The following is a 288,358-nucleotide window of genomic DNA, read 5'->3' as shown; positions in this document are numbered from 1 at the left end:
TTCTTCCTCAGAAATGGGCTGGTTGGGAAAGAACTGCCCTGTCAACTTTTTTTTTTGAGTGAAACTGGGTAGTGAGTACCCCATGCTTGGTCCCCAGCACAGACCCAGAAAATGTCCAGATGAGTGGCCACCAGCAGAAGTTGGTGAGTGGCCAATTGCAGTGATCAAATTAAACTCCAGGAGGGTTTGCGCCTTCTATGTTTCTCCCTGTATAAACTTCCAGCATCCCTGTAGTCCCTCCAAGTTGTCTTCCCCTCCTTCCAGAGGCGATACATTCTCTTGTTTTTCCCTGACTTTCAGTAAGTTCTCTTTTTAACCAGGCTGGTCTTTTTCCCTAGTAGTTTGTCATGTATTCAGCTGCAGGCAGAAAACCAGCCAAAACATCACATGCCATAGCAGAAAGTAAGATGATACTCTGACGTTTTCCTTGCCATGTCTGGTGGTTTCACATTTGCCGAATTCTATTTACAAACTAGGAAATAGAATTTTGGGAAAAAAAGGCAAAACAGGCTTAACCTAAAAGTAAACAGATAGTTTATTAACACACAGTAAGGAAAAGAAAGGAAAAAAAAAAAGAAACTTTCAAAACTCTCACTCCTCAGTCTCTTTTAGAGTGGGCCCAGCTTAGAGCAGCCGCAGGCTGCAAGCTCCCCTCCCCTGCTAAAAAAGGGCTCAGACCCACAAGCAGGCCTCGAGTCAGCTTCCTCCCCATAAAAAAAGCAGCAGAGTGTTTCCAGCTGCTAAAAAACCCCATCGGAGCCAAGCCAGGGGCACATTATCTCCTCCCCCAGCCTAAGTCACCAGGCCAGGCAAGCCTCCTGTAAAGGCCTGGGCCCGAGCAGGCCGGGCTGCCCCGGCCGCCTCCAAAACTACCAACCGCACCTCACTGTCTCTACTAAACTAACACACCATGCTATTATTTTTTTTTTTCTTTTGGGTGCTAATCTCAGGTTTTGTTATATTTTTTTAATGCATTGAAAAAAGCAAAATGATTACTTGAATTTACCTCCAAACCTTTTCAATCCTTAGTATTTGAGTAATGGTGAAATTCATATTTCTCTCAGCAGTCAGAAGGTAGAAGACCAAGAGTAGTTAGTTATGTTTTTAGTTTTCTGGATAGCCCATTTTTGTCAAATGACATATTCATGGGTGAAGATGTTCCTCTTTTCATATCTCCATTAACTAATTGTCTAAATAACTAATGAACTAATTGACTAATACAGATCTCTGTTCTTTACACTGCTCCCTGAGTATGGTAGCAAATTAATCAAAATACAAATAACTGCTTTTCCCTGCCTAAATCCACATACTTAGATGCTAATCTTGGGAGAAAAAAGAGTCCTATCTAGTACGACCTGTAACAAATCTCACATGTCTTGGAAAGAAGAGCCGCCTGCTCTTAGTCATTAAAGCAAGCCTTGACCTGGCAGAGTTTACACATTCCCCAACCCTGACATAGTCTGTTTCTTTCCTAGGCAGACTTACACAAGGCAGAGATCAGGGAAGCCTGCACAAACACTGTTTTCTGTTGCCACAAATGACATTAGTATGAAATGGATTTTCTGAGCAAGAAAGCTGTGACCTTTCTTGAGCAGTGCAATTAGTGCAGTGCTCTCCTGGGCAGCATGGAGAGGCAGCTCAGGGAACCATATGGCACTCTAACTCTCAGTGCTCACCTCACTCCAAATTTAGTTTTGGATCCTTACTTGGTTCTTTCCCCAACTGCACTTTCACCATGAACTATCTCTTCCCTTGATGTTAGCAGCAGTCTCATGCTGTCCAAACAAGATGTATAGGCTCTTTGGTGGAGACTCTGCTGTCCCATGGGTTACCCACTTTTGCTGAGAGTGTAGGTTAAGCAGCTGGGTGCCAACACTACTCCCACATGCCTCATCACATTTTCTTCAGTGCCTCTTAGGAAGGAAAAAAAGGTATATTTTCCACCAGGAACGAGGGAAGGACAGTTAGTTAAGAGATCTTTACCTTGCTGCAGCCTACTAGACTGCTGCATAGTCAGGGCACTGATAAAGGTGCAAGAATTTGATAGCAGCTGTCTGGTTCTGTGCTCCCATCACCTATTTCAACTCTGAGCTTAAAACATACCCCTGTATGCATCACTCATGCATATGCATGCACATCCACAGTGAAGTTCAGCTTTGGGGACTACTAGGATGAGAGAACATCTGGCTCAGGCAGTTTTAGGGAAGCACATGGGTACAAATCAACATCGAACAAAACAAATTGAAAGGGCCTCGTGGCAGCAGGTTGTTCTGTAGGCATTATAGCAAATACAAGATGTAAATGAATCCTTGAGTGAAAGATTTCTGGCTAGTATTGCATTTGTTGTGGTTTAGTAGCATTTAAGAAAAACACTTAGAGATACACGATATAGATAGTGGAAAAACTAACTCAGAGGAATCTTCTGGAAAAACTCATTGAGGGGCAAAGTCTCAGTCTCTGAGAAGAGCAAGGTAGGTCAAGGCCAAGTCACACCATGAAAGAAAGATGAGTCCTGTGTGATAGATGTGCTGTGGTGAGGTGAGGCTGGGACTGGTCACAAAGCTCATGCAAAGGGATATCTCTCAGGCCATTGACACCTTCAATAATTGGAGGAGGGCAGGAGAACATGTCACATGTCACTGCTGTCATCAAAACAGAAGGTAATGAAATGTGTTAGTCTGGCTAGGGAGTAAAGGTTGACAGGACTGGTGCCATAGCAAGGAGAGAGGCAAGGTCTAAGAAAAGACTGGTGTTTTTGTGAAACAAAGAGCAGTTCTTCATCCTGTGCAAACAGATTGGATTTACCAAACCAAAAGCAATGTACTATGGTTTTGTGATAAAAATGTAAATTTTTAACTTTACATATTTAGGGGCACTTTTCTCACTTTGTTTTTGGTGGTTTCTTTTTTTAATTTTTTTTTTTTTTTAATTTTTTTTTTTTTTTTTTTTAATTTTTTTTTCCCAATACACTGAATTGAAGAACTATGTAAGTATTTCAGGTACTGAGTACAAAATCGCACAGTCATGGTTATTAGAAAATGGAAGTGAATGTGCTATTTTCTCTAGCCAAATTTGCCCTGTTTTGCTTACTCGATTAAAAAACTCATTCTGCCTTGCAGAAATTTATATCATTCTACAGAACTTGCTGTATTCTATGAGAGATGAGTGTCAGAAAAGGAATTTGATTTTAAGGAAGGAATGAAAACTGAAAACACTGTATTTATGCTTTGTGATATGTTAGCACATACTTCCTTTTCATGAATGTGAAAACATAGGACTTGTAGTTTTGTGCTTTATATTTTTTTATTTTAAAGCAAGAGCGTAGCTACAGAGACTATCACATCTTCATTCATGCAAGGACGGATGATCCATCCAGGAAATGATCCATGGCTGAGCAGCATCACATGCATTTTATCTGTGTGGGTGTATTTATAAATGTACATGACTTTATTTTTATATGCATACACATATGTGTGTACATATATCAACAAAATATCAACATATACTACTCTTCTCCAAGAAGCACCCTGCCTCTTCACTTGCAGAAAATGTCCCCAGCCTTTGACTCATCTCTGCATTTACCTTTGATTTGTGTGGGTTACCTAAAGCTAGGAGTGCTATGAAAGGAAAGAGAATAAAGGCAAGCAGGCAGGCAACCTCCTGATTTATGCAGAAAAAGAGGGAGGATGCCACTGTCTGTCCTCACAGGAACATCACAATTGTCCTGAGCAGCCAGCTCTGTGTTCTGCCCCACAGATGTGCTCCAGAACAAGGCCACATCCTTCCAGTTTCAGTGTTTGGTGGCTGCTTACTGCAACCTATTGTTTGCCAGATGAGACTGCAGCTGACAGGAACAAAATACCTCAAGGTGATTAGTTAGTGCCATGTCCAATTTCCTGATCTTGCAGGTGCTTAACATACTTTACAGTCTGATTACTGAGTTCCATCATGTGTAAAGTGCATGCTTCCATTGCTCCCCTTTCCCAGTATGAATCTCTGATGGAGGAAATCTGCTGAGCCCCAGGTAGGTAGGTGATTCTCACTGCTTCATGTTTCTGCTCGTATCCTGGGGAGAGAAGAAAATCCAAATCCACAACTTCTTCCATTTCCAGATTATAAGGCTAAATTGTGGCTCTCCATAGTAATTCTGTTTCACTGGCCAGAACACATCCATTTGAAAGTGGAGTTTCAAACTGGAGTGGAGTTTGAAATGATAACTACCTTCCCACTTCTTGTCCTTTCTCTCACTGAAATGGAGTCAGATCCCCATCATTTATCCCATGCTGTTTTCTAGCACATTTCCACGCAGCCACTTTTTCAAAAGTGAGTGACCGTTTGGAAAATTTTCCAGCTCTGACATCTAAGAACATGTCCATCTTTATCATGATAAAGCCCTTTGTCTCTAGGACAACCACCTGTTACAATTCCCTGAAACTGCTCTTGTATTAATATATTGCAGAATTTTCTCTCCACATCTCAAGTCTGATTTAAGGGTCAGTAACAAAATATCCACACCACCAATGCTGCATTCTTTACCACTCTTCATCTAACAATTTTAATTCAGATTCTATTTTATTTGTTCTCTCCAGCACACAATCCCACCCAGTGCTCACACAGCTTTTACCTTTGTTTTGATTTCCTTCTTGTGACGGTTGCCCTGCCATATTTCTTGCATCTGTTCTATGTGGTTTCAGATCTGCATCAATACTTCCAGTTCCCCCATGTTTTTGCCATGTTCCTCAGTATCAGTGTACAGACACAGGACATATTAGCTCTCACTTTCTGTTTCCTGACCCATCTGTACAGAAGTCTGCCAACATCTGACCTTTTTAAAAATCAGTTCCTCAGTTAGGGACCTATGGGATCAGCAGCGCAAGATGATGGTCACAGGAGGGTGAGAAGCAGGGCAACTCTTTTCAGCTGTTGTGGCCCCTCAGTGCTTTCCAAGATGAGGAACCAGATCCCTGGGGGATAGACATGCTCTCTTTCTGTATGAAAAATTGCTCTGACGTAATTTTGCTGAATAGTGAAGTGAAGTCTGCTTTATCTGACAGATGTGGCTTGTGAAAAAAGAGTTTGTGGCCAGAATGGTCCATGCAGGAACCTGTAAATATTATGTGGCAAAACTATCACACAAACTTGATAAGAGGCAAAATTCTTACTTTGTTTAAAGTAGGAGTCTGGGGAAACCAATGAAGAATAACAGCATTTACAAAAATAACTTTAATTTTGTAACTTTCAAGTGACTTGATGTCTCAACTTGTGAAATCATTACAACTAATGTACCTTATGGAAGACACGACATTGGGTAAAAAATCCCAACCCAATGAAGCTGTATCAATTCATACCAACTGCTTAGGTGCATGTTTTCTACTTCAACACTTTCAAATAGTGTAAATCACAGTGAATTGTTACTGTTCTGGGACAGCTTGAAAACTCTTGTCAGTACTGATACATTTACAGGGCAGGGCATGGATACTGTTAGAAAAGTTGTCAGGAAAGCTGCAAAAAGACACACTTGTTTTTAATTTCTTGAGTTTTAATATTACCAAAGTATTTATTTTAAGCTGGAGACACTGCCTGTTTAATCCACTTCATCTTTTCATTTGTGGGTTGGATAAAGTTCAACCACTAGAAAAATGTTAGGACATAAATACTATGGCAATCATTCACATAAGTGACAAGCTTAAACCCACTTCCCATAACCAAGAATAAGATGGAAAGAAAGATAAGGAATTCTACTTTTCCTCCTTCTTTCTGCAAATCTTACATGAAAGAGATTCCTTGGGACATTCCTTGAGATTTCCAAGATATGAAAAACAGATCTGGGAGTGCAAGATTATTACTTCCTGGCATATGACCCCCCAAGAAGGGCTCTCTGTATCCTACTGCCTCCCAGACAGCCTACAAGCAAGGAAGCTTATCCCTGCAAGCCCTCCAGGTAGTCAGGTGCACCAGGGCAGCCCTTGCTTCTGTGACTTCTGTGGGCTCATCCACAGGTTTCCTTGGCTACAAATCCGTCATCCCAGCTGGCAAGCCAACTTCCACATGTACTGTAACAGATCTTTGATGCTACAGACAGCAGTGTCCACTTCTCTTTGCTGAAGGACCTTGGACAAAAACAGGCTGTGAAACAAAATATTCACTGCTGATTTTGTGTAAAGAAGCTGGATCCATTTGTGGCCTCCTATTTTGCCAAAATGCCACAAAAAACAACACTCACAGAAGGTGCTACCTGAATTCAAACTTTTCTTTTCTTTTCAGATCACTGAGAGAATAATTGTTTTATTTGTCGTGATCAACAGTCAGGAAGAAGTTCAAGGGAAGTATGTCGTGTGTGTTTTATTTTTCCTTTGGAATTTATTAGATGTGGTCAGGTAAGGAGTCAACATCAAAACCATGAAGGGAAAATGGGCTATTCTTGCCAGCAGAATTCCACCCCCATTGTGCAGCAGGCTTATTTAATAGTTTCAAAATTGGCAAAGCATTTATTTATTTTTAAATAAAAGCTTCAACTTTTAAACTTACCTAATGATTTTTTATAAAAAAAAATCCACATGGTTAAGAGGAAGAGTAATTTAGAGATGTAAGATAGAGTAATGCATTAACATTTGTAGTTCAAAGGCTTTGATGTTTTTAACAAACATTTAGAAGGCAATCACAACTGCCTTTTGGAGAACAGCAATTACTGAAACCATCCCAGTTGCCATTATCATCCTGTTGCTTTATTATTTTATTTTTTTATCCACTTTGATCCAAAGTAAGGCAGCACCAGCAGAACTTCTTGCAAAGGCAGAAAGACTATTCTGGGTTAATTGCACTGTGCTTTCCAAAAAGCTAAGAGCTCCTGTTGCAGGAGACTGAGAGTTTTGGTGTAGTAGGGCATGTATCACATCACAAGACCAACAAATATTTCTAGTATGTAATGTAAGCCTATGCACCTCAGTTTGTAGACTTAGAGCAGGTACATACAGAATTAAGAAGCATTTTAACAAGCTGTGTCTTCACACAGCTCACAGCAACCTATGTATTGCAGCAAAACTTCTGCTAAAATGGCTTTCTGCTAATTTAAATATATTGCTTAGGGGATTGACTGAAGTATATGATTTTAGGCAGCAAAGGAAACATACATTATAAAAGAGATCTGAAACAGGAAAGTCTCAGAGAGAATGGATAAAGACTAAGTCAACTTCAGGGTATTTTTAAATACATTTCAATAGGCTGCTACTTGTATTAAATGTTTTGATTATAGTTACATCCCATTTCTTTTTGAAGTTTGTAAAACTGAAACAGTAGAACCTAATCTGAAATGAAAGGGTTCAGTGCAGCTGGAGAAATGCCAAAAGTATAAGCAATATTGGCTGTGAAGTTCTGACACTGCATAATAGTACCATTGATGCATCATTATTTTCTACCCTTGCTAAAGAAACATTAAGCACCACAGCAGTAACAGCAGTTTAACAGGAAAGCTACTGTGGTCTATAGCAGCAAATGACTGAATCAAATAAACCATAGTATAGCTCATACAAATTTAGAATTCTTACCTGATTTATTTTACAGCAACTGTGACACTTCCTAGTATCTCAAAGAAGTATTCATTTCTAAAAGTGCATAGGGATCTCTCCCAACCCGTAGCCAACTACTCTTGAAGTATTACAAGTTTTTCCACATAACCTTTCAAAGACATAAATTTATCTGAAGGACTATTTATGACACATCATGGCTAGCGATATACTGAGAGCAAGTTCTGATCTTTCTTGCTTATACCATAACAGCCCATGGAATTGTATAGAGAGGGAGTAGCTGTTTCCTTTTTATGGCCCATTTTCAGCCTACCACATTCTTCTAGAGTCCAGGTATGATGCAAAATTAATCAAATTAATCAGTAAGAAGAGAATACAGGAAGTGTGTTTAACACTAGTTTCATCTGTCAGAAAGTCTTGGGGAATAGATTTACACATCTCTAGCAAGCCCACAGTGCAGAAAGTCTTTCAGCCGATGAAAAATGCAATCAGACCTGTTTCTCCAGTGTTTGGCGAGCTGCTGTACCACTTTAAGATCAAACCAAGATCAGGTCACCTTTGGAGACTGAAGTACTAAGCATTCTGGTCTCCCAATAAGCAACTGTAACACCCACAGTAAAAATAAAATGCTGCAATACACTGATGAGCAACCAGTTTTTTTGGACCTACTACTACCCCTAGTAAGGTCGAGGAGAGGGGCAGAGGTACTACAGGTTATGTACTTGCAATTGCCTTCTTGTTTGACGATGTCCAGCAGTAATTCAGCTAGCTCAGCAGTCATAAATTAGGATTGTCTCAGTCCCAAGCAACAGTGATATTCTGCCTGCCCCTCTCAGTTGCGACACTCCCACCTGAAATCCATTTTCTGATGGACCAGTATAAAATCATGCTGGTTTCTGATAGAGCTTTCTCTGGCTGGAGGGCTTTATTGCTGTCTACCTGCTCAAAGGTAGCAGCACAGATAGCTCTTCTGAAAACATAAATCATCTACTTTCAGACACTGGTGTCTGAACAAAAACTGTTGCTGGCTCTGAAATTTAATCAAACAGCTCCAAGCTCTTCTGCAATTCCTTTAAATTTTCCAGTAGTATATACTTATTCTGAAGACATCATAATTTCCTCTGAGCTCATCTCTCTCTTTCCTCTTATTGCAGGTACACTTACAACATGTTGGCAAGGATGGGCATATACTATCTACCTCTAACATGGCTCAACTTCTCACTCTGCATCCCACTTTATCCCCTTTCAGTTCTGGCTAAAGGTAAGGAGATGGGAAGGGTACCAATCACTTGCCTCCTTAATATTCTTCAGTAAAATGTAGTCACTTCAACTGCTCTTTGTGTTTAACACAGTTCCTCACGTGTTGCCAAAGCTGTCATAAATGTTCATGTACCTTAATATTAACCTGTATGTCACCTCTGTCTCTCTTTTCTGTTATTTTTTCTTTAATAGGGACTGTCTGGGGTTTGGGGCCTGTGTGTCTGGTAGGTTTTGGGGGTTTTCTGTTTGCTTGGTTCTGTTTTTTAAAAATATGGGAAAATGTTCTTTTTGTCTCAGTAAAGCAGAAATATACTCTCACAAAAGACATATGGATTCCTCTCTTCCAGACTGAGTATACTAGACAGCAAGTTCCAAAGGTTTTCCCCCACTGAGGCTGACCTTACTGGCTCAGGTCGTACTTAGCAGGTTATCATAGTTACACCAAGAACTCTGCCCACTGAGAACAGACTGAAAGCAATTGTTTCTGACAGCAACGGTTAGTGAATAGGATATATTTATTAATTCTAGTATTTAGAGCAATTCGCACCCCAAACCTACAAAACTGAACTCAAGGAGAAAATATACATATATATGAATCCATATATATATATATATATATGTATAGATATATAAAATATAAAAGGTAACTGACTTGTTCATTAAGCTTTTTGATGATCTTCTGCTCTCTTTAGACTAAGGATTTACCATGTTTTTACAGGATTTGCAATTTGTGTATCACTGCCCTACTTTGAATCCTTTGGCACATACTCCATCAAGCTACCATTTCCATTCACCTTCGCAATCTACTTCCCCTATGTTCTGAAAATGTACCTGCTAGTGCTCTTCGCAGGTAAGTATCTCATCTTCCAGAAAGCTGGGTCTCACCACAGCTGGGATGCCTATGGCAACAAAAAGTCAAATCCGTACTGGGCCTTTCACAAATTCTAACTCTCTGTGCTACATCTCCTGCAGACCGCTGCAGGAAAGTGCATCAGTACCTCTTTTGATTTCCAGTGTCTTTCAAATACAAATAGTTAAATTTGCAACATACACCATGTGTATAGTGCATAAAAATACAAACTTAGAAAAGTTGTTTCAGTGATGCTAGACTTACAGCTATTTAGTGAAACTTGCTTTTTTGTTTGCTTTTTTTAAAAAATCAATTCCCATTTGAATGTACTCTGGTTCTGTGCAACTCTTCCTCACTCGTAACTCCTAACTGGGATGAGAAGTTATATTTAAATTAGGATTTTTATAGCATAATTATTTAAAGGGATGGAAAAACAAAGCCACTCCAAAACCTGCACAAAAACAGATCCCTTCTCCTTCTCATCAAAATACTTTGGAAAAATATCAACTGAATTTAGCATTATACAGACATCTTTATTCTGTTAACGGCTTTAATGTGAATTTGAAGGATCTCATCATTAAGACGTAGTGTTCTGATCCTAAGTACATGGAAGGAACTGTGCAAGGTTGGCCAGATGAAGGCTCTTACAGTTCCTTCTAAATTAATTTGAGACAGTTTGAATTCTACTTCTTTGTTCTTACACTGTTTTGTGTTTTGATTCAGGTATGTGCTTCATCATCCAGAACCTCTTCTCTGAGAGAATGGCACACCTTGGGACAGGCAACATCAAAAATAAAAGAAGCTAAGTTGGTATTTTGTTTGGAAGAACAAAATATATTCCTAGGGGAATACATTGCTGCACATCATATTTAAAACCAAACTGGACAAAGATTTCTCTGTGCAAAACTCCTCTTTGCATGAGCATGATTTGCCTGCATAGAATTTTCAGAAAAGGCAGATCTCGAGTGCACCTCAAAAACAGAGCAGCTTTTGAAAAATTTTGAATGTTTTGACTTCAAGTGGCCAGAGTTTTTAAAAGTAATGTTTTTTTTTCCTAACATATGTCATAGAATTCTGAAAAAAATGAAGAGTGCTGCAACTCATAGCCACACCCTTATATCAGTGTTAATTCTTATTTCATTAGCTACAGATATTCTGTAATGACAATATCGTTTAATCTGTAAGATTACTTTACACAAGGCCAACATGTATGCACCTCACATATAAATGCTAAATTGGCTGGAACTGGAATCTCTCAAGGAGCAGAAGAATCTCTCCCTTGCAACCTAACTAACATCCTAAGAGACTAACATGCTGATTAACCCAGGCATTAACTAAGGATCTTTCACATTCTGGCTCCATCCTTCAGCTATCAAAAGAAGGTTCCAGAAAATGCAGCTAAATCAGAAATGCAAATGTTAAAGGTACACATCTATATACTCACTATATATTCAAGGGGATATTTAAGGGTCAGAAATAAACACTTACAATCATGTGTTTGGCATGTCAGTCTTTTCCCTCACAATGATTTTCTTCCATGCTGATAGATACATGCAAAAGAAGTGTGATGTAATCAGGTCAAATAATATGTTGTTCCTGAAAGGGAACTGAATGTCTATCAAAAACCATGTTCAAAATTGTAGGCATTTTACTAATTGTACTGCTCCTCATACTTCTCTAGGATAATCTGTGAGAATGCAACTAGAACCTAGGGTTTTCAAAGGCTGGGAATGAGGAATATACACCGCAACCCAGTGGATTACACAGGAAAAAACAGCCAAATAATTTCTTTGAGGATGGCAGGAGTTTTTCTGATGTTTCATTTGTATTGATTACCACCTACCTTTCAATTCAAGCATGTGGGGGTGGAAAGTGCAGCTTTTTTTTTTAGCTGACTGAAAACTGTGGGAAGGGAGCCTAGGAGTAGGCGTAGAAGAGAAGGTAATATTTAAACGGAAACTAAACACTTACAATTTGAAGAGGCTTTTGCCTGTATGACTTTTCAAACCATGCACCCTAAGAGGTTATATAAGGAAACAGTGAAGATTAATTTGTTATGAAAGGTCACCTACTATAATTTTTATTTATTTAATACATGTAGCAGACAATACCTCCAGACTATTTTGACCACTGAGTATTTGCAGACCATAAGCAACATGATAGAATAGAATAAAATGGAACAGAATAGGATAGTGCCAACCCTGAATTAGTTGGTTTTTTTTCAAAACCACTGCAAACAAAAATTTGGAACTTAGTAGAGAAACAGGGGAGTGCTTTCACTTTGGGCTTCTGTCTGACTCAAACTGATTCAAGGGTGAACAGCATGAAGAAACACCTAGAGCAGCTGAAAAGGAAGACAGTTTTGAAGACAGCCAGAATAAGTCCACATTAAACCACTATATAACTTGCTAAAGTTGAAACAAGAACGTATTTTCCTTGGAAATTCAATCCAACATGCCAGAAACAGCTGGTTTCAGCCAGTTCCAAAATTAAGCCACTACAGGACACTGCTGAGCCAAACAGCAAAGATGATGGCATGGCATCTCTCTGAAAATTTAAAGGCTAAGAAATCTTATGCCATAGCTGCGAGAAAGAAGAGTAAGAAAAATGTAAGAGAAACAGCTCTGTAGACACCAAGGTCAATGGAGGAGAAGAAGAGCTACTCTAGGCATTGTAGCAGATTCCCCTGTGATCCATGAAAAAGACCATGATGGACCGGCTGTTCCTCTGCAACACATGGAGAAACACACCAGACAGGATATCCACATGGCAGCCTGTGGAGGACCCCAGGCTGGAGCAGGTGGCTGTGTGCTGAGGGAAGCTGCAGCCCATGGAGACCCCACAAGCAAAGGAACTGTGGCTCAATAGGGATCCACACTGAGGCAGCATTTTCCCAATGGACTGAACCCTCTGGAAAGGACCTATGCTAGAGCAGTGCTTAAAGGGCTGCAGCTTGAGAGAAGAAGCCATGAAGGACTTTATCCTATGAGAGGGACCCCATGCTGGAGCAGACCAACAGTGTGAAGACAAACAAGCAGCACAGATTAAGGTTTATTACCTAAGTGCAACCCCCACACCCACCTTGTTCTGCTTGGGGAGGGAGGAGGTAGAAAATGCAGGAGTAAAGTGAGCCTAGGAAGAAGGGAGGCACAGGGGGAAGGTAATTTTAGTTTTGCCTTTTTCTTTCCATCCTACTCTATTTTTAATTGGCAATAAATTTTTCTTCCACAAGTTGAATCTGTTTTTGTGACAGTGAATAGTAAATAATCACTCTATCTTTATCTTGACCCATGAACTTTCTCATCCTATTTTCTCCCTGTCCTGTTGAGGAGGAGGAGGAGGGAGAATGAATGTCCCGTTGAGGAGATAGGGCTAAACAGACATCTGGAAGCCAGCTGAGGTCAAATCTATTGCATATTAAGCCATGTTTATTGTTTTATGTTAAAAAAATGTTATATCTTGAGTCTTCCAGCTGGGTAAAAGGCTGGAATAGGAAAAGAGTTCCCTAAAATTCACTACGGAGAGGACCCCCACATGTAAACTGCATTAAAAAGACATGAAGCTCATGACAGAAGGCTTCCCCTGTTGCCCTGATTTTCAGCCTTCTGATTGTTTTACATTCTTGTATTGAACTTCTCACACACTGAAATATAAACAAAGTAGATTGTTTTAGCGCTCCTCTCTGTGATGGACTGCTGGTTTAACCACTGGGGTCAGAGGAGTATTCCTCTCGTCCCCCAATCCTTGACCAAAGCCCAAAAACTATATAAGCTGAGATTCCCAAAATAAGATCTTCTTTTTCTCACTCTCAATTTGATAGGTGTCTTTCTTTCATGCCCTCTTGCAACACTTCCCCACCTCCTTCTTGTACAGGGGTAACTTGGGGCATGCAGTTGGGAGATTGAGGCAGTCAGTCTTCCATGTGTGACCACAAAAGTCTACTGTAACTTCAGCTCCAATGCCTCACCTAAGTTCCTGGAAAAGCTCGGAACTGGGCAGGCAAAAAGATGTTGAAGACAATGGCTTTTATGACAATGAGTTGTACTTCAATGATGGTAGCCTGTTAGGAAGGGATGGGCTCCACCTGTCTAAAAAAGGCAAGAGAAGCTCTGGCAGCTGACTAGCCAATTTGGTGAGATGGGCTTTAAACTGAATGACTTGTCTGGGGTCCAAAGTGGAAATGCTCGTGCCGTTGCTTCCTCCTTGGGAGTGGGCCATGACAACCAGGCAAGTTTGGCTGCCTCAAGGACTAACCTCATTACCTCCCTGGTATTGAGGTTAGTCCTAGGGCTAACCACACACAGCAAGGGTGTGTCTGGCTGTGGGGAATCCTCTGACACCCCTCCTGGGGAACATGGAGGCTCAACTGCCTCCCTGAAGTGCCTGTACACAAATGCACAGAGCAGGGGGAATAAACAAGAACTGCAAATCTATGTGTGGTCAGAGAGCCACAATCTCACTGCAGTTTCAGAGACATGGTGGGATAGCTCACCACTGGAATGTTGTAATCTATTCCTGTGTGCTTTTTAGAAAGGGCAGATCAGCAAGGTGAGGTGGTGAGTTGGTCTTTATGTGAAAGAGCATCAAACTCTGCCCAGGGACAGACTAGCAGTTGAGAGCTTAGAGGTAAAAATTAAGGGACAGGATAAAATGGGTGACACTGCTGTGGGTGATTACTACAGGCCACCTGACTCAGACATGGAAGCTGATAAGGCTTTCTATGGGCACCTGGAAGTAGTCTTGAGATCACAGGCCCTGGTCCTCCTCTGAGAATTCAACAATCCTGACAGTCGTTAGAGGCACAACATGGCCTGGTATACACAGCCCAGGAAGTTCCTGCAGATACTGGAAGATAATTTGTTAATGCAAGTGGTGGAGGAGCCAATGAGTAGGAGTGTGTTGCCCTCCAGAGGTCCCTTCCCACTCCGATAATTCTGCGATTCTGTGAACTCAAATCTTTGTATCTTGAAATACCAGCACCCCCAGATCTCTTTATGCTCTCCAGCCACTTCTCTACCCATTCAGACTTGTAATCAGGCACTACTCTGTACCAGATGCAGAATTCACCATTTCAACTTGTTAAATTTCATGCCATTAATCAAAGCCAAATGCTCATCTATCCACATTTTTCTGCAAGGTCTCTTGTCCCTCAAGAGTCAACAGCAACTTTCTAGTTTAACATTATCAGCAAACATGCCAATGGTGCATTCAACTCCTGCGTCCTGATCATGGATAAATACATCGAACTGAACTGGTCCTAGATTTGAATCCTGACGAACACTACGGATGACTGTCAGCCCCACACGCTACAAGTCTTTGAGCTCTGCCCTTCTGTCAGTTCTTTAACCAGTGCACCATGAACCCACTCATCTCACTGTTGAACAGCTTGTTCAGACAAATGTTTTAAGGGATAGAATCAAAAGCCTCACTATGAGGGTGGCTGTTATCATAGAAGGGTTTCAGATGAGTTACTCAGGGCTTTCCCTTTGTGAACTCATGTCAACTGTGCTTGATGGTTGTATTGTTTTTTAAATGCCTTTCAACAATATCCAGTATGATCTCTGTAAATTTTCCCTGGTAATGAGGTTAGACTAACAGGCCTGTAGTCGCCTGTGTCTTTCCTCCTTCTGGTAAATTGGATTAATGCTGACGAATTTCTGGTCAGCAGGGATTTCCCCAGACTCCCAAGAGAGAGCTCCTCCAGTGCTCGGGAATGAATCCCATCAGGCCACATGGACTTAAAAAGATAAACAGATAAAACTGCTCATTTACAGTTTCAGTGTCCAGAAAAGGAAGGTCACTGCTGCTCTATGTCCTCTAACTGAGAAGACAGGCCAGATCAATGTCTATCAATGTTATTAATGACTGAAGCAAAAGCATTATAATGCCTCTGCCTTTTCTTCCTTTTTTCAGGTGACTACCTTAATCAAGAAATGGTTGAATATTTTCCTTAGTTCTCCTCTTGCTCTAAACATACTCAGAATTTCTTTTTTTTGTTATCTTACCCAACACTGGCCAGTTTCAACTCTGAGCTTTGGACTTCTGTATTTTCTCTCTACATATGGGAACCACAGCTCTGTAATCATCCTGTGAGGCCTCACCTCTCTTACAGAGATCATACAATTTCTTTTCTTCATGAGTTTCAAAGAGGAGTTCCCTGTTCAACCAAGCTGGTCTTCTGCCTTTCTTGCCTGACTTTTGGAATAGTGTGATTTGCTTGCTCCTGTGTGTCTAAAAGGTTGTTCTTAAAGATGGACCAATGCTCATGGATCTCTTAAATCCTGAAAATCAGATTCCCAGAGGACAGTCTAACTAGCTCCCTGAGCTGTTTAAGGTTTACTATCCTGAAATCTAGGATACTGACTCTGCTGACTTGCTTCTCATTTACACTAAAAAATTTAAACTCATGATTTAAACTCATGATTACTGCAGCCAAAACAGCACCTAAAATCCCATCTTCTCCTTCTCTACTCACAGACAGCAATTGTAGATAAGGGGAGAGAGGGAGAGAGACTAGAGGGACATCTTTCCTAGTAGTCTCAATGAATACTTGTGACAAATTATCTTCAACATACTTCTGGAATTTCTCAGACTTCCTTGTCATAGTTGTATAGCATTTCCAGTTGATGTCCAGGAAGCTGAAATTTTCCAGAAGAACAAGGGCTACTGGTCCAGAGATTTCTCCTCATTGCCCATAGATTACATCATCAGTGCTAGCATTGTGGCTCAGTGAACAGCAGCAGACACTTAAATGACATCTGCTTTGTTTTCCATCTCCATATTTCTCACTCAGAGGCTTTCAATGACATTATCCCTGACTGCAACGAATGTAAAGTGAAAACTGTGCCTTTCAATGTGACTCCTTTGCCTTGCCTGCCTTGCCTATCACTCCTGAACAGCCTATAGTCCTGCATGCCAGTGCTCCAGTCATGGGACTTATTCTACAAAGTCTCACTATTCCCAATGATATCATAGCTTTGGGAGCTGAAAAATGCTTCCAGTTCATCCTGTTTATTTCTTGCATCATGTGCGTTGGTGTTCAAACATTTTAGATATTCTCCTAAACACTCACTGCTCTCTGCAGTTCTGTTAGCATTCATTTCCACCCTCAGGCCATGCTGTGCCATCCCTTGGCTTACATATTTTATTACACATCAGTAGGAATTCCGTTAATTCAGATGTTTATATATTGCTCCTCTATGCAAACTGAAACACAGCAAGTAGGCATCACACAGCTGTTCCCTTTAAAAAAGACAAAATTTGATATGAATTAAAATGCTAACAAACATGCAAACTGAGATGGTTAAAGGTGTAAGTTAGTTTGAAACAGTACATTAGAGATGGAACCATTAAAATGTGACTTGTTAGAGACTACTTAGAAGATTACTTGCACACAAACAGAAATGTCATGAACTGAGATGCAGACTCACTGACAAAGAACTTCCAGTGAGTCTTTCTATACATTCACCTTTAGACTGTTTTCTCTGTATAAAGTTGCATATGCAGCAGAAAACCACCACTAATTATCCACTATTTTGGAAAGGCAAACAAATACTGCATTAATCCTCCACACATCCAATCAGTGAAGAAACGCTCAGCCTTTATACAGTATCCTTACTGGATGAGAAAATCCTAGAAAGAGTCACGGAATCATAGATTATTCTGAGTTGGAAGGGGGCCACAAGGATCATCAAAGTCCAGGTCCTAGACCTGCCCAGGACAACCCCAGGAGTCATACCATGTGCCTAAGAGCACTGTCCAAATGCTTCTTGAGCCCAGTCAGGCTGGTGCTGTGACTCTCCTGAGGAGCTGTTCCAGTGCCCAGTCACCCTCTCAGTGAAGAACTTTTCCTGATAACCATCTAAAATCTCCCATGACACAACTTCAGGCCATTCCCTCAGGTCCTATCACTGCTCACCACAGAGATGAGATCAGTGCCTGCCCCTCCTTTTGTAGATTGCAATGAGGTCTGTCCTCCGTCTCCTCGTCTTCAGGCTGAACAGACCAAGTGACCAAAAAGTCAGAGGAGAACTTCTTTCACAAAAGAAATGTTATCAGCCCTGAAAACAAGACAATTTCTCTAATTGGGTGTGTCTTTTAGATGTATGGAAATATATTTTCCCTCAACCTGATTAAAAATCAACAATGCTCTTACCAGTACTGTTTTGAAAGACACTAGGAGACAATGGCCCAAATTTATTCAGTTACTTTTTGTCAGCTTCAGCAAAGAGGACTGCTAAATATAAAAGCTCTTTTAATATTTATATTGGCAAGATTGCAAAGTGAAAAATTCTCTATCCCTTCAGAAAGAAAAACGTAATAAATAAAGGAAATAGCAGGGGCTAATCTATTTAAGATGATAAATGTGAAAAAGAATTGCTGTATTGTCCCTTTTCCCTAGAGGCAGAGAAAAACTTTGTTTTGTGCAAAGAAGTGTAAAAGAGACAAGAACAGTTACAAGTGGAAAGAAAATTGCAGCTGTCCTGGAGTTGCAGATACAACAGCCATCAGGATCATCGATTCATTTTAGATATCTTCATAAAGCCATTACAAAACTGACATGCATACCCACCCCTTTTCAGAAATGCCACTCATACTATATAGTCATAATATGTTGTCACTAATGTACAAGAATATTGTGTTATTGATAAAGGAAAGATTATCAGTTAAAAAATAATGCCCATTCTAAGTCTGTTACACGAAAACATACTTTAGTAAATACACTATGTCCAAACAAATTTTACTAGTTTGTTTTATTTTCAGCCATTCCTTCAAAGCTTCCATGAATTAAAGGAATATTCCACTCCAGCTTTTGAGGTTCCCAGATGTCATTGAAACAACTCAATGGAAACTGAATGTATATTTCTCGTTTATATTCAACGCATTTGCAAAATGTAATAACACATCAGTTAAAGACAAAATATGGTTTTTCATAGGAACTTTTGTGATGAAGCAAAAGGGTAAAAAACCCCCTCCAAACCCAATCAAAAATCTTGTTCTAGGAAACATCTTTGAAATATAGCTTCTTGATGCCTGAGTAACAATATTATGTTTCAAGTATGGACAGTTTTCTTCACTGGATAAAGTACGGCATGCAGCTACCACCCATAAGCTTTAGTCCATACTGCTTTCTTCTTGAACTCTGCAAGAGACCTCAAGGCCAGAAGTGTAACTGTGAAGACAGGGATAAATTACATTAAGTTGTGCAGTCCAAAGGAAAAGAGGTGAGAGTATTCTTCCTAGTAATTCTACTAACATAGGTATAATTTAGTCCTCCTTTTACTGACTCTTTTCATAATTCTTTATTTGTGGTGATGTACTGGGCCCTTCCTCTGCTTTGTGGCATGTCTCCTACTGAAATTATATCACATCATCTTCTAATTAGACTACCACTTAGGCACACAGATCAACCAATAGTGCAGAAAGTTCAAATTCAATAAGCAATGATGCAAGCCAGGACATAGGAGGCACTGGGAACTGGGAAGCACAAAGTCTTAAGTCCTCAGTGCATTTCACTGATTGGAAATGCAACTCACTGATTCCTTAATTCAATTTGAAAGGATCATTAGTTTAGACAAGATCCAGTAACCAAACTAGTCACAGTCTAGTTATTCAGATGGAAGTTTCATGTTCTAGTATGTAAAAGGAAAAGAACAATGGGAAGCTCAAGGGGAACAGTGACTTATCTCTATCACGGCATACGGAGAATATATGGTGAATATCAGAACTCTATGATATACAAAGGAGGGTGTCCAACAGGCCTTAGCATTGCTTCTGGTGGAGATTAGCAGACATTACAGGGTGTGGCTAAAGACATCAGTCATGAAAACAAGGGTAATTATCCTAATAACTTATAACTAGATTTTAAGAAGCCTTATTTAGGTCCAACAAATTGGATGGTCCAAAGGAAGTTTCCACTGGGTTTGTGGAAAGAAGCACAACTGCATTTCCTTCACTTGAGAATATTGTGGTGACCTCTTAAAATGACTCACACAGATCTTACATATGGAAGTAAGCAATGGGATGCATGCTACAGCTACAGCTCCTACCATAATTCAACATATTGTCCACCTTCCATCTTTCTTTTCATGTATCTTTTCAGCAACCCTCACTTCTCTTTCCTTTTTTCTCAGATCCCTTTATTATGCTGTCCTAGTTCATCTCCTATATCCCTTCCACACAGGGAAGTATTTACTTGCACCTATGTTACGTGATTTGTATTCTAGTACTGGAGGATTTCTCAATAGTATGTTGCATCTTATTTTTAAGAGTAACTTCAAAAAAAACCAGACAGATCTATCAATCAAATAAGCTTGTGCATTAGATGTACGTCTAGGTCCTTTGGCCCTGCAGTACTACATCATAAGCGTCAGCAGGTGAGACAGCAAATATAAGACGTTACAGACAAGAATGTCTACTTACCTGTGACAATTACCTCAAAATCTCACTCCTTAAAACAACTGCATTTTGATCTGTACTGACAGTTATAGAAAAATAAGGACACAATTAAAAATATATTACCTTTCAGCAGGTCCATGGAAGATTTTGATAATGCTTCCTTAGGACATTCCATCATATTGATCAGCCAGTCAATAAACTAAAGATTGAAATATGAAAAAAAATCTGAATCAAAAGAGCCCCTGTATTAAAACAACAAATTATTTCAGTTTGACAGATAACATTTTATTTCTGCTAATTCAGTCATCTAATCAGAGGCAGTGACCAATGAAGCTTCTGCCTAAAGTAAACAAAACACCCTGGAGAATATCTCCCTGTCAGTGCAATTCTTCCCATAGCTGGATCTGAAACTTGCTTTGTTCCTTCTCGTTATCTCAGCAATAATTCTTTGGAAGAAGAAGGCGTACTAAATAGTTTCCCTCCATCTTGCCTGTTCATACCTTTAACCTATTAATATAATTCTTTCTTATCAGTCTCTTGTCCAAATGTTTTACTGCAAATCCTTCAGAACTCTTATTGCCTTTGTTCCTCTTTTGACCTCTCTCATTTTTTGTTATTTTTTTCTGGCAGTGCAGGGTGCCTGGATGACAATGTGGTATTTAAACTCATAAGGATGATTTTCAGGGCAAGGTCTCACATTCTTCCTTAAAACCTAATTAGGCACTTGCATACTAACAGCTCACCCCTGCATTCCTCCCACATTCTGAATTCTGACTTCAGTGGTAACTCTGAGCACAGAAGCATGCTCAGAGAAACCAGTTCTCAACAGATTCCAGTTTGCACAAAACACCTAACAATCTATTAACAGCAGTACTTCCACATATAGCAACTACATGCATTGCACAAATTTTCCACATTTATTTTCAACTCATAGTTCAAAATAAATGACACGCACTGCAAACTGTACAGAAGATCTTCAATTGCTCTGAATTTACAGTGTGGTGTGTCCAACTGCAGAGGATACTTCTTTCAGTGTTTAAAATACTGACTTGCTATCAATAGCTCCCAACTCTCTTCTCCCAGCTGTATTTTCTTAACAGTTTGACTCCCAGCTTTGGAATTTTGTATTTTTTTTTTGCAACTCTCAAATTTTACTTGAGAAACTACTTTCATATCTGATTAAAAATAAAGTGAGATCACAATTGAGATGCAATAAAATATAGAGGAAATAACTCTATCTAAGATCCAAGCTGACTACTAAAAATGGGATGCTTTCTCATGTAAAGTGCTTACCACTACATGCAATTTTACCTTCTGTGTTTGTTCTTTCCATGGTTCTTTAGCCAGCAAAAGGGAAAGGCTACTTGGAAGGAGAGTGAGAGTCTCTTGCACAGCAAACTTGTCAGTGGGGTGCTTGCCAATGTGTTCCTCAGATGATTCTGGTGATAACATGTGGTGTTTCCACAGTGACCAGTCAGCACTGAGGCCAAGCAGCAATGGTCCACCATGGTCAGCCCAGGCCAACACAGAAGCTGCAAACAGCCACACAAGGAAATCTATGCACTAAATAGGAAAAGGGCAAAATGCACTTTATTAAACGAGTAATATAGAAGGAGAATAAAAAACAATTAAAAAACTCCAACCAAAACCCGCCCCCAAAAAACTCATCCAAAAAAGAAACCAAACAAAACCCCAAGACCTAAATCCAGACAGTGACTTGCTCTTAAAAATTAATCTAATAATTCATCTAAAATTCGAAATGCAAGAACTAAAAAGTTCTTAATATCCTTCTATGCTTTGAAGAGCGTAAGTCTCTTTCTAAATTCAAACTAAAATGTCTACAGAAATGAAAGTAAAATCACACTCTTCTAAAACAATCTTTTAGATTAAAGCTGATCTACAATTTATTTAAAATGGGGAAATAACCTTTTCATAGCAACATGACTGTTGAGGGAAATGAGAGATGGTCACCCCTGTGATGCTATAAATGGCTGGGAAATATTGCAGCAATATAATCAATACCTTTCTGATCTAAGCAGCAGCTTATTTTATGTCCTCAAAAGAAGACCTAAACAGCTGAACAACATTATGTCTTTAAAACTGTCCAAGCCCTCTCAGAACCGGAAGCTAGATAGTTCTGACCTGCCTAGACAGTTCTACTAGTGAATTCAAATTTTTTTTCAATTGTTCTAATGCAGTAAATTTGAAGTAATTATTTCCTTGCCTTGAGGTTTTACTATAACTTAAATGTAAAGGTTATTTTAAAGTCAAAGTTTTAAATACACACTTATTCACAAAAATGGTAAAATTTTTTCTGTGGCAGTAAGAACACAATCTTCTAAACTACAAAAGCACGGGGAATAATACTTATCACTGAGAAAAAATGTGAAATATATCAGAACCTCCTTATTTTCTTGCTGCAAATCATTTTCACAGCATTACCTCTTTCAGGTCAACATTTTTTAAGGGTTTTGACTTGTACGCTACATTTCTGATGCAGCCCATCAGGTCTAACAGCCAATCCATTCTTTTCAGAACTCCTAGAAAAAGAAAAAGAACACTGGCTTATGTCAAACACTAGAATGCACTGCTTTTCATTAAAAAGCAAGCACGGAAAATTATTATAGCAAGAAAGTACCAACCATAGAAGAACAAACATCACCAACACCACTATCACACTTCATTAATTCTGCCACTGACAGAAAACAGTACAGAAACTTTGCTTATAATGCAGGCAACACACTGAACACACAGAAAAAAAAAAACAACTGAGTGAGAATTATTTCACATAATGGCAACATGCAGGACCCACTAACCAAGTCTGCACATATGACTGCTACAGAATCCTAAAGCCTCCATCAATGTGCAAAGTACTGTGAAAATGGTCCTAGGGTGTTGAGAGAGGGCCAGCAAAATATTGTCAAGGCATGCAAATAAAATCAGGCCTCAATTCATCTCAAGGGTGGAAGACACTTCATTGATTCAGGTTCTGCTATCCATAATCCGTTCTACCTCCTAGAAACTAATAACCATGCTCACCACCAAGACCACATTACATCATACATTACTATGTCCATGTAAACTTTACAAGTGCTCCCTTTCATGCTGTCTCCTTCTTTTGCAAAGAATCCTCACTCCACTCAATTAAAGCTCACTAGTCTTTGAAGTTCTTCAAACACAGCTGGCAGCTAAGGCATCTGGCAATACAATGCTTTGAAGTTGTTCAGTGAACACCAGCAGACAAGGACCTTTCTGCCATGAAAATGAGACCTCATTCTTGTATCTTTCTGTTCTTGTTTCTTCCTTCTTTATTTTCTTGTGTCATTCTCCCAGTTCTCTTGCATCATCCCCTATGCTTTGTCAAACCCATAGATGAACCAGCCCAAATTATTAACCTACCATATGACTATCTGGTATAGTTATGAAGAGGAAAAAAGGAAGATTTATTTCCTGTGCTAAATCAGTGCAAGGAGTTCAGGAAAGAAAGTTATCTCCCTAGTTCAGCCAGTCTCATGGGAACATCCCCCCACCTTCTGTGTCACATACTGGTAAGTCAGATTTTAGGCCAGAAGGTTAGGAGAGCTGCACTATTAACACGTTTCTGATGTACCATGTACATCTGCAACACTACCCGAAAAAGACTGGGAGACACAGATATAGCTAAAACTCTGGTCTGTAAACCACATTGATGAGACAAGTGACTTGTAGCTGGATCACAGAAAAAGAAGTGACTGGAGAAAAACATAGAAGCAAAGTTTGATACAACTATTTGAATAATACAAGAATTCTGAAGACAGTAGTTTCTAATATGGAAAAATTTGAAAACACTTTGGTTAAACCATCTTAAAATTATTTTAAAGGAACCAGTGTAGATCAATAAATATATGTTGATTGCATTCCTGATTTTTTTAAAAGCCAAATCTTACCTGTATTTTCATGTCTCACAATACGAGCATGATAGAAACCATGCAAGAACATCCATAAAATATTGTCTTTCTGGTGATATCCTGCCACAATATCAATCACGGCACTCAAGTTCGTCAAAGACAATCTGCCTTGAGAAACTAAATACACTTTCATGAACGTGGCCTTCTCTATATTGTTCTGCAAATGCAATAAAAACATGTTAAATTGAAAGGTACTTTTCTTGTGGGAACAGTAAATTTAGCATTCCTCTTTATAAAAAAACATAAGAAACTCTTTGAATAACTAGTAGGCTCAATTTTCCTTAGGACACATTATTAAAAAGAAGACTCAACATGCCACTTGAACTTTACCCTGTTCGAAATAGTCCAGCAAATTGTAATTTGGTACAGCCTGTTTTCATACTGCTTTAAATTTTACATTCCCCTTTGAAGTGGAATGAACCAGCTTAACAGTTCTGGACACTCAAGTTTTCTTGCAGGACAGATATACTGCAGTGACAAAAAGAGCTTTTCTTAAATGATGTTTCCCAGTGTAAAATAAGAATAGAAAAATGTAAGGAAATGACAGTTCAGCTTCCACAACCTATATGAATGCTTGATGGTCTAGTGAATCTGACAGCAAACAGAACAGGGGGGTTTACGTCACAGACGTTTGCTTTTAAAAACTTGATCTGAAAACATCAAGTTCTTCCACACAGGTAATTTCCTTAGCATTTTAGCTGCTAAGAATTCCACTGGTCAGCTACAAGATGAAAGCTTTATTATTCCATTATCATCCTCGGTCATCTTGTCTGCCAGGAAACACTCTGAGTGTGAATGCAAATATAGAACATAAAGTCGAGAATGAAAAGTTTTTCAGTCAATAATTTTGCATTTTTAACAGAAATACAGATCCACCAGTTCAAGTCACCAGGATGCATTTACAGTCCAGTTTCAAGCAGGTGGGTATATTAACCAAAGAGGACAGTGGTCTGCTGCTTGCATTATTGATCTGAGATTCAAAAGATAGAACACCACTCTGTTTCATTCCATTCCTGTTCTGCTAAGTGAGTAGCTCCCAGAATCACAGAACAGGTAGGTTGGAAAAGACCTATAAGATTATCAAGTCCAACACATGACTGAAAAATACCATGTCAACTAGACCTCCACACTGAGTGCCACATCCAGTCTTTCCTTAAACACCTCCAGGGACAATGTTTCCACTATCTCCCTGGTGTGACATTCCCATTCTAAGGTCTAATCACCCTTTCTGTGAAGAAGTTCTTCCTAATGTCCAGCTTAAACCTTTCCTGGTGCAGCTTAAGACAGCATCTTCTTGTCCTGTCTGGGACTGGTTGCCTGAGAGAAGAGGCCATCCTCCACCTGACTAAGTTAGTTAAAACTCTCCCGTTCAAACCTCCCAGGTGAAATCATGAGTATTTCACTTGCTTTGAGAAGGTTTGGGATATGGACTCTTATCACTTTTGCTTCTCTCTACTGCCTGCAGATTAGATCCAGAACACTCTTACCTAGATGTCAGATAAAACAATTAAATGCTCCCAGTGAGCTAAAATAGTCTGGTGACAAGAAAAATGACAAGGTTGCTGGTTTCACAGGATCTGGTGATAAAAGAACAGAATTAAAATGTAATTACCTTGGAGATCTGGATAATGCGATCGATCTCTGAATCAGCCATTTCTGAAATACATCTTGCTACATCAATATACATCTCCAGTTCACCCCTCTACAAACAGAAAAGTAAATGCATGTCTAAATGTCTACGTCCGGCTTTCTTCATCATCAAAATTGGTGAGTTTAGGAACTTGTTAATGATAATGATGAATAATTAATCTATCCCCTAGTCTCACTTTACTTAATTTATTTTAGAAATTCTGTATTTGCTGGGGAATTCAATTTACTTCAATCTACAAGACTTACGGTATTTGAATATTTTCAAAGAGTTTATTTTATTTTTAATGGCAAAGTGCCATTCTTTGGAAATATTTTCTATAGCTAAATAGTTTCTTTAAATCACTGTGAGAAGCTGAATCCTCTATGGGAAAAGAAAGTCTTCTCATTGTTCACTTCTTCTCTTCCAATAACATTTATTTCAGTACTAATACTGTATTATTCCGTTTTTAAATTGCTTATAAGGAAGAAATGCACATTAGATTGGTTTCACAGCATCATATTCTAAAATAACCAAAAGTAACTTAAATTGAAATGATGCTGCTATTTGAACTATTGTAATTAAAAACTGTACATGCAATTAATGTTTGAATCTGATGCATCAGTGTTCATACACCTCATACATACTCCTTACCTGAACCTCATTTGGAAGAAGTTCATATATTTTCTCCACAGCCTGACACAAAAAGTTCCAGCAAAACTGGGGAGGGTTGGGAAGTTTCATTGCCTGGATGAGCCCCTGTAGAACACACTGGCAAATTTCTGGGCTTTTTGTACGGTTCTTCCCTTCAAACTGTTGTATCAGAAGCACTTCCGTAAAAGACTGCAGTTTGTCTTCTGCAACATGTTGCATCCACAGGGACAGGGACATGAAAAGATATTTCTGAGTTTTCATCTGAAAAAGAAAAATTTTTGCTCAGTTTCAAATTCTAGCTCTTCACTGACCTTGAACTATTGTTGAATAAAATTATAAAGAGTGGCTCAAAACCCACTTGTAAAAGCACTTAAAGTCATTAATATTTCTCAGTTTTTTTCTTCTTCCATTTTTTGATGAATTTTTTTGAATTAAAAGGAGTTCAAACATGTCGATATTCTGTTTTCATTAAAAATTGAAGCACTTACTTTCAACGAATCCTAGAATCACATCTCCACAAGGGTAGAGCAATTTTATTACACGGTGCCCATTGCATTCCTACATAAAGCATACAACTGCCCAGGGAGTCAAAGACAGAAATATGATAGCCACAGAACCACTAATGTTGCTAACTAGTGAAGAAGAACAAATAACCTGTATGAAATGCAGAGCTTACGTACTCTGTGGCTCACCTCATTTTGTCACCTCAAATTCCCACTGCAGCTGGAAAAGTGGTAGTCAGAAATAAAATCTTTTTTTTGGTACATTAAAACTGCCAGCAGATATTTGCATATCTAAGACTAATGAATTAAACCAAAAAACTTTCCTTGAAGAGATCACAGAAACAATTTTTCTGAGAAACTAATTTTCTGAGAATTGTCATGAATCTGCTCCTGAACTTGTATAAAATGACAGAAATGTGGAGTCAAGTGTTCTGTGGGATTCAGGGAGTTTTACATACTGTAGCATGGAATCCACATTTTAATTCCAGAAGAACAGAAAAGCAATTAAGGATAAGACTGAATATGAATATACTGTACGTTAGTCTGTTTGGTATCTACAAAATTAACGCCAGGTTTTCAAGATATAGTTTTTTTACTAGTTAGCTAGATCAAGAGATCTTGCTAGGAAAAGTAGGAAAGCTTTTGGACAGATTAGGGTGGACATTTTTTTAAAGACTATCAGCATGTATAATAAAATACTTTTTCTCCCTACATGCCATGCTTTATGTCTCCAGGTTATCAGCACTATAGCATGAAATGAGAGAGAGGAAAAAGGTCTTAGGCAAGTAAAGTAAAATCAGCATAGCAGGTCTTAAGTCTGCCTTGAATTTCAAGGCCCCAGAATAACCCTTCTCTCACTATAAATAATCCTAAATGGTATTTCTGAAGAATTCTTAACCCAGTAATCCTTTTCTGATGAGACAGCCTAAACATTGTCACTGAGGAATTTTATATGGAAGAGGTGCTGAGCTCCCACAAGTTTTCCGACATACGTACACTGAGACTGTAGATAAGGGGAGGTGCCACCCACATCCCTAAAAGCATTGCTGCATTCTGAGATGACTGAGCCTGTGTCACAGCCAGTTCAAGGCAGAGATGTTTTACCTCGTCACCTAAAAGAGAAGGAAAAAAAAGTTACAAAGTAATTATTTTAATTTTTTTCTCAACTCACAAAAAAAGGACGGTTATTGTTCTACTAGAGCACTACATTACAACTTGTTTTTCTAAATATCCTACTTAAAGCCTTTAACACATACATGTTAGAAGACTCCTCTTTCCATTCATGCACTTTTAGCAATAAATATCAGCATTTGTTCAAGTTATTTCATTTCACTCAGGAACAAAAATGTGAGTATGCTAAGAAAAGTAAAAATTTAAAAAAACACTCCTTGCCAAATAAAGTTAAGATTTAATCCAAAGAAGGAAAAATGAGTCAATATTCCTGGACTGTGATGCTGTCTGAAATCTAAAACCAGCCACGCATACTGTTTCCTCTGCAAATTCCCTGATTTACAAAAGACTTCTATGTGAAAAGCAGGAATAAAAAAACCCTCCAGACATTTAACAAGTTTCAGCTCTTCGTAAGAACTGCAGATCTCCAAATAGGAATTTTTTTCCATTATTTTGAAAACTATCACCCAGTGTAATTTAGTAGAACGTGTATTTCAAACTAGTGATAGCTAGAGGAACTACCAAACAGTTCAAATATGTGAAAAAGCTGCATGCAGGCTCTGACATGGGCATTGGACCAAGCATTTAGCAGGTACTGAAAACAGGATACAATTAGTTGAGCTTGATGACAGGGTCTTACGTAAACAGTCCAAATAAAATATTCAGACCACTTTCACCAATGTTTTAGGGAACTTCTCAGCTCTGATCTTCTTTAGTTTTTATTCAGTTAAAACAGTATCCACATGGTGATGACAAATATAAACTTGCAAATATTAAAAAGTCAGTCTTAAAAGCATAATAAAACTAACCACTGGACTAACTTCAAAGTCCTGAAGAGGGCTCCAAAGTTTGTGAAAGCTGCATTAAAAAAGAGCTCTTGTGACAAATAAAAAAGTTTTAACAGAAAACTACTACTCTTACCAAAGTCCAGCCTCATCAAAGGAGAAAGAATGGATGCCCAGTTTACAGGTGGATACTGATGGCTTTCTCCAACTAATGCAATCGGTGCCAGTGCTACTTTCACCAGCTCAGCTAGGACAGATTCAGGGCCTAGAACAGAAGATTCGGTCAGAGTCTGAATTTCATACACGCATATTTGGCTGAACAGCTCAGCAAAAAAACATGAGCACTGCATTGTAGTTCAAACTGTAATAAAGAACTGAAAAGTGTTACAAAATCACTGTTACTTCCTTTTGTATATGAGAATTAGCCATCTCATTTATAATGAACAGTTATATTTTTAATCTCCTGTCAAAATGGCTTTTTGTTACTAATGAATAGAAACTTCCTGGTCCCTTGTTCTTGAGTCAGTTTACAAGTTAATTACAGATATTCCTCATCTAGTAAGGCAGTATTTTTTCATTTCTTACTAGGAGAACAGCAAAGTTTTCTGACAGTGCCTTCCTTTCTCATCTTGTAGATGCAGGCCAAAAGAACAGTCAGATAAGCGCTAACCTTTGTTACACACCATTTTATGTCAACATAAGTCAACTCAGTCCTCCTGGAATCAAAAGATGGACATTTTAACCTCCATTTAAAGCAAAGCTTGCTTCATGGGACAGCAGTGAGCTCACTTAACTCCACAAAGGAGTAATCCTCTCTCTCTCTGTCTTCCTTAAGACAACCCCAAGACATCTTTTTTACCAGGCTTGCTCATGTAAGACCATACTTTCTCTAGGTTTCTTTGCATCTATCACAGCAGTAACCTTAATACCACTCTGTTACAGAGAATCTTAATACAGCATCACTGAAATAAGGGGCAGCATAAAGTCAGTCTAATGAGCATACAGGCTAACACTTAAAATGATTTGACTTTCATTCTCACAGTAAAGAAACATAATCCCACCAACACAGATGGAAGGGAAAAGGGTTTTAAATGTCAAAAATTAGGTGGAGAAATTAAAGTCCTAATACACAATATTACCATATCTCTTTGAGTATAATTAAATTTCTAATTTTAAATACGTCACATTGGTGAAGTTCAAATTTGTACTTAGAAAAGTTCTCTTAGCAAATAAAACAAAGTGTTTAAGGTAAGCTTTTATAGCCGTAACAAATTTCCCAGAGGAATACTGTAGTTTGATCCTTACCTTTCTTTCCACTTTCAATGGCAAAATCAATGGCTGCCCTGATAAAGCTGTTCACAGGTAAATAGCTAAAATCTGGAGGAACTGTGAAGATAAAAAGACTGCTTATATTCTAAAACATCATCAACAAAAATTATAACCTTCTGCTCCCATGTAAATTTAAAGGCCAAATTGAGCTGTGCTTGAGCTAATGGGTTTTGTGGGATACTCAGACTATTTAGACCACAAGATTGATAGATGTATTGGCCTTTTCACCTTTAAGACAACCTAAACACTTCTGGTGTGAGAGGTGCCAGGTCTGAAAAAACAAATTCACAGATCAACTGAAAAGCCAGGGATAAGATCTTCCTTAAAAACATATTGGGCACTGCAAGTTGGGCTTTGAAAGTGAGCACTTCACAATTTTAGGAAGTTTAAGGCAGCAGACTCATTTGGTATCTATCTAATCTTAGGCATGCATGCAGGCATACATAAAAGCAGAAACTTTGTGAGACTTTTCTCTGTGATATTCATCTACATTTTGTGTTTTTGAGTCCCAGTTTAGGTCACACCAAAGTGAACAGCTTCAATAGTTTGTGCTTATTACTGGTATTTCATTAATGATTAATTATCCAGCCTTTATTTTACCAGCGGATATTGAAACAACACTTGAAGTTAGTGATGGATCAGCTGTGTCCTGAAAGGGCACAGAACACTACTTTCACTTCAGCTAAAGAGAAGTACTACTTCAGATCTTCAGAGATGATCTGATCTAAAAAAATACTTCTAAAAAGTCAGCTTGGTCTTGTTATAGACTAGTTTTTAAGTACTGATTTTTTTATGCAGTGGGAAGTGCTAAAACAAATAGTAGATTAATCAGTTCTGAAAGCCATGGAGTAGATGTCAAATACATGTGCCATAGGAAGTGTAAAACCTGCTTACAGTTTATCCTATGAAAATAAAAAAAAGCAATATACAACCTTGACCAAAACAATTTAGAACCTCACTTTCATACTGCACGTAAAAGCAAATGTGGGGGATCCTATTCAACACACTGATTCCTGCTTCATGTTCCAACCCTTAGGCACATAGGACCATGAAATCTCCAATTCAAAGGCTGTCATGTCCTTCACAGGGCTGCAATGTCTAACTTGTATTATCTAATGTGTCTCTCACTGTTTTTTTAGTGATGTGCTATTTCTACATGCTCTTTAAGAAGCAGTAATAAAGCACCTTACCAGATGCCCTGTTCTGTGTTGAAGACGAACAGGACATGTGAAGACGCCCCAGAAGTCTTGTTGCATTTGTCTGAAGACCAATCTGCTCTGAGAAACTAATTATCTGTTGAGACAATAAACCACTAATAAGACAAATTTCCCTACACTGCCTCATTCAAGATGGATACAGACATTATGTAGTTTCTTTCAAGCAGACTGGCTTGCTTGTGCAAGGTTGTAAAGGTACACTAGGAGGAAACAGAGGCTATCTTCTTACCTGTGTAAGGGTTCTGATCACTTCATTCAGCTTACTTTGAAACTGTGAGGACTGAATGCTGTCAGATTTCAGCTGCAAGAGAAAAATAAAAAAAGGTGAATTTTTTAAGAGGTAAAAAAAGAAGCAACAAACAGAAAAAATTCTGAAAACAGATTACATTTGCACCCATGACTTTCTCTGGGGAGCAGGAGAGAAAAGGAGAAAGCTTACATGGCTGTGAACTTTTCCTCAGTGGCACTGCACACAGACCATGTGATAGCAAAATGGACCAAATCCCATTTTATGCATTGCAATTCAATATTGCTTGGTTTGTACCCAACTTTAATTATTGCAAAAGTGTGATGTGGTTTACAGCCACTGCTATAGAAATGGGGAGGATGCATCCCATCTTGCCTTCTGGCCAAATTTCTCCAGAGATAAAGGTGTATGTATATATATACAGAATAAGAATATGTAAGAATAAGCATATTCTCACCTGTATCATGCCTCCTTCAGAGCCCACCAGTGCAACCAGCCCACTGACAGCAGCCAGACGCTCCATTGTTGGAGAACCCTGGAAGCGTAATTCAGGACCAGTGAGCCAATGTAATGACACAAGGACAAAATGCTTGTTTCTTCCAACTTAAAAACAATGACTACTATCACTAGTAAACTTCTAATCTCAACAGCCTTTTCAGATCACACTCCAGCATGGCAGATAATACTAATTCCTCTCCTGATGAATGAAAGCTTTATACAGACCTTCCTCCTCACTCTTCCAAATCTGCAATCACCATGGACTGACAAATCACTTTTTTCCTTAGTACAATATGTAGTCCACAAAATATACCAGTGTAATTCAACCCCAAACCAGTTTCTTTATTGATAATTACCTTCAGCTGCAATCTTAATGTGTTAAGTTTAGGGTTTGATTTGAAACAGGTAACTTTTCCAGATAAATTGAAATTATTATAATGACTAAGGCACTATAATCATCCTTCTTTTTTCTAGTTCTGACAAGTAGCACCTGATTTCACAAGACACTTTCACTTAATAGCCTAGACTTTATCCTTGGGCACTGTTCCAAATTAGTGAAAATGTCCAAATTAAGATGTCACTGAGATAAGCATTTCTCACAGATTTTCTAAATAGAAGAGAAATAGGGATTTATTCCCTTTAGCAAACAGCCCAAAGTTATACTCTTGCTTCCAATTATCAATCAAACAGCATATTCAGATAGTCATAACTTTTCCTAGCATCACTCCTGCAGAAGCAAGAAAAATTATGTTCCTACTGTTTATTTTAAACTGCCTCTACCATCTCTTCCCCATCTCCTCTACCCCCACCCATGCAAAAAACCCCAAAGAGTAAAAGAGGTACAAAACTCAGGATAGGTATTCAAACTCCTTTACCTCTGCAAGCACAATTTTTATCCAGGCTGGCATTAGTCTGTTACTCAGGTTTTCAGCTTTCCCATGACCACAAGCTGACAATCCATGTACTATTGCACCTAAAGCTAAAGCAAAACTGTAGGTCTGCAAGGTGAAAAGAACTTATTAAAAACAGGTTTTACAAAGGAGTCTGTATTCTTTTATACATTTATTATTGAAACATTACTTACATATTATTATTTCCCAACAATGAGAAGTAATGTCTTTGTCTAGAATACCAGATGCTTTCTTATTTCAAGTGACAAGGGATTTTCTGAGATTAAATCTTAGGCACATAGAGCCTTTGTTTTACATCGGATTTTCTGATACAAAGATAAAAAGCTCTAGCACAAGTAGTTAGCTCTGACTTCCTATTTTTCAGACAAACATTCTGAACAGTTGATTAATGTAATAGTAGTCTTTGATTCAAAATGGCTGCCTCCTCCTGGCTCCTTCATTTCCTGGCAAAAATTAACCAGAAAAGAACTTGCACTAACATACTGAGATTATTTTTGGCAATTTGAGGGGTACCTTAGAACACTAGGGACGAAACATACACTTGGAGGAAGCTGTGGATATGGTTATGATGCATTGTCTGGTGGTTAAGGGAAAGCAAAAAAATTCAGAACAGCATAGTTGATGTATTTTCCCACCAAGAAAAAGAACATATAGAAATATGTTATAAAAGAGACAATAAATGGCAGAGTACAGGGACTAAAGACATCAAATGTAATGATTTCTCTTCTAAATGCAATCAAACACACACAACTTGCTTTTATTTCACTGTCTGGCAATCTCTATACACATTAATGAATCAAGTTGTAGTCTTAGTAATTGCATGGTATGCAAAATACATTCAGGATTAGTTAATGATGAAAGTAGATCAACAAAATTGTCTTGAATTACAGTTCATGTAAAGCAGTATCCAATATTAAACAGATAAAGAGAGAAAGAGAATGGAAGCAAATCCCAAATAAGGAATTATTACCTGCTGATTATTTTCTGCTAAGGTCTGTAGCTTACTCATAGCCTTCTCAGCTTCAGCTGCTTCTATGATTCCAACGCTGAAAGCAGAGACACAGGAACAGGCCACAGAATAGGCAAGCACCTGAAAAAATTTTATTCTGTTAACTAGTTTCTAATCAAGCTCACTGTAGCAATGGTCATATTGAATAATGTGCCAGTATGATAGAAAAAACATAACATTTTCAGTTTATATTTTCGGATATTTATTCCCTTTCTGAAATATTCTTCAATGATGCTAATTATGTTAAACAAACACAACTAAAGCTTGAAAGTACTTCTGATTTTACAGAGGTCAAATTCCTGACCTTCCACACAAATGTAGCTATTCTCTCAACACAAGTATCTGGTCATTATTTTTGTAAGCATACTCTGCATACTCTGTTCCCATCAGGACTACAAGCAGGTCCACCATGCCAGAAAACAAGCATGTAGAACACAGCCCACAACACCTCCTGTCCTTGCAGAAGGATTCACCAGCAACATTGCTTTTCTGTTCTCCTGCTTTATTGATGGAGAATAAGGAAGTGAACTCTGAACTACCAACAAAGCAAATATGCCAAGTGTTTAAACTCCTCCATTAAGCAGCAGAGCAACACATGACTCTGAGGGAAGCAGAGAGCACCCACCTACTATGCACGATTGACATCAATTTGACCTGTAGCAAGTAATGTGCAGGTTGTACCTCTTGCTACGGCAGGCCAAAATTACTTCTCAAGTACTGGGTTATATCTAAGTCAATTACAGCTCTGAAAGAGCCTCTTGTGCATCTCATATAGTAGCATTCATCCTAGAGTGCTGCCCAAATTTTACAAATCCCTATAGAGGTTTTAATTGCAAAGGGTAGGTTTTGCTTCTCATCCCAAACTATCTCATGGTGTCAAACAGCTGCTGCCTTTCATCTCAGTAATTGCTGTATTGAACTCAGTTTCATTTCAATACTGCACTCGAAAATCTCTGGGGACCAAAAAATTATTTCATAGGTCTAAGTAATTTTAATGCATGAACCATAAACTGCAAAAGGCTAATCCCCAACACATATGTACTGCCAAAAAAATAAAACTCCGTGAAAGAAGATGTTTAATAAAAAAGCTTTCAGAACACTACCAACAGAGGGAAAAGAATAATACTATCAATCTCTATTAACTCTCATTAAAAAAGAGGATTATGCAACTCAACTGCTCAGCTGCTCTGGGCTTACATACATCATGTACAGACAGTGTTGCTTTTCTTGCAAAACATATGCTGGTTCTGACTTTTATTTTCTGTTGCAAACTATTTTATTTTCTGTCGCAAACTATTTGAATCAGTTTTCATTCTGAAGTTTTACCTCAGCAGAGTTACAAGCTAAGTCCATGGACTTAAAACTTACATGACATATCCTGGAAAAAGACTCCCTGAAATGCAGGGCTCAGTTTAAGTGTTCAAAATATAAAGATAATAGTAAATGGGGCCATAGCAGCATGCACAAGTACAAAATTCACATTTGCAAGTGACACCAAATTTCAAAGAAGCATTACAGAAGTCATATTGAAGGAGGAAGTGTTAGCTTTTAAGTTCTCTCTGAGAGTAACTTGTCTGCTTTTAGTATATCAGAAGAACAATAAGCAACTGTATATAAGAGACCCATATCCATAGTTACTCATGATCCAACTTTCAACAACTTAATTTGGGGTTAAGGAATTAAAGAAGACCTTTAAAGGATCATGTCTGTTATCTTTTCAGGCAGTTTCTTAATGTCTGTAAGCATTACACATCATTCTATTCTTACAACTGTTGTAATTGTCACTTTTCTTTTCCCCCAGCAGACATAAACCCATATATTGTGAAAGAAAAAGCAGAAATCAAGCCTTCTAGTACCACAGATAAAAAGTTTCAGCAAAAATACTATAGTTATTAAAGGGAGGCAACAAAATAAAAGGAAGATTTAAAATTTGTGATAAAATAGGTTATACCTCCTGGACTCCTCTGCTTTGGTCCTCACTGCTGTCCAGGTACTTGCAGAGTTTTCGCAATGAAGCAGAAACGTGCACTCGCGATTCTGTTTGGCTACTGTGACTCATAAATGAAAGAACAAGTCCTACTCCTAAAATACATCCAGTGCTTTAAAAACAAAAGAGAAAGGATTAAGTATGCTTTGGCTGCTTTGAACTCCCTTTAAACCCCAACAAAGTTTGTGGGCAAGAAGACCTCTTGGCCTTGCCTGATAACTAGCCCTGTAGATATTTTATTACCACAGTTAACTTTGCAAATGGTTTTAATTTCACTCACCCTTTTCAGGAAACACCAGATAAAAGAAGAGCATAAGAAAAAAAAATGTATTTAAATAATAGATCCTACACATACAGCCTCCTTATTCCTTCTGCCTCTGAAGAACCAGAAGCCCAAACAACAAGCACCATAAACTAGTATGGAGGAATTAAGGATCCAAATTTCTATGTGCAATTTGTTCTGATAGTATAAACTAGGAAATCAGTTAAACATACTAACTGCAGGTTCACTGGGTGTACTAGCATCTGCTGCTGTCAGACTCCTCCAAGAGTTGTTTCATTTGCAAAAGTAATGAAATTAGTGATTAAGCCAGAGGGCTGCTAAGATGGCTGTAGAGATTAGATACTCACTAGCATTTCTTAACAGGAATAGTCAGGTGTGCATTTTCACCCATATGTACTAAAATTTGCATACGTTATAGTGGAGCAGCTTCATCAGGTCAAACATATCCAGCACAACTAACTGTTTGATGCTGAGAATACTTAAAATTGCAAAAAGAACATTGTTTCAAAGGACATAAATTAATAGGGCAGCTGGCACAAACATCTCCACAGTCTCCGCCTCTTTTTCAGATTTTATCAAAAATTCCATTCTGGACCAAAGATCTTTTACTAAATTCTGCATGTGTGCTCCCATAAAAAGTTCCAAATCATTGTTTTGCCAGAGAACTTCCAAACAGTTCTGGCTTCCATCATGAGATACTAAACCTAGCAGACACTTATTGCTCTGAAGGTGATCTCTTCTCTCACTGGCACACATCCACAATAGTCCTTATCTGTAGATGATTTTTCCCCCCTTACATATCTCCCTGACACTGCTCATAGCAAGCAGCAAGCAGTCAAATGAACATGGCTAGGATCTTAGGCAATCTCCTAAGCTTCTCATATCCAACTTAAAACCAGCGAGAGCTGTTGCTTTTACTTAGCCAGGTAAAAAAGAAACATCTCAGGGGTCTGTGCTAGGACCAGCTCTGTTCAATTCATTGATGACATGGATGAGGGTATTCAATCTTCTATTAGTAAATTTGCAGATGACACTAAGCTGGGAGCATGTGTCGACCGTTTGGAAGATAGGAGGGCTCTGCAGGGAGATCTGGAATGGTTGGGTCAATGGGCAGAGCACAACAAAATGAAGTTTAATGAGTCCAAGTATTGATTCCTGCACTTTGGCCACAATAACTTCCTGCAGCGTTATAGGCTGGGGACGGTGTGGCTGGACAGTGCCCAGGCAGAAAGGGACCTGGGGGTACTGGTGACAGCAGCTGAACATGAGCCAGCAGTGTGCCCAGGTGGCCAAGAGGGCCAATGGCATCCTGGCCTGGATCAGGAATGGTGTGTCCAGCAGGAGCAGGGAGGTCATTCTTCCCCTGTACTGGGCACTGGTGAGGCCACACCTTGAGTGCTGTGTCCAGTTCTGGGCCCCTCAGTTTAGGAAGGACGTTGAGATGCTTGAACGTGTCCAGAGAAGGGCAACAAAGCTGGTGAGGGGATTGGAAAACAAGCCATATGAAGAACAACTGAGAGAGCTTGGGTTGTTTAGCCTAGAGAAAAGGAGACTCAGAGGTGATCTTATCACTCTCTACAACTTCCTGAAGGGTAGTTGTAGACAGCTGGGGGTTGGTCTCTTTCTCCAGGCAGCAACTGACAGAATGAGAGGACACAGTTTTAAGCTGCTCAAGGGAAATATAGGTTGGATATTAGGAAGAAGTTCTTCACAGAAAGAGTGATTAAATATTGGAATAGTCTGTCCGGGGTGGTGGTGGAGTCACCATCCCTGGATGTGTTTAAAAGGAAACTGGATGTGGCACTTGATACCATGACCTAGTTGAGGTGTTGGGCTGGGTTTGACTCGATCTTGAAGGTCTCTTCCGACCTACATATTCTGTGATTCTGTGATCTGAGAACAACCTCAGTCATATTTCTAAGATAATGTTTTACAGTAACTGGGGATTAAGGATGGTTGAGCATGGCTAGAAGATATGGAGGAGTGTCTTGGGAGTGGTATATTTTTCCAGCAAAGATCAAACAAACATTTTTAAGTAACTGAATCAGGATCTGAATTCATGAATAGCCAACAAAACAGGGACATGGCTTATATACAAGAGCTCTAAATTCAAGTTTAAAGTACTGCTTGTTGACAAAACTACACAGAAAGAAAATGGAATTTCTCATTAGAGCTATAGTATTTTACATTATCCATGTAATAAAAGACTTAAAACACAATCAGAGACTAAAGCAAGAATAAAACTTCACCTTCTTTGTTCCTCTTTTTGTAACTAACAATTACTCTCACTTGGCTACCTTATTTGTGAGCCACATAAAATGAATATTTAGGTATATTTCATCTGCATCGTATCTCAGATTTCCCAGCATATTTTAACTGTTATACTGCCAGAGTATCAGGTGGCAAGGAGTCCTGCCTTCCACTGGGCACAGCCTGAGCCTGGACAGGACCAATTCCCACATGTGCACTGCTCAGCAGACCTATGCTCAAAGCACTGTCAGCCTGTTTTTAGTGAAAATCACTGGTTTAGCAGGGGTGAAACACTGGTGAAAATGCTCACATGATCATGATCATGCCTATGTCACACTGGATGTAAAGGCTGGAAAGGACCTTCCTTTGGAACAATCGTTTACAAGTGTAGAAATGCAAAATTTGGACAACTCTGCAACATTCATAGCTTTACATTACTTCTTTGCTCACAGAGCATACTAGACACCAACTTCCTCTTAAACTTTAAAAACCATAGCCAGTATAAAAACTACCACTCTCTTCAATCTTCCCTCCCTTGCTTGCCATTGTTTCATGTTCTTCTGGCAACCTCCTGCCACCAGAAAAGTTTGGCTTGGCTCTTCTCTGAGCATTTGATCTCCAGCTAAAAGGCTGCACAAACCAGCAGCAACGGGCATGACAAAAGGGTGCAGCTGGTAGTCCCTGTGTACTGTGTGTCTCACCCTGTGCCACTCAAAAGGCAACAGAAATCCTTAGTAAGCTATACAGATTCACAGCCCAATGGTGCACAGCTGTGACTCTTCAGAGCTTTTCAGAAAGTGCACTGGAGAAAGAAGGCCAAGCGCAAGTGGGAATTAATGCTGTTTCTTTTCAACAGGGAAGAGCTGGGCAGAGTAATGCTTAAAATCAAAGAAAACCTTATGCACTCTCACTGAGCCACTCAAGACACCGTGGTACCTTACCTGATTTGAAAGAGAAATGACTACTGTAGAAGAAACATGCTGCCACACTATGCTAGCTGTCTCATGGCAACTGACACGTTTTATTGTCCTAGGAGTTTCAAATCCTGACTGTAAAAACTTAAGCAATGTAGACCACGTCTGTGACTGACTGTTCTAGGGAGCATGTGGCCCTCCAAAGGGCCTTTCCAGTCTGCCTGAACTGGTGATTATTTGGAAGTACTCAGAATGGGTTGTCTCCTTATCCTATTCTCATACTTTTCTCTGTAGAATTAAAGAAGAAAGTGTGAATTAAAAAGGTAGAGCTCAAAATAAAGTATCATCAGTAATAAAGGAAACTCACTTGTACTCCAGACTAGTGTCAAAGCAGCAGTCCTCCAATACATCCAGGGACTTCATGAGAACCATGTTTATCTGTTGACCAGGTATATCACTACAAAACCAAACCGAAACAGAAACAAACAAACAAAAAAATAAATTCAATGCCTGACAGTGGGAGGAGGTACCTGATAAAACATGATCTCAGCTAGACCTGTAACTATTTATAAGCTGAAAATCCATGACATTTCACACTATTAACTTTGCAAATCTCTCTCTGCCTCATTGCCTAAAAATAAAGATTAAAAAAAAAAGATTTAAAAAGAGGCGTTTACATCTCACTCCAAAGGCGTCATATGAACTCCCCTCTTATAAAACATGTACTCTGTTTTCATAATGAACAGGACATCTTTAATGGAAAGTAGCTCTATGATCTGATATAAGCTATAGCTCCATCCCTATAAGTTTTGATTTGTTTCAAAACAATGCTTTGAAGAATGCGAAAGATTAAGCTTTCAAATCATGCAGGGCAGTGAAAGAGTAAAACTAGTCTGCAAGAAACGCTTACATAAATGTATCCACTTAACACTCCTTACAACAGAAATAAAACAAACACAAACCCCCAAAATACTGATTCACATACTCCAAAACACTCAATATATTTTAATTCTCTGATGTAACTTCGCTGATGTAACTAACTCTGATGTAATTTCAGGCCGATGTAACTTCACTCTCTTCAAGAGTCTTTTAATGCTTATATGTAGCTTGGTTGTCCCACTGACTAAACATCCAGTAGTAGTCTATTCTCAAATTATGTGACTGAGTCAGTGGCAGCAAGGCATCAATGACACCAAAGCATGAATATTAGAACTCAGCAATGCTTCAGTTTTAACAAAAGTTAGGTGCCTTGGAAACATTAGCTTCACTGAGCAAATTAACAACTGCCAATCAAATCTGTTTGGTACCTGTGTTCGTAAACTAATTAAACATTTTTATGCGTATACAAGAAGACAAAATCTCTAGCAATCAAGAAACTGGAGCAGTATAAAGACAAACTTATTTCTTAATTTCTCTGAAATCACCAGAAATTTGCAACTGAGACAACTTTTCCAAAAAGGAGGCATTTTCAACAACTTCAGAACAGCTCTGTGCTGCCAACACAGCTGTAACAACATGCTTCATTACACTACTTCCATTGCAGTTCCATTCTCAAATGTGTAACTTACATGACATAAGTGAACACTGTCCTGTGTCCAGAGCACCACTTACAAAGGAACCAATAAGAACTCAGAATTATTTTACAATTATGTCTTCCAGCGTAACTATAGTCCCATTTAAAAGCGTATGTGTTGCTCTTCTAGCTGACTGCTCTGCACTTTGTACCTTGGGATATTATGAGAATTAGTCACTTATCCTGAAAGAATGAGAAAATACCTAGGATAGCTCTGAAGGAGGCTAAAGTGGGGGGCGGAAGACAGATAATAAGAGGCATCTTTTAAGAAACATTACAAAGCCCTTCAAGAATCATTTGCCTATGACTTGTAAATTCTTTAATTCCCCAGAGCTTAAGGCCACATGCAGAAAAAAGAAGTTACTTTCACAACAACATTAAATACAGTAGTTCTCACCTGACTTTTTCTTCATACAAACGTGACATGAACATCCCCAAACCAAGACCCATGTGGATTTGAACAGCCTGAGACTCATCAGCATTTGGTTTCCCAGGTAACCTCTCAGTCAGCATACTCAGGACCTCCTCAATCTTCTCCTTGCATGATACAATGAAAACTGGCACCAGAAGGGACAAAGCTATGGCTGCACAGGAACGAGCTATAATACTAGCAGTATTTTCACCTGAATAGGATTTCTAGAGAAACACAAAAAATATTTTTTTTTTCTTTTAGTCCTTTCCAGGTAACAACACTCAGCATTTGAGGAATTTAGAATAAACACTAAAAGAGCAAACAGAAGCAGCACAGAATGCAATCTGACATTCCTTGCATGTGGTTTCTACCATTTTGATAATAAAGACAAAAAATTAAGGCAAACACAAATATAATCAGAAAGCACAATGAAATAAAATTAACAAGAGCAAGAAAAGTTTTGATTTTCCTCTATTCCAACTACTACAACTCAAACAGAACCAGGAAACTTAATGATTAGAACTCCAGGTATGAAACACACATATACTACCTTGCCTTTAGTACTACAGCACATACCTGATAGAACCATGGGAACACCTGACTTTTAGGTTGGTAGCGGCTATTCACAATACTCAAGAGAGTCTCTGTGACCATGGAAATCCAGTGTTTCATAGGAATAAAATCAGGTTCAGTCTATAAAAATCAAACCCAAATAGTCATCATTATTTTTTCTTAAAGCAAGTTCTACCTAAACAGAAACTCGGCTGCTGATGTTCCAGCTGTATTCCATCGTGAATGAGACTATTCTGTCATTCCTATGTAGTGTAAGTAGCATGATTTACTTGTCAATGCTGTCTCTCCAGATACTACTTTTGATTGAATACTATTCAGTGGAGCCAAAAATGATGAAATTATGAAAAAAGAGTTTGCCTGGCTTCCAGTGCCCATAGAGTGACTTCTCTTATCTGTCAAAATGGTCAAATAGACGAGTTAGACATTACGCTTCTTGTGACAAATGATACACACACTACCTGCTTCTATATAGATCACAGCATCTGACAGATGGCATTCACTGAGTATGGTGAAATTTGAACTTGAAAATGTAAAGTACTTCACATCCACTTACAGCTCCTCAAACACTTGGTCATATTGCTTCTCTGAATTCCACTAAGAGAAGGGACCCTCTCCCAGATTCACTCACCTCAGGCACCCCTTCAGTGTCTGAAGAAAGGCTGCTTTCATATTTGGCTACGGCAACGGCAAGGCCAGTTAAAGCAAAAATAGAGTTTCCTTTCACCACTGGGCTGTCCCTGAACAGAAAAAGGCCAATAGTTAAGAAACTTCATAGAGATGCTGGCAACAAAACATATATCTTAAAGCAGAAAAGTTATGCTAGAGTTGATCCAAGAGGGAAGACTTTTGCCCCTAGCAATTTCATCAAGTCTCTTCTAGCTCAGCAGAAATCTATTATATTTCATCTTCAGGAATTAGAGAAAAAATGAGGAAGTGTTTCAGTCTTTTTTTTTTTCTTGTCTGTCTTTTATATAAAGGCTAGCACACACAAAGTTGTATAAAAACAGAAGCTTTCTTCCACTATAATAAGGACTGCTACCCTGCAGAGCAAGTAGCACTCACAGAAATGCAGCAGCTGCTCTTAGCTAGTAACATTTCCATAGAGGACAAAACAAAATCTTCAAATGGAGAATGTTAGAGAGGCAGATGCCACTTCATTGCAACAGTATGAGAAGACTGAACAGAACAGCCATTATTAAAATATCAGCTTAAAAATGTTTTGAATTATTTCCCTACACTACAAAAACACCAACACCATGAAGAATGATAGGATTCAAAGAGTTTTAACTTCTATGATGGTGCAAAAATTTAAGGAAATCAAGAATGAAAATCTGCCACTGACAAAAAAAAGGGAAAACATAACTGTGTTCAGTTCTGTATAAGGAAGTACATTGATATTCTAGTCATTCCCAGAAAAACATACTGCCATATAATCCTGATGGAACTCTCATGTGTTGTTTTACAAAAGCAGCTGAATGATATAACTGTATTAGACCACTTACAGGCCAGTACAGTCTTTGCATCAGTCTTCCATTTCCAAAAACTTCCTTTGCTGCTGTACAAATATACCCACATTTCCAATCTAGCATTTATTCCAGATCCAAAGATGTCATATCACAGTAAAAGTATTTTCTGGATTTCTATTTTTCTTTTTAAAACAAGAAACATGAGTCTTAGTGGAACGTCATCATTTGGGACAGTGAAACTATCTCCTCTCAGATAAGGGGTACTTGCAAATAATTACAACAAGGTACTTAGTTAAGTTCTTTGAAGTCTTTCAGTCTTTTGCCTTAAGTATTTTCCTAATCTATGCATGGGACTTTTGCTGACTTGATCATCAGCTTCTAAAAGGCTACATTTCATTACGTACCTCAGAGAGAAACTTCTGAATCTACACATTCATGAAACCTGAATGCTTTAAATTTAATGAAGGTAAAAATGATCTTAACAAGATCTAGAAGGAAAAGGAGCAGTGTCCCACTCTTTATTGAAAATATGGAAAAAAACCATCATTTGTAATAATTTAACAGTTCTTACTTGGAAGCACCTTTGATGACATCGGTCAACATATCTCTGACCCTGCAAGAGAACAGGAAGTATTTATACCATGTTCATTACACTACAGCATGAAGTCACCTAAATTCCTCTTCTGTCTTACATGTGTCTATTCTAGATTAACAACTGTATCAGCCTATCAGAAGACTTAGTGCAAAATAATTATAAGTATTTAATCTGTAAGAAATCTGTGCACCACCCTAAGCTTCTTCATGCTCATGTACACTCCCAGTGTTTAATAAAGGACTCTTAACACTACTTTTGTAAAACGCTGGTTTGTGCAATAGCCATAAATATGCTTTTTGAGCACATCAAACACATAAGTTTCCAGATCACTGTACAATGTTCTAGCATAATGAAATCTGAATGTTTTATAATGGACAAGCACTACAATTTAGTCAACACTTACTGTATTTCTGGAAACCACTACAGGCAGTTATCCTATGACATGGCAAATAAACTTGAATCAATTTAAATTAAAGCTTTAAATTAAGGCATGGTTATAATTTCTTACACATTATTGTAGTTGATTTATAATAGGCTACTTGTTTTCTGTTGTTTAGCTTTACATTCATATCAAGACCAAAGCAGAGATGTAGTCAATCTCCTACACTGAAAGGTGTGGATGAGGAGAGAGAGCCTCTATTTTAAAACATGCAATTCTATCATGACCATGAATGTCATTCTACAGAAAAAGAGAACTACTGACTGAAAATGCATGTCTCCTAAAACAGGGCTGCATGTTATAAGACTGAGTTACACTCAAGCTTTCAAAGAAACTTACCCAGATTTTCCTTTATAATCAAACTGCTTTTGCTCACAGTTTCAAAGCCACCACACTAGAAGCATTTATGGTAAATACCAATGCAAAATGCAAAAAAAATTTGCAAAACTTACACAATCAAAGATTAACAGGAATATTCATACCATATTGCCCACAATTAGGTTAACCCCAGTGAGCAACAAAAATGCTTAACAGCTACTGAAGTTAGGGCCCAAGGAACTAGGCCTGGTTCCCTGCTGAGTAACCAAGCAAATAATTGCAAACTGGAAAAGAAACTAAAGCTACTACTGGGCTCCAGTTCATTTACTGCTTTGACTTCTTTCCTGATAAAGGACATTCTGTTATTTTTTTTTTTTTACATAGCTTATACTATCATCATTTAGGAAATACAGAGCAGAAATTCTTTCAGGAGAAATCTACAAAAGCAGCATTGCTACAGGCCATTTTATATCCTATCAAGACAGGGATCAGTTATTAATAAAAGATCTTTTCTACAACACTGTAGCATTCTGGATCTTACAATGCAACCCTCTATACCAGAATTAGCTGGAATAAAACAGACACAAATTCTGAATTCTGAATTGAGTGGGACTTAGTAACACACCTTTTTGATTGAAACAGACAAAAAGCATTCTGGCTTTGTACATACTTTGCTTCCAATACACTTATGAACAAGCACAAAACCAGATATTTATACTGTCCACAGATAGGCAGTTTTTTCCCTTGCGAAGCCTCCCACTTCCCATCTTCTTCTCCTGGCCATGCACATACATAGCTAAATCCTGACAGACTGAGTGACACTTCTCACCTGACTGAAACAGAATTAGTGGAGGATATGGATCAGGGTGTGCATCATGTGCTTGCTTTTAAACAACAGCCTCACACTCAATGCCAACTTACCATCAGTCCACCATGACAGACAGATTGTGACTTGCATTTCTTTCATCAAGGTGTTTTCCGTGAAACAGCTCATTAAACTCTCAAGAAGGAAACCGTTATCTTTGCATAACCCTTCTCCTTAAACATCCTATAAAACCCCTAAATTCCTTCACTCTTTCCAGCTGCTCACCCTACAAAGTTTCCAGGCTCTGTAGAACAGAAGTTACCTGTGAACCTGTGCATATGGAAATCCTTACAGTTACCCAATAGTCTTTCTTTCCACTCCCCTCTCCCACCATGGTCACTGTATCTGGTGGTGGCTTGTTGTTTTATTTTGGTGTTTTTTTTGTTTTGTTTTGTTTTTTTTTTTTCCTTTAGTGCTCATACAGTCTTTAAACTTGCAAAATTAAAGGCTTTAAAACCATGTCTTCCTCTGCCCCCTTACTTGCCATTACAAGTGATCAGGAGCAGACAGGCACTTCCTTACCATAGCCAGGCTGTAAATTTTTTGTACTGCACCTCTTCAGGATCCTCTTTTCCATGTTTTAACTGCATCTCTAGCTCTGCCTGCCTCCCCTGCAGAATTGCAAAAAAAGTCAGAAATAGATCTTAAATCATAAGAATTATTTACATCCTGAGATTTCTTCAGAGAATACTCAGGTAACACATGCAGCCTAATCTAAGGGCTGGTTCATAACTGACCTTGACTGCTTTGCATATGGGATCCCACCGTAATATACAATATATTAAGGAGAAGAATCTATAATTTTTTGTTCTCATTAAGAAAAACAAACTGCAGATGGCATAAATGATGACAAATACTGAAGCATCTATCTAGTACACGCAGAGCCAAGTTCCCTTGGGAAGGTCTACAACAAGCAGGGAGTGAGCTTTAGAAGCCTGCTAGCTAAAATGGATTCTAACAGCAAAACATCATTTTCTTGATGCTCTACCTAAGACAGAATTCCTCATTCTTTTACTTTACATAACTCTGATCTCCCTTTGATTTCCTACACCATTCTTTTGGTACATTTACAGAAGTGATATGGATTCTGCCCTCTAACATGTTCTAACGTACATATATTATCTAAAAATACCTAAAAGAGCTTTGTTTTAACATTCTGTCTCCCATCGAGAGAACTATAACTTAGGTTGTTTAGGTTGTCAATTACTGCTCCTTAGCAGATTATTAAGCCTTAAATGAAAAAACACAGGCACATATGCTGTTTTTTTCTTAAATTGAATTGAATGCTTGTAGTTTTGGTGTACCAACCTGAAAATACAATACAGTGAGTCTTGAAAATCCAAGTCTTGCTCAAAATGCGACCCTTCACAGATATTAAAGGAGTACATACAATACACTGACTAAAAATAAGGCAGTATAGCAGTTAGAAACACTGAATTATGTACTATCCAGACTACTCATCTTATACTGTAGTCTCTTTTGGCCACCTCTGATGAAACGTACTACAAAAGTGTAAAGATTAAGTAAGAAGCAAACAAACAGGACAGTAGGCTCTACTGTCCTGTAAAATGGCAAGAAATCCTACAAATTCTTTAGAAAAAAAATATAGTACATGCTAAGCCTCTTGTGAAATCTTGCCTTGGAAGGGAAGCAAAATAGGAAAGTAATTAAATGCAAGCAACAGTGTCCCCCAAGACCTAATCCTGCAATTTGAATAGCTGCTGCTTTGTTTGTAATGGGACTGGCTTGGTTTAGGATCTCACATTTTGTTAATGGTCAACACAAAAATTGTTTTGAAAATGTGAGAGAAGTGTATGTTTTGCTGCAGAGCAAAACAAGGAGCAGTCAAAGATTCTAGAATTTGTTCAGCAATCTGAGTTGCTTGCAATCTGAAAACAGCTGATGTGGCCTGGAAATACAAACAAATAAGCCCTTCTAATAAACACAAAGACAGCATTCTGGAAGGAAGCAATTTGCTAAACCTTTTTTAGATAATTTTCCTGTTGAAAATCAAATTATACTACATTGGTCTAGATATCAGGTCAGCTAACCTAATGAAAGAGAGAATTTAAGCTATTTCCTAATCATTAAATAGGGTTAAAAAAATTGAAAGAGGAGCCTCATAGAGTGCAGCAGGATTACATGCTGATTAAGGGGAAGTTCTTTTTCAAGAATCATCCCTCGATAGCTTCTGTCTCCTTTGTGGTGCTACTATTACAAACTTCTTACCCAAGAAATAGGTTAGAGCTCTAGCTAAAATTTCATCTTCTAAAAGTTCTAAAAAATGATACATTTTGCAAGTTGACATATGAACAAACCTGCATAAACCTGAATTGTAAATAGAAACTGCACTTCTATAAAGCATCCCAGATTGTGCTGTCAGTAGCTGAAGACTCAATTTTATTTCTTTTTTATAAGTGTTATAATTAAGCACCTCAAGCTTTAGTTTTTTGTAATTTGTATGAGTGTTCTTGCTGGTAAAATTAAAACCCATACCACCTGAATAAGCATTAATGTCCACGATATTATATACCTTGAAATTACCTGTAGGACTGCACTGTAGGTTCGACTCATAAATCCTAACCAGGTCTGTGGCAGCAGTATGGAGTGGTGCCATTCAGAAGGCTGAATATTAACCTGTGCAACACACCAGAAAGGTTAGAAGCAGTTACATTCAGTCTAACATATGCAGAATTTATGTTGTCCAGTCTATTATTTGTTGACATTCACTCATTTCCACAGGCCATTACACATGGCTGTAGGAGACTAAAATGATCATGTACTTCATTGTCCTTTCTGATTCTACCCACACCAAGTTACTTTCAACTCCATTACCTAGGCCAGTCAAAAGTGGTTGCTTCAGGTTGTGCAACAAATAATTGATCCCAAAGAGACAGTGGAACCATATGAGGCAATAAGCACAACACTTAGCAGCACTGGCAAATGTTTCTTCATAGTTTGTGAAGATCTTAGATGTCTCTAAAAACAGAATTGTTAACCAAGATAAATAACTGGCCTCCCCTTGTATTATTATTTTTGTGAGTCTTCTTGCTTATTCACCTCTATTTTATGCCCCTAAAAGCTACATAAAGCAGGTTGGTTTTTTTTAAACTTGGATTTTATAACAAAAAACAAAGGACCATCCTAAAGTTCCATGCCTACTGCTTTCAGTGACCCCGAAAGACTTGTGAATAACTATTAATACACCTATATAAATAAAAACATTCTAAGTCGATCCAAAAAGATAACATACTGCATCTCACAGACAATACAAATATGACCTGTACTAAAAAAAGGAAATCTCATCTTAATAATGAATCATGAACACCAGTCCTTCCTTTTAAAATTATATTCACATCTCCTTCTCATCTCTGCTCATCAATTGCTCCAAAAGTTTATGAGCAGTCAAGATTCCAATTAGAATTGCTTTCCTTGGGTTCCTGAGGAATCTGCAGCAAGTTCAGTCTTCCCTCTGCCTCTACTCTGAAACTATTTTAAACTTGTGCATTAGACTATTTAGATTTCTGGTCAACAGACAGCTAAACATGAGCCAGTGTGTGCCTAGGTGGCCAAGGCCAATGGCATCCTGGCCTGGATCAGCAATAGTGTGGCAGCAGGACCAGGGCAGTGATTGTCTCTGTGTCCTTGGCACTGGGGAGACCACACCTTGAATTCTGTCTTAATTTCTGGGCCCCCTGCTTCAGGAAGGACACTGAGGGGCTGGAGCATGTCCAGAGAAGGACAACAGAGCTGGTGAAGCATCTGAAGCACAAGTTCTATGAGGACTGGCTGAGGGAGATGGGGCTGTGTAGCCTGGAGAAAAGGAGGATCACTGGGACCTTCTTGCTCTCTACAACCAACTGAAAGGAGGGGCCGGGATTGGCTTTTTCTCCCAGACAATTAGGGACAGGACAAGAGTATACAGTTCAAACCGCGCCAGGGGAGGTTCAGGCTGGACATCAAGAGGAATTTCTTAGTGTATAGAGCTGTCCAGGGAGGTGGTGTATTCACCATCCCTGAAGGTGTTCAAGAAATGTCTGGATGTGGCACTAGGTGCCATGGTCTAGTTGAGAAGGTGGTGACTGGTCAAAGATTGGCCCTAATGAGGTCTTCTCCAATCTAAATAATTCTGTGATTCAGGTTTAACTGGTCTTGAAGTGATTTGTGAAGTTTGCCATATAATCCACACTTGTGAAAGACAACAAAATCAGACCTGTGAAATACTGCAGGTATTCATGCAGGAATTAATTACAAAGCTTCTTGTGACATTTCAAGCATCTAGACAATATGGTCTATCAGGAACACCTAAAATCGGTGTATGTGTTTGATGACAACAGAACTTGTTGAGGTGCTTTTCATCAATTAACTTTCTTCATAGCAGTAAACATTTTGCATGTATGTGGAGTATGAGGAAGGAAAGAGAGAACTGAACATTTTCACTTAACAAAAAAGACTCAAAATTCATCTACAACTGAAAATGACTGGACGTAGTGCTGAAGATTTTCATATAAGCAGTACTGCAACCTGCTATTTCAGTACAGGAAACCAGCAGCCTTTACTTGTCATCTATCACTGGATATCAAGGGTAACCACAACTACACTAAGTGTGGAGTAATTAATACTAGCAACACAGGCAAAGGTGAGGGGGGAGGTGCAGAGAATGAGACTCAATGGAACTGAGAACCAGGGATGGGTGCTTGTGGAACAGTGCCACAATGATGCAGGATTTTTCTTAGCAACATCACTTGGCCGGATCAAGCAGCCAAGCACTTTTTAAGTAAGAGCTACAACCTGATATCTGAGGCAGTAAGAAATGGCATGAGCTTGGAGCTAGCAACCTGATCCTGGCAATTGATGCTTAAGAAGGACATTCTGCCTGAAAAGACACAAAATCATAGATCATGTTGGTCAAAATGCAAGACAGGTAATGGTGGCAAACTACAGGAGATACTACTCCTCTTTGTGTTTGGAATAACACTTTTATGTCAGTGAAATGTTTAGGCAGGTATTTTAAATGCCCTGCTCGCATATGAGACAATTAAAATGTCAGCTCAGTAATTTAATAAATAAGGCTAGTGTTATGTATCTGTATCCAGAAAATAGTGAAACAGTCTCTCTTCTGTTTTTAAATTTTGCTTAGAGGGTCTTTTTAATATCCTTGCAGTCATATACTTCCAAATCCACCCCCTAACATTTCTTTGTGAGGAAAAAAAAATTGTCTTTCTCTAAGGCACAGTAGACTGAGGAAAAGAAAAACAAGAATCTGTCAAAAACTTATTTCTGAAAACTGTTTTATCACTGAACAAAATACACTAGTAAATTCAATAACAGAAACCAGCACTAACTGGTTCGTATTTTGAACTATATCCATCCAGGCACAGAAGAACACACTACAATGAATTCTGCTCCAGAAAATTCAATTATCATCTTAAGGTACTTCACATACTAGGTTTGAACAAACTCTTGAGTATCTTGATTACATCAATACCAAACAGGAAACAAAAGTGCAGAAGGAGCTTTTCACTTTGCTTTTCAAAGTTGCATGTCATTAGAGCACATCTAATCGAACACACTTTAAAAATACGCAGGGAATGGTTCTTCCATGAGTATAGAGAGTGCTTAACATGATTATCACTTGTAGGGAAGTATTTAATACTGCATAACTCACCTCTGCAACTCAACTTTGCAATTGTGCCTGCAAATATGACTCATAAATCAGAAAAAGTAACTTGTGCTATTTCCAACACATTGAAAGCACTTGGATACTGAGAAACATGCAAAGACAAGACCATTCTCCATTAAAAAAAACACCCAAACTATAAATTGCACCAGTTCATCTACCACACTGGTCTGCCTCTGTGCTTTTTGCACAAGATGAACTGTCCTCTTCACCTCCACTAAAGAACGAAAAATGGATAGCTAGCTGAAAGCCTAGTAACTCTAACCCAAAACACACATGAACAGAACCATCAAGATACATGGTACATGATGTGAACATATGCGACTATTCATCCTCAATCTTTTTCACAACAGATAAGGTGAATCTGATAAGAAATTATTCCTATGAATTTCTATGAAGAATTACTTGCAAAACCTGAAACAGTCACAGGTAATATTTGGAGACTTTTTGTACAGTGTGCTCCAGGCAGCCATAGGAAAAAAGAAAACCCAGGATCTATACTTCTGACCACTGTGACTACAGTAACTTACATGTCACCTCAGAGAGAGGCTGACAAGCTCTGTTTAATAATCAAAGAGCATCTCCTCATTTCTAGGGGAATGATGACCTTCCCTTTCAACTCACCAGTGACCACTGAAGAGCAATACAGCCAGCTTTTGAAACATACCACACTTGACTAAACCTATTTTCTTCTTCCTGCGAAATACCTGTTCAAGTAACATCAAAAAACCCCTTCTGCATCTTTATCTGATCCTGCAGACAGGTATCACAGATGCATTCAATCCCTCAGCTAGAATAGCACCTAGATGATAGAATAAGTATGGCCCATTAAGGTTGGATAATAAATTATCTTTTTGATGCTGTAACTGTTCAGTCTGAATGGCAGTTAAACCCAGGTATTTGTTACATGTATATTTTAAATACTTTTCAACATATAAGAAGAAAATCTTTCCTCTGCATACAAACGTCATGTAACTTTTTTTTTTTCCTGGTAGCAGCATACCAAGCATCACAGTTGTACACATGAAGAATCTCATGAAAATGAAACAGGTATTTTCAAGCCCCTCACTTTGCCCCAGCTGCCAAAATCTAAGCACAATAACGGCAACTATGCATGCAGAGATACAGACAGACATTACTGGTAGGTTCATATTTTATAGCTGTGAGCATAGATCAAACCACTGAAGACGTAAAAATGTGATTATCCCAGTATGATGGTGACTGCTTAGTCCTAACTAAGAGAATGCCAACTGCTGGAGATTTTTTGAGGTAAAATAAATAGATGCCTGCTGTCGCCCCTGCCATTTCTTGCTTTCGAGTGTTTGAGTCTTTGCAGCAGCTTTCTCATGCTGCTTCACATAAACAATATTGTGTTCTTAGAATTTATCTGTATGTTTTGCATTCTTGTTCTCTGAGAGAGAACTTGACTGATGGTCATATTGACCAATGGAGTCAGGAAGTTGTAATCTCCTTGGGCCAATCTCGGCCCTCTGTACAAAATGTATATAAGCTATTGGAGTCAGATAATTAAAGAGCCTTCCATGTTTGATCCTGCTGCTGCCTGCTGTCCTCTGTGAGGGCCCACATCCACGTTGCAACGTGTTGCCCCTCTAAGGGCAGGGGTAACAGCCTGCTATCTCCAATTAATTATATTTTCTTGATGTTTACATCGGCCTCAGGCTTTATTCAGAGCTTTACGCAGACATCAATGATTTGAAGTAAACTCTAAGACTTCTAACTAACAGAACACTCCTTACTTGAAATGTCAGTAAAGGATTAATCCCTACAACTTCTTCCCTCTCCCAAAATAATAAAGAGTCAAAACAGTAGCAAAAAGGTGTCATTCTGGTAATTTAAACCCCTACATATGCTTAGTGTGATGTGTTGAACTGTAAAGTGATGACTTTGCAAAAACACATTAATTCCCATAAGATTACAATAATAAGACAGGCCTAGGTCTTACTAACCCAATTTTCTTTGACCCATTTGGCAGTTTTATAGTTCAGGCTCCCCGTCTTAACTGTTCAACTCTGTTCCCCAGAAGAACATTGAGGACCAAACAAACATTAAAGCATGAAATTTAGTTTGATGAGCCCAGAGACTTGCTTCTCATCTAGCCAAGGGCCCAAACAACTTTTTTCTGACCACCCTGTCTTTATTACATAGAGAAAAATACAAGAAAAAACTCTGACTCTTAAAGCAGTGTAAACTGAAAACAGAAATACTGATTTTTTAATCAAAATTTTATAGTTACTGTAGATTTTCACTAAAAGGGTGCAGTTAACATTGTCTGAAGATATTTTGTGGTTAGGTTTAAAATATAAACATATTTGGACTTATTTTTAGTTTTACTACACCTTGAATCAATCAATGGTAAAGTACTGATAGACTTGGTAAAATATTTCTATTTCTAGTCATTCTAGGTATTCACTAACTTGATCCAGTTTACACATTCACCACAATAAAACTGCCGTGTTTTGCCCAGCACAGCAAACCATTTTAAGGTTGTGTTTCTATGAAGGTAGCTTGTTCACACAAAAAAGTCAATTTTGGATATGCTGCTGGATTTTATGATCCCTGCTAGTACACACAACTTTTTTTCCTTTTTTTTTTTTTTTTTTTTTTTTTTTTTTTTTTTTTTTTTTTTTTTTTAACTGAGATTTTATTTGATGCTTTAGGGCAACAGGCAAGTGTTTAAAACAAATTTCAGAACTGATCTTCATCCCACTATAATCTGGCTGATATAAAATTTTCATACATGCTTTCTATGATAATGTAATTAGAGATGTTTGTCTTCAATACCTCTGTCACAGAACTCAAGTCTCTCTGAATGAAGCAATTACACACATTGCAGAACTTTTTTTTCCTGTATACTATGGAAGCTCATGCTTCATTCCTTACTCATTAATCCGAATCTGCTCCTCTGACATTTGAAATATTCCTGTGGACTTTCCCTGGTGCTCTCCACTGGAGCTTCCAAATAGTTAGAAAACATTCATTAACTTACACTTCTGTGAAAATGAAGGGTATTACCTCCAGTTTCTGCTTTCATTGTTTAGTAGCAAAGACGTCAAGATAGAAAACATCTATTACATTTGCCAACATAGTTACATATCTTGAGATCAATGTTCAGTGGTGGGTTTTTAAAATTTTACTAGTTTGAGAGAAGAACTTGACATCCAAAGTACTTCATGATCCCACTGACACTGACTTCATGATACAGAGCCAGGGATGAATTTCTATACTCCAGTCCAACTGGTGCAGACTGGCTTTTGTGCTTGTATATCTGGTCTAACTTCCACTGGGATCCATGTGGTATGTCTGTGGCCATAAGACATGATAATTTTTTTCATGCTTTTTCAGTCCTGAAGGACCAAAATTATTAAGATGTTGCATGGAAAGCAGAAGCTGTATGTGTATGCTCGCACAGGGAAGCATTTGAGAGATGGTATAGAGTCAGAAGACTGTACTAGCCAAACAGCCAGCTTCACCATGGCACACATTTACATCATTTGACTGGAAACTTCAGGCAAACTATGCTGCAGACAGGTTTCTTAAAGAGGGAACTGGTTTGCTTGCCCCAGAAAGATTGAGGGAGTTAACCAGTATAAACACAGTGTGAACATGCTGAAGCAAACCTGAGAACAAAGCCCAGAGGGAGCCATGTAGGTGCACCACAGGATCAGAACGTAGTCTCCATACATTATCCATGGCACACACCTATGTTCTAGTGTCAGACTTTCAGTTCGTATACAAAAAAACTCTCCAAGCTCTGCACACACAACCTTCGACGCAAACCTTGTTCTACACTGATTTCATAACTGAGTGTCTGATATCAATGATTTTAGTAGCATCACAGAAGATATGCCTCAAATCTGGGTGACAGTCACAATACAGAATCAGGACCCAGATCACCCCCTTAGACGCATGTAAGTAGCTCCTACAGAAATAAAAAAATACTGTATTAATAGAATTATTTTATGAACTTTCAAAGAGCTTAACTCACCTTCACTTGTGTTAAAAGCTGTTCCCATTGGCATAAAGTTGGGAAAGGAACGCTTATTTCCCTGGATCCAGTTGAACTGTTTATTATTTTGTTTTACAGTTGTCCAAAATTTGCAAATATGAACTTTGATATTCAAAAGTACCATAATTCAAAATGCTCTGACAGACTTCATTGCTTTATTTTCCTTAATGATTAAGTGAGAGCTGATTTCATGCCATTTTTCTAAAACCACACCAAAGATAACTGCATGGTTTTGGTGCCACAAGCCTAATAGGTCAGGGAGATGAAATGTTTAAGAGACAGAAAAAAATTCCAAGTCTTAGCAAAGTGTAGATGTTGTTTCCCCACAGAGCCCCATCACAGGCCTGCTATTCACCTATATATGCCTGATACCTGTCACATGGTTACATGCGACAGGTATCAGGCATATATGTATAGCTGTCTTGAAGGAAGAAAAAGGCAAAGGTCACCTCTTTGTTCTTCTGATTTTTTAGAAGAGGCATTTCAGCAGTGAACACTAAAAAAAAACGTATTTACATGTTAAGTTCAAGTTAGCGAGGGTGGGTTACCACAGTGGTAGGCTGATGATCAGACTTGATGATCCTATGATCCTATCTGCCCTGCAGAATAACTTCAGTTAATTATGATACATTCATACATGCCACCACTAGTGATACCAACACCCAATGCATAAATAAAAGAGATAGTAAAGCAGGGAAGGAGGTGCAATAGTTCTGAAAAGCAAAGAAGAGCCAGCAACAACTTACCTCATGAATGAGGGCAACCAACATTTGCTGGAAACTGCGGCCCCTGCTGGCCAGAAATCTATTAATAGGCTTCCCATCCTTGCCCATGTGGACTGGGAGGTCGAAACACAGCAACATGCCGGCTGGAAGAGGGCAGGAAGGGAAACAGAAAGATCAATGCCAATGCTTACGCAGAGTCAAGGGAGAACCCAAAGCAAAGTAAGGTTAACTTAATAAAGCCAATAATTTAAAAGAATATGTAAGCACCTTTAAGGGGCATAAAACAAAGTTTCTTATCTTGATTCACCTTCAGATTCATAGAAATTTTTGGATCAAAATCTGCATACTTGTCTACTTCAAAAAAAGTGACAGCTTACCTGCAAGGCCTGGTGTCATGCCTGGTTGCCTGTTCCTCTCATACATTTTCAGCAAGAAATTTGGAACACCTGCCACTGTCTTCCCCTGGTCTGAGCGTGTGGTTCCTCCTCTTAAGGCAGAATGATACACGGCACGGGGCATGTTGGTCATCTCCTGCTTCACAAGTGATGTTGCAAACTCTTCAAATGCTTGATGAAGTGCAATGCAATGAAGTGAGAGGAAAGGGAATGTGAGAGGCTAATGACTGAGAGACAAAACTAACCCTAGAAAGCCCAGAATGACATCAATACTTCTTTTCCACTTCATAGTGGAGCAGCAGTCTAAATCTGATGTTATAGCATGGGAAGGAGAGACGCGTACATCTTGAGATTTTTTTCCTTGAGTCTGCCTATGAAGTTCAAAACAGCACTGCTGAAAATCAAGGGAACTTGCTAAAAACAAGAAATTTGAGGAAGTTCCAGTGTAAAGCTACTTTATTCAAAACTGACATAGGTATATTTAAGGTTGGAAAGAAATACAGCCTTAGCTATTCCATGAGCTGTTGATTGCCTTCTTTGATTGCTACAAAACCAACAGTAAGGACAGCACACGGTTGACAGAAGGACACATAACAGAATCTAAATCACATTTTTGTAGCCTGTCAGGAAGGGCACCTGCATCTTGGGATTTTTTTCCTCCACCTGTAATGCCGATATTCTTCAAACAAAACCCACAGAATGCAGTCAGTAGTTTTCTCTGCAGTGATGTAGACAGAAGCTCCAAGTCTTTGTCTTCAGCCCTCACTGCTTCAGTTTTGCTGGAGAACTAGGTATTCGTTGACATGAAAACACTATCCACCTACCTGCTCTACACTACTTTTATAAAGAGTTTTTTGTTTAGAATGGCTACAACGATAGGGAAAAAATCTGCTGAAAGAGGGAGCTATTTCTCTGCTGGAAACCATTCACATTGATAGAGACCCCGTACTACTGCTGTCACATTACTGCATTCTGCCAAAAGACATAAATATAGACCATTCAGAAGCAATTCTTCAGGCAGGGGACAAGCCAAGGCTCTATACTCACAAACATAACTCAAAACTACAAAATCTGGATAAATTTAGTGAAACAACTAGATATGCAGGAAATACTAGAAATGTAGTATTTCAATTACTGAAATCAATCTGAGGACAAACAAAGATAACTACCATCACATGAACGATATTTTTATTGTTGTTGTTACTATCATTATTATCATTATCTCCTTTGCAGTAAGGATACTAAAACTATTACTAGCAGCAACAACAATGATATCAAGTTTATAGTTCTTTATATCAATTATTTTTAATTCTGACTACTAAGTTTGAGAAGAGTCTCATCCCCAGTATGAAGAACTATCAAAATAAAAAAATAAGGCTGTCATATCCCTTCTGATATCCTGGGAGTTTAACACATAGAAATAATACGAAAACTGATGAAGCTTTACTTTTCAATGCTTCATTTAATTAATTACATGTTATTAATCTCAATAACATGTACCACTAGAATTCCAGCAAATGAGACGACACATATTCAGCTCCCATGGAACAGAGACTCTGTGGGCTTTGGCCTGTATTGGACATTGCATCATTAATTCAGTTTCATACTCTTCTGGTGAAGCAATTCACTCTCAACCACTCCAGCCAGTCACTAAAGTTTTTGCTCAAGTCTTCTGGACTCTTTGTTAACTAACAATGTTAGAAGACACCTCTGAGGGAGAAACTGCTCAGTGAATGTTAGGATTCAACTATTTTGATACCAGTCAGTGGTTGCTGCCTCTCTGAATCCAGTCTGCTCACTTTAAATTCCATTTTGGTTTCCCATCTTCCTCACAAGTTGGCTACCTCAACATTTATTACACAGATTGAGTTTTCTGTCAAGATACATCATGCTCTTTCATTGAACTAGGTTATGTCATTCTCCTGCACTAAGCTTCCAGGATTTAGTAGTTAGGACTCTCTAGGTTAGGCTGCACACACTCCAGGTGCCAATGCATGCAGAGTTTAATAAATAGAAACCCCTACTGGGGGAAAATACTACAAAATACCACGTACTACCTCATAGTAATTTTTACTGCCTGCAATCACACATGAAGATGCCATGTATTCTACAAAGAATGAAATAACAATGTCTACATCCTGGCACAATATTTCAAATCTTGTAACTGTAAAATAATGAGCATTTCTGAAAGTAATCAAGTGAATGGCAAAAATCTCAAATACTGAAGGTAACTCAACTGCACAGGTTTCAGAGCAAGTGTATCAACCAGTGACCATCTGTTGAAACATACTTCAGTATCAATATGCATCACTACAATTATGCATTAAGCATAGCACTGATATCTTAATCAATTAAGCAGACTTTGCGTAGAGCGTTGTTTTCATACCACTAATACGCTGTTTACAAAACTATAAATATTAAATTCATTTTACTTCAATCTGTCCTGGGCTAAAATATAAAGTTGTCTTAAGAAACACCTGTTCAGTCCTCCCTATTGAAGTCACACTATGATGGAACAATGAGTATTTGAAGTAAATAATAAGGAACTGGCTTTCCCTATAGGACTGATAATGGAATTTTAATTATAAACATTTTTTCCCACCATCAGGATCTCTGTCACACCATCTTCCTAGAAGATGGGTTTATTTTTTACTTCACATTTTTTCTTATCATTTGTTAATGAAAAAAAGAAAAGCTGCACATTAATATGACACTCCATTCTAGAAGAGCCACAGGTCTGTACAGTCACTGTGATTCCATATCTGCAAAGTGACCCCAAGCATTGGATGTATTATACCTCCTAAAACAGCAGCTGGTGTTAGAGATAACAGCTTGATATATGAAGAACCTGGAACAAATAGCTTTGCCTCCTGGTCCTCTTCATCTTCATTCATGTCTATCTCTTCCAGTGAGTCAACTTCTGGTCGTGCCTCGAAGATTAAAAAAAATTATATGTCAGCACATAAATCCCAAGTCCTCATTATCATTCATGATTCCAAGTGTGAAAAATACCAACTAAATAAGAGAAGTTCCCCATTTCATTATTTTCACTCCATTTCATAAATTTGAAGCTTAAGGAATAAAAGCTTTTCTTCTACCTGACTGAAAGGCAACACTGCTTGGTAAAAATCACAGGGTGTGAAAATACATATCTGTAATAATAACATTAACCTTGATGTTACAGCTGAACTAATAAAACTTTACTTTCACCTTGATTCTTCTTCAGTTTAACCATGTTTTATGGTTTTATGGTTTTTATTTTAATATAAATAAAACATTTTGCTAGACACTACTTTTACATATTAGTTTTTGGAATCTGAAAAACTGCAACATATTTATATTTCAATTAAAATATATTTACTGACTTTAACTATTGCATCAGTAATGCAACTGTAAAGTAACTGGACTAGTAATACAGAACTATGTACTACTATGAAAGATTTAGTCTTGCCGCAGAGTTTATATACTTCTCTTATTCTATTCTGTGGTCTTCTATGTAAAACAATTTTCCATTTGTAAGGTTTATGCTGAACTCTTCTCACTGATTTATATAAAGTGTATTTTTAAATTTTAAAGTTGCATATTCCAGCCTTCTCATAACAGCCAGTTACAGCACACAAATGGACCCTATCATATAATAAATCAGTAAATAAAACCTTTACTATAAAGCCACTATTCAAGTACCAGTGTACTGAGTACTGCCTAGTCTCTCACACAATGTAAAAAAAGAAGTCACATAGATGACTTTATGTTCATCTACATGTACTCTTTTGTTTTGTTAGGTTACTGAGTTGCCTCATCAGAAGTTTCAGTTTAATAGCCTAAAAAAAGCCTTTTAGTAAGTACCTCAACTCCTTTCTAACTGCCTTTACTGACAAAAAGTAAAGTGTTATGCTGTAAAAAGTCACAACAAGAACACGGAAAACTTCTCAGTTTAATTCCAAAAATTGCACCTACTTTTCAAACTTTGCCTCTCTTGGGAACAAAAGCCCTATTTGCGAGTGACTGCAATCACAAGAGCTGCTTAGTGTCAAGACTCAAGTGCAAGCACTAAGAGAAGTGCAACTCAGTCGACAAAAAAACTCTGCTAATTGAATAACAAAATAAGAAAAACTACCTTCTGACTGCTTAGCCCTAGGTTTCATTTGTGCCTTTCCCTGCTAACAAGACTTAGCTAGTCCAATCACACATGACATCATCTCATGTCACCAGCAGGAGCTTGTATTCCTTCAGGAGGCTCTCCTGAATTTCTGGCAGAGAAGGCACAAGGACTGGTTTCCCTTTCAACAGGATATAACCCATGTCAGATGGAAGTGTCAGATGTGCTTACTGCCAAACATAGAACATAGCTACCTGTCCAGGAAGATGAAGAATTGTATGTTCTTCAGAGTCAAATGATGAGAGTGATTTATAGGCTGAAATGGCTACAAGGGCATCCTAGAAAATTAACAGGAAGAGAAAGAAAATCACATACACAGCATATAGTATTGCTACCTAGTGGAAACTCCACATACGAAGGGCTTATCAAGTACCTAAGTAGCAAGACCGATTATCTAGGCTTGATAACAAGTATTCTGAGCATTCTACTTCAGATGTAGAAATATCCAAGCTATGAAAATAATGTTGATAACACACTGATGTTTTAGCTGTTGCTTTGAAGTGCTTACTCCAAATCAAAGACTTTTCAGCTTCCTGTGCCAGTGTGCAAGTGCACAAGATGCTCAGAGAGAGCACAGCCAAGACAGATGACCTGAACTGATCAAAGGGATATTCCAGATCATAGAACTTTATGTCTAGTATATAAACTCAAAGTTCGCTAGACGGTGGGTACCCATTACTTGCTCAGGGATGGACTGGGCATCCCTCAGCAGGTGGTGAGCAACTGAATTGTGAAACTCTTGTTTGTTATTGAGTTTTATTCATATTTGTCTTTTTGTCATATCCCCTTTCTTTACTATTATTATTGTTACTGCTATTTTGTTGTTATTATTATTACACAGTTACTTTATTTCGCTTATTAATCTGTTCTTGTCTCAATCCACAGGGTTTAACCTTTTTCCAGTTCTCCTCCCCATCCCACCACAAGGAAAGGGAGTGGACAAGTGGGTGCATAGTACTTCACTGTCATCTGGGATTAACCATGGGGCTAAAAAATTCACTGAAATAGGTTGACAGAAGTCTTAGTCTTAAACTAAAACACACTACCTCCACCAGCCCCATGGTGATGATAGTCCAACATTCCCACTGCATTACAATACTCCACAAATGAATTGAGTTAGCTGTCATAGCAGCATCTTTGTCAAAAATGTTTCACCATGTTAAGGCTGAAATTTTCCAGAGGAAGTCAAATTAGTTTCATAGAATCACAGAATATGCTGGGTTGGAAGGCACCCACAAGGATCACTGGGTCCAACTCCTGGCCCTGCACAGCACTATCCCCAAGAGTCACATCTGGTACCTGACCATTGTCCAAACACTTCTTGAACTGTGTCAGGCTTGGTGCTGTGACCACTGCCCTGAGGAGCTAGTTCCAGTGCCTGATCACCCTCTGGGGAAAGAACCTTTTCCTAATATCTGACCCAAACCTCCCCTGGCACAACTTCAGGCCGTTCCCTCAGGTCCTGTCACTTGTCATCACAGAGCAGAGATCAGTGCCTGCCCCTCTTCCTTCCCCTTGTGAGGAAGTTTTGACTGCAATGAGGTCTGTCCTCAGTCTCCTCCAGGCTGAACAGACCAAGTGACCTCAGCCACTCTCCATATGGCTTCCCCTCAGGCCTTTTGCCACCTTTGTGGCTGTTCTTTGGATGCTCTCTAACAGTTCAATGTCTTTCTTATACTGTGGTGCCCAAAACTACTCCCAGGACTCGAGGTGAGGACATACTATTGTATAACTGGTTTGTAATTCTCTTTGGAGACGGCAGAAGTTAAACCTTCAGTTACCACCTTTTATGCATACTACATTGCTTCAGAAACAGTGTTAAGCAACAGGAACAAAACCCTATTAGAAAATGAGATTACTGACACTGTCTTGACAGAAAAGTACAAAATTTAATATCCAGTTGCTGACATTAGAAATTAATGTTTGCAATTATATCCCTTACCTCATTCTGTGTATTGTTCCAAAGGAAGCTGATAACTTGAGCTTTGAATTTCTAGAGAAGCAAAGGAAATATGCATTTATGTTTTCTTTATCCAAATAAGCAGTTGAAATAGAGGCAGTCACCTGAAACAACTTACTGCCACATCAACATACTTTAAGCTAGGAAAGTAGAAGGGGTGCAGCTTTGAACTCCAGACATATTCACATGTCCCCACACATGAGAGGGAAACCATGGCTAACTGGAATTTCCCATCTATCTCCCAGGACTCACTAATTCAAGTGAAAACTGTAAAACTGTATGAAACATGCATTTGACAAATCTGAACTAGGCAGTTGTGGGTCTTCTTGAGTTATATGTAATTGTTTTACAGTTGTATGTACCCCAGTTATTGGTCCCAAAATGGCCTCCAAGTTTCATCTCCCTATCCTTTATTTTGTTGTTTGCTCCCCATTGTCTATTTTAAGCCCATCCTTGATACATTTCCCCAGGTCTGCCCTTGGAGACAAGCCTCCATTGGCCAGTCCTTCCCGCCACCTGTCCTGTCCATCACCTTTACCCCCCCATGTCAATCTCCCTGAGGCCTGGGCCTGGGGATTGGCTGGGTCCTGACCCTCTCTCCTCCCCTTCATTGTTGTTTAGTTGTTCTTACCTGTATGCCACTCCCCGCTTCTACCCGATTGGATGTATTGTACCTCCCTCCCACCGAGTTAGCCGTGTATAAAAGTTGCTGTCAGAAGCTGATCTGGGTCTCTCGACCGGAGAGCCTGGACCAGGAATAAACCTTTTCCTGTCCACCCTCCTTGAGAGTCCCCTTCCTCATTCAGCAACTCCTCTGCAGGCTTGCCTAGGCAGAGCGTGGGCAAAGACCCCACAGTTTAGGGTAGGCTGTTCTGCGCACAGTGGCTGGCCGGCAAGTGAGTGCGCAGCGACAGGCAGTGAGTGCAATTTTATCAGAATCAAACAGGCTTACATAAAAGTTATATACAAAGGTATACTAAAGAGACTCTTCTTAGTCCATAAGTACCTACCTCGAATTCATTTGTATGCACTGTTAATGAGGGAACCAGGGAAAACAATTCATTCAGTGCTTTTAAAATGAGTGGTCTTGTATCACAACCCAGCTTTGGTGACAGAGCATTCCATGTAGAACGGATGCAAACAACCTGCAAGCAAAGTGGGAGGCATCATTACTAACAGCTATTCCAACTTCACTTAAACAACATTTCTTTCCAGTGCTTGTCCTTGCTCTTCCTTTTTGAGAACAGAAATTAATATACAGTTCATAAGAAGTAAAAAAGCAAGCATGTCAAAAATTCACTTGTAAGTCAATTGACATAACACAGTAATACTGCACAGTACTCACCAGGGAAAGCAATTACTACTAGGAATAAATAACACACTGCTAGCAATACACAGAGCTGGACGTGTATCTCCATACCACATCAGTGCTCTAGTTAACTTGGTTAAATTAGCTAAAAAGCAAGCTGTCTCTGGGAATTTAATAGGATGAAATCAGAGGAAGCCACTGAGGAATCTATTTTTGCTGGGCACCATCCAAAACAAAATCTGCCTTTAATCTTTAAAAATGAGAAGAGCAAAAAAAAATTGCAGAACAAATGCAAACCACAGAAGTTCAGGAATCCAGAAACTGTTGGAAACCATCAAACTACAAAAAATACTAAACACTGATACCTAATCCTGAAGACATTTACACTAGAGCACAACAGGATACAAAATTGGTCTTCCTGGATACATAATTTCCTTCCTTCCTGGAAACAACACCAGGAAGGTGTCATTCTCATCCGGCTTCTTTTCACCTTCAAAGATCTGCATGACAGCTCAACAAGCAGTCAGTACAACATTTTGCATTTCCAGGCACCGAAAAAGTCTGTAAAATGCTCAGTCAGTGGTACAGTTCTAGCTGAAGAATTATACAGAAGTCATCAAAGTAGTAGTCAAGTTTCTCAACTGACAGCAATACTGGTAAGTAAAACTTTCTCCTTTTTTCTTGAGAGATGTTTTCAGTTGCCCAGGCTTTCTCTTGGTAACGAGCCATTTATTTTCCTGAAAACAAGTAATTTCCATGGAGTATTTTATCAAACCTTAAGGTTCCCACTTGTGGAGAACTTAACATTTCAGAATTTTGCCACCATACCTAAAATAATTCTGTCTATAATTTAGCTGTTGTTAGTATTTATCTGTTATTTTCAGATTTCAGGCTCCATTGCAACAAAGAGTACAAAACAGGAAAAAATACAAACCAAATAACTACGAAAAACCCCAATGAAAAACCTCAAAAAAGCCAAGAAACTACAACTCTGTTCACCCTACCCCACCCACCCACCCCATAGAATCACAACGTAAAGAAAAACCCCAAACCATGTTTGCTCAGAACCAAAGTCTAGACAAAAATTTTAAAATATCAATGGCAAAGCAAAGTATAATTTCCAGCCTTCTAAAACAAAAATCCGCAAATCAAGACTTAAAAATCTGAGCAAATGCCATTGAAATGTCTTTCAGGCATAAAAAATTACAACAAAGCAACAGAAAACAAAGACATTGAGAAATACAAATTGATCTTCGTAATGAAATCAAATAAAGGTACGTTTATGAAGATATTTCACAAAGGCATTGAGAAATGTAGTTTTAGTATTATTTTGCACTGGAAGAACAGAATGCTTTGTATCTCTGAATGTAGGTAATTGCCAAATTAGGCAGTCACTTCAGTGGGTGCAAAACACATTCAGGGTGCTGTTTAAAAAACCAAAGATGTATTTCGAGTTGAATCCATTTCAGGAATAGCAAACCCATGAATGTGTTTCTATGGTAACAACCACTGATGGCTAGAAAGACTGATCTGGTAACATTCCAAGGGAAAATGATACCTCTTCTTCCATTCTTTCAAAACAGACTCTTTGCAAGAACAAGAAAAAAAGTCTTCCAGTGTTCAGAAAGACAGACATATCTATTAGCACTGAAGCTCCTCCTGAACTATCTACAAATGTTAAATTTGTAATGACTTAGTTGTCTGGAAAACACAACAGGTATTAATATGTATAGAAAAAAAGTTGTGCATTTGTGGGATTTGATACCACAATTCAAGAAGACTAACAAATCATCAGCTAGCCAAGCATGTTTAATTTCATTCTTTCCTATAGTAACACATATTCTTCAACTTCAGCTAAGAGGTGGAAAAAGGCTTTAAAAAATAGCCACCATCCTAACATAAGCTTCTTATTTAGCTTAAGGCTATACAATTCCTTCTCAGACTCCTTCTCTTGATTTGCAACTTAACAAACACCCTAGAGAAAACTCCTACCAAATGATGCACTGTAAATTGACGGAACAGGGGGATGGGAACAGTTGGAAACTGGTACTTTACACACCATAAAATCCCACAGTAAATAAAGAAAGGTTATAAAAGCATAGTAACTTTGACATGGTGTCTTCCTGGGCAACAGCAATAAATATCTTGTGATGAAATTTATCTGCTAGTCATGAATTCCCAAGGAAAAGCCCAGTGATTCCACAGACACTGTTCAGCTTAACAAAGCTGTCCTCTGAAATGCAAAATACTCTAGAAAACTAGCAAGATAAGAGAACTTTACAACACTGGTATGCCAATTACTGTCTGAAAAAAAAAAGATCGCTGCTATTCAAAAAATGTGTGTTTACAGATCTAGACATGCTAGTGTCATTCTGTGATAAAAGTTCTTAAGTCTGTTTTCATTTTTTGTTGCGTGGGTTTTTTTCATTCTGGTTTGTTCAAATTAACATATTGTCATCTGGAGATATTAACAATCACGCAGTGCTTTTGGTACCATACATTTTGATTTACATTTACGTTTTCTTGTATTTTCAAAATTTATTTTAAAATAGCAAGCTTGTCACTGCAGAAAACACTGACTGGTAGATGGGGAAAAAACTAAAAGCTAAATTTTACAGATGCTGAGGAGAGCACTGTTGCTTCAGGCTAACTACTGCCCTAAAAGGGTGAGAAATATTAGTAGAAAAATAGAGAACAACAATATTTCAATGGAGAGGGGATTTAAAACACTATGCTTAGAAATTTTATTCTTGAATGTTTCTTGGCTTATATACTGTACTTGATACATGAAATCAGTTAGATGCCAGGATAGCCTCATATGAAATACACTAGCTTCTGTTGAAATCACTGGGGGAAAAAAACAAATTACATGCCAAGAAACAGGAAATGCGATCTGACAAAAACTGCGGGATTTTTTTTCCCATTTCTGATGTGCATTATTTATTAAAGACCTTTTGTTACACCTACCAAAAAAAAAAGAGGGAGGTGGAAGCAGCCAGCCCTTCTTGCAAATCCTGCAAAAGCTAAGTTTATACTCTTAACACTAATCATGTAGGCTGCACTTTGAATAAAGCCACTACTTCTATACAAAACCATTACTGCAGTCAGCAAAATGGAAAGCTATTCTTACACAAGAGTCAACCAAAAAAAGAAATCAATGTTACAGCACATTTTGTTATTGCCTTACCTTAACAAAGGAGCCTTTCTGAGACTCTCAGAACTCAACCCTGACAAAGTCACATCGTGTATAGGATTCTCTCATCAACTGACTCAACACTACTATACACATCAAAACATAATTTATTATTCTGGTTCAGAACCTGACTGGAAGTTTGGTGCTCTTTAAAATCCTACATCTAAACAGCTGCACATGGAAAAGCTCAGAGACTATATCTCTTTCCCTTAAGTCAGTGGCAGAGACAGAAAACACCGAAACAAAACAAATCTCTATGATTATGTCCCTTCTGCACTGCAAACTACAGTCTAGATAACAAATAAGAGACAGACTAAATTACTTAACCCAAATGGTTACCCAGTTTGCCAAACCACAAGAGAATTCCCTGTTAAAGTTTCAGAATAGCTAGGTGGTAGATTTGGTCTCCCAGAACATTAAACTGTAGTTGGGGAAGCAAGCGAGTTAAATTTGGACAGGAAAAATTGGTAACATCCACAAAGTCTGTCCGTCCATCCTTCCTTCCATCCTGAGTAGTCTTAGCCTTCCAGTCCTCAACACTGGTACAGTATACATGTGTTCTCAAATGAGGCTATTACACCGGGATGTGAAATCTATCATATATGTAACTCTTACTTTGCAAGACAAAGCCTAAATATAATCCAGCCTGGGAAAACTAATTCAATACCACGGCCAGATTCAAAAAAACTATTTTTGACCTTAAAAAGAGTCAAACTTCATACCAAAGGCAAACAAAAAACTACCCTAAATAAATTGTTTCTTAGCAGCCATTGTCTGAAGACTTTTAGTTATACTGAGTACAGATATCTATGGATGATTCACTACATTGCTCTTGAACTGCTAAGGGATGCCAAATAATGGCAATGGCTGCCCTTACTGCAGTAAACACTGCAGTAAAAGTGTATAAGTGGATAAACACAAAATTGCTGTTTGGCAGAGAATGGGTAATCAAATATTCCTGCAGGATAGAATTCATTCACTACTCTGATGGCCTGTATAGTACAGTTTGGCAGTAGCAGATTCACAGCATGTCTGTACCTGCATCACAACACCTGGATATCACTGTCTGGGATGTGGAAACAAAGAGCCTTGGCTCCTAACTCACAGGTATCGTAGCATTGCAGTACGATTTGGCTTCAAAGGGACCTCAGGATATTTCCGGCCCAGCCTCGTGCGCAAAGCAGGGTTACAATAAGATCAGATCCAGTTGCTCAGAGTTGTATCCCAAAAGAATGTGAAAATCTCCAGGGAAGGACACAGCACAATCTCTCTGGGAGGCTTGTCCCAAAGCTTACTTGCCCTCTTCATCAGTAAGCAATGAACACATTATGGTAAAAGAGAAGCCTCCCAACTGCTAGTGATTTCACTGCCAATCTGATACACTCTATGAATGAGACACTGCAAGGCAGGCCAGTGAGAAGATACAAAAATTACATTATTTAAGTGCTTTTCAGACAATCAGAATTATATACTAGTCTTCCTTTTCAAATCTCAAGGAAAGATGCACAGAAAGATGCCTTTGCAATACACTGCAAAACCAATTTAAAATTTCAGCCATGCACTGAAGGGCTGATCTGCTGTGGTAGAAGGTCACAGTACAATTTCCCAGGAACTATTAACTTATGTTGGAAGAGAGGAATTAAATTTGTCAGAAGAAAAAGATATTCTTCAGCAACTCAATGTACTCTTAAAAAATAGCCAGTTGGGAAAAAAGTTAATGAACCACAAGCAAAACTCAAAACACAAGGACAAGCCAATTGAATCTTACCTCAGCCTCACAAAGTGCCCTTAGACCCTGTAATACTATGGCAGCAGGTGAAGCTTGATCGGGTTTTGTACATTCATTTAATACCTGGGAAATTGCAGCCAACATGTCTGCTCCATGCTGGTATGGTCTAAAGGAAAAAAAAATGAAAATAGAAGGCAATATTCACATATACACACAAGTTACAATTTATACATAAATATCTATTTTGTGCTGGTTTTATTTAAGTGACAAAACTGCCTTAGAGTGGGAGTTAACACACCAAAAAAACCATACAAGGAGGATATTACAGAGTGCTCTAAAGGCTGAGTGACATGGGGAATTAAATCAGTGGAATCAAGTTCTAACTAAAAGATCACAGAGTGGTTAAGTTTTAGAAGCCTTTGTCTAAGCATGTTGTGTTCAATAAAAGATTACATCATTCAAGAAGGGACTTAGAATGAAAGTCCAAATGCACTGTTGAAGACATTATTTTATGATTCTTTGTTGCAGTCTCCTGCAAGTAGTCCCTATTGTGTATTGGTAGAGATTCTGGCACTAAATGCTTTCTGTCCCTCTTACATAAGATGATTATGCTTTCCCTTTTTTTCTTTTTTTCCCCTGCTGCAATGCCACTTGTCTTTCCCTCAGTGACTGCATGGGCTGCTTTAGCTTTCCAGTCTTTTAACTATCCACTCAGTTTTACTGGGTTGTGGTGGGCAAGGTGTTCAACAGTTCCCCATACTATTGCTGTTAGAGATTCTGGTAAACGGCATCTGGTAGATGATTTATATGTGTGGTAAATTGTGACTTATCTATTTTCCCACACTTTCTTCCAAATAATTTCTAAGTGCATGAAAAATGTACATAAACCTGAACTCTAGCTATACCACTTACCTGGCAAAAAGAATATTACAAGTGCATTGAGATTTCTCTCTTGCTTTTCACTTTTAAAAAATTTCTTGAAAAATACTATTGGGCAAAATGGAAGGAGGTTGAAGAGGTAGGTAAAGGAAAAGGTATTTTCTTTAGGAACTTGTTTTTAGTTGATACTTAAAAGAAATATGAATCCTCTCAGCTGTTAGTAGCTGACCTTCAAGAAGGAAAGTGAAAACTGGAACCCAAGATAGATGACAAGTAGAAAAGATGATATGTGTGCATAAAATAAAATCATAAAAGCTGAGGTGTGCATAAAACCAGGAAGTAAATACTAATGCATTTAAAATACTCTTTCCAGGAACTGTAAATTATTATCAAGTAGTGATAGTCATGGATTGTTAGAGCTGGAAAGGTTCAATATATTATCCAGTTAGACTTGTACAACAGTCTTCTGTGGTACTATATCTGAATAAAGACCAAAAATGTACATGTGACAAAATACAGTTTTCAGAAAGAGAATTCTATCTTTCTTTCAATAGATCAAAAGAGAGACCATTAGTTCTTTCTTCTACTGTTTCACCTCTCCCTTTTTCTAATCTGGAAGTGTTATGCCTGAAGTTTCTACCCTGGGACCAGTATAAGATGCATCTTTTGTTCCAGGATGAAGTTCATTTAATTTTAACAGCACTTTTATATGTGTTATATTAGTCATAATAGAATACCCCAAACTTAGTAGCTGCTCAGATTAGCAATGGCTGAGTCAGCATCTCAACTAGAAAAATATTACTCACAATTAATGTAACAGAATAAGTAAAAATAATGATGCAGTTTTTTTGAAAACAACTCTTTTCCCTTACAAAGACATAAGATGGGTAATGCACTTACCTCAGCCTACATATATCTCTTATACAAGCAGCTTTGGCAATCAGCTTTTCCCATTGAGCATCTTTGTCAACAGACAGAGAGGGCACATCAGACATCGCCAAGAACTTCTGCAGTTCTGGGTAAATTCGATCCTAGAAAAGATTGCACTACAAAATGATCATCACAGCTTTAACAGTGCAACTGGATTTTCAATTGGTAGCACTTCTACAGGACTTCTACATACCACTTTGATCTTTAATATGGTAACTTTTTTTTTTTTCATTATTCGACTCTAATGCTATATTGAGATCGAACTGGCTTTTGCAGACCAGGTATCTACGGCATCTTTAAAAAAATCAGAAGCAAATTACTGTACATAACTTGTGCTGATTTTGTCTGGGATAGAGTTGCTCTTCACAATGGCTGGTATGGGGTTGTGTTTTATATTTGTATATCAACCCTTAACACAGGGTTGATAATATTGAGATGTTTTTGTTATTGCTGAGCAGGGTTTACACACAGCCAAGGCTTTTTCTGCTTTTAATACTCATGCTGGTGAGGAAGTTGGGGATACGTGTGAGGCTGGGAGGAGACACAGCCAGGATGGGTGACACAAACTGACCAGAGAGATATTCCAGACCATATGACATCATGCTCAGGATATAAAGTGGAAGGAAGAAGGAAGGGGGAGACATTTGGATTGATGACATCTGTGTTCCCAAGCCACCATAACACATGATCTCTATCCTGGAGATGGCTGAACACCTGTCAGCCCATACAGAGTAGTGAATTAATTCCTTGTTTTGTTTTGCTTTGCTTATGTGCACAGTTTTTGCTTTCCTATAAAACTGTCTATTTCAACCCACCAGCTTTCTTCATTTCACCCTTCTGATTTTTCTCCCCAATCTTACTGGTGGGTGGGAGTGTGAGTGAGTGGCTGTGTGGTACTTGGTTGCTAGCTGGGGTTAAACCACAATACTAAGGTCTTGTTCTTACTGCACATAACGAAAAGCAGAAAGCCATCCTTTGAACAATATTTTTCCTAATCGCAGTTTGTGATGTCATGAAATGACAAGAAAGTTTCATGAAAGACATACTACTGAAATATTCCACCAGAAGATCAGTATAGGCATCATTAACATCATTTACTTCATAGTGCTGACATACTAGTAGAAGCAATGCCCCACAATTATTTTCTTCCTTGGTTAGCAGTAACAAAGTTTTTCAACTGGACTTATTACAGTGACACTATAAGAAGTTTCTAACCTGTCTTTCCCATAATGATGTCATCAGCCGTGAGGCAATTGCTCTGAGCTTAGGTGTGCTCCCCAGCATGTATATGGCACGTAGAATCTGAGCTACACAAACCTGAAAGAAATTTTTAACCAGGTGTTTTTGTTATTTTCTATGTCCAAGGACAAAGAGTAATCTACAAATCATCATTTTACAGCCAAGCACAACCAGGAAAAAAAATCCAAGTGCTATATCAGAAATAAACTGAAAGTCATTTTCCAAAAAACTTCAGCAAACAACAAGTCAAAGAGCATCCTCTCATGACATATATAATGATCATAAAGTATAGACAGTAAAGACTAATGCACATTTCACTTTAAAACAAATATCATATCCCATCCAAAAGATCAGAAAGCAATGCTGAAGCTTAAAATTCAGTTAAGCAATACATAGGTATACATTGCTCAGTCTGAATAGTTTTTATAAAAATATGACTTTTTATTGGTACGGTTTTCATTTTACTAAAAATCTTTCATTCTGACCTTATGTACACCAAGTGCAGGCAATGTATACAATATCTCCCTGTAAAGTGCAGGCTCCAAAGGTCTTCCCAATTTAAATATCAGAACCGGGATCAGATTTGGGACCTAAAATAGAACAAATGCAGGAAATGAATTGGAATTTGCCAAATTTGCCAAGATGATAACTTAGAAAAGACAATGAACTTAATGAACTTGTTCCAACATATTAGAAAATCATACTTTTTATGCATTTTTTCTGCCGGTATATATAACAAACCTGTCACATAATACAATATAACTTATTGAATTCCTTACTATATGGTACAAAACTTCCAGAGAGCTGCTGCTGAAGTTACAATAAAGTAAAGAAGACATATATGTCTCCATTGCCTTTTTGATCAGATTTTCAGTATTTGCACACCAGCAGGTGCTACAGTTTATTCTTGTGCACCTTCTTATCACTGTGTGATTACATCTAATCTTAAATTAAATCTACTCATGATGTCATTTTTTATGACTACTTAAAACACAAACACACAGAGACGCACAAATATATACGCTATTTATATATGAGATTTTTTATATATATGAGTGGTTTATACAGATATTGATTTTTAAAAAAAGGAAAATTCTGCTACAACATTTGTTTCAATGTGCATTTTTACATGAGCAAATGCTAACATTTTTCACTGTAAAAAGATCTGTCTCAGTCCACAGGAAGAATAATAATTAATAATTCAACTACTGTAGGATTTTGCATACTTGGCTCTGTTCTGGTTCCAAATCAGAGACCAAATATCATTTATTCTACAAGTCATCACTATCTTTACAGTTCAACAATGTAAACTGGTACTTCCACAAAATTAAACTAAATTATGGAATCTGCATTTACCACCTAATGAATTAACAATAATGCAGTACTTTTTTCTATTTTCCAAATAGTATTTGACATTCTTATATAGAACAATCCCTTAATAAACCAAAAATATTACAGATCTTTGTGCGATTGACTAGTCTTCCTCCTTCTCTATTTCTCAAGGTTGTTGTCCACGTTCCTTAGAATCAGTCATCACCCTACGACCTACCTAGAAAGAGGACTGGCTTTATGCAAATATTTCAAAGCACAATCAATAAATGAAACAGAGAATTTAGGGTAGTATTCATCTGAACAGATTTTCACACCCAAACTGAAAGCATCTTCCCACGGGCAACCTCTCTCCCCTTTCTTTCAAACTTTCAGATTTAAGAAAAGTTGGGAAGTTTTACAGTTTCTGTTGTGTCCTGATTTTGGCTAGGCTAGAACTAAGTTTCTTCATAGTACTTGTTGGCAATGATTTATAAGGGAAACAGTGTTGAAAACACTGAAGTTCCTTGCTGTCATGATATTCTTTAAAACAGAAAAGGGCATGGGGGAAGTAAGTTACACCATTTCTCTAGCACATGGCAGAACTGATTAAGGTAAATTCTAGTCCCAGTTAAAATACAGCAATGAGATTAAATGTTAATGTCTGCATTAACACTGAAACACAGAAAAGCGAAAACACGGCACTCAAAACTTGAGATTTAATTGGCTGTCCAACCTTTTCTTCCCACTCCCTAACCATAATTTATTTCTTTAATCTACTCGGTGGAGTTGTACATGCTGAAGAGACAACAGCACCGCTTGAGAGAAAAATATCTACATTAGTATACAGGAAGAAAACTAAAATTAACTTCCTGATTAAAGAGAACCCAAAAGCAGACTTGTCAAAGGCTCAACATCCTTCAAGCAAGAACCTGTTTTGGTTAAATTAAGCCTTAGGTAACAGTGAGGTTATGCAGAAACCAAATAATACAGGTAGACAAAAAGTCCTCTTGAACATAGGAGACCTGATAGAGGAAAGCAGTTTTATTTCTGGGCACCTGTACCTTGAGTGTCAAGAAAAAAAACATCACCTGATTAGCTAAATCTTTACCTAAATCTTTGAATAATACAAGGTAAACTGCAGGGTGATGAGTAAGCAGTGGGCATCGGGTATCGTTGGGGTATTTTATCGGGTATCATTAACCCCAACACAGCAACCTCCACCACCATAAGTTTTGGTTAAGTTTCAAAATTCTCAAGGAGGTCACCCATGCTCCTCCACATGTTTTTCATCCAACCGTGAACATGTGAATAGGGAAGAAATGTCTTCTAATAAAATTATCCAAAAGGTTTCATATGCAGCAGAATAACTGAAAGGCTCTCTGCTCAGAGGCTAAGAGGATTTTGTCAATTTTTTAAATCATTTCCAACCCTGATAAATGCTGTGCTGGGCAAATAGGCTAAATAAGACAGCAGTAGAGATGATAGATATGTCATTATAATGATCAACATCCTCACCTAAGCTGTTTTCTACCAGTCTCTTCCCATAGTACCTCTTCCTCTTTCCAGAGGCAGGTTCTTGGGCAACTCAGTTTCATCTTAAGCTAGTTCTCTAGCCAATGGACTACATCCTTCATTTTTATCAGCTGTAGCTACACTGGACTACACATCAGCAATGAGATGAAATGATGTTAAAAATAAATTATATTCACAATCCTTAGTTACAACGGCATGCAAACCTTCTAAAGTCAGTCTATTTAAGCCCAGCCTTCATCAGCTGTAATGGGAAATTCATTTCAAGTCCTGTCTCTATGTTAATTATCTTGTTACAAAGTTCATTCTACAGTAAACATATATTAAATCAAAGTTCTAAAATGACTTTTACACTAACGTGTAGTAAACAGATACTAAGTTTGGTTTACCAAATTCTCAGGAAATGTTTATGCATGTGCTACAGTAAAGACAGAAACTTTTTAAAGAGTATTATCCTTTAAATTCTGTTTGTTTTGAACTGTATATTTCAACTGTAAGATTAGCAAAACTCCAAAATGTTCTGGTACAGCAAAGCTGCCCCTCCCTTCATCTCCCTCATATAATGGACAAACAATGCTGGGATTAATTTCAATATTAAATTTATGCTACATCTTCATCAAGGGCGTAACAGCTCCACAAAGCTGATATGACAATTCACTGGCTCCCAGTAGGCAGGAACTAGTTTCAGAATGGTATACGTGCTGCCTGTCAACACTGCCTTCTGCATTCCCCATGGTACCAGAGGATGCAGAAGTTAGGTCAAGAGTGTCATTAGGAATCTGAAGAAGGGTTTTGACATAATGTTTTTTGGTTTCAAAACTAATTTTTATCACAGAAATGATGCTGAGTTTTTTCAACAATTCTCCCTTTAAAAATAAAACTAAACATGTGAGACAAAACTATATTATTTAATAAAAACACCTGAGAAGTATTCTCTGCCATTTGATGGCATGGTTTCTTCTGTGGGACAACTTTTTTTCAAGAACAGAAGCTAGGAGAGACTAGCAGGTTCCATTTCTGGGCTGAATTTTGGCAGATTAACCATCAACCTAGTTGTACAGTAGGCAAGACAGTGAAATGAGATTTCTGAAAGCATACAGCACTCAGGCATTTCTTGCTTCAATGAACAAGACAAAATTACTGGACAATTTAGACAAACGAAGAAACAAGTTTTTCAGGTAAGTGCATAAATGTAGCTAAATTTCTCTTTATAAAACTATTAAATAAATTTCTCTCAAAAATGAGAAACACTTTTTAGGAAACACAAGCTAGGTTTTCAAAAGTTTCATGTACTCTAGAAGGATCCTAATCAATAAGTTACAATCATGAAGAGTCTGTCCACAAGCTCGGAATACGACATGATTCTTTCCCTACATCTACTTGCTAAAGTTTACATAATGAATCAAACAAAAAAAGCATCAGGCACTACCTGAATGAGCTAAATTCTGTTCAACATATCCTTAAACATGTTTTCTACATTAATTAAAAAAAAATTACATTTTTGGGTATTAATGCAATCCCAAACCCCAACAAACAGAAAATAATGCACCTTCAGATGGATTTCCCAGAAGATGTCATTTACCACTAAAATAGTTTATTCCAGCAGTTCAAAGATCATAAAGAATGCATGTCCCCTATAGACTCATAATCTTCAAATAACAGTAATAGATCTTGTTCTATATCCACCAGTGACCTCAGTCAGATGATTTCATTTCTTCTCCTTGCAGCACAACAAGGGTTTCACAGAGTGTAATAACTGCACAAGTGTAATTTCTGCACAAGACAATTCATACAGTTAGAAAGACTGTATTAAGTCCTTCATGTGTCTCTGCAGCCTGAGAAGCAATTTGACTTCAGAAAGCCTAACAGCCCATGTACTACTACTCTTCATTCCTCAGCCTTTAGAAAATTCTTCTGGGCTTTCTTCCCTAGTGAAAGTTCAGACCCACTACTTCAAAATGCTTCAGCTAAAACCATCATCTTGCATCATAAAAAGGCTTTCACACAGCGGGGAAAGAGGAGATACATGTAGAGAAACATTCTGTAGCCTCTCTTCAGGGATAAGGTAAGGAAAAAAAAACCCCAAACCAAAAATAAAGCATAACCAGAACAATGTCTGCAAGATCAATTACAGTAATAATGTTTAAACCTAGTGATGTTTTTTAAGTGCTCCATCAGTTTAAACAACAGACTCCTCATAAAAACAAAATTCAGGGTGAAAACAGGAGCTACTGTTAGTGAACTCTGTGAAGAGTTGGATTAAACATGAAAGTAATCTCTCTTTCTGACTCTGTTTTGTTCTGAAACACAATTCTTCAACTAGGCTTTGCACAGGAATCACCTGTGGCTTTTCAATTCAATATCCATAGCTACAACCAGTGTGCCCCTTGGTGAACAACAAAGTAATGAAATTTCACTAGCAGGACAATTTGTGACTGTCTAGATCACTTAAAAAAAACCCCAAACAACCAACAACAAAAACCCCCACCACACAATTTTTTTTATGCCATGAGCTTCACCACAACATCTCAGCATTTCTATATACTCTGCTGGAGTACAGGGAACTCACAGTGGCTACAAAGTAGACACTTTTTAATTTTGCCCTTTAGACATTTAACTTCTGCAACATTAAGTGCTAAAGTAGTAGCTAGCAAACTTATAGCCCAAGTTTACTTTGATTTGGACACGATTCAAAGATTCAAAGAATTCAGAATATACTTGTTACAAATATCTGGCTTTAAACTGAGTGTTTAAGTGTCATTAACACCAAAGGAACAGATTCAAGTTAATATAAATGTGACTGTCTAAAAATAAGATGGGGCTTAACAGCCACTTTTTGTTTTCTTCTTTCTATACCTGTTCTCTGATGTCCTTCATCTTCAGAACAGCCTTCTAACTACTATGCTGCACACCACCTTTCACTGCATCCTTCAGAAAGTGCCCTAAAGAACTGAAGATTCAAAATGTCTAACAAGTTTGTTGTGATGAGTTTTTCACTTTCTTAACTTACATTCCAACCACTTACTTCCACCATCTTTTATAAAGCACCATTTATTTCTGTGGAACTGAATAAAACACAGAACCAAATACAGCAATTCCTGAAGTATAACTCTACCATCAATATGTTAGTGTTAGTTGCCACTCACACTGCTGACTGAGTTTATTAAAGTAATTGATTATATCTTCCATCCAGGAGCTTCAATGCTTTTTCTCTCTGTATGGTTATTGCAGGAAAAAGCCAAGTCTAAGGCAATTCCTCTGCCTCAGAGAGAGCACTGAACCTACAAGAAACAATGTGATAATCTTTCAGTGTAGTACTACATTGTAATAATCTCTACAGGGCCATTAAGCATACTCAGAACTAAAATAACTTGTCAGAGACAAGACAGATGCCAGCTGATGCCAAGTTCAAATGAGCCAGACAGTAAGGTGAAGTTACAAACCATTAAAATCTTTTGGAGTAAAATATGTCATTTAAAAGATAGAAATGCATTAAATATTGTTAACTGGAGAATATGATGTCCTTGGTTGCACTTAGCTAAGGACTAGGAACAGAAACATCATTCCAATGAAGCACACTTTTTTTCCCAAGCCAAATTTTCAAATACTACTCAGGAGAACATTTGCTTTATTACCAATTATACTGATTGCTTTATGTGATACTACTACGAAGATATCTGATCATACTACATATTTTGCAGAAAAGTATTTTAAAGCCCACAATAATTTTAAAAACTAAAAGCTCTCCATCTACATGCCTTATCAGCGACAAAATGTGAGCCAGTAAGAAAGTATCAACAAATCAGGTTGAGTTCTGCATTTTTGCAATGGTTTCTAACTCACACAGACTTCTGCTGATTGCAAGGGAAAAAAAATAGGATGAAGTCTGAACTTCATCTTCTCATTGCCTTTGGACACAAGTCATGCTTCCCAGCACCAGGGAGGATTTTTTCATGAGCCTGGAACATTTATTAATTCTAAGGTATTTTGACCACCCTGGTTAGCTCAACAGGATATGTACTTACTGTATTGGTGAACAAAACCTTTGGCTTAAAATAAGAATAAAAGAAGCAGAAAAACCACTCACATAATGCTGAACATGAATAGCTTCAGTTTAAACCACTCTCCCTGTATCTGTCTAAAGCTTCTGTAATTCTGCTGATTTGCTCCTTGATTTGTCTCTAAACCTGTTTATTTAAAGTCAGTGGAGCTGCCCTGGGGTGACTTCATGATGCTTGTATCCTCAGCTCTCTGTTCTGTTAATGCTGGATATTGAGTTTTACACCTTTAAGATGGGTTCTGACAGCAAAGAGGGAGAAAGAAGAAGCATGCAGTTTGTTTTCAGAAACTGCACTCACCCCTCTGCATTCTGCTCCTGGACTGTGTTGTCTGCAGCATGGACAGACAGCGGGGCAGAGCTTTCCTTTGCTTTTTACTTAGCTTTTAGTTAGCTGAGGCAGAGAAGTTCCCTGAATGTTTTTTTTTTCTTTTTCTTGGAACTGCTTAAACCTGTTCTGGACTGAAAACCCAGAAAAACACCAAGAGCGTGAGCCCCCCAGCGGGGCCCAGGATGTAATTTCCAGCACAAGAGGCACTGATAAGTGACAGGGTGAGCTGAACTACAACCCACAGCAAGGATATTCTTAATTTTGCCATCTCTCTTCAGGATGGTGAGAGCTTTTTTTGTTTAATATTTTTAATATTTTATGCTTGTGAACACTTGGCTTGTTGAATGAATAGTTTTTTCCACTTTTCTCTAAGGAAATTTTTTCCCAAACCAGCTGAGGGAGGGGCCTCTTGAATTTGCTTTCTAGAAGGACCCCATTCAGACATTTCCTCCCAAAAATTTTCCCTAAACCAGGACAGGAGCTATTTTAGATTAATCCAGTGAAATTCACAACAGTCATTACCTACAGTCATTCCCTACAGTCAGGCTTCAGAGCATTCTGCTTACGTACCATATTATTTCAGTGGTATTTTTTCAGCAAGTTACTCCTTTTCTTGTATGATGATTAAGTTGCATTTTGAATAACTATACCAAATAGTTAATAAACAAAGCATTATTCCTTTCCTGTAATATGCCACTGATTCATCATCCAACTCAAAGACCCAATGCAACGAAACAGGTTAGAGACAGTCCACAAAAATGGGAACACTGAGCACCTGGAGCTATCTTGGTCGTTTTTACACAGCTAGGTAGGCACAAAAAGAAACGTGCCTTACTTGCAGCAGCTTGGATCAGAAGTCAAAGAAAGATTCTCACAACAGGACAAATGTTGTAGGTAGGTAAGATGGGTCTTACCTACCCTTTCCTAGAGAATAATTAATTTACAAGGACTAGAACCTGCATGCCTGGTTACCCACAAACTACTGACAAACTACTCATAGTTGAGGTGTACTGCTCATAATAGTTTTAAAGCTGACTTTCAGAAACATTTTCAAGAAAAAACAAAGTTAAAGAAGAGATACCCAGGTGATTCTACATCAGCTCAGCTTTGCTTTTATACAGAAGTGCAACTCATTTTGGTTACTTCTGACCCTTGAATACAGTTAAGCGCTTTCTCCTTAAGTGAGAAACTGAAGTTTTAGTAACTACTTTGAAAAAAAAAAAAAGGCAGGTCAACAAAGCATCTATACATTTTCTTAAGCTTTGTGTCTTCCCTCAAAAATCTGTCTCAGTTACATGAGAAAATCTATCTGGAAGACTCATTTCTGACTCCTGCCTCAGGATCAGATCGTTATAGTGAGATCACAGTTTTCATTACCTCCAAAATTTTACATTCTTTCCCTTTTCATTGATTAGCTCCACACCCTTCCTCTTTAGACAAGAGGTCTAAATGGCTTGTAGGAGGTAAAAAGTGTTATTTTCCAGCAAAATCATTCTACTTCTAACCTGTCTGCTTTTTACAGGATTTTGTTTTTCCTAGAGATAAGATTTTTATGCTACCAGCTTTCCGACATATACTTAAATAATACAGTCAAAATTGTAACCTTTTAAAACTTCTATGCTGTAGAACATGCAAACTATTTGAGAAGAAAGCAATTTTAAAAAGCCCAAGAAAATAAAGCCTGTCTTTATGGCATAAATTGAAGCCAAATCAACACTTCTCTCCTGCCTATTTCACAAATAAATTATGGTTGTTTCTGTACAATGCCTTCTGCATTATGTAGCTGTTTCCAGATAACCTGCTTCATCTTTTCAGATTACATAGGTAACTTTAAGCATCCTGTCTAATTCTAGCTTGCATTCAGTACTGAAGCAGACAAAGTCTATGCCCATATTTCTAAGAAGCAAGAATAAAGATGTCACAAGGGACTTGGCAGTCTTCCAGTAACCACAAAAGAACATAGAGAATAAGTCATAAGGTCACCAGGAGTTAGAAATTATTTGGTAGCCCCTTTTCAGGTTCCTCATGTTGTATTTTCATGCTTCCTAGATAATATCAACAAATAAGCCAGTCTCCTTCTTAAGTCTAAACAATGACAAAATATTCCAAAACAGAGACATAATACATATTTTGCTCTTAGTGACACACTAAAGGGAACAAGCTGAGAGTATATTTGTGCACATGTTTGTGCAGGATGAGGGGAGGTCTGTATTATCAGTAACTGCAGTGCCCAGATGCAAACAGCTGGTGAGACTGGGATCCAGAGGGCATGTTCTCAGCACACTGACCACCTATGCACTGTTGTTGGAGGGATCCATACTGTACCTACTGGCAATGCAGCCTTGCCACTTGTTGGACCTAGGATCATGAAGCTTTGGCAGACTTGCCCCATTTAGGCTGCAAAATCCAACCCAGCTCCTGAAAAAAAACCCCAAACAACTAAAAATAAATCTTTACCTGAGAACAATCAGCCTTAGCTATTTCTATTGTAGCCTGGAGTACATCACGAAGGCTGTCTCCATTTTCTTGGATCAGTAGATAAGCCAACAAAAGAAAAACATGGGCAGGTACTTGAGTTGTAAAAGGTAGCAGTGACTTCACTGAAGATAACCAGTTAGAAATGGCAGACTTCTCTTTCATGAGCTCCATGATCTTCCAGGTTGTATACAATGAATTGTAAGAGCTGGTTACGGGGAAAAGGAGTTTGCAGGACACCTGAGAACAAGTGAAACAAATTAAAGTCTCAATCAAATAAACAAGATATCAAAAAAGAACAATCGTAACATCTAAAATATTTTTTGGTCCAATGCAATAAAATATAAATAAATAAACTGTGATACACTTTTTCAAAATCTTTTATATGAATTCTTGCACTACAGATGTTTCAATGGGTTAATAATTCCCTGCTCAGGGGTTTCCTTTTTATCTGATTTCCATCACTCCTGTTCTTGATGGTAACTGCAGTGCTATTTGCTCACAAAAATGCACATTGTAATTCTAGAGTACTTAAAAAAATTATGTTTCTGGCAATGACCGTATAATACCAGAATTTTAACTGTCATCTACATTTTTTTAAAAAACTGTCTTAACTCTTAGTAGTACTTAATACCACAGTTTAAGTTAATTCACATTTTTTTGTTTAAAAATTGACTTTACATTTTTTTAATTATGAAATGCTTTGCTTCTCAGAACAAAATGTTCTACAGTTGTGTCACTGAAAACAGGAAAGTAAACTCTATCCAATTTGTTAGGTTTGAAAGCTGACATTACTTTAATAGCATAGATGCATGGGGAATTCTCAAAGCATTCATGCCCAGTAATCTAATATACTGGTTTCGGAAACTAATACATATTTCTGAAACTAATACATATTCATCCCATTTTTGAATACATCTATACATGCTAATTATTTCCATGGACTTGACTGGATATGGTTCCACATCTTCTGATGTATCTGTTCTCCTTGAGAGTGCCTGAAATATGTCATCAAGTCATTATCTAATTCTCTTATCATTTTTTGGTCTGACACACAACCCTTGTTCTCAAAATTAAGATATCAGCTAATACATTTTAATCACTAACACAAATAAATAAGGAAGTATTAGCTGGAACATGAGTTATTAGTCACATTCACAGGGAGTTAAGACAAGGCCACACCAACTTCTGGCATTTGTACTAAGCACTGTAGGGTACAAAACTAAGAATTAGCCAGGAATATAGGGAACATATACTATTGTGCTTAAGTTAAAAGAATTTTCCAACATCTTCCCCCACTCCTCCATAGACTTCTTCTTACAGAAATACAGCCTTTTTGGTAACAGTTGCAGTCATGGAAGATACCATTTTATCAGCACAAAAGTTGTAAAATACAAACAAGGAATTCTTTTAAGTCAGATTTTTATATAAGGGTATATATATTTTAAAGCTGCTGTAAAATGAAGTTCAATGTTTTTCAACAAAGCAGGAAAGTTTAATACAAGACATGACATCTCTTCCCCATTAATTATTTGCTTCCTTAGAAAATACCGTTACATTACCAAGACAGTAGTTAGCAGGCAATAATCAGGTGAAGAACATTTATGTAAAGGTAAGGTGAAGAAAGTATTTGAGAAGATATCTCCAAATGAACATTAAAAGTGGAATGCAGTATCCAAAAGGCTAGAGCCCATTCAGCTTTAAATCACCAGGGGAAAAAAAGTCTCTGAGTGGCAAAAGCTGTTGTAATTAAAACTCAGAACTTCATTTTTAATCACACTGTTTGATTCAATGTAAATTTATTTTGGCTAATGGAAGGTAGAATACCTTTGTTATTTTAGATTACTTTTTAAAAATTACATTAAAGTTAGCTTATTCCACTACTTGCACATTACAACTACTCTATGTGAAAAATCAGTAATCTAAAGTGCTTTCTCCTCTGGCTGGCAAGATCACCTGGAGCGAAACATCTCTTCTGGATACAGCTGTGATACTTCCATTTGTTGAAAAAGGTATTTAAACTTTATCCAAGGACATACAGGAGGTTAATAAGAGTTTCAGGATCCATAAGATGTACTGTTTAGTTGCCTGTCTGTACAAGATAATAGGTCTTAAAATGAAGATCAGACTATAAAAGGTTTTTTGTTGTTTGAGGTTTTCTTTGGGAGCGTATTGTTTGTGAGGGTTTTTTGTGTTTGTGATGGTGTTGTTGTCATTTGTTTTGGTTTTTATATTTTTTTGAGTGCCTAAGAAAAACTGCTAAAATTGGTGGAGCCTGAAATATTATATTGTTATTTTCCATCCCACATTACATCCACAAAAGGTTTGCTGTGTAATTCTGCCTTTATTAGGAGGCTATAATCACAATTTTATTTTGTTGCTGCACTCTAATCAAGCAAGTTAAGTATAAAATTTCAGCCTACCAACAGAAATATATATATATATAAAGGTATGTGTGTGCACATACATACACATACCCACACACATATACACATATATATGCATATATAAAATCCCTCAGTGGCAAAGGGTACGTGAAGGCCCAGCCCCATGCTAACTTTCAAAATCATGGCATGGAAGGTGGAAGTATTCCCCACCACCATCCAAGCAAAACAAAAAATAAAAAAGCCATTAAAGAACATTTGACTTTTGAGTACTGTTAAAAGCAAAAAATAAAGAAGCACACCCTCAATGGAAAAGGTGACCAAATACCCACTGGGGACAACAAATCCTTGCTAGGTTTTGCATGGCTGCACACATGAAGGTCAGGAACTGGAACTGGCCAGATACCAAAAAGAAGAAATGGTTGATCAGATACATAAGCAGTTAAGCAGAAGCTCAGGGAAGACACAGGCCCATTACTAGACAGGACAGGGAAAAAGTTACAGATAATGCTGGCAAGACAGAGGTTCTCAATACCTCCTTTCCTCCTGATCAATGTGTTCTACTGAAGCTGGCAGCCTGCCACAAGTGGGCCCCCCCAGGGATCAGTACTGTTATGGAGACTGTAACATCTCCCTAAAATGATCTGGACGATCATTTGGTGAGGGACCAAAAGCACCCTCACCACGCTTGCTCTGTCACTAAACTGGGTTTTGAGTGGCATACATTGGCAGGGAGAGCCACCTTTCAGAGACAGGAACAGGCTCCAAAATTGAGCCACAAGAACTGTGTAGAGTTCAACCAAGAGAAGTGCAGAGTCCTGCACCTGGGAACACAAAACCAAAGAGCCCAGCCAGGTTAGGACCCAGGAGCCGTGGAACAGCCTTGCCAAGAGGAGCCCGGGGCTCCCAGCAGACAACAAACACACAGACACCAGTGCACTGCTGCAGCTACTGAGGCAATGTGGATCCTGAGGTGCATTCATGGGGGCACTGCTGAGAGAGATGTGATCATCCCACTTCACAGTGCTTGTCAGACTGCACATGGAGTGCTGTGTCCAGCTCTGGCCCCCACAGTTCCAAAACAGATGTGGACAGATTGAAGAAGGATCAAAGGAGTGTCATGAGTCAGGTCTTTTCACCTGCAGAAGTGAAGGCTCAAGAGGGATGTCATTATTTTTCAGTACTTGAAGAGCAGTAAATAAGACGACAGGCGCTCTCCCTTCACAAAGAGCCATATGAAGAACACAAAGGGCAATGGATACAAGATACCTGGAGAAGATCAGGGGTAACATTAAAAGAAAAACTTTTTTGATAGTGAAAACAATAATTTACTGGAACAACCCTCTCCAGGGACATGGTACAGTCTGCATCACTGGACATGTTTTCAACATGTGATTGGATAGGATACTAGATAATTTCATCTAGGCTCCCTTTCCTATAAAAGGCTAGACCAGATGATCTGGCAGCCTGGGCTCTTCTGTGATTCTATGAAAATACACCATAACTTAATCATGTTTGCTCTTATATATGTTTGCTCAAAACTTCTTCACTGTGGACATATTTGCTTTCCTTTTACTACCTCTTTTCTTGCCTACTTCCAATATGAAGGAAGTCTAAGGATAATCCAATCAAGATTTTATTTTCTTAGCATTGATCTGATCCTACAACACAAATTGGCTGTAATCATGGGACCATTAAAAAGAGTCTACATTTTTTAATCTTTTAGTTGAGAACCAAAGGTTATCAGCATAATTATTGCAAACAATGATCAGGCAAAATTATTGTCTCTCCATTTGCATTGAGAACCATGAATTACCAAGATTTACCAAGCTATTTGCTATTAACTCTGCAAGGATCAGTGAGACACAAGTGAAGAGACTGTTAGAGAATTCTCAGCAAAGACAACTGTTTTCTGTTGTAACATGGCTAACAGAAAAAGTTAGTCATCAAAAAATGTTTAAGACCTTAACATAAAAACTTTCACATGCTTTTCTGAAGCAAAGAGAATACCAGAATTAGTACAACCAAGATATAAGGAAGACAGTGTACACAATGCACTGTAATCTTGTCGTACAATAACACAGTAGTCTTATGACAAGATTTTAAAATAGTTTCTAAAACACAACAGAAAGCAAAACATGTGGGTGAGTGACACAGAGCATAGAGAACTGACATGCTTTGATGATGTTTCACTGAAATAAACCTCCACCGGCATCTGCCAGGCTGGCACCCAGAAAGTCCCATTAGAAGGAAATGAGCTGTAACCACTGTCATCCCACAGTCTACTCCTTCAGAGCAGACTATGAACTGTCAAGTTTCGTGAACTTAGAAGAATGTTATTTTTTATTAGGAGCACAAATGGGCTCACCTTTTCAGATTTGGAGAAATAGAAGATGAAGTAGGTGTGGGATTCCAGGCCAAGGAGACCTGTCAGGACTCAGAACTAGCGCTCTATCTGGCTCCAACTTGATACATCACACCCTCTCTACACAAAACAGGTGTGTAAAGCAATAAGGGAGTTTAGCTACCCCCACGCTAGACACATTTTGATCAGAGATTTGCTGTCATCTGTTCTTGGAACAGTGGGGATAAATGAAAGATGGCAGAGAAGTGGGACATAAGTAAATGATTAAAACCCAAAAAATCCCAATAGAATGTATAAAAAGATTCAGGTTAATGAGCCAAAATTTGCTAATTGGCACTTAGGTGCCCTGTAACTCTCCTCAGCCAAGGCAGAAAGAATTGTACATAACAGTCAGACATAGCAGTAAGGAAAAAGAGATGTGGAAAATAAACAAGTCTGAAAGAAACAGAGTAAATATATGTAACCTTGATTTCTGCTAAGCTCTGTTACTTGCTAAATAGTACAGGTGAATTCTTCAATCTATATGGTCTCTTAAAGGAAAAAAAAATCTTATTTGCTAAATAAAATCAATATCCAGCAAACAAACTTTCACTTCACCACTGCTCTAGTTTTATGGACTATACATAGTTTCAAGTGTTCCCATAAAACGTATCACACAAACAAGTTCACACATACAGAGCCTTTCTCAAGCAGATAGGCTTCATGCAAAAAAAAAATTTAAATGCCTCCCTACCTGCCCCCAAAAAAGGAAAGAAATGTTACCACTTTACCAATTCCTGTTTATCCTTCACACTTTTCTCCTTCAATATTTCCAAAAGATTTACAGCGAGCTGCTGCCTGGTAGTTCCAGAAACATTCCCTGACAGGCAGTCTCCAACTGTTGCAGAAGATAAGATCTGTAGCACAGGCATTACCAAAGTAAGGGCTGTGGTTGAGATGTCCTGGGTTTCTGAACATGAAAGGAGCTTGTAGGCTATTTAAGACAAGTCGAGGAAAAACAAAGTTCAAGGAAGAAAAAAAAAATGAATGAACATTGGTACTTTTAGGCATAACACAGATATTTCTAAGAAACATTTCAATTGAACAAAGTAAAGGTCCCCAGATTTACTGTATGTGTATATAAAGGGTAAAAGATTTTTTTGCTCATTTTTCATTTAGAGGCACACACATTTCTGTTGCTTATAGAAAAGTACCTGATGGCAGCAAAAAATACAGAAAAAGAATGTAGCGCAGACCTTTGTTTTTACTGGAATAACTACACTAATCAAAACTACTAAGTCAAAAGCACAGCTAAACGCTGCCATGACTGTCATGCCTGTTCTCAATACCTGCAATAAGAAACTATTCAGGAAGCATGAACATCAGCTAAGGATAACCTGTTGGCTCAAAAATGAAACTGATAAGCTCCAAGACAGCAGGGAGCTTAAAATACAGTAACATCAATGGAAAAAGTCAGTGTAGCAGAAAAATTTATTTTTACTGCCATTACTTTAAAATCCCAGAAAAATTCTGCTTATAAAGAAACCCCATTTCACCACCCAGTCCAACTCCAGGGGAATTCTGTGCTTATTTCATAAATACGTAGAAACAAAGACACAGTTTTAAGAGTGTGGATTCCTCTTTCACAAGAAGAGCTTTACCTAGACTCAAGACAGACTTTTGCTGACTTTCTGGAGTTTGCAGCAGTAGAAGTGCTAGCCCAATTATATACTGGTCCACTGGAAATATCTACAAGGAAAAAAGAAAAAAGTTCCACGTCTCCTTTGTTTCTCAGTGACATTAAACAGAATAGGAAACTACCAAAACTTTGCAAGATTATCTTCATGAAACACAGTGAGCGCACATGCAGTGACAGAGCAATGAAGAATATAAGTGTGTGGAAATAGCTTTTTAACTAAGTAATTGCAATATTTTGTTACTTTGTCCAAACTGTTATAACTCACTTCAAATGAATTTCCATACTAAGAGATTAATTGATATATACAGAGCCAGCTAAGTTTCTACCTTCTGAAGGTATTCAACCAGGGAAAAAAATTAGAAACTTTTGACACCTGCAGGTGAATGTCACGTGTAAGTGTCTGTACTGTCTTAAACATGACAATCTTTAAATTTAATAAAACAATTTTTCTTTTTTACCATATACTCTTACCTCTTTAAAGAGCTCAAAGTTGTCCTCTATTAGGGAAATCAAAGATGAGCATTCTCCAGTTACATTTAAACACACTTCACAGAAGCATAACAGTTGCAGACTAAGCTGGGATAACTGAACTTTCCAAAACAAAGGATAGCGTAGTAGGCTAAGGAACAGCTCTTGCAGGAAAAACAAGGCTTCTGTAACTTGCAGTAAGTCTTTAAGCTGCAGAGAAGTAGTTAAAACAAAACAAAGTCAAAACATATGATGATTTAGTTCTCCTTCTCTATCTATGCGTAACTTAGAATTAGTTCTATTAGTTCTGCTATGTTTCTATTCAATATAGTACTAAATCTTTCAAGAAACATCTTCATAAACTAATGACAGGAATCCTTTATTCAACTTCCCTGAAAACACCAACTTATGAACTGCTATTTGATATTTTGAGGTAAAATGAGAAACATGTGAAAGAAGAAGAAACATTAAAACATTTGGTAGCTGATGAGAAAAATCTCTTTTTACTCAAAAGCAACAACAATTAATTAATGTCTTGGGGCTCCCATAACAACAAAAAAAATTGTGTGGGGATTTCTTCAAGTAGGTAAATATTCTAATAACAGAAACATCTGGCTCTAGAATATTTCCTTTGTAACAGAAGCAACATTTTAACACTTGTCTCAAAAGAGAAAGGCAGTGGTGTTACTCAATTCTAGAACACCATGCAATCTAACCACCACATAAAACTAAAAGCTGAAGTCTGATACCCAAAAGCAGTATCTCCACATCTGAAAGTCAGCTGAAGAGGTTTCAAGAAGCAGGTTGTCTTGAAGTCTCCACATGCTGGATGACTGTTCCTGTTCTTGAAAATTCTACTTCCAGACAAATGCGCTGCTCCAATCTAAACCCTGGAGCCAGCATTAAGCACAGCACTTTGATTTTTATTCCCTTTTTATTCTATAAATAACCTGCTCATATCAGAAATCTCATGTCACTGAATTGATCAGCAGGAAAGTCTACAGATGAAGAGCTGTACTTCTGACAGTTTGGTTCACACTGTCTGACAAAATGACAGGGAAACATTCCAGCATTTATATTATGCAGAGGATTAAATTAAGCTATGCTAAAATTAAAGGATAAGAACAACGTGAGGTTCAGAAAAAGAAGAGGAAGGAATTGACAGGTTATAGAACAGTTCATCAAACAGGCTTTTTGAAGGAAGTATCTTCCACTGTGAAAGTTGTATCTCAGGCAATACAAAAATATTTAAGTATTAATACGAATTTGAAAATACGCAACCGATTTCTTGTTTAAAAAAACAGGAGTGCCAACATGTATGAAGGAAAGAAATGTTCATAACTAATTTTATAAGTTTTATTCAGTGCCATTTTTATGGCTAAATGTTATCAGTCTGAAGCTTGGTCATATATTCAAGACACAGCATTATACTGAAGCCTGGGTAAAATCAAGAAAAAATCAGAAATATCTCTGTGACTAGAAAAGGTCAGCATGTACCCATCATCATAAGGAATAGACCTGAACCAAGATAAATATATATAACACAAGCTATATGTTTTCCAAAATATTGTGAAAAGTAGCTACAAGTACAAAGAAGACTCTTCTAGTAAAATGCCATAGCAGAAAGATGATACTAAATATCCTTATAAGAAGCCTGCTTAGCTTTGCATTATTCATATAAATGAACACTCTCCATAGCAATAAGAACAAAGCACTTCATGTTTCGCGGAATATATCTGAAACTGTTGTCCTAATATCAAAAGAAGAAGAAAAAGATAGATAGGTACAAAAAAGTTTAACTGGTATCACAGTAAAGCATGAGATAAAGCAGGTAAAACATTTAAGTTAAACCAGCATTCTAGGCCTGTAACCAGCATGGACTGTAAAATTAAATCCCTAGCACCTATCACCATGCAACTTAAAAAAAAAATTCAAAATCTTCAGCAATTCCAGAAGGACTAAATTTTGTGTTCAGATCCCCTAATCACTCTGTTACAAAGAGTGAGAAAGGAATATCTAGAGGTACTTAGATCATGCTTCTCATATAGTTTGTTTAGTTTTACTATTATCCACTTAAAATTAAAGTTGTATGGTTTTGAAAAATATCTTGCCATTTAACAAAATTTTCTCGTGACTGTCTAAGTTTACTGTATGTTTACTGAGGCGACTAGATGGAAGTAATTATGATAAATGTGTTTCAATTTCCATCTTAACAGGCATATCAGATTTGAATAAATAAAGTTTTATCTTCTACCAGAAAGAGACAGTTTGTTAGATTTATATATTACCAACAAATAAGATCTACAAAAAATGGAAAAGAATGCTGTATTTGCACACTTGAAAGACAATAACAATAATAATACTACTGCTGTTTTGATAATATCTGTTTGTAAAAGGTAGGATCAGGCAACAACCGTACCTGCAAGCGTGGAATCAAATCACACAGAAGCTGAAGAATCTCACATTCCAGTGTGGAGGGTGCTTCTTTGTGCTTTGGCCCATGAGGCTGCAGTAAGATCTTAAGTAAACCCATTCGCAGTTCAGCATATTCCCGTAACTGGGACGGTTCACAATACAGGTATCTTATGAATGAAGCCATTATGCCAACACATGAACCCTCTGCCCTGCAGTTCAAGAAATATGTTTGCCATGAATGCTTTCTACCGTAACAAAAAGGAAACCCAAATAACGTGACATTACCTGCAAAAATTCACAAGACCCAATTAACAGAAAGGTGTTGAGAAGGACATTACTACATCTCACAAAAGAACTTGGACTTACCAAACTAAGTACTGCCTTGAGACCCAATACAGTAACCATACTTCAAAGTGCAATTTTTAAAAGACTCAATATGGAGCTGCAGATTATAACATTCCTAATTTTATTCTTTTTCTCCTCATCAATTCAAGAAAGTGACTTTCCTTGCTGAATATTATGATAGACAAATGTGCCATTCTGAAGAAGCATTTGGACAAGAGCACTCAAAAAAATCTATTTTAAATACATAAAATATAATTTCAGTAAAAAGGACCCATCCTTTACTTATCAGTTTTTGCAGAATGGTCTTAATACAATTATGTGAAACAGGAACTGTTTTAGCCAACATGGCTTCCCAGTAAAATATTATCATAGAACAAATCATTTGGCTTGACCATGTTAGGAACCCAACCTTCCTTGACATTATTAAAACAATCAAATAAAGCTGATGGTCAACACAGTGACAACCATAGAAACATAGAATTGTTTAGGCTCAAGTCCAACCAGCACTGCCATGCTGACTGCTAAACCATGTCCTCAACTGCCACATCTACAGGTCTTTTTGAATACTTCCACAAGTCTTTTTGAATACTTCCATGGTGACTCCACCCACTTTCCTGAGCAGACTGTTAAAACGCTTGACAAGCCCATGATAAAGATTTTCCTAATAGCCAATCTAAACCTTCCCTGATGCAACTTGAGCCTATTTACTCTCATCCTGTCACTTGTTACTTGGGAGAACAGGATGACTCCCACCTGGCCACAACCTCCTTTCGGGCAGAGAGCCATAAAGCCAACACACAGTCTCCTTTCCTCTGGGCTAAGCACTCCCAGCTCCCTCAGCTTCTCCTCATTAGACTTGTTCTCCAGACCCTTTACCAGCTCCTATTGCACTACTCTGGACTTTCTCCAGCACCACCACTTTCTTCTTGTATGAGGGGCCCGGAACTGGACAAAGGGTTTGAGGCACAGCCTCAACAGTGCCAAATTCATGAGCACTCTCTTAGTCCTCTACCTCCTGGGCACACTATTTCTGATCCAGTCCAGGATGCCAGTGGCCTTCTTGGCTACATGGGCACGAACTGGCTCATGTTCAGCTGCTGTCAACTGGTAACCTCAGGTCCTTTTCCTTTGTGTAGTTTTCCAGCCACTCTTCCCTCAGCCTGTAGCACTCCAAGGAATTGTTGTGATTACAGTGCAGATCCCAGCATTTGGGGCTCAACCTCATACGACTGACCTCAGCCCATATATCCAGCCTGTCCAAACCCCTCTGCACAGCCTTCCTGCTATCCAGCATATCAACAGGAAATCAAAACTCAGTTTTAAACAAGAATCAGTCTTGTTTAAAGTCAGATGAAAAAGTGTAGAAAGAATTCAGTAATAGGTCTCCATCAACATAAGCTTGTTTACATCACACTTAGGGACACCCCAGTTTAGTGGTGGACTTGATAGCAACAGTTAACAGCTGGACTCCACACTCTGAAGGGCATTTCCAAACCTTAATTATTCTATGATTCCATATTCTCAGTCTAGCACTTTACCCACAGAAGCCTTAAACAAAGAGCACGAAGAGGTGCATCACTTATTTTCCTTTTCATTAAGAAAAACTTCAGTTTAAATTCAAAAGAAGCCACTAGCAAAAATTCCACAGTTCACTCCATCATTTATACATCTGAAGATCTCTGAGTCCCAGATATAGCAGCTGATTGAAAGAATGAACAGTATTTGAAAAAAACTCTCATCAATTAAATTGAGCAAAACATACTTTTGCTTGAAAGTCTTACTGTTGATCATGTAGTCTAAGCCCACCAGAAATTTAAGAGAATAATTAACTTGTTTCTTTGCAAAGAGCAACAGAACAGAGAAGCTAATTTCTCTGCACTATTACTCTCTTATAAGTCCCTTAGAAAATAGGGGGAAAAGGATCTTTTTATCTGAAAAGCATATATATAGGTGTAAAATCACTGAAAACTGTTCTCTTTAAGAATGCCACAGATTCGTTATCTTACACTGAAGCTTTATTGGACAAGTTCCTTAGTGGTAAACATGAAGAAAAGGCTGAGATTGTTGGCTATTGAGTATTTGGTCATTTTAATAACACTTCCTAATAAGGCTGTGCCACTGTTTTTTTCCTATCTTTTTTGATCAAAAAGCATACATTATTTGTCAAGACCTCATCCTTTCTGTGAGATTTAAGTGTCTTCCCTTTTCCTTCATCATCCCATCATTTTGTACAGATGAGTTACAGCTGTATTGTATTCACTTTTTATGACTAACCAGTCAAAATTTCACAAATCTGATAAGCCAAATTGCTTAATTTTTTAAAAAATCAAATACACTATCAATTTTACACCAGTTATTCTATACCCATACAAAGTTTATCAAGTCAATAAAAAGCTATGAAATTGAATTTTGATGCATTATACCAGTATTTAATTAATTAATAATTATTATTTATATTATTATTTTAAATTGTGAAATGGTATAATTCAATTTTACAAGTATCCTTCACAAAAGAAAGAATTCTTACAGCTTGTTTGCCTTCAACAAAACAATTACAGTGATACAATTTCACTGTCTACATTTGCTAGGCTTTTTAAAATTTTTCATTCATTTACCTCTCTGGACACTCATGGAAGAATACTGTTATCTGCTGTAGTAGAACTGGCCAGCAATCAGGTCTGTTTTCTAGGACAGTGACTAATGGATGAGGAGTGGTCCTGAAAGACAAAAAAAATCCCCATTTTTACCTATAACACAGAAAGGAAGTATGCAAAACAACTATCTTCAAAATCAGTGTGGCTGTAGGAATAGCCAATTAAACCTTCTCCTTTTACCAACTCTCTTTACCAGCTTTGTTAAGACTGCTACAGTGTCAAAAGATGATATTTTCTCAAAACTGCTGAAATAAGATTAGAATTTCCTCCAGGTGGAAGAAAACCTGGGAAGGAGGGAAGCCTGAAGTACATAATTTCTTCTGTCAGAAATAAAACAAAGTCATTCAACTAGAGTAACCTACTGCCCAAAGTTCTGGATGCCCTATCCCTAGAAGTCAAGGACAGGCTGGATGAGCCTTTGAGGTCTACTGGAAGATACCTCTGTCTGGGGACTGCACTGCAACTAGGTGATCTTTAGGGACCCTTCCAACTCAGACCATTCTATGCTGTAAGTGGAAAGCCGAACAGAGAAAGGCAGCATAAATCTGCTGCAAACCACCACCTTCAGTTTGGTTAACTATCTTTCCAGATCATAGGTCCAACACATCGGTGCTACACATCAGAGTGACCTTCAGGGAGTATTACCTACACAGCAGTAGATGATTTAAAAACCACCCCTTGAAGTGGTGTATCTCAAGAGACACTGCCTCAGTTTCAGACACTACATGAGTGACACAGTCAGACATGCCTTTTAGGAAGGATTTACAATGCTATTTCACTTATTATCATTGTTTTAAAAACTTCTGAAGAGCAAAAAGCCAGAATTTCCAACAGTCTCTTTATTAGAGAAGACAACATTCACTAAGACACACCCATACATATCCCAATAGCACTGCAAAACAACATGGACTTCATCTTAAGCAGCACTGAATCAATGCAGCTCCAGGTAAAGTGAATGACATCTGAAAGAATGCCATAAAAGAATAAAAATCTATTTTTTCCCATTACACAGAAAATTTGAAATGCATAATATGATGGTACATTAAAGCTTCCCTTAGCTAAGCTAAAGAGGTAATACTTACCTGCTATAATCAGAAATGTTTATAGTTATGCTATGCCTAGCAAGACACAATTTATTAAAAAACATCATCTAGCAGACATATCCTTAAACTAAAAGAGGTGTTCCTCATTATGTTTTTTTTTTTACATTCTCAATGTTAACATTTTTTGAGTCCTAGGCAACTGACTGGTTGTGAAGATAATCAAAGAATTACATAGCCATCAGCTGAATGAAAGGTCCACCAAACTATCAAAGCTGGTTGCGGAGTATTTACATACCTAATAGCACTCATTTCTTTGCCATGTGGTTACAACACAGCTAAAAACACAGGGGTTTTTTTATACCAGTTCCCCCTCTGCCCATCAAATAATTTTTCTTCTGAAGATGTGTGTTTATTTTCAGATGAATAAATAATCTGAAGACACAACTTCTTTCAGAAAGATGGCTGACACTATGGACTACTTGAAACATGTTTAGAAAACAGATGCTATCAACGAAGAACACAACAGATGCATATTACAGGTCTGGCCCTCATATTTGGGGCTAGAAGCCTGTCACTTCTCACATTCATTTCTCAAAAATTTGTCAACTTACATAAACATTCTTCATATGTCCACCTTCCTAGATTCTGTAAGAGTTTTTACTACAGTCTTTTGCAATCTGTGCACAAATACTAGAAAAGCTAACGTTATTGCTTCATTGCAACTTTCCAAAGATGACGGCATGCAAGAGGCAAAAAAGCTGTTGCTTGTCCAGCACCTGAGTCCAGCAACATCACAGATCGGATCCTTATCAGGCAGTAAGCTAGAAATACTGTCCACATCCAATGCTAGGACCTTGAAAGTACATAGTTCTCGTAAAGATGTACCAGGTTATAGCAGCTTCTTATTTCAATAGCTTTGTCATATTTTAAAAATTAACTACCTTTCCTAATCAAGAGATTATGTCTCCAGTCATCATTTAAATTTTGCAATGACAACAAAGCCAGGGGAACCTTCCTAAAGTCAGCACCTTACACATCAAGTTTCAAGTTAAAATTACTTATTATCTAGAAAAAGACAGATCTCTTCTTACAGATCTTGTATGTTCTGAAACTAGTAAAACTGCACTGAACTGGATGATGGAAGAAGCCAGCTAAGCTCCACAATGAACAGTGATTAATAATGATACACCACAAATTGCAAACCAAAAACATTCCACTTGATAATGCTATTAGCAGTAAGAAAAATGAGCTGTGTAGATGCAATTTATTTGTCAACACCATCTTAAGAATTGCTAGAACAGCACTGTAAAACACGCATATTTAAATGACATTACAGCACCACTACCCTAAACTACTGCTAGTGGGTTCAGGATTAAGCAAAACACACAAGCAAACATAGTGGTTACCCACTCATAATATGGAAATGCCCAGGCAAACAAAGATAAGTCTTTGTGAGGGGTAATAGTCAAACATACATTATTTTCAACTTTTAGGTAATTTGAACTTTTTTGTTCCATCTGAGAACAAAGGGAGCGCCAATCTGATTTAAAGGACAAATTTAGTGACAGACTTCTTTTTCTCTATGAGGAAACAATGTCTGCAATCAACATACCTTTCCGTGTATGCAGATATCACCCTTATCCTTTCAGAAAGCTGGTCCTTTCAGGAACAGCGCTTTACTCCATCAAATATGCATTTTTAAAGCATTTTGCTACCTGCTCTGAATCTTGAATTCAGGAAAGTACCAGCTGTCTATAACTTTAAAACAGTAAAATCATAAACGATGAATTATTAAGAATATCATAAAATTCATTTAAAAAAAAGGCTAATAGCTTCCAGAAAAAAATTATATCCAATTTTTTGTACACGTGTATCATAAATAACCTGCATTGAGAATGCTAACAGGAGCCCTTCCTGGGTCAAGATAAAGGCAGTTTACTAAAGAAATGTAAAGGCAAGAAAAGAAAGCAAGGAAAATAAAAAATACATCCTCTATTTTCCATCAACAGGCAATGTATAGCCACTTTCTGTGCAGTAGAGCTTCAGTGTTCATAGCAGTTGCTCTGGAAGACAAATACCTTAATAATGAATCTCTTAGCTCCCTCCTCTTAGCTTTTACTCCTGAGCACAGTTTCACACAGTATGAAATATCCCTTTTGTTAGATTGGGTAAGCTATCCTGGCTATCCCCTCCCAAAGTCTTGACCACCCCTCCTCACTTACTGGAGTAAGTGGACTTAGTGTCCAAAACACTGCTGAGTGTTATCAACACTGTTCTGGCTGCAGATGGCTGCTCTGGAGAAAGCTAACTACATCTCAGAAAATCATTCTATAATAAAATGCACAAATCTGCAAGACATTAATTTTCTTCCATTTCTTTTCAGGAACTGATCAAGATATTATGTCATCCCAAGAAGTTGTATTATAAAACTCATTCTATTGTACAGAATTAACACTGGCCTAAACCACATTTATTTACTATCCTGTGATACTGGTGACAGTAGTGAACCACTTCAGAATGTATGTTGCATTTTAATTCTTCATTGATGATTTCCATATAGAATACTTTGCACAGTTGACAGCATAATATATGAACACTGTAATGGGAGCTTGCTGTTGGTGAGCTACTGTATACATTCTTCTGTTCCTTACAAGCATCAGGTTTTAATGGCATTTTATGGAGCACAACTACAAATTTGTTATATAAGAATGAATAGATCAGTTGTTCTGTACACTAAAAACCAGAAGTCAGGTTTCAAAATCTCAGGGCTCTGACCCTATGTCACGCAATCATTTCTCTTCATTCAAGTTAACTGTAACCGAAAAGGAAAACAAAAACTGCACTGGCTAAATAAAAGTCTGCTTCTTATGTTCAGTTCTCTATTACTTTACTTTATACTATTCTGAATTACCCAATTTCACCTTCATTGTATGTTACCAATAATTTCTCTTTTAGTGAGTGTGAAAAAAAGTGTAATAACTTTTCTTTGCCCTATTGGGCAGAGACTCTTTATTCCAGCCACATCCCACCATTCTCTTTTTCATAGGAAGCCAGAATTAATTTCGTTTAACTTAAGCTTCTTCTACCAAAAGGTTTTAAAAAAGGTTCCAAAAGAATTCCATCTTCATTACCTGCCTTTTCATTTAAAACTGCTCTATTAAAGTGGGGATTTTGTAAAGAGAACTGATATAGTCATGAAAACAAATGCATGCAGGATTTCAGGAATGTAAACACACCCAGCACTCCAAAGCCTGTTTCACTTTTCTTCACTATTTCATTTTGCTCAATTAAAGACATGATTCCTTTCTCTCAAATAATGCATTTTATATCCTTAAGCCATTATAGCTACAGCCTTCTACAATGATACCTCTTAACTGCATAAAAAGTAACTTGAAAAGCATTCATGACATCTACCTAGCTTTTCTGCTCTCCAGATAAGAAACAATAGAGGCTTTTAATGTCAGTAGTGACTCATGGTTTCTCAAGAGATGGATGAAATCACTAGGATGTCCTCTTCTAAAGTCAGCTATTGCACGACAAGAAGCTTTAGATAAGTAGCTCTACATGCGTCTTTAAGTATTTTATTTTTACTTGTCAATCACCTTAACAGCAAAGACATTTGGAAACTTGACTTTTATAATAAGAATAAAGCTGGAAAACAAGTAAGAAGGAAGTGATTCATAGCCTTAAAATAAGATACTTATTAAAAGAATTATTAGAAATCATTCGATACTTGAACAAGTACTAGTACTTGTTTTCTCTCCATCTTGCCTCCTATTGCCCCACTCCCATGGTTCACTGCCACTGCCCCTTCTCAACCTTATGGTGGCAATCTTATCCTTGTATTAAAAAACTCCTTAAAACTTTCAACCAAAAAAACCAAAACATGGAATCAGATCATAATTTAGATTGAAAGGGATCTACTCAGATCATCCAGCCCAACCCACATGCTCAAGCAGTCAGCTGGCAAAGGCTACCCAGTATCACATGCAGGTTCTGTTATCAGTAAGGACAGAGATTGCACAACCTCTGTGGGCAACCTGTGCCAGCACTTGATTACTTGCACAGCATGAACAAAGCAAAACATACAAAAAAGAATAAGTTTGAAATCCAGTATTAACTTAATTTCCTTTTTTGTTCTGGAAATCAGACAGAAAGTTATTATTGTTTCTAATAAAGGAATGCAAAACTAACCTGATTCCGTACAGACTCCAAACAGACTCATCTCCATCTTTTTCCAGTTGAACAGCTTGAATTTGTACTAACTTGCAAATAGTTTTTACTAAACCATGCACATTCCTGCTGACAAAAAGAACTGAGTTACTGTCAAGCATGCAGCTACATTAATTGATTTGTACATAAGAGAAGGAACAAAATTAACACTTGAGACCCAGAGTTCTACTTAAGGACCTCTTAGCATATGCCCACACAGTTCTGGGCAAGTTATGCATTTATGTACCTTTGTTTTCCTTTTCACATAATGAGTGAAACAGCAAAGAGACTATTAATGTGTCAATTAAAATTTTTGACAGGTTGCTTCTACCATATATTACAAGAATGGGAATACAAGGCAAACAGCACTTGTAACTGTCAAACCTTTATCACACCTGTTACCACCTGCTGACAGACTCTTTTCCATAAGGTGGTATGGCATACCAGGGAACATCTAGAGAGTCCCACAGTGGATCTCTTCACCATTAAATGCTTACCTTTATAGTTCACCATTAAATGCTCACTTTTATAGTTCAGATACAGGCAAAGTACCATGTTCTCTCTTCTGTGCTAAGATAGCATTGACCCAGATCAAAAGTGAGAGAATATGCTTATATTTCTCTCTCTCTTTAAAAACCCAGACCACTTATAAGATGTGCCTGCAATCTTTAAAATGACTTTAAAATGGTTTTGACACATGGCTCTCAAAATACTGAAATCTGACAATACAAGAAGACACTGAGGTTTGACAGAACTCTGCTGCAACTAACAGGAAGATGTGCAGTCTTCTAAATCCCGACACTGTCAACCTAAAACACAGAGGAGGAAGGAGATTTTTTGGATGAGTGTATGGCAGGGAGAGAGAGAGCAACCTTTTAGATTCTTCACTGCTAGAAAGAGCCAGTGAAATGGGAATTTGCAAGTGTATTTCCCAGCTTCAATAGGGTAACTGCAGCAAGGAGAAAAAAAACAAACCATAAAACACTCAGGAAGAGAACCGTCTTTCCCATTCTGAAACTTCTGTATTCCTGGTCTTAATTCCCAAGCAGGAAGTAGGAAGAGAAGAGCTGATTTCCATCCTATTTCCCATATCCTACAGGCATGGACACTCAGTAATAAAAACATCCTGAAAACATGTATATTCACAGAAATCCTTCTGACAGTTTCTTTAAGATTACAATAATTAATTGTTTCACAGGTTTTTCAGTAGTATCCTTGCTCATTACTGAATATAGGCAGTGTTTTCCCATCATCATCTAAACAGAATGCTGAAAACCAATCCTAAAAACATGTGAAAATACACATGTATGTATCTACATATGTAAAAGTATTTCCTATATATGCATAAACACACAAACATGCACATAAATATGATGTTCCACGAAGTTTAAACTCTTAGGGCGTCAAAGGAAACACTGAGTCTTTGGAGCCAGTTACAGTACAATAATATATACAATGAGAAGGTATTGTGAACTGCACAAGTTAACTCAGATAAACATGAGATCTTCATCTCTGCCAAAACATAACTCTATCTTTTCTAGTGTGCACAATTTGATAGACCTGACAAAATAGAACCTAGCAGGCACACTTAGCTCCTGCAAAATTCATCGTAACAAAAGAGAAGCAAGAATACCATGTGAGTAATCTTTGCCAATAAAATATACACCTAACTCCATTCAGCACTCTAAGTGCTCAGTGGTTGCAAATGCTTTTCTGCTCTCTTCCACTAGCTGCTAATTTTCGTTTTAGCAACACTGTGTACTGAGCACTGCAAAGCCACACAGAATGAAAATTTGGCAGGGAACAGAATGATGGACTGCAGACTACAATTTTAAGGCAAGGTAAAAAAAAAAAAAAAAAAAGTACTAGCACTGAAAAGAGGCAATGTGAAATTGTCAGTTTAATGAGCTCCTGAGGCTACAGACATTTTAAATCACAGACTTCTGTGGTTAGGCAACATACGCTCTGCTTTGCAATCCATAGTGTATGCCGTTTGAATTGTAGCAGCTTGGGGGAGGAGCAGGTGGCAGTGGGAAAGAAGCCAAAAACACATAAAAGGTTACGAGGTAATTTGCCAGAACTCAGTATAGCAATCAGTCATGTGTTAGTTTCATATATGAAAAAAATTTTGAAGTTTCAAATAGTGTAGAAATGAGGCAGATCGTAGTCCCTTCAATATGTAACTCTGAATTTGTTTTTAAGGTTAACTTAATCCTAAATTCCCATTTTACACTTTTTATTTTCTGAAAATACAAAGCTGTATTAATATTTCACAACCTTATAAACTGTTGATACTGTAACAAACCCTCAGCTGAACAGGAAATTCAAATTTCTTAGTCTGCAAGCCACAGCCAATGCCTTTTCCATGGTCCTAGAATTATGAGCCAGACACAACTGAGGGATAAAAGGGCTTTTATCTCAGTAATTAAAAAGGATCCTTAGGTGCAACAATTCGTAAAGGTGGAATATGCCAAAATGCACACACACAGTATACTGTGTATACAATTTTATAGACCTTGAAAATTAGCATATTTGACACAGATTCCCCAATGAGGATCTTAAATGAATGGCATGGCATCTCCCTATTCTGAAGTATTCCTCCCCCAGATTGGCTTGAGCCTAATTTACAAAATATGTTCTAGAAAGGGCCTTGGTTTTTCAAGATAATGTAAGGCTTTCTGGCCCCCAGCTGTCAGGCCTTTAGCGTGTTTGGTTTTCTGGCCTAGCAGAAAACCAGAACTTAAGCTAAGACACCACATTAAAGAATTTCAACTATGTATCCTAAGAATACTGAGACTACATAAAAGGCATATAAAAAGAAAAGCCAAAAAAATCATGGTGGTATCACAGTTAATAAAACTTACTCCACCTTATGCCACAGGACTCAGGTTCTCACAGTCTTAGCACAGGTACTTTACTTATTCGTTATACTTATGTAGACTCCTCCCTTAACCACAAAATGCCCCAAAACCTTGTCCTTTGGAGGATAGTGGTTTGCAGAGATTACCCATATTATAAAAAAGTATCTACAAAACCTCTCCAGGAAACTGTAGTCATTTATAGCAAATCCAGCACAGAATTAGCATCAGCATAGCAAGATCCTAGCTGTGAACAAGCAAGTCATGAGGTTAGAAAAAAGTTTTTAAGCATTTCACTAATTTACTCAAGTCTACCTAAGTTCACCCTTGGCTCAGAGTGAATATGAGAAACCTTAGTGTAAAACTGATTATGTGAAGGTGAGAAGGGATGAAGAACATATTTTGAACAGCACGGTTCTGGCAACCTCTGCGCTGAGTCCACCAGCATAACGTATCACGTACATACCTCTGAATAGCTCGTTTGGCTAAAATCAACTCTACCAGTCTCTAGCAAGAGAATTACAGAGCTTGCTGCAGAAATCCACTTAGCAGTCAAAAGGAACTTAATAAGGTTGGCAAATTTGAATGGAAACCTATCTCTCCCCGGTCATCATTCGACTTCCTACTTCTAAATGTTATGCACAGTGCCTCTTTCCCTCACAACTGCATTTTCTCAGTATGTTGGACAGGCAGTCTGGGTCAAAAGACCACTACAAGATATAAGCATTTTCTACTCAAGAATTGTGTAGGAGAAAGTAGCTTCAAAATAAACTGATTTCTTCCTCAGCAGACAAGAAAACAAACTGCAGCACTCCTAATCCCAACACACATGATTACAGTGACTTTATTTGAGCAACCAGTTTTTTGACTGATGAAGTTATTTCCCTCTGTGCTGGTTTTGGCTGGGATAGAGTTAATTCTCTTCACAATGGCTGGTATGGAGCTGTGGTTTATATTTGTGCTGAACACGGTGTTGATACTATAGAGATGTTTTTCTTATTGCTGAGCAGAGCTTACACACAGCCAAGGCCTTTTCTGCTTTTCATGCTGCCACACTGGGGAGGAAGTTGGGAGTGCTTAGGAGGCTGGGAGAAGACAGAGCCAAGAGGGGTGACCCCAACTGACCAAAAAGACATTTCAGTCCATACAACATCATGCTCAGAATATAAAATTGAGGGAAAGAAGAGGAGGTGTTTGGATTGATGGCATTTGTTTTCCCAAGTCACCTGTGATGGGGCCCTGCTCTCTTGGAGATGGCGCAACACCTGCCTGCCCATGGGAAGCAGTGAATTAATTCCTTGTTTTGATTCACTTGTGTGCACAGCTTTCACTCTCCCTCTTAAACTTTCCTTACTTCAACCCACAAGTTTTCCACCTTTTACCCTCTCCCTAATCCTACTGGTGGGAGTGTGAGTGAGCAGCTGCATGAGTCTTGATTGCTCTCTGGGGTTAAACCACAACACAGTTCCCCATAATCAAAGTCACTGCCATTTTCTTTCTCCTTTCTATGACAGACAACAAAACTAAGCAGTTCATTGACTTCTGAGGTTCCACAGTTCAAAGTTCAGAGCACTAACCTGAACTATTAACAGTTTCAACTTACATCCACAGAATACGCTAAGAGTTCTTATGTCAGACCCACATTGTCACATAGCAAAGGTGAAAGCAACATCCTTAAGCAGAGTGGCATGTTCTTAATGAGATGGTAGCAGTTCTTAATGCCATGGTGTATCTGAAGATACTGACACAGAACTTTGCCTCTTCCTCTGTATTTGTAAGGGAAAAGCAATGACTGAGAACCAGCTGACAAAAATTAGGCAACCAAACACTACCTTGCTGAGGGAATTAGGTTGAGAGCTCCATGAAGAACATAGTCAAGCTCAGCATGTTTCTCCACCACAAGTGCCACCAAGCCCTCACAGCAGGCTGTTCGTAAGGCAACATTCTCACTGCAGCACTTCTCCCAAAGCAGGTTCAGAGCAGGAGTCTGAAGGCAAAAGCATAGGACACAAGTAATGAGAAAGCTCATGCTGATTTATCTTTGCTAATCTTAAACACACTTTTAAATAAAAAACAGCTCAACAGCTTCTCCTGAAGCCTTAGAGAGCCCAAAAGGTAGCTGGGTTACAGATTCCACTCTTGGGAAAAGTCTTTGCAGGGACAGCTCCCACTTTCTTGCCCTCTGCTAAGCCCATGGTAGGGCATAACACTTACCGTCTGTGACAAAAACGTAACGCAGATGAATTTTTCACCTGTGCCTATGCAGACAGAATCATGGAATGGTTTATGTTGAAAGGGACCTTAAAGACCATCTAGTTCCAACTCTGGGACATGGGTGCAGATGCTGCTCACTGTCAGGTTGCCCAGATCCCATCCGATCCCTGACCTTGAACACATGCAGGGACAGGGCACCCACAGGCAGGTTATCATCAGTTTCCTGATTTAAAAAATAAGGATGCAGTTGGAGACAACACAGAAACTGCCATGACAAGCTGTGTCAACACCAAGGTATAGCACAGACAGCTATAGACAGGTGTATAAAGGGCTATCCAAAGGTAAGTCATCTTTACTAAACACATGAAGTTCTATTTTCTAGTAAGCATGAAGATTTGGCAGTAACCATCAAAACTGCTGCTGGTTCCCATGGTAAATTAGTACTCACAGATTAGTTTGCCAACTTTGTGACTTCCAACTGGAGAACAAGGAAGGTTATAAAACAACCAACACTGCAAAATGCTCTTGAATATAAAGGGAGTCTACAACATCTAACCAGTGCAATTTCCTGCTTCCTAGTATTTCAGTTGCTGTATTTCAGTCTAATACCTTCATATAAGCAGCTTTAAGGGGAAAATATCAGCTTGTAGCTCAAAACGGAACATAATTTGGGAACATGATTATGATCAGGACTATGAAAGAGCTTCTGTTAAATAAACTACACACCTCCAATGCTTCCTTACATCAAAACTTAGCACTTTCCAGGTCTGAGTTAGTCAGGGTGAAGTCTCCAGACTGTGGAATAAAAATCCACAGATCAATTTCTGCTAATTTCTGGGTGTCAGTTTTGGGGAGAAAATGCAGAAGGGCAAACCCTAACTAACACCTTTCCCATTTGCTGTGACACTTGCAATTGCCAACATTTCAAGTATACCTCTCTGTTAACAAGACATGCACTTAATTGAGCTTGACTCATTTAAAATGCAAAGTATGCCTTTACATCCTGCTCTCTCCTGCAGAAATGCAAGCTCTAGTTAGCAGGTATGAAATGTAACACCAATGCAGTTATGTGAAATGCCATACTTCTTGACATTTTTATAGCAATGTAAACAAATTCCCAACTCAAGAGACAATGACTCAGTCCATGTACCTCACGCTCAGTAACAACTAAATTAAACTCTCTTAAACTGAACATATTTAGATATAGGTATTCTGCAGCATTAAGGCTTCTGCCATTAAGTCTTGCAATGGAAGTAAAATGCTCTTCTGATGCCAGAGTTTAACTGTTTCTGTATGTCCAAATACATATTGATAACTATTGATAACTACCTTATTTAACTTCTAGAATTTATTAAAATTACACAGTAGAGAACGGGAAAACCCATTTTAAAAAGCCCATAAAATCATCGCACAAGGATGAGAGAGGAGATGAAAGTGAAAAAGACCTTGTCAGAAGCCTGTCTGATCTTCTTTGAAGAAACTTTTTCTTTCAGTATTGCAGCAATCAGATGGCCCACTGCCTAAAAAGAAACAAAAAAACACACATAGATGAATGGAATGAAATTAAAATAAATAAGAGGAAATAAAACCCACACACATTATTTTTAAATTCTCCAATAAGAAGTCTTTACAATGCCATTGCATATGATCATTTTGCTATGATTGAAATACCAACCTTATGGATATTGAAGCTGAAATATGCTTTATAGTCAAAAATTTCCATAATGTTGATATACTAACTTTTACTTTATCCTGAGGCACAAAAGAAACAAACTTCCACAGGGCTCCACATATGTCCAGAGGCCTTTTTGTACAGGTACATAGGTTTTTAGGAATTGCAAATATTTTAATGCAATAACTTCAATAAACTTTATCCCTCCACTGCTGCATAGATCTCCATGTCCTTAAAAGCTCTAGTAATTATTAAATCCTGTACTATTTAAGAAAGCAGAAGCAAGAGTGGAAGCAGAACAGAATACATCTAAGCAACTTGCCCAGATTTTTGCATCACAAGTTTTGCCTTACGCATTTTGCATACCCCCTTATCACAGCTCTTGCCAGAAATATTTCATTTACTTTAAACAGGGCATCTGACATTAACATTATTCCTCATTATGATATTCCATGGCAGAAATTATTAACAAGATTTAAATAGTCAAGATCTTCAAAACAAAAAGTTTCAGTTCCCCAAAACAGCCCAGGTTCATTCTTTTGAGGTGAAGACTAAGCTTCTCATTCTATTTTAGTAGAAGTCTGATTTCCTCAAACTCTTTCAAAATCTAAATGTGAGCCAAAATACACTCAAAGGTGTCAGGTTGTTTGAACCTAGGCTTTTGTTTCTGACTCATCTTAATGACTTATTCTGTCTCATTTCATAATTATTGATACTGTTACACAGAAAACTCATTTTGTGAAACACAGAAAGACATGTTCTCACGGTAACAGTACAAAAATGTTTCAGACTATCAAAGAGTGGAATCTACTCTTCTCTGCTAATGACAGATCATTATTTTTAGAAAAAAATAAACTATGCCAGCAAGGAATAAAAATAAAAGTTAGCATTTTGTTTTTCTTAGTGCATAAAAAGACAGGAACAAATTATTTTCAATATTTCGAGGTTCCTTCTCCTTTCAAGAGAAGGAAACTTTTATTTCCACTTCATTTATGTACTAGTTGCAAACCTGTCATAACAAACTGAAATAAGAGCTTACATTTCTTGGGAACAGAAAACAGTCCTAGACTACACAGATTACACTTTTCATAGGTAAGGATACGTACTCTAATACATTTGACTTAAAAAGACAAGTTTTTTGGCAATCTTACTCTTGAGGAAATGGAAGGAGAAAATGGGACCAAGTAAAACGCTTATCTCTGTCTGTAACTAACCCATTGCAAGAGCAACACTGCGCTCCCCAGGCAGATCAGATCTCTTTCTCTGCACTTACCAAGGAAAGCCTACATTATCTTTTCTTTTTTCTGTTTAAAAGGACCTTCAGAAGTTAATTCAGACCTCCATCCTTAAGACACTTCTGGCACACAGGAAAAGGGGCTTATCAATAGAAACTTGGCTTCTGCAGTGATCTAGCTATACAGAAAAGTCAAAATGCAGATTAGATCCCTGCACTTCTAGAACTTCATTAAGCAGTAAAACTTTATGACCTACAAATCTATGCTCAAGTTCCTCACTGATTATGTGTAGACTACACATTCTGCAGAGCATATATCTTGTCTGGTCCCAGAAAGAGGAGACCATATCTTATGCAGTTGAATCCTGACCTGATTATAGTTTGAAGATCACAGCATGCTTTCCAGGGGTCACAGAACACAAGTGGAAGCTATCAAAACAGCCAAAGCAGAGGACAAAATCAACCAAAGCACGTTAGTAGATCTTAATAATGTGCAGCCGTAGTAATGAGCCAAGACATTTAAGCAATACAGCAGTGTGCCATGGGGACTTTCTGCACTAAAGAAAATTAACTGTTTCAAAGACGCTGAGTCCTACTCATCAAGGCTAGTAATGATATAAACTCATCTGCTGTGCGAGACACTTTGCTAGATCTCAGATGAACTCCAGCTTTCAGGGACATGGCTTTCTCTCCCAAATGCCAAGCTGATGACAAGTGGACTCTTGCATCTCTCTTTCAAACCTAATTACTGTTAAACCAAGTTGAACTGACTGAAATGAAGAGGCAAGAGAGGCAGCAGGTTGCACAGACTGCATTCCAATCAACTTATTTCACCAAATAAATGGGTACACATTTTATCCTGAATTCAAAACAGGATGAGGAAGAAAGCGGAGAAATTAGCAATGAACTTACAGCCAAAGAGAAACATTTTTAATACTGAAATGAGAAACAGACAAAGAAAAGAAGGTGTATGTTTCAAACAGAGACTATTATTACTATCACTCTCTCCTGTCCATTAAACATACTATGATAAACACTTATTGCACATGATAATTTCAGGTGAAAATGACAAGGAGCCAACGCATGGATGAGAAAATAAAGGGAGCTGAGCTGAGCTGCATACAGTTAACCCTTGTTGACAGACAAAATTGCAATAGATTGTCAGTTCTCATCAGCAAGGAAGAAACAGAGCAGTTCTATGAAGTATTGCAAAGTACTGCAGCCCTACACATGGCATTTGGTCATTTCTGGCTTCTCTTGAGATCACAAGGTCACTAAAAACCACTTGGCCACACTCTAAGCTTCCAGGCCTAGAAAGTTTCTGATTTTCCTGAAGAGATGTTATAGTGATGAGCAATTGTTTTCTATGTTTCTTTTTACACAGAAAAGGCAATTAGATTTTGATTGTGATTTAAGAATACTCTGTTTCTCCGGTTTTCTGACTTTGGAAAAAAAACCCAGATAGGCAGATAAGCAGCAGCTGTTGGAACAAACATTTCCACAGACAACTTGATTTGTTTTAATGCTTTTAAAAAATTACCTGTGACTGAACAACTGCATTAGGAAATTCAAATCGCTTCTTGATGTCATCCAACATTTTGGCTCCGTCATATGACACTAAATTTCACTCTGCAAGAGAGATTCAAAAAACACTCTTAAGACTAGGAAGAGCAGCATGCTATTTTCCACACCCCCCACCCCCCAGAATTATGTTGCATTTAACAACGGATGCAAGCATTAAAGGATTTTCTTTCCCCTCTGAAGTCTACCATATCACCTTGTCTTTTGGGCTTGAACCCAAGAAATGCTGAATACTCATTGGTCCTGCACAAAGAATGGGTTATAGACATTTCTTGATGCTGCAACAAGTATACCATTCCATACGGCACAGCGTATGTGTACTCTGAGAGCATGTATTCTTCAGAGCATTTTAAGTGTATTTCATTGATTTGAAAAAGAGACAGCTCAAAAGGAGTGTTCACAGTCTCACAAACATGATTTAAAATGCAAAACTATCCACAAACTTTCCATCATTTCATGCAAAACCAGAAGTAAAACAAACAAAAGACCAACCTGTGAGACTGCAAATGGTAGATGTAGCTAGAGGCAGGAACACTTGAAGTGAAAAGCTTATCTGTAAGCTGGAATATGCAGGTACTCACAAGCACACATGAACCTACATTAAAAAGAAATTAGAAGTCAGTTTGCTGCACACCAATGAAACTGATGGCCACTGCAAATACTCAAATATTTCAGTTTACTATACACTTGCCTCCAGCCACCTGGAATGGCTTCCTTAAAAAACCAAAAAGGCTAGTACTGGTTGTAAACCTAAGTGTAATCCTTCGCAATAAGCATTGAGGACATATATACATGCAAACCACTCAATTTTCCAGACATGCTATCAGAGTGATGCATTCAGAATCTCGTCACCAATTTTAAAAAAGATGGAATTAAAGACTGGATATGCAGCATGTGCCACAAAAAATACCATTTGGGGCAAGAAAACTGAAAAGTGATAGTTACATTAATAGATCAGTGACTACAAATTCCTCACAGTTAAGCAGTGAGGTATTCCCATATACTTGTGGATTACATGTCTGAAAGTGCAGGAGGAAAAAAACAACACTGATGCTTGGGTTTGTATAGTTTTAGAATTTAGAATGTAGCTCGATGGTATGGATTTGTATAGTTTTAGAATAGATGTAATGGTATTTTGAGACAATAGGTGCTCATATAATAAATGAACACAAATTAAACTAAAGTTGATACCTTGCTTTAAAAAAAATTAAAAAATATTGCTACAGCATGTTGAGCATGGCTAACAACTCCACAGTGGATCTAGATTTATTTACATATATAAACCCAAGCCCCCTCAGTCGTACCGAACAAGCAGCAAAATGAGCTAAGGTTCCTTCCTGGGTAGTTTTGACATGAACATACTGGAATTACATAGTATCTTTCATCAGGTAATTTGTAATTTTTTTTACCCACATAAAAAGGAAAAACTATTACAGAGGATCATCACAAGCACAGAACACACTTTCACTTTGTAAGCACAAATCAGCTACTCCAGACAGACTAGAAGCCTGCTGCTCTTGCATCAGACACAAATCCTAAATTTTTATCAATCTAAACTAAACATCTACAGGCTAGCTGGAATGCAACAGCTGTACCAGTGCAATTAATTTAAATACTACCTAAGCAGTTCCTCAGTCTTCAGCACTGACCCTTAGCAAAGGCAACTATGTATGCATACAGAATGCCTGTAAAGTTTACAGCATACATGGATAATAAAGGCTGGCAGAGACCTAAATATGCTTTTTGTTCAACCTCCCCATTCAAAAGATGTTCAGATGTAGTCAGACCAGGTTGCCCCAATCTGGCTTTGAAAACCTCTCAAGATCAGGGAAGGCACCACTTTATCAAGCTGTCCTGATCAACAAAAGCTTTCTCTCCATCACTAGTCTTTAGCTGTTTTTGCCATGAACTCCTGTGAAGTGCCTGGCTGTGCCTTCTTTCATCCCCTCCCATCAGAGCCAGAGCTGCTATTGTTCAGCTGTCCCTCCTCCCAGCTGAACAGCCCTAGAAACCACAGCATCTCCTCAAAGGGCAAGGTCCCCAGCCCCATTATCTCAATGATCCCTATGGTCACTGTGTCTCCCTTATGGTCACTGTGTCACACAAGGATCCAAAACTGGACATGCCAATGTGACATCTAAGGAGTGCTGAGCACAGGTGAACAAATCCTCCTAATAGGGCTCCGTCACACATCCCAGGGCAATGCCTGCCAGGGCCTGTGGCCACCCCACAAAACTGCTCCCCAGCCCATCCGGTGAGCAGTGGGTCAAGACAGGGCATTTGTAATTGTTGAAATTCCAGAAGTTCCCATAATCTGTTCCTATAGTCCATGCAGAGGGCAGCCCTGCCAGCAGGCACACATCCTCTCTTCAACATTCTATGATGTATCATCAACCACATACATAAAAAACAATCCACCCCAAAAAATCCACCTGACATACACACACAGACAAGAAAGATAAACAGCAAAAAAAAAGGCATTGAAAAGGGACCTTGGCTTGTTTTCCCAACTTAGTCAATGTAAATGATAAACATCTATGTAGCCTTGAGCTTGACTTACAGCCAGATGGTCACAAAGTTGATCTATCACTGCCCCTCAACTGGAAAAGGGGCAAAAATATGATTAAGGGCTTATAACATAGTAAGAGGAAGATCATTCAGTAATTACTGTTATGGGGAGAACTGACTCAAGCCAAGGAAATCTATTTTTACCAATGAAATCTGAGTAGAATAGTAAGAAATAAAAAAAAAAAAAAATCTAGAAACATATTCCCCCCATCTTTCCTCTCCTCCTGGGGTCAGTTTCACTCACTACCAGCTTCTCTACCTCTTCCTCCTGAATGGAGCAGGGGCTCAGGAAATAAGGTTGCAGTCACGCTTTTCCCAGCTCCAGCATGGGATCCCAACCACAGTCTGCAGTTCTTCATGAACTGCTCCAGCATGGGTCCCTTCTATGGGGAACAGTTGTTTAGGAACAGACTGCTCAAGTACGGCTCCTAAGTCTTTCCAGAAAACCTATTTCAGTGTGAGTTCCTGTCTCCATGATCCCACTGGTCCTTTCAGGAGCCTGCTCCAGCATGGGCTCCTCTCCATGGAGTCACAGCCCCCTTTGCCCATCCAACTGGTCTAGCATGGACTTCCATGGGCTGCAACACACATGCACTACTTTATCCTGGTCTTCACCACGGACTGCAAAGCAGTTTCTGCTCCACCACCTGGAGCATCTCCTCTCTGTACTTCTGCATCTTGGTGTCTGCAGGGCTGTTTCTCTCACGTTCTCACTTCTCTCCCTGCACCGCTGTTGTAGCAGTTTTTCACCTTCTTAAACTTGTCATCCCCAAGGTGCTGTCACTGTCACTGATGGACCTGGCCCAGGCCAGCAGCCGGTCCATGTGGAGCCAGCTGGCATTGGCTCTGTCACACAGGAGGAAAGGTTCTAGCAGATTCTCAGAGGCCACCCCGGTAACCCTTCTGCTACCACATCCTTGCCAAGCAAATCTAATAACGCATCCTAATGCTAAGAGGGACAAGCATTGCTAATCCAAGTGAACTAGAGAGAGAATGTCACGGCACTAACACCTTCGGATCTGGTCCAGTTCTCCAAAACAAACTCCGTCAAACTAACAGAAAATGATCGCAGGGAGCACGGAGACCACATTTCCTGTCCGTGGTCTCAGAGCCTTTGGCTCCTTTTTAAGGACTCCCGATTCAAACCGGTGTTCCTTCCCAGCCAGGGTGAGAACACCTGCACACACCCTCATCTCTTGCGTGTGACACACGCAAACGTCTCAGAGCGACCGGCTTTAAACAAAAACGTAAACCAAACAACGCCTCCTCACAGAGGGCAGCTGTCCTTACTTGGCTGCCGTCCTGACGCCAGGCTCGCTCCCGCCGCCCGCCCCGGGGCCCCTCACCTGGGCCGGGCCGGGCCGGGCTGCACCGGGCCCGCTGCGCCTCCGCCACCCCCGCGCCGCCTCTCCGCCGCGCCCGGAACCGGCCGCGCACAGCGCGCATGCGCGGGGCTGGCGCAGGCGCGGGAGGGGCCGGCCGGCGGTGCCCGGGGAAGGGCGGGGGTCGCGGTGCTGGTACCCCGGGCGGGTGTCTGTGTCGGCTTCAGAAGTGCTAAAGAGTGTCGTCACCTCCTAGATGTCTTGGCAGACAGTCATCAGCAAGCTGCAGGGACATCAGGAAGACCCTGGACGTGAAGAATAAATGATGTTCTGGTTGCTGCGTGTTACTACGCAATCATAGGATCAATTAGGTTGGAAAACACTTCTAAGAATATCGAGGGTGCAGCTCTCTCAAAGGCAGAAGAGTTTAAGTCCAGTTCTGATGTATTTTGGTAACTGCTGTGCTACTAACTGGTAACTACACATCTGAGACAGGCTGTATTCTCAGTTAAGATTGTTAGTTTAATACAGAAAAGCACTTCTGTTCTCTAACATCAAAGCAATACACAACTTCTGCCAGGCATGTATAACATAAGACTGGCTCTCAGTGAAAATATTTTCAGAAAAAATCACAAATATTTTGAAAGGAATTTGTTTGAAAATGGTTAGGTTGTTCTCTAAGGTTAGATTATTCTCTCTCGAGGTTGTCTTCTCTGAGTTGGTTTGGGCTGAAAGTAGTGGAATGCTGACAAATAAGAAAAGTAAATGTATACAAGTCTGTCTAGTATTTTTTTTTTTTTTTTTTTTTTCATTTAATAAGATCAGGGATTTTCAGTTTCACCAGCTAATGCCATAGGTAGTTTATGGTATTCAAAGAGCCCTGCCACCGCCTGCATTGGATTGGTGCACTGCCACTTCCAAGAGGCACTAAAAGCCCAGAAGTGACTTACTGTATTCTCTTGAGCTGCCTACATACAATACAAAGAGAAGATCGGTCAGATCCCAGAGAACATGTGGACTGCTTGCATTATCCATGATACCTCTGCTGCAACTGTTTTCAAGCAGCACACACAAGTATTTGTGACATTGCTTTTTGGCTAAGATGGGCCCCCATGTCTGCCTGCTGCTGAAGTATCATGAGGAAAAAGGAAGTTTCACAAGGATGTATTTCAGTCCATCTCTAGGTGACCGTAGGCGATGACATGAATCCAAAGGCAGTGTTCAGTCTCCTCTGCCCGTTCCATGCTTTCTGCTTCATCTAAGGACATCTTGCTATTGACAGGTTGGTTTGTTGACATTTTTTAATTAGTAGTCAGCTATGAAGGGCCATCACTCTACCCATGCAGAGCTTCCATGAACTTCAATGCAAATCCAATGTGAGGGCAGAAATGAGAAAAAAGTCCATGATTCGTATCCTCACAGGCTATTGAGATGAATAAGAGTTGTAATTGCTTAGCTCTTGCCAGGGAGAACTCTGCAGCTCACAAGATTAGGCTTGAAATGCCATACTGAACTTCATCATGTCGGAGTTCATAGATAAAAACTCCCTTTGTAGTAGTGCAAGCAAGGCCCATGGCATTTTTTGATTGCCTCTACAGCACTTGCTCTACTGAAGGGTAATGTGGAAAGTTTGAGGCATATTTCTGGCAAAGACTAATTGCTAGCAGCGTTGGACTGTTTCAGTTTCCCATTGATTTTATTGAGTGGCAGAGAGTTTTTAAAGAGATAGAAGAATTTTAGGCATCAGTTCTCACTCTGAGGCTCATGGATCCTATAAAGCCCTTCAATTTATATGTGCATGAATGAAAATGAATAGCCAGTGGAGTGATAACACTGAAATTAGGACTTCACCTGAGATGGGTTTCATACTATATACAACTAGATATGATTTTATAAAATCAGTGTCAGCAGCAGCTACAATATAGAAAGAAGTCACCCCGTTTTTCTGGAATACACTCTAACAAATTTATGTCCCACACAAGGCAGAAATACTTTTGAAACAATATGCAATTCAAGCCTTATTGCCACAATGGGCACATGAGTACAAATGGATCCTTCTAGTGCTGGATAATATAACTTTGAAAATATGCAATGGGGCCTAACATCACTAGTGTGAGCAGGTGATGAACTCTTCAGGTAAACTGCAGGCAGATGTAACCAATATTCTTTTGCACAATCCAGATCTAACTTTGTAGATGGTTCATCTTCATACCCTCTGGGCAACAGCGAATGAGATACACTTTGAACAGCCAAGGACAAGTAATAGAAACTGCTCTCACTAGACTCCAAAATAACAAACTGCATTCTACTTTTACTTACATGGTGCAGCACAGCAAAACCTAAGGAAGATTCAAGGAATAAAGTTAAGGATGTGATTTAGATTGTTTTATGCCTCCACTTTTTTTCTTTAAATGATCATCAGCTAATGTCACAAAACTACAAGAAGACTTCTCAGGAGTGATTAAAGATAGATGAGTATTCCGGTTGTTGTCATTGAGATTAACAAGACTATTAGTTTGTTTAGATTCCCCGGTGTGTGTTTGCAAGTCGGGATGTGACTTTAGCAAGACTAGGGAAGGGATCATCCCCTTGCTGGTGAGGCTGCACCTTGAATCTTGTGTTCTGTTTTGGGCCCCTCCTTCACTGCAGAACAGACGTTGTGCTGCAGCATGTAGCTGGAGAAGGGGAAAAAGGCTGCTGGAGGGTGTGGAGGACAGAATATTCAAGGAGCATTTGAGGGAGCTGGGGTTGTTTAGCCTGGAGACAATGAGCCTGAGGGGAGGGTGTATTGCTTTCTAGAACTCCTCTGAAAGATTTGCAAGACTCCTGGCATCCATTTTTGTAAGAATCATTGCAGCTTTTTACCCTAGTCTTTCAAGGATTTACTTGAGATGGGGATGCAAGAGCAGTGTGTGTGTTTGTATATTTATATGTGTATATCTATATAATATTTATTTTCTATACACACGCACACACTTTTTTGTATGTATTTGCAGTTTGAAGCTGATAAAATTTATAGCTTTGGTCAGTTTAAAATATGCCGTGTGAGGAACAGGTAAATGGAGAATGGGTGAGGCAGCAGAGCATTAAAAGGTGGAAATTGCAGTAAATCAGGATAGCATGCTTTTTGTATTTGCATCTTGGAGACCTGGGAAGTTTTTATTGGAAAATATGGTAGAAGTGTCTGGAATTAATGTTGCATGGTGATGAAAAGTATTCTGACAGGAAATTCATTGTTCATTGAGGGATGACACTGTTGTACACCATGACACAAAGACTCCAACTTCAGAAGGCTGAAAATGACTCCTTTATTCTGGGGATGTGTCTCCCTTATATACTGTTCTACACAGACCAATTCAATTAGCGAAACAAAGACAAACCTCTTCAATCATTGGTCAGACCAGAGGGACATCAAGAAGTCCCTCGTAGGGAAAGAATGTAAACAAATTTACAGTTACAAAAACATGTCTCTTGTTTACAGAAAATTCTCTGGGAAAAGAATTTCAGAAAACCAAAACATCTCAGGCACAAACCAGGGCTACAGAGGGGTGCCTGCCATTAGGAGGAGTGTAAATGAGTGTAACCTGCTTACTACTAAAGTCTATTGAATTCAGAGGACCACACAGAGCTTATATGGAAGGACATCTGAATCCTGTATGGCAGGTCAGAATATAAAGGCTGCAGATTCACTGATCCCCTTCCAGCAGCTGGCAAAACATACCCCCTCATCTTGATTGGGTTTTGTTCCCCTCTATGACTTCATAAAAATTACTTCTAGCTTCCTCACTATGCTGTGATTACTGGCTGACTCCCATATCTTGAGCAGTCATGCTTTACAACTTTCTCATGTGTGAAAGTTGCTATTTCTGATCCATATGATTTCTGTTTAGATTTCTGAAATGTGCCTATCAAGCTCCTAAGGCCACACTTCTGAAAATATGTATGTAGTATATTCCTTAAACTTTGTAATGTTCTCTCAAATGCCACATCTGTCAAATAATTTCTTATTGATTGTTGAACTAGCTGTGTATTTCAGTTTCTCTGTTCTCCAATACCACTTTTGCTTACATGCTTGTTTCTATTTCTTATTTTTTTCTATTTTTTTTTCAGGGCCAAACTTTCTTCTCACTGTGTTTAACTGCTTTCAACCTTCATGCCTTATCTGTTTTTTCCTGGTTAAATAATTTAGTTAGTCTCTTTATTTCAATTTGCCATCCATAAAGTTGGGATAAAACTACTTTCTGAATCAGTGAGTGCATAATCATAAATTGATTAAAGATGAGGACAGCCAAGACCCAGTGGCTATATGAGTACTTATCACTGATTTAAAAATGTATTTTCCACCAGGAGTTTTTCACCAAGGTAATATTAAGCCATTTCCAATTCTCACACATTTTCTGGTGATACTGGGAATAAAGGAGATTTGTCTGGTTTATGGGTCTCACAATAAAAGTGTGAGGATAGTGTAGTCTTCTATCTTTCAGATACTCTTGTAATGAAGCTATAGAGTAATATAAATATTCTATGGCCAAGATGTGGTGGTCATCTTATGCATAAATTCCTGAATTGGATAATGGTCAACTTACATACCTAATAGTGGGATATTGGGTTTGCACAGCCAGGTTTTTGGTGGGGGGAACTACACAGATTGCTCTTGTGAGAAGCTCCTGGAAGCTTCCTCCATGTTTGGCAGAGCCAAAGCCAGCCAGCTCCAAGATGGACATGCCACTGGCCAAGATTAGGCCAATTAGAAATGGTGGTAATGCCTCTGTGAAAACAGAATTAAGAAGGTAAAAAGAAGTTGTTGTGCAGATATAACTGCAGCCAGAGTAGAGCCAAGTGAGGACATGTGAGAGGAACAGCTTTGCAGACACCAAGGTTAGTGCAGAAAGAGGGACAGGAGGTGCTCCAGCTGCTGGAGCTGAGATTCCCCTGCAGCCTGTGCTGCAGCCCATGGAGGATCACAGGGATGCAGAGATCCACCTGAAGCCTATGGAGGAGACCCAGCCCAGAGCAGGTGGATGCCTGAGATGAGGCTGTGACCCCATGGGAAGCCTGTGCTGGAGCAGGCTCCTGGCAGGGACCTGCAGACCTGGGGAGAGAGGAGCCCTCACCAGAGCAGATTTCCTGGTAGGATCTGTGATCCCATGGGGGACTCACACTGGAGCAGCCTGTCCTTGAAGCACTGCAGCCCATGGAAGAATGACCCACCTTGCAGCAGTTTGTTGAGGACTGCTGCCCATGGGATGGACTCACACTGGAGAAGTTCATGGAGAAACGTCTGCTGTGGGAGGGACCCCATGCTGGAACAGGGGAAGGAGTCCTCTACCCAGGCACTAGGAGAAACAACATGTGATGAACTGACCATAACCCCCATTCCTTGCGTCCACGCACTGCAGGGGGGAAGGAGGAAGGAGTGGGAATAAGGTGTTTTTAAGGTCTTACTTTACTTCTTATTATCCTGCTCTGATTTTGTTAGTAATAAATTCAGTTAGTATCTCTAATTCAAGCCTGTTTTGTCCATGATGGTATTTCATGAGTAGTCTCTCTCCTATCTCAACCCATGAACCCTTTGTCATATTTTCTCTCCCCTGTCCAGCTGCATAGGAGAGTGAGAGAGAGACTTTGGTGGATGCCTGGAATGTAGACAGAGTCAATCCACCACAGTGTTTTTGGTGCCATGACTTGGATTCAAATCGAGGTTGCTGCCACCACAAGAGCCTGATGCAGAGTGAAGATGGTCACATAATTGCTTTATAATTGATTGATTGCTAATGGAGTGATTTCCTGTCAGGCCAGAAAATGAGGACCCTGATTTCAGTACAGTTACTCCCTAATATCTCCCTTGCACATGGGATCAGACTGTCCTGGCTATGGCTGGGGAAATCCAAAACAAATTATCTGAACTTAGTCATTACACAGCTGTAAACTGAGTACAGAATTTGACCTTATTTCTTTGACTAACGGGAGCATTTATTCTAGCGGCACTGCCACTGTGAGGAAATAAACCCCTAAATACATCCTTGCAGGTCTTTCAACAAGACTTTTCTACTTTGATGAATTTCCTTATTTGTCCCTAGAGGCCACTGCTTTTTGGTTGGTTTTTTTTACACCTTTTATACTGTAATATTGTGCATAGCCAAGACCCCTTTTTGCATTTATCTTCTGCATCCCTCTGATGTGACCAGTGGTAAGCTATAAACTATTCATATTGTTTTCTAAATCATGCAGCCCTTGCAGATCTTTTCTATTGGTGAAGGGGTTTATATGTTTCCATCTAAAGTGCTTATTTTGTTTGATTTGCAATTTGAAATTGACAAGCCAATAAAACCTCAAAACAGACACACACTTGGCTCAGGCTGCTTGGCATTTGTTCATCCTATGTAGCTAACCAAAGAAAGCCAATCCAGACACAGTATTCTGCCATTAAGTCCAGGCAGCCAGAGTGGCATTACAAAGAAACTTAGACATATTCCTTGTTGTATGTGTAAGATCAGCTGCAGGCTTATTTTAACTTTTGGCTCTGGTTCAGGCCATTCTAATCAATACCTGGCTTGGATCAAGATTGGCTATGATTTTTTTTATATTGTCTGCATAAGAAAAGGTCTTAAATATAAAGAAATTCAGACTGATGATACATTTAAAAGGCACTGTGGTTTCATTTATAGCCAGTAATATTAGTTTTTTAAGTTCATTGGTTTTTTTTAAATATTTGAAAACAAGGCCTATTTAAGAGTCAGTCAGATGGGTCACAAAATTTGAACTTCAAATAGAAATTTAAAACAGCTGTGTTTGAAATAATAAAGACTATTCAATGTATCCAAATGAGCTCGGAAACAATTTTCTTTTTTGTGGCATAAGACATATCTGCCTAGTGTAAGAAAACAATACAGAAATGCAGCAATTCCTTTCAGTTGTGTTGGAATCACCAACAGTACAGCTATGAAATACAGCTCCTGTTAGGTCAGATGTAATGCTGCACTAACACATCTACACTCTACGCAGTTAGTTGTATACTGAGCAGAAATGTTGACTTGTGTTCAGTAGGTCAGGGATCTGGGATCTATGCATCGTGTGTCACAGCTTGATGCAGGTGTGATTGAAGACATCTGAACACAGGGACTAGTGCCTTCCAGGAAGCCTACAGTTGTATCAGTTATTTCAGCACACATAAAAAGTGCAGTCATTTTGTAAGAGTTGATTATGTGAATATTTAGGTTGTTAAACACCTCTAAGAACATAACTTAAATGTCTCTTATTTTCCAGCAGCTGAATAATTATTCCCTGATAAACCTTGTTTAAGCAGTACTGGATAGCACTTGTAAAAAATTGCCTTCACCTTTATAACTCTGTAGTTCTTTAAGCCAGTGTCTTTGCACATTCATATGCACATGATTACATCCATCTGCTATAATGAGATCAAAGAATGTTTATTTTAACTGTTAATCCAAAATGAACTCAATAGTTGCACCAGTTTGTCACTTAACAGCTCAAGATCCTTCTTTGATTCTGCTCCTGTCAGCCAAAGATTATATTTGGAATTCATGAAATTTTTAGATTTTTAAATCATAGCTGTAATTGCATCTCAACCCCTTGAAGCTTGAATACAAATGCTGCATTTGGGTCTTTTTTGTTGTTTAAAAATCAACATTGCTTCACAACTGACAAACAGTAAACAACTTCCTTTTCTTTTCCAAATTTGAGCCTGAATCAGCAGATGTTTCTGGGTAATGATTACTCAACTGAGTGGTCTCAGTTAAGTAGCTAAAAAGACTTAGAATGGATGAAGTTAGGTAATAGAAGCATTTTCAGTGTGACACTGTTATGTGTTGTAGGAAAACAGCTTGTAGTGATTCAGTCCCATTTTAAGTCAGGAGGACAAATAATTGTCAAAATACATAAGAAATAAGTCAGCATAGAAGGACTCCAGAGGATGATACAGCTCCAATCCATCCAGTAGAATCCCAAGCTGGGAAGAAGATGCTCTCTGTTCAGATGGGTCCTGACAGCTGGAAGGACACTGCATTAAGCTCGGTGGTGGTCTAGCTTCTCTGCCCATGCTCACATGCATAGTCCTTACTCAAGAACAAAGTTTTAAACTTAACCAGAATCAGCTTTGGTGCATTTATGGATTCAGCAGGAGATCTCATATTTGTGGGCTTGCCTAATGTAAGAAGATAAGTGATGTTTCAGATATGCATATCAGAATTTTAAAACATGGATATTCATGTACATGGATATTCATATACATTTCAAGTCACGTTGTAACTTGTGGAATCGTTACAAATTGTATTCATCCCTTTCAATTCTTAGTACTGATTTTATCAATTAGGGCTCAAAACATCTTTAAGAAAAGCAAGATGCAGATCATTAGTTTCGAAGGAATTGGTAAATCATGCTGAACTTCGGACAATGTGCGCTCATTCTCGAAATGAAAAAGGAGTAGATGGGAACCGTGTTCTCCTGGAGAGGTCAAATGAGGACAGGAGTCCGGGGCTCGGCGCGCCCTCTGTCGGTGACACCGGGCAGGCCCAGGGGCGCCCCGTCCGTGCGGGGCCGCTCTGCGAAATGTCCCGCGCTCGGGCCCGTCACTGCGTTATCACTGCCGCTGCAAGACTGTCAAAAATACAATTAAATGAGTTTTCAACGTGCCAAAGGTTACTACCGGCAATTTTTGACAATTTGATGGCTGTTGGAAAATGGTAATCTCAGGAACGTCAGCACCGTGATTTAGACACTGACAGTGAATCATCTCCTCAGTGGCGAATTCCCGCGGCAGGAATCCCCGCTTTATCTGCCACAGTACGGAAGAGATACGGAAATGCCGGAGGCAGTAGCGGTGTTTTAGGAGACTCTCAGGCAGGTAGTGATAGCAGCTGGCGCTACAAACATGTATCGAACAGTCCCGTTTGTTATTTCCTGCCTGCTGCCAGGTTTATTTGCTTTCCTGCTGCCCATCATCACCTGGCATCCCCGCGCAAGTCGGGCATTCCCTTGCTGTCCTCCTCGCTTTGTTTATTACTGGGGGGTTCGCCGAGGGGTTTTCGGGGCCGTTTGTTGGCGGCTGTGGCGGAGCGGTGCCCGGGGCCAGCCTGGGGAGCGGAGCGGTGCCCGGGGCCAGCCTGGGGAGCGGAGCCGTGCCCGGGGCCGGTCTGGGGATCGGCGCCGGCCGGGCCGCAGCCTGTTACTTTAAGGGCGGCACGGCGGGGGCGGGGCCTCGCGGAGGAGCTTGTGCGCCATTGGCTGTCGCGCCGCGCGGGTACCGCCCCCGGCACTTACTACTGTGTCCCTCTCCCGGTGCCAGTCAGGCGCGGGGTGCGCATGCGCGGCGGTGCTGCGCTGGCCGGCGGGGCTGGGGCGAGCGGCGGGGCTGCCGCGGGCGGGGAGCGGAGCGCGGGGAGCGGGAGCGCGGGGAGCCGCCAGACGCAGCCGGCAGCCAGAACCGGCAGCCGCCGCTGCGGCCGGCCCCGGCAGCGAAACAGAGGATGCCTGTCGCCCGCTCGCCGCTTCTCCGCCCGCCCGCCATCTCCTCCACGTCCTCATGAATTAGGGCTGCGCGGTGGGGGTGGGGGACGGCGGCGAGCGCCCCGGCGGAACCGGCGCCCCAGGCATGGCCGGCTCGGTGAGTGAGTAGCGCGGGTTCCCTCCGGCCCTCCGCCCCGCGCCGCCCGGCGCCGCCGCGAAGGGGCCGGCGTGGCCGGGAATTCCTCTTGGCGTGCGGCTTTCCCTCTCTCCCGGTGCTGCCGGCGGCGGCGCGGCGCGCGCCCGCCCTTGGAGCCGGGTCCCGCCGCCGCGCGCGGGGGGCAGCGGGAGCGCCCCTGACAGCGGGCCCGGTCCCCTCCCCGCCTCCCCCGGCGACACCCGGAGCCGGCCCGCGCCCGCGGGGCCGCTTTTCTGCTGTCGCAGCGGTGCCCGGCTGGTTTCGTCAGCTCTCCCCCACCGAATCCTCTCTGCCGGGTCCGTGGTCCGGCCGTGTGCTCCGTGCTGCCCGCCGTGGGCTCGGTTCCCCGGCCGCCAGCCCCGGCCCCGCTCGCCGGGGCTGACCCGCCGCTCCCGCCTTTCCCCGCAGTGTGCCGTCCAGGTGAAGCTGGAGCTGGGACACCGAGCCCAGGTCAGGAAGAAACCCACTGTGGAAGGCTTCACCCACGACTGGATGGTGTTTGTCAGAGGGCCTGAGCATAGCAACATTCAGCACTTTGTGGAGAAGGTCATCTTTCACCTGCACGAGAGCTTCCCCAGGCCGAAAAGAGGTAGCGGGGTCTCTCTTGGGATGGATGAGCGCTCGGAGGCGGCCCCAGCGGGCGCCGGCGGTGGGTCTGTGCCGGTCTCGGCGGAGAAAGAACAAAAGCGGCCGCCAGTGCGGCGGTGGCTGCCGGGGCTCTCCCGCCGCCTGTGGGGCTGTCCGGGCCGGGCGGGCCGGTCCCTACCCCTCTGGCCCTCGCTGCCGCGGGGATGGCCCTCGCTGTGCCCTGTGCCCGCAGAGCCCGGCCCGGCCCTGGGCTCCCGGTGGTGGGGGGCGCGGAGCTCGCTTCTGCCCCAGCCTAGTCCTCACTGGCGAGTCTTGCCCACGTGTTACTTTCTTCTGGCTGGTGGTGTTTTCTCCCGATGTCCTGTATGACTGGAACAGGGATGCCTGTACGTGTGTTGCTGTTCCGATTTTGGTACTTTTGTTTGGATTCCTTCAATTCTTTCCTGCTTGTTCATCTCCTGGGCTTCATCTTTTTGTGAGTACATAAAAAAGTCTCAAAAGGTGTGTACACGTGGTGCATTTGTACCCATACAAGTTTGGCTGGGAGATGTGTAAGAAGCCTTTTATTTTCAGATCTGTTTCCTGAGACTTTGCTTGTCTCGATTATTGTAGTGGGATTGGTTGAGGTAACAGTGCAAATAAAAGAAGTGAGCAGGTTTATTTGTCTATATAGACACAATGCTTAGGATTAATCTTTCATTTGATCTGCAATCTTTATTGGCATCTAGTGCTTCTCCAGTTCCTTAGAGCATCATCATCATAAATCCTGTCTGCTTGGAGCTGGGGGGGCATAAATTGAATGTACATGGAGCAAAAGAGAGGAAAAATTTGAGTGTTGAGATAATAAAGCTTTGTTTTGTGGTAGGGTAAAACCACAATTTGATTTAATATTTGTCTTTTGGGAGATACCTAGCTGTGACTTATTTACTGTCAGTGACTGTGTTTTCTCTAGAATACTTTCCTTCCCTTAAGTATCACTGTAAGAATTAACAGTATTTCATCTCCAGAATTTATCCTCTGAAGTACAGGCAATTAATTCCCTTTTATTTTCATACCATCAGTATTTTTTTTGGATCTGTTTAAATCTGTGTAGTATTACACAAACCATTTTCAGTGAATTGTATTAAATACTGCAATATTACTGTTGAATTAAATTGCCCAGCTTGTCCTGGCGAGTCTTCCTCTTGCTTTCTTCTTTTTCTTGTGCAAAAAACATTTAAGTCAATCTAAACAGTTTTTCAGAAAACCTCCTGAGAACAGATCTAAGTAGCCTAAATAGCTGAGATAGTGTGATTAATATTCATTGAATTAGATGATGTATTGTATGAAATCAGTGGTAGAAAGCGTGCTTAATTCTTGAAGCCTGGTCTGCAAAGGAGTTGTTAGTGGTCCTCTCTGCTTCTGTTATTTCTGCTATATTTATTTACTTGCTGTTTGGTCTCTGAGAACATGATTCCGCTGACCAAATTTGGTTGCTAGGTGTGATGTGGAGCTTGCTAACAAGAATATAGTTCAGGACTTTTGCAAGTGAGGGATACATCATTTGCTACTTGCTTTTGTCACCAGCTGCTGAGTTTAGTTGTACAGTCATTTAAGTAATTGCTTTAAAGTGTTTATTTTGGGGTTTTGTTTGTATGCATAATTTTCATGAAGTGGCAACTGCTGAGAAGGATGCCCTCTTATATATCCTGGGAGGGGACTTGTACAGTGGTTGTACCTGCCTTGGATTGTAGGAGATGCTGAAGAAATTTAATGTCCTTGAAATCACATGGAGGAATGATCCATGTATGAATTACCTAGAATGTTTTCTGCTGTTGTAAAGTGTTTAAAAGGGTGGTGGGAATGCATGCCTTGGAGCAGTTTGTCTTTCTAATTTAAAAGTACTGTTAAAATTTTTGACAGAAGTATTCTAAGGTGGGGTTTTTGTCTCTGTAAATCAATGCTAACAGTTTGGTTTGATACCTCAAGTGTTGCCTGTTTAGTAGAAATGACTTGCATGTTTGAAGTGTTAGCCGAACTGCCTGTTTTCCATCAGGTAGTCTGATGTTTTTGTCTGCAGTTATATATACTTTATTATTGTAGTACAGATTAATTTACCACTTGGAGGTACTTCGTAATTTCACAAACTTTTCCTGAGCCATGGGTTTAGCATGCTGAAATTAGGTGCACAGTATTAATCAAAAGCAAGTACTAGTACACCAGCTAGCCATAATAACACCTAGTTTTCTCATAAGTGTTCATTTTATCTCTGCATTCATGATAAGAGTGGCTGCTCTAAGATGTATGCCTGATAGGAAAATTTTTAGGTTTATCTGTAAAGCTTGTGGATCAGTTTGAAAATAATAAATCAAGAAGCTAAGATTGGTGTTATTAACTCATAAAGTATTTCTTTTGCTAGATCGCTTTTTATTAGGGACACAGTAATTCCAGCTACCAGGGGAGGCAAGGGAGATAAATTATTGCCAGGTCATTTGCTTTGCAAATTTGAGACTAGCTGGGTAAACTGTCAGTGTGCCAGCTACAACTATGGCTTTGCTTATCTGTTTATGCTAGAAATTTTGGAAATACTGGATGTTGGCAATGATTCTGCAAAGGTGTGTCCAAGTGTTTGTTCTGCTAATAGCTGCTACAGAGCAAGCATGGTCCTGTATCCCAAAGTTGCATTAGTTTTAAGGTGGCAACATTACTGGAGTGATGTTCAGTCACTGGAATGCAGAGTGTGTTGGTTTGTGTGTGTTGGCAGGATAGAAGGGTGATAGTGACTAACAGAGGATGGAGTGTAGATGAGCTTGAGTGACCTAATAAAATAGTATTCTTCATCTTTCAGTCTACCTCACCTTAAAATCTTGAGCCTGGCAGTGGTTTAATGGCTTTGTTTGCCTTATGATGACTGAGTGCCTAAGTTTATCCTTGCATGGAGAAGCATACAGGAGTGTGCAGTGATTTGTCCTTTTTACTTCATCCCATTCAAGGGCTTGCTCCTGCTGTCTGATTTCCGTGAGTACTTTCATGGAGGCGTGGCAACAGGACTGCTAGTCACATTAAACAGAGTAGAGTTATGCCTGACTCAATTTTGAGTAATATTTGCAAGACAAAATCTCACTGGGGTGGTCTTGCAATCAACAAATGCTGCTGTTTGCAAATCTTGTCTGCTGATGTAAATTGGTTGAGAGAAGATATGGAGAATTTTTAAGATTCTACCTTTGTTTCAAAGCATGTGCTGCTTATCTTTCATCATTCATGTGAAGAAAATAATCCTGTGTGTAGAAGTGAAGTGTTTTGAAGCAGGTCTGTGAAACAAGGTGTGTCACCTGATTGTGGTTAATTTTGATCCACTGCTGTAATGCCTCCAAAAGAGGAGCTGTTCTTACATCATAATATGTCTCATTAATTGTATGGATGCTAGGCAATGTAGAAATATTTTCTTCTTCTTGCCCAGCAAATGCTGATGCTCTTCAACAGCTGACTGACTTACTCTTTCTCTTACAGTATTTCAGTTGGAGAAGGAAACATATCTTTTGTGTTTTGATGACTCATAAGCACACCTCAAAAATGGCTTTGGAACTAGTGTGTTCTGAGTGGCTAAATTTCTGTTAATCAGTGGCACATTTTGACAAACTAAATTTTTCTTATTTAAGAAAAAAAAAGGATGGCCAGAATTTCTTTGCTATTAGCTTAATCAATGTGAAATGTCGGTTTGGTTAGCTGGAATGTTGTAACTTTAAAAGTGGGAGATGTTGCTTTTCTCTGTGGAGCCAAGAGCAAAGCTGCTTAGTGTATATCTTAGCTCAGTAAGTTTTACAGGGATATGGCAAAGTGGTGGAAGTAAAGCTGCTTGGTATTCTAGCACAGGAAAGACCAACTGCAGTTGTCTTCTAGAAAGTTCACATTTCCAGCATTGGTTGTTTTCATTAAGGTCTGTTAGTGCAGAATGAGATTTTAATGAATAATAACAGTTTGAAATATATTTAGTTACTGTAAAAGATGCCTTTTGCTATTCTTGCTTAATTTTTTTACCTTTTCATGATTTTTAACTGTAAAAAAATATCTTTTTGTGCTCCATTTAAAGTCAATGAGAGTCTTAACTCTATTAATTTTACTGAACTGAGTGGTGACGTATAGGGGCCCATAAGCAGATTCTTCCCACATGATTGAGGGTTTCCTTTCCTACCAGCTAGTGCAGGCAGACCATTACGGTTGCTGAACAGGCAACCCGTTTTATGCTGTGTATTTTATTAGAATATTTAGCTATGCTTGTAAGAACTTAGATCAGTTTTAGCTCTGTTTTCTTTGCTTTTTTTCCCTCTTAAATGTGCCTGAGCCTAACCATCTAAGTATGATAGGCACACAGGAATTTTTTTTCCATCCGTCGAACAGATAAAGGTTTGATACTGGATCTTTTAGGGCAGTTGTTGCTCTTAGTTGCAAAATGGTCATATGAAAAGACTGATATCTAGTGAAGAACTTCAGTTGTTTAACAGGAAACTCTTGAGCCTTAATTTTGCTACTACTGAATATAAAGGTGAAGGCTTTGAGAGTGCGCATGTAGTTTTCAGTGCACTTTCTAATTCAGCCAGATGCAAATCAAAAGGGCATTTCACGGACTTAAAAGAAAATGTAAAAAGTTTCAGTATAGGGGAGCTATCATGTTTTGTATTTACATGAATGACATCAGCAAATAATTGGTGGCTTTGATTTTAAGATCCTGTGTGTGCAGGAAACACGATTTCTAATAGATAATTTCCCCCCGTTGATATGACTCAAAAATAGACGCATTCAAAGCCAATATTTAGGCTTTATTTAGAAGCAAACAGTGTGAACAAACTGGGAAATAATAGGGCTGCTGCATCCACCAGTGCCAAAAACTTTTCTAGTCTATTTGAATAGTTTATGTGATTTAATTGTGTGATTTATGTGTTCAATGTATGCTTATTTAAATTTTCCTGCATGGGATACTACTTCTACCTACATTTCTTCTCTCTTTAAGCTTGTTTCTGCAAGGGTAAATGCTGATTTCTGTCAGAAACTGCCAATCGATTCTGACTCTCTTAAGTTGTAAAAGATGAACCTTGGTTATTTCACATTAGGTTAAATTTGTGTAGGGTTTATAGCTGAAGCAGTTTTTTAGTTTTAAGAAACTCTAGTTGCTTCTTAGTAAAGCTACAATATTAATATTTGCTGATTGTAGCTCTTCTAGATTTTAGATGGCAGGAAGTGTAGTTTAAGGCTTGTTGTACAGAAGATTTTTGGATAGCTGTGGAATAATACGTGCTTAAATTAGAGAAAAACAGATTATGCCATGTAAGATCAAACCTATCACTTTTTTACTAAAATGAGGGAGAAGGTACATCAGTATTAAAACTGAAGTTAGTTAAATTTATTTAAGAAAATGAGAACAACTGTGTTGTTCAGTAATTATTGTGATTCTATTTACATCTGTACAGATTTCATCCTTAGAAAAATAAATGTGTCAGAAATGTTTAAACCATATATTTACAATTACCAGTTAGGCAATGTGAACTGCAGGCATAATTATGTCTGTTAAGATTTAGTAAATTGTAAGATGTTGGACATAGATTTGTTACTGTTTTTTGTGGTACTGTTTAAGTATGAAGGCTATTCTTGTAACAATGTTTCTGCAGTTATGGTTAAGATTGAGGTGGGTTGTGGGTTTTTGGGGTTTGTTTTTTTTTTTTTTTTTTTTGTATGTGTGTGTGTTGGGTTGTGATTGGGGGCTTTTTGTAGTTTTTCATTCAGGTTTTGGGGAGAAATGTTGAAGAGGATTATTTGTCCTTTGTTCTGGTAGAATCTGTAAAAAAGACAATTTGATACATTCAGGTGGTAACCTGAATATAAAGCCTGTTGATGGTGTTTGTAATACCTGGGGAAAACACAGTTAATTTATAGGTGTTTAATCCAGAATGAAGTCTATAGGCTGCTGAAGTTTGACTACATGAATTTTTGTGAGATTCTTGTGATGAATACCTGCAATTTTAAACAAGCAGAATTTAGTTCATAGGTGACCATCCTCTTTCTTCCCTTCCTGGCAGTAATAGACAGACAAAGGAACAGTCAAATTCTAACACTTGTGTATTTTTGCATGAAAATGATGATTTCTCATCTTGTCATAAAACACTTAGCTTGTAATTCAAGATGTTGTTTGCTTTTTGTGTGATTTTTGCCTTTTTGATATGTCTTTTAGTATACAAAGGTCTGGAAGACCAGACTGCTGTATAAAGTATTTGTATGCTTACTTAAGTATCTGTTCAAGAATTGATTTTAAAATTAAATCTATTAATGTATGTCATCAGAGATCTTATCAGTATCTTTGGTTTAGTTCTCTCCCTTGCTTGCCAGGCTGTATCACACTGTTAATCCTGTGCCAAACCCCTGCTCTGACTCTGGCTTTCTAGAGGAGTACAGGTTTGTACTTTGAGTTCCCTGAATGCGCCCAGTGGGTCTGTATGAGTTTGATTTTAAAATTTGTGCATGCTATGGTAACAGAGATCTTGACAGCTATAATGTTATCTAAAAGATAGAGCAAATGTAATTTCTTTTAAATGCAATTCGGATGTATTCTGAGCAGCTGATGCATACAAATTTTTATTGTATGACTGCAGTTGCTTGTCCATAATTCTATGTAAAAAACCGTAAGACTGTACACGGTAGGATACATGTATTTTTCGTAGGGTATCTTGGTCATAAAGGTAAATACCAGCACAGGTGTTTCTATTTTCAAATGGTTATGATGACAAAGTGAATTACACATAACAAAGTAAAACAGGAGCAAAACTGAATGAGCAGTGTGATGTGGATTTATTTTGCTGATGACTCCTATGATACATTGTGGTTTGCAGTAAGTCTAAATTTACTATTTGCAACTGCTGTTCTAAAGCTTGTGCAGACGAATTCCTTCCAATTTAGTGGGACACTTATTGTTCTGCTCTTTCTATATAGAGGTAATGTGAACTTAGCATACATCTTGAAATAGGGATTGACAGACAAGGTGTAGGCTTGTTGGGGAAATTGAGGACTAAGTACATTTAGAGGGAGATGAAACATAATCTTTTGTGTGCAAGGGCACGTTGTCCAGGAAGAAAAATTGTGGAGATTCAGTGGAAACAGAACTACTTGACATTGTGGGCTTATGGCCAGCAATCATGTTTTCCAACATCTGCGTGGGGAAATGGCAGGTCCAGAAATGTTTGCTGTTACTTGAAGCAGCCTTTCTTGTAATGAATTTTTCATGAGGAATTTTGATTGATTGGTATTAAATGGGTAAGTGGAGTTTTAATTCCTCTTGTTAACCTATACCAGGCTCTATAATAACGAAAGATATGCACATTCATTTTATACAGTGTAAATTCCAAGTAAGTATTTTGTTGAAGAACTTGGTAGAAATAATTTACACAATGGGAGTTTGTGTCATCACGGCATTGGCACCATGTTTTACTGAAAAGAAGGAGAGGGTGGATTAAACTTGAAGTCTTGCGTTCTCTCTAAACATGGAGATGCACAAATCTGGTGTCGTATTCCAGGGCAGGTTTTTTTAGCTAGGACAATGCCAGATGATTTTTATTTTTGTGGCTTTGGGCTGTTGTGGGTTTTTTTGGTTGTTTGTTTTTGTTTGTTTTGTTTTGTGGGTTTTTTTTACTTGTTGGGTGTTTTTTATTTTGTTTTGGTTTTGTTAGTTTTCTTCTTTTTGTCCAGCCTTCTTAAAACACACTGTAGTTCTGGATACTCTTGGTGTCTTAAAATGGCTTAGTATGGCTACAAGGAAAAGCAAAACTATGCAAAAGACTAAAGTATATTGAAATTGTACAGTTTCCAACCTGTTTCTGTGAAAAGGTTTTAATAAATATTGCATTGAAATAGTTCAAAGTGTTTCCTTAAATATCTCTAAGCATAAAAAGCTGAAAAGCTTTTGCATTTAAAATAGTCGTGCACCGTTGCAATATTTTTTTGAGATTGTGTTGTTTTGTTTCTGTGGTGTAATCTTTTTCTAGGGGGAGGAAATGGACATTAATAAACAGAATAGTAAGATTAGTTCTTTTTAGCCAGATCCAATGCCAGGCCCTCTGCACCCAGTATCCAGTTGCCACCTTTCACTAGAGGGGAATGCTTGGTAAGTGGAGGTCCCGCAGAGAATCTGTGTCCTGTGCAGAGTGTGTGCTCACTTACCCCATCTGTGTCTGGCAGGGCTTGTGAGTTTTGTCTTGCTGAGCGCAAGCCCAGCAGGCGCTCCATTCCAGAGCCCGGCTCCTGTGCAGCGCAGGCAGCATGCGAGGGAGTCACCCAGTGGACAGGCTGACAGGGAGACAGAGGTGGATATCTACTGCCAATGGATAACTCTGCATAGGATCCACTCTGAAGGTTTTAAGAAATGGGGAGTACGGCTATGTTTTGTTTGAAGACTGAATGTGGAAAGTATTTATGTGGATTGTTCCCTAAAGTTAGTAGGCAAGAGGATGAAAGTACAGTTGAACTAGTTTTGGGCAGGGTCAGTTAAGTATACAAAAAAGTTCTCAACAGGTAAATTTCAGATATCAAAAACATAATGAGCTAGGCATTGGCATGAGAAACAGGAAGGAATAATAAGATAAGAAAACTACTTAGAAAGCATATGTATTTTTTTCAGAGTTAAAAAAACCCAAAAGGTGTTTTTTGTAAATATATTGCTTTGTTTAGTCTTTCCTTTAGAGGTTACCAAATAAATCTTTCTTTGCTGTACAGAAATCAGAAGATAGTGTTTTTGTAAATTCCTCTGTAATATGTGAAGGTTCCTAGTTGCTACTATTAAGGTTGTCTCTTAGAGCTGCAAAGGTCTGCTTCTGTCTGTGATAAAATTCCTGCAGTGAAGACTATATCTTTTTGGCACTCAAGTTATTTCCTTGCCTGGCTGTCAGTAATGTGTCTGAAGTGTTTTTAAGTGTGTGGCTTCTGTGAGTGGTGTAGATGATTCCATTTGTACCTAGTAATACCCTAAAACAAAAGGTCCCAACTTAAATTTGGTGGTGCTTTTTTGTCCCCTTTCAATTGTGCTGTGTTTTAGCCTATTTCTGCAGAATATTGCTGTGATGTCTTTTCAGCAAAAAGTGTTCTACCCATAACCTGTCGTCTACTTGTTATTCATTACAGTTAGGTTAAATAGAAGTGGCAATATAGTGATGCAGTTGCATTAGTCTTACTGTTTGAAGAACAGAGATATTTCAGAAAGATTTCTTAGGCTGCAAATTTTTTTTTTTTTTTTGATTAGTCTGAATGTAAGACTCTTGCTTAAGAAAAAGGCAACCAGAGCACGTAAATGTATTCCCTATCTTGTGGTCTTAAACTCCTCTCTGTGCAAGTAGTGGGAGGTAATAACCCTCCAACCAGTCTCTGTAATTACCTAGTATCCTTTCTTGTAAGGATACTGTCTTTTTTTTTTCTATGTAATTCTTCCCTAGGTGATTATTTTAATAAAAGATATTACAGGTGACTTAAAAATGCTGTAGGTATTTGTGTATAAATTACTGTGAAGCAACTCCATCCAAGCTCTTTAGCTCTTTAAGAGCCTTTGGCGGTTGTGTGCAAATACACCAAGACCAGCCTTTGAACCTAAATCAAATAAGGCAGCCAGCGTGAGTAAAATACTTTATGGGGCACTGCTGTCCTACCATAGCACTGCCCTTCTAGTGGGTATTGCCTGGAAACAAAATAGAAACAAATTTATTTCTATGAAGCAGATCTACTTTAGGTTGCTTCCTTGAATTTGTGACATAATAGAGGCAGCAGACCTTGCAGGTGTTGAAAGAAAAGTTTCGTTGTATTAGATTACTAATCTTGGACTGCAGGGATATTTCCTTACGTGTTTGTCTTAATGCCTGAACTGAAATTTACGTTAGTTAAAATACTAATAAACTAATTGAAGATTAACATTTTAAGCATACCGTCAAAAGTAGCTATTGTGTTTCAATATGGAATATTTAAATTGTGCCTTGGGATTTTTTTGTTTGTTTTTGTGGATTTTTCTTCAGCTTGTGTTTAGGAGTAGTTTAGATCTGGGAAATTGTCAATATGTGTATTCTAGACAATGAAAAATTTTACATTTTTGTTTAAATTCCTTCCTTTGAAGTCTGTCCTTAGATCTAGACAGCAACATCTTCTTGATTAAAACCTAAATTAACCTCTGCTTTTTTAGATCAGTTTAATAAGCATTTGATGTGTAATGTATTATTTTAAGATATAGAGCTTGCATATGATCTGTAAATGTGTTTTACATGTATTGTAATTTTATAGACTTTGTTTTAACTTTACCAATAAGTGATTTTGGAACCTAACGCAGTGATTAGATCCATTTGTTTGCTTTGAAACTTCAATCACTTAATCTAAACTCAGAAAATTTCTCGAACATCCTTCTACTGAACAGTTTTATTCTAAAATAAAAACTGGCATTTTTATTTTTGCATGAAAAACACCAAAGGAAATTTATGGTAAGACTGGCATGCAAGATAAGGCATGGAAGATAAAGGTTCTTTTTCCTGCTCTCTGGAGAGAGTTTTCTTTCATTTATTTTTATGCAGCCTATTGTACTGTATATTAATATTACATAGCTGTTGTCTAAACCACTTCTATAATTGTATTCACAAACCAGTGTGGGGGCCCAGTGATTTGACTGCAGATTAGGGATGCACTAAGTTCAAAATGCCTCCAGCAATGGCCAGGTACGGATTGAAGGGGTTTATGCTGTTTTTGTTCCCAAAGTTAGGAATGGACTTCATAAAACTTAGGGGAAAATCTAAATGATCGTGAGAAGCATGTTTTTTCAAAAATGCCATGAAAAAATGGCAGTCAGGGAAGGCCAAATATTAAAGGTTACTCTCCTTTTTTTGATCTTGACTTTATTGACCGAACAATTTGTTAGAGATCACCAGGTTGGTACTTATTCTTAAGAGAATGAAATTGTCATTGTCTGTTGAGTTTTGGTTTTTTCGGGTTTTGATGGTTTTGGATGTTGCTAATTTCCTGCAGCACCTCCAGAACACGTGAATTCATTCTGTGAGGAGAAAAAGTGACATGGGTGTATGTGCCTCACTTATGTAAATTATGTGTTACTCTTTTATACAGCTTTAGAATAGAGAGTCCATAATATTGACTCTGTATTTACATTGCTACTGTCTTTCTGTGCACAGTAGGAATTACTGGCAAAAATTTTTTAGCCTTCAACCAAAAAACAGCAGAGACTTAAATAGCAGGGAGTTTAAAGATGTTTTACATTTTTTTTGTGTCTACAGCAATATGAATTATGTTACTTAAATAGTATTTTCTTTGGCCAATATAAAAGTTTCTCTCTTTTAAAGAAATATAGTAATTAATCTTCAATTTGTTCAGTCAAATCTCTTTGAAATTCCATGTTAAGAGGCAAAAATGTTGCTGGAGTTATTTAAAGGGGTTATAGTGTTGTCCCTTAGCTTTTCGCAGAGATTTTTCATGGTTATCAGAAATCATGTTGGTACAGAAAGAACCAGCTTCCCCAGCTTAAATGGTGGGGAGAACCTTCCACATTAATAATAATAACAATGCAAATGTAAGATACACCTGTATAAATTCTTAGGTTCTTGTCATTGTTGAATCTCTGTGTATTTGTAAATTGTTACTGGCAGTATTAGTACCTTAAGAGAAGGACCATATCTGTGCTTCCTATGCAGACTTAGGTGGTTTCTGCATTTCCCTTTACACATTATGATTATTTGACACCTGTTTCTTTGCCTGCACACAAGAAGGGGTGAGAGCTGAGTGCTCAAGCAGGAAAATATGCTTCCTTCTGCAACTTGCAGAAAGTGCTGGGGAATCAGGTGTCATATGCCTTATGCCCTCTTTCTCAAGGTGTCTGTATCTTTGCCTTCTGTGAAGCAGTGTTGATTTAAACCATTGCTGTATCCTATCTGTGTTTGTACTAAGTCATGTTCAAACATAATCAACCCAGTGCTAAGGTTTTGGTGTGTTCATGTTTGAGCATGTGGGAATTGATATGCCTTATTTTCCTTCTGTGCCTTCTGGAAATTAGATTTTTAGCACTGCCCTAAGATGGCTTTGAAGCCCTACAGGCAAGCTGGAATATCAAAGGGCTACAGGAATTCAGCCATAATTGTTTTATGGCTTGCCAGAAATCAGCCCTATTTGTATAGGTAGCATAGAAAATAGCTGTGATTTGACAACTTGGTGCGATTTATATCCACCATAAAAATAATAAAAAAAGTTAAAGGGGTATTTTGGAAGCAGGAACTAAGCTGTAAATGCTAATTGCTTCTCCATTTTCTCAAAGGAACAAAAAGGAAACAGGGTTTAGAAAGCTTTCTATTGAAGAAAAGTTAAAAAGGACTTTGTCTACTTTGAGGTTCTTTAATACTTGCGCTGTGAAGTTGCACCTTTTTTTTTCATTTAGTACATTTAGATCATGCCATCCAAAATGTACATATTAATGTGAATTTAATTACTAGTAAGTTAGAAGGAGAATTCATGCAAACTTAGGCAGCAGTATGAGTGAGTAGTCCAAGTGACCTCACTTCTGGAAAATTTGGATGTTATTTTTCTTTTGTGAGTGTAAGCTTGATGCCTTTGCTGTCTTCTGGAAGTCTTGCTCCAAATTACTTTCCATTTGTAACTGAAAAGGTAAGTGTGCCAACCAGAAACTGTAGTTTGATACCTTCATGGTTGTTTGGGGAAGCCCTCTTGGAAGTGTTGGTACTCTTACTTGCTAAACCAGGGGTTAGGAAGCACTGGGTGCCCACTTGGTTGTACTGGGTACACTAAACATGTGAAGGTTAACCCAGAGCCTAGTACAGGGGAGTGATGTAAGGAAGAAGGGTTCTCTGCATTACTGTTTAGTGGCTTGTGGTAAGAAACAAGTGCTGGAAGATAATTTCTTAGAAAAACGTAGCATTTAAAGAGATGTGACTTGGCATTAGGAGAACCTAATAGCCAAGATTTGGAGACTGTTGCTGTGTCTCTATGCATGTCTGAAGAGATGTGGAACTGCAGGTCACTTGGTAAAGTAACAAAGGAGATGGTAGCAGATGAAAATTCCAGTACTTGACAATTAGGGGGGCATCAAGGCAATAGTGTTGCAACCACTGTTCAGCATTCAGTTGGCAGCAGTCTATACTCTGTAAATACAGGAGACTGTGAAAAGAAAACATGATCCAACTTTAGAACGAAAATTTGAGACCCAGAAAAAGCAATGACCCAGTATTGCATGCTGAGGATAGCAGAGGCTAACCGTTCAGTACCAGTACTCATCCTTTTGCTGGTCTGTGTAGGCCTGCAGATAGCCAAACTGTTTTTAATAGATTAGGCACATCTGGTTTCCTTGTCTCTGATCTCCTTCTGGTTCTAGAAAGCTGCTGATTTCTTTTGGAACATTAATATTGTTCAAGAAGCAATGAAACTTCTGTTTGCTTTTGGACTTAACTTGATACATGAGCAAGGTTTGGCTCTTCTAGTGCTGGCCTGCCCCATCAGATCTTAGTATTCCTGTTAGGTCTTACTCTGAAGATCTTGAAAAGAGATTTTTATCTCAAGAATTGATGCCATTCATCTTGCTCCTAGTGGCACTCTTGTCACTAAAAGGACTGATTTATTTATTTTGCCTATGTCTTGTGGTGTATGGGGGTGACTGGATATTTTAATAAGCTGAGGGATTTGTCTTAAATTTGCTCCTTCTAGATCTCTTGATTTAAAGCTGTTGGTTCTGAATGGCTTTTAGCCTCTCTGGTTATACTGTTAGCTGGTTTCCAGCTTTGACATTCATCTTTTAAAGCTGGAAGAAACACTTGAGGAATTGTAGGTGTGCTTGTCAATTGTAGGTGTGACTGTGGGTCTTTTTCAATAACTGAATCTTGCTTTTAAGACATAGCTATTTCTTAGTTTGTGGTATTTGACTGTTGTCTCTTGATTTGAGTTGTCTTGCTAGTACCTGTAGCTTCGCCTGACAAATATTGTTCCTCTTATAAAGCAGTGCTTAAGGTTCATTTCTTGGGTTTCTCAGTGAGGTAACAATGTCCTTGCTGAGATGGGATTGTTTAAAAGTAGCTGGTGAGGATTTGGATTCTGTGAGCTTTGTATTGCATTGGGTATGCATTCCATTTGCTTTTTTGAAAAGCTTTGCCAGAAATGGAAGCCATACAGTTGATCCAAGAGGAGGACAAATACCTGGTGCAAATACTTTCTATCCAATGAAGTGTGAGAAAATGCACAACTTAATATTTAGCCTGAATTGAATTGCCATTCAAACTATGTTGTTAGGGGATTTATCACTTCAGATAACTTGGGTGCAACTTGACAGTGCAGTTGATAATTTTAGCATTGTGTAACTTAATTTGTTTCTTACGTAATTTGCATTCTAGATTGTTAGAAAGTTGTTCAATTGTGGAGCAGTAACAGGGGGGAGACTTCAGATGTATCTCAAGTAGCTTTCAAACTTGTGGCACACTTAATTTAACTGGCGCATGAAGGGGGGCTCTCCACCCAGCTGCTGTAACATGGCTGTAATGATTTCACATTCAACAAGTTTGTAGTATTATATAAGTTTGAGATCTAACTTGGGTTGTTGTGAAACAAAATTAAATTAAATAATGTAGTTTATTGTGGTTTGTGAGCATCTCTGACCTATGAGCTAGTCCACAGGAGAAGAGGAGGTGCATTTGCCATGTATCTTCTACTTTATGTGCTTGTGTGGTCTCGTTTGGTTGCAGTTTTCCCCTTGATTATCTTTGTGCAAAGGAACTATATGCAGTCTGTGGTAGGTGAAGTGCCTTTGTGAGTTTTTCATTCCATACTGTCCCCATTCTCGGCTTCTAAACTAACAATCATATGGCATTTCTGATTATCTTGGTCTCTGTGCACTAGTTGAGGCACCATAGGAGTTCATTTTTCATTTGCTGATATGTGTATCCTGCACTTGTGCATGCATTGTAGTTCTTGGGTAAGAGTCTGAAGTGCATCCATTCTTTGTGACCGCTAAGAATGCCTGAGAGACTTTAAAAGGTAATGGGTCCTCACAAGAGGTCTTGTTTATGCCACTTCTTTGTACTAGCTGCTCCTATGTCACTATTTCCTGTGTAAAGTTTATAGCGGAAAAAAACCTGAACATGATCCCTTTTAAACATCTATAAAGTAAGATCTTTAGCTGCAGAAAGTGGTTTGCAGCTTGTGAGCTCATCTACCAAGCTGAAGTGCGTTATGACTAACCTTACTGTGTCTTAGTTTAGGATGAAAACAAGCTGTTCTGGAGTTCCTCAACATGCCACTTAAATACTTTTTTCTCATCTTCCTCTTTCTTAAGGATTGCTGTCCTCGTTTTTAGACAACTGATTTTATTCTCAAGAGCTCTTGTGAATACCATTGGATTCATGCATACAGCAAACAACTTAGTAGAGTGCATGTGTGACTTGATGGGTGTGGGTGCAGCCTGCTGTCAAAATAGATGATTCATCTTGTTCAGTGGAAGCTTGTCACATAAGATGATTTACTGTGTTGAAACAAATCACATCCTTCAATTCCTCGAATGCCTAAGTATTGCTTTGTTGCTGCTGATTTATTATGGTCTTGGCTCTGACGCTTCTGTACAAGAAGCTTTAACTTACTGTAGAAGTGTACTTTTAGTGAATTTCACTTACTTCTAAGACCTGCAGACTCTGCCACATGTTTGGGAGTTACAGGAGACTGCAGTATTAATTTTTAAAATCCAAAGGAAATTGCAAAGCTTAGGCAAAAGTTTCCACTGTAGCTGACAAATGGTTATCTGCCAACTAGGAGCCATTCAGATCTGTAATAAGAGAAGGGTAATAGAAAGCTTTTCTTTTCACTTAAAAAGAAAATAATGTAATATTTTAAAAAGCCTTTTTCTTCAGTTTTTCCAGTGATACATTTTGTTTTTCTCGAAGTAGCCTGTGGTGCTATATTTACTCAGTGGATGAAGAAGGCCAGAAAAGGGAGCTGTCTTAGTATTTTTAGAGTTTGTACATTTCTGAAGAGCAGCAAATTCCCTCTTCATTTGAATGCTTGCAAGGTTACCAGTATGGAAGTTCAGGAAACTTCACTGCCCAGTTAAGCAAAGGATTTAAAAACTTGTAGTGTGGTTATGCCAAAGCTGGTCTTGCCTTCAGGTGTCTGTGGTATCCATGCAACTTGTGTTTATGCTTTTTATGTTTAGCGTACATCCTTGAATTTCTTACTCTCGTTTGTTGATTTGTTTTCCTTTGAGAGCATTCAAACTGTCTAACTGGTTTCTTGACTGGTAATCTTAAATCCCCAAATAAATTAGACTGCTTCTTGGGTTTGATATTTGCAGGGGAAAACTGAAATGCCCTCATAATGTCTTTTCTTCTACAGTATTTGACCAAAATGAGCAAGTATTTTTTTCTTTTGTCTCCAGATCTGATGCTAGAGATAAAGGTTATTGCAGTGACACTTAAAGATATGGCACTTAGTTCAGTGTGCTTATTTAAGGGCCTCCACTTTGCACACTGGCACAGTGATAGCAGTGTTCATCAGCTGAATGGTATACTAGTGATGGAGAGTAAGCTGCATTCTATCAGTGATGTGGGAGCTGAGCTCTGCCTGCCCATTGCTCAGGCAGTGTCTCTACTGCAGGCTCGTAACTCAGTAGGCTTTCATAGCATTATGGTTGAAGGTGGACATGTAACTAAAATGTGACAGCATTATTGATCTGATATGTCTGTGATAGATTTAACTAGATGCGAAGTGTTACATTTCTCTAAGGATAAACAGAAGAGGCCAGCACTGACTCAGGCCACTTCTTATAGCTTTGACAGTTGTATACCAAAACCACAACTTTAACACTCTACAGAGGAGCTGATCCATACTGAAGCTGAACCACCTGTTCATTTTCCCGAAGAAATTCGTAACTTGGCAACAGTCCTGACTTCATAAAAACAGTGCAAACTTTTATTTCCCATAATGAGTGTTTTTATTTATAACTCATCACTTCCTGATTCATGCCATCAGCCTGAGTTTGGTAGACGTTTGAAGTTGAGAGATTCTCTGTAGATGTGAAGTCTTTCTTCTACAGCAGAAGAGTATCTTCCCAGTCCAAGAAAGTCAAATAAATTTTTGATTCCTAGTGGGCAAGGCTTAAAGGTGCAGCACTTCCAGTGGTACTTCTGGCACTTAGTGCACCGTATCAGACTTCTAAAGCACCATTCCACAGCATCTAGCCAAGGAACAGCATTGTTGGGATCTTGGAGTGTTTTTTACATTCCTGACAATGGTAGAACGTGGTTGGACTATAATACTCCAAACACTGTTTCTTAATGCAAGCCTAAAGACTTGTGCCAATTGCTTGGCAAAAATGAAATACTCTTGCCAAATTGTAGAGCTGCAACTGGTTAGTACATCTGTCTGGGGTCCTTTGCCATGTTTCTGCTGACTTCAGCATGTGTTATTTTATGCTCATGTAGAATCATTTAAAAAAAGAAGTTGTGGTCTTAGTTCTTTTGATCTTCTAGAATAAAGATTTTGTTGCCTCAATAACAACAAAAGAAAATCCTTGACTTGTGTTGCTGAGAGTAGGTATAAGCCCAGAGCTATTTTCTGTCCAATAAGGACAACTTTTGTCTTCATTGAGTATCTGGAAAGGTAGAATAGTCTGCTGCCTTCTCCTTTTGCTTGCTCCCAGGCCAGCAGTATTCAAAAGACAGGCTGGGACATCAGGACAGATTTTAACAATGAAGAATTCTGGTGTCATTAAGATAGGTTAATAAATATGTTTCATTTAAGCAAGGTGAGGGAAGAAGCTGAGGGAAGAAGCTTTTAAACCACATGTGCGAAAAGTTGTCTCTCATAATGGTCAATTTATCTTGCATCTCTAGTCATATGAGTGAGGCCAGATGCAAAAAAATTTTCTGACAATTTTTTCAAAAGGCCTATTTCAAGTGGCTTTATTAAGCAACCAGTTGAAGTCAATGGTGTTGTTCTGCCTCTCAGGTTACAGCAAAGTAATTTGGTATTTCAGGCTTTTGTGATACAAGCCCTTAAAATCTACCTATTCATAAGGCATTTTATTAGAAGTCTTAAAACTATTTCTGACCTTCTCTAATGGAGTTGTAATGATTCCTTTTCAGCACGGTATGTAGTTGGAAACAAATAGCTTGGATTTTTCAGACGTTAAATACATGGAGTGTCAGTGCAACTGAACCCCCTTACCAAGCTTTTTAATGGTTTACCTTGAGAAGTCATGGCTTTGAAACCAATGAGAGTGCAAACAAAAGTAAAAAGGGTCTTGTTCATCCAAAATGTGAATAGTCCACAGTGGTTAGCTCAAGTTTGTTTTCCACTTTTCAAATTTTAAATGCTTTTTGCAGGCATTTGCTGGCTTGTAGAGTTGCCTTAGGTAAGGTGAGAGAAGTGGTGAGTATTTTTTATAAAAGCATATATGGTAAGTGCTTGGGCTTTCTCTATCTTCATTCTGTCGAGGGAAGCTATATAGCGGGCATTTGGCAAGAATCAAATTTTAGGGGGAGTGTGTGGGACAAGTGGTGAGCACAGATTCACCATGAGCTTTAGAGTGAGTATTTTCCCTTGTTCTGCAGCTCTGCATCTGCAGTTCTGTATTAATATTCTTGTGAGACACAGAAACTGCCTTGGCTATCTACAAACATCGGTGAACTTGGTTCTCCTGTAGCGTTACAGCTTGGTGAAGAGAGGGAAATTCCTGCACATTGTTAGAAATTTGAAACCTCAAAGAGTATGAGATTGTGAAGAACAAAGAATGAAAAACTAGATTAGAGATTCCTTAGAGAGAGAGATTAGATCCAACAGGTTGTTACTTAACCCATACTTTTACCGGCTGTAAAATACCTGATGTAACAATGAGATAAGTTGTTCCTAGAACCAAGGTGAGAAAAATATTCCACAAAAAAATTAGGAGGTGCAAATTCATTCTTCTTAATCAGGTCTAGAATAATTATCATGAGGAAATCCACCTGTAAAAAAATTGGAAAAAGATTTTGTTAGTCATTTAATACATTGTAATTCAAGCAGATTTTTCTTTCACTTGCTTTGTTCTAGATAGGTGTTATAATTTCAGTTTTTTATTGTTTGGGGTGTTTTGGGTGTCTTCTTTCCTTTTTTTTCCCCTCACCCTGAAAAGCTTTGTGATTGTTATGCTACTTTGGGGGTTTTTATCTGCTTAACAAAAGGTCAAAACTGTTAACATCTCTGTATGATGTCAGTGACAACACTGTCTCCTAGGTGAAATTGGCAAGCAAGTTAATCATGCTGTGTGTGTAGCTAATCCTGCCATTGGATACTTAAGTTTTTAGAGAAGAAGGGTCTGAATTGCCTTTACTGTGGTTTTGAGCAGTTATGGACAGCAGTTTTGAGTTCAATGAGAACTGTGCTTTAACACCTGGATGTTGTTTTGAAAAAGTAGCAGCCCCCTCCTACCCAGTGGCACCCTCAGATATCTTAAAAGTCAAATACATGGGCTTGCATTTTTTATATGTTTTGAAAAATTTGTCAGAGTTCAGGGCTTTAAAAAGATTATTAGCTAAATGAAACCTTTTGTGTCCTTATTAACATCCTTTATTTGAAACATGAGCTTTCTTTTAAAAAACATCAAAAATTCCATCACCTCAGGCTTGAAAAGACAAATTCTTGAACACAGTGGTAAAACACTCTGAGGCGTTTGCATGAAGCTGCATACTTGCCTAAGTGTTTGCAGGCCTAAAGCCTTTTTTTTAAAAAAAAAAAATTCTGTCATTCTCTTCCCATTGCCTTAGAAAAAAAAAGATTCTACCAATTATGGCACTTCTGTTCCTCACAATACACTATTTGGGAATTCACTATACTGTTTGATATTTGTAAAATATGTAAAATTGTGCTGATTACTATAACTTGAAACAGTTTGTTCTTAATGTTGGACTTAGAATAGTTTAACTTTTTTTTTCTGAATCCTTTTCCAATACTCAAAAACCTTCCCTTAACATCTTTCTGAAATCTGGTTTTTGGGGGAAGTTCTTTTTCTTCCCTCTCCTCCTCTGCTAATATTTCAGTGTTAACAGGAGGAAAGTAATGGATTATTGCTAACATTTCATAGAGAGAAATTGTGCTTAAGAGGTGACTAATTTTGTACTTAAGAGACAACTTTGGATTTCCTGACTTCCTGGAAGTTGCTGGGGATGACTATCATGTAAATTTTTTTTAATTGGAGAAATATTTAGAGTTAATGTTGTTGATTAGTTCCTGGTATGGTTAATTTATTCCAGAAGGCTTTCCCCAAACAGCTAGCCAGGTAATTGGTATCAAATGCTTATGATACGAATTTAAGCTTTGCCCTTATAATACTGTAACAGAAATATCCAGTTGTATTATGTTATGGGTACGTTTTTATAGACCTTAAAAAATAACTGACTTTTTTTGAGGTTATTCTGTCTGGAAGGCTGAAATAGATGTGTGTTCAACTTCAGTTCATGATGTTGGGACTTGTTTGAAGGTGTTAGAACTAGATTACCATCCTTAAACATAGTAGTTGACATGCCAGTGTATGTATTGTAACGTAACATACAGCACTAAATGCATTTTAAATGTAATTGTAGAAAATGTAAAGAAGCTGAGGAAATGCTACACATGGTTAATGTAGAAATACTTTGTAGTAGTTTTTTATTTTGGTGATAAGTTCAGCGCTGAGTTATCTTATGTAACAAGCAGATGTAAGGAAGAGGAAACCATGCTTTTTTTGGGAGTACCCACTGATGGGACAAGAGGCAATGAGCACACATTGCAATAGAGGAAATTCCATCTGAACTGACCAAACCTCATTTTTTCTTTCAAAACTGTGCAGAAGGTCAAATTACTGGATGATGTTATTCAGTCTCCATTCTTTAAGATGCTCAAACTTAAACTGCCTGAGTCTTTGAGAAACCTTTCTTGCTTGGAAGTGGTGAGAGGAAGGGACACTGAAGCTGACTAAAATTCAGAACAAAAAGGGGAATTTCATGTGTGTCTTCCAACCTCAACTGCTCTGTGATGTAGCAGAAGATGCAGCCAGAGCTGATATTAGCAAAGAAGTTCTGCATGCAGCCCCAAACTGTCTCCTAGTTTGCACTCTGTCAGAAACTGTACTGTGAAACTGACAGGTGCAGTATGCTGTGGATGTCACAAGTTTGCTGGCTTTCACCAAGTGATGAGAGAAGTTTATACTAGGAAAGGTGACCAAGGAGTTAGAATGTAGCAGTTACTGTTTATCACAGAATGGTTTGGGGCTGGAAGGGACCTTAAAAATACTGTAGTTTCAAACCCCCTGCCATGAGCAGGAACACCTTCCACTGGACCAGCTTTCACAAAGTCGCATCCAGCCTGGTCTTGAGACACTGCCAGGAATGGGGTATCCACAACTCTGGGCAAATGCTCACGTTTTTTGTTTAAATTTGTTTGTAATTTTTACTGATGCATGATTTCAAATAGAGAAAATGTGTGTGGGAACCCTGACTGTATTCTTTGTTGTTATTATTGTTTTCTCTCGACATCCGTTTTTGGCTAATGAGCTGAGAGGCCATTTGGTTTCATCAGCTTTTGGATTTTTGTATGGGGTATTTCATTGCATGAACAGAGACCACTAGAGGGACATGATTTTTAGTCCTTTGTGATTTTGAAGATTTGCTTGGAATGTTTTGACTCACAGTGCTTATGGCTCTGAATCTTAAGTGTTGGCATTTCCTGCTACAACTAACAAATTAGACCTCCCAATTTGTGGAGGAAAATTTGGGATCTGCAAGAAAAACAAAAGATAAATATGTCGCTAGAGAGCAAAAGGCTTTTTGGAAGGTTTTTTTAAAGAAAAAGGTAAGAAAATTTAAATACAAACATGGACAATCTTGAAGTAGCTGAGATTTCACATCTCAGATGAATTAATGGGGCATTGCTGTCTCAGGAAATACTTGGGAAGTAGATTAAAATAGGACAGCATTTTAATGATACTTGATACAAATTTCTATTTTTCTCTCTTCTTCTTTATCCTTCCTTATAAGTCAGTTGAATTTATCCCTAGATTGATTCTTAGCTGTATTTGATGCTGAAATTCACTTTCTAAGGAATGAAAGTATTTCCTGTCTGAAAAGGAGTTTTCCAACTATTACAAATCCAAACCCTTCTCATACTTTTCTTTTTTATTAGTAATTCTATTTCATGTTTTTTCTTCCTGTTTAAGTTAATCACTTAAACATATATGAGAAGCTACCCTTGAGATTTGCGGAGAGTTGAAAGATTGATCCTTGAAAAAGAGAAATTATTTTCAGTCTCTTTATGTTAAAGAAAGATCTAAGGATTGGAAGGAAAAACATTGTGTTGTATAGGATTACAACTCTGTGCTTGCAAGGCACAGTTTTTTATATTGGGAATGAAGATTAATCTGCTCTCAGTTTTTGGTTTTGTTTTCCTTGTGTTAGGTAACACCAGAATACCTGCAATAAGTTGAGAATTGTCTGTTTGAGAGTCTTTTGTATCTTGTTTATGCTCATCTGGCACAGTTTATTCGGAAAATGAGCTTTTGGCTGAATTTTGGGAGGAAATGGAGGAGGAGAGAGCAAGTGAATTTTAAAGGAGTGCTTCAATGCCCTGCATGTAAATATTAGACCTATTAAATAGGTCTTTTTATTGTTAGAAGGCTAAATCATACCTTAGCCTCTTGCTTGGAGAAAGGGAGAAAAAATTTTTATATATATGTCTTTCAAGAATGAGATTGAATTTATGCAGGACAGGCTAAGGAAAACAAAATGAATGATGTAAAATTTGGATGAATATAGCATTGGAAGATATGATTTGAAGTATGAGGCAAAAATTGTTGAATGATTTTATGTGCAGAAGAAATGGAACGTTTATTTGCAGAGTTTGTCAGTAAAATCATGTGTAGCAACCTCTGTAGAGGAGTATACTCTGGAAATATTTTGGCTATATTGGATAATTGGTTGGGTTTTTTTCCTAGATAGTTGGGAGTTACAGCAGTTTTGGTTGCTAGTCTTTCAGGTGTTTTTTAATGGTAATGGTGTACAGTGAAACACAGTGCTGATGTTAGCATCTTTCATACAGGTGGAATTTCTATATTTGGTGTTAGATTGTTTAAATTTAATCTTTTCGTGAAAGATTTACAAATTTATCAGCTTTTCATCAGTTCATTGATGATTAGCCTGAATGGTTTCTGTGTGAAGTCTTCTTTCTTCCTTTTGATATGACCGTGATTCACAGCTGTGTCTGTATAATGTAAAAAAAGAAAAGTCTAGTCAATACATACGCTTAAAACATAGGCATGTGTTGAAACTTGGCTTTGTTTCAGGCGGACGTACTTACTAAGGGGCTGGTATTTTTGCTGGATAGTCTTTTTAGCTGCTTCTGTAATACGAGATGCTCCTTGGCTTCCCGTGTTTACATTACTGCAGGATACTTTAACTGAAAGTTAACACAAGAATAAGAGAATGTTCAAAAAGACTGTCTTTCCCTCACCCAAATGTATTGTGGTCGAGATGGTTTGAGAAGGTAGGAAGATAGCCTTCCTACAGATGGGCTATGACTTGATAGCATAAGTATATAAGAATTTGTAAAGACTTAAAGATGTCTAATTTTTCCAGTAGTAACCATCTATGATTTTGGAAATTGCCACAGAAAAGGGGGAATAATGCGTACAGTGTCTACATTGGTGTGTTCAAACTTCTTAACCAAAAAAGCAATGGTTCTTTCCATCCTCTGTGTACCAACCTTAGCCTATGTGTTAGGAAAAATGTTGAAACCTTTCCTGATAATCAGAGAGTTGTTATGGATATGGCTTGTCTTCAGGCAATGCCGTTAGCCAGGACTGACAAATGGAAAAAAGTGTGGGCAAGATTGGTCTCTGAATTGTGTCTTGATTTGGTAGTTGAGGTGAGAGGAGCAAGTAAAATTTGCACGTAGGCAGGAGATAACATGTGAGGATCCTGCCAAGCAGCAGTGTGGTCTTCTCTCTTTATGACTGGTTTTGTGCCCTACAGAGGTAGGCTCGGGTCTGCTGTGAGTATGTGTAGTAGTGTGATTAGTATTTTTCGGAATTGTCTTGATGTTTAGGATTCATGTACATACACTTCAGCCTTATATGTGTAAAGGGAGAAAAAGACAGTAGTCCATTTTGCTCTTAATGATAAGTAGTACATTTACTAGCAGAAACATAGCTCAAGAGTTAAAAAAGTTCAAAAAGTTCTCTTGATCTTCCCTTTTCTGGTTTGGTTTATATCCTGGAATTTATTTAATTGTAAAACAAACCTGGTCTTTTTACATTTGATAGAGAAAATATACTTGAGGCATTTAAAGAAATTACAGGGTTCTTGAGTACTAGATTTTTGTGAGTTTAATCCAAATGGGAGGAATTTGGAATGCAGAAAGTTTTGTCTGGAAGAAGAGTAAACCACCAGAAGCTGGGGACAGATTGTCTACCATGGGGTACAGTATCTTCTGGGAAGAGCATGTACTACTTTGTACTGACATTACAGATGCCATCTTCAGTATCTAATGACAGATAAGTACAAAAAAGTCTGTGATCCTGGTTGGTAGCAATTCCTTACCTCTGCAGATTGTAGGTGTAAGTGTAAACAAGGCCCTCTATGGAGGGAAGGTAAAACCACCAGTAGGCTTTTTGCCCTGGCAGAAGCTTGGAGACAGCAGGAAGTGTTCAAGACGGGGAAATAGAGGCTTAGGGAATCAATCCAGAGGAAACCTGAGTGCAGATGTTGACAGAACTGCTGCATGCAAGCATGCTTTGTGGTCTGCACAGATCCTTCTTTGAGCTTCAAGAAGTGTTGAAAATGTAGTGGGAGTATTTTAGTGTTGCTTTCCTAGACTGTGTTAATGAAATAACAAAACAATATGGAATTTTGTGAACCAGAGATATGTAAAAGATGGGGACAGACTTTTTAGCAGGACCTGTTGTGATAGAACAAGGTGTAGTGGTTTTTAAGCTGTAAGAGAGTTGATTTAGATTAGGTATGAGAGCTGCTTTATAAAGAGAATGGCCAAGCAGGTTGCTTAGAGAGCTGGTGAATGCCTCATCCCTGGGAAAATTCAAGGTCAAATTGGACAGGGCTCTGAGCAACATGCTCTATTTGAAGATGTCCCTGCTCATTGCAGGGGGTTTAACTAGGTGACCTTTTAAAGATCTCTTCTGGCCTATACTAGTCTATGATCTTTTTATCTATCTAAAAGCTTTGGTTTGTAGCATTTTTCTTTGGTGATTTGAAACTCCAGGTTTTGGAGGAAAAAGAGATGTTGAATAACCTTAGAGGATAAAAGAAGAGAGTTAATACTCTCTCCAGGTTGAGAGTCAGTGACCACCATTACAAAAACCTTTACATAGATAAATTTAAAAGTGAAATCCTCATGTGCTTTTCATGTTGTTTTTGGCAGTAAGTTACTGATCTCAGTATAGACAGTGGGTGTAGAGCAGGCTCTCTCCCCTCTGCCCCGCAGCTGACCAAAAAAATGGTGGGTTCTTCTAGTGAGAAGTGTTCCCCTCAAACCAGCAACAGCCTAGAGGGAGGGCTGGAAATGAATACTTTACTGGTTCCTTCTTACTGTTTTGAACAAAGCTTTTTTCATACACAGTGAGTGCCAGTTCTGTCACTTGTCTTGGTATAATTGTATCTATTGACACATTGCTGTCCAACACTAGAGAGGAGTTATCATTTGGAGTTTTGAATTGATTTTCTCTAATATTTTCTGTGTGGGCTGTATGGGTATTCATACAGATTACAAATCAATGACTGGAACTCCTGACTGATTTCATCTAACAGCTTTGCCTGTCATGTGATAATCACATGTTGTAGTACTGTAAATTTATTTTAGATTTGACCTGTCCATAAATGCACACATGCAAGAATTCATAGGCAGTAGCACTAAATCTAATGCATAAATAAGCTCTGCCAAGCATTACCACTGCATGTCCTTATAAATACGCAAGTTTTTTAGCTTATCAGACAAATATGTGGCATTTCAGAATAGTGTCCATGTCCACAAAATCATTTACAAGACTATTTATGTCAACTGCTGAGTGCCTAACAAAGCAGTCTCTGTTTCTGTTGTGTTCCCTTTTTCCAGTCAGGTGTCTGGAGTCAGCTGCACGTGGGCTGCTATGGGTTCAAGTTTACTCTGTCTTCACAACCTCTCACTCCTAGCAGGGAGGGCCTGTTTGCTTGTGCTGTGTGGTTAACCAAACACCAGAATGATGCTCCCAGATTTATGTGGCATGCTTGCACAGCTCTTTTCTCCTCTGGCACATTTGAAACTTTACCAGGAAGCTCTCATTTAGCCTTTTGTATTCAGTATATTTAGACTGGGGAATCCAGCTCCTCTGCGGGCAGATGATTACTGCTGGCTTTTGCTGGCCCTTGGGAGGAAAGAAGGGGAGGAGAGGAGTAGTGGGGGCTTGACATATACCTTTCCCTTCTCATTCCTCATCTTCATTATTATGAATGTTTCTGACTGTGGTGTTCTGGAGAGAAGGTCTCAGTGAGGTTTGCTTATAAGTTTTAGGAACAAGGTAGATTTTTCTGACTCATTTTTTATCTGAGCACAGTATGTATGGGGTGAAAGCATTGATAGCTATTTCAGTTTTCAGCTGAGATTTGGTGGGGTTCAGCCATGATAGTATTTGGCTCATTAATTTTTACTATGAAAATCAAAGTATTTCACAGAAGAGAGATATGTATCTCTCTTTACAGATATGGAGAGGTGGTAAATTGTCTTGAAGGGCTGGTGGCAGAACCAGGGAGATAGTCCAGCTCTGCTGGGCATTCAGTCCAGAGTTCCCACCGTGAGACCAGTCTGGATACAATGTCTCTCAAGCAATACTTCAGTAATATGTGGTTATTCAAATTGTTCAAGGGAAAGGGCTGAAGAGCAAACACAGAAGTTTTTAACCACAGCAGTTGCAAACCTTACATGTTTCTTGGAGAGAATTGCTCTCTTTGTGCATGAAACTAAGCCCAGACACCTTCATGGACTGTCCACAGGTAATCCCTTAGATTCCTTTTCTGCACTTTTCAGCTTGGCTCTTTTGCACAACTAATGACTTATATTTGAAAAAGCTCTGCCTACTGTGTATCCCCAGTTCTTCTGAGCACTCTAGGGTTTTCCTGCATAAGTGTGTTAGTATGTGTTTGCCCACCCACATGAAAGAGGAAGTATGGCAGAGAGGAACTGACGTGTGACCAATTTCTCTCCCATCATCTCTCAGAAATTTTCCTCCCACTGTTATTGTCTCCACTCTGTTTTGATTCCTCTTCTTTCAGAAGAAAATTATTTAACTTACCTTTTCAGCAGCCCAGCAGACATTTAAGGTAAAATGTATTTCTCTTGGAACACCAGCAGGCTGAGTGGACTGCTTTGTTAGCTTAGGTCAGCATGTGGTGTGCTTGTGCATTGAGACTGGCATGTTCTGCCTCACATACCAAAGCTGAAAGCATGCACACAGTCCTTATTTGGGCTTTAGCTGATTTATGTGATAGCCAGTTCATGTTTCTAGTCCCTCAGGTGACATTCATTCTCCTTCTTTTTTGTTCCTTTCACTTCCAGCAGTGCGCATCACAGTTGGACCTCAGAAAAATTTACAGTTTTCTCAGGACACTGACGACTAAAGTGTCACTGTAGGTCAGTTTCAGTGACTACAATATTTTTCTTTGGGCTACCAGTTCCATAAAAGCCTTTTCTACTGACTGACTGTTATGAGAATTTACATACAGTCCCATCTCTGCTTGATCTGCAGCACCTTTAATTCAGACCCAAATAGTCAGGACTTACTGAGGTCACTTAGCATACCTTTACTAACCTCACTAATAGTCTGCTTTCTACATTCAGTTAAGTCTGTAAATAGCAGTAGGGACTGCCTGCATTTTCTGATTACCTTGGTGATGATCACTGATCACCTGGTGCTGACTTGTTTGGATCACTTTTCACGCTGAACAAGGAGATGAAGGCAGGGAGGTTTTTCAAGTGCTCTTATTCTGTGGACAGTGACTGCTTATCCACCTTGACTACACCAGATCTGGTGCTTTCCTTAGCACTGGTCTTTCAGTTCTCAACCGCTGCAAAAAGTTACTTCTCTAACATTGATTACTTTCCTGTTTTTATAGAAGTATAGCAACTTGTTAATAACTTAGAAGCTGACTAAAGCTCTCCTATAATAAATCTCAACTATGCAGAAGGTACTTGTGACGTGACTATTAAATGTTGGAGTTAATTGTAGACTTTCAATCAAAGGAATCTCTTGATTTCAGTGGGTACTAAGAATGCATTAAAACTGTAGGACTTAAGTAATAGTTACTTATCATCAGACAATTTCATTTTTATTTTAGGACCGCTGAAATGGAAGTTCTAAAGATACATTCTTTCCATTATATATTCATTTCCTAAACCCTCATTAGAAGCCTGCACTATGTTTCTGAGAAGAGACACTTGTTAACTTCTATATGGTGAATAGTCTTTGCTGTTTCAGCAGTTACACACAGTTTGAGACCTATCCCTTGAAAAATTTAAAGGCATAACCACTAGTTCCATTATCTTACTGAAGCTTGTGACTGAAGGGGAGAAACTACCTTAGTCAGTATTAGTTAACAAGCCTTGCATACTATGGGATGGAGGCAGACTATGCAGCTAGTGCTTCTTGAGAGTCTCTTGTGATGTTCCATGTAGAAGAATGATGCATAGGATCTTTGTGGCAGTCTTAGAAACTGAAAGAAATGAAACAAGATAAACCCTTTTGTTGTACAGATGGTCAGCTGCTCACTGGCTGCCCGATCCATGAGGTCTTGTCAGAATGTACAGCGTCACAAAAGTCAAGTCAGTGATGGGAAGCTTTTCTTACAGTAGGGAGGGGTGGGAGCTTGACTCAAGCAATCTGTATCACTAAAAAGGTGCCTGTTGAAGGAATTCTTCTGTAGTCATGTTCAAGAAGTCACAGGGCCACTTAGAAAGCCAAATGCAACCTGATAGCACCAAATAACATTTATTCTCACACCTTCTCCTTTGTTTATTGAAATAATATTTTATCTTAAATATTTATAGCTAAGATATTTCTGGGAGCTGTAGCATCTTCTTAAGATGGAATACTTTTTCAGACACTGGCATAGAGCTAAAGTTTGAGGATTAAAAGTAGAATCGCTTTCAGTTAATTCACTAAAGGTGAAAAACCTTGATTCTGTCACTTACTTCCTTTTGCATGAGACACATATGCCAGGATTGTCTATATTGTTCATAAGTAGTGCCAAAAATTAGTGTTTTCTGTAGGTTATGCATCTTTATATTTGGAGCTTACTGGGGTTTTTTTCCTGTGTTCCAACTCTGGCAGATGTTTAGCTGATCAGAACCAACAGTGTTTTTCTATCAGATTTTAGTTTTTAGTGTATTGATGGTAGGCTTTCCAAAGTAGGGATTTTGTTTGAGATACTTTAATTTTAGTTTCTTCTCTGAATGTTTCCCATCAAAGTTCTTAGTTCACTGCTGAGATGATGGATGCGAAGTTGAACAAACACAACTGACTTGAGCAGTTCTGCAGCTCCGTTTCAGCAGGGATCTTCAGGGAGATGGTGGATGACAGAACTGGCAGGCTGGCTGTGCACCAGCCACGAGAAGCTCTCTGTTATAGGGAGCAGAGACTTTGAGGTGAGCTGAAAACTGTACTGTACAGAAAAATGAGCAGGGAAGCTGAGTCGGGCTGACTGTTGTTCCTAATGCCCCTCTAATGTGGAGGAATGATACTCAGCAGCTGTGGTATCCCTGGTGTGTTGCCAGTTAAATAATGTGGATGTGATGTTTCAAGCAGTTAGTAGCTGGACTTAGAGAGGATGGGAATTTTCTTACGAGGCAGCAATTAATTGTATTGTCTGAGATACAATGAGTGGCTGAAGTACTCCCTGGTGTAAATGAGTTGAATACAGTGGCCTTTCGTACAAACCTGGAGAATCTAGTGTTTATCAAATAATTTGACTGGGGAACCAAGTTCTAGTGACAGATAATTGTCTGACTACTCACTTTCACTGTAACTTGGAATTACTGTACCCCTCTTTGCCGTTGCTTTGGAATTAGTAAGTACTTTTTCAGTAATGTGTCTTTGTTTAATTCCAAAATGAGACATCAAAATTAGAACTGTTATACATACCAAATTACAGGGGTGTGTGTTTGAATTTCTTTGTTTTGCTATATTTCTTTTACTACTTACTCATGGGTCCACAAAATATACTGGTTGTTAAATCACTGTGATAGTGAAAATAAATTTTTTCCAGTGGACATAATTAAAGCACCATAATTTCAGAAAGCAAATAGTACTGATTTTCACTCCCCCTCAACACTTCTTATCCTTAAGTTTTTGAACTGAACATTTTAAGTCATTACAATGCTTAGTTCTCAAAATCAATACCTATAAGCATTAAATTCTTAGGTTAATAAAGACAACTTGAAGTACTCCTCATGTGACCTTAAACTGTTTGCAAACCAATTAGAATTCCTAGTTAAACTCCCTCTTTTCTCTTTTGATTTGGACTTAAAATAATGGCATGCAAGTAAGATCTGTTAACATTCTGAACAAAAACTTAGGTGTTTTTTTTACCCAGTTCACATTTCTGAATGTTACTCTGCTAGTAGTGTGGGGCTTTCTTATACTAGAATATAATAGGAGTATTGCAGACAGTAGAGTTACTAGGCAGAAGTGCTGTCAACAGTGTAATGAAATATTGCTCTCTCACCTAGCTTAGTTGTTTTTTTTGCTGTTGCCCCCACTGTACCATTCTTGGTAAAGAGGGTGGAATTTGGTATTTGTGAAGTGTGTGGTGTATTTAAGAAGCAGTCTTCAGTGTCAAACAAACCTCTGGGTTCCCTTCCTGCAGCAATGTTTGTGAAGGAATACAGTGTCTCACTGCTGCCTGGCAGAACCCATTTCCTTTCCCACACCAGTCTGCTTTGCCCCTGAGTATAGGGGTGGAAAAGGCAATCAAGTGTTAAGAGCATTTCTTCCTTATGCTTTTCAGCTCTTAAAGAAATTGATTCTCATTTTTGGAGTCTGTTTATAAGAAGGTGGGTTTCGTACCTAAACTGCTGAGCTTTATGAGCTCTAGAGGTTTCTCTATTGATTCAAAAATGCTGTGTGTGCTATTTATCTCCCAGAAACAGAAAAATGGATAAGAAGCATAGAGTAGTGCAAGAATAAGTCAAATTGGTTAAACTCCAATAGAGTGAAGTTAAACTAAAATCCTTAGAAAGCAAGGTGAATTCCAGAGAGAGCAGATTCTTGGAAGAAATGAATCCCATCATTTCTTTATTAGCTCATTACAGAAAAGTAATCAAGAGCTGAGGGTGTATGAATTGAAAATTCAATAGCATAATCGATTAAAAGAAGAAAATTCACAATTTCACTTGGAGGTAAGGGGCTTCACACAACAGGTAGATATTCCCACTTTTTTTTTTTTCTATGTATTTATGTAAATAGTCTGTTTACTAACTGGTTTTAACTGCAACAGAATAGAGGCTTTTTCTTCTTGCCAGAGGTATTTCTTGTAATTTTTTGAATTCACACATTAAATGTAACTTCTGTTTCCCTTCTCTCTATGTGGGCAACATGAGTTTTGTGACAGGTACTATGAAAGTGCCGTGGAAAGAAAAACTAAGGAAGCACCTTGAGTTAACAAGGAGTAAAGTCTTTATTAAATAGAAGGAAATAATAAAACCAGGAGTAGATACAAGATGCATTGAGAAGTAGAGGTAATATAAAATCAAAGAAAGGAACTCCTACCCCGTGTAAAGCATGCTGACAAGACAGATTTTGGATTAGGGGGAGAGATGGTGCAAGGGACTTGTAAGTAGCTAAATCAAAGGCCAAATGGCTTGTTATGTGAAATCTGGTGCATGGGAAAGGAGGAATGAGGACATAGATTTCTGTAGTGATTTGTCTGTATGCTTTGTTTTTTCTCTGTGAGTCAGAGGTCGCATCAGAGTTGTCAGAGCATAATTAGCTGCCCATATCTTGCAGAGTCTGGTTAGAGGCATGTTCTCATGCTTTGTGCCATTCAAAACACAATGCTAGCACTTTTTCCTGCTTAGTTTTTCTAAGTGGCTGTGAATAAGCTTTTTCAAATAGTCTTTTTGGAAGATAGCAGTTAGACTCCAATAACGAAGGCCTACAGGGCTGGAAAAAAGGCCAGTAAGAGATTTGAAATAACAATTTGACATGGTGAAAAGCCTTATTGTGGTTTTAAAAAAACTGAAAATCCTCCACAAATGTACCAAAACTGATTTACAGACAGAGAAGTATGTTTGTAGTGACCTTGGGTCTGAATACCCACTTTGAAGATTTGACCAAAATGGTTTGCAGATCAGAGAAATAAAGAGCATGTGTAGTAAGTATACAATTACACTTGATGTCTCAAATGAAATACTAAACTTCAGCTCTTATTTTAAGGTTCTTTGCCCTTTTTTTTTACTACAAAATTTGTGATTGTAATTTGTTGTTTGCTAAAGTGGTTCAGTGACAAATGTGCTTTTATATATTTGAAAATATCTACTGAAATCAGAGAGCAGCAATATATGTATCATATTCTAGCCTTCCTTTGGTGTCATTACAGAGGTTATTCTATTAGTTTGTTTTAAGCCAAAACAATTTATGTTGTGTTAGTAAGCTTTTCATATTGAGCTGTATACCTCATAAATAAGGGAGGCCAAATAAGAGTGTGTAAATAGTAAGCAGGGGTATTTTTTATTGGATTAGTTTACCAGTTCATGTAGACGTCAGTAGTATTAAAACCTGAAAGAAACCAGCACTGTGGAAGCACAAATATTAGATATTTCAGCAATTCAGTGAGCAATATACATGTTTAACTAAACAGGGAATACTGTTCTTCAGGTTTCATGCCTGTTACCTATTTACCACATGACTGTGAATTCTGCTTTATTTTTGTATTCTTTCTGCCTTCTATATATGATATGCCTTCTGTCTTCTGGCTGCATATATCTTAAGTTCTGTGATGTAGTGTAAGGAAAGGTGGTAACAGACGAAACTCTCCCCTTCCAGTTTTTCCTACTTTTCCATTTCGAGTTTTCAACAGTCACAACTGAGAATGGAACTTTCCTCCAGACAGAGAGAGGTCTGTCTTGGTAGTGAATCTCTCTTCCATTTCAGTTCATTGGTGTCACAGCTGGTGTGAGGTGGTGGAGTGCTGCAGCCTTCCCAGAGAAGCATCTCTAAGATGTCCTGACTGCACAGGCACATCTCACTCTCACCAAGTGATTTCAGCTCTTAGATGATTCCAGCTCCAAGTAACGCAGAAGGAAGGGATGGCGTCATTGTGTGGTGTTCCATGGAGAGCGTTTACTGAGCTCTTACCACAAAGGGGTCCCGGGACGAAGAACCTTGGGAAGTCAGAGAGACCAGGGGTTTGTATGGAGATAGTGAGGGGCAGGACAGATCATCAGAGCCCGTAAGCTGAGGGCACAGGGGTGGAACAACGGGGAAGGGCCAATGTGATAAATAGAATCTACATACACCAAAAAGGCATTATGGGAGAAGCCTTTTTCCTTGCCATAACAGAGGAGGTTGATGCCTAAGGATTTTCCTTCCAGGGGAATGTGGTGAGCTTATCTTCAACTGGCCTTCTGGCCTCCACACCGTGGTGTTTGAAGGTTTGGGTAAGGTCTCCCACTTCTCAGCAGAAGAGAGCTGGTATTTCAAGATGCTAAGGGACCCTCTGCTTGCTTACCACTCCAAGTACTGTTGGTAGCTCGTGCTCCTCATTGCTAGAAGCAGCTGGCCATGTATCATTAGTAGAAAATACCTTGTCATGAAAGGAATGAGGAGGATCTGTGTTCTGGTATGGAAAGCGAGGAGAGAAGAAACAGCCTAGGTAAGATGAAATATTAAATCTCTGAGAGGGTTGGTTATGTGTCTCCCAGCAACCTCTACTCAGTAGGGTAAACTGTCTCTTGTGTTTCTAAATTCAAGTTTTGCATTGTCTCTTGACATAATCACATTGATATGGAGACAACCATTGAAATTTTCCTTTTAGTCAGAATTGAGGATCAGATGGAAACGTATAATCACCTTTTGCTAGATACTATAGATTAAGCACTGTTTGCATTAGGATATGAAAACAGTTTCTGTTTGCTTTTTATTCAAGACTAAAGTGGACTGTAAAAGGCACAGTGTTCCCGGTTTACCCTTTTGTCTTGAACTGAGAGATATTGTTATATTTTGTTAGAAAATCTGTATCATTAGAACATTTTATTTACTATATGGGAGAGTTTAGGTAAGAAGTTATAACTATAAAAGCAGATAAAAATAGCTGGTTCCGAAATAGATGAGTTTCACCCTGTTCTTTACTTAACTTCTGATTTCTACTTAATAATTTTATGTAGAATACATCTCAGAATGCTGTGAGCTAGTGTATTGTGAAGTCACTTCAAAAATCTTGTAAATGAGGAGAATTTGGGAATAAAGCATCATGCCAGAAAGATGTAGAAATAATAGAGCTTTAAATGAATTCAAGTTGCAAAAGTATAGGGGAGACCAGTTAAATCATTGTGACCAATTACTGTGATGCTTAGAGTGCATCAGAGTGCAGAGATACACAATCATACAGTTTTCTGCTGTGACTGCCTGCCAGATATCTGGCCTTACCCTTGAGGGTGTGTAGTTCTCCTAGCAGCTCACCCTCTGATTGCAGGGGGGATTGGAAGGGGTGGGAGGAATGGAGTGTGTACACGTGCTGTCTTGTCCAAAGTGTAAACAGCCACCCGCAGACTGTATTAAGCTCTTATAGTGCCATCATTTAATTCTGTTTTACAGTAACTGTGAGAAATTACTAATGCTGAGACTGCACAATTACATTTAGCAGCTCCTTGTGGTTGTAAATGAGCCAAGAGAAGTATTAAGTCGGCCATATGCACCCTTTTTTGACATAAAATAGTTTATACAATGGATAGCAAAATACTAACTGGATATAAACCAGAAAATGTCACACAGATATGGCAGATTAACATCTCTTACTCCCATCTGTGCACTGTCACTTGTATACATGGGCAAATCAAAGTGCCATTATCATCAATATTTCTGTTTCTGATGTTTTTTGTGTTTGTATTAGAGAAACAAAGAAACTTGTCTGAACTGAGCTAGCTGTAGACCTTGCAGGGAATAACTTCCTGTGTTCTTTCTTTTAATTTACTGTGTGGTTCTCTTGCATCTCTGGAAGATGAGATTAAAGACCTTGTGGATGAGAATTGTTGTCAGTCAAGTTAGTTTTGACTAAACACAAAAGTGTTTAAATTGACCACCAGTGTTTTGTAGAAAAGTAAAATGTAATCTATGTTCTGTATGAAGGTGAATGAGTAAAAAAAATTCTGGGCTTGTGAAGGCTACGCGATAAGTGCTTTTTAAGATTTTCCACCGGTTTCTGGTTTTGATAGTTCTAGTCAGTTAGAAAACAACTTGGACTAAAATCATACCTGAATTAGCTTGGACTTCATGTCACCAGAGACTAAATGTCAAAATTTCATGGAAGCTTTTTATTTTCTTTTTTATATAAGCTCATTGAATTGGAACCCATACTTTCCTGTGTTTTTGTGGAGTGCCTTCACAGAGGCATTGTGGGGCTTCCACAGGTTGCCACATCCTAAGTAATAAAATTTTATATCAATCTGACCTAACTTCTTACCATCAGTGTGTCCTCTCCAGAGTGACCTTCAATTTGGTAGCTGATTACCATAAATTTTGATGCCTAGCTGGTGGTTTCTTACTGTTTTAGTGGCACCATTCTGTCTTGGTAAACATTTATTTCAAAGCTATATTGCACTGTCCAGTGTCAAAATCTGTGGGTAAAGGTTCACAGAATCAGCTGATGATCTTAGGGAAAAATGGTTAAGATTTTGGGCAGATGTAATGAGTGAACATCTCCCATACCCGTGCATTCTATTGCACCCAGAGAATACCAGCTGTGATTTTAATATATCCATAGGGGCTAAGTGGACAGGTAGTGAGGTAAGAAAAAGGGATGTTCTCCATGAACGTTAGTCATCAAGTGGGGAATATGACTGAGTCATGTTTGGCATTTTTCATTAAACAACCTGTGAGAGGATGTGCAAGGTGCAGTGGATAGTCCTGGGAGACTGCCTTCTGCAGTGTTCCCTAGAAAGGGAAAATGGGTCTCTTTGGATGCACCTAAAAATGGTTGTTAGTAGCATCTTTGTAGAAGAAGCAAAGACTACATTGCATGGCAAGCATGCCATTTAAAGGTGGAAGAAAAACTTGAAACCTGTGGCTCAATGCTTTTGGGTGGACAAAACCAAGGCAGTGAATTTTTTTCTTCCCCTTGCCCTTATATCTAAAGGTTAGATTAGCACAATCATGAAACTGTAGCAATGGGGAACAAAGACACAGGGACCTCCGTGCTTTCTCTAAAGATTGGTTTGTTACAATAAGCAAGCTCTTCTGTGTTCTAAACTTTACCTGAAGAAGCAGGCATTGTCAGCCTGCTGCTGCAGTGTCGCTGCTCCTGATCCCTTTTCCCAGTCATCTCTCTGATCATGTGGTGTCCATGTGTCTCTCCAGCCAGCCACTGCCTCATGCACCAGGTGGGTACACAGCAGCCACACAATCTGTTCTCTGGTTACACCACCTAGTTCGTACTTTGCTATTAGCTGAACCTTTCCCAGAGTGCTTTCCCTTGCGCAGGAGTGAGCAGAATTTTACTTGTCTCCTATATGAAACCATATCAAACTTGGTATTCACTTACCTCTCTAGCAGCATGCTATTCCTGGCCTTTGAAGTATATGGCAGAGAGAACTTCCACAGATACAGGGATGCAGGCAACTGCCTTCTCTGTGCAGGCATTAGCACATGCAGGTATACGATTGCCAAGAAAGAGAAAGCATTTGAAAACCACATTTGTACCTTGATTTCATATTGAGGCTTGAAATGAGATAGTGAAAGTTTGAGGTATTTATGAAAGGAAATAAGGGAAAGAAGAATCAGGGATACTTTAACAGGATCGTGTTTTCACAAGCGAGCCAGCAGTGAATTCACACCAATAATATTAATGGCACATGAAGACTAGCCAATTTCCAACAGTAAAACTGAAGGAGTGAAGTTATCTAAGTGCATCTATAGGATAGAAAATGAGGAGAAAACTGCTTCCTTCTTTTAACAGGCTTTAATGCAGGCCGAAGGCCTTACTGTCTTGTACTGTAGCTTGTGTGATCCCTCTAGCAATGCTGATGTCTTAATTGAAAACCAGGTAATTTCTCAAAGCCTGTTATAATTACCTAAATGATGAATGCTGCAGTAATCCTAGCTGATAAGATAGTGACTGGTCCTTTCCCAAAGGAGATGGTTTTCAGTTTGTGGCTGCTCTTTGCTTGTAGTATCACAGCTCAGTAGTCCTATTTTAAGCACTTTATAATACAGGTTATTACAAGCAATTATCCTCACACACTTGCTGTCTTTCATGTTGGCTACAAAACATGGGTATTGATGGCCAAATGTAAAACTTCTCACTAGTCTGATCTGGATCATTCTCTTGTTCACATGCATTAACCTCCTTTAGGTATAAGACACTGAAAATAATACTTCTGCAAATTGCGCTGAATAACTACTTTGAAGACAAAGGGCTTCTTAAATGTGACTTCATAAAGTAAATAATAGAAAACTATTAACTGATAGTTCAGCTTTCATTTAGTCATATTAGTTTTCTTTTTGTACATCCTGATTAAAGTCTGCCTCCCTGTATGTTTTTCCACTGACATGTCTTTACCACCTGATAGTAAGAACCAATGTAAAGTGGGGTCAGTATGACTGTCCTGTGCAGATACAATCCAATCCACCCCAGCAAGAAGAGCTATGAAAAATCCAATTTCTCCCTTGAAAATCTTGGTCTGCTATTAATGGCAGCCAAGAAGTACTGCAGCTTCTTTGGTTTTAGTGAAGCTGAAACAATTGCAGTAACCTTTTGCTTCTGTAGTGAGCTGAATTTCAGTTTTTTAATTGAGGGTTTCATAGAAAAGGGTTTAAATGAAATATAGTCACCGTTGCTCAGGAGTCTGGTTTCCCCTTCGAAAGTTTTATCAAGAGCTAGAAAGCTTCTTTACTTTTAGAAAAACACATTTAACCATATAAGAATATTTGAGGAAATAATTTTCTAGAGGAACAGTGTACTAGTGTAAGACTTGTAAAAAAGTCTTACTTAGAAAACTAGGAACTACATTGTCTCTGGGTGATACATTGTTCAAATGAACCAGTGAATCTATTAGTAATCTCTAGTGCTGTCACACTTTAGAGAAAAAGAAGTTGTCCCTACCAAATAACCTCTGTAATAAACATACCAGTGTGTATAAATGTACCTAGTTCTGTTGAGGATGACTTCATTTTTTTTGATGGTAATTGTCCGGTGGTAACTGCAAGTCTTGAGCTGCAATTCAAGCACGTTATGTTTGCAGTGATCTACCTCGTGAAGTTAATGCTGCTTTGTTTTTCATTTGTTGTTTTAGAAGCAAGGCAAATTGTTGCTGTTCCGAGAACCAGTGCTCTAAACATTTTGTTATTATTTTTGAAGGCCTCCCCCCTTAGATGTTTTGATTTTTTTTTTTCAAGGAACTCTAATTTTAATGGGAGAAAAGGGTCTGCTTTTAGCTGAGTAAATTCTCATAGATAGTCCAGAATTATTATGCTTTGTCACTGATGCTTAACAGTACTGAGACTGACAAGATGTACACATGTGTTTGTGTGATATATCCCCAAGTGTTAGCCCAGAATTTTAAAGTCACTTTGAAGGGAGTGGTAGAAAATGTCAAGTAATTGCTGCCTAGAGGGCATGTTATTTTCAGAGCAGCTTAGGGGCAGATGTGTGAAAGATCTGTTTGGTTTTGTTGATTTATTTTGTGCCTTTTGTGAATGTTGAATATGAGGACTGGTTTAGGTTCAGCTTTGTCAAGTTTAGCAAAATGGAAGATTTTTATGGGTGAAACCATGTCTTGTTATTCAGCAGTCCCTGGTGTCTGTCTGCTCATGATTCTGCCACTGATTTTGCGAATGACACAGGAAAAGGTGTTTCCCATTCCCTTGACCGCACCCAAACCCTCTAAACGTTGGTGCCAATAAATACTAGTTTCCTTGGTCAAACGCTTATATGCAAAATAAATTGCTACTCTATTTGTCTTGAGGTGGTTGAAAATTCTTAAGTGTCTACAGTACTGTAGACTTAAGATACTATGTTGAAGAAAATAAAATACACTGAAAATATGAAAAAAGTCAGTAAAGCAGCATATTTTCACCGGGGGAGGAAATAATTCCTCAGTTTCCCTAAAGAAGGTTCTTAATTTCTTTTAAATAAAACTTTTTATTTTAACTTCTATTAGCCTGACTTGAAATGTTAGTCATGTTACTGATGACAAAACTGAATGAGTAAACTTTAAAAATCAGAGGTACTAGTAATTACTGTGGCCTAAGTTCAAGTTCTAAGGGATTAAATATATTCTTAATACTTAAGTTACTCCAACAACTGACTTAACCATGGAAAAATGTATAGATGCCAAGGAGACTCACACAAGTTGAATAAAGCTACTAGCCTCTGGGAATTTCATCCTGATACAGATGGTACATATTAGGGGCTCTTGTGGGAAAACTGTATTTTATAGAACATGAGGAGAAACAACAGTGTAATTCACAAGATGATCAGAATACAAATGCTTTGTTGAAGGAATTTTTATTGTAAGGAAAGAGCAGGCAGGCAGGCAATCAAATTCAGTGGGAACAGAAGAATTAAAACTTAGGTTATACTGTAAACAATACATAAGTGAATCTTAACCAGCAATAAAAAACACGTAACCTGTACTGCTTTCCTTAAGGAACCAAGGCTTTTTTCTCACTTTTACATACCCCTCTGAAAGCAGTGAGTCTTGAGGATGTTAACTTTTTCCATATTTTATGAAAATTACTATCTTGGGGAAAGGAGGACAGACACAGATTAGTGCCATGAGTGTAGGACAGGCAACACAGAGGTTGATACTGGCCTTTGCCACTGTTCCTCTTCCTGACCCATCAGCCTAGATACACATCAACACTTACTAAATCCTCAGAAATGTGGGAGGTCTATTTTGCCCCCAGAAACTAAAAAATATCTTGGGAACAGGTGAAGATGCCCAAGGCACACAGGCCACTCTCCATACTGAATCTTGATGAAGGTCTGTCCTGAGAACTGCTTTTCAGTCTTAGTCAAACCTTCCATCTTCTTGTGAGGCATTTAAGCTTTAGTGATGTGTGTTCTTTTGTTTTTTCTGTTGTTCACATTTTGTAGCCGCCATCTGACAAGGTGAGGAAGGATGGGTCTGTTACCTTGTGTGAAACTTTCAAGACTAAGACAGTAGCTTTTCCATTTTTCTGTAACTTCTGAAAAATCATGCTGTTTTCCTCTAATGTTATATTTCTCAGCATGGACCCTAGCAGATCTAAGGAAGGATGAACAGACTACTTTCCCTCTAGTCATTTTGCTGATCCCCTCTGAGGCAGAAGAGTAAATGTTGAATCCCATTCTTCTGAATTTCTGGTCTTGGGATGATGAGAAGGAATGGGCAACAAAAGCTCACACACAGTTTGTTCATTTGCTTTTGCTTTCTGATGAAGGCTGGTAATGTTTGCTAGGAGTAAGAGGATAAATGAACTCTTATTATAGGATATGTCAGCTTGAACACATCACATGTTCAAAGTATGCCAATATTGACAACATTTAGAGGGAAGTGAATAAAGCAAGAACTTCAAAAGGTAAGAATGATCACAGTGAAAAAGAATGAGAGTTGAGAGGCAGAAAGAATTGCTGGTAACTCCATATCCACATTTCTTTCAAGTGAATAATTAGAAGCATTATATTCAAGGTTAATTTGGTAACTGATTCCCAGAGATAAGCCTTAATTTGAATTATTTCCCAATTGTTTGATGGATGTCAAACAATAACCAGCTCCACCATTTTTTAAAAATCATATTCTCATTAAAAAGTGTGGTGAAGAAGATCCTTCTTTGTACCTCCTTGAAGCAGACAATAGGAAGTGAATGAGCTGTCCTAGTTTAGAGCATTAAAGTAAAAAAATCCAAGAAGTTTGTTTAGAAATACGTAATAAGCAACTTCTGTCTCCTTTACTTGCTAAAAGAAATTGTTTCCAGGGGAGGAAGTGGGATATGAGCATTTTACACTATGCTCCCAAAAACCACTAGTTTTAGTCGCTGCCTTTGTTCTGGGACAGACTATCAGCATGAAGGTTTTCCATGCTCCTTAAACTTCTAGCCCCAAGCTGAGGGACCAAGAGTTTTGAAAATAATATATATTTATAAGACAGTTACTTCAGGCACTTCGGGAGAACTCTGGAAGAAGATACGAGAGACAAACCAAAAGTTTTTTTAAATCTCTAATTGAGGATCTTAATGCAGATTTAGTCTCCTTGGAGGAGCTGGATGGATTGACTTGTAGTCCAGGCATCACATTGTCTGCACAATTATGTATGCTTTCAAAGGCTTAAATATATGGACGGCTGCCAAATGTTAGGTGTAGAATTATGATTATCTGAACACCTAGGACAGTCATAGCTGTATTTTTTTGGGTTGTTCATGCAGGAAACAGCAGTAGTAAATGTATGGATTCTTGCCTACTTTTCTGAGACGACAGCTGATGGGAGGTTGATAAAAGAGAAGAGCAGAAATAAACAAAAGAAAGCGCTCAGTGCAAGTCAGTATACTAATGTAAGGCCAGGGTTTTTTCTTTTTTAGTTCCACAGAATTTACTCCTTTAATTAATGGTGTTGAAACCATACTCCAAGGTCTCTGCCAAATGCTTAGGTCACTGGCAGATGAACCTTGGGGATTTCCTGGCAAATTCTCTACTGTAAAAGCAGTCAGTAAGGGTACAATGGTGAAAATTGCATAGTTCAATAGTTACAATATTTACGTTAAAATTACAGTGGAGATTGATCACTTTAGCTTAGCAAACATTTTTTGTAGAAAATACATAGACTTGAGCTTAAATGCTTTCACAAGCTGTAGCTTGTAGGTTCGCAGAAAATTTGGTGTATGTTGGCTTCCAAAATGATAGCTGAGGCTGGGTAACAAGAATCTGCTTACAGTAGCCCCATGTAGGGTGCCGAAAAAATCTAACTCTATCCCAGCCAGAGCCAGTACAGATGTGTTATATGCCTCTTGCCTAGAGACTTTAAAGTTATCCTGTGAAGGAGGATGCTTACTGCCACTATATTTTGAAGTCTGAGAGTCCGTTCTGGGATGTCATAAGTCTGAAATGCAGTGTGTTTAGTGCCACAGACCGCTACTTTCACAGGACTGCTGCTGTGAGGCATCTTTTTTAAGATGGGATCGAAATTAGATGCTGAAGCTGGTAACATGCCATTTTCAGAGTGTGACATAATTTCACTGGCATTTTCTTTACCATATTATTACACTTTTCTGTGTTTCCTATAGTGACTGTATGGATTTGTATGAGCTTTACTGTGTCTCTTAAAGTAATTACAGGTTTGAAACACTCAGGTCTGTGTGTTCCTGTACAGATATGACGGCAAATAGAGATTAAGTGGATTAGGTGGTTTAAAGAATGGGCAGTTCCAAGGGAATACTTACCAGCATGTATTTTTCAGTGTCCTCCTTAGGTAACTGATGTCTTCTGAAGTAATTTGTCCTTATTATTAGGAAGTGTTGTGAAAATCTTTTGATGAGAGTTCAGGCTAAAAATTGAGGTAAATGATTCTCATCTGTTTGTGAAAGGGCATGCATGTCTGGAGATGTCTTAGCTATCTTAAATAGTGTTTTTTATGTATCTTGAGGCTGTGTCAGTGGCATTTGTAAGCACATGATAGTGCACCCTATTTATGTTACTTGAGTAAAGTGTGTCACAGATTTAGTTTAGCTCTTCTCAGTGGTGTTGCAATTTATGCTTTTTAATATTTCCTTTGAGGTTTCTCAGCTTTTCCTGATTTTATGCTCTAATCTTTTAAAAGATGAGAGTAAGTTAACATCTCAGGAGTACTACAGCAATTCTGTTGCCCAGAGTAATTATGTTACACTGTAAAAAGCAGATACATATTTAACTAAAATAGCCAGTCAGTTTACTGAGATACTCAGTTTACTGAGATAACCTATTTATGAACTTAAAGAAGACTAAGTGTTAAATCTCCTTAAAATGGAATCACAGTTTAAATGCAAGTTTTTAGAATTCTTATTATATGTTTCTTTCTACATTGATTACCGTTTGTTATTATCTGGTTAAATATAGGAAGTTATGTTAAATCGGCTGGTTGTCTTCATTATGCTCAGCTGGAACATAACAATTCTCTTTTAGCAAGGGTTTTTTCTCAGTTGGGTACCTGTTTTACATTCAGTCATTAATAAATGTTGTAAATAGCACTCATATTGAAAAATATTTCATTAAGAATTATGGAGGTCAAAACAATCTGCCTGATCAATAAATAAAATTAAGATTGCTGGTATTGAGTGTTTTGTATTCATTCTGTTTCACAAAGATGTTTTGTTCTGCAGTACATTATGTCTATGTGCTACTTCTCCAGTCCATCCTGATATTTTTATTGGTTCTGAAGTCTGCAGGTAGGAGCTGGTTATACTGCCTTGACCCTGCATTCAACTTTTAGCCTCGTTTTAAGACTGACTTTGCTGTGGTTATTTTTATTACTGTGCAGTTCTCTCCTGGTATGTACCACTACTTGTAAAGAGACCATCCCTATTATTGCTCACTCTTGTCTTGGGTGTCTTAAATCTTCAGCTTGCTCTGTCTGTGGAAAAGCTTAAGAACGTCTGTTTGTGATTGCTTGTGAAGGAAAAATATCAGAATGGCTCAATTATTAATTTAAGAATGGCTCAATGGTTAATTTCAATGTGTCTTTAGTTTTGCTCTTAACTAAAACAAAGTGCAAGGAAAAGATGCTGTTGATTTGTCCTTTCCCCAAAACATATCCTTAAGCAGATGGTGGTTTGATCCTTTGTGCTGTCCTCAGAGGCATGTAAACAGTTGAGGAAAATGAAGAATATTCCATTGCTACTTCTCTGTGGAGCATTATACAGCTTAATTGTCTTTTGTCATGCTGTCTTTTGTTTACATAAGTAAATATTCTTCATAAAGTGACTTCAGGACATTTTGGAAGATAGTGGTGAAATGTTCTAAAAATAGTTAATTTGTTGTGTATGTTTTTAATACCTGTCTTTTGATTGCTTTTCCTAGCTTAGTCCTACTTTTACTTATATTAGCAAGGTTTGGCTTAGAGGACTCTTAAAAGCAAATAATTAAATAGAAGAGATCTACATGTTTCTCATCTCAAGATCTGCAGGAAGCGAGTTTAGGTATTTCTACAGGTGACAACTGTGTGACTGATTTATTCCTTCTCCTTCGCATTTCCTGTAGTCTGTCTGTCTAAAATGGGATGGCAAACAGCCATAGAAGTGTTTTTAGTTTCTGAAGCACATGGCTAAAGTTCTGCTGCTAACAGCAGTCAGTTCCTGAAGATGGATGTGGAAGTTTTGTGCTAGAACTAACGCCTTCTCATTCTACTCCACCTCAAGGTTCTCCAAAGTACCTTTCAGATGTGGGACTCCTACTGGCATGTTACTGGCTTTACTTCAGGTTTTTGTACTGAAGTTCATCAGAGAGTCTTCAGCCTCAGTTTTATTGCTTTTCATAGTACGTTGGATTTTGCTTGTAGGAAGATTCTTCATTGCTCACTCAGCATGATGCTGTGGATGGGCATTTTTCTGACACTGGTCTTCTTACTTAAAGAAAAGGGTTATTTTGTTGTTGTGTTCAATTTCTCAGGTAACAGACTATTCATAAGTAGCCCTTATGACTGGTGGCAGGGAAGCAACTGGGGAACACAAGTGCACCTGATTGGTATGGAGCAAGGAGGTGATCCTGAGTGTTGAGTTCAAGCTGAGTGAGGGCTGCTGATTGTTGCTGCTGGTGCAGGGGAGGTGTGTGATGGGGGAGGTTCAGCCTCACTTGCTATGAGGTCTGCTTTAGAGGACAAGTATTGGGGTATATGTGAGTGTATAGAGGATAGAGTGTTCCCTTAAATGGGTGTGTGGGTGAGAGCAGCACCTGCAAAGAGGAGCCCTTCCCAGTGCGTGCACACCCAAACCCAGAGCTTGCAGCTTGAGATGCTACTTGTCCAGCTTCTGCAGCAAGGGAGACTTTTCTGCTGCAATCTTCCTCTTCCACTTGCTTTAAAAAATGACATGTGCTTTTTAGCCAGGAGTTGTACTTTGCCATTCATATGAATTTTAGTAACTGCACTTACCGATTGCTGTCCTTGGGTCTAGGTGAAATCTCTACAAGTGTCCAAAGGCTTCTCTGTCTTCTCTGTTGCCTTCTATGCTGCAGGGGAAACCATGGTAAATAGCAGCCGAATATCATGTCATAAGAGAAAAAGGAGGGGAAATGATGGTGTTTTAGGAGGCAATTTTTCTGTTACGTTGTCTAGTTTTGGAGTTCTTGTTTGAAAGGTAGTTTTAAAGAAATTCAAAGACAGACAGATGCTCCAAAAATGTGACAGCCAAACTTGTGGCTGATGTCTGTTGAGTTTTGTGCCTACCCTTTTGAAATTAAATTTCTAGGAGCATCATGAATTTAAAAACTAACATCACCTGGCTCTGATATATCATGGTATTTTTAAAACACTTGGCTGGTGGAAAGACTTAATCTTCTGAAAATGTACAGAATAATGAGTGGGGAAGCCTGCTTGGAGTTTTGCTCTGATTAGAGAAACACAGACACATATCCTTTCTTTTAGTTTCTTAACTGAACAATAAATTGTATGTACACTTGTGCTTAGGAGTGTTTTTTTCTCAAATCTCTGAAATCAGACTAGGAACAAAATGTAAGATGTATTTATTCACACAACTTCCTAGGGCAATTGCTAGTGAAAAAAAACAAACCAAAAAGAACCACTGTCTTAGGTTACAATGTAAGATGTAACCAAGAGTATGTATTCTATCACCATTTCCATAAGGTGCTAAAATCTGATGGGTCGGTGTTATCTCATCCATGACTCATCCCTGATAACTCCCTCCAGGGACTGTCTTCTGTTAATGGGTCGTCGAGTCACTGCATGACTTGAAAATTACATCATCCCACTGTGAGATGTTCCACCCAAGGAGAGGAACCAAGCATTCCTACCTGGATATAATGTGGGGTTTGGAACACCACAGGCAGCCTTATTCACTGAATTCCCAGAGGATAAGAGCTCCATAACCACCACTCTTCAGAGGAAGATCAAACCTTTCTACAGGATCACTGCTTCAACCACATCTATTACTTCAACAGGATTGCAGCCACCATTTAGTTGGACTGCTGCTATCACCCTGACAAACAGGGTGTCAGGTTAAGCCAATGTTTTTTGCATTTATTTTATTTTTTCATATTAAATTGTAGTTCTGACTTGGAATCTCTTACTGGTTTGCTTTCAAACTAGTACAACTGATGCCTTAAAGTGGGTACCTAAAACAGAGGCTAGACAAGATTAAGATAATAAAAAGCAGGTATTTACTAAAGGTTTTCAGTAGGTACACCTTGAGTAGTCAAAAGCCTCTCAAGTAGGGTGACACCCAAGATAGACCATGGTCACAAGTTTTTTCATACAGTCATAAGTCTGGTCCATTTACATGTCAGGGTTAATCCTCCAATTACAGTGTCAGGTAATGAGGTAGTATACCCCAGTTCACTGGGGGTAAAACAAAAACAAATACCAAAAAAAAAACCCCAAAACAAAGCAACCAAATCCAAAAGAAACCATAAAATAAATAAGAAAGGTAAGGAACCTCCAGAATTAAATATGCCAGATTTAAAAAACCCTTCTTGTGCAGTTAACTATTGTCAATCAATCCATTTACTATGGGAAATAATGCTTTGGGTAATTGTCTCCAAGCAAGAAAATGTGCTTTTATATAAAAAAAAGTTGAGAGCATAACTCCTTTGAAAGCATGTGATATGCTAGCATAAAATGCTGATTTCCATTTTGACTAATTTAATGTCCTCTAGACAATATCTGCTCTAATTCCTGGAAGAATTATAAATGAATGTTAAATTGATGATATTTTTAGGCTGAAATTGTCACACACATCATTTTGCAGGTTTGAATTGCCTTTCTTCACCCAAGATGAATTGTTACATTCCCTTTATCAAAACTGAAGGAAAGTGTAAAGTTTTCTGTTCCTCTGCACTCTTTTTTGAGTCATGACCACTAATGAAACTGTGGTGGTTTAAGATTACTTGTTTCCTGTATGTCTGGCTGGTGGTATGCACTCTAATTTTTGTTCAAGATGTTTACACTGAATTATTTCTACTCTGTTTTTCAAGCTGTTATTTAATCAGTACATTACATGGAGAAAATATGTGCCAGAGGCATACAAGGCAGGATAAATACATTGTGAAGAACAAAAAGTTTAGTGTTTCCATTGAAGTATTCTTCATAAACCAACAACTTAGCCTTGCCAGTGATTTTAGAAGAATTTTTGGTGTGATAATGCTGTCTGAACGAAGATTGGGGTATTTGGTAAAAAAAAAAAAAATATTAGCAGTTTGCCTATGCAAATGTTATTGGAAAGCACTTCACTTCTTTTTTGAAGATCTGCATAACTAAAATAGTTAAAACCCCCAAAAATGTTCCTTCAGAATTATAATCAAAACTATTTCTTTATTACTGAATGCTAGTAACTCAACAGTGAAATTGGAATGATGTCACTGACTGGAAAATTTGAAACAACGCTGTGTGCTTCTCTCAGAAACAAATACAGCTAGGGATTACAGAGGAAATTGTTTATTCTGTAGCATATTAATTATTAAAACCTTGCTAATGTTTCCATCAATAACTTTCCAATTAATTTTGTGGCATTTTTTAAAAGAAAAAAGACCAATTTGCAAATGCAATTTTGTCCACTTTTTTCCTGATATTTTCAGAAGAGCAAACTTGAAGTACTGTATGATGAATGGCTTTTATGCATAAGAAAAAGAACTTAGCTTTTTTACGCAAAACTGTAGCTTTGCTCTATTAAAAGTCTATTTGGACTTGGTCACTTTGTTTTTTTGTTTTACAGATTTTCATCATATTATTAGTGCAAATGCAAATTTGCACTAATAATCAGATTTCCATCAAACCAAATTTATTAGTTAATTTTCATTGATACATCAATTTTTAAGGTGAAGCTTTAAAAAAAACCTAGTTGTTCACTTCATGCTGGAATTGGCCTACAGCAAAACCAATTATTCAGGGTTACTTTGAAGATTTTCTGCCTTTATGGCCCAATCTCTATTTCTTTCCCTTCCGTTTCCATTTTATGTGCAAAGGAGAGTTTGTCAGCTGTGTAGAATGCAGGGCTCAGAGCTTGAGAAGAAATGTATCAGTGGCTAGCTTCTGTGAATTAATATATTGTACCTTTCAGTGTGTATGTATATATACATATCTATATCTATATAACTTTCAGTGTATCTGAAATGCTTGTACATAAACACATGGAGTGTGAGAAACAAATAAGATGAACTGGAAGCCTTGGTCAGCTCCCAGCAGCAGCTCAGGGTGAGTCAGCAGTGTGTGCCCGGGCAGCCAGGAGGGCAAACCCCATCCCAGGCTGCATCAGACACAGCAGCACCAGCTGTGCTTGGGATCATCCTGCTGGATTCAGCCGTGGTGTGGCCTCACCCTGAGTCCTGTGTGCAGTGCTGGGCCCACAGTTCAAAAAGGATGTGAAGGTCCCTAAATATGTCCAGAGGAGGGGAAAAAGAGATGAAAGGGCTGGGAAAGAATGTCCTCTGAGGAGCAGCTGAGGACTCTGAGTTTGTCTAGTTTGGAGGAGAGGAGGCTGAGGGGTGACCTTATTGTCCTGAACGGCTTCCTGAGGAGGGGATGTGGAGAGGGAGGTGCTGATCTCGTCTCCTCTAGGATCCAGTGATGGGATAATGTGAGTCGTTCAAAGCTGTGCCAGGGTGGGTTCAAACTGGACATTCAGAAACACTTTTTTCATATAAGGGCAATAAAATATACTGGAGCAGGCTTACTATAAAGGTGGCCAATGCCTCAACCTGTTAATGGTTAAGAGGCGTTTGGACAATGTGAACAACATACATGAACTATGTTCTGAAGTGTTCAGGCACTTGGACTAAATGATTATTGTAGGTCCCTTCCAGTTGAAATAGTTTGTTGTATTCTGCCTCTCTTAAGCAGAACAATAAAGCTATAGGCATGCTACAGTGGTCAGAAACAGCACTGCAATTTTAATTATTTCTGGTTGAAGAAAGTTGTAATTTTATATGTCGCTTCATTTTCCTCACATGGCTGTTTTCTTCCCTCAAAATTCCGACTGTAATTGTTGTGATAATTGCATGCATGCCAGAGTATACAACATTTTCATCACCTGTATGCAAACACAGCTCTTAGACTCAGTTTATGCCTGAAGCATACATTTACATCATATTAATTGTAAACATGTTTAGACACAAACTACAAGTCTCTCCCTTTCAGGGTATTTTTGATTGCAGGGCTTTGTACTGTTACACAAGTAATGCTAGATGACAGGCAGAAAAAACCAGGTGGATTCATGTTAAACATGTTGTTAACCATAAATAATTGTTCTAGCCTTAGCAACATCCTTTGATAGTTTAAGCTTGTGTCATATTAATACATCTGTGTTTTACTTCAGTTAACATGCTTTTTTGTATTTTTCCATTTGTTAGTGAATGGTATGAATAAAATTTGTTTGAAGAGATATTTTTCATTTCTCGTTCTTTGTCCCACTCTCCAATTGCTAAAATAATTGAGAAGTAGACTATTGTTCATGATCTTATGTATACCTACTCTGAACAGCTTCCGGAAGGTAATCAGGTAGATGATACAAGCAAAATTGATTTTTTTCAGTATATTACAGCTGAAGAGCAAAGAACTGTCTGAAACTCAACACAGGCAAATGCAGGGTCCTGCACGTGGGGAGGAATAACCCCAGCCACCAGCACAGGCTGGGGGCTGATCTGCTGGGAAGCAGCTCTGAGGAGAAGGACCTGGGGTTCCTGGTGGACAGCAAGATGCCCATGGGGCAGCAGTGTGGCCTTATGGCCAGAAAGGTCATTGGTGTCCTGGGGTGCATCAGGAAGAGCATTGCCAGCAGGTTGGGGGAGCTGATCCTGCCCCTCTACTCAGCCCTGGTGGGGCACATCTGGCATGCTGTGTCCAGTTCTGGGCTCCTCAGGACCAGAGAGACACAGAGCTGATGGAGAGGGTCCAAAGAGGTTGTGGAGTCTCACTCACTGAGGATACTCCAGAAATGTCTGGACACAGTCCCGTGTTCTAGGATTTGCCTGCTTGAGAGAGAGATTTGACCTTGTGATCCCTCTCAGACATTCTCTTGTGGTCCTTTTCAGCCTTACCCATTCTTCATTGAATCAAGTAAAATAACCACGAAGGATGGAGATGTGATGGAAAAAAAATTAGTCTTTGCTAGCTTGTAAGACTTAATTAACCCCAAAATTTTGACAGTTATGGCATCATTGACATACAGACTGACTTTGTTGGCTCTGAAATGCTTATTCTCATTTTGATCCTTGCATACCATAGTGAAGTTAAAATAGACAAAAGATTTATTGTGTTAAGTATCTGTGTGGAGGTTAAGACAAAAAAAGGTCTCTATGCAAAGTCTTCAATGGAAAGAAGAGGTATATAATTAATAACCAAGAAAGGAATTACTTTCCATCCTGCAATTGTGAGACCTGTTTTTCTAAGCAAAAAAGAACATCCCAATCTCATATACAAATATGAGAATGTACTAGTGCACAATTACTGGAAAATTTTATTACTGTTAAAGTACTAATGGTATCTACAGGGCAAATTGACATTTATTGTCTGAGTTTTTAATGTTATACCTAATGTGTTTTCCATCAAAGATAATTGTTTGGTTTATTATGTTATTATCCAGGCAGTCTTAGCTCCAGTTTAGTTGTTCAAGAGCTTTTCTTTTGCTTTAGTGTCATGCTCATCTAAGAAAGACTTCTAGACCAGGTGCTTTCTGGAAGTGCCTTACTTCACTGATACCTGAGACATATGTATATTTTTTTAACATTTTAAGTAATTTAACATTTTAATTTTTAGGAAATTGTAAAAACTGTATTGAAAAATTAGTTGCCTTGAAAAAAATAACATCTAGAGATAAAGCAGGAAATGTAGGAATAACTTCAGTTTAAAAGTGCTTGTTTTTATTCTTTTCCCATTGGTTTCTCATTCCTGTCTTGTTCAGAGGAAACATGAGGGAGCAGACAGAAGGGGTGGCAGGCATAAACTATGCATGATCCTAGACATTACCAGCAACTTCGAAATGTTCCAGTAAGGACTTTTGCTTGTGTGTGCAGTGCAGAATACAGCTGACAATTTTCTGTGTCCTTTAGTCAAGGAGAAGCGGCTTCAGTGCACATCACAGTGCAGAACTTTCAGATTTTGCAGTTGCCTGAAGATCTTTCTGTATCAGGAAAGCAATCCTTCTGCTGGAAGTCCTGGAGGGGTAATATTGTGGTTTATCCTCAGCTGGCATCTAAGCGCAACCCAACATCCTACTCATTTCCCTGCAGTGGAATGAGGGAGACAATTGGAAGGATAAAAGTGAGAAACTTGTGGATTGAAATTATGACAATTTAATAGGAATTACAAAAGCTGTGCATGTGACCAGTGCAAAACAAGGAATTTTTTCACTACTCCCTTCATGGGCAGGCAAGCATTCAGCCCTCCTCAGGAAAGCAGAGCTCCATCAGATGTAACAGTGACTTACAAATGAGTGGTCTAGGTTGCTTAAAAAATCAGTCAAAAGCAGATTTAGTATAAATTTGTGACTAAAAAAGTTCAATGGCAATCATTTCACTCTATTACTTATTATGTGGATGCAATGCACAAAGCAAAATTGGATTAGAATTAGCTTAGGATGATTCACACAGAGACCAGAGATGGAAAAGAGTAAGCATATAAAACACTTGAGACCCTCTTGCTGAGTCACAAGGTTCAGAGACAACCCCCTTGCTTTCTAAACTCCTGATGGAACCTAGGTGTGACTGAGTCCAAACTCAGCCACATATTTGGAGAGTTCCTGCCCTCCTGTCTTACGTACTGGATTGTTCTCAGTTGATGAAGAAGCTGTTTAATGGTTGGGGAATAGATAGTGTGTACAGAAAATGTGACTCCAAAATTTAGTTTGGGTTCACTTTATTTAAAGGGTTTTAAGCTGTATCTTCCTATCCTATCCAACTAGTGGAAGTGGTGGGGATCTGGTCACTCTGTATGTGAGGGAGGCAATGTAATATATCTGTAAAATGCAGTGATGAGAGCCTAGTCTTAGAACTTCTCGTGCCTTCTGTGCTTTCTCTTGGGGTTTTATCTTTCTCATGAAGTACATGTCAGCATAAGGTATAAAGCAAATAGACACTCCTTATTCCTAGTCTAGGATGTACCATTTAAACCACACTCATCTTAGTAATTTTTGCTAGTTGCTGTTTGAACCGGCCTAGATTTTTTATTTTATTTTTAATATATATTAAGGGCTGAAGTGTGCCTGGAGTCAGAGAAAATAACAGAGCCATTCTCTTCCAGGCTGTTTTGGCATTTTTTAAAAAGATTCCAATTACTGGACCTTTCCAGCTAACAAGGTGAACTGCAGAATAGCAGAGTCAAAGAGCTTTTAAAACAATCACAGCTGAATATTTAAAGCTGAGTTATTGCTGCAGGAGGGATTTGGTACCACAATCTGCCTTCCTCTGAACATGAATGCCAGCCCTTGGTTTTGAGACTTCTTTTAAGGAAGGTGGTGTTGAATAAATGAAAAAGTTGGTCACAGCATGACCAATATGAACAAATAATGGTCAAATATTTATAAAATACTAGTACAAAAACCTTATGGTTAAACCAGTTCTCTTTAAGAAGGCATCACTTCTTACAGGCACCCACTTAGAGTATCCTGCAGGATGCATAAAGTATGTGTGAATTCTTGCAGACATTATTCTGCATCATCCCGATGTTGTGTTGAAATTTGCTTTAAGGGAACTTCTGCCTTTACTGTTTATTCTGACTGTATTTTTAATTTAAAAATCCATTCATTATGAGGTGTTCAACAGTGTTAAACGGGCAAATGAATCTCATGTTAAAACCTTTAAGAAAAAATAGCTTTAATTAGAATTTTGTTGTTGTTATTATGTTCAAATGCTTCAGTGTAGTCACTTAGTAAAATGTGGCATTGTGGCTTGATTGCATCTGTTCTTTCAGTGTCAGTTAATGTCTGATGCAACACATGGGAATGCATTTGTGAATGAAAAAGTAGTGCTTCACTTGTGGAATAAAGAAATAAAACATTTGAGATAAATTATTTAAGCAATTTATGTAAGCTGTAGAGAAGGCATAATCTCCTGATAGACCAGGGGACAGGTAATCATCAATGCTTGTTCTGACTTTCTGTGATCTTGGGTAACTCATTCTGCAGGCATTTTCAAAAGAAATCAGTTGTAGAATGCACTGGATGAGAACTGAGCACTCTCACTTCTTTCTTACATGTAGAATGAGTGTCACAGTTTCATGGGCTATCCTGATTTGGGAAAGTCTTTTTCTGCAGCAGTCCTCTCCAGTGTCCCATTCCCCAGTCTCTCACATATCCAGGATTGCCCCTTCCCAGGTGCAGAATCTGGCACTTGTCTTTGTTAAAGTTCATAGAGTTGGTGATTTCCCAGCCCTTTGATCTGTCAAGGTCTCTCTGCAAGGCCTCTTAATAGTATGTTAGGCAATGTCAGCTAAACAGATATTGAATCATTATTGAGAAGAAATCCCTATTAATAAAATCATGCACTAGTAGTGATAATGTTGCTACTGATGCCTTTTGATACCTTGCAGTTGCTTGCTGGAAGACAGTTTTTGTTTGAGGATCATTTCGTCTGTGAAATGCTCCTATTCATACCATCATCTATGAATTACTAGAACCTGTTTGTATAGGAAGGTCGCTCAAAATAAGTGGAATAGCATAATGAGTATATTTCTGACTATTCCTGTTCATGAAGTGTTTGTAATACATTGCAGCTGAGTGCCTGAATAGGATCTGTCATAGGAGGTTAAGTGACAGTACAATGTAGGTGAGCACCTGAAGTGTGCAGTACTGGAATTCATCACCTGTGCAGTTGTACATGTGTGCACATGTGTATGATTCTTCAGCATGAAGGGAAACTGTCATTCCACCTTCTTCTTGTCCTAGGACCTGAGCCTTCTTACTCTAGCTTTTACATCTTCCCCTATTCCCTCTATCTTTTTTACAGCTTGACTTGTCATTTAGTTTCACCTGTGTTCAAATTCCTGTGCAGCATTTGACAATAGCTTTAGCTATAGTTAGAGACCTGTTTGATCTAATTTCTGTTCTGTGGCCTTAAACATACCAAGAGTTACTTCTTGTTACAGCAGTGTTCACGCCACAGTACAATGAAACATAATGAACGTAAGGGACAGACTTCAGCAGTATGATTGCATTGCACGAGCTCCTATTTTTATTTCAAAATTGCACTTAAAATTGTTATAATTGATCTGTTTAGCAAATATGTTTGCAAATACATTGAGGCTAAAATTTTCATTTATGGGGGAAGAGAGATGATTATTCTGACAAACATACAATAACAGGCTAGTACCATGAAGTCACAGAATATTCCAAGTTGGAAGGGACCCACAAGGATCATCGAGTCTAACACTTGGGCAGCGTGTACAGGAATTGAAGTACAATGTTGGTGTTATTCCCACTGTGCTCTGATTAACAGAGCTAAACTCATTATTTTGCCTTACACAGGCAACAAAATCCCCACATTTTATTCTGTGGCCAGTGTGTTTAAAGAATTATATATAATTTTACTTATGGTTTTTTTACTTCTCTTCTCCTGGACCTACAACTCTCGTGACAGTGATCGCTGTTATAATTCATTTGTTATTTTGTATGCTGTTGCCAGCTTCTTCCTGCATCTCAATGAAGATGTTTCCTGAAACTGCCTTATCAAACACCAATTTTTAAGTGGATCTGTAGGAACCTTCAGGGCTTTAATTGTTGTAGAGACTGCATTGAACTGAGATCACCTAGTCAAGAGATACAGCAGAGAGGGAGAAAATTGTGTTCATACAAGCTTTTTCCTTAGGAGAAAAAAATGTGACAATAATAATTAAGTCTTTGTGGTAAATGGTGTTCAAGATAGTTCATCTGACACTTGAAATGCATTATTAGGTGCCACTTTAAAGTAAAAGAGCAGTCAGAGGTTAAATACCTCTGCCTCTCTGGATCGGGAGGAAATTGTTTATAACAAAGTAGTGTTTTCTGCTTATGTACCTAGTCTAGCATAGCCACTTTTTTTCCTAGCAAGCTTTGGCAAATCTCTTAGGGTCTCCAGATGCTTCCTTTTTTAAAGTCACTCCTTCCTAGTTTCTGTTGTTGGTTGAGTTCTGTTGTCTATATTTGCAATTTGCTTTTGATTCTCTTTGCCTTCTGTACTACAGATTTGGGATTTTTTTCTCCTCTTCTGTATGGTTTTGGGGTTTTTTTTGTTTGTTTGTTTTCTTACTTATTTTTCTGTGGTTTGCTTAATTCTTGCCTCTTCTTGTGGAGTATGGAGTTATAATTGTGGAAGTGTTTCAGGCCTATTCTCAGCAGAAGGCCCTATGGGGAAGGCACAGCTGCAGGCCGGGCAGTTGGGAGTCGCCTGAGGGGTGAGAGGCAGTCAGGAGTGAGGAGAGAGTCACCTGAGTGACAGCTGGAAGTGAGATTGTGATTGGATGGAGGGAAGCGCAGTCAGCGTGTGAGCAGAAAGGTGATTGGATGGTAGAACGTGTGGTCAGCAGCGCTGCAGCTGGGCCAGCCAATGGGTGCCCTTCTTCCGTTAAATTCTGTTAGGCCTTGGTTTGGTTTCAGCTATGCCGGGCAGAGATTAAAGATATAAAAAGAGTGTGATTTCTACAATGAAGGGATACATAAAAGAGTGCATGTCGATTTGTTACCCATTGCTACAGCTTCTCTTTTCTCTGCTCAGCATACCTTCCTGGAATGATTTCTTATTGACTTGGCTAAACCCCACATGTCACTGCAGCCCTGGTTATTCCTTATGACAGTTCAATAAAACAAAAAGAACTTAGCTCAGGGAGTGCTGTTTCAGAGTGCACAGAAATGCTGTTTCTGTTAGTATGTTCTTTCAGTGGTGGCTTCCAGAAAAAATGTGAGAAAAATGTAATAGCTACACTCTACAAATACATAATAGCACTGAGCTTTGCTCAGTCACTTCTATTTCTCTTCAGGAAGGTTTCATTCACAAGACTAGAATTTTCCTTGTGTTAAAAGCCCATCTTCCAGTTTGGGAAGACACTCAAAGTAGTTTCCTGGTGATTGTTCTGTAGCCCATTATCCAGGCTTTATCAAGACTGGGTAATGTTACAGACTCTTTGAAGAATCATGAGTCTTTGATAAGGTACTATTCAGCATGGCAAAAAGCTGTGTAAATCTGCAAGAAGAGCTTAATGAGAGAGACAATGAAAAAATTATGCTAATGAGGTTTTCTGCATCAATTAAGTGTTCAGGAGGAAGTTGATGTGATACTTGTGACATCACAAATATGCAGCCTGAAATCACTGTTTTTAAAGCCTTAGCATTTCCATCTGATTAAGTATTTGCTGTATAATCTCTCCCCATTTTTGTATAAGAGGATTTCAATCTTCTGTGCATGACCATTCAAAAAGTATTGTGGAGGTTTTCTCCTCAAGTTGTCTACTGAAGGTAGAGGAGGAGCAGGAAGGCTCATTTATCATTGTCTAAAAAAATTGCCAATACATATTACTGTCACCTCTGTTCTTAACTAGAACTATTATATTTACATTTTTCAAATGCTGTCAAGTCTTCTTAGGAGAAGATGTGCCAATTATATAAGGTGAAATACTGCTTCTGGGAGGTTCTTCACACTTCCAGCTGAACACAGTCTGAAACCATCTCTTAGATTTGACCAATCATTGTATTGCTTTTTTTCAAAACCTTTCAAATCCCACTTTACAAACTATAGCTCCTCTGTTTTTTTTTTTTTCTACCAGGGGGAACAAATTAACTTCTGTAGCCTCAAGAGAACAGTGTTGCAGAACAGCGTGTAAAAGAGATTGTTCTTGCTCTTTTCCCCCTCCTTTTCCCATTTTGTTAACTGTAGTGAACGAGGTAGTAATACCCAACTGAAGTAGATGAGCAAGGACTTGTAACCTCCCTAACCCTTGAGGGGTTTGCTGCTAGCAAATGAAGAGAGGGGATGTACTAGTCGAAAATTCTGCTGTATTTGTTTACTTGGGGATTAACCATGTTTGCATGTCTTCAAGAAGCTGGACTACTAATTGTACTATTGGGAACATAGGAGTGTTTATAGTCCTGGGTGTATCTGATGGGCCTTGTTGTGTTTTTATGAGGCCTTATCATCTTTTCAGATGATAAAGGATTTTAAGTGCCCATCTGCAGTACTTTGCTAAAAAGAATAATTTTGGTAATCAGGCCCTGTACAGTTAATTGCAATATGTTTTTTTTGTAAACTACCACTGTGACAGCCCAGGCTCAGATAAGAAGTGTCACCACGGGATTTTGGGAGTGAAAGTCCCTTTGGTGACAAAAAATGAGATGGGCATGATCTGGTGACCTGGAAAAGAAGAACTTTACTGAGAGGTAAAACAACAAACAGCAAACTGAGCTCAGTATGGGGTACACTAAAAGCGGCAAGGGCCATGGGGTAACAGTAATTTACATAGGGTAGGATACGGGCGGAGTCTGAGGACAGGGAACCAATTGGGAGAGAGGATTAGAAATGCACAAATTATTGCATCAAAAAGTAACCAAAGGTAACATTTCTAGTCTAATTAACAGAGAGCTCCCATGGGGTCTTGCGGGTGGGATTTCTCTCACCCTCACCAGGGGGATTTTTCCCATGGCCTTAGCTTGAGGCTTTCTTCGACCCCAGTATACTGGGCAGTTCTAAAAGGAATATACGTCTGAGCAAATTGTGATTAATCTGATAGTCTAAATCTTTTTTCTAGTCAGCTAGGTTGACAGAGCTAGAGGAAATGTTTCTGAGGAAATTAACCTTTTATGTTAGTAATTGCATCATTCTACCAATCTACAGTAGAGAAATCTTCGCTGAGATGGTAGTGCCATAGACATGATTTGTCCTACATAGCAATGCAGCATTTGGAAGCATCTGAGTTGATGCTGCAGTTAGATGCATGGTTTCTCAAGCTTAGCCTCTCTTTGTGCTGATGTGTTATATGGACTTGAATTCTGTAATGAGATTGCCATGAAATCAAACAGGAGGAGGCAGAGGTGGATTCTGTTCCAAGTTCTGTAGCAACATGCTTTTTGTCACTGTCTGGAGTTGACAGCTAGTGCCACTTTCTTCAGAGATTTGCTATTCAGTGCTATGGGGACTCAAAGTAGTTAAAAGCCCTTGCGTTAAACTGAGAACTTGAAGATTGTGTTATGACTAATAATATGCACTATATTGTTACAGAAGTCTGAATCCTGTTAGGAAAACATAGTTTACTTTCCTTATGTTCTTCACTATATGGCGGAGTGTTGTGTTGTGCCCCCCTTCCTCAATAATAAGTTTTCAAATTTGAGATAAAGATTTCCTATCCGTAAAATGGAGGTTTTATGCAGGCAAGAAAAATTTGCCTGCAAAATTCAGACTGAGTTGTGCTCAGATACATATGCTCAGTGTACGTGGAGTTTTTTAAGAGTGACACATTGAACTATTGTCACAGATGTACTCATGTGGTTTGCTTATGAATTATAGATTTTTTTTTTGTTAAATACCATTTTTTCTGTTTCAGTGTGCAAGGACCCCCCCTACAAGGTTGAAGAATCTGGATATGCTGGTTTCATTTTACCAATTGAGGTGTACTTCAAAAACAAGGTATGGAATCTCATGTTTTTTATAAGAAAAAAAAAATCATGTCGAATTGAGGGTTTTTTTAAGTTTTGAAGTTTGGTTTGTAAACTTGTTAAGAATTATGTTTGAAGCTATCTTTATTGTATTTAAAGCTGTCTTTATCAATGCTGTTCCTCAACCCAGTATTACTGTGACATGTAGAAATGTGTAATTGTATTTCACAGCTTCACAGAATGGCTCAGATTGGAAGGGACCACAGAGGGTCATCTGGTTCAACATCCCTGCTTAAGCAGGGCTGTCCCAGAGCATATGGCACAGGATCATGTCCAGACAGTTCTTGAGTATCCCTAATGAGGGAGATTCTACAACCTCTCTGGGCTGTCTGTTCCAGTGCTTAGTCACTGCATGTTAAAGAATCTCTTCCTCTGTTCAGGTGGAGCTTCCTGTGCATCAGTTTGTGCCCATTGACTCTTGTACAATTGCTTGGCACAACTGAACATGGATCCATCATTCAATACCCTCCCTTCAGATGCGTGTAAACAGTAAGGTTCCTTCTCAGGGCTGAGCAGACCCAATCCTCTCAGTCTTTCCTCCTAAAAGAGATTCCTTCATCATGTTTGTCACCCTGTGCTGGACCCTCTCCAGCAGCTCTGTGTCTCTCTGGTCCTGAGGAGCCCAGAACTGGACACAGCATGCCAGATGTGCCCCACCAGGGCTGAGTAGAGGGGCAGGATCAGCTCCCTCAACCTGCTGGCAATGCTCTTCCTGATGCACCCCAGGACACCAATGACCTTTCTGGCCATAAGGCCACACTGCTGCCCCATGGGCATCTTGCTGTCCACCAGGAACCCCAGGTCCTTCTCCTCAGAGCTGCTTCCCAGCAGATCAGCCCCCAGCCTGTGCTGGTGGCTGGGGTTATTCCTCCCCACGTGCAGGACCCTGCATTTGCCTGTGTTGAGTTTCAGACAGTTCCTCTCTGCCCACCTCTCCACCCTGTCGAGGCCCTTCTGAAGGGCTGCACGGCCCTCTGGGGTATCGGCCACTGCTCCCAGCTCTGTGTCATCAGTGAACTTGCTGAGGAGGCTTCTGCCCCTTCATCCAAGTCACTGGTGGAGAAGTTAAACAATATTGCATCCAGTATTGACTCTTGGTGGGCAGAATTTAATAGATAACTCTGTGAAATTAAAATGGCCTTACTGAAAAAGAGAAGTGTAATATAATTATTCAGAAGAATTACTAGCATTGCTAAAAAGTGGGTGGACTTTTACTAGTGCTTAAAGAGCCACTTAAACTTGAAAAGACAACAGTCTTGATTATGTTGATTGATGAATGAACACAATGAACTCATTGTTCTGTTTTAGTATTACAAATCTTTATAATTGGTTCAGGTTTTGAACTTTCAAAATGGTGGTTTTTTTAATCTTGTACCCTTTATCTGTTAAAAAACATTATTTTAGACTGCATGTGAGTACTCATTATATTCAACATTACCAGACTCAAACCAAATCCAGTGCTATTCTACAAAACATGTTATTGTGATACCTCACATTCTAAGTATTTGCTGCACTTACCGTGAGTCTCTCAAACAGCAAATACAGAAGTTTTCTTTAATTGTATGTAATGGGGTCTGCATTTTGAATAACTAGTTCAGATGAAAAGAACTGGATTTATGTGAAATTAAAGAGCAAAATTTTGCAAAGTTTAATGTACACTACCTTAATATCCAAAGTTATTCAGGTTCCCTTTATATGTCATGTGCCTTGGTGGAGCTGCTGTGGTAGTTAACATGATTCAAAGATGCCTATGTGTTTATTTTACATTATCAAGATGTAGTTTGAAATTACTATTTTAATCAAGACAACATTATATCTTTAATGTGTTGAATGCTTGGTAAAAGACTAAAACAGAAAGAAAATAGAAATGCATTGTAAAAGACTTTTTCTGGAACCCTAATCACTTAAAATTTCTTTTGGGGTTAGCTATGTGTGCCTTCAAGTATGAATTCCAGTATCCTTTTATCTTTCACAGAAAGCCCTATTAAGGTGTCAGGTATTGGGAATTCTGTTCAGGCACTTTGGAAATTGTAGGTTTTGAATAGGTAATTCTGACATTACATTCTCTGTATCAATCTATGAAGAGCAGGTCTTGATTTATCCTGTTTGTTGTTGGATATGAAACAGAACTGCCACAGTAAGTTGACTGGACTTTTGGTATGCTTTTTAGCCCTGTTTCTATTAAGGAAGCTGTTTTCATTCACTCAGGAAATCTAATGAAAAGCAGCCCAGTCTCTTCAACTCGTATTAAATGCTTATCCCACAGACAAAGTAGAAGACAGTGAGTCAATCATTGAGCATCTCTACAGAAAGCTTCCTGTCCAACATTTCTCTTTTTGTTTTCCACTCAGACTTCTGGCTGCTTTTTCTGACTGTGGAGACTGCAAGTCTCTGCTCGCCAAGCCCCCAGCAGAAGTTGTGGCTTAGACTAAGATCAAGAGGGTGGCAGTGATTAGAACTTGCCTTACCTTCAAGCAATGTGTGGAATTAGGAGGTTGGCAAACATCCCTCACCTCTTTTTGGTGTCATGTAATACAACAAGCAGCAGTTGGGCTGTGAGTCAGTTAGTCCATCACACAGCTGCAGCAGCATTGCACTTCTCTGGGGCAGGTGCAATAAAATGGAAGAGTGGCACAAAAATTGAACTGGCAAATGACTACTTTCTTCTGGCTTAGCTGCTCTAAGGCAGTTCACAGGTATTCCAATGCAGAAAAAAAAAAGAGACAGAAGGAGGAAGAGGAGACATACCATAATTTATTAAAGGTAGATAGCTGAATTTCTGATTCAGAAAATACCCTTATGGATAGAGAAAGGAGGGGTACAGGAAACCACCTGGACCACAGAGGATTAAAGGATTCCTGTTCCAGGACTATACAGAAACTGGCGGAAAATCTAATAGGTATTTCACCATGATAGAAAAATATTCCAAACTTTAAAGAGTTGCAAGAAATTACAACCAATCCCTACTCCCAAATTCAGCAACAGCAGGTTATAGTTGTTAGTCATCGAGACAAAGTCCAAATGCTTTTAGGTCAAAGACTCCTACTCTGGAAAATGCAGTTCATGTAGGATAAACCTCATAAACGGCAGAACATTCTGTCTCCCCAGTTTTAAAACAGTGGCAGAGTAGTGGTACTGATCGTCTTTTGTGTTGTAAGTCTGCTTTTTAATCACTAGTTATGTTCATCTGACTTTCCGCAAATTTTTTTGAAAACTACCATTTGTGAATTATTGCAACTTGGCTTTTATGCAAAGCTGCTGATACCAACGTGTTGTCTAGAACAACTTTGCAGTTTTCTATGCAAATCAGGGGATAAATTGCTTCCATTTTTTTTTCTGCATGAAATCATGTTAATATTTCTAACAGCAAGAAATATCATGATGTTTGTCTTTGAAAATGATGTCATTTATTTCTATGAACTATGACAAAACTGTGAAAATAGTTCATCTAAAGGAACTGCTTTTGGAACTGCTTTCTTTTGTCTTCAGAAACAGATAACTACAAGCCTTTGTCATCAGGAACAGACAGCTTCGGGTCTCCCTTTGTTGTTTCTGCTCCAAGTGTAGAGATGGGACAGATTAGGGTGTCCCTTGGCTGTGTCTGAAATCTCTGATTTAACTTTTAGAATAACTAAGATTTCTATGCTTTCTGTTCTTCCTATACATGAAATCCTAACTCAAAATTCAGACTGGTTAATGTGAATTTCTAAAGCATCTGTCACTGAACAAAATATGTATTTTGATTTCCTGCAGTGTTGGACATGTGCTAAGGTTTTGCTGTATCTCTTCCTTCTCTTCCCTCATGGTTCCCTTTTTACTGAAACTTTTTTTCATGTTGACTTTTTATTTTGTTCTTTCCTAAGGCTTGATTTGATGACTTCCATTGCACATCAAGACCTTTGGAGGAAGGGCTGCTTAAATGCCATCTTAAAAAAAGCACTTAATGCACATACAGCTTCTAGAAGGGACTGTGTAAATGTGGAACACAAAATGGACATAGTTTGTAATACCAGATAGAAGATACTGAAGTCTGTTTGGTGCAACCAGTGACATTTTTCAGCTGAGGCTTTCTCAGGCCACTAGAGCACTGCTGATTTCTCCCAAGATAAAATTGCTTTTTCGGTTTTTTCACTTTCTGTTTTGGTACAAGGAACATTCAGTTTCATTTTTTTCACTGCAGTGACAGAAAATTTTAATCGCTTGAAAGTTCTGGTGAAACAGTTGAAATCTGTTTGACCATACTTGTTCAAGACAATGAGGTTTTTTAAAGAAATGATTCCATAAGTAGGAGAGCAAATATATTGGCTGCAGCATATTCATACTTCCCCCTTTCTATAACTTGTGAAGAAATCAATTGTTTTGCTGCAGTGGAGAAATTTGTGTTCAAAACTTACTACAATGGTATTCAGTACTCTCTATGGCTCAGAAATGTGATTGTGTTTTTGACTGAGTTACCTTGTGTCAGCTGCATCATGATACTTGCCTGTGTACCTATCTGTAGCCTGAGCCAAACATGACTTAACAGTGTCAACTTAAGCCTTGCCAGGATTTTATGAAATGCATGCATTTTACCTTGTGTTATCATGGGCTGATAGGAGCTTCTCTGATTGTCTGATTTACTATAGCTCAGCTGACACTTGTTAAATTCCATGTGTGTCTGAAAACACAGAATGGTTTAAAATTATGTAATTTTAATTGACAGTCTTTATGTAGCCTTTGCTTTCAACTTAGTTAGTTTTGGTGCTAGATGTTTCTATCTGGTTATTTTCAACCCTCAGGAAGAACCTAAGAAAGTTCGATTTGACTATGACTTATTCCTGCACCTTGAAGGCCACCCACCTGTAAATCACCTCCGCTGTGAAAAGCTCACATTCAACAACCCGACAGAGGAATTCAGAAGAAAGCTGCTAAAGGCAGGAGGGGTGAGTTCTGCACCCATGTCAAAAGCCATCACAACAAAGATGTTGCTGTTTGTTGCTGGTGCATGATCAGTATGAGAAGGATTGACCTAACAGTGAAACTAAGTGAAGTGTTTTTGTGATTAACTTCATACAGGAGCTTGGTGTGTGTCTTTAAGTGGAATGGATGAACAAATAAGCATGTGCATTCCTTAAATACATGGTACTGTGATGGAAGTAATAAGAAAATAAGATGTCTTTCATTGAAAGAGAAATGATTCTATATTAAGCAGAATAGATTCAGTAGTTTTAAGGTAGAACAAATCAAAACTTTTAACTATAAACAAACCAACTTAAATCTATGCAATATGTTGCACAGTCTGAATCAGAAAAATGTACCCACTTTATGTGTTGCCAGAATTAGGTGTTGTGAAAAAGCCAAAAGGAAGCTTGTCCATTTGGAGGGATGAGAGGGCCCAAAAGGCCAAACCATTAGGTTTACACTTTGTCTCTTAGTGGAAACAGTTCTGCTGTCTTTCACACAATGACAGCATAATTCATTCTGTCAGGGACTGTCAGAGGCTCACCCATGAGGTCTGCTCAGGACTTGACCCCTCCTTGCTGGGGTGTGAAACTCTCGCTGGGCTCGGCTCCACTGCTGGGCCATCTTCATGGGGCTGGGCTCTCATGCGTCAGGCTGGGCTGCTGCCCCTTGCCTCCTTCCACACACCACTGTGAAGAGCCTGTGTCTCCTCTATTCTCTCTGATCAGTGCCACGCTGATGGGAGGGAATGGAGGAGCTGCGGGATGCCCCTGAAACCATCCCTCCTTCGACCTGAGCCAGCCTAGGCCTGTAGCTGCTTCTTGCTGTGCAGTCTCCAGCCCCATGGTCCCAATTACCTCCTCTCACCTCCCACCCTTTTGTTGGTGTTTGTGTTAGAGGTGCAAACTGTGGCAGAGTGTAGATAGGGTCTGACAAAGAACAAGTAGAGGATATAGTTCTGCCCCTCCCTGGCTCCAGGGTTGTGACCACCTCACAAGAATTGTGACCCTGATAGCCGCTGTTGCTGCCTGGGCCCTGGCTCAGCTCAGAGCCCTCACATGCCCAGGCCATGCTGCAGAGCTCTTTTACAGTCCCAGCCTCCTGTCTGCAGGGCTCTGCCTTGCTGGGACACTTCTCGGTATTTGGCATTTGTCTTCATTTTGTTTCCTGAGGCTGCTGTTAACCCATTCTTCCAGACTGCCTGGGTCCCTCCTGCAAGCCCTGCTTGCTCTGAAGTGTCAGATGCTTCACTTCCCAGTCGACTGTTATTTGCAGACCTCATGAGTGTATTTTGCCTCCTTTACCAAGTCACTGATAGAGATGTTAAGAAAGCCTTCATGGTGTGAAATTTTAAGTGTTAATGCCAGTGCCTTTCTTTATTTTGAAACAGCCATAACAAAAGTGGGTAACCTGTTTTGGTACCTTTAGACAATAGTAGATTCTGAGCTGGAGATAAGAGAGAACTTCAGTCTGCTGAAGAGAATCTTTGGAAAAAAAGCAAAACCAAGGTGCATGTATAGTCTGAAAGACCCTGTTGCCCTCCTGAAGAAGAGAACTGTTACAAATGTAGTTACATTGAAGTAGAAGCATCAGCAGTGTTTTGTGTTTAAATTTAGAAGGTAGAAGAGGCTTTTTAGTGTGTTTGCAAATAAGACATCAAGATTGTATTCTGGAAAACCTTGTGAGCCATTGCTTTAATATTTGTTAACTACAGACTGGATAAGATTGGTAAGTTTTAACCACAAGTTTAATAACTTTAAGTAGTGCCAGCAGAGAATTTGGAGTTGAGGAGTAGTGTTAAAAAGGTTAAAATAGGAAGCTTTCTTTTTACTGCTAGTTTTCTGTGCCTTTTAATTTTAGTTTTCTTGAGTTAACAAAAGCAAGAATGTTGCCTAAGTGTGAACAACAAAATGTGGCCTGTTTTGATCAAATTCTTTCCCTGAGTATAGGGAGTGACCAGTATGGTAATTCTTAAAATGCATTGCCTTTTGTCTTCTGGATGACTCAGACTGCATGGCTTTTTCTTTTTCTCCATTTCCCCAAATTCTTTCCAAGAAATTAATACCTTCTTATGAAGTTAGCAGTTTTCTGCTTCCTTCTATCGACTTTCTGACCTGGGAGTTTATCTGATCAGCTTGGCAGAAATAATGTAATAGCATCCTGTCTGTCTTGTCTCTAAAAGTTTCTTTGAAGGACTTACATCTCCTGGCATTGAAAAGCCCATTATGCTTTATGGAATTCTGGAAACAGGCTTTTTTTGAATCCTGTAGAAGCCATGAAAAGCTGACTTTCTCTTCCAAGTGTGTGAATTCAGTCTGTTCTACACAGAGCGTTAACTCATTTGTGAACTCCATGCTTTAGGCTGAGAAAAGTATCTATAGGATAATAAAGTATGAGATGGGTTTGGCACTTAAAAATAAGTCAAAACAATTAATATTTTTAGCTTATGGCTATTAACAAGAAAAGACTAACAGTAACTGGTTGCTGAATTTTGATTCAGAAAGGAGTCTGGCAAAATGAAGCTCATGTCCTTTAAAATAAATGAGATATTAATGTAAAACACTGAGTGGTAGCATTGAGTCAAGTCCTTTAACATGGTGGGCTTTTGCTTACATGCATTTAAATAATGGTCTAAATTGCTTGATTTCTATGTACCTTGAAATTCAAATCTGTTTAATTTCCCTCTGTTTTTTACATAGGCTGACTGATGTGAGCTACAAAATATGATTATTTCTTACTTGCATAAACATACGCATATTACAAATAGTATGTCCTTCTGGAAGGAGAAGTGTAGAATCATCTGGTACCTGATGCTGCCATATTCATTATAGTCTTGCCTCTGTGTTTGTCTTTTGCTGCAGATTCTTTGAATTATCTCTTGGATGCTCCTAACTTTCCATCATACATAGATCTTGTGGCCTCCCAAACATGAACTAGTCAAGGTTATTTCCTACAGCCACTGTTCTTCTGTCTTTCAGGCGAAGAAAGTTTTGTTACCCTTCTCCATCCTTCATGTCCAGTAATGCCTGACTGGCTATCCTTGTAGCTCACTGTGAGAGTAATACTGGGATATCACAAGTGATTAAAAAGTCACTTTGCAGTGCCACTGTGGCCACTTTAGTTAGGCAAACAGGGCATTAAGGCTGGTACCAATCACGTAGGTTAGCTCTGTGGAATATTTGTATCTTAGCGTTTTATTTGGTATCACCAGAATTGAAGCATAAATGTGCAGTCAGTCTTCATTATTGGGAATTCACCAACTTGCTGGTTTCCCAGAGGCAGTTAGATTTTCAGGCCTTAGAAGAAGGATTTGGCTTCAGAGATGCTCTAATCAGGAGCATAAATAGAAACCTTTGGTTCTGTCTTAGACTATATCCATTTGGCAAAGTTTTCCACCTTCAGAAAAATATTTTCTACACTGAACTTCCCACAGCCCCTTGAAAAGATTTAGTTATGCTCAAATCCATTTCTACCATTCACGTTTTTTCACTTGGCTTATTCTTGTAATTAAAGAGAAGAAATATTTGCAGAAGAAATAAAACGTTTTCAAGAGTACGCTGGAGAAATTCAACCAAACCAAACATTGTTTAGTTCTATACCTTTTATATATATATGTTCTGAATGACATTCCTTTTAAAAAGTTTTGCTGTGGAAATGATGCCACTGAGAATTTTTTGTACCATTTACTCAGTGTAGTACCTGGTACTCATCATCTGTAGCTACCACATATACATGTATACCCATGTGAATTAGCAACCTCTTGCTTGAAATCCCCAAGGATACCCTGGATACAGGTTATGACTTTTAGTTGATCCGTGTCTTACCAAGCAAATCATCAAGCTACTGGAAGTGAAAGAACTGTATATATTCTGTCTCCTACACAGTTCATCCTCTAGGCACAGCATGGAATTATGCTTGAGTAGGAACAGTAGGATTGAAGTTCTAATCATTTAAGCACCAGTAAGAGTTGACCCTTATGTGGTCATTCCTTCCTAGATTTTTCAGTTACCTTTTGTGATCAGTTTCAGCCTGAAAATATGAGAGAATATGAGAGACCCTGAGGAAAAAGAGGTGGCAATGTGATTGCTGCATATGGATTTCAGAAGAAAACTGGCACTGGGAAATTATAGTGATTAAGAAAACCTTCAAATTTGAAGCAGATTTTGCATGTTGAATCCCATGGAAAACACTTACAAATAGAGTCTGATTCCATTTATGTATTTTATATTATTGATTGCACTGGTTTTATTGCTATTTTGGCTTGCATGTTTTTCAATTGCAAGGAAAAATTGAAAACTATACCTAGTGTGTTTAGTGAGCTGGTAAAATAAATTAATTTGGAAGATGCTGAATGACAGCTGCCTAACATTTTCAAATTGAATTTCACCACTGAAAAAATTAATTGCTCAGGCATCACTGGTTTGAATATGATGTTAAAAATAACTTAATTTCAATTCTTGCAGGAAAAAGTAGTGAAAATATTTTCAGTCTACATTAAGATAGCCATTTGATATTGCCCTCACTCTCATAGCTGCAAATACATAAATAAAAATATTTGTGTTGTTTTGCAAGTTTAATTGGAAGTTAAACATTTCCACCTTTTTGGCAGGAGACTCAAAATTAGTTGTGTAATCCAGGAATATATAGACAAAATTTAATATTGACTTTTCTTTCCTAAAAGGAAAAGCCTTTTCTCTGCCCCTTAGCAGTTAACACTGTGGGCAAAAATCCTGAAATTCACTGTTTTATTACAAAGGTAAAGGGCTGTTAATGGTTTGATGTTTCATGTTTAGAGGATGCAAGAACTAGGTCACTCTTAAAATAGTAATGATTCTATTTAAGGACAGATGAGTCCTTTATTATTGCTTTCTGTAAAATTCATTAGGAAATGCAAGAACACCGCTTCTGTAACAAGACATGTCTTTTCTTAAAGACAGTTAATCTGTTAATGAGTCAGAGAGACAAAGAATTATTCTGAGAGGGATGCAATTTTTAGAGAAAATCATCAAGGTAAAAATGTAGGTTTTGCCAAAACTCACTGCATTCTGTTGTTTAAAGGTTTTTCAGTCTTTGTGGTTTTATTGTTTAACAGTTGAGAAATGTCTTTTCAGTCAGTTAGATGTCTGCATAGTGCCAGTTTTGAAACCTATGTTCATAATCCATGTAATGAAGATGAAATTGTGGGGATTTCCCTCTTTTCTCTATCCTCTCTGTGTCCTGGCAAATTCCTCTGTGTCAGTTGAAATAGTTGGCTTCTACCCAGAATCAACCTTAGGTATAATGCTGCTATAGGGAAGGGATTATCTTTAATCTTGTGCTTTTCATATTTAAGTAATTGTGTTTTCTTGAACTACGTATTACTTTACTTTCAAGCAAATAACTTTTTTTTTTTTTCAATATTGATTGAAGTATAAATAGTAGTTGTTCAAGATGACTGTATTTTTTAGCTAATGAGTTATATTTTGGAACTTCAACCTTAATGGGACTTGTATTACTACTAGGTTTTTCTTAGCAGTGTGTTAGCCTCTGGAATTTTGAAATACAGGTCCACGTACCCATGTTTGCTGGCTCATGCTGGGGTCCCTACTGATTTTTCATCATTGTGACTTTAACTATTAGTGTTGCTGTGGTGATTTAAATCCATTACTACTTTCCCCTCATATTACTCATGTACTCTTTAATGTTGAAAGAAATTATGTGTAGGAACCTGTTCATCGCTGTAAAATAACCCAGGGTGTGGCAGGCCAGAGCCACATAAAGAGGTCCAGTTGTCTGTTACTGATGCATGATGAGTATAATTCATGATGCGTGCTGCAGAAATGTTGTAGTAATATGGTTCATTTTCCCCAGAACTCTAATAGGTCTCTTGTAGCTTTTACTGAAAGTGCTGTTGGAATTTTTCTGCAACACACTGTGGTAAAGCTCATTCCTATTCTGAATATGCTGTACAAGGGTGTTCTTTGATGAGCAGCTCAGTAAATGAAACTGCAACAAGTGGCTTGGTATGGATCTGATTATTGCAGCTTTTTTGATGGCCTCCTTTCATTCTGCAAAATTAAAAGCTAGGAGACAGCAGATTTTTGATAGTGGTTCATTCACCTGCAGGAGTTCTAATGTGCATTAATAAGGAAATTGTGTTGGTCTGGACCTCTGACAGCTCATACAGTTCCTGACTCTGTAAATATATATGTGGGGTGGTAGATCTGTGACTCCTATGCATCAGGGCTGGCGCAATCATAGAATAGTTTGGGTTGGAAGGAACTGTTACAAGTTATCTAGTGGGCAGGGACATCTCCAACTAGATCATGCTGCTCAGAGCCCCATCCATCTGACCTTCTGTGTCCCCAGGGATGGGGCATCCACCACCTCTCAGTGCAATGAGTTCCAGTGGTTCACCACCCTCCTTGTAAAAAAATTTGTTGTTATAGCTGGTCTAAATTTACCCTTTTTAAGTTCAAGCTACTATCCCTTGTCCTGTTGCAACAGGCCCTGCTAATAGGTCATTTTCCAGTTCTCATGTAGCCCTCCTTTAGGTATGGAAAGGCTGGTATAAACTTGCCCCAGAGCTTCTCTTCTCCAGACTGAACAGCTCCAACTCTTTCAGCCTGTTCCTCCTAGGAAGGGTGCTCCATTCCTCCAACCATGTTGGTGTCCCTCCTCTGGACTTGTTCCGTCATGTCCTTCCTGTGCTGGGACCCCAGAGCTGATGCAGCCCTGCAGGTGGGTCTCAGCAGAGCAGAGCAGAGGGGCAGAATCCCCTCCCAGGCCCTGCTGTCCACGGTGCTTTGGATGGAGCCCAGGACACGTTTGGCTTTCTGGGCTCTGAGTGCACGTGGCTGGGTCATGTCCAGCCTCTCCTCCACCAGCACCCCCAAGTCCTTCTCAGCAGGGCTGCTCTCCATCTGTTCATCCCACAGTCTAGATACTAGAGGTTTTCCTGGCCCAGGTGCAGGGCCTTACAGTTGTATGCATTTGTAGAAGTGCAATAAAAGAAGACCAATTTTTTATGGAACATTTTAAGATTGTTCCACATTCCTCATGTTATAAGGACATGAAAAGCAAGGTTTTGTTTTGAAAGTGAGTTGTTCTTGTTGGGTACACAGGTATATCCAAGATGTCAAGCATGTATCCGTAGATAAATGTTGTCTTCAAAATGCCAATTTTTTCTTTTTTGTAAGGAGGCTTCATAATAAATTGTTAGTAAGTTTAGTACAAGCTATTATAATTCTCAAGATATTGCAATTTCATAATTTTCCCCAAATTGCTGGAAGAGAAATAGTGGAGGAGGGTTCCTGATTATATTATGATAATTGGTAGTGCAGAGTTGTTCCCTGATCTATTCCTTTTTTCAAAAGTGCAGTGATCTACTTAAATTAATGCATATCAGTTTTTCTTTCCATAGCGTTTGGTTGTCTTGAGTAGCAGATTGGAATGTCCTTAGACATACCCTGAGAGAAAGTTTGTACAAGGGCAGGTATTTGGATAAGGGAGAATGGCTTCAAACTGAAAGAGAGTAATTTTAGATATTAGGAGGAAGTTGTTTACTATGGGGGTGGGGAGGCACTGGAACAAGTTGCCCAGAGAAGTTGTGGATGCCCCATTCCTTGGAGTTTGGATGGCAGTTTGAGCAACCTGATGTAGTGAAATGTGTCCCTGCCCACAGCAGGGAGATTGGAACAATTTTTAATGTCCTTTCCAACCCTAACCATTCTATGGTTCTAAGATGCCAGCAGCTCAGATACTGTGGAGACTGGCCACTTCAGGCTGTTTATTCCTACCCAATAATGTGGATATTGTACACTCTATGCACTGTTTTTGGGGAAAAAGTAGGTTTTCCTTTGCCCTTACAAAGTTGTTTTTCATTTAAAGCAACTGGTAAACAAAGGTTTTAAATACAAACTCAACAGCTGAAGGCTAGTAGAGTGAGTTTTTGGTGAGCTAGAGGCAAGATAAGCTACAAGCAGAGCAGTTTGATTATGTGAGGGGGATCAGCAGCTCCCCCTCGAGGAAGTTGTGGGCTGCAGCGGAGTCATCCGTCAACCTTCTGTTCTCTGAACAAGTCAACTGATGTCAGCTGCCTTTCACCCAGCTGGTTGCCCTCCTCTCTACACACTCCAGCAGTATGACGGTGTCCTTCTTCTGCTGAGGTGCCACAGCTTCCTGCAGGACTCAAGGTGAGGCCACACCAGTGCAGAGTGGAGTGAGACAATCACCTCCCTTGACTCCATACAAGAAACATACAAGCTCCCTTGTATGTTTCTCCATACAGCCTATTCTGCTGTTCCTGTATTATTTGTACCCTGGCATTAAACTGTGAAACTAACTGTTCTCCCGTGGACATCTTTCTAGTGCTTATCTAGTACCAGATATCCTAATCCACACTTTTTAAAAACACCTAAAGTGTTTGTGAACAAGCCCAACTAATGCCCTACTTTTATCTGTCACCATTTGCCCCATGAAAGACAAACTTTGAGATTAGCTAGATCTCTGTTCTGTCAAATATAGTCAAGCAAAATCTTTGAGGGAACAGCAAAGCTGTGACTGGAACTTCACTTTTTGCATATTGGAATTCAGAGTGTTGTTACCTGGCTGTTTAAACTTGACTTGTTTAAAGACTGTTGTTATCTCACCTTGCTTCATTGACACCAGTCAATGTCTTATTCTACCAATCTGGCTGATCCCACTTAGCTGTTGACTTTAGAAGAGACTGAGAAGAATTAGTCATGTTCCTGGGTTTTGTCACTTGGTTCATTATGGGTCCAGACAAGCACGAGCTGCAGGTGTCCTTGGCTGCCTGGCTCAAGGATGGGTTGCAGCCACATCTCCCCTCTCTTGAGCTGTATCTGTAGGCAGCTGTAAGACAGCAGGAAATTTACAATGCAGGAAGGAGGAAAAAAAGTAACAAAAGTGTACATAGGCTGTGCTGGAGAGTTATTGCTATGCTATCAGTGGGCTTGCATTCTTGCTGCAGTAGTAATGTCTTGCTGTGATATGCTCATTTCCACCTTTTCCATCTTTGGTGTAGCCTTTGTTTAAAAGAGGCACGTATGTAGACATGCCCACAGTCAAGCAGTATGTGTTGCCAGTCTGGTAGAACCAATGTGAAAATAGGGACTTATTCTGAAAACTAGTGGAAATACATCTGCCAGCCTGTGTACATCTGTGTTTGACTAATGCAGAGATAAAGGGCAGCTACTCGCTGCAGAAATTGCTGTAATTTTGTCAGCTGAGGTCTTCCAGTAAACTTAAACTGGATGTACAGTTGTCACTTTCCTAAATTTAGCCGAAATAAAAACGCATATTAATTCAAAAAACTGTTGGTAGTATAGGGGCTTTCTACATAGATGATCTTGACAAAGAAAACAAACATATTGGATGTTACTTAGTGCTAATATTATTTTCTTTCTCTGAGAGGTTGAAGTAATTTAAGTAATAAGTAATTTTTTTTCTATAATGGACTTAAATGGAGAGCATATACTTTTTCTGTCAGAGATCTGTTTGGAAGAGAAGTGTGTGATTTTTATCACAGAGGCCAAAGAGTTAATTTTGCATGAAACTTTCTGGTCTCTTGCAATCTTTTTGTCAGCTTTAAAGATGGCGTAGTCTGTGTTAACTGCATGCATTGTTAATCACATTAAAATTTTGAATTTACAGTTGCCATTTTTTGTAGGGTTTATGATGAAACCTAACAGGCTGCATGATTCAATACACTTAAATTTTTAGGGTTCATGGTTTGGTATGTCCAGATTTTGTGTTCTGAAATCACTCCAGGATTTATTTTCTCCTGTGTGTAACTGGATTTGCTGAATCACATGGTATTAATGCTGTTCATCCCGGCTTTCTAAATCCTTTGTCATTCTGTTTTGAAACAGTCTGTAATATGGTGACTATTAATGGTCCAAATACTTGCTCAAAACTTAGATATTTTAGAAGTCCATACACTTCTAAAAAAATGTCAGCTTTCTAAGAATGCCTGTGTACGATCATGAATATATGAATATTTCCAAACTAAAATGTTTATGAATTTAAAAAAGAAAATTTATGCAGTGGTTAAACCTCAATGAGTTTATTTCAATTAATCAGACTTCTGTGCTTCAGGGAGAAAATGACAGCTTCCAACACTAGGAGAAAGAATTTTTGCAAAGTTTTTGTTTCTTTGGTTTTAATTTCAGGGTAGGGCACACTCTGATCCTTCTGAGTAAATTTTTCTTCCACATGGATATGCATCTTTTTTGTCATATGAATGTATGAATGAAACTACTTTGGGCAATAAAATACCTGCTTAAACTCTGTAATTAATGGGTAACTTTACTTCTTCTGAATGACTTTGATTTTATGCAAATGATATGTCCTATTAAATTTGTGGCTTAAAAAATACTGCAGAATTTGACTTAAAGAACAATACTGTTTAACACCCATTTGATATCCTCTGTGAGAGAAAATAATGCTAAATACATACATTTTCTCTACCTGTTGCCCAGGTTTTGGTATGCACATGTGGCTATAGATTTTCCTTCTGGCTGATTGTTCTTTGTTAGCTTGTGCCTTTTCTTGGATTCAGCTGAGTTTAATGCAAGCAAAGATCTTGGCAAATTGATTAAAAAGTATTTCTCCTACTAAAGGATCACTTATTGTGATTCACAATAGCTAATTAAAATCAACACTGCCAGGATTGCAAGAAGAATGTTGTTGCTTTTGGACAGATGATTTTTTAGAGTTTTTGCTTTTGGCAGACTCTAGAACAGCTTAATTGCCTTCTTCCTCTGCTTTTGGCATATAGCTACAGTGTTGAAAACAGGCTGATAAAAAATAACTTTTATTACCTAGACATGTCTCTTAATATTCCCCAAGCTACTGTGTATCTTTTGAGCAAAGTGGTCTGCAACAAGATTCATTTGGAATGGTGTTTAAATCCTGTCTTCAGGAAGCTGTAGTCAATAAAATATCATCCTGACTTGAGAGGTTACATTGGAATATATATATCTACATCCTCAATTTCTCTATATTTTTAATGTAATGTGTACGAGGCATGTGATGGGTTAGCTCATTCCTGTCCCCTGAGTCAGAGGATGTTTTGGTCCTCTGAAGAGGCAAGGGTAACCACATAGGAAATCCACAAAACCAGTGTTGCTTTGTGCATGGGAATCTGTGGGAAGAGAGACATGTTTCCTTGCAGATGCAGAGCTCTGCATCATCTTTCCAGCTTTGCAGGGCTTGTCAGACAGGTAAGCTGTCTCTGGCGTTTGGAGCTTTGAAACAGTAGATAAATGAATGGCTGTGGTAAGAATCGTGAAATCCAGACACAGCAGCACTGGAGCAGAAGACAAGATCTTAGCTGGGTTTCCCACAGATGGAAGGTATAGTCTTTATATGTCAGATAACTGCTCCGTAATAGCTGATTTATGTGTGCTTTCTGGAAATGATCTGTTTGTACTTACATCTTCAAAACTAAGAAAAGGAGCTAGATCCTCTTAACAGCAAACTGTCTGCTTGCTTACCATCCACCCAGTTTACTGTAATCTAGACAACACAGAAGCCTGAAGTTAGAAGCAGAAAGTAAAGACATACTGCTTTTATTTAAAAATGTCAATCTGTTTTTACAGTGTATCTTTCTGGTGGGTTAATCCTGGCTAAGATGCTTGGTCACTCACTCTGCCTCCTCTGCCTCTCAGGGAGAGAGGATAGGGTGGGAAGGCTTATGGGTCAGGATAAAGGCAGGGAGGTTGCTTACCAGTTAGTATCATGGGAAAAACAGATTCTTCTTGGGGAAAATTAATTACTATCAGTGTGATTTCATTAAACTATCCACTCTTGAGAAGAAATATGGATATTGTTTGTTGGACTTTTATTCTCCTAGCAGTGTGATTTGCTAGGCAGATGAGACTCTGCTCTTGTTGGTAATGTTTTACTGACATGCTTTCCCTCTTATGACAGATGATGGTTATGTCAGATGGTACATCATTTTCTTCAGGGCAGAGCCTTCATCTCCCCAGCCTTCCGAGTAACTCTCTGTCTTTTTCTGAAGTGAAGAAGAAGTCATCTCATGGGCTAAAGGTGAGGCTTATTTTACTAGAAGATAGTTAAGCCAGAAGTGCTTTTCCTGGTAATTAAATGAATTGAAAAAAGAATTCTAGGTGTTTTGTGCAGTGTATTAAATGATAGCAAATTGTAGCCAATGATAGCAGGTCCTGACATTTTTTTGCTTTGTACTTACTGTTTGCTGTGTGAGATACTGCAGTATGTAAGGATGGCTGGGAGACCAGGTACAGGTGAATGTTCTCTGGCTTTTATACTTAAGTTGTTTTCCTCCTATTCCAGAAAGAATTTTAATAGTATCTTGTAGTATTAGAGGATTACAGTGATGGAATTGTGATCTATGAAAATGTAAAGAATATGAGATAATGCTATAATAATAGTTTCATTTATGAAGCATTTTTAAGGATAATTGTGTAGAGTGAAACTTGAAGATGTGTTTTTTGGGATTTATAGTTTTGTTTAAATTCCAGAGGTTAATTCTTTCCTAGATGCTTCAAAGACGCATTGTTTTCTTTGGTCTTTCTTGGTCTCTTGGACATCAAATTTTTAATCCCCAACTTAAAATGTAGTAAAAAAGTATATTCCAAGGAACCTCTTGAGTAGTATAGATGGACTTTTCTGAAATAGCAGGTAATTTCTTGACAAAATCAACTAATGGTATGGAAAAACAAAGAGGATGTTGTTGTTTATTCACATAAGAAATGCAATGCAAGCCTTTTCTCCATTCTGCTTAATGGTTTGGCCTTTCATTTTCTTTTGTAGTATCTTGTAGATTTGAAGTATGTTACTTAATCTTGCAGTGCATATACTTCAAGGGGCAATACTCATTTTTATTAATAACTCTCATGTTCACTATCTATGCCAAATCTCATATCTTGCAAGAATTGTCAGCTAATGAACCAAGGGGATGCCTAAGAAAAGATAGTAAGGATACATATTAAGCAAGGACAGGCAAAAAATGTTTTTTGACATGTCTCTGCCTGGTGTGCATTGTACATCAGTGCCTCACAACCTCTAATGCAGGTGATCTTGAAATGTTAAAGAATATATAGAAGTGTTGTTATTTTCCTGATGAGAAGCTGAGGTATAATCTGAGGATTAATTTGAAGATGCTTACTTTGGCATGCTAAAATGTGTGTTCAATGCCTCAAAGGAAAGCAGCTGGCTACACCAGGTGCTGAAGCAAGGTGCTGCTGGTTAGATGGGGATGTATCTCCATCTGGTTGAATAACAACATGAGTTATTCTGACACTTGACAATCTCTAATAGGGGTTCTTGTGATGTTGGTATATAGCTCTCTAGAGTTCATTTTCCAATCACTTTGTCCATGCCTTGCTCTGCCTGCTGAAGCAGGTGTGCTGAGGCTTGGGTTAATAAGCAACTCAAACACCTCTAGAAGGACTTCAAAGAGGTACTGACATGATACTTATTGAGTCCTGTACTAATTCTCTGCCTAGTAACTGTACACCATGGTAAGTCTTGAATCTTGTTTTTTTTTGTAAGCAAGTGTAAACTTGAAAAGTCATTTTCCAAACTGTATTTAGACAGTGAACTTCTGTCTTATGTGGAAAATTGGCAAGTGTGGAGGGTGATGGAGTGAAGCAGGGTGAAATGTGTATTTGCAACACTCATCCATATAAACTAGTGCTTGAAATCTTTCATTTTTTTGCTGAAGCAACTCAAAAATCTGCAGAGTTTGGCCCATACCGTGCAGCTATGTGAGTCTAACATGAGGAGGTTAGACATGCATCACATTTCAAGATTCCATCCCTAGAACTTTTAATAGTGGGGAAAGGTGTTTTATCAATACAATGGTTTTTGTCAGTCCATGTGGATATTTGATTTTTCCTCTCCCCCCACATAATGGTTTCACGTTTGCCGAATTCTGTTTGCCAAATCTAGTGCAGTGGTCTGAGTGTCTTTTCTGCTGTGAGATAGGATCAGGAGAAAAAAAACAAAGCAAGCCCAAACTTTAAGGGTACAAAGATAGATTTATTAACAGACACTAAAAGAAGAAAATGAGAATCAAAATGAAATTTTCAAAACACTCTTCCTCTCCCACAAACTACTCACTTTCCCACAAACAACATAGAGAGACAAAACTGGTGATTTTCAGCCAGTGTCATAATTTAAAAATTAGCTTTCATCAATTCTTTGGGAGAGGAGTCTCTCTTAAAACCTCCATGGGAACATTGCCACAAGAAACAGTCGTCTGGTGGCTCCCATGTCACAAATCTGCACTGGCCTAGAAAAAACTCTCTGCAGACTTTGAAGCCCCACCCTTTCCCAAGCTGCTTCTGGGTCATGGACTCATGCATACTGAGGTGTCATTTTTAAAGATAAGCATCTCCAAAGGCAAAGGATTCTTCATCTCAGGGTATTGGCGATTGAAGGAGAGACGGGAGGGACTGACCATGATCAGAATCCTATTTTACTCAGGCTTTCCAAGAACTTATATACCATTTCAGTAAGGTTAATAATTTCTACAACAATAATTAGGTTAAAAGGTCATACAAACAACTCATACATTTTTCAACATCTTCATGTAGCGGGTTGATTGAATCTTCTTCTTTAAGCAGGTTTCTAATCCCATCTTCTCATGAGCTCAAAGTTCTGTTTGTCCTCTCCAAGGCATCCTAGTCACCAGACTAGGTATGCTAATTAAGTCTGTCTCACTCTCGTGAATCTCCACATCAGGGAACAGAGGTGTCTCCTCACTTCACTGGCACAGAGGGCTTCTTATCCCATCTCTCTCTGTTAAAGCATCTCATGGAATCACAGCTACTAATTCAATATTCACTCAGTCCATCTCAGATACCTTTGCTCAAATCCACAGATGCATGTTTTTCCCATGGTTTAAAGGGAACATCAATATATTATGGTTCATCATCATAGCTCATGAGAGAAGTCCAGCCTAAAATGACAACTCCTCAATCCCTTCTCCCAGTTAGACTTTTCACTCTCCCTTCACTGACTTCCATCTCATGCTGTGTCTTCTCTACATTCCTTCTGTCCCTTTCCTCTCACTCACAGGAAAGTGTTAGGGCCTTGGAAGCTTCATTTGTGTAAGGAAAGGTTAATATCCTGCCCAGGGCCTGCGGTGGTTACATGATCTCTGCTGGGCAGCCACTCTGACTGCAGGGCTGTGGAAACTCAAAGTCATGCCATGGGGGAGGCTCAGGAACTGCAGCCAAGATCTCAGCAGCCAGGCTGGTGGATGCCTTCACCCCCTCCACCCTTCAGTCTTATGGGGTAGGCCCGGCTTGGAGCTGCTCCCTGGGGTCTGGGAGACTCCTCTCTCAGTCCAGAGGCAGGAGGGGTAGGCTTTGAGGTTAGCTAGATATTAAGCTGTAACCTCCCCTTTCCCCTCGCTGGCAGCTGAGGGGGCCCATTGGCGTGGCCAGGCCAGGGCCAGCTTCCCCACACACAGGGGCAGGCTGCCAGGCCCAGGGAGGGGGCCACATGGGGGAGTGGGCCAGCCTTGTTACCTGTTCCAAGGCAGGAAGGAAAAGGGCAGTTTCCTGGCATCCTCTGATATCTAACCCTGTGTGTTCACAGAGATGTATAATTCCTCTATTGGCTATAGTAGCTATCAGTTTCAAAACCAGTCACTAATTGGTTTAACTATAACTTCCTGGAAAAATCACTTCTCCAATGTCAAACTACTGCACCCCAGAAGTCATTGCTTCACCCTGTCCGACTTGGAACACACACTTATGAGCAGTAGCAGTTGTTCTTTTATCTCATAAAGACTTGTAAATATCTGCCTTGCTGAGAATCATAAGCTATTCTTGAGAAATAGAAACACAGGATAACCTTTGGTTTAGTCTAACAGTAAAGTTTTGGGGGGTTTGTTACAAGTTCTTGGAGCTGAAAAGCCTTGAATTTTGGTCTTAGGTGTTTTTATTCTGGTTGGAATTTAGGAACGTTGCAGCCAATGTACAAATAGATTTTTGGTTTTGTCCTTTGGAGGAAAGTGACCCCAGTGGTGGAACCACTTCAGTGTCCAGAATTCATTTAAATATGCCTTTAGAATAAAAGTTGCAGGAAAGTCTTGATAGTTCTTGGGCATAACTTGTTTGTCCCGAAGGTGTACTCCAGATGTCTGTACTTGGGTGACTTTGGGATTTTTCTGCTACAGCAACAGGCCTTTGATGTCCTTGGCCTAAGTTTTGGGTTGTTTCGTCTATGAATACCGCAGTTAACTTTGAGGTCAGTTTTAAACTTTGAGTGTGGAAAAACCAGAACATTATTCTTATGTTTGGCACTGCAAAGTACCATATAAACTTTATGGTTAGATAAGAATTTATGTAACATCAATAAAACCAGTGCAACAAAATGTTATTCTTGGTTTAGCATTCACTTATGAAAAATACAATACAGTGTGAAGTAAGAGGCAACATCAGTTTGCTTTGTCACATTCTATTCTGAATTATGTATTAGAGATGCTTGTATTTCCAAAGTGATTTTTTTTCATTTTATTTAATGGAGATGGTATTAGTGAGCCCCCGTATTTTGATTCCAAAACAAAGCTTTAATCCTGGAAGTACAGATGTCAGGCAGAAATGTATGAAAACTTTTACTTTAGGCGTTTTTTCAGGATGTAAGTAATGCAGCTGCAGGCTGGCTACAGATACTTGTGTTGATTTAAATCAGTGCTGCTGCTATGCCTGTTTGTATTGTATAAATACTACATGCACAGAATAGAGAAGCAGCCTGGTTAGGTTTTTGGGGAGGTTGATTATGTCTTCTGCAATGAACTGCAGTATCAGCTGTAGAGAAACAAGGTTTATTTTATAAGCAAAGAAAACAAAAGCCTTTATTCCTTTGTGTGACCAGGAAAAACAAGCGTAAAATTTATGTATGCTCCCCCAGTTAACCTTCACTGTTAAACCAGTGAGCTTTGTAATTCTCCATCTGCTTATGATTCTTCTGATGTCATTGATTATAACAGTTGGAGGGGCTGGGTGAAACTGAAATGTGGAAAGTTATTCAAATTTTTGTGGGAAGCAGGTAAATTCATCTCTTACTCCAGAGAAATTTTGGAGGGTCTCAAAATGTTGTGATGCTTTCTTTTTTCGCCCCCTTTCCCCCTGCCCCAAATCAGCTAGTATTTTTACTCAATAATAAACAAGTTTGTATTCAACAGAAATCTGAATTTGCTTGATGAAGGACTTACTTTTAGATATATTTCTCCTCTTTTCCTCTTGAGAGCAATAGGCATATTTGAGACTAATTCTAGTCCTTTGGCTTAATATGAACACATAATTTCAATAGACATAACATTTTTTAATTAGAAATGAAAATAATGCACATTTTTATGATCTCTGCTACTAAATTTGTAGTCTAAACCCAGAGTACATTACCCTGACAAGGCTATCCATGCCAATGTGCTCAATTTAATGACTTCATAAAATATAATGAACTGCCCCTGTCCCTCTGCTTCCCCGCCCCTCCCAAGTGTTCCATTTCTTATTTAGGTTATGAATGTCAGTCAGCAGTTGAGGTTTGCAGTCGTTTCCAGAAGTTACCGCTTATTCAATCTCACATTAAAGCAAGTTGGGATTTACATTTCGTGGTATGAAGTCAGAACCCAGCTCTGTAACATATGCGGTTCAGCACCATTTTTTGCCCTGTAGTTACATAAGTGTTTTAATCTGCAAATGTATTACCTATTGAGCAGCTATTAAAATCCATTTGTGTCTCTCAAATTTACAGGACAATGAACTCTGTGATTTAAACTTAATTTCATGAATTTGTTAAGAAATACAAAACCACAACCAACAGTTGATTCCTGTCACCCAGAATAGTCTATAAAGTGAATTCACCTCCCAAGTCACAAAGTTGGTTAGTTTATAACCTGTAACTCTTAATCCATGCACTTGGGATCCATTAAAAAAATAAAGTTACCTAGCTGAGCGAGGGTACTTATCCTTCCTCCTTTGTCACAGTTTGGGCATACTCTGTTTCACAGTGGGAACTGTGAAAGCCTGAGCAGTCCAGCTGGTAGGGAATCAACTTCAAAAGTTAGGCTATTTTTGATAAGCTGATACTTTATGCTTTCCACATTGGGGGTATGGTTTATGTAATTCCTATGAATTAGAAGATGATGATGAAACTGCCAAAGATGGTGCTTGCAGGAGATAGCAATTTCCAGGTGATCATGGCAGCATAATGGTCCTTTAGCTTTTCTGGTCACCTGTCCTGCCTACAATATGCTGTGTGCTCCCAGAATGCATCTAGGGCCTTAGCATGAGATGTGTTGGCCAAAATATGAGCAGTAGTTGAATACAAGAGCCACAGTAGCACAGGATTTATTTACTCATAAAATTTTAAATTTTTATTGTGCTTTCTAAAATACATATTTTGAAAGATAACATTAGCCCCTTTTGTAGTGCAGTACTGTACATCGTGAGGTACTGTATGTCTGCAGTGTTACTTGGCTTAAGATGACATCTGTAAGTATTTTGACATGCCTGTGTACCTATATTACTCTCTTGCATACTGTTTGTTATGCAACATATCAAAGGCTAACATTGACTTGAGTTGCTTCAATATTTGATGAATACACAAATATGCTATGCAGATATATTATCTGTCAAAACCCCATGATCCTGGGTTTTCACATGAACTTGAGAAAAGGGTGTTTTATTTTACTTAATTTGCTCTTATTTCTTGCAACATTTATTAAGGGGGAAAGAAACATTTAAAAACATTGTCAGATTCTGATAAATTAGAAAATGTTTTAAAGTACATTCTGATTTTTATTAAGATATGTATATGATTATGATATGGTATGAATGATATGAATATTCAGCAACTTTTCATCCCCACCAGCATCCCATGTTCATTATCAGGTTTGCTATAACTTACTGGTGGATATAATTTGACCTCTTTCTGGCTTACAGATTTTATGTTCCTATTGCTGTCTCCTCTATGTCATTGTTGGCTTCTTTTTGTGTAATTGCAGAAATTAAGGAAATAAGAAAAGATACTCTTTTTACTTAGAAAATGAATGCAGATATAAAAGCAGTGGATTGGCTGCCTTTAAGAAAGGGTAATTCTAAAAGAGCATGTGAGAGGGGTGTATAAATAAGTGTTGTAAGTATGTCACATATTTGTACTGTAATTTCTATGAAAATATCAGCTTCCATGTTGTAGGAAGATGTAAAAAATCTGGTTTAAAATTGAAAAGAAGACAGATCTCAAGTTTCTTTTGTTTTTAATACTACTGTGCCTCAGAATAATTTTTTCACAGATCTGATCTGTTGGAAAACGTCAAAAATGAGACTCTCCTTCTGAAATGTAAAATATGTGCTATATGTAAATTTATATGCTATAAGGGACCAGTAAGAGAGGTGATTTCTCTATCTAGTTTAGTAATGAATGACGCGGATTTTATTCCTCCCCAGGGCAACACCTCTGAGGCATGATAGAGCATGTGACATTAGAAGCATTTAGTTCATCAGTCACCTTTTGGTGCTGGTCTTGCATCAAAGCAGATAGTATTTATTTATTTATTTATTTATTTATTTATAAATTATTTTTTTTTTTAATCCTAAAGAAGAATGCCAGGAAAAGTCTTATGACTCAAATAAAACATGTCAAGGCGTGCTCCAAACGCTTTTTTATTTTTGTTTTTTAATTGCTGGGAATTGAGGAAGTGCCTTATGTTTAGACATTCAGATACCATAGCATTGTTCATTGTTGATGCTTTTGGCCAGTGTTAATGTTGATATATATGTTATATAAATATATGTGTGGTTTACCAAATCTGACACAAAACTACATTTGCTATACAGATGCAAGAAGCGTCTTATAAAAACATGCAGTTGAATAATTTATGCAGCACTGTGACTCAATGTTTCACTAAATAAGATAATGAGAAGGGAAGAACATTTCTAAGTAATTATTTTTAGTTAATTGTTTCTACCTATTGTTACAGAGGAGAAGGAAGATACTGCAGTTTCTGCATATGTTTTGTGTAGACCTTTCAGGTCCTAAAGCATTGAACACTGGTTTAACACATCCTAATTGGACAAATTATAAGTAGTTGTCTGTGAACAAGAAGCACATCAGTGGATGTAGTCTCAGTCTTCCTTTCTCTTCCAATTGACATAACTTCCATTAACATGTAAATTCTGCTTTGTTTTCTTAGACAGTTTTTTTTTTTTTTTTTCCAGAGCAGTTGTACTGTGTGCATTTTTAAAAATTAGTCAGTCCCTGTGGGGAATGAGGCTGGCCATGTTCTGCCTTGGTCCTGGACTTTCCACTGCACTTCTGCAGTTCTGTTTATGTTGTGGGTTAAAGGGTGGTTAAGTAAAGGTGGAAGATAAGCTAAATATGTTTTCCTCTCTACAGTTCTGTAAATCTGCAGCAGTTTTAGACAGCCAGATACACCACATTTACACAAATATCTCTTCTAGGTAAAGGAAATCAATGGGTGTATGCAATACACATTGAAGTGTTTCTTTCTAGAAATTTCTCACCTTCTAGGCAACATACAGATAGAAATGCTTATAATCAGCCTGGAAGAAAGTTAGTGTAAACTTCTTGACCATGGGTTCCTGTAAATTGAAACATCGCTTTGCAGATTTCAAGTAGTATAAAAATGGACCCTATATATATTTGTATATATATGACCCGTGTTCAGTGTTTAAAACAGTGCAGTTAATCTGCTGGGCGTTTTTGAGATTCTGAGAGCCCACCACTGGCAGTTTCAATGAAAGTGGGCAGTGCTAGAACTGTTCTTGTCTTTTAAATATTCCCAGATGTTAATTCTCAGAAGAAAGGATCCTGTATAACCCATTCTGGATGGTTCCTTTATTGCCATTTCTAGCTGCAGATGGCCTCTTGCCTTGCCACTTCAACTTTTCAGGTTCAACTGAGCGAGGAATGATACTGCTCTGCTGTTTCTGGTTTTGTCTCTCCTCAGTCACTACCTCCTGAGAAACACTTCTCACTTAAAACAGTTCAATTAAATATATATATATAATTAAAGTCTCAGAAGAGACTCCAGTATTTTCAAAAAAGGAAGCTTTTTCAGCTTTAGGTGGTTTTCCATAAAAAGGAAGTGCCTACTGTCTGTCCAATCAATTCTTCCATAGCCAGCCTGGACCCAGGGTTGTTATTGTTTGTAAGGAGAAAGATCTGGCAAAAGCTGGAAGATCACAGCAGAGAAGTTAAACTTTGCCTGAAATGTCATCATGTTTTCCTCTGATCCTGTAATAATTCTATTGACATCATATGGTTCATATCTTCATCTTTCTTTGTGATTTTTATTTTCTCATAGGAAATGGTGATGATAAAGATTTCCTAAACTGCATTTATATTAACCTTACAATATTTTTTTTAAAGACAGATATAATGGCTAAGATAAAAACTAGCTTTTGTTGTAACTTTTTTGACAAGCAGTGATAACTATTCATGTTCCCCCGTTTGTAACAGGTATTTTGACCAAATGTTGAGCTTTCTATCTGTCCTTACATGGTTATTTACACTCCTGATTACTTGCAGTTCCAATTTTTAATATGAATTGTGTGTCCATACTGTGTGTCTGCCTTTTGGGGATTTAACGGTTCTTTTTTGTTTTTTTAAGTAAAATTTTGCGTCTTTTCTTTGCAGGACCCAGCTAGAATTCTGAACATAAATAGCAGCAGCAGTAGTAATAGTTTTTCAAAGACCCAGAAGTTAACAAAGGAGCACAAAGAAAAAGTTTCTAAAGACTCAAAAGAACAAAAAAGTGCCTTCAAAGAACCTTCCAGGGAACATAACAAATCTTCCAAAGAGTCCTCTAAGAAACCCAAAGAAAACAAACCACTAAAAGATGAAAAAATGGTTCCTAAGATGGCTTTCAAGGAACCCAAACCCATGTCCAAGGAACCAAAATCTGAAAACACCCCCATCCTTACCATAACGTGTGGGCAGCAGCAAGAAAAGAAAACTCTCACAAAAAGGCCCACTATGCTGGACACTGATGAATCTTCTGCAAGAAAAAGAAAAAAACCCAGCTCGGATTCATTATTTAAAAGCTTTGCTAGTGCCCCACCACTGATTCTTACTTGTTCGGCTGACAAAAAACAGACAAAAGATAAATCTCAACTCAAGGTGGGGAGAGTCAAAATTGAAAATGATGCACTGGAAAGGAGGACACCTACTCTGCCACCATTTGATGATATTGTAGATCCCAGTGATTCTGACATGGAGGAAAATGTGTCCTCCAAATCTGATGTAAGTGGTTGTTTAGTTTTGCTTAATACTTTACTCAATGCTGTATTGAGTATTCCTAGTCTGAGAGACTGTGCACCGAATTTGTGTTCTCCCCTTTCTTTTTCCTGTCTATTGGCCGATTGTCCAAACGGAAGGATGTTGATGGCCATGTTCAAACTTATGCATGTTCTAGTTGAATTGTATTGCCTATTCAAGTCTACTCAATTTCTAAATGTCAACATTATGACAGTGAGCATATGGGAGGTATCGATTAACAGTGTTGGTCTTTTGATGTTCTTTAGAAATTTGTATTTCTTTTGAGAGAAAAGGAAATGGATTTAAGTGCTTGTACTTCACACTCTAAATCTTTGTTTTCAAGTATTAGAGAGTTCAGTAAATCCAGGAATGGGTTGCAATTACATCAGAGAGTTACTTATTTTTTTTTCTAAAAGAGGCAGTTCTGTCAATGATGTGAATTTTGTGGAGGAGGAGTTCCTAGAATCTCACTCTGATCAGGAGAATCTATTCCCAAGTAGTAGACTTACCATGAAGAAAGACATTTTAATGAAAACTTGCTTTCCTGATAATATTTTTCTAGTGGGCCTTCTCATTTATTTCAAGTATGATTTGATGTTTACTTTTATGATTAAAATTAGGATTTTAATAATTCTAGTAAATTTTTGTTTACAGAAGTATCTTTCATAGAGATATCTAGAGAAGGAAAGGCATGGTAGGAGAAGCCTTGTTTGGTGCCATTATTTGCGCTTATGGCTCGCGGTGTAGTGTGCATGGTAGGGAGGATTTTTTTCCCAGCCTTTCCTGTTCAATTCTTTCAATTTTCTGTTTTCTGATTTGTGTCTCTATTACTGCCATCAGATTCATAACCCTGCTTGCCCTCTCTGGAGGAGACAATAAATACCCTGCTGTGGGAAGGTGTCAGCATTAGGTTTTTACTTTGTAGAAACTTCCCATGAGGGAGAAGGTAACTTCTGAATGACCTTTGAATGACTAGTCCCTTAGGGGCATGCAAAGGCTGTAAAATTTAGAAGGTGTACAACAGGATAGGCCGTGCTTTACAGGGGATATGGGATACTCTATGGTCTGAGTGGCATTCTCATTACAGCTTGGAACTTGTTCGTTGTCTTCAAATCTGGAAATGTACATACTTGTCAGTCTTGGTGTGAATGATTTTTTCATGTTTTCAAAAAGCTGAATGTTCTATTTTAATTTGTCAGTAGCCTTGAGACATGTTATCTACCCTGAGTAAAGGAGGCTGATTAAAATGGATTCTTGGGTGCCATGTAGGAGCACATATGCTTTTACTGGCTACAGCAGTTCTCCATTTTTTTTCAAAGGGAGAAGAATTGAGACAAGCAAATCCAGTGTAACTGGAATTTTACAAATGGTTCTGCAGAGATGTGTGCTGTGTAGCAACTTGAAAATAACTGATATGTGAAAGATATATGGATGGTAGTTAAGACTAATCCTTTTTGGTTGCTGATAGGTGTTATCCTCTTTGTTGTCTTGCAATCTCTTGCCCACTACCAGTGGTAAAATGGGAACCTCTCTGTATTTTCATCGTCTGACACAAGTCCACTTCCACAAGTCCATCATCCATCTGCAGTTGACCTGTAGGACCTAAGGAGTTCCTTAGTTCTGTGCTAAAGCTAAAAAACAGATTCAGGGTTTTCTAAGTCTGTAAGCCACCGTTACTGCGAGGGCAAACTGCTGAAGTCCACTCCAAGAGAAGTAAATCTTGCTGGTTTGGACTCTTGTGTATTTTAACGTTGACATACTGGATCATGGACACAGGTCTTCCATGGGAGAAGCAGTGTGATTCCCATCTGAATGAGTGAAAAGGACGTGTGTCCCTTTTGTGCTGTGGTCTTTAATAAATCACACTGAATATGGCTCCAGTCAGTGATGAGACAGCATTTAGAAAGTCAGTAATATACTTACCTAAAGAAAAACTATCTATGAAACATGAATAATCCCCTGAGATACTTAAATCACATGATTGGCAAGTGCTGTGGGAGAAAGAGCTGGGCAGACTGGTTAGTGATCTGCAGAGTTTCACAAGGAGATGTTCCATCTGCATTTTACCACTTTTAACCAGGGAACCTAATGAATAGTGACCAAGCAGTATAATAAAAATAGTTCTGTATGTTGGAAGAAATAGTTTAGACTTTTTTGTATGTATTGGTAAACGTCTAAGTGTTTCAGGAAGTTTCACAGCTAGATCCATAAAGTGTATATCCCATTAACGTAATCGTATTATGGAGAAATGAGGAAAAAAAAGTGTGAAGTTGCAATGTTATATAGAGAGTAATGGAAGTAAAAATGCAACAGTGCTTTTTCTATATGACGACAGTAATTTGAGATCTGTCAAGGCTTTGTGATACTAACAAACATAGTTGCCTGAAGCTGGGAAGATGCTTCTTTAGTCTAATATCATGGCATAATAATATGCTGTAAAATTAAGTCAATTGTTAATTTCTTACTCTGGTGCAGTTAAAGTGGTGGGTATGATAGCCCTGATAAACAAAGGATGTATCATTATTTGGGAGTATATTTGGTAGTATCCAGATTTATTCCTAAGTGTCTTCAAGAAAGCAAAATCACTATTCAGCAAATTTAGGTTAGGTATAACAAATTACATTACAAATCAGTACTTTAAAAAAAATGTTTAGAATACTGCAAATATACTAACTTTGAATCAGGTGCATTTTTCTAGTTTGAGTTTTATTTATTACATTTATGCAAACATAATAATACTGCATGAATGTAATGTTCATACATTGTATATAATGAAATTATTAATAACTTTGCCAAGAATTTTGAAGTTTCTTAACTGTAGAGGGGAAGAGATGGTCTCATTCTCAAACACACATGTTCCAAAATGGTGACTGTTCTCTTTTCTGGTATTGCATGTGCATATACTCATATGCAAAACTTCACATATAAAACATGATAAATTTGTAATAAGAGGTGCAGTGTAGAATGTAGAACTTACTGCAAAAATGAGTTTCTTACTGTTGCTGATCACTCGCAGGATGGTTCCCAGACTTAGATATAGTCCATTATCAGTTCTCATTACTTCTCAGTTGCAAAGTCTGGGTTCAGGATTTTAAAATAAGGATGATATTCTGAAAAGTCCAGTGGTAAAGGAATCTTACAAGCATGATTAAATAGGGATATTGTTTCACTGGAAAGGTACTACAGGATGGCAGTGCTGCTGCTCGCCTGATTCCTTTGGACACAGCCCGAGTTCATTGAATTGGGGTAGAGTGTATCATATCAATCAAGGGCTTGAACTTCAGACAAAAACGTAGAGTGTGCTCAACCCTTCATGGTCCAGGCATCATACCTAGTTATGGGCATTCAGACTTGAAAATTGGCCTTTGCCTTCATGAAATAGAGGATGGAGAGTTACAGCACCCCCGGAGAGAGGTGCAGTCCTTTTCAGGTCGTTAAGGGTGTCTGCCAATGGTTGATTTTCCCTTGGAGCTATCCCTTGAAATTCACCTTTCAGAATCCAGACAGGTTAGCATGCTGTTGTCTTGGGGGTATTTCAGAAAGCTGGATGCCATCCTTTGGTGTCCTGTAGTCAGTCTCTTTTTTAAGCTTCAAATGTTTCTGCTAAATTCAGTGGGAAATACAGGTAATCACACCCTTGCTTAGTGATAAATGCTCTGCCCTTGTTTAATAGTCTTTCTATGTGCAACTTTGACCAAGACCGTGAATGATCATTCCTTTGTGATCTGTTTGGCATACACTGTAGTGTGGTCCACTGTGGTATTTATTTTAATTTTGATATTCTGTTGACTTTGAGCTGTTAGCAAGTGAAACAAGTGTCTACATTTCTCTTCATGTTGCTTTGTTTAGTATCACTTTTCAAATACATCTGTGAATTAAAGTGCGTTGGACTTCTGTGTTTGTGATCAACTAGGTGTTCAAAAGAGTGTGGGGTCTTTTTTGAGTTAATTTGGAAATCACACGTAAAGGCTGAAAAACTATTTTACTGGCTTTGGTATGAAACATACAAAATGAAGTATAGAAACTATATTTATAGTTTTATTGAGGCATAGGCATGGTAACACAGTCCACTTCAAAATTCTAAAGATTTTGCTTTTAAGTTCAATTACAGGATGTTTTAGTTAATGAAAAATCCACCTGTTTGCTTCCTGTGTGGAATAGTGCAGCACATGACTGAAAAAAAGGACTTGACTTTGATTTTGCTGCCGGGCTGAAATATGGTGATATTCTTGTAATATTTGTGTGAGCTGTAAGCTGTTGTATGAGATGGAGAAATACAGAATTTTGGGTCTGAGGAGGCATTTTCCATGGTTGGAGCTGCCCCTTTTGAGCTGTAGAGCCATTTCAGAAGGGATGCTCAGGTACTTCTTGTTTGATTAATGCTGGTTTTGCTTGACTGAGTAGGAAAGAAAAAGTGTTACATGGCTCTTGGTGAAGCTGCTGCAACAGGAGGGCACAAAAGAGATAAGGCAGATGACACATACCTGTTCAGGTATTAAATATTCTGTGTGTATCTCCAGTTACAGAGAACTGAATAACAACTCTTTAAGTCTGCCATGCACGACAGTGGTTTGGTGGATTTTTTAGGGAGTCCATGTATCTCTGATGACTGAATTTCTTCAGGTGTGATTATTTTGCTTGTGGTATGTATTGGTGTTTTCCCTTCCTGTCTGTATATGTCACTGCATTAGTAATGGCAACAGCCTTTTGGCATGTCATAGTCTATTGAAAATACAGTCTGAGCAGAAGTGCGTGCTAGCAAAATGTGTCAGCTCAGGGATAAGGAGTTTCAGTTATTAAGAGCAGAGTACATTTGTGGGTGTTTTGCCTTTAGGGAAAAATTCTGTCTCCTCAGGAAGGCCTTTATGGAACAACGAAAACACAGCAGAGATCACAGAGACTATGCCTTTGTACTTAATTAACTCCTTGCATGTCCTAAAGCAGTCTTAGAGTATGAGGGCCTTTTTAAAGGAATCCATAAAATGCCACTTTCAATCTGGCACATCATGTAGTAATTTGATGATTGCAAAAGTGGAAGAACATTTTGAGAACCCCCATGGTCTTGTAAAAGCTCCAGGCCCTTGTTAACTGAAAAAGCCTACTTTCTGCCAGGGCTCAGAGCTAAAGTCTGAGCTTTTTCAGGTAATATTTAAAGTCAGAAGGAACAGTAGTGAGATAGAGCTCCATGTGCTGTTTTCATGTAGTTACCAAAGATTTTAAAAAAACGAAAAAAGGAGAAGATAGGTTTTATTTTATTTGTGAAACTGTGACTCTCAAGATGATTAATGGTGCAGAACATGGCACCATTGCATACTAATCATGTGCTTCATTACAGACAGACTGCGCCCTGTGTGTTTGCAACTATCATATTATTACAGTCTTTCCTTTTTGTGTGATAATTAAATGAAGTTTTTCGGCTTCTAGTCCAGGAAATAACACCGCTCTTAAAATCATGCCAGCCACTCTGTGGTATTGTTGGACATTACCTCCTGTGTTGAGAAGGTAATTCAATAGTTACAAACAGGTAAATACCGTACAGTCCGAGGTGTTTTCTTCCAGATATACGCTCAGAGAGAAATCGTGGCCAAAGATAAGCAGACCTTTATAGAAAAGTTGCAGGCACAAGTATGCTCTGTGGCCATCTACCATAGAGATGGCACCATTCAGCTGCTATACTTTGCCTATTTTAATTGGATGTTTGTTACTGTGAAGCAAAAAATGCTTTGTTTTCACTCACAAAAGCTTAGGTGCATGTTTGGCCATTCTGTATTTGATAAAATTACTATTGCTGGATGTGGAGGCAGCATGGCAGACAAGTAGAGATCCTTTGGGCAGCAAGCTCAAATGTTGAAGTGAGACAGTTTTGTTACCAGTGTGTGTTTGGAAATCACTGGCTTACAGAAATGTTAAGAATTTAGAAATAAAGCAGTGGAGACAAACTATGTGCATATGATTGAATGTTCAGGTTGCAAAAGTAATCTTGTGAGAACTATGAAATTTTGTATTCTTGAGGCAAAGTCTGTTTGGATTCTTTTCTTTTTAGGCAATGTCACATTTTGACCACTGAATTTTTAAGCTACTAATATAGGCTGCAGTATTTCACTTCATTTGCAAATGCTGGCTACATCTGCTTCATTGTGACTACTCATGTGAATGAACTCAAAATATTTGCGTAAATGCAGGTTTGAATTAGATTTTTGATTTTTTTTTTAATGGACATAATTGCATATATTCTGTGTCTCAGCACTGGAAACCCTGTTCACCTTCTATCCTGCAGAAAGTAATGGTTTTAATTGGGTTTGTGTAGTGCCAATACTGTAATTGTTTGGGAGGAGTTTTGTGATGTAAAAAGACTTTGTCTCATATCCAGTAAAGTCATGACAGTTTTGAGAGGCCAAGGTGGATTGCAGGCAAAATAATAAACATTAAAGACAGGCTATTTTATTTTAATCATAATGAAGTGAGATCTTCTTGATGAGGATTTCATTGCCTTGAAGTTTCTTTATCTATCTACTTAATATAAATAATGTTGTGATTCAGAAGAATGGGTGCATATATTTAAAATAAAATCTAACACTTGACAGCTTTAAGCTGTCATTTTATCTATGATAGTTATATCTATTCAAGGCTTTTATGCCCTTTTATTTTTATGTGAAACCAGTACGTTTGCACTTCTTTTAGGGGGGGCAACAATGTCATGCCTTGCTCAAGTATTTTTGAAATTTTGCTGCCAAACTCCCCATCAACTTCATTAGATAATTTTGATAATACTTCCCATTCAGAGTCTTGTACTCTGGTGATGACAGACATGAACTTTCCAGGACACACTGTAAGTACAGAATTTAATTTTTACGTTTAAAAGACTCAGTAATCCCCTGAAGTTTAAGTTTTACTAACTGTAGTGGTTTCACGTTCACCTCTGTTTCTGTTTACTACATTTAGTGCTGTGGTTTGAGTGTCTTTTCTGCTGTGAGATAGGATCAGGAGGGAAGCAAAGCAGGCACAAACTTGAAAGTTACAAAGATAGGTTTATTAACACACACTAAAAGAGGAAAATGAGAATCAAAATGAAATTTTCAAAACACTCCTTCTCTTGCCCCAAATGTTCACTTTCCTACAAACAACATAAAGAGACAAAACTTAGAACTCTAGGTCAGTACCACTTATAAAATAGTCTTTCATTCAATTTTTTAGAGAGAGAAGTCTCTCCTGATTTGTTCTGGTAACTTCTACACGAAAGAACAGTCTATTTGTGACTCTTGACTCTCAAAAAAGCAGCTGCCCAGGAACTTCTGCAGTTGTGGACATCCCATATCATGTGGCTTTTTCCACATGGCTGCATATGGGCCTTGGACTCACACATACTGGGGTGTCATTTTAAAGATGAAAGGCCACTCTAAAGGCAAAGGATTCATCGTCTCAGGGAACAGAGATGTCTTCTCACTTCTTCACTGGTGCAGAGGGCTTCTCCTCTCTCTCTGTTCAAACATCTCATGGGATTACAAGATCACAGCTACTAATTCAGTATTTACTCTGTCAGTTACAGATACCTTTGTTCAAATCCACAGATCTGAATAATCATTTGCCTTAATTTATATTGTCCATGATTTAAAGGAATATTCCAGCATATTCATATTACAGTCTGTTACCACAAGTCATAGGAGATTTTCGGCCTAGGACCAAGGCAATTTGTCATCTCTTCCACCTAAGAGGTCACTCTTCCTTCACTGACTTTGATATCTTCATATTTTCTCTTTAAATATTTCCCACTCTAACCGTTTCTCTCCCTCAGAGAAGGGTTAGGGCTTTGGAAGTTTCATCTGTGCCAGGAAAGAGTTAAATCTTGCCCAGGTCCTCTCTCCCTCGGCTGTGGCTGCCATGTCTGATTTCAACACTGCGCAGATGGCAGGGGGAGAACCCAAGCCGAGAGATCAGAAGCGGCCCGGGAAAACGGCAGTCAGGAGTGAAAGCAGCCAGGATCATAAATGCCTATAAATTCTTCTTGGCCACTTCTCAGTCTCATGGGGTGGGCCGAGCCCAGGCTCGGGGCTGCTCCCAGGGACCCTGGGGGGAGCATCTGCCCCAGCCAACGGTGTGGGCAGCTCGTGGGGCAAGCTTTAAAGTTGTCTAGATGTAAGTAGCCAGGGTTTTTCCTCTCCCCCGCTGGCAGCTGCTACCAGAGCCTGGCTGATACCTGTTGGCAAGCCAGAAGGAAGAGACATTTTGCCGGGGTTCTTCTGATTTTTAAGCCTGTGTGTTCCCATAGATGTGTCATCTTGTCATCAATTGGTCACTCAAGCTGTCAACTCCAAAGTAAGTAACTAATTGGTTCTTGCTATCCGTGCTAAACCAGCACACTAACACAGGATGAAGACTGCTTGAGTTTACTGCTGCAGTGAATGTGTACCCTATCTCACGCCTGTGCAAAAGGAATCACTGTGCATTGTCTCCTGGTGAAGGAGGGACTGCTGTTCATGTCCCTGTGCTGTGGAGGCCTGGGGTCTGGCACTGGGAAAGAATGCTGGGGGACCCTCTTGGAATGGGCAAGGGATGCTACTGATGGGCATGCCCCAGACTCAAGGATGATAGTGCCTGTGTGTCTCTATTCTCCCAGTATTGAAGTGCTGCATGTGAGCCTGGTATATGAAATAAATGAAAGCAGATGTAATCACGCAGTTTTCTTTCATGCCTTCTGTATGGCAGCTGCCTTTCCTTCTCAGCAACATTGTTCACTCTTTCTCTGCCAACCATTGCAGTTTAAGGGCAGTGTCATACCTGAAACCAATTTTGATAGTACTTCGAGTGTTCATTGGAGGTGGTTCAACATTACCACATTGGCAGTAGAAAAACTGCTACATAGCTTAAATTCTTATGTGTTGGTGTGAATTTGTGTTAAGTCTCTAAGTTATTATTCAGAAGAACTGTTCTGGCATAGCCAGTACCTCAGTACAGCTTACATCTTTATTAGAAAAAGATGTCACAAAATTAATTACTTTGTGCTTTTTCATACCGAAACCCAGAACCAAACCCAAAAAACCTCCAAAATTAAAAAAAAAACTGAGTAAAACATCCAGTTCTATTGGTACTACCACCTAACATTTTCTGTTGAAGGCCTCTAAGCTTTCAGGATTTCATCTTCCCTTGAAAATAGAAATCTTTATCTGCCCAACAGAAATGTGTAGTTTGTGCTTCCTCTGGCATTGGGTGTGTGAATGAGGTTTCTAGTGCCCCTCTCTGAGCTGCAATATCTCAGCCATTCATTCCCATTGGGGCTGAAAACAAGTAGATGCATGATAGTATTTATTTGATGATCAGACTTATTTGTTTATTTGTTTTAACATGTGCTGATGTGGAGGGACAAAGGAATTTGGTAATTAATTGCTGTCTTTGGCCTAATGAAAATGACAGCCTTTACACAGGTGTAGCTCAGTAAGATGGGGCTGCCTGAGTCCAGAACATATATATAGGGTTTTTTGAATTATCTTGAGACATTTCACCTGTTCTTGCTGTGGATATCTGAACATGAATGAATTTCTTACTGTGTACTTAGTGTGTTGCAAGCCATCTGGCAAAGGTGGGGAAATGATGCCTTGTGTTGTAGTAATTAATGTTTCATACAGCAGAGTTAGAAGATAAGGATAAATGGAACTATTTGCACTTCACAGAATCTGTTTACATATCCACGAAACTGGTATCATCATCTCAGAGCGACATGGGAGTTTAAAGGCAACTGATAAATAGGTACTCTAACAGCAGCAGAGCTGCGTTTTGTTGCTGAGGTTAACAGGTAGCTCCACCTGTGCCTAAGCTCCCCTAGGAAAAGATGACTCACACATCAGGGGATAACTGAGGCCAGCTGGAGCAGTGTCTCAACACTGATTACCCCACTTAGAAAACCATTGCAAAACTTACACTGTTTAATACTATACTTGGTGAACAGTCTTGATTAGGACAGAAGTAAATCAAGTGATTTTGCTGCTCTGTATGAGGTTGTTTTATGTATTACCTAAATAGTGGGAAGAAGTTACATGCAGTAACCTGTGTTTCATAATTTGGATTTTCAGCTGCGAAAATATTATAGTCTAAACTGTGGCAAGAAAAGTTGATTAGGCTGTGATAATTTCAGTATTTTTCAGTACACAGATGATATTTTTGCATTGCAGGTGCTGTTTTCATGGATTTTAGTTATTACAATGCAACTGTATTCTGTAGAAGAAAAAGGCATCGTTTCAAGATAGTGCTTATTGCATTGTGTCTTCCACTAAAAGAGTGAAATGTCATCAACTAAAGTGCCATGGTCTGAGTATTCTGGACAACCAATTCAGTTACAGTATTTCTCGGGTTCAGGGCAGGAAAAGGCCAAAGGAATAAGCCATTCTTGGTGCTCTTGGTGGTCTAAATTTGCTTTGGGAGAGGACTAGTAAGAGTAAATAAAATTTTGTGTGTTAAATGTTACAATTTTAGCTAAAGGAAACAGTTTATAGATGAGATGTTTCAATTTGATTTGTTTGTGCCATATACAACCTTTTTGATCCTTTGAACACTGAAAAACTAAAGATTGATCTGGTTTGTACTACATGAGATCTTAATTCAGCCAGTATTTCAAATAATGTAATTATAGCCCAGTATTTTTAATAACTTCATTCAGTAGTTAAGGTACCTATTCAGATAACTATCAATTACATTAGAAATAGGTTACACTACATTATAACGATTTGAATGAAATGAAGTTTAAATATAAACAAGTATCGTATTTTCTTATTTTTATAAGAGATGGTCTTTGTTGTGTGTTATGATCTTATGTCTTATGAAACGGAAGCAAATCTCTATTAACATAAAACTCAGATCACACCATCAAAATTTTAAATTTTAAATCAGAGAAGCAGAGATAAGGAGCTTTAAATAAGCTTTTTGTAATATTCTTTTCGTAAAAGTACTTACGTAGGCAAAGTTACAGCAAACGTGTCAGCTGTAAATGGTAAAGAACCAATAAGACAATAGAAATCTGCTCTATGGGTTTTTTCTCAGAAAATGTGTATTGTATCATCTGTGTGTATATAATATGGATGGTCTTTTGTGAAAACTGTTAGACAAATACATGATAATATCACAGAGCAAGTGCTTAGGAACCATCTTATCAGATGTTTCATTCAGATCTATAGAGAAAAATGTGTATAGAGCATATTGTTACCAAACATGATATCTAGAAATCATTGTTCCATTTACATGTATCCCAAGGCTGGCTAAAAATGATGACATTTTGAAAAATAGTTTGAGGAGTTTTGTTTTGTTTTAGACACTCAAGAATTTTTTAGGATACAGCATATATTTTTGTATTTTTCTCTCTACAGCTTTTCACTGACAGTAGAATGTACAATAAATGAGAGTTGAGGTTTTCAGATAATAATCTGAATCCCAGAAATTAAGTTTGACGGAAGAGCAAGTACAATGAGGCTTGCTGTAAAACTGAAAGGCCCAACAGAAATCTGCGCTTGATTTCTCTGTAGTTTCTAGTTAAATTTTGAACAATTTAGTTTTCTGGGGTGTGAGTTCAAGAGCCTATGCAGCAGCACTTCAGAAAAAAGATAGCTGTTATTTTTCATGTATTTAGGTCTGTGTTTACCTGATTTGTATGACCGCGACAAGCTTTCCACATAGTAAAGTTTTAGTGTGGTGTCATGCTGGGAGTGTTCTACAGACTTTGAGCTACATAAGAATAGAGGGGAACTGTGGTGAATTTGCAAAGTCTCTCAGTACCTGCTGAGAAGACCAAGTTTCTAATATGGAGAAATGTACCATAGTACCTAATTATAGCCATAAAAGCAGTTTTACATGTTTATGGTTATCCAGTAGCTTCTTTTGTGTGAAATTTGGAGTGTATGAACTCCTAACATTAGAACCTCAGATCTGGGAGAATTTAGGTGAACCATCTTCCTGCTGTCCCTAAAGTGACAGTAAAGTGTATGATTTCCCAAACAGTGAACTGTGAATGCATCACCATCTGTCCTTTTCAGTGGTCACACATAACATAGGGCGCTGTAGATAAAATAGAGCAAGAGAAGGAAGTTGGGAAGTCTTAGCTTCCAACACAGCAGCTGAAGGGGCTGGCCAGAACAAATACCACCTATCTTCTGTCGTTATTAATCCCATTAGAGCAGAAGATATAGAATAGTTGAATGAAGCTCTCACCTTGGCTTTAATACCTAGACTGAATTTTCTGGTTTGTATTTAATACTAAAATTGAAGTTATTTTCTTTCCAAAATATACTTCCTTTATTGGCATAAGATAGGTCTGTGTATAGAATATATACAGAGGGAAGGGACAGTTGCTGTCCTCTCATCACAGAGCTTTCATGCCATTTGGCTTATAAAATGAGCAATGTTCTCCAGATAAGTATATCTTATATCATTTGGCCTCCTTTTTCCCCCATATGGTTCAGACTTTGTATGGAATACAGAGCTGTTGAATTCCCCATGTTGTGCTGCTCATAGTTTATCAATTCTTTGCAAATATCCATGTCTTTTCACAGATTTTTCGGGAAAGCTGGTCTAAATAACACAGTGTTTAGTGCCAGTTTTGAAAAGCCTTCATATAACCCTGTCTTTGCCAGCGTTACCTACATACTCAGGGCAGTATTTATCCTTTTTGGGAAGGCTTATCTGTTTAGAACTTCCATCAGTTTACCTCTTGTGTTTAAGGATCGTGTTTGTAATCATGTGACATTTTTAGTTTACTTTATCCTTAGTTTACTCATTATCTTGCAGCCTGAAATCTGTGGAAATTCTAGTATTCAGCTGCTATACAAGGCAAACCTTAATCTTCCCTCTTTCACTTTTTTGCTTGCTTTACTACGTGTCTGCCACCCTTTCCAGTAAGGTATTTTCAGCAAAAATACCCTACAGGTCACAGAACAATCTTCATTAGTGCTTCATATTTCAATTTTATTGTATAATGTTCTGCAAAATAATTTTTTTATCTACATTTTCTGGTCAGTCTCCTGTTCATTAATAATCTCTATTTGTGCATTTTTGTATTATCATTGTCTCAAATTTACTTTTGATTTATAAAGGTAAAATAAAAATCCCTTCATAAATACAGAAGGAAAAGTATTTTCTTTCAAAATCAGTAGGATAGTCTCTAAGGAAATGCAAATCCCACTTGATTCAGTGCAGTTGTTCAAAAGAAACAGCTGCAAAGGTTTGGTTAAGGTCTTTTCTTAATGCTGCTTTTAAAATGAAGGTTGTGTTTCAAATTCAAAAAATCACAGACTTGTTGAGGTTGGAGGGTACCTCTGACTGTTATCTGGTCTACCTGCCCTATTCAACCAGGGCTACTTTGCGCTGGGTGGCCAGGACCCTGTCTAGACACTTTTTTCAATATCTGTTAGGGAGGGTGTTGTGGTTTGAAAGCAAAACGAATGAGAGGCTCCAAGTCAGAGATATAATTTAATAAGAAGAAAGGTAAAAAGGTAAGAATAAAATAAAATAAATGCAGTAACACAAAGGATCACTGACAGAGTCAGAATACAACCTGAGCAGGATGGTGGAAGCAGTCCAGGTAAAGTGCTCTTCCTGAAGCAGTGATCCTGTAGAAAGGTCTGGTAGCTCTGGTCCTCTGGGAATCCAGTGGGTAAGGGCTGCTTGCACTGTCCCACAACAGCTTATATCCAGGTGAGAATGCTTGGCTCCTCCCCCTGGGCAGAGCATCTCACAATGGGATGATGAGTGTGAAGTGGGTCCTTGATGGCCCATTAAACAGAGATAACTCCTGGAGGGAGTTACCTGTGAGTCATGGGCCAGGCATTGATGGGCCATTAGCAGAAGACGCCCCAAAGGCAGGGGCCTGGGAAAGCACTGCCCCACCTGGTTTCAACAGTTCATGAAGATGGTGATAGAATAAGTACTTTGTGTACATCCTAGCCTGCAACCCAGGACAGAGGGAGATGCCAAAATCACCCTGGGCAGCCTGTGTCCGTGATTGGTTACCCTTGCAGTGAAAAGCTGTTTCAGCTGGAACCTCTTGTGTGAGCTACAGATAGGCTGAAATATTCTACTGAAAGCTGAGTTTACTGACAAGGCACTTAAGTGGCAGTTGAAGTTGTAAGTACAGGAATCTTATTAGAGAAAAAGGCTTGTCCTGCAGGAACATGTTTCCTCTTTCTGAAATTCTCAATTTGCACAAAGTAGAAGTGGAAGCAATGCTCGGCTGTATAAGTAGTTTCAAGAGCATAGACTGCTCAGTATGTATAGCACTGGGAAACATACGTCTCTAGACTATCATACATAAAAAATAAGAAATATGTAGACTGACTGATATGAAATGAGAGATACTGCTTTACCACTTAATGTTTACTTCAAGAAACAATTTGTAAGCTTCCTTCAAGAATGGTTCAGGGAAAGGCAAGAAAAACCATTGTCACCCACATACAGATACCTTCTGTTTCTTTATGTAAGAATTAATAAAGAGCTTGGAATGATGTGGGTTCTTTTTAGAGTCACAGAATCATACAATATCCTGAGTTGGAAGGGACCTACAAGGATCATCTAAGTCTAGACAGCCCCAAGAAGTTGTACAAATTGGGACAACCATGAAATATTACAGAAAATGAGCTCTATTATATCCTTTATCATAAACAGGTGGGTTTTCCTGAAAGTTGTTTGCATCTCAAGAGTGAACTACTTGTACAAACAGACAAGAATTTGGAAATGGCAGAAGCTAGGTGATTTGGAAAAATCACTGGTAAAAAAGGCATCTTTTTAAGGAAAACTTGGGTCAAAGAAAATGGCCCTTTTTTTTGCTGAACACTTCAAAGCACAGAATCCCTCAATCAGGCCTAATAAAGAAGTCACTGTCTCCTATGCATCACTGCAGGAGCACTAAAACAAAGTAGACTGTCTAAGAATGCAATAAATCATATGGGATCGTTGCACTAATGAACAGTTCGGGCCCAAACTCTCGTTAGCTTGTCTGTAAAAAGAGAAAACTGGTAAAACAGGAAAAGGCCATATGAGAGAAGCTTTTTGCTGATACTGTCTTAAACTTTTATTGTTGAAAGATACAGTGTAGCTAATTTCAGACTCATTAAAAATAAATATTTTGTGATTAGGAACCAGTGAATAAGATGAGAAAGCCCAAGTGTGTAAAGCCATAAATACCTAAGTCCTTGGGATAAGAACCTGTGTAAAACTGTCAAAAACCATTGCTAAAGTGACAAAAGACGCTCTGTTAACTAGAAGCCTGGGTGCTGTTGGCACTAATCCATATTCATATATGGAAGGCATATTTTTAGTTCCTTCTGAAATGGCAAATCTTTTCTGTTAATAATATTTATTCTTAGGTTAAAAGCAACTGTTTCCTCTGGGTGCACTCTTACCCAGATTTCTCAGTCAAAAAATGAAGGTTTCATTTCCAGTACTTAACAGTTTTATAATTTATGCTGATCTGCATTTCTTGGAATAAATTTCAGATAGGGCTGTTTAAGGAAATAAATCAAATTATTTCAGAAGTTATTAGGAACACTTTTTAAATATGTGTGGGTGATCATATGTGTTTCAAAGGACTTTCTGTGGTTTGAGTTTTCAAAATTAACTTGGTAAAGCAGAGCAAAAATTTCACCAGGAAAACATACAACTTTGTATGTATTCGTATTCATTTGTTCTTGTGATACTGACCCAGTTATTTAATTCTGGGAGAAAATTTTGACATGGAGCAATTTCACTGGTATTTTCATGCCTTATAATGAGAATGAGACTAGGCCCCTTTTTTGTTTCAAGTAAGCTGGTTAAAAAAGAAAGTAGTGAACTTTTAATGGTGAAATAGTCTCTGTGTCTATGTGATTTTTTTTCTATTTAGATTTTTAGCATTTGACAGCCAAATATGACTGTATTTTAGTGTTTGCTATTTTTTTGAGGATATGGACTTTAGATGCATTAAAGTTCATGCTGAAATTAATACAGGAAAAATACAATTAATGGAAATCTGCAGAAACCAGTTCTCAGCTAGTAATTTTGCTGCAAGAAGCAGAAATTGATGGATAAACCAGATGTTTAAGAGTAGCCTGCAGCTAGACAACTGAGCTTGGTTTGCTGATGTCATTAAAGTTTGCGTGGACACTTGTTCTTCATCACTGCAGTCTGTTTCATATTATCATGATTATTTTACAGCAAAAAATCTTGTAAGGTTTTAAAGAAACTTGGGAAGAAAAAAACCCCTTTTTTCAGAAATGCTTGATTTTCAGAGCAGTGTCAAGTGATGCTGCAGTGTGTTTCAAAAAGGTCTGATGCTGTGGACCATGTAAGAATCTCTCTCAATACTCTGAAGTGGTTTGTTTTGTTGGTTGGGTTGGGTTTGGTTGCACAGGGTTGATTCAGTTGTGTATAAATGACATACACCCATGCAGTTGGGTACAGGGTTTGTATTTTAACTTATTTTGACTGTGTGTCTGTGAGAACTGGAGCTGGTGTTGATTTAAGGAGAGCAGATGTTAATGGTGTTTTTTCTCAAGCATTTTGTTGCCCAAATAGGCATCTCTCATTGTGAGAAAAGGCGACAAAGGGCAGTAAATCTGCCTGCTCTATTATGAAGGGCAACAATAGATTGACCTATGGAGAAAAAGCAAGTGTTAGGCTTAGGTAGTGTGTGTGCATGAAAACTGAGTTTTACAGGCGGGATATTTCTGCTGTCATCTTTGAGAACAGTTTAGTTCTGTCTTAATCATGAGGCAAGGACTGTCAGAAAATAGTGGTTAGCCTGGATAACATATCATGAAAACACAGCTGTATAAAATTAAACGTGTGAGCAGATTTTCTTTTCAATAGTAAACCATTATTTCCTAATCAAATTTTCACTGTATGGTCACTTCTTGTTTTGTGTTCTCCATTTGAGTCTAGGAATCAGCCAAAAAGTATACTGAGACATGCAACCTGGAAGCAAGACCCTTCAGTACTGAAGAGCAAAATAGTACACAGCAAAAGATACAGAATTTTTTAATGAAGTAATAGGACTTCCTCATTAAATTAAGGGGAAATTAACACATTTTAAACAATAGGAAAAAATATTTAGAACTGCTCATTGAATAGTATACATTGATTTTAGTAATGGTTTAAAAATTTAGTTCTCTTTTGTAATTGGTAAATTCTAGATAAGTTCTTTTTGTAACCGAGTATACATTTTGGTTCAATCAAATTTACAATCTGCAGAATTTTGATACATATGGAAAATGTTAGGATTAGCAGAATTTCAGTAACAGCATAAATGTTTAATTTGAATCCCTATATTAAAACTTATTTTCTAAGGGAGATGAAACAAAATTGTCTGAGGTTTTCTGGCATTTAGTGTGGTCTGGTCAGGTCTTTTGTTTTTCAATCCCACAGTGTCATTGCTAATTTGAAAAATGTTGCATCTCCAGTATCACAATGACAGAGATGCCTTAGGTCCATTATAAACTCATTTAGGCTCTCATGTTGTATAATCTTTCAAACAAGGCATCAGAAACTTCTTGTTAGGCTTTAGCAAAGAACTAGACATGATGTAGTAGTGTGTATGTATGGTGAGTGCAGTAGTAATTTCCACAATGTTTGCCTCGCTGACACCTGAAATTAAGGTCTGTGAGTATTATTTGGCACCACTTTTTTTTTTCCTTGACAGAATGTTATAGGCAGTAACTAACCACAAGAGTTTTTCTAGGCAAAAAAATGTCTCTTAAAATGGTATTTATTTTCTTTTTTTTTTCTTTTAAGTCTGAACAGCCCAGTCCTGCCAGTTCCAGCTCCAGTTCCAGTTCCAGTTTTACACCATCTCAAAACAACAGACAACAAGGTACCAGTAAAGGAAAAGAAATTGAAAGGAATGTGTGAAATGAAGAGGCCAATAAAAACAGACCTCGTGGCATCTCATCACCTCTTTTCTTCTGTGTTTCACTTGTCAGAATTGGCCAGAGTTTTGATTTAGAGACTTTTCTGCCAGTTGTTTTCAGATGTGGCTGTAAGGGCAAAATAAAAGAGAAAAAGAAACTGTTAATCTGAGCAAAGGATGTGAATATTATTTGTTTTGAAGGACTAAATACATGCCAGTCCCTTAGCAGAGACTAAACCCAAAAGAGCTTCTGTTTCAGAGTTGTCCTTCTGCAGGGTTAGGTAGCATGGCACCTGGCTCCATCTGAAGCCCTGGAGAAGTGTGGGTTTCCCATGGGCAGCCAACAGAAACCCACAGATGTGTTTATATAGACCCTTTCAAAGGCTATGATCATTCCATACTACTGGGAAGTTTTAAGAGCATACAGTATTTACTTCAAATACATGGCAGGGAAGCATGATAGTTAGACTTAAAGTTTGCATTTTGGTTTCCTGGCTAATAATTTCAGTTTACTTGAAACTCAATAAAGAATGCGTTTTTCTTTCTGAAGGTTTTGCCAAGGCATGTTTTCTGTAAATAAGTTGATATTCATTCTCCATAATCTATTAAACTACTTAGTTCCTGGTTGGCTTCTTCCTCTGGTTTATGAGATTGTACAATCGATACATTCTTAATGAGCTTTTGTTTTATTCTTTGGATAAGGAACATTTAAAAAGCAGCCTTTGACTAAACAAAATTGTTTGTTTTAGGCATTTATATTCCTCAATGGCAGACTCGATTTAAGGTTATGACAATACATCAGTGCCTCATGCCCACTGATTTTAAATGGATTGTCATGTGATGCATTTCTCCCCCACTGCCTTTCTGTAGCTGACTGGTACTGATTTTCTGATGTTTTCTGGCAGTGAAAGAAGGCAAGAACTGAAGTGAGCTGTGGTAATGACTGGCTACAGGCAATTGATATTTACCTAAGAATAAACAAATACATTTCCTGCTGAGCCCTCATTTTTGTTCTCATGAAAACCTTAGTGGTGTGAACTGTCCATTACAAGCCAAAAGACTTGGATACTCCTGCATCTGTTATCTTTGCTGGGAAAAAACTCGTTGACTTAGTGGTTTCCTCCGAGCAGTCCTATCCATCTTTTCTGGATCATATATAAGAAGTATCACAGATTGTCTTTTAGTTCTTCATACCTTCTCTAGAATAGATGGGAGATTTGTCCTCTTGCGTGAGCAGCTCTGAAGTGCAAATGGTGCATAGATCTTCTCTTTTTTGCCACAGTAAATAGTGGTTCCTGCTTCTTTCTGGGAGTTCTAGAAACCCCAGTTAACTAAGCATGTTCACTGCCCAGGCCATGGATTTGTGTATCAAAGGTATGGAGCACAGGCATACTGTGGCATGTTCATGCTCTGGTCAGAAGCCATGCTTTTTCCCTTAACTGGAAGTTACTTGCTAGGAGTGTTGCTCTTTTTTGGTTGCATTTAGACTCCAGTGCTCACTCCGATGTCAAAAAAACAGAGCATGAAGTTTTTTCACCTCTTTTTGCATAAGCAGCAGGCTAACCTGCGGTTCCTCAAGTTCTTCTGTCCTTGGGGCTTACTTTGGTATTTTTCTGTTTCCTTACCAAGAAAACTTGCTCATAGACAACTCCTAATGTTCAGTTTCTCCTTAACTATTCTGGTATGTTAGGAGGTAACAACTTATCAAGACTTTAAAAAGGTTGTTGTGGAATTTTAGAGTGTTACCAAAGAGCAGAAAATTGCTATCCATAAGATGAAAAAAAAAAAAAAGACCTAAAAATTAATGCTTTTCTGATTGGTAGAAAAATCTGCTGAAGAGTTAGCTAGCAATGTGCTTTTCAGACTCCCAGATGTGCTCTTAGTCTAAGTTAGAACCTGTTTGGATGACAGGTTTTTCAATGCTTGTGTCAGTGATGGATGTATCTGATCAGTCCAAGTTTCGTTTTATTACTGCTGCTATAAAAGCCCTTTCCCTCCTTCAAGGGTCAGATGGTAAATTATTCAGTCAGACTACGAGTTGTCATTTGCAACTGAGCAGTCTGTCTGAGATGCAAACAGGGACAGAAAATGGAGCACAGCTCAGCTGCTTCTACGTATCAGCTGTGGGTGCACAGACAAGAAGCACTTCCATGCTCTCACCTATACGAACGTCTGGTCAACCAGGAATTTGCCCAGGAATCAGACCATCTGGTTTTATTTCCTACGGCGTGAAAAGAGAGAAAAGGGTAATTTCTCTGAACCTGTTTGAACTGTGCCAATTTATAAAAGTTCTAGGGCAGCCCTAGTGATAAATCATTCCTAACAGCAACTTTGAAGTCACTTGCACAAAACTAGTCAAAAGTCCTATGGTCTGAACTTTGCTGTGTTTGGAATAGTCCATAAAACTCTTCTCCCCATGTAGGGAATTCTGTCATAACCCTGAGTTATGAGTATGGTACCTTCTCTGCTGGCAGTCACTCCTTGACTCAGTTTCCCCACTAACAAATAGAGTTGAAAGCTTCATCTCAGGCTCATTGTGTTCATGTTAGTACTGTGTTTCTTGGGCTGAAGGAATTACAACCGTAATAGTAATGACTGTTCCAGCAACCATCCCTGGAGCTTTCAATTGCTGCTTCATGTCTTAGATGGGCAGTACTTCATAGTTATGTGTCCTGTGACATGACACCAGGACATTTTACTTTCTTTCTTTACATCTTACTTTCCCTCTTCTAATCTGCTTTTGCCCATTCTTGTTTCAAGTAGCTGTAGTATTACACTTCTCAGACCTATTAAACATACTCCTCTTTCTGTAACTGTCTCTTAGAGCAAAAATCAAAACCCAAACTAAGTTTAATGCGGTTTTGTGAGGAAGTCAAGCTTTGTACTTTCTTGTTAATTCAGGGAAGGTGATAACATGGTGTTGAGTGGTATTGATGCACTTTGTGCTTATCAACATGGGTGAAATACTTACTCCACATGCAGTTGACCCTGAAATAATGGGAATACCTGAAGTTAAAATACATAAAAACCAAGAAGAAAAAATGACTGCCTTGTACAGTACAATTTAGTCAGAGTGATTTGTTAGAACCAACTTCTCATACATGGATTGACCTAACAAATGTACTAATACTGATCAATATGTCCCTGTAGATCTTTAGTCACATATAATGAGAAAGCAAAAAGTACTAAATCCCAGCAGTACAAGAGAAACATGCTTTTAGCAAGCATACATTTCATGTCAATTCCTCCTGTCATGGCAGTATTTTACTTCAGCTGTAGTCCAGGGTGCAAATTGTTCTGACACTTGAACATGAGAGTCACTTCATTGTCATGAGTAAGTCTGTTGAAGCTGAGTTGCTCATGTGAGTAAAGATTTACGAGTACATGGACAGGTTGCTGCAGTATAATCCTCCAGTGCATTACTTCAACTGTTTAATTTTTAAGACTCTCCTCTCTCAACACTGTGTGGGGAAGGTAGTTTTAGAAGCTGGGTAAATTGCCCATAACACTGGGAAATAAACTTAATTTTATTTTTATTGTCTCTGTTTCAGGTCCATTGAGGACTATAATGAAAGATCTGCATTCAGATGATAATGAAGATGAATCAGATGAAGCAGATGAGAAGGACAATGATTCTGAGTTGGAACAACCTGTAAATACACGAGGAGGAAGCAGGAGTCGCAGGTGAGTGTCTCGTGATTGCAAGTGGCCTGCTGACCAAGACATTTAATGCTTGTTAGAGACAAGGTGAGTTCTGATCTTCTCAGGGTGCTGAGTAGCAAATGGGCAGAAAATTAATTTTTTCTAAAGCATCACTACACAAAGAGCCCCTTTTAAACACTAAGACAACTAGCCATTCCTGATATAAACTCTATCTGTACCAGTGCGGTTATGATGACACTGATTTGTTTGACTTTACTTGATTTCATGCCATTATGACTTGAGAGGAGGAGTTGTAATTATTCCTTGGCCTAAATTAGAGGAAATTTTCCTTCAACTGTTGAATAAGCTATTCTATACATAGTCACAAGACCTCTTTGCTTACTGGTTTTAGATTAGGTTGTTAAATTGAATCCAAATCTATGAAATTTGAATTTCAAGTAAATTCTGTGCTGAATGCAGTAGATAATGTATGAAAGTGCTTTGGAAGGTAAAGCAAGCATCTGTCACAGAAATTTTTTAAATTTTTGATTTTAGAAGAAGCTTTTGTATCCTTGCTGCAACCTTCAGAAGGTATTGCAAAATTCATCTGGTGTTCAGGCACCTTGAAGCTCCATCCAAATGGTGTTCAAGGTTATGGAAGACCTGAAACTGCCTCAAACACTCTTCATATTAGGCTCTTTATGTAATTCAGAGAGGGTGTTCCTGTTAGTGCACAGTAGCTGAGTGCTAGTTTCAGCTACTGCTTGAATAGGAAGATAATAAGAAAACTTTAATGAATGTCAGCTGCTTCCTTGGTGTACTTTAGCAGCTGGAATCAAGGAGAAAGACCAAGATGATTAGCTGTTTGAGAACTTGTTGGTGTCAGTGGTTGTGTGAAGGATTGTTTCAAGCTCAGCTTGTCTCCAAGTGTGGAGATTTTGTTTCAGTTTTTTGGGGAACTTTAAGGCTATTGTTTCTCTACTTGTTTTTATCTCAAATAACTAATGGGGTTTTTTTCAAACAAAAAGATATTCCCTGTTGTTCATAAGTAAATGAAGGGTGAAACTGACTAGGAGCTGGGCTTTTTTATGTGACCTCTCCTAAGACATTAAGTTTTAAAATTTTAATGAGGAAAAAGTGTGTTATTTTTGACACTAAAGAAGGAATGTAAACCACATATTCAGGTGGGAAGTGTAGCTGTTTAGAAAGCTTGTAGAAGAGCAGAAAAGTATCCCTAAAGACCACTTTCCTTCTTTGACGTAGCTGTGAACTGAGATAGGGAGAAGGAGTTCAATTTTGTAGCTGTTTAACTATTTCTGTAACATTAGCTGCTGTTAACTGGACACTTCATCTCAGCCAAGTGCAGACAGACAGCCTCTTTCTTTGTGCTGCAAAGAGTTTTTTCTGGAGAGGAGCCCTGCTCAGATGCCTCTCTTCCATGTGACCTTGATTAACAATAGCCTGTTTAGTGAGGGATTGGTCGTTGTAAGTCTCTACCTCAAAGTCCAAGGTTGGCTCACCCCATCTGACAGCCCTTTGTCTGAAGGTGTAATGCTGTGGCTCTTTTTTTCTGCAGAGTTAGTCTGAGTGATGGCAGTGACAGTGATAGCAGCTCAACTTCCTCACCGCTGCATCATGATCCAGCACCACCAGTACTGAAAACCAGCAACAGCCAGGTAAAAAATGCTTTTTGGCTTTGTATTAGCAGTAGACACAGTTAACATCAGACTCAAGAGTTTATTGACTCATCTCTTCTCCTCTCTCCCATCAGTATTTATCTAGAAAGATACAGGATATTTTTATGGTAGTAGAAGACACAATAGTTTTTACTTTGCATCAGAGTGCTTGTTCCAGATTTTAAGAGCTAGTATGATTGTTACTTCTGAGGTAGCAACATAGTAGTAGTTTGGTTTTTCAAAGAAAAGTAAGTAAATTACCCAGAGTTGCAAAATACTCCAGGGACAAATAAGAATTGGTTTTTGCGTGGTACTTAACCTCCAGTAAATAGGACTCTCTAAATATAAAATTAAGTATTAAAAATATAATAAAATACACCATTTGTCAGTTATTTTAAGGAAGCATGATTCATTCTCAGTGTCAATTGTATCATACACAAAGCTGTTAGGACACATATTGGCAATAAATGGCTACTTACAGTTATGATATATTAAAAATAGTGTCTAGGTGCACTAACACAAGTTCGTGGTTTAGAGGGTGAGTTTCATGGGTGGGTCTTTTCTATATCTCTTCTTCAATTGAAATTGCTTCAATTATCTGGCAGATATTATTTAGTTGCCCTTGTTTTTTATTAAGATTTCCAATACAAACTATAGTACAAACTCCAAATATTATTATTCATGTTAAAATACACTATGGGGAAAAAAAACCCCCACAAATTAGGAATTACTTTGTGCACAGAGAGAACGTAATTCCATGTCCAGAAAATATTCTTGTTTTCTACCATTGTAGGCTCTTCTAAGTTGTCTATACAAAACTTACAAGTTTTTACGAGATAGCTTTTTAACCTCAAGACTATCTGTAGGGGTGAAGAATGTTGCATTTACTGACCACGTAAGCACAAGAAGAGTAAAACAATCTGTGTATGGATTGTTTAATGAAGACTGATTTCTAAAGAGTCAATGCAATTGTTAAGTAATGTTAAGTCTCAATATCAGCAGCCCACTCAGTCACATCTTTTGTGTTCCTCTGCCTGTTGAGGATGTAGTAGAAGGTCTACCTCCTTTTAAACACGGCAAACAGTAGCTGTGTGTCAGCTAAAATACCTTAACATACCTTCTTCCATTTCATTAATTGAGCTAAATTTTTTAATCAAAATTAGAAATTTCTGGAAGCATTGTGAGAATTTAAATTGTGTGAACACAATTTAAAATTGTGCCACATTTGAAATCTCTTCTTGGTAGCTTAGTGTTGCCAGGATAATACCTTTTATTGATGAAATAAGATTTGTGTTGACTAAGTTTCTTTATAGAACTGAAAAGCTAAGGCAGAGTTTGTATTTGTATTAGCTTCCTCAGACATGATTAGTGCTGTATCTCATCTATAGAGTGATTAAGATGTTAAATTTTAATTGCATATCAAGAGCACTGTAAGGTAGCTGCTCTTTCACATATACCGTGTTTTTTGGCAAGATTCTATTTGAAACCAAGAATTTTCTTCCTGTGAAAACAATAAATGCATCTAAAAGATACTGAATCCCTGATTAAAGGTTTGGTGTTGGTGGGGTTTTTCCAAGACAAAACTTTTCTGCCACTGCCCTACACAGTAACCCTAGAGGGTGTTGAACGGAAGTACTAGAATTATTCTTCAAAAATGCATGTTTTGATTCTGAACATGCATCACTCTTGGCTAAGTAAATCAAATAAGGTTAATTCAGATCTGCAGTCACTCTCTAGAGTGGGATAGGGAAATAGCTGTCTGGCAGGTGTATTTTTAAGATGTTGGTCAGCTGAAAGAGGACATATGCAATTTAATTATTTATACCAAGGGAAGGAGAAATGAGAGAGGACTTGGGGGAAATGTCAGTAAGGCTTCTAGAAGGCTCATTCTTACACGCTTTATTTCTTTGTTTTAGTTACCAAGTTTTATCCTGTGTTGTGGCTGTTGGGTATGGTTTTGGAGTTAATTGTGCTGGTGATGTTAGTCTCACAATGAAATTTGAAACATGATCTCCCATTATCTGTGATTACTTAGTTTTCTTTAATGTTTTTCAGAAGAACTGGTTATATTCTAAGTTAGAAATGATATGATGATTTTTCTTTTAACTTCAAAACTCTTCTCTATGGAAAAAAACGAAAGAACAATCAACAGTTCTTTTTCTCCCAAATATTTCTGCCTTTAATCCTATAAGTTTGAAATCAAGCATGGTGTCCTGCTGCTTGCTGGTGTGCTCTTCTTGGATCTGTTTCAGCATCGGATGAAGCAATCTTGGCTTGTGTGAACAGTAATAAATGGGTGTGAGTGGCATTGAAGCAAGGGCACCATATAAGTGCAAAAGGAATTACTGTCAATCACTTTCTTTTTCAGTTATAACTCATACGGTCATTTCAAGGACTGTTTTGAAAACCTCTGTTGTCAAAGAAAAGAGATAGTATTGAGGGGGGAAAAAGCCCAGGAAAGGTACAGTGCAAATGTGACGTTTCAAAGGCACTGGAGAGACCCTCAGCATTATTTTGTATCTGCCAAATCACCTCTTATCCTACAAACATTTGAAAGATAGGGGGGAAAAAGCATTGAGAAGGCTTTAAATGACATAAAATTTCTTCTTTTAAGGATTAATAGTACCACTATCACCTTATTCCAGTACCTCGGCATTTTCTGCTGTAAGTTACTTTTTGTTCTGAAAAATATGACTAATTTATATGGATTAAAGAATGAAAAGCTCAGTTTTGAGTTTTTGTTATTAACAGCAGAATTTTCCATATATAGTTGTATCCAGTAATGCATTTAATTTTCTACAGTATTTTCTTTCTTTTCCAGATTTTAGAAGTGAAAAGTCCAATAAAACAAAACAAAACAGATAAACAAATGAAGAATGGGGATTGTGATAAGGTAAATAATAATGAAGTAGCAATAAACTACTCCAGAGTATGATACTAATGTGCTTACCAAATACCAATCTTGTTATGAAATGAAAGTCTTAGTAAATCTTTGCTTTGGATTCCTTTAGGTTCAGATCTTTCTCCGTTTTCTTTCTGGATTTCTTTTATCTTCTCTCATATTTTGAATTTTTTCCCTTCTTTTCAATCAGGTGATTTGGCAAATTTCACCAGTTGGGAATCTATTCCATCTATTTATTTTATCTACTGTCCACCATGATTTTGTACTGTGCTTCACAGAGGAATGAGATGTAGATGAGAATTCACAAATGTATTCCTAGCCTGCAAATCAACCAGTTAGGGAAAAAAAAAAAATCTATTTTCCAGTATCCTTTCTGAAGGCTGCACCTTAGGAAGTGGCAGTGTGATTTAGCATGTTAACTAAAATGAAATGAAGCAGCTGTCACCATTTAAAACTGAGATAGTTTGATCCAAAATCAGTCTACTTGGCTGTGAGCAAGAGTTCTCAATCGTTCTGTGAGTGAACATAGCACATTTGCCCCTATGGACAAGTTTCTCTGAAAGCTTATATTTTGGTGGTATTAGTGTCAATTTTGTAATAACATGAGGCAAAAGATGGAATTTGCAGCATCTAGATTTTTATCTGCAGTACCTAGATTTTTAGCGCTCGAATATTTTGGTTTGTGTTTTGGTTGCTTAGGTTGAATGCCAGATCTCTTTCTGATCACAAGAAAAAAAAAAAAAAAAAAAAGACATTTTGGATGGCTCAGGCTGAAGAAGAAGATGATGATAAGGTGTAGAGGGAGGACATATTTGACATCCCAGGGAAGAAGTGCTGGAATTTAGCTGTGGATTAATCTCGCTTAGTCTTTATTTTCTTATATCTCCCTGTTGACACAAAATAAATAATTACATACCTCTAGAGAAAAAAAATTGATTTGATTTTGACTCTTTGGGTTTAGTTCTTACAAAGAAAGATGGCATGTGTTTTCTAAAGATGCTGTTTTGCCATCTCCAGTCTTTTGATGCTTTTTGGCATAATTGCGATACAGAGATTATCTTCTACAGCAAATGACCACCTGTGAAGATTTCTGTCAGCATGAAGTATCTTAAAAAAACCCAAAAAAATTATATTTGTGTTGTATTAAGCTAGAGAATGTCAGACTATTAATTAAAAAAAAAAAAAAAAAAAAAAACAGCTCAAAGAAGAGTTTTATCTTACCTCAAGTTCTGTGTGCAGTTTTGAATGCTGTACTCGAAGAAGAATTTAAAGCTATTGGAGAGCATCCAAAAGGAGGCTGCATAGACAGGGAAGGGCCTAGAGGGGGAGGTTTACAAGGAACTGCTGAGGTCACTTGGTCTGTTCAGCCTGGAAAAGAGAGACTACAGGGGAAGAACTCATTGACTGAGTGAAGACCTTCTGAGAGGAAGAGGAGGGGCGGGCGCTGATCTCTTTTCCATGATGACCAGTGACAGGACCTGAGGAAATGGCCCGAAGCTGATCCAGGAGGGGTTGGATATCAGAAAAGGGTTCTTTACCCAGGGGGTGGCCAGGTCCTGGAATGGGTTCTCCAGCAAACTGGTCACAGCACCAGCCTGACAGAGTTCAAGAAGCTCAGAGAATGGACAGTGCTCTTATGGCATGGGCTGTGACCCTTGACACTGTCCCGTGCAGAGCCAGGAGTTGGATTCATTGACCCCTCTGGGTCTCTTCCAGCTCCTGAGCTGGAAGAATATAATCATATTATATGATGCCAAGATTACAATTAAGATTTCTATTTGTACTGTTTTTGAAGATGTCTGAAGTTTATGAATTACATTGCTACAACTTAATTAACAAGTTTTTTGGGTGGGGGGGGATTTGTTTCTAGGCATATCTTGATGAACTAGTAGAACTCCACAGAAGATTAATGACTTTGAGAGAGAGACATGTACTGCAGCAGGTGAGAAGCATTCTCATGCACTATCACACTATGGTCATTGAAATGCTGAAGTTACATCTATTTTTTTTTTGTTTCATTTAAAACTTCTGTAATCAGTTATTCGTTAAAAACTCTACTGACAATTTTAACAGTCTTCAAGCCTATATAGTCCGTAGAAGTCCATTACATCTTAGACTACAGCTTGGGGAATTTTTTGCACTTAAAAAAGTGTGCAACTGTGTTGTCTCTCTAAATGATACATTAAAAAAAAATGCCTGAGATAATTTTTCACTAGTTTGTTGTTATGTTTCTTAACACACTGTATCAGTAATTATGAAAGCGGATGGGAAAATGGATATAGCTGTGCACTGTGACTTGATAAAAATCTTGTTGCTTCTTTCCTGAAAATGACCAGCCTTGTCTCAGAAACAACTGAAGTGGGTTTTTTCCTATGGCAAGCAGAAATCAAAGAATTCAACTCAAAGCCCACTTTGAAGAAAAACATAATATATTTGTTGAATCTCCTGAAGTCATAGAATGAGTAAAATATGAACATGTCCAAACCAAAAAGACTTCAAATTTATTGAAACGTTATGCAATAGCAAGAGCAAAGAAAGTATTCCTGGTTTTGGGTGGTATTGTCAGATACTATTGGCTTGCATATTGTGAAAATTAAACAGTAAGCACTGTCAACAAAGTAAATGCAGTTGTAGCACAGATGGCTTTATTATGTTTAGCACAATTATGTCCCAGTTTTTGAGATGTTTTAAAGAGGAAAATTTTTGCCCCTTCTGAATGATTGTAATCACTTGTCGAATTTCTTGACTAGTGTGTTAACAGTATTTTGTGAGCTCCAGAATTAACCACTTCGTTAGTTCAGGCCCTACATTGTGGGTAAAGATGAGAAAACTATTGAAAGGTCAATGAAAAGGAAAATCTTGTTTAAGCATATTCTTAATTGAAGATGAATTCTGGTAGCTTTGTCAGAAGATTTATAACACACAGTGATGCATATTGGTTGCCCTTCATATTTAATGTACTGTTGCCTCCAAGTCCAATATGTTTTATGTGGAGCAAATATAAAAACAAGCAAGAAACCTTCTTTTTTTCCTATGAGGATGCTCTAGAGCTTTTGAAATCCTGACAGGATAAGCCTGGAGTAGTCAGATCTGACTCACAACTGAGCCTGCCCTGAGCAGGGACTAGGACTAGCAAAGTTCTTTCCAATTGGAATTATTCGGCCATCTTAAGAAATATTTTCGAAGTAAGTAAAGTGCTTCAAGCTGAACCTCTCATTCTCTTTCTCACTTGTGGTGCTTATTTGGTGATGAGGAAGTATTTTGCCCACTAAGTTGTGATCATTCTAATGTTGGAGTACTGTTATAGTAAGCTTTGTGGGAAGTTAGTAATACAAGGAAAAATAGTGTGAAAAGAAATATAACTGAGCTGGAAGTTTAGAGTATCCTATTATCAGTAATTGTAAAAGAACAGTATATTCTTGTGCATTTTAAACTAGACTTTTTTTCCTCTTGAGACAATTTATCAAACCAGAGAAAGCATTCATTTATGAACTTTGCCTCACAACCTGCATTAGGAATAAGGCATTTTGATGTTGTAATCCATGATTACTTATACATTATTATTTACATTATGGAAGTTTGGTTGATGTAGAATTGATGTTGCCTTCCTGGAGGAAATTGTTCTTTCAGATTGTTTCCCGTATTTCAGAGGATTTGCAGGCTGTTGTTACAGCCACAGTGAAAGCTGGATTTGTGGCCAGGCTATTCAGGCTGGGACAGAGGTTCAGTTCTGCTGGGAGCAGCATAATGCTGGCTACAGAGGTCTACCAGGAGTCAATGGAAGAGCCAAGTTACTTACCTACCTGTTAGCCTGTCTGCACTAGTGAATGGACTATACTGCTGTAAAAAAAAAACCAATTTAGTTTTAAAACCTTTAATCCATTAATATTCTGTAACTCATTAATTCATATGATTTTTTCCATTTACAGAAATATCTTGCCAAATACTGAATGAATAACTTGCAGAGAATCAGTGCTTCTCTACATTAAAAATAATGTGCCATCCCATCTTAAATGTCCTTACTGCTTTGTAGCTATGTAGTTAATGTAAAATACTTCCCGTGTGCACAGAAATTAAAAAGATACAGAACTGAGAAAGTTTCTAGGAAATAATATGAAATTTCTGCACTAAGAAATACATACAGATTGTAGAAAGTACAAAGGTGAGAACAGCAAGGTGCAAAATTGCATGACGGGATTGTGGTTACTGCATGAGAAGAGGGATCAAAAGCAAAAATATGCAACAGAGATTGGAGACAGCTGCAAGAGTTTTAGAAGTGTTGGTCCTGAAGTGGAATGGGGATGGAGTTGTGTGTTTCTGAATGGCAGCTGTCATCTTGTTAGTTTATGTTAGGGCAGGTAGGTCTCTTGCATAGAGACTTTGAGGGAATTTTCAGAGAAGGGACTTGCAAAAGAACAGTGAATGCATTGATATTATGTAAAAAGGCTTTTTAAACTTACACTGAGGGATATGAAAAGGATTTTCTTTTTTAAAGTTTGTGTTGTTTTTTTTTTTCTAATCTTGTTACCAAGTCCATAGGCATGACAGCAAACAGGAATACAGCCAAAATGAAAATGAGAAAAATGTATCAGTGTTTGAATGTGGCTCTTTCCCAAGAGAGGCATTCTCTGAGACACTTTGTTAAAGGAAGTTGAGAAAGAGAGAAGACAGGAGAGATGTGATACTGCACTGCAAGTGCCCAGATACACAGTGAAATAATTCTGATGTTATGTGCTACTTACAAACATATAAGAAGTGCCCAAGAGGGAGAAGACATGTGAAGAACATTTAACCAAGAAATTAGTCCTGTGAACAGTTTTTATATGAATATTGGCAAGACAGAAATTAGTCTGAAATTATATTTACAAATTACATGTTTCACTGTAAGGAAAGACGTTGGAATTTACAGTGATGGGACTTTTCTCTTTTTTTCCCTTTTTCTTTTTTTAACTGAGTCTGCAGTCAGATGCAGATGCAGTTAATGCTGTATGTCCAATATATTCAAATTTGGCTGGCTAAAGCAGTGTTTCTAACTCTGCATTTTCAGTGCAGAAAATGTTAGTATGACCCACAAAAGGCGACAACATTTCTGGTAAGACTTTGTGTCTTATTTTGTGGCATCAGAAGTCATATCTTCAGCTGGTAAAAAATCTGAAAGCCAGTGCATTAGGCAGCACAGGCGTAAGAAAGAAATTGAGAGTATGCAGCATGACTGAAAATTACATTGCTCATGTTCCCAAGGTGCTTAACTTCAGATGGCAACTATCTTCTTAGAATTTTCTGCCAGGGGCAGCTTGAAGGTCTGGAAACTATCACATGGCCTAAAACCCTCCATAAATTGAAAAATGACTGTCATTAGTTGCACTTTGGCTTCCTTATACAAACACACTCACTTACTTGTTTGAAGGCTGATAAATAGTTATGCTATGATGGATAATGATGAAACTGAGCTGGAGAGACATTATGTAAACAGAGACATAATTTACAGCATAAAAGCAAAGCTTATACAGCAGGAACAAATGAGATATTTTTGTTCTTTGCAGCCTGAGCCTCAGAATAAAACATTTTAATGCTGTGTTTTTAATGTTAGAACTGTCAGACTTCCTAGCAACTAATCTCAACCTTTTATTCTTTTTGAAGAATTTCTGAATAGCACAAGGATGTATATGCTAATACTGTAAGTCATGAATTCCTCATTGACTGGCACACAGGCAGGTGTTTTTCATTGAGCTGTCTGGGTTTATCTCGATACATTTTTTTTACATCCATTAGAGCCTTTGGGGTTCATTTCAGTCATTTGCCAGGTGCCGAGACATAGTGACTGTATCTCTTGAGGGCTGCATGAGGGATATGTCTAAAATGTTTATGTTTCCCTTGACCAAGAGCATAAAAGCCCAAAGCAAAACCTGATCAATAGAAGTCCTTATCCATTTCTTAAAATATGCAGTGCTGTTTAAAAATACATGTGTTAACACTTTCACATAATCCTTGTTTCTAAAATCAAGTATATTGCAGTGGGGGTTACTAGGGGTGATATTCTTCCACTGTAACACAAGGAAGCTATAGACGGAGTTATTCAATGTAGCCGCATTTTCCTGGCCTTTACTTCTGTAAGCTTGTGCAGCCATTTATTTGTCTCACATTGGATATTTAGAAAGCAAGCCCAAGATTATATTCCACACTTTACAAAATGAGACTGGATTGACTACTTACCTTTGCTTCTTTCTTAGATGAGGCTCAAGAGAGTACCAAAAATTGGAATAATAATAAGTACCAAAGTTTGCGTCTGGTATCAGTCAGTTTTTTCTCACTGGATTATTTTTTTCTCATATCAATTGCAAAAAACAGTACGGGATGGAAAAGTGTTACAAGAATCTGTGAATCAACAAGCGGACAAATGAAGTTGGTAATTTTAGATTAAAAAGTCCTATATGAAAAAAATTGAAAGCAAGAGGTACAGATTCAAATGATGTGTTAATAAAAGCAAGACTTTTTCCGGGTACTTTCAGAATTTTGGGCAGCTGCAAATCAAATTAAACAGATTTTTTTTTCTCATCCTTGAAAATAGAGGATAATTGAAAAGGGAGATTTTTATTGTAACAAGCATTTCCCTTTTATTATTTTATCTTGTGTCCATTCTATTTATTCTGTCCTGGGCTGTGTCATTCCATGCCTGACAATAAACATTTCATATTTCATTTATCATCAACATAGTCTTTACTTTTGTGGTTCAAGAAGAAAAAGTATCTGTTTATATAATGACATGGAGAGTGGAAACCTACAAAATATTTAGTTTAAATTCGTTGTCCTTTTTGAAGTTGGTTATTTCTGCTAGATTTGTCATTTTAAGGTACATTCTGTAACCTATATATGTGTACATCTGTATCTCCTCCAGCTGTGGAAAAGAAATTGTGGTCAGACTAATAAAGTTCAAAACAATCAAGGAATATCTCACAGTAGTGTTTCAATGGAGGTGTATGTGGAAGCCACATAACTAAATGATTTTCAAATTGGAGGTTGCATACCAGATTTGATGTGTAGCCTGAGTGCTGCATGAGAGATGGTTGGAAGGACTGAAAAGAGCAGTGTTGTTCTGTCAGTCCATGAGCTACCCAGAGGCTACTTTAGGGTGGGGTGCTGTTTATGGTGCTCCTGGCATGTCTTTCTCTTGGCATGAAACAGCACCGTGCCAAAGAGATTTATAGCAACCGTGTGTTGGCACTGTGTTAACCCTCTCTGACAAGTAGTGCTTTGGCTTTTCAAGGTGCTCAGTTTTTTTTCAAGGTAGGTGTGCATCCTGGAGCTTAACATATCTGGAGTTACTTTTGCAGCAATTCTATGTTGAGTATGACCACTCTTCGAAAATACAGACTACAGTTTAGAGACTAAAAATGTCACACCTGCAAAAAGGCATAAGTTAGGTATCTACTACTGATTTCACAGCATTGGAGGATGGTTAAGGTTGGAAGAAATCTCTAGAGGTCACAGGGATATGTGACCCTACAACTTAAGTGATATTATGACCTTGCTCAGAGTCCTTCCATGGCTGATTTGGCAAAAAAAAAAAAAAAAAAAAAAATTAACTCTCTTACTCAGAAAGTAACTGCTACTGTGTGAACTAACAGTTCATGTAAGAACTCTTGTGTATATACAGTATATATTACTTTTTAATGTGGATTGGACTCTCTAAGGATTTATTTCCTTCCCTTCCTTGCAGAAAGGCTTATGCCATTTTTATTTCCTAATATAACCTGCTTAGTAGCTATGCACATATTAAATATTCCAGAAATCTACCTGGGATTTTAAAAATTATTTGATGAGGTTAAGGGTATAATGTTGCCCCCTCCCTCCCCAGCCCCCTTCTTTTTTTTAAACTGAATTAGAAAATGAGTGTATTTTCTTTGAACATTTGAAAAATATATTGTCAATGCTGATGTTTGTTGGAACAGCTGATGGGTATGGTGACATCATGGTTGATGATGATCTAAAAATACCCCAAGATACTGTAATCTGGACAATAATGCATGTCAGAAAGAAAGTTGAACGATAAGGATGGTTAAGCCTGCAAGTACTGGGGCAGTTTGGCTCATGTTAGGCCTTTGGCAATTTGGCTCTTGTTAGGTCATATGGTATTTGTTTATACTTAGAGTGGGCATGTAAAACTTCTGGAATTTCCAACTGCATTTTTTCTTGTCTCTTCTTACAGATAGTAAACCTTATAGAAGAAACTGGACACTTTCATATCACGAATACAACCTTTGACTTTGATCTTTGTTCACTGGACAAAACCACGGTCCGTAAACTACAGAGTTATCTGGAAACATCTGGAACCTCCTGAGGATTCAGCATATGGCTGTGTCAAAAATCACGTGTGCAGGATGATGCGACCAAAAGGAAGGGGAGAAAAACAAAGACCTCTTCAGCTTTTGTTTTTCCTTAAAGCCAGTCTCTTGATAAGGGAGAGAAAAAGTGACCAGACTCAGAGGACCACTCTTCTCAAGAAGAGAATGCTCTGGAAGTTTGCCTGGATAGCCTTGAAAAACAAACACAGAAAAACAAACAAAAATACTTGTTCTTAATGAATGTGTATGGTATCATGTATCTCTCTCTGTGGTGTTCAAGTCCACAAGATGAATGCATGTTCAACACACTGCCTTACTACATAACTGATCTATTTATTATTGCATACATTTATCCTAAAATCAATGTGTTACTCAGTGACACTACCAGATATTGCAAGAAGTAGGGTCCCTTGTGTGCTCTTTTGATGCAGTACTTTCACAAGCTTAGTAACCTTATTCATATTAAAATGTCACTTCTTGCTGTCTTTTTCTAGTCAATTGAAACACTACAGTCTTGATTCCGCCTCTGCAATTCCAGGAAACAAGATACAAACTTGGCAACCAAGCAGTGGTCCTATACTTCATTTCTTGTCTATCACAGTGGGTTGGACCAGAGAAAGTTGGACTGCAGGTCCTTGATTCTATCCGCTTACTGATATTGACCATGGTTCAAAAGTGCACCAAATAGGTTTCATATGACTTGCTGTCTAGCCTCAGTGAATAAACCAATAAGACTTCTAACAAAAAATGTTATGTATACTGTCCTGAATCTGGCAACTCTTGCAGTCTACATTCTTGTGTCCATTTAAATGTTGCAAAGCTAAATATATATTAGAGTGAAGGTGTTCTGCAGGAGCTCATGATAAAAGTAGTGGTCCTGTCTTTAAAGAAAATGTTGTAGAAAATTCTTAATTTGGAGCTATTTATTATTTCAAGTTTCAACACTCCTCTGCTGCCAGTGTGTGACTCGCTTCTACCATAAAACTTTTTTGTATAACATTTTTGTTTGTTCATATAGTATATGATCTGCTTAGTTTGTTTTGGGGATTTTTTTTCTGATTTAGTTTGGTTTTTTACAACTGCTAAATTAAAACCTTTTATTTGAAAAGAAAAATAAATGTTGTTATACAGTTAAATAAATACATGAAATAAAATACATGTATGATATAATTCGTATGTGTGTGTTTATATATACATGTATACCACACCTCTATGTGTGTATATATATATACACACACACATACATGCGCATATGCTTTTTAGACTTTCCAGATTTTGGTATCTGTTCAATAACCTTATTGTGTTTCCAGAAGAATTTCTTGTCTATAAAAATGAGTATTCTTTCATACCATCCATTATTTCTTAAAATCAGGATCTTTGCTTATGCATAATCAAACGAGTGGATGTTTACTCGGTTTCACATCAATGCTTCATGCTCTCATATTTTCTTGATGAAATCATTAACTTTATATTAAAAATCCAAATTCCTTAATTAAAAGAGAAAATAATAATTTAAAAAAAATACTTCTGGATGCAAAGGTTTATTCAGGTATACTAGACTAAAAAAATGTATCTTGTTGCTAGACAGGCCAGTATGTCATGTGTATGCTTATATGCCACATGTAGTCTCTATGTGTAGAGCTAAACAGTAGTATCTTTATGACTTACTGTTTCATGTGCACAGTTTGTGCAGCACTGAAAAACTATTGGGGTTATTTCTTATTCAGATGGTAAATCTTAATACTGTTTCTTTAAGTCCAAAGAAAATTTTAGACTTTACTCTTTTTGAAAGGGCACGATACATATTGGGTTGGGGGGCTTATTTCTTATTTAAAATGTTGTTTGATCATACTCCGCAGGAAGTCCTCCTTAGGCTTCTGAAGAATAAGTGTACTTTTTCAGTAATGTTATGACTCTTATTGATGATTGGCATGAAGCATACTTGAAGCGTTATGTTGTTCTTTTAAGTCCATGTCTTAATGTGCAATTGGGGAGGGGATTGAGGAGTGGGCTCGTAATGTTAACTTTACTATTGACAGAAGGCAGATGACGATGGGGAAGGGAAAAGGGGTGCATGTAAAGGGGATAAACTTCAATTTTTATTGATTGTTTTATATAAAAATGTTTGGTAATCTAAAAGCAACCTTAAAAACCTTTGGTCTACAAATGTGTGTTCAACTTTCCTGTCTTTTAGTTATGCCAGATGTATATGGAAATTTGTCCATTTAGACTTTTCTAACTAAGTCTTGTGGTAAAGACTCATTGAGTTTCAGAAGGGGATACTTCTAGTACGACTATTGCACTGTTTTTTTAGAAATGGTGAAATGAATCATTTTACCCTTAAAAATACCAGATAAGCTTTATTGTACACTGAGAACAAGGGTGGAGGAAAAGAGAAACTAGGTGAATAGGCATAAAAGAGAGGTGAGATCAATTACAGTATCAAATCAGTGCTGAATTTCATGCAAACTGTGGATGATCCTTAACTCTTAAATTTTCTAATTCAATGAGAGAGAGAAAATAGACTGTTGGTGTCAAGTGTCTGTTGACTTTTTCACAAAACTCTTATAGAAATAGAGTGACTAAGTTTTGATCTAAGTTTTAAAGTTAGCTATTTTCATCTAATTTTGTATACAAAAACAAAATAAATCTATGTTCACCTAATTTTAGACATTCATATTTCTCTTAAAGAAAAAACAAGAAGATACCCTTCCAACTCTTTAACATCTATAAGCATTGATCTTTGGGATGGGTTAAAGTGTTTTGGCAACAAATGTTTTGAAGTTTTACTGAACATAAAGCTGTTTAAAACAGCTGTATGAGAGAATATGGACCAGACAGACAAAGATTAGTAGTTAACTTCCAATATCTAGAGTAATTCTCAGCGTGAGTCACTCTTACTAGAGCAGTAGTTGTATCCAGTAGCAAAGACAGTTTTCTCACTAGTAACTTCCTTCCTCAGAAAGTGGATGTCCAATTGGGTAGACAATTTAAAAAATTTTTTAAATTTAAATTTTCCTTTTTTTTGACAAATTCTAGTCAGCCGAGAGGCTTTTACAAAGCTTTCAGTATCATTTATTTTGAAGGCCATCTTAGTCCATGCTAAAGAAAAAGAGCTAGAAAGGAGGAGGGGACCTCCTTTCCTCCTCTCATACACTGAAGTGAAGAGGGTCTTCCAAGGTACAACTAAGTCCATGCTCAGTCTTCAACATTTGGACTGTAAGAAATGGTTTATCATTTCTCTCTCTCTCTCTTCATTGGTTTGGTGTTCTTAGGAAAAGTCTATGCTTTCAATTTCAGAAACAAAATGCACTCAAGTACAGTGCGTTTGGAGAGCCCAGTATATTTCTATTAGAAGTTTCTTTTAGTCTCTGGGAAGGAAATGATAAGTTCTTGGGTTTTGCCTGACCCATTGTTCTTCTTTCCCATTCTCACAGTGAAATAAAGTACTTGCACAATCTAGTTTGAGTCCTTGGTCCTTACTTGGTATAATCTCCCTTTCCTAGAAGCTATACCAATGTTTTGGGGTCTCTTGAATGACTCATTGATTTCAAGACCTGTCGCTTAGTTTCCAAAATTGGTGGGAGAGCTGTAGAATCGTCTGAAGTGAAAACTGCCTCCTTCATTTGGTTTTCTCGTATGCATTATCATACGTCAGACACTACTCTGATGGTGAGATGTTTGATTTGTTCATATACATCATATCTGATCTTTTACAACTTGCAGTTTGATGACTAACAATCTTTTAGTAAACTCTTATTTCAGTATACAGAGTCTGTTTTGTGTTTGCTCATTGGGCTGTGGTTTGCAGAAATTAAGCGTCACAATGAAAATTTTGTCAGGTTTTCAGCCACAGCAGGAGCTAAGAGGAACTACAAAAATAAGCAATGGAATAGGAAATGTTCAAAAGTTTAACAAGTGTGAGGCATGTGTTTTTATTAGCCTCCGTAGTTTTCTTAATTATCAAGCAGTGTACAGTAGAATGCAGTGTACATCAGGAAGCTACTCTGTACACTGTATGAAGCCTTACTGCTGGGCATAAAAGCCCTACTAACAGATGATAGGACTAAAACACATATATCTGCAATGCTTTTGTGCATGCTTGGAAGTTAATCAGTGCATTAACACTGCTAAATCAATGACATTTACAAGGCTGGTTCTGTGTCTGGACAGATAAATTAACATCAAAGCACACTTCACTGTAAGGGCCTTGCATTTGATTGAGCAGCAAGAAATGCCACTGTGACTAGACAGGAAAGAGAAGTATTACTACAGTGAGAACAAAGCCCTGAGGTGTGGGGTGGAGTGGGGAGAAAAAATAAAGGTGTAAAGAACAGATGTGGTAATACAACTGCCTTGGTTTGCTACTGTAAAATCTGCTGCAGTTGTTGATGAGTAGAGACAGAGAGAGAGATTGCAGCAACATAAAAACATTTAGGGTGTTTTATTGTTTGGGATGCTAATGTCTGTTTCACATTTGTTTCAGTATTGCATCTGACTTGCATTCTATATTTTGCCTCAGCCAGGCTGATTGTACTGCAAAGTGATAATCTTGCATTTTTCATTTCCTTTTTCAGTCTTGAAATTTGAGTGAAGTCAAATGTAGGCCTGTGAACGCAGCAGATGTATTTTTATTATCATTCAGTATAATTCTGACTGGAAGTAACCATTTCCCAAATCTTCCATCAAATGGATTGTGCATTTTTGTATGTTCCTTTAGGGAACTGATGCTATAAAGCTATGATTTCTGTTAGTAAACTTCATCCTTCTCATCACAGCAAGGAATAAATTGTTAGCTTTTATCATTGCTCACAGAAAGAAAGAATGCATTGTCTAAGTCCTATTTAGGAAGAGTGGGTTTTGAAGATGTCAGATACAGCTTTTTAATAAGACCTAGAAATAAAGCCTATTTCTTTTGGGGAGGAAAAGAATAGGAAATATTTGCTTAAAACATTTCTATTCTGATAATGCTGGGGTTTTCCTACAATTACATTCCTCCTTCAAATGGTTAAGCATCTAATAGCCAGTAACTACATACAAACCGTTAAAGAATCAAATGAATTGAAAATACAGGCAAGTTTGTATTAAAATCCTGGCTGTGCAAGGAATAAGGTCATAATGCTGATACTGCTTTATTGCAGGGCAGACATTCCTAGCACATGTGGTTTGTGTATCCTCATCTGAGTGGGTGGTCTAGAAAATGGTGCAAAATGCCGCAGGAGGGCTTAGTTTTTGAGTGGTGCAGAGGAAGCATTCACAATATGCTCAGCCAGTACCACCCAGGCTATCCAAGATGAAGCAGTTTTATTTCAACTTTTATGAGCAGCTACATTTTCACTTTGCCTATGCAGCTAAATATTTTAATTCTTTTTTTACAACTCTATTTTAAGTTCCCAGCTTTAAGTTCCACACTTGCTAGGCACCTGGTTAGATTTGAGGTGGGGTTATTGTGATGTGGCTGTTTCTTTGGGAAGGTCATAAGACAAAAGTGAAGCACAGTAGTGACTCTTTTATTTTTTTTCTACTTCTGTCTAACAATTATAAGCCTCTGAAATGTTTACTCTCAAATATTGTCTTGCACATAAGAAAAAGTTAATACTGCTTTCATTAGTGTCAGGTTTTGTTAGCACAGTGTATAGTAATTAAGTGGATGAATTAGGAATGAGCTTCTGTGAAAGTAGATATGTCTAAAATCAAGATATGGACTAATGGTCTTTTGGACCACTGCAATCAGGGCAGCCTAGAAATGCTTTTGTCGTTATTGGAGAAATGTGTGAATCTCAGCCTGTGTATAAAGGGAAATAGAGATTAAGGTGCTCAATTAGTTTTCAACTATGTCATGCCTAAGCTCCTTTGGACATCTGCTCACAACCTATGTAAAAACTTAATTGAGTGTTGGCTGAGACATTTCTGTGCTAAATACCCCTTCCTCTTTGCATTGTCACAGCTATGAAGATAGGTTGCTGCAATAGGCACTTGCTACTGTCTTGCAACTATGGAACAGAATTCTGCAGAACAGAATTGCCTTGGTTTAAGTTAAATTATGTTCACAATTAACTATGATGCTGGTTGCTCAGACAAATTTTCTTTATCCTTTACTCTTTTGTGGTTACAGATTAATATTTGCATGGGAACAGGTGGGGGAGGGAGGGTGGAGAGAGAGTTGTTCTCTCTCCATCAACGTCTCCTCTCATTCCTGATTCACGTTCTAAAGATAGTGACTCTAACAATGAAACATCAAGGCTCAAGCTCTTCCCGTGAGAATGTGATGCATTAAGCATTTGCAGAACCTTTGGTGGCCTAAATCAATCCTCGATTTACAGTTTCTTCTTCAAAAGGATTTAAAGCAAGGAAAGCAAGATTGACTCTGCTTCACAAAATTTTTGAGGTTAGAAAGGACCTTGTGAGATCATCTGGTCCAACTCCATGGTTTCTCCTTGGAAGTCCCATTGGCCTTTTGCCAGATTCTTTGGGAAGTTCTTTGTGGTGGCCTGTTCCCAGGAACTGAGTGTTCAAGTAAACTAAATGCTAAAAGAGTATTCAGGCACACTCTCACAAGTCTTATGTCATTGTTCCTTTAAGAATAGGCTTTTCTTCTTCCTGGATAAGTAGTTTCTATTCAAGGACCAAAGCTGGTACGGATCTCCCTCTGTTCACCAGAAATGGAAGTAATTTTAAAGGAGCCTTTTCGACAATCTTGATATGCTGCCTTGCAGTCCAAATGTACTTGGTTGGCTCTGGATTTTACACTAATGATAATTTTTCTTCTTATATATTTAATGCACATGCTATATCATAGAATTATAGACTGGTTTCAGATGGAAGAGACTGCTAAAAATTAGCTGGTTCCAACCTTCCTGCCATGGCCAGGGACATCTTCCACTAGACCAGATTGCTCAGAGCTCCATCCAACCTGGCCTTGAACATCTCCAGAAATGGGACATCCACAACTTCTCCAGGCAACTTCTTCTACTGCCTCACTACCCTTACATTCAAAATTTTTTTCCTAAAATCTAATTTACCTCTTGTCCTGTCCATGTAGGCTGACCCATGGCTACTGTGCAATTTAGAGTAAGAAAAGCATCTGTCATCTAGTCTGGAGCATTTCTACTCATGAATGGAGGTTCCAGACAACCAGTTACAAGGTGATTTTCTGTCTCTTCCTATTGCGAGAGCAGCACAAAGAGTCTGGAAGAGAGCTGGAGATGCATTATTTATCTGGGGGTATATAAACACAGAAATAATTCATAAAGTTTTAGTGGTTTTTTTTTCCCCCATTCTCTCTCAAGACAGATGCCAGAAAACTAGGCAATGAATATCTTTTTTAAAATGAAATAACACCAAGTTACACATTGATATACAAACTTAAACTAATGAATCAAATGTAAGGTTTGTTTAGCAACAAATTCTGTGTAACCCAAAGGGCTAGAAGTACTATGGCCTTCTTTGAACTTTCCCCAAAAGGTCAAGGACTTATGGCATATAAAAATGTCTGGACAGTATTTTTTTATGCTTGGAAGTTTTCTCAACAGAGAGAACCTTTGCTTTAGTGACTTTTACTGTAAAAGATGAAATGTAAAATGGGAGTCAAGCTACAGAAAGATTTGAAGAAATCCAGGCTGATGATATGATAAGAAGGATTGATAAAGTACAATGGAAGTATCATTTTGGCTCCTGGAGATCTGGTGAATGAGTTTTCATGTCCAACATGTCATTAGCAATCATTTATATTAACTAGCTTTGTAACATATGCTGAGTCTCTCTGTGGTTGCTTCGAGCTCCATGTTGCTGAGCTACAACTTATGTCTGAATGGCATTTGGTTTTAATCTCAGGATGCTACATGACAGAAAGTTGTCCTTGATTCTTGTCCCTAAAATCAGCGATCTTTCCTTCATTCTGAGTGTCCAGTTTACGCTACTTAAGCTATCTATTTTTGATTACTTTCATACCAAACTGAAGCATACCCTCCTTTTCCTTCAGTACCTACAGGACATGGTGTAGGTTTTCTTTTAACTGTAATTTAATTTTAATTTAACTGTATTATCTGCTTAGTTCAGATGTATGAAGTGCAGAGTATGGATATGCTCTCTTCTCCTTTTTCCAATGTCACATTTGTTCCTCCTACTGAAGTACTTTTTCAGGAATCATAGAATAACTTGAGTTGGAAGAGACACATAAGGACCATCAAATGCAGCTCTCTGCTCCTTGCAGAACCACCTAACAGTAAACCATATGATTAACTTGTCCAGATGGTCCTTGAACTCTGTCATGCTGGTGCTGTGACCACTTCCACTGGGAACCAGTTTTCCAGTGCCCAACCACCCTCTGTGTGAAGAACTGTTGTTTCCTATTGTTCAATCTGACTTCCTCTGATGCAGCTTCAGGTCTATTTCCATGTATCCCATAGCTGGTCTTCAGAAGGATAAGGTCAGTGTCCAGAAGGACCACGGAATATCTGAAAAGATTTGTCTAAATTTGTCCTCTAAACTTCAGGGGATGCCAGAACAAATGTAAACCATTTAGAAGAAATGTAGTTGCCACTGTATCTCAAAACAGACCAAGAACTGTCTAAGACTGAAAACTCAAGTGAAATGTGTTCTAAATTAAGGAATTATAGATGTCTGATTTCCTCTAAATTGGAAGGAGAAGGCAAGAAGAGGGAGCAAGAAATGGTGGAACACTTAACTCAAACTGTTCAAATATGAAGCTGATCAGAGAGAATAGAATAAATTATAAGGTACCCATTTGCAGTGTTGGTGGGATGTACCAGGTGCATGCAAGAAAAAGTGGTTGGAAGTCTCTTTCTTTGAAGGTAGGAACAACTATAGCACCAAAGCTTAAAGTTGATGAATTATGCCCTCTTGAATTTACTGGCTTTGTCTCCTGGAGGGAAAGGAGGCACATGGAGTGCTCTTGCCAAGGACCTATGACAAGACTAGAGAACTCTTGCCTTCCCAACTGTCCTGCCTGCAGGCAAACAGGCCAAGGGGAAAGGTACTGTGTCTGCAACAGGAAGGAGGGAATAAGCTTTGGTGCAGCTAATTGCTTTCAATGGGAATACCATAAGAAATCATTAGGAGACTGTGCTAGAGCATGGTAGGAATGCAGGATGTTGACATATATTGCATCTTGAGGTGAGAAAGCATAAGACATTAACAATAGTGTTAGAATTTACTTAGGGGAAAAAAAAACAAAAAGCCTGATGTGGCTGAAGGTATGTTAGTTTACTAGAGGGAAGGAGTAAGAGCAATGCAAACCAATAGAATGAAGTTTTGAGGGGTTAAACTTCAGAGAGTATTTCCTAAGTGGACGAATATCAGACACAGTTTTATGGAATCTTTTAAAATCCCAGTGCAGCGATTCTAAATGTGAAACTACCAAAATTTTTCCTGATGTTCAAAAGCTGAAACACAAGAGCAGCCTGTAACCTAGGAAATTGAGTCAATATAGAAAAATTACAGTTCTTCCTCATTTGGAAAATGAAGGCTGTATGGAATACATTTCTGAGAAAAGTAAGTTAAACAATCATTTCATGAGATCAGGTTATCTCGATTTGTTCCAGGAGATGTGAAGATGCCAAAGAAGCAGGGTGAAAAAGTTGGAAAGTGAGCTTTTGATATTTTTCAGGTTTAATATCTTTTCATGTCTCCTAATTTTAGTATGCTCTTGCCTCTGATTAACCTTTCACCCCCATTGTGTAGCAGAACAATGGCACCTTTGTTAAACTCTCAGCAGAGCTACTGATTCATTATGTCCTACTTAATGTCTATTGGTAATCCTCCAGTTTATCTGTGGTAGTTTTCAGGTGGGGTTGTTTTTTTTTTTTTTTTTTTTTTTTTTTTCTTTTTTGTCTTTACTTTATCAAAGCAGCAGAAACAAAAAATAGCACTTAGACTGTTCTGCCTTGTATTTCAACCCCAAATGCTGAAACATGATAGAGAAACAGTTTCTTTTTAACCAGTTTAGCATACCTTGTATTGAGTATTGGCTTTAAAAGCATCAAAAGCATTTAAAAGTCAGAGTTTGCACTCTCTTTTCTGAGATGAAAGAAAAGCACTGTGGATTATATATCTGACAATTCTGTCATTTTTGGGAGTGAACAGAAATGACAATCATTTGAAAGTTTTTGCCAAAACAACATGGTAAAAATTTCCACAGTATACAAGTGTCATTAACACTACTCTTCAAAAGAGTCCCCCACAGTCACTGAGGCTTTTACCCCATCTTGTTCTCCACATGCATAAGTATTTTATTTATGTGTCATTGTCATAGACATCAACTGCCCACATAATGTACTGTACTACTGGAGCAAGAGAAAAACACCCATGTGCCCTCTACATGGTGTAAGTTGCCTGAGTCTGTAACCATATGGGGTCATGAATTCTGACCTCAAGAAAGCAGTAGGTCTCTATATTTTTGATATATAACCCCACACAGTCCCCAGACAGGTTTGTTAAACTTTTAAAATCAGGAGTAAAGAATTCAGCCAGAGTATGTCAATATTTATTCTTCCTGTATCACAGGGGGAGTATACAGGGAACTCATTCAATTTGCTATACTTTTTGTACAGCTTGGATTTGAAATTTGCAAAACCAATCTGAAAGGTAATGTACCTGAAAATATTTTGTATTTTGTTTGCTGGTTTTGCCTAGAGGTTTGGGGTCTTTGGCTTTTTTATAAATTCTCTTATGACTCAAACTCTGGCCACTATCCTTTGTTAATGAACATTTGAAGACTGGAGGGTTTGTTTTCTTATTATTGCAGACAGCCTTAAAAGTTGATTGCATTTAAGCAAATGTTTTAATAAAAAATTAATGGGTATTAATGGTTAATTGTTTATAATGTGGTTTTTCTAGCATCTGCAACTCTCAGGTTAATCTGCTCTCTCCAAATTTAAGTAGTTAACACATGAGTTTTTTACAGATCTGCAGAGAGCCACTAGCTGAAACAGGTTTTGCAGGCTAGAGGTTTACAGTATACTCTACATCCTTAACTGAAACAGTTATTAAATCACTTATTGTCACTCACTGTAAATCACTTTTACAATACTTTGGAGACTGAATTATTGCTTACACAGCACTGTGAGTAGGCACAGTGCTCCACTGGTGTCTGAACATCATGGAGAAATTCACCATCTAAATAATATATACACAAAACCAAAATAAAATAAGAAAAATTGAGATGCCCAGGAGCAATTGCATTGGGTTTGTTGTAGGCGATGCACCAATTTCAAAAGGATATTGTACCAGGAAAAGTTAGCAACACCAACCTATTCAGTCTGTGTGCTGTGCTTTTGAAAACAAATAGATCAAATGATTGTAACAGAATCAAGTTCTCTTTCAATGAGTCTCCATTAGCCCATTGTTCCTTGGCTAGACAGCCCAGGTCTGATTCCATACGGTGCCAGACCATCACAGACCTTGGACTGGAGGTGTGAATGCAAACGTGCATTCATTTAAAAGGTCTGCAAGGTAAACGTTTTCATGTCTGAGATTGAAAGCTGAGTATAGTTAGCCATCTTATGGAGAAAATCAGTTCATCTTTCCTGTCATCTTCTCTTGTTACCCATCTGGGGAGGCATATCTCACACATGATCAAAATAATCCCCTTTCTTTGTACATGGGCCATAGACTCACAGCAAGTTCTCGTGCCTCACAGCAAGTCCTCATCAAAGTAAGAGATGTGACTGGATTTTGAAGGGCCCATGCTCAGTGATCTCATTTTCCAGTTACTACAAGCGTGGTGATCAAGCCTGTGCTACAGCAAGAAGTAGCTTGTAGAAGTAGTAGAAGTCATGGGAATATTTGTGGAATTTTTGACTGTGTCCCTTATGGAACTATTGCATGGATCATTTATGTAGTCAACTTAGGTTACTTTTTTTTTTAAGGATTTTGAAATTCAAGGACTGCAACTACTCCATCCTTGTTAGCTGCTTTGCACCAAGTTACCAGTTTTGCTGAGCTGACAATATATTCCCAGCTCGCTACAAATTTTGATAGAGACACAGATTTATGCACAACAGCACGGTGTACGAATGATTGTTGGGACTTAATGCTGCTTCTATAAGCAGTTTCCCTCTGACTGAGTCATTAGACTCTTTGTTTTTCAGTTCTAGTTTTAGTATGGTGACACAGGAGTATTCCTTTATCTTGCAGCAGACTTCTGAAGCTATTTTTATTATTAATAAATTTAAATTTAAAAAAATATATTTATATTCACTCCTTTCTTTCATTGCTTCTCAGTTAAATAGAGTTCAGAGGTATGAGGTGTGCTCAGAAGATCTGTGTAATTTCTGAAATATGCCACCAACTCTGCAATAGCTGTTGGGCTAGCTACTTCAACCCATTACAAGTCTTTAGATAATTTGCAGCTTCCTACTGTGATTGTTGCATAATAAACAGTTTCCGAACTCCTAAAGAGCAATATAGGGATTTAAAAGACACCTGGTTCTTTAAGGTGTTGGGCAACAAAAGATTATATGATGCCAGTGCCAGAAAAAAATTCCTACTGATCTTCCTATGATATGGAAAAGGGAGGAAAAAAAAGGATTGAAAAAATAGAGAATTTTTTAAAAAGTAGAGTAGAAAAGTTAGAATCTCTGTGTAAGCCTAAGCATCCATCTTTTCATGGCATTGCTGAAATAGAAATAATTTGTTAATTATTTGAGGAGTTATTTTGTGACCCTGTCCCCTGCCCTCTCTTCTTCAGAGGCATGCAAATTATGTTTTCTGAATTGTTTTGTGACTGAAAATGGGAAGTAATAAATATTTTTCGAGTCTGTATTTTGAGTCTGTATGTCAGTCTGGAAGATATTTTATGGATTCACATTGTGACAAGATGTGCACATCCCATTCTTCTTCTGTGAAAATCAATAGTAGCAGGATACATGGACATAATCCTTAAAGCAAACAAAGCTTTGCAAACAGTTTTTAAACTAGTAAATGTTGAGGGTGTTTTTTTCCATCTGTGTATTATCCAAAGCACACAGTACCTCTGGTACCAATTAATCTAATTGGTTTGCTTATTTGGTCAATGTTTTCAAGCACCACTAAACACTCTCAGACTTTGGCATGCAATTAAAAAAGATGATTTCAGTAGTTAAAAAGAAATAAAAATAAGAAAAAAGGGACAATTAAATGTATTTAAATATCTTTGTGAGAGCTCATGACTAAATGTGTATACTGTTTATACAGATACATGTGAAAATATGAGTCTGTAACTGATTTGTAACATTAAATAGTTTCAAGATTTTTGTCTTTCACTAAAATTTCTTTGAAACATTAATCATGTACTGGTTTTAGAAAAAGATGATTCTTTTTTCTAGCATTCTTTGTTTTCCAGTTTTGATTCTTTTCACTTTTCCTTTGCTTCTTGTCTTTACTATTATATCTTGCTCTTGGTTCAAAGACCATAATGGAGGCTGACAAGGAGCAGAGTAACAGTGAGGTGGAACAGGATGTGTGGCTCTCTAGGTCAGCTCGGCATTTGCAACATTCCTTCGGCAGCAGTGGGCTGTGGACATAAAATGAACTGTAAGACTTTTATTTTCAACGTGTTGTTTTGAAAAATTGCTGTTTAAGGAAAGTTCTTGCCTACAGGAAACCAATTATACTGCTTTGCTGTGTCCCAGAGAGTGAGACTGTATGAAACAAATGCAACTGCCCTCTCTCGATGCTGCTGATCATACTTGAGTGTGTAGTCCCGAACACAGGCTTGTTACCTGGTGCATAACACCAATTCACACACCCTGAAGCAAAGTGTTTCAGTTTTTGTTCTAGTTCGTGCAAAACAGGGAGCTAGATGGTAACCCATAAGAAGTCTGACTCACCAGTCATTAGAACTTTATACTATTTATATATTTTATTACAAATTACATAACTTTATGTAACTTTTCTATTAATTAGTACCCAAACCCTTGTTTGCTAGGCTCAAATCTTGAGGGCTCAAATCTTAAGGGGCTTAATATCAAGAGCTGAAGTCTGTTCAGACTTTGAAGGCTCTGTCCTTGAATATTGAGACTTCCAGCTTTCTCTCTCCTCTGTGTAGAGGTCCTTTGGCTGTGCCAAAGAGGCCCCAGCTGTCCATAGCCATTCCCTGCCAGCCCACATCCAAAGAGCCGTTTGGGAAACAAGTGTCACCTCCCTGTCCCATGCAGCTCCGAACACCCACGACCTTGCTTTGCTGTGTCTGGCATTGTAATCTGAGAAGTACTCCCATGCTTTTCCAAGCCTTCCACCCTCACTCCTTGCAGGCCCTGTGCTTTCTCCATGCCACCCCATACATTTAAACAAGACTAAAACCTGGGTAAAAATATGAAAAAGATACAGACACCAGGTTTTAAACTATATGAGACACAGTAACTTCACAGAGGAAAAAAAGTCTCTCCTACTCTGCCAATGACTTTGGTGAGGATGTAGAAGTTTACTAACGGCTGATAATTAAACCCCCACTCTTTCAAAGAGCAATAAAATATAATTGCAGTAGAAAACTAAGCAGGTGGTTGGTAGAGTGAAATTTCATTTTAAGCAAATGATGCATAAATATGCAGAGCAGAAGAAGAATCTCAGCTGATTACCTTTTTTTGTTTGTTTTTTTTTACTCTAGTTTTCTTTTATAAGGCAATCTTTTTATGAATATTATATTAATACTGTGAGATAGATATGGAGAATCAGCATACTTGAAGTTAATGTCACAAATAGAGTAATCTACCTATAAGTAGTTTGAATAATGTGAGTAATTCTATGCCAGCAAGTATCCTATGTCCCTGGGGTAGTCCCTTTAGAGAAAATGAGCGTGCATCATCTTAGGTTTCCTAAAATGGAATTATATACCTAGAAGCCTGCCATTTGTTTATGTTTCTTTTCAAATTAACAGCACAATGTGGTTGTATTCAGTTAAGCCTTTTTTTCCAGCCTTTTCAATCCTCAAAACATCTTAATGGGTTTTGATCTTCACATAGCTGCATTTATGCTAATTAGATTCAGCCTTGGACTGAATACACTCTGGTGCATAAATGCTAAAATAAGAAAAATAACTACTTGTATGTTGCCTCCCCAGCAATATAATAGGCAAGATAGCACCACGAGTTTTGTGTTTGCATAAATATAAATATAAATATAAATATAAATATAAATATAAATATAAATATAAATATAAATATACAAGAATCCACAATATTTTGTTTGATTATTATTAATTTTCACTGCAATCTCCTAAAAATAATGTAAGGTGAAAGGATCTCCCTTTTCTTGCCTAGAGGGAACTAGGAGGTTATAATATGTAGACCATGGAGAGTCCATAATTACTATACTACTATGCATTTTAGATGTTTATTATACAGAAATCCTTTCCAGGCTGAGGTATTTGTAGTCCAAGACCTTGTTTCTCACAGGAGCCACAGAAAATCCTTGAGAGGAAGATAAAGGGAAGAGCTGACAAGCAAATATTAACTAATTTTTATTGAAAGTCTGTTGTCTTATGAACCTCAGACTTCAGGACACAGTTTTCTTTAGACACGGTGATTGTTCGTCTCAACCACTAACAATACACAGGAATGTCTTATTGACAAATTTAGGGATAGGGAATAAGACTAAAATGTGGAAATGAAGAGAAAGTGAGTGTATTTATCTTCCTGTTGTATTTAGTAAAAAGGTTAAATGAATAAAATGAACAGGGAAAACTTCCCATATACTGTTTTCTGCTTTTCTTTATTGAAAATACTCTGTGAAGAGCAACGAAATACACAAAACATACTAATGCAAAGTGTCTATCACAGACCACTCATATCTGGGAGCCAATGGGCCCTCCTCTCTGATGAAGGGGTCATGACGATGATCAGTTTGCATGGGTTAGGCCTTCACTCCTGTAAAACCAAATGTCAGAGTTGTCACGTTCTTGGCAGTATTCCCCATTAGATGTACCTGCACTGGGTTGTTAGATGTCTTCATCATCTAGCTTCACATTTGATTTTTTTTCTGCTTTTAAAGGGAAAGGAATCTCCTGTGCTATGGATGATAATGAGAAAAATTAAATGAAATAGACATCTGCACAGTGAAAAAGAGTACTCAGATCTTAAATTCCCCTTGACTTGTTCTCAGCTACTTCATGTTTTACGCAAATGGAGGAGAAGATTGGAGATATCTGAACAGTTTGGTTTTGTTTTGCTGGGCTTTTTTCCCCCAAAGGAGTATACATTTGATTTGCCTTTTCAAGATCTCACTTTTTTTGGGTAGTAAAACAGTCAAGGAGCCATTGAGACAAATATATGTGAATTGTGTGTCTTGAATTTTAAATCCCACATATTCAGAAGATCTTGTTTCAGAGTTATAAGTAAATGTTTCTAGTTTTAATGGTTATGATCTAAATCTATTATGCCTTGTGAAATCAGTGCACACTGAGAAGCATGCAAGATAGACAATTGCTCAGCAATTACCACCCCAGCCCACAAAACAAAAACAAAACAAAACAAACAAACAAACAAAAAAATTTCTAAACCCTGTGAAAAACCCACCTAGAAACACCACAGAAAATGATCACCAAAGCAGCATAGAATTATGTAATAAATAAAACCCCTATGAATAATTCTGCTATAAATAATGGGCTCAAAGCATTTGACTGTAAGCTCAGAGAAACTAGTTACAATATTTTCATGGCTTTCCACCACTTTTGGGTGGGATACAAAGTACTGTTCCACTAAAGGGTTAGGTTTCATTGCATCAGTTTTAAATAGGTACAAGCCACTGTATACGATGTAATCCAGTGTTAGAGGAATATTTTTCAATATTATTCATTATTTAGATAATAATTGATTTTTGTTAATGTAGTAAATTTTCAGCCTTTCTGAAAATCAAGCCTTACATAGACAATGGGTCTGTAAAAACAGCACACCAAAGATCATGTAGACAGGTAACACTGACAACAAGGAGCAAAGTCATGGACTTGGGCATCATGGAATATCTCCACCAGATCAGAATGTGAAGATTGTCTGATATAAAGAGTTCCTTCAAAATTTGGCTGATGAGCTAGCTGCCTTCTAATAGATCCCTTCCCTAACATACTATTTCTATTTGCAAATAAAATACCCATATATGTTAACTGAAATGTGGGAACAGTCTGAATGGTTTATAATTTCATTCTAGGGAACAGTATGCAGTAAATCAAGAGTAGTAGTCAGTAGCCTGATTGTAAATGCTTCAAAAACAGTCTTGAAAGAATGTTTATCTTTTCACTTAAGACAGTTATTCACTGAGGTGCTACCTTGTGGTAAGCCTAAAGTAAGGATTCAGCACGCCCAGCAGATGTTATAATCAACCAGTAGTCAAAATGTAGATTGAAGTTTGGAAATGAGAAGTATTCTTTCACCCTTTTTGTTTTGGTTGTTTTTTTGTTTTGGTTTTTTTCCCCCTGCTATCATAAAACACATTCTTTAAACTGTCATTTCTTTTCTAAAGGAATAAATATAAAAGAATACTGTTTAATGTGTGATTTTATCCTAAGTACCTTCCAGGCATTGTATCCAAAGTCTGGTTTAAAAAAAGGGGTCTTAAACTACATTTTTTCAGTCTTTAATCTGCCATGCAAAGATGATGACACCTTGGTCTTAAAGCATCTAAAGCCCTGTTTGACAAATAATTTTCTTTTATTGAAGGATATGAATTAAAAGTGTTTGAACTGAGCCTTTTGTCATTATTAAAGATTTCTATTTTTTTTAATGTTCTCTATGTAGTGAGCTGCTTTGCATAAAGCTTTCTAAATAATTATTTTTGGCTGTAGTACAGATAGACAAATTCCGCAGGTTTAAAGTAATTCTCATTTTGGATTTATTCAGGACAAGAGGCCAAAGTCATAAGCTGTGCCAGGAGAGGTGTAGGTTGGACATCAGGAAGAATTTCTTCACAGAGTGACTGGGCATTGGAATGGGCTACCCAAAAAAGAGTTGGAGTGGTGTTTAAGGAAAATCTGGATGTAACACTCAGTGCCATAGTCTGGTTGACAGGGTGGTGTTCAATTACAGCTTGGACTCTATGATCTCAGAATTTCCAACCTAATTGATTCTTGTGTGATCTCTTATTTCTTCCACACAACAACAGCATGTGATGCCTAGAAATGACCGTGCTTTAATTAGTGCTCTGTTTTCAGCAGAGGTCTTGGATGCTAGCCTAATAGTTTGTCAGCCACCTCGCAGAACCAGGAGGAGCTATTGAAAGAGAGGTCTGATCCCTTGGTGAAAATTTTATCCAGTTAATCCTGAGTTGAATGTAAAAGAGAACACAACTTTTTCTGCCTGGCAAAGCACTGACCTATCTTTTTATTTCTTGTTTTGTGTTGATCTGTTTTAGAAGATAAAAATAAGAAGCACTACTATGCAATGAGCTTTACTAAATACAGATATGGCACAGTGAAATGATACGACCTTGTAAATGCTTTCCTAGTTTATACAACCTGTTGTAAACACTAGCACAAGCTTATTGATGAAACGAATGCAAGAGCTAAACTTGATGATTTTCCAAAATGCCTTTGATTGTTTCTAAATCCTTGAGAATTTAGTTTTTGTAGGGTTTTTTTCTGAGATCTTACCTCTTCTGAAAGTAAGTTGTGAACTTACGCCATTGACATCTGTGCCCTGCTAAGGTCCAGGTTCTGTTGGATGAAAATACACAAACATATTAACATATAAATGAATGCACTCCATGTTATTTTCTTAAATGCCCATGTAGTACTTCCTTTAGCACAGTTACAAGACGGCAGTAACCTTCAAAATACATTGTACTGTGTGAATTTCTGTTCATACACCTTTAATGGGGCTGGTAGTATATGGTGCTGCTGCCATGGTGTCAGATACCAGCCAACAACATGTGGAAATGGACAGACTACATTGGAAACCATACATTTGGTTATCTCTGAATGTATTTTCCTGCAAAAATCATCTGCAAACCTCTGCTTTTCCACATGGCAATTCAGAATGGGTATCTCTAGACATATTGTATAGGTCTGTATTGAAGTCCAGCTTGCGGTGTCTTCACTCTACTCTATAATGTTTTTGACCCTTACTGATGCTGAACAGCATCTCCTCCTGGCAGGAGGTTCTGTAAGTCTTCCCTTGGTCATGTTCTGCCACCCACCTAGCCCTCATGCAACCTGCAAATCAAAGCCTTTACCTCTAATACCTTGACATTACAACCCAGCAGCATATTGGACATCCTCCCTTGCATCTGGAAAGCATAACGATCATACAACAATAATCCTTAGAATGGACCTTTAGAATGGATCCTTAGAATGTTAGTTCAGCTACAGACCAAAATCAAATGTCACTTTATTTACTTCTTGGTTTCTCATCGTATGCAGTCTGTGTAAACACATTTTTCCTGTTGCTGAGATATGCAGTGAATCCTAGTCATGGACATCTGTCATAACCAGAGGCTGCATTTGGATCTTTCTATCAAGCACCACTTTTAGATAATCTGTGTTCTGCCTATACAATTTCCTGTCATACTTTAAAGGGAAATGATATGCTGTGCTTTTCTATGGAGCTATGCACAGTTCAGCTGCTGAAATCCTGTATCTCAGCCTTTGTGACATTCAAATGCTGGATGTAATGACCCCAAAGTCAAAGCACACTAATGTGGCTGGTACCCAGACAATGGCAAAAGCTTGAAATTCTTAGCAGCATTTATCCAGACATCTGTGCTGTGGGAAAGTGGAGATATTGGTGAGGCATTTTGAAACTAGTAGACCAGACTGGTTAAATTGCCTAACTGGTGTTAGTATGCATCTGCAAAAGACATGGGTAGGATTACTACAGCTTGCTCATGAGCTTCATCCAGCCTTATGAAATATTTTGCTATTACTCTGCCTGTAAGCTGCCAGAGATCTGGTTTGGGATATCTCCTTCTCATACTGGATATGCCACTTATGCTTTTCCTACAGCTTCCACACAACAACTTCTGGGATTTCAGTGGAACTTCAGTGAAGAAAATATTATATTACAGAGCAGCTATGTTGGCCTGCTGTGTTCAAACTGGGATTTAATAAGTAGCAATTTTAAAATAATATCTTTTTATATAATTGCTGTTTTCAGAAGCTGATATTTTTCAATGAAAATTTCAACCTAGGGGTAGTCTGCTAAAAATAAGGACATTGCAGTTCAAAACATATCAATATTATTCTTATTAAATAAAAAAGAATTACGTCCTTTGTTTTCTTTGTTACTTTAAGAAAAGCTGATGACAATTGGTGTTTATTTCTTAAAATAAGATGAAAAATTAAGGAGTTCAGACTCAAACTCACAGTATCTGAAACACTCCTCAGGACTCATGCTGAAGGTCTTGACAGAGCATGTACATTTGATAAGCTTTTTCCTATACTACAACTCTTTCTTAAAAAGTAGGCATATGATTAAAGGTAACTTTTTTCCCCATTGTATACCTCCTGTTGTTACTGTGCTAACAGAAGATGCAGAAATTCAGCAGTTTATTAAGATGTTGCAGTAACTTTAGCTACCTAGCTATAAACATTGCATTCAGTAACACTCAGAAACGTTCATGACCTTATGCATAATAAGTGCGATGAAGCAAATGAAAGTTTTGAAGAGCTGACATTGAAAGTGCTGGGGACACTGGGAATACTATTTGCTTTATGGAAACAAACTGATGAAAATCTAATAATTTCTGACTTCAGCAACAGTTTTCCTCTCCATGCTGTGCCCTGATTGTATTTCAAGTGGATGAAGCATGCAAACCAGTCAGATCTCTGGGTCCATAAAAGTGAGAGGGGCTGTAAACTTAGCTCAGCTGTACAAGCAAACCTGCTGTCTGGCATCAATTCCACTTGGTGTAAGTAGGAAATCTGAAACAACTGCAGCTCTCATGGTAAAATATTCATGTGGAGCAGAGAGCAAAATGCCCAGATTCCTTATTTAAACACTGAACATCTTGATACTATTAGCCAGCAGTGTTTCACTTTTGAAAAAGTAATCCTGATAACATGCTCATCTTCACATAGTAAGCTAATAAATGTAAAAAAATTAATACATCACATCTGTTAATTTAACTAATGAATTTTCTTCTGTTTTACTACCAGTGTTTTTGCAATCCAGCCTCCTCATGTGGGGAGAAGATGTCCTGACCTTTTTATTATATACTATCTCCTTAATCTATGGAAAAACCATGGTAAATCTCAGTAGAAAATGTTATGACAGCCTTGAGAACCTGGGTCTTCATTTTGTGGGAATGAAAAATTTCTCTTGCTAGTTCTCTCCTCTGGAACAGTCTTGAAACATAAGCAAATATGTGCAAACTGTAAAAATTCCGGTGCCTTTTGGGCTAAACCTTTGCTATAATCAGAATAAACTGAAGTGTAAAATATATTCTAAGTCATCTCTTCAAAATAACTGACAACAATCATTACTTTAAGAAAAAGATACAGCTGTGTGCCTCAGAAACAGATGGGTGTGCTTGGATGTTGCATAGATGTAATTACATTTATTGTGCTTGTTTTAAAAATGGGCCCATCAAAATGTTGATACCAATTTTAAATGCTTTAATTTTGCATGTCAGAGATTAGTGTTGTCCTGTCTCACTGTGAAAAGTGCCAAAAAAAGAAATTCATCACTGTCTTTTATTTCTGTATGGAGCTACCCTGAGCTACAATTGCAACAGGACTGGAAAGCCTAAGTTGGTTGTCACAGCCCAAGTTTCTGCTCTATGAGAAGATGAAAGAGAATGTATTATATTATCTTTTTTTTTCACTGCAAAAAACTTGAAAATAGACATATGGTCTTCAAAATATGGCAGTTGCAATGTGAAATGTTATATTTTTGTGGTTAGGCCAAACAAAATACCATGTATGTAATACCAACAAATAAAAAAATCCATGTAGAAACAAGGTACCATTTCCTCTCTTAGTGTGAATTTAGAGCTTCTCTCACATGTGTGATTGAAATGCTTTCTATAACCATATTTCAGCGCAGCATTGCTATCTCTAAACTTTGATTAAGCCATAGAACGCAAAGAAAGAGAGTGTACTATCTTAACTCATGACATTTTTAAAACCTCTTCCATGAGGTCCTATTCACATAGTGTAGTTTAAGAAGTAAGCCACAGCTGGAAATCCCTTTGCTTCACTATGCAGATTTCTAGGTATTTTTCCAACTGGAAAAGGAAGATGACTGTTTGTAATCCATATGGGATACTTCAGCCACATTGTTTCAGGAATGAGATGCTGAAAGAGATTTGTCTTGAGGAACCATTAAGCTAGCTACTATTTTTTGACATCATGCTGCAAAATATACTGGAAGAGATTACAGATCCATATGAATACTTTTGGTGTTCCTGAACCCTTAGTAACAATCGCTTCAGTGTAATCCTTTTTCATTGTCTCAAACACAGGGCTACATCAGTGCAGGATCTGTGTAGCAGAGAAAAGATATAGGCATTTTCCTGGCCAACGGGCAGAATCATCCCATGTCCTTGGAGGCTGAAGGTGTCAGGGCCATGGTCAGGGAGATGGGTCATGCTCAGGAAGCAACAACTGGTGAACAGAGACCTGGGCATGATATGAGCAGATCTGTGTGTAATTGAATTGAAGTTTAGTGATTTCTTTTAGTTTCATTGTTTATGAAAAAGCTTTTTTGTTAATTTTAAATCACCTGGAGAAAAGTGCCAACCACCAAACCACAGACCACAACAGCTATTTCAACAAAAACAACAACAAAAATTTTTGCTTCTGTAAGTTTTCTGTTAGAAATTTCACGAAAAATTACTGCTAACTAACCACTGGAGGATATCTCTGCCACTAGCTTGCAAGGCCAATCCTAACACATTCAGAAAAGTTTAAAATGGAAGGGATCTCTGAAGATCATCCAGACCTTGCTGGAGATCATCACACCTTGTTCAGAGCAGGCTTAACCACTGGAGATTACTTGGGTCATAGTCTAGTCAGGGTTTTAGCATTTCCAAGGGTAGAGACTTCACAATCTCATTGGGCATCCTAGTCCAGTGCATGACCAGCCTCATGACAAAAAAGAGTTTTTCTGGTGTTTGGGTAGTATTTCCCAAAATTCAGTTTATGTCCATTGTCTGGTGGTCTTTAACTAGGCATCACTGATAAATCTGTCTCAATCTTCTGTACACCTTTCTATCAGATAATTAAGCACACACCTCTCAGCTTCCTCTTCCCCATTCTTTATAGCCATAGCTCTCTCTCAGTCTTTCCTTGTATAAGAGATGCTCTGGTTCCTATTAATTTTCCTGGCCTTTACTGCGCTTTCTCCATTATTTCCATGCAACCCTTTTGGTGTGGAGAGCAGAACTTGTCAAGCACAAAGCTGTGTCTCAGCACTGCTGAGCAGAGGGTAAGGATCACACCCCTGCACCTCTTGGCAGTTTCCTAATGAAGCACAGGAGGCTGTTGGCCTTCTTTGCTGCAAGACCATATTGCTGAGTCACAGACAGGCGCTGTCCACAAGGACTTTTCAGGACTACCTCTGAAAAGCTACTTTCCAGTCAGTCAACATCCAGGTGTGTCCTGTTGCGTGGGCTGGCTTCTCTCTGGATTCAGGGCTTGATATTTCCTTGTGTCAGTCTTCATGAGATTTCAGTCATCCCATTTCTCCAGCTTATCCAAGTGCCTCTGGATGGCTGAACTACCCAGCTGGTCTAGCAACCACCCTTCCCAGTTTTGTGTCACCTGTAAACTGTCTAGTCTTTCTGGGCATTCTTGAGGGAAGTAAATAGTACTGGCCCTGGGATCTACCTGTGGGGCACATTGCTGCTAACTGACCTGCAGCTAGACTTTATGCTACTGAACACAACTCTTTAAGCCTGGCAGTTAAGCCAGTTTTCATAATGTCTCACTGTCCATTTATCTGGCTTCAGCTTCAGGAGTTCTAAGAGAGTGTCTCAAAACTGTTGCTAAAGTCAACAGTAAACAAGATGTACTGATGTCCCTCATCCACTGAGAGTCACCTCTTAGGCAGCCACCTCATAGAAGGTTAAGTGTGACTTTGTATTGCTGGTCTTTACTGCATTACAGAGGCACATCTTCAAACCTTTGGAGAACTCCCTAAAGGTAGTTGTTATCTGTGAAAGTAGAGTGGCAACCAACTATCTAGAGTACAGAAAAAAGCAAATTTATAATTATTTGTTCATGTCATGTGAAAAGTCAGTGTCAGAAGAGGAAACAGAACACAGATTTCATGACCAAGTCTTTTTCAGTGCCATCTTTACTACTTCCCAAAACCAAAGAAATAAAGGAGAATCACCATATAAAGGAAAAACCCAAAAAAAACCCCCCAAACCCCACGCCCCCCCAAAAAAACCCCCAAACCCCCCCCCCCCCCAAAAAAAAAAAAAAAAAAAAAATCCAAAACCCACGGACCATGGAAATACTGACTTTAAGTGTTTTGCATTTAAAATAGTTACAGAGGCTTGTTATTCCCCTTTTGTTTCATTGCCTCGAACAGAGAATCTCATTGTCCTGGTAAACATTTCTTTTCTCTGTCTCCATCTTTTTATGTACCACAAAGTATTGTCCTGAAGTACTAATTTTGTATTCAGCCACTGAATTCTTGAAAGATTATGATTTTGAGTCTTTGACAATATATGGGTTCCTTTCTATTCTTCTGCAGCCATTAGTGTTCTGCCTCATAGCAGACTTGCTGCAGCTGCAGGTGGCAAAGGCAGAGGCCCCACATTTTGCCAGTCTCACACACAGTATACTCACATGGAATTAGGTAAATACAACCTGTATATTAATGAATATAATGGAAACACATTGTGAAGATAGCAGGAATAATGTTTTAAAAAGGCACTTCCTAAGATTTCTCAAACAGCCTATCTGAGATAATGTTGCTGGGAAATCAGAGACATGTCTTAGGTAAAACAAACAAAAAAACCCCCTCCCAACCAACCAAACAAAAACCCCTAAAAAAGTACAAAACAGAAAACAGAAAAAGAAGTTTGTAGTCACAAGATTTCAATTGTAGATGACTGGGATATTACCAGCTGGGAAGGGGCAAGCCCAGATGTACGGACAAACTGGGAAACAAGATGCCACAAGCAGCCCTGGTGAAAGGGAACTAAGGGTCCTGGTCTGCGGCAAGCTGAACATGAGCCAGCAGTGCCCTGGCAGCCAGGAGGGCCAACCCTGTCCTGGAGTGCATCAGGCTCAGTATCACCAGCCGGGCAAGGGAGGGGATTGTCCTGCTCTGCTCTGAGCTGGGGCAGCCTCACCTTGAGGGCTGGGGGCTCGTTTGGGCACTGAAATATAAAAAAGGTAATAAACTATCAGATAGTGTCCAAAGGATGGCCATGAAGATGGTGAAGAGCTGTGAGGGGAAAGCATGAGGGGTGGGTGAGGTCACTTGATCTGTTCTGCCTGGAGAAGAGGAGACTGAGGTCAGGAGACCGACCTCATTGCAGTCAAAACTTCCTCGTGAGGAGCTGAAGAGGGGGAGGCACTCATCTGTTCTCTGTGGTGACCAGTGACAGGGCCCGAGGGAATGGCCTGCAGCTGTGTCAGAGGAGGGTTAGGCTGGATATCAGGAAAAAGTTCTTCCTCCAGAGGGTGGCTGGGCACTGGGACAGGATCCCCAGGGGAGTGGTCACAGCACCAGCCAGACAGAGCTCGGGAAGTGTTTGGAAAATGGTCTCAGGTGCATGGTGTAACTTTTGGGTGATCCTGTGAAGGACCAGGAGTAGGACTTTGATTATACTAATGAGTCCCATCCAATTCAGCATATTCTAGATGGTTCTGTGATTTTATAAACTAAGAAATAGAACAGAAATATTAACAATAGAAAAGAATGTTTCTAGAAGAAGAAAGACGTTCTTAACAATCACTGTGAACTGCTGAATATTTGAGTGCTTGCAGATTTTTCATTGCATTTTGTCTAGACAATAAAAGATAATTTGATTGCGACTTCTGTACACCTTTGGCAGACCAGTACTCTGCATTTGGTCTTCAGTGATATTAAATATTCAAAGCAACAATTGTGTTCCTAACATTGTTTTACAGCACAGCACAGTGCCTGTTTGGTTGAAGATGTGCTGCAGTTGCCTACAGAACAGGCAGCCAGGAGTTCTACTCCATCAATGGAAAATGTTGGTAGCTCTGAGTATGAATCAAAAAGAAAAAAGAAAGCCAACACAACAACCACCCCCCCATGAGCAGGCCTTGTCACCCTCAGTGTGTGGTTAGCTTTTATTCTACAGAGCCTGGGGGAAGAATAGCTGGTTCAGATGCTGTGGACTCCCTGGTCTCTGGTGGGGGAACATGTAAGTGAGAATGTAAAAGTGATTGTTGCAACCTTTGGAAAACCATACTGAGGAGCAGTCCTTCCACCCTGTGTTGTGAGAGCTCTTTTTAAACACTACTCTCTGCACTGATGTCTTTGCAAGATGAAAGTTGCCTTATCTGATCTTTCTGCTCCTGAAAGAAAAAAGATAACAGTTCATATTTTGTTTGCACTTTTCCCCTTCCTTTCATCACACACACAGTGTGCTGCCTATAAAGGCTACTGCAAAGCCACAAAAAACTAGCAGGGGCATGCAGGGTGCGTCGGCTGTAACGTGTTTTTACTGCAGCTGTCTGCCATTGTAAAGAAGTGGGGGCAGGGACCAGCAGGCCAGGACACTGTGACAAGACCTGAGGTGTGGAACCAATTCTGCTTTGACTGTATGCAAGTTCTGCATCATCTGCAGAAGCAGCTGTAATTCTAAAACTGAGCTTGGAGCTCTGAGCACTTACTGTGGTTTGGTTCTGCTGTCTCAGTTTGGTTCTGCTGTCTCAGGAACACAGGCTTAAAAAACCCCCATGGGCTAGCTGAAAAAGGAGCTTGCCAGCAGCTTTCTCAAATTCAAGAGAGAAATTAGCCCAAAAAGCTGGGGAGATACTTACGAATGACTTGCTAGCATGGCTGGGTTTCATCAGAGATGAAATCAGAGATCAATAATATTCTCTATACTGTAGGTCTCTGAATCTTGCCCTAGACAGTAAAAAATGCACTCGAAGTTTTCTTCAGGCATACACAAATATATACATACAATTTACGGTAAAAAAATCTGACATCTCAGAATCACAGTGGCTTATTAAAAAAAAAATATAAATAAAAAAATCATAGCACATAACTAAGCCATCTACTTTTGAGCCCAATTAGTTTCACAAAATTTTCTTTAGTAAGTTGCAGTGTACAGTAACTTTTGCTCCCTTGTTAATAGCCAGAACAATCCTCTGTGCACCATAGATCACAATTTGTTCTGGTGTTTATAATCATAAAATAATGAAAAAGAATTTCCATTACACAGTAGAGATATGTGTTAGCTGTTGGGATCCAGGAATTGAAATAATTCTTTAAATAAGTTGATCATAAAGAATGGAGTAATTTGTGCTGCATTGATTCCATTTGAATTGTCAGTGTGCTCTCGCTCAGGTGCTTTGTGCATGCAGTTACATTAACACAGCCATTAAAATTCATGCTCATGTAAGCATCTGTGCTCATATGAACATATGTGTTACTCTTGAACTGAAAAAATAGTCTCTAAAGAAGGGAAGGGATGGTAACGACCCTTTGCAATGCTGACAGGACTGTTAGTGGTTGACATGGTGCAGTCCCAGAGGGATAGAGGGAACAATGTTGAATAGGGAGCCACAGACACCTACAAGTTTCCTTTTCAGCCCTGAGCATATCCACAGCTCAGTGGGGTGGTTATCGCCATATTTATATGGTTATAAAAACAAAAAACCCTCTATCTGTTGATAATGTTTGATTTCTGGAAATAAATAGCAGATGTATTGCCTGGCAATGAAGGCGAAAGATGTTTGCAATGTTCAGCTGTGTGTCTGTCTCTTGAGAAATTTTGACATCTTTCATTTTTCCTTCTTCAGGAATGTTTACATCCTCAGCAAGCATAGTGTGAGCATACACCTGTGCACACATGAAATATCATCACTTTGAAATGAAAGTGGCTGTCTTCTGTGCTGCCTTAAATCCTTATTACTTCCCAAGCAGAAAAGGTAATGTGTAGGCTTCCAAGTTATTTACTTGACTATAGACATTGCATCTAATGGCTTTAGTGCTCTTTTAAAAAATAAAAATAGACATGAAGGTCAGAAAAGCATAACTAATGGTGTATGGAAAGAAGACAGTAAAGAAACCAGAAGAAAGATAGAAGTTGCCTCATTCTGGGCTCTTCCTGGTAAGAAATCCAACTGCAGGTAATTCCTGAAGCATCTGTCTGGCAGGTACAGTTTCTCCTTGTCCAGCAATAAGGAAATCTCAGAGTGATTCAAACATGTAGATTTTTATGTTGATGCTCTTTTGCTTTTCTGTTCTTCACCAAGGTGTTCAATGGGAAGTATGGTACTTATTACAGGGTGTGATGATGTCAAGCTGGCCCGGGTTAGAGAGAGCAGCATGACTGGACTAAGGGCAACTTATGCTGTAATACAGGCACTGTTTCTTGGGTCACATCTCTCATAATTTGTACTCATAATGCTGCTTTCCTCTGTCCGTTCCAGTTTTGCAAGGTCTCCATGACAACTCCAGTAGGTATATATTTGGTAAAAGACTATTCCTGTTAAAGTGTTTCCAGTTGTGTTACTACTGAAGCAGGAACCTCCAGAACAGATAGCATCACAAGGACAGACAAGCATCTTCAAACGCACTGAGTCCATTCTGTGGACTGGAGAAACTCATGACTGATAGAAGCCTCTTTGTCTATGAATTCAGTGTTCCTGCCCAGGCACCTAGCTGTGGCTGTGAAGTACAGCTGTGAAATACAGCTGTAAAATACAACTGCTCCCAACTGTCAACATGAGAAACACCTAATCTTTCATAGCCCAAAAGCAGCACCCAAGGCATCAGGCCAGAAATCAAGATCTGCATACTGTGTTTTGCAACATGCCTCAGAACTGGCTGAAGCCTACCTGCCCATTAAGCCTCTCTGAGCTGATGAACCTTCCCTTTTATTCTAAATTTTGCTTATTAAGCTAATAAGGATGTAAGGGTAGAGGGGTCATTGTTTGCCTGTCTTTTTGTTTTGTTTTGTTGTTGTTTTGTTTTCTTCTAGGAATTCTGAATTCATCCATGTTACTTACATTTCATATCCACAAAGTATGGACATAAATTGTGTGTTCATTTTTCTTTTCCCTGTTGCAACCAGTTTGAAATCCATTGGGCTATGTAGGGCACTAAGTATCACTGTCACATCCAGAATAGTTCAGAGTGGGGCACTGGATGCTGGTTTGGGTCTGAGGAAACCTGTTGATCAACCTCAGTTTTGCTATGGACCCAGTGAGACTGATTTTGTGCAAGTGGTTGAAGTTCTGTCTGGTGTGGTGCTCTCTTTTCTGGTGAGGGATTGGGGAATGGCTGGGAAATAGTGAAGGCTGAATCTTCTAAATTATGCTACTTTTAGTACCCATAAAATGTAGCTCAGTAAACAGAAGTGACCTGTAAAATATGCCACTAGGTTTACAAATAATTTCTAATGACAACATTAATGAAACTCTTTTCATAATAAGGAGAAATGCCGTATTTTACCTAAACCAGCCAAAAAAATGTAGTGTGAATCCGGTTTTGGTATACCAGCAGGTTATACAGAAAAAACTTATTTTTTAGAGAGGGTTTCTGTGTAAGAGCTTACCAATGTTGTATTTAGAACATTTTCTAATGTACTGCTCTTTAATAAAAAATGTATACAATACAAATATACTCAGTAAGTGTTGTTCATGCATAACAACCATATAATTGTCAAGATTTTATTGTTCAAAAACAGTAGATGCTGAACTGAAATCTGATGAACTTACTATTTTCTGATGTTTAAGTTGCTGTTGTCATTTGCTACACAAGGCATTAGAAAATTAAAAGACTGAATTAGAGAACTATTTGACTAATACCTGTTTGTGTGTGATTTTGCATACCTTCACAATCACTTATTTCCTCAAAGCATTTTGTATAATTTGGGAGATTGAATCACAGAGTTAATTTAGAAAGCTCTGTCTGTGGATAATAGGCATACTCAGATACATGTTTTAACATGATAGTTTCTAGTTGGCTTATTATCCTGAGGAACAGCCTCCCTACAGCTGTCTGTTACAGCGGCATCCCTCTGAGGTTTTTGAGTCTTAAAGGAAAAAAAGCTAAAGAAGAAATCTGCAGCCTAGTCTCACTGGATTAACTTAAGCCATCTTGCATCACTGGTACAGCCAGTGAAATGGAGACTTTCACAGCCTGAGACACCAGCGGGACATCCTGTTTCAGTTTAGAAATCACCCCTGTGGCCCCCTACCTCCTCACTAATAAAACAAACCGACTCGAGGAATAATCTCTGGCTGAAGAGGCTGCTTGGACATTGATTGTCACCCTGGCACCCAGCCAAGCCCAGTGTGCCGCAGAGATGGGCCCAGGAGGGGAGCAGCTGGAAAGCAGTCAAAGAGCACTGAGAAGGGAAGTCATTAAACTACCACCATCAACAAAACTCTCACTTGTTCAGTCTTCCTTTCTTCTCGTTCACCCCCGCCTCTTTTTTTTTTTTTTTTTTTTTTTTTTTTTTTTTTTTTTTTTTTAAGAATGAATTCAATACAAAACTTTCCTCCAGGCTGTAAAGGAAGTCCAAATCCACTTATTTCTATTGCCCCAGTGATGTTGCTGTTGCTCTTTTGTTTTGGTGATTTTTTATGAAAATTTGCATAATTTGTCTGTCTTAATAGTAATAATAAAAAATGACTAGACTGTGAGATCTTGCAGAATGAAAGGAAAAGTTTTGTAAGCAAGAGTCTTGTAAGTGTCTTTGTGATGATACTTCCACAGTTGCAGAATGATTTATTTGTTCTTTTTCAGAATATAATGGGAAAGGGAAGAGTGACATTTTTTACAATTTGAATGCTGGATTCCTCCTGGTGGAATTGATATCAACACACAGAGGAGAGTAAAGCTAGGTTCATCTGTTCAATTTGAGAGTCTTTTCTTTAATAATGTCTTTTTAATTCAGAAGAATATAAATACTATGGAGATAGTGATGTTCAGCTGTAAATAATTAGTGTGTGTACACTGGGAAATTGAAAAGTAAGCTATAGTAATTAAGATTTCATCTCATAAGATCAAGAAAGGGTTAGAAGATGTTAAAACCTGCATTCAACAAAGCTTTTTCTTCACAGAAAATAAAGAAAAATTGTCCAAAGCTAGTGTGATGCGTGACTCAAAAACCAGCAACCACCCTAACAAAACCAATCCAGTCTGTTTAGCAAAAGAAGTGACCTGCATATATATATTGTAACCATAATTAGACCACTTGACAGTAATATCTCAAGAGTGAAGGCCTAACAAGCAAAATTAATGAAGCAAGTAATGAGTGTTTTGGCAGATGACAGAGAGAAAGGGTGAATAGTGTTTACTTTTCCTAAATACTAGTTTTAGTTAGCACCAGGGTCCTTCCTCTGTAGCCATTTGGAGTGCAGCTTTGGAATTGCTCCTTTGATACAACACAGCACTTAGGGTGGCAATTCACCTGTCATCACTTGACATTGTGGAGGAAAGATGCAACTTGAGACATCTCCTAACATATGGCTCAGGAAAAGCTTTTTGGGAGGGGAGGAAACTGAGGGTGTGACTGTTCAAAAGTACTATATTGGATCTAAAAATACTCTCTCAGAGTAGTCTTCATCTGGCTGGCACAGTCACATTGTTTATGACAATCTGGTAAGTCTTCTGAACAGATGAGGAACATCCATTTGATGCAGTAAAATCTTGAGCTTTTTGAGAGTGCTGTATTTTGTATGCAGAGCCTGAAGTGTTGGGAGAGAGTATGTGTGTTTGTGTGTGTGTGGTGTCCAAGGAGGACTTTCTGTATGATGGGAAAATAACAGCTACTTACTTGGCTGTAGGTGTGTGCCTAAAGCACCTCTTGTGATCATACGGTTTTAAAAAGCATATTTCACTGTAACTATGGCTTTATGCAAAGTTCCACTTTGCAACCCAAATCTGCCTCTGCAGAGAATCCTTGTTTTTAGTGCACAGAAACTTTAGCTAAAGGTCAATGCCAAGTTGAGCCATTTGAAAGACAAGTATATTTGACTGCAGTACCTTTTTACTTACTGCATTACTATCTTTGCACATGCAGAGAAATTTCTCAAATCTGCTTCAGTTCAGATTCTTTGGTTTCATGTTCTCTTCTTCCCATTCGCAGTCTTTCATATAGTAATTCAACCTAATTAAACCTCTCAAAATATAGGTTATGTAAGTTCATTAGGTGAATGCTTATGATGCAAATGAAAACATATTTGAGCAAATGTGCTACAGACATACAACTTACTGTATACACTTGTCCTGGGTTGATTTTATGATGCTTATGTCCTCAGTTGTCTGTTCGGTTTGTGTCAGATATCGTGTTCTTTAGCTTTAAGACTGGTTATGAGAGCCAAGTGAGGAGAAAGAGAAGCATGCAGTTTGTTTTCAGAAACTGCACTCACCCTTCTGCATTCTGCTCCTGGACTGTGCTGCCTGCAGCAAGGACAGACAGCAGGACAGAGCTTTCCTTTGCTTTTAGTTGGTTTTAGCTAGCCAAGGCAGAGAAGTTCCCTGAACTGTTTTTTCCTTTTTCTTGGGACTGTTTAAACCTGTCCTGGACTGAAAACCCAGAAAAACATCAGGAGCTCACACCTGTGACCCAGTGGGGCCCAGGATGTCATTTCCAGCACCAGAGGGCCTGATAAGTGACAGAGTGAGCTGAGCTACAACCCACAGCAAGGATGTTCTGAGTTTGCCATCTCTCTTCAGAACAACGAGAGGTTTTATTGTTTCATATTTTCATTTTTTATGCTTGTGGGCACTTCATTTTGTTGAATAAATAGTTTTTTCCACCTTTCTCTGAGGAGGTTTTTTCCTGGACTGATTGGAGAAGGTGCCATTTGGGTTTGCTTTTCCAGAGGACCTCCATTCTGAGGTTTCCTCCCAAATTTGCCCTAAACCAGGACAACACCATTTCCCCCATTCCATATGCACTCACATCTACCCACATGTTGGTGGATCTATGACTTTTTGGCAGCAAGTAGGGTCCCTGTGTGGCTGCAGCCAGGGCTCAGAAGAGCTCATTTTGTACCTTCACTGCAAAATTTCAAACTGATCTCCTGCTGCTTTTAGCCATTTTGTGTTATTTTGTAATTGTTCCTACAATTTTGGTATTTTTTAATAATTTCTGGATGTTGTAAGGTGTTGTAAGGTCATAAAAATAATGGAAAAGTAAGGCTATTGCCATTTTAAAAGAGTGTAGGTGCATGTTGTGAACATCAGTTCATGTGAGAAAACAGACTTGGGGTGCTTCTTACAGAACACATGCTTTCCAAAATGTTACTGTCCTACTGAATGTACCCACTCGAGGCACAGCTGGGGAGCAATGCTGCTGAAACTTTGGTCCACAACAGGCTTTTAAAGAGGCATTTAAATCTCCCATAAGATATATGAGCACAGAGCTTGTAACTGGGCACACAACCCCCACCTTTCAGTTAAGATTTGTAGTTGAGTGCAGCATTCCTTAACAGAGAATCCACCAAACCCTCTCTATCACTCCTCTACACAGCTGGACAGGGGAGATAAAATATAAGGATAGGTTCGTGATTTGAGATAAGGACAGAGAGATACCACTTCCAAAGTACTGTCATGGGCAAACAGACTCAGCTTGGAGGTATTAATTGCATTTTTTCCTAAGAAAATCAGAGCAGGATAATACTCTGAAGTAAAAACAGACCTTAAAAACATCTTGTGCCCACCCCTCCCTTCTTCCCAGCTCAACCTTCTTCAAACAGTGCAAGGAGACAGGGAATGGGGGTTATGGTCAGTTCATCACATGCTGTTTTTTCCACTGCTCAGGAAGGGGACTCCTTTGCTTGCCCCCATATGGAATCCCTGCCACAGGAGACAGTTCTCCATGAAATTCTCCAATGTGAGTCCATCCCATGGGCAGCAGTCCTCAACAAACTGCTGCAAGGTGGGTCATTCTTCCATGGGCTGCAGTGCTTCAAGGACAGGCTGCTCCAGTGTGAGTCCCCCATGGGATCACAGGTCCTACCAGGAAATCTGCTCTGGTGAGGGCTCCTCTCTCCCCAGGTCTGCAGGTCCCTGCCAGGAGCCTGCTCCAGCACAGGCTTCCCATGGGGTCACAGCCTCATCTCAGGCATCCACCTGCTCTGGGCTGGGTCTCCTCCATAGGCTTCAGGTGGATCTCTGCATCCCTGTGATCTTCCATGGTCTGCAGCCCAGGCTGCAGGGTAATCTCAGCTCCAGCAGCTGGAGCACCTCCTGTCCCTCTTTCTGCACTGACCTTGGTGTCTGCAAAGCTGTTCCTCTCACAGGTTCTCACTTGGCTCCTCTCTGGCCACAATTACATCTGCAATCACTTTTTATTTTCCTTCTTAAATATGTTGCCACAGAGATGTTACCACCACTTCTGACTGGCCCAGCCTTGGCCAGTGACATGTTTGTCTAGAAGCCAGGTGGGATTGGCTCTGCCAGACATCCTGGAAGCTTCAGGCAACTTGTCACAGAAACCACCCCTGTAGCCTGTCCTGCTTCCAAAACCCCTGGCCATGCAAACCCAGAACAATCTCCAAAAGAATTTGCAGACCTATATTTTAGATGTAAATAAATAAATTTCGGTGTATAAATTCATTGCATTTACATGGACCACCCAGTAACATACACCACCAGAAATGGTGTCCACTGCTGGCACTTAGCTTTGTCTCTCAAGTGAAATCCTTTTATTAGTTTTGGTTTTCAAAACCCTCTGCAAGAAAGTTCAGCCAGATTCTGTTCAGCTGTTGCACAAAAATAAGTGGTTATTTTTTGAAATAACTTTTGGAAAAAAAGGGGGGTTCATAGGCAAGAGTTAACCTATGGCCAGGGAAGGTGAAAGTTACGGCACTGGGAGGCTATAAGTGATGGCATGGCAGCACACATCATTGTGCACACATATTACTCAATATTTTAAAGTTGTATCATCTCAAAATACAGTTTCTTTGTGTCGCCACTGCAGATCTGTCCCTCTGAAGATCAACAGCAAAGAGAGTTGTCATTAGGCTTTTGTTTCTATGTACAATAACATAAGATGTTTTCTACTGCAATTTTCAAAGCCTTAATGCTGTGAGTATGGAAAGACATAGCGTGGAGTGTCTCTCAAGTAGGCCATACAGCATGCGTGCTTAAAACTATAAAGGGGCTGATGCTGCCTAATTACAAAACACATTGACACCCATATGTGTTGCTTAAGGTTTCTCAATGCAGATCTCCTTCCAAAACCTCACAATTTCTATCAAAATCAGTTTACATCAAGCACTGGTGGCCACTTTTTTCTACTGCAACTTTCCTTGTCTTCACAGCTTTGGGATAAGGGGATAAGGTTATGTGCAAGGCCGTCACAGAGTAGTGTAGCTTCGGCTAACACTAAGCAAGTACACAGGACTGTAGGCAGTGAGGCAAATGAAAGCAGGCAATCTACAGTCTGGTCTGGAATCAGCATAACTTTAGTCTTCTTGTAGGGCAACATGAGGGAATGAGCTGGAGACAGAGGAACTATGCTTTTCTGTCAGTTATCTTTAGTATAAGCTAGTGGACTAGTAATGCCTGCACTTCCTTCTGCTCAGACCAGTACCCCCCATAAATGGCCTCTTTCTTTCCTCATAACAGTGAGCTGTGACATGTTTATCTGATCAGCCACTCACATGTGCAGATGAGAATGTGTAAGGGTCCTTAATGATGAAACAGATCAAGGACTATTAAGAGAACTGCAATTCTCTTTCTTTAGAAATGTCAGCCAGGGTTATAATGAAACTTTCCCGGAAAAAAATGGAAGAGAGAACACTAAGGGGCTAAGGTCATGTTTGCAGTTTATAGATATGCTTTGCAGTGCTCAATGTGCTAACCACAGACAGGGCTTTATAAATCACACTCTATTCCTTAAAGCTGTCCCTCTAGCTTCTGCTAAAAAAATTGCTGTGGATTGGGAAAATCATCAACAGGAAATTTTTTTAAAATCATAGCATGGCCACAAAAATATTTCCATTTCTGAAGCTTAACCTTTTTCTGTGTGAAACACTCTTTTTGGATTTGTTCTGTTGTACTTTTCAGTATCAATTTTTATTAGCCCTTAATCATCAGAAGGATCTGAAAACATTGCAATTCTAACAAGAGCAGCCCAAATGCCCTTGTCAGGCAGTCTAAAAAGACTGAAGCAGGAGATTAAATATGGATTGGAGAAACATGAAATAAATGAAAGGGGCCAGGGTAGAGACAAGTGAAGGAGGGAGAAGTAGCTGCCCAGCCTTTCTGTTTGGTAGGATACCAAAGAAGACTGCTGAGTATATGCTTACCCCCTTGCTGCAGCTGCTTCTTTCTTGGCTTGTCATGTTTCCTCACTCCCTTACCTTGTTCAAACTGCCTTACTGTGAGTCAGAGGAATTTTTCTTCTGTCTCCACTGCTCTCTAGAGCCATCTGTTGACTCTTTCCCAGGTCCTTTTTATTCTGCTCTTCTCTTGCCCCCTTGAGCCAACATTGAAAGAACCAATGTGGAAAGGGGCTCCCAAACAGGAGACAAAGGAAGGAAGACAGTTTGCCTTGGTTGTGACATCTCTGTTGGCTCTTCAGACAATGGAGGTAAGATAAGGCAATATGAGTAAAGTTAAATATGTGTGACATCCTCCTATTTTGCCTTTAAAAATGCCTTTCAGTGTACATACTTAAGGTTTTGTGATTTTTTAAAAGGTATTTATCAGTATTGCTGTATATGGATGCAGTGTATAAAGTATGTATAAAGTGATGTTTCTACATGTACATTAACGAGAAAAGAAAAGACAAAGAAGGTGTAAACAACGATAAAAAATGCTGAAAACCTGGTAACAATGAATGGGGAGAAGACTGAACAACATTTTGCCTTAGTCTTCAACAGCAACCTCTTTTCTCACAAGTGCATGTACAGCAGGATGAGGACTGAGGGAGCAAAGTCCCTCCCATTGTAAGTAAAGATCAGGTTTGTGACCATCTGAAGAACCTGAATGTATGTAAGTCCATGGAACCTGATGAGATGCATCCTGAGCAATTTCACTGATGCAGCTGCCAACCAATCTCCATGATATTTGAAAAGTCATGACAGTCATGTGTAGTCCCATGAGACCGGAAAAAGGGAAACCTTGTGCCCATCTTTATACAGGATAGAAATGAGGACCCTGGTAACCACCACCCTGTCAGCCTCTCAGCCTCTCCTCTGTGCCTGGAAAGATCCTGGAACAGATCCTCCCAGAAGCTGTGCTAAGGCACAGGGAGAACAGGGAGGTGATTCAAGACACCAGCATGGCTGCACCAAGGGCAGGTCCTGATCAGCTTAATGGCCTTTGTTGAAGAAACTATATCACTGGACCAGGGAGGAGCTACATATGTCAATTTTCTGGACTTCTGTAAAGTCTTTGACACAGTATCCCCACAATATCCTTCTCTCTAAATTGGAGAAATGGATTTGGTGGGTGGACTGTTTGGTGGATAAGGAGTTGGTTGGATAGTGGCAGCTAGAGGGTAGTGAGGCAGTAGAGGTAGAGCTCACGGTCCTGCTGGACATAAGTGATGAATGGTGTCCTTCAAGAGACCATTCTGGGACCAGTGTTGTTCAGTGTCTTCATCAATGACATAGACAAAAGAATCAAGAGCATCCTCAGGAAGTGTGCAGAGGACAAGAAGATGAATTGTGCAGCTGACACATCTGAAGGACAGTATCCCATGCTTGGACAAACTCGAGAAGTGGGCCCATGGGAATCTCATGGCAGGCAATGCCTGGGAGCAGCACAGGCCTCGGGATGAACAGATGAAGAGCAGCCCTGCCCAGAAGGACTTCAGGGTCCTGGTGGATGAGAGGGTGGACATGACCCAACCATGAGCATTCACAGCCCAGAAAGCCAAATGTGTCCTGGACTGCATCCAGATTTGGATTTGGCTACATCCAAAGCACTGTGGGCAGCAGGGCCAGGGAGAGTATTTTGCCCCTCTGCTCTGTCTGCTGAGACCCCACCTGCTGTGCTGTATCCAGCTCTGGGGTCCAAGCTCAGGAAGGACATGGACCTGTTGAGTGAATCCAGAGGAGGTCCAAGAAGATTATTAGGGGGATAAATCAGAGGTTTTGGAACTAGATGATTTTTAATAAAGGCCCATTCCAATCCAGATCATTATATGATTCTATGATGATATCTGCATTCAAAATAAAATGTTAAGGGAGAAAGTTCAGCCCAGGTTTCAGAAGCCAAAGAGCTCCAGACTATAGGTTCCCCAGAACCCTTCAGACAGAGTTTACACACTTCAGTAAAGTGTTTTCTGAATAAGTGACTACAAGGACTCTTTGTGGACAATATCTCTATTTGTACTATGTAAAAGCAAGGCTTGTGTTTTCCTAATGCATCTCAGCAGTGCTAAGTCATGTTCATGAAAGAGCAACCGCTGCCATTCTGCCTGTGCAGTAAGAAGTGGCAATGATAGCCACTGTAAGTGAAAGGTCGCATTTCTCATCACTGTGAATTAGATCTGTCTCTGTTTTTCTTTTCCCTTCTTTTTCCCCAATGTCCTTTCTGGAGAGAAAACCTGTGCTTCTCTGCTCTTTTTGCTCTGTTTACTGGAAGTTTCCACTTAGCACTAAATTCCTATTGATTCTGGTTGTTCTTCAAAGAAAAGCAACTTCTAGCATCATTATTTGTTGCAGATGCTTTTTGCTGCCAGCCTTTTATACTCAAAGAATTCCCTTATTCTTCAAAGCTGACAAAGCAACACAGTATTGTGAAAACCTGCTTCAAAAGAAATAGTTGGAAATAGTACCTTTCTGGTTTTGTGCAGCACTTTTGGTCTGCAGCTACCACTAGAGGAGAGTTGGCTCAGACAAGTAAAAATGTTCTTTTCAGGACCTCCTGTCAGGCTGATCTAAGAACCTCTGAAGTCAGGGTACAAGTAAAGCAAAATTGGATTTAATTCTAAAAGTCATTACATGGCATGAAACAGTGACTTTCACCAAGAGATGTCAGAGAAGGTCGGAACAGCACACCAGTGTGTATATGACTTAAAAAATCATTATGTGCTAGACTAGGGTGCCTAAATACATCTTTCCCTATTGTCCAAGAGAATAATTGTTCATACATGTTGCCTAAGTGTTTCCAAAAGTCTTGCAAGGTTATGCCTCTGTGCTTAAAAATCTGGTCCCCATTAATTGGTTTCATGCAAGTCTATGACTGCTTTACATAGGAGGCTCCCACCCTGTAACTAGGCGTCCTTTAAGTATAAAACCACAAAAGTATTGATGGCTGTAGAAACATCCGCGACTTTCAGGGACAAGGTACTCTGCAAACCTGTGATATTCTAGAATATGTGGTTTTATTGCAAGGGTCATGGGTAGAAAGGGCCTTCCCTTCAGCCACCAGCCTCGGCTGAAGAGAAGTCCCAGAGAGAGAACGAGAGAGAGAGCAAGAGGGTAAGCTGGCAAGAAGAGGGGAGAGAGCTAGAGCAACGTGGCAGGGGTCAGAGTGCAGGGGGAAGAGAGAAGAGAAGAGGGGACAGGGTGAAGAGGAAAACCAAGAGAGTGAAGAGGGAAGAGAGGGGGAAAACCAAGAGAGCGAGGTCCAGGTTACAATACATTATATCTCCTTTTGTGATGAATATTCTAATTTACAGTGACCAACCAATACAAGACACAAAATCTTATAGAATCTACATACAGCTTATAAGAACTACTACATTACCATGTGTTATATTTTAAACTCTAAAAACTACTCTTTAGACTTTTCTGTTTTGCTACATTGACCTTTGGATCTCTTAGCCAGCAGAAAGGTATTGTTCAATCCAAAGGGATTCTCCTTCAGCTGGCTAGGCTATTGTCTTTAGGTTATATAGTAACTAAGACTCGGTATCCTACAACTTAAAGTAAGCTTCCATTTCTATCTCAACTACAGGTTTCATATTTTCAGAATCTTTTGCTAAGCAATCATATTTATAAGATTTCCCTGATTAATCTTTCCCAACAGATGGCTAAATTGTTCTTACTGCTCTCACCTTACGTGCTGCTATTCAGATATATTTTACCTGCACAGTAGAATTACTTTCTTTCTCTTGTCATGAATTATTGGTTATTAAGAGCGGAAATGTCAATACTCACTAGAAGGAGCCATGACTAGCCTGGTGGTCTGACTAACCCATAATCATCTATAATTTCACTTCTTTACAATAGATTTTGTGTCATCAGATGGACCATGAAAGTGTGTACAAAGCATTTCCCTTTCTAAGGAAATGAATTATTGAATTTATAGTGCAGCTTCTCATTCAGGTATATTTACTAAAAAGGCAAAGCATTTTATTGAGCAGCCTTATGCAGGCAATCTGTGGTAGATGGTCTTGGGCATCAGATTGGGTCATAGATGACCATGCATGCATTAGGGACGTGCATGGAGCTGGCCTACTGGGGCTGTAATGCTGTGGCCAGCTGGAAGGAAGAACACTGAGGAAAAGGTGCTTGCTGGGGTAAAAGACACAGGAGCACCACATTCTCAGGGCCTTTGGAGAGAGGGGGCAGTAGCAGCACTTCAAAGCATATGGCACCAGCTCAGGTTAATGGGCATCAAGAGGCACGGTGCTCGGCAGTAACAATTCCAAACTTCAAGAGAGGGCAAGCTGAATTGACCAAAAGTGGTTGTGACAGTGCTTGGGAGCCATGGCAGTGGTGAAAAAAGCTGTGTGTCTTTGAATTACTTCTGAGATCTTAACTTCTGCAGAGAGACCACCAAGAGGGAAGTCTGTGAATGTTTTATTGTGTGATTCCCCCCACAACTGCAAATAAATAGTGCTGATGTGTGTTGGAATCTAAAAAATGGATCATTTATATCCTCCTTGTGCCATCTGAAATTTGGAGGAACTCTATCTTCTTAGCTATTCTTTTTTCCTCATGTTTCTCCCTGAGTGAGGTGGCAATTAGGAGTTGTGCTCTTTCTTTTTCTGTAGTTTTTAAAAATATTTTGCCTGAAGAAGCAGGTATTACTGTTCTACATGGCATCATGTGCCCACCTGGCACCTCTGGTCTTTCCTCCGTGTCTGCTGGATTCAGCTTTTCTTACAGTGAAATTTAGCAATGTTCTCTTTTAGCCTAAGGCATTTGGCAGTAAAAAGGATCTTTCTTCTCAGTAGTTTCTGACTCTGGAAAATATTTGGCACTGTTCAGGATAGTTCTCGGCTCACCTCCATAACAAACTTATTGACTTCTGGAAAGGAACAAGAATATTGGAATTTTTGTCTAGTTCTAGTGTACACTGGCTTTGGACTAATAAACCCCTTCTAAATGTCTTGAACAATTTGTCAGACAATCCATCAGCTACTGCTCTGAGCTACCTTTAGATTTAGCCTGGATATAGAAGAATAAAAGATGAAGTAGATTAAATAAATATTCCTCACAATCTTTCACTACTATTGTCAACAAATCCTTGATTGTAGCAGCAGTCTCTGAAAGAGTACATCAGGTATGCATTTGGAAGGTCTATATAAACAAGCTGAACTTATTTCAACACATAGTTTCTTCCAGCTTTGACCTTTTGTGATTTTTTGTCCAGTCATCAGTGAGCAGCAAAGTTCTCCAAACATTATGGGTGTTCTCAAGAGCTGCCCAAACACTGGTGCCCTCCACATTAGTGGACATCTGCATGATTTCCAGGGAAATAGCACAATTGTTTGATCATAGAAAGGAATGAAAATAACAGAAATATTTCCTCCCTCCTTCTAGTGACTGCCCCTTCAAGCTCTACCAGTGCAACAAGGCATCTGTGCTGGATTAGAAATCAAGAAATATTTTGGTTAAGGTTTTATTGAAAGCTATTCCTCCCTGATCTAGTTTACTGAAACTGGATTTACCCGCAAATGTATCTCTGCAAGGATACTGCTAGGGAAGGAGGAAACACAAAGGAGAGCTTCAACCACACACACAACGGCAACATTGATGCCATGCCTGTTTTACTGCAGTGGATCTGTGGTATATGCCAAGCTGCATTGTTCAGCTTGGGCTTGCAAGTGACAGGAGACAATGTGCAAATCAGTTGAGTGATGCTACTTCTTTGCTGATGAACCAGGTGAAGAAAATGCAATTCAGGAATATCCTTTCAGTCTTCCACCTGAACTCATCTTGTCAGGGCACGTGCTCCTGCAGGACCACCCTTTAAGGTGTGGTACACATGGCAAGTGGCTGGATTCACCACCAAGACACTCCATTCCACTGAATTCAGCCATGTAACACTTTCTGTATGTGATATCAAGAGCTGATTTGTTTGCACTATAATACATATTGTATGGTCAAATGGTCTGCAGGTCCAGGCTCAAAAAAGTCTTTAAATATATGAAAGAACACTCTTGCAAATAGGCTGCAATTTAAATCTCTGTATAAATAAGTGTAACATTATGAAACAACTTCACCAAATACAATGGGGAAACTGTTGTCTTATAGATAAAAGATCAAAATGGGGAGAGACTGAAGGAATATTATTATGTATTAGTAATTTCATTTTATTGCAGATACATGTAGTGGCCAGAAATAGAAGCATATGGCATGGCACACATGGAGGCAGTGTCCTGAAATAACTCTCTAAACAACACTTCAGCCTTGATGCTGCCAATATGCCAGAACTCCAGCTCATTTCCTGAAATACTGGACAGTGCATGACTTCGTTTATGTAAGCCACGTAACATATTTTAAAATAAATACTATGGGCAACAAAAGGTAATTTTATAAGGATTTACAGATTCTTCATGACTTTTTTTGAAGAAAATGGGGATGACTCATAAAGATATTTCCATATGCCCCTTCTGTCAGCTTAATGTATTAGCATATCAGCAACCTTTGTGAGGCCTTATGTGAGGGTGGAAAGACCACCTGAAGTGCAGTGCAAGCAAACACTTCCCTGTCCTCTCCTGCCACACTGAGTCAGTGCACAGTGTTTTGTTTGCATATTTGGGGGTGTCATGGTTTAACCCTAGATAGCAACTGAACACCACAGAGGCACTTCCTCACTCCTCCCTGGTGGAATAGGGAAAAGAATCAGAAGGGTAGAAGTGAAAAAAAAGCATTATGAGTTCAAACAATTTAATAAGTAAAGCAAAGCTGTCCATGCAAGCAAAGCGAAACAAGGAATTCAGTTGTAACTTCTTGGCAGACAGGTGTCCAACAATCCCCAGCAAAGCAGGGCTCCATCATGTGCAACTGGGGAAGACAAACATCATCACTTCAAATGTCCCCCTTGCCTTCCTCCTTCCCCTCTATATGCTGAGAACAGCATCATGTGATCTGGGATATCACTTATGTTAGCTGGGGTCAGCTGTTCCCGCTGTGTCCCCTCCCAGCTCCTAGTGTACCCTCAGCCCACTCTGATGGGGTGATATGAGGAGCAGAAAAGGTCCTGACACTGCTTGGCAATAATGAAAACCTTGAGTTATCAGTACTCTCTCCAACACAAATCTAAAACATTAACAGCATCCCAGTCGAAACCAGCACAGGAGGAAAACCTGACCTAAACACAAAGCACTAATCTTACAGAGTTTTGCACTGTCAGTGTAGTTTGGGCCCTGGTTTGAGGGTCCAACAGTTGCTGAATCTGAAACAGTCCTACTTTGCAGCATCTTTTGTGGAGATTATCACAAATATTCTCAGAAATGCCATTAAAAAAAAAAAAAAAAAAGTGTAGATAGAGGATGCCCAAGAATTCTAGAGAAGTATGCTAGCTAGTATGCTACCAGAGATGTAGGAAATACAATCAGAGATTCTGAGCATGCACATAGCCCAAGTGCTTGCTGACATGGACAACTCTGTTGGTTTTGCAAGGCCTGGTTTGGTAACTGGGGACCCACAGAGGTGGCTCCTGTGAGAAGCTTCTGGAAGCTTCCACCATGTGCAGCAGAGCTAATCCCTGATGGTTCTGAAGATGGACATGCTGCTGCCCAAGGCTGGGCCAATAAGAGACATTGGCATTGCGTCTGTGATAGCATATTTAAGAAGAAAGTCAAAACAAAGTATGCACAATTTATTTCTAGACAAAGAGGATGAAATGAGAACATGTGAGGGGAACAATATGGACACACTAAGGTCAGTGCAGAAGAAGGGGCAGGAAGTGCTTTGGGTGCCAGAACCAAGATTCCTCTGCAGGCCGTGGTGAGACCATGGTGAGGCAGCTGCAGTCCATGCAGCCCCTGGGGATCCGTGGGGATGCAGAGATCCACCCACAGCCTGTGGGGACCCATGGGGGATGCAGAGATCCACCCATAGCCCGTGAGGATCCATGGGAGATGCAGAGATCCATCCACAGCCTGTGAGGATCCATGGGAGATGCAGAGATCCACTCACAGCCCGTGAGGATCCATGGGAGATGCAGAAATCCATCCACAGCCTGTGAGGATCCATGGGAGATGCAGAGATCCACTCACAGCCCGTGAGGATCCATGGGAGATGCAGAGATCCACTCACACACGTGGGGAAGATGCCCATGCTGGAGCAGGTGGAGCCTGGAGGAGGCTGTGATCCTGTGGGAGACCTGGAGGGAGAGGAAGCCCCTGCCTCCAGGCTGGAGCAGCCTGTCCTTGGAGGACTGTGCCCTGTGAAAAGAAAGACTCATGTCACAGCAGTTTTGGGAGGAGTGTGTGCCCATGGGAGGGACTCACATTGCAGCAGTTTTGACAGGACTGCTGCTCGTGAGAGTGGACCCACACTGGAGAAGTTCATGGAGAACTGTCTTCCATGGGAGGGACCCCATGGCCTCACAGGGGAAGGACTCCTCTCCCTGGGCAGTGGAAGATCTTGGGTGACAAACTGACCAAATGTCCATAGCCTGTCTCTATATACTGTTGGTGGGAAGGAGGGAGGGGATGGG

At 38.6% G+C, this 288,358-nt stretch overlaps 3 protein-coding genes across 3 annotated transcripts in view; 2 read left to right on the top strand and 1 right to left on the bottom strand.

Moving 5' to 3' along the window:
* HACD4 (3-hydroxyacyl-CoA dehydratase 4) overlaps nucleotides 1-12,749 on the top strand; it is an 18,270-nt gene extending 5,521 nt beyond the window's left edge. Inside the window, exons 4-7 of the mRNA XM_083884420.1 lie at nucleotides 6,265-6,377; nucleotides 8,678-8,784; nucleotides 9,502-9,633; nucleotides 10,357-12,749. Of these exons, the coding sequence (XP_083740546.1) occupies nucleotides 6,265-6,377; nucleotides 8,678-8,784; nucleotides 9,502-9,633; nucleotides 10,357-10,439 (435 nt within the window). The 3' untranslated portion in view covers nucleotides 10,440-12,749. The remainder of the gene's footprint in view (nucleotides 1-6,264; nucleotides 6,378-8,677; nucleotides 8,785-9,501; nucleotides 9,634-10,356) is intronic.
* A 5,569-nt stretch (nucleotides 12,750-18,318) lies between these two features.
* On the bottom strand, nucleotides 18,319-112,536 carry FOCAD (focadhesin). Its single transcript, XM_083884532.1, has 45 exons — nucleotides 112,514-112,536; nucleotides 109,148-109,250; nucleotides 108,615-108,703; nucleotides 105,614-105,688; nucleotides 103,787-103,941; nucleotides 99,079-99,183; nucleotides 93,803-93,904; nucleotides 90,847-91,051; nucleotides 88,431-88,637; nucleotides 87,922-88,009; nucleotides 87,052-87,254; nucleotides 81,515-81,772; nucleotides 72,314-72,418; nucleotides 71,805-71,906; nucleotides 70,560-70,690; nucleotides 68,820-68,946; nucleotides 63,560-63,694; nucleotides 62,532-62,582; nucleotides 60,784-60,867; nucleotides 59,228-59,360; nucleotides 56,413-56,601; nucleotides 56,057-56,178; nucleotides 48,148-48,240; nucleotides 46,126-46,214; nucleotides 43,958-43,999; nucleotides 42,549-42,657; nucleotides 41,924-42,040; nucleotides 41,333-41,571; nucleotides 39,730-39,819; nucleotides 35,880-36,027; nucleotides 33,890-34,009; nucleotides 32,884-33,006; nucleotides 31,968-32,045; nucleotides 31,493-31,564; nucleotides 31,237-31,339; nucleotides 30,023-30,103; nucleotides 28,854-28,982; nucleotides 27,759-27,874; nucleotides 26,260-26,520; nucleotides 25,591-25,680; nucleotides 23,958-24,135; nucleotides 22,474-22,571; nucleotides 21,343-21,594; nucleotides 20,155-20,230; nucleotides 18,319-18,805 (listed from the first exon to the last, which is right to left on the bottom strand). The coding sequence occupies exons 3-45, from the start codon at nucleotides 108,669-108,671 to the stop codon at nucleotides 18,732-18,734; spliced, it is 5,412 nt and encodes a 1,803-aa protein (XP_083740658.1). The 5' UTR covers nucleotides 108,672-108,703; nucleotides 109,148-109,250; nucleotides 112,514-112,536; the 3' UTR covers nucleotides 18,319-18,731.
* A 9,580-nt stretch (nucleotides 112,537-122,116) lies between these two features.
* On the top strand, nucleotides 122,117-247,179 carry MLLT3 (MLLT3 super elongation complex subunit). Its single transcript, XM_083883750.1, has 12 exons — nucleotides 122,117-122,167; nucleotides 122,615-122,795; nucleotides 181,706-181,788; nucleotides 186,596-186,739; nucleotides 198,693-198,812; nucleotides 208,419-209,024; nucleotides 226,779-226,857; nucleotides 230,445-230,577; nucleotides 232,112-232,211; nucleotides 235,033-235,104; nucleotides 236,984-237,055; nucleotides 243,320-247,179. The coding sequence occupies exons 1-12, from the start codon at nucleotides 122,156-122,158 to the stop codon at nucleotides 243,449-243,451; spliced, it is 1,734 nt and encodes a 577-aa protein (XP_083739876.1). The 5' UTR covers nucleotides 122,117-122,155; the 3' UTR covers nucleotides 243,452-247,179.
* The last annotated feature ends 41,179 nt before the right edge of the window (nucleotides 247,180-288,358 follow it).

This window comes from Zosterops lateralis, assembly GCF_965231275.1.
Source record: "Zosterops lateralis genome assembly, chromosome: Z".
Taxonomy (NCBI): domain Eukaryota; kingdom Metazoa; phylum Chordata; class Aves; order Passeriformes; family Zosteropidae; genus Zosterops; species Zosterops lateralis.
Note: the sequence above shows the minus strand (reverse complement) of the source record. Positions and strands in the feature narration are given on the sequence as shown.

Excerpts from the sequence above, each read along its gene's own strand:
- FOCAD (XM_083884532.1), bottom strand. The coding sequence starts at position 108,671 with ATGTTGGATGACATCAAGAAGCGATTTGAATTTCCTAATGCAGTTGTT. Across the intron at positions 42,658-43,957 it reads GTCATCAAAGGTGCTTCCAA|GGACAGCCCAGTGGTGAAAG; the intron begins GTAAGAACTGTT and ends TTTTCTGTTCAG. Across the intron at positions 27,875-28,853 it reads TTTGATGAGGCTGGACTTTG|GTGACGAGGTAAAACATCTC; the intron begins GTAAGAGTAGTA and ends CTTCTCTTTTAG.
- MLLT3 (XM_083883750.1), top strand. Across the intron at positions 226,858-230,444 it reads TCAAAACAACAGACAACAAG|GTCCATTGAGGACTATAATG; the intron begins GTACCAGTAAAG and ends TCTCTGTTTCAG. Across the intron at positions 235,105-236,983 it reads AGAATGGGGATTGTGATAAG|GCATATCTTGATGAACTAGT; the intron begins GTAAATAATAAT and ends ATTTGTTTCTAG.